The 217,854-nt window shown below is 38.9% G+C and overlaps 9 protein-coding genes across 20 annotated transcripts; 4 read left to right on the top strand and 5 right to left on the bottom strand.

Annotated features, from left to right (window-relative positions):
• Positions 1-4,346: 4,346 nt before the first annotated feature.
• NRAS (NRAS proto-oncogene, GTPase) lies at positions 4,347-12,336 on the bottom strand. Its single transcript, XM_082778505.1, has 5 exons — positions 12,138-12,336; positions 11,093-11,271; positions 10,482-10,641; positions 8,755-8,878; positions 4,347-8,088 (listed from the first exon to the last, which is right to left on the bottom strand). The coding sequence occupies exons 1-4, from the start codon at positions 12,246-12,248 to the stop codon at positions 8,759-8,761; spliced, it is 570 nt and encodes a 189-aa protein (XP_082634631.1). The 5' UTR covers positions 12,249-12,336; the 3' UTR covers positions 4,347-8,088; positions 8,755-8,758.
• Positions 12,337-12,502: 166 nt separating this feature from the next.
• Positions 12,503-32,565, bottom strand: CSDE1 (cold shock domain containing E1). Of its 3 annotated transcripts, XM_082778501.1 has the most exons (21): positions 32,483-32,565; positions 28,375-28,770; positions 25,304-25,502; positions 24,547-24,656; positions 24,092-24,184; positions 23,452-23,549; positions 23,214-23,295; positions 22,743-22,871; positions 22,445-22,570; positions 21,201-21,413; positions 20,110-20,250; positions 19,863-20,021; positions 19,154-19,261; positions 18,117-18,292; positions 17,666-17,778; positions 17,031-17,150; positions 16,586-16,764; positions 15,353-15,516; positions 14,270-14,402; positions 13,729-13,797; positions 12,503-12,903 (listed from the first exon to the last, which is right to left on the bottom strand). In XM_082778501.1, exons 3-20 carry the CDS (start codon positions 25,500-25,502, stop codon positions 13,750-13,752), a joined length of 2,391 nt encoding a protein of 796 aa, XP_082634627.1. In that variant the 5' UTR covers positions 28,375-28,770; positions 32,483-32,565; the 3' UTR covers positions 12,503-12,903; positions 13,729-13,749. The 3 variants fall into 3 exon arrangements, with proteins under 3 accessions (XP_082634627.1, XP_082634625.1, XP_082634626.1); XM_082778499.1 differs by having other exon boundaries at positions 12,503-13,797; XM_082778500.1 differs by lacking the exon at positions 32,483-32,565 and adding an exon at positions 31,067-31,145 and having other exon boundaries at positions 12,503-13,797.
• Positions 32,566-33,408: 843 nt separating this feature from the next.
• Positions 33,409-37,729, bottom strand: SIKE1 (suppressor of IKBKE 1). 2 transcript variants are annotated; one of them, XM_082778306.1, is made up of 4 exons: positions 37,303-37,729; positions 36,958-37,100; positions 35,214-35,327; positions 33,409-34,873 (listed from the first exon to the last, which is right to left on the bottom strand). In XM_082778306.1, exons 1-4 carry the CDS (start codon positions 37,610-37,612, stop codon positions 34,862-34,864), a joined length of 579 nt encoding a protein of 192 aa, XP_082634432.1. In that variant the 5' UTR covers positions 37,613-37,729; the 3' UTR covers positions 33,409-34,861. The 2 variants fall into 2 exon arrangements, with proteins under 2 accessions (XP_082634432.1, XP_082634431.1); XM_082778305.1 differs by having other exon boundaries at positions 33,409-34,853.
• A 7,671-nt stretch (positions 37,730-45,400) lies between these two features.
• Positions 45,401-55,479, top strand: LOC309886900 (bile acid receptor-like; the record flags this gene model as incomplete). Of its 2 annotated transcripts, XM_082778209.1 has the most annotated exons (12): positions 45,401-45,536; positions 48,402-48,504; positions 49,705-49,831; positions 50,220-50,579; positions 51,160-51,300; positions 52,156-52,295; positions 52,393-52,497; positions 52,595-52,694; positions 53,865-53,993; positions 54,536-54,652; positions 54,984-55,097; positions 55,241-55,479. In XM_082778209.1, exons 3-12 carry the CDS (start codon positions 49,768-49,770, stop codon positions 55,477-55,479), a joined length of 1,509 nt encoding a protein of 502 aa, XP_082634335.1. In that variant the 5' UTR covers positions 45,401-45,536; positions 48,402-48,504; positions 49,705-49,767. The 2 variants fall into 2 exon arrangements, with proteins under 2 accessions (XP_082634335.1, XP_082634336.1); XM_082778210.1 differs by lacking the exons at positions 53,865-53,993; positions 54,536-54,652.
• Positions 55,480-55,730: 251 nt separating this feature from the next.
• Positions 55,731-82,157, top strand: SYCP1 (synaptonemal complex protein 1). Its single transcript, XM_082778208.1, has 29 exons — positions 55,731-55,854; positions 56,776-56,860; positions 57,042-57,088; positions 58,362-58,526; positions 59,356-59,423; positions 59,617-59,690; positions 60,959-61,017; positions 62,030-62,099; positions 63,117-63,190; positions 64,129-64,237; positions 65,634-65,728; positions 65,859-66,043; positions 67,131-67,198; positions 68,378-68,439; positions 69,426-69,530; positions 70,504-70,607; positions 71,203-71,320; positions 71,545-71,615; positions 72,308-72,389; positions 73,077-73,139; positions 73,480-73,542; positions 74,393-74,455; positions 75,665-75,781; positions 76,419-76,529; positions 77,273-77,365; positions 78,280-78,354; positions 81,204-81,341; positions 81,701-81,787; positions 81,874-82,157. Exons 1-29 carry the CDS (start codon positions 55,747-55,749, stop codon positions 82,015-82,017), a joined length of 2,703 nt encoding a protein of 900 aa, XP_082634334.1. The 5' UTR covers positions 55,731-55,746; the 3' UTR covers positions 82,018-82,157.
• Positions 82,158-87,983: 5,826 nt separating this feature from the next.
• Positions 87,984-89,160, top strand: TSHB (thyroid stimulating hormone subunit beta; the record flags this gene model as incomplete). Its single annotated transcript, XM_082778666.1, has 2 exons — positions 87,984-88,145; positions 88,918-89,160. 2 exons carry the CDS (start codon positions 87,984-87,986, stop codon positions 89,158-89,160), a joined length of 405 nt encoding a protein of 134 aa, XP_082634792.1.
• A 2,942-nt stretch (positions 89,161-92,102) lies between these two features.
• LOC309886938 (uncharacterized protein) lies at positions 92,103-217,321 on the top strand. Of its 2 annotated transcripts, none has more exons than XM_082778272.1 (5): positions 92,103-92,503; positions 92,816-92,993; positions 213,819-214,715; positions 216,218-216,319; positions 216,438-217,321. In XM_082778272.1, exons 1-2 carry the CDS (start codon positions 92,116-92,118, stop codon positions 92,863-92,865), a joined length of 438 nt encoding a protein of 145 aa, XP_082634398.1. In that variant the 5' UTR covers positions 92,103-92,115; the 3' UTR covers positions 92,866-92,993; positions 213,819-214,715; positions 216,218-216,319; positions 216,438-217,321. The 2 variants fall into 2 exon arrangements, with proteins under 2 accessions (XP_082634398.1, XP_082634397.1); XM_082778271.1 differs by lacking the exon at positions 213,819-214,715 and adding an exon at positions 159,471-159,658.
• TSPAN2 (tetraspanin 2) lies at positions 93,921-119,270 on the bottom strand. 4 transcript variants are annotated; one of them, XM_082778269.1, is made up of 8 exons: positions 117,062-119,270; positions 113,422-113,524; positions 101,911-102,008; positions 101,389-101,463; positions 100,745-100,843; positions 99,495-99,569; positions 98,661-98,744; positions 93,921-94,003 (listed from the first exon to the last, which is right to left on the bottom strand). In XM_082778269.1, the coding sequence occupies exons 1-8, from the start codon at positions 117,128-117,130 to the stop codon at positions 93,995-93,997; spliced, it is 612 nt and encodes a 203-aa protein (XP_082634395.1). In that variant the 5' UTR covers positions 117,131-119,270; the 3' UTR covers positions 93,921-93,994. The 4 variants fall into 4 exon arrangements, with proteins under 4 accessions (XP_082634395.1, XP_082634396.1, XP_082634393.1 ...); XM_082778270.1 differs by lacking the exon at positions 93,921-94,003 and adding an exon at positions 96,880-97,017 and having other exon boundaries at positions 116,539-119,270; XM_082778267.1 differs by lacking the exon at positions 93,921-94,003 and adding an exon at positions 96,880-97,017.
• Positions 144,754-176,203, bottom strand: NGF (nerve growth factor). Of its 4 annotated transcripts, none has more exons than XM_082778263.1 (4): positions 175,974-176,203; positions 149,320-149,459; positions 146,620-146,808; positions 144,754-146,065 (listed from the first exon to the last, which is right to left on the bottom strand). In XM_082778263.1, the coding sequence occupies exons 3-4, from the start codon at positions 146,632-146,634 to the stop codon at positions 145,334-145,336; spliced, it is 747 nt and encodes a 248-aa protein (XP_082634389.1). In that variant the 5' UTR covers positions 146,635-146,808; positions 149,320-149,459; positions 175,974-176,203; the 3' UTR covers positions 144,754-145,333. The 4 variants fall into 4 exon arrangements, with proteins under 4 accessions (XP_082634389.1, XP_082634392.1, XP_082634390.1 ...); XM_082778266.1 differs by having other exon boundaries at positions 144,754-146,002; XM_082778264.1 differs by lacking the exon at positions 146,620-146,808.
• Positions 217,322-217,854: the final 533 nt, after the last annotated feature.

The following is a 217,854-nucleotide window of genomic DNA, read 5'->3' as shown; positions in this document are numbered from 1 at the left end:
CCCCACATCTTCTGAGCTTAGCCAGGTTGACTGGAGACTCCTGAAACCCCTTTGACCCCTTCTACAATGATTTGATATCAGGCTGCTGCAGGGTGGACAATGTTATTCTTCAGTATGAGCAGGGCAAGATTTAAACAATACCACCGATATTTTGCTGCACTATCCGAAAATGCCTCCATGCAGGAAGAAAGTGCTCAATGACCCCATCTCCATCCCCTGAACCAGAAAGACAACACACTACCAAAATCTCAGAGGCTGTAGGCTAACGAGCCTGCCCTGGTGCTCCCTGTCTCACTGCTTGCCTTCAGACCTACCTGGAATTTTCACCCGTGACATCTTTGCAGCAAGTTTGCAGAACCCCAAGTAACACCCTGCTGTAACAGAGCACAAGCAGCTGACTGAGTGCACAGCAGCCTAACTTACTTTACTGCTTTCCCTTCCCTGTAATTAGACTCTCCTCCTTTAAAAGGAGAAGGGAGGTGAACTGCAGGACTATTTAAAGTGCAGCCACAAGCACTTCCACTGAAACAGGTGAAACCAGGGCTCAAATTTAAGTTAGGCTTTCATTTCACATCTAGTAGAGTTTTGCCTGTTTGGCCAGACTGCCACCTCCCATGAAAATATGAGAATATAGAAGTCAGTCTTTTAAGAGAGACTAAAACTGACATCTTCTATGCTAAACCAATGATTTAGAGAAAATCCCTAAGGCACAGGGCTGATATTTTCATCATAACAGGAGCTGTGGACCAAAAAGGTAGGTACACATGATGCAGTCTAACCAACTACTGTCCCATTCATAGAAGATTTTCCCTGAGAGAAAGATCCACTCAAAAGTCTGGATTTTAGCTGCTGGAGTTGTACAAGTGTCCTCACATCTTCTCAGGTATATGAAACGTGAAGAAAGAAAGAAAAATGTAGGGAGCTATAAGGTATGATTTTGTTCCTGATTTTTTTCAGGAACTACATTTATATAACTTTGTATTATAGCGGGGTGGTTTTCAGTCAGCTGGCAAGCCTATGTGTCACCTATCTCTGTAAGTAATGAACCATAACCAAGGCTTACCTTGCAGTGACCACTACTTCGCACAATCCAAGGTGTACCAAAAAACTCCCCTAAACTACACAAGGTTGCTTGGATTTGAAAGAGCAGGGTATCAATTTGTGAAGTGCCTCCTAACAGCTAGCTTTAAGCAGATTCCTTCTAGCATACTGGCAGCCAGGACTGTACCCAGTCCTTTAGGAATGAAGTTGGAAAACAGCTCCTGCCTGAAGAAAATGGCCAGAATTTGTACTGCATATTGCCAAGGTAGCTCTGAGCTTCTGTCTCAGCCTCCTGGTGGGCAGCGGTAAGCCTAAACAGATCAGGATACAACGGTTTTGATTTGAAACAGGGCCTTTTCTTGTTTGTTTATACTTCAGTTCTTGGTGGAGATGATAAACTGTATTGGGATCAGGACAAATCAAGCAAAGCATTCAGGCCATATGTTATCACAGTCCTGCTGATGGTTTAAAATATCACTTTGGTCCCAACAGAGAAGGGAAAAAATAATCAGCCCCCTGGAAAAGACAATGTTGTCTGGAATTGCATACATGTAAGTGCTTCCTGTGCTATATTTTGTAGTAATGGCTAAGAAAAGCTCTTGTCTCAGAATAAGGCTGGTATAAGTGAAAGAATTGCTTGTCTAAGATGTAGAGTAAGAAATAAAGCAAAAGTCATAGATTTTGTTCATGGGATGCACGAGAAACTTGTGGCACAACCAGTCAGTGAAGTAAGATGAGCTGGGACTTTGCTCTGCATCTCCAGCTGAGATGATTTCCAAAACATCCAGAAATTCTCTCTGGATGAACACTTCTTGACGTGCATAATTTTAAGACATGCTGGGTTACAATTAGGAAATTCTCCATAACTCAGGGAGTTTTAGCCCCATTTCCCAGATATTCCCCAAGAATATCAGTTGATTTTCCTCACAGCAAGTAGAGGTGCAGCCAACAGGGCAAAGCTGGGATGCTGTTAGTCTTGATCTATAATAATACCCAGTCTCATTTCTCAGACTGACAAGAGTCTTCACTTTTTGAATTATTCTTGTTACTCATTTACCAGTTTGCCCCAAACTACGTTATTGTTCGACTATTCCATTTAAGATCAATAAAAGCTATGTCCTGGTTGTTTGCTCTGCTACAAGGATTAGACCTGCCTCCAACCTTTTTTAGGCATATCAAGATCTTCAGATTCACATCTGAAACCAAAAATAACCTTTAGGGTGCAGAGGTTACCTTCTTCAAGAGGTCTCTTGATCCCCTGGCTGTTTAAATCACAGGGTCAAATTAGTTGGGTTCATGGTAGAAATATGAGTAAAGGTTGGGTATGCTGTGCTAAAGTTAGAACTAAAGCCTCTTTAAACTGAGGTATTGAATGCAAGGCAGGGCATCTCCCCAGTTGTTTTTATCTGGAAAGTGATTCACACCCAGAGGCTTTAGAGGTGTTCTGAAAAACAAAACAAAACCTCATACTTTATCTCTGAAATGTCTTCATTCTGCCTAGACTCACTCAAAGGAAAATAGCCAACCATGCCAGGAATTTGGCAGCTCAGGGTATTTAGCAAGTTCTTCCTCCAATCTGCCTAGCAGAGCAGCTGTATCAGAGGGGCTGCTGTCCAAAAAGTCTACAGGCAAGTTTTGCTAGCAAATGGTTTCAATTCCTGAAAAGTATTAAGAGAGGAATGGAACGTGGAAACTCACAAGTGCACTTCTTGATGTGCTTGCATTAAGGAGCCTCAAAAGTTTCTTCTCACGTTGCTCTTGTTCATCCCCTGCACGGATTCCTCTAGGGCTGCTGAAATCAGCCTCTGCTCCAACATGGAACAAAAGTCAGAGTCCTTTGATAAGATGGGAAATAGTTTCTAGTAACAGAGTTACTAGTGGGAGAAAAACTTCCCTAATTAGCCAAGAAAAGCCTCTCTATAAGTGTCCATCTGTACTATGATTCCAAATCTCTCACGGAACAGGCAACAACTAATGCAGCTACACAACACAAGGAGTTTTATACCTAGCACAGAACAATCTGCATCAAGGGAAGGGGATCTTTTGGGCAATGGGAGAAGTGCTTTTCAAAGGTAAATTTCAAAGGTAAACTTCACCAGCGCTTCTTCAGCTCCATATCCTTAGCACACGGTAACTTTAATCAACGCAGGGCAGCACCTGCTGCTTTACTGTACGTTATTGCCAGGATGTGCAACAACTTGTCCACAGAAACTACTACCCACTGGGGCCAGTCTCATCATGACTGGCTACCTACAGCTGCTCAGGGAAGGAAGAAAAAAAAGGAAACAAGGTTACTGTTTTAATAGCATTAACTTTTATTTATGGAAATACCAAATAACTCACAGCTAAGCTGGAATTTCTGTGATACTGCGGATAGTAAAAATGGCTGGAATACTCAGCAATAACAGTTGGGGATTCACTGCTAAGGAAACATCAGGTCCAGCAGACTAATCTGAACATCCACAATTCACAGCTCTGGATTGTGACACGGAGGCTAAAAGTGGAAGAAGGCAGCGTCTCTGTCCAACCTTGCAGCGTCTCTAGACTCCCAACACTCCTGCGTGTGTGGAAACCAGCCAACACACACAAAGGGAGCTGAAAAACCCAAGCTCACATGTATGAGTCTTCATTTATTTATTTTAAAGTGCTTTACGATAGCTGCACTGTGATTTTGTGAAGTCTTCTGTTATTAACAGTCTATTTTTCAGTTCCTTATATAGACAACAGATTGGATTCTGGGTTCCAGAGGCATGCCACCATGTCTTAGTAGCACATTTACTGTGTGCTCTGATGCAGTTTGCCTTATGCAGCAGAAAAGCCAATACGGAACTATTTCAGAAGAGTGAGTTAAGCAATGTAAAAGCCTAACAAAGAGCACGATCTGGACACAGCAGTAACTTTATAGCTGATTTCAGTCAAAGAACGTGAAGTGAATAAATCTTCTTTCACATTTTGTTGCTCTTAGGAAGCATCTTTTTCAAGGACAAAGTCAACAAAGAAGTTATGATGGACCACACTGCAAACAAAGACAAAACTAAATCAAGAAGTACGACAGTAGACTAGTGAAGTCATTAAAACTGGGCTCTAGATCAAGCCTATAGTATGTCTCAAGGCCTGCCTCACCCCTTACTGGTGTGATAGTGGACATACATAACACAGCTGTTCATGCTGCGTTACAGAATCAACGACCTGAGTAAATCCAAACCCTGTGAAGAAAGCAGATAGCACCGATAACACTGATAAGCTTTCTGTCAGTCAGTTATGTGATCCCGCCCCCAGATCACTACCACAAAAGAAACAACCAAAGAATTCACAAAGTTTATTCTTTAAAAAAGTTATTTAAGAAGCGAAATAATTTACTCCAAACCAACAGAGATGCATTACTGAAAGCAGGTAATTATACAAGGTAACAACAAATTAGCCCTTAGAATAAAAAAAAAAAAAAAAAAGTCCACATCCCACCAGTATCCAGCCGTCCCGGAGGCTGCACACAGTCACTAACGAAGGACTAAGTACAGGATTAGAACACAATAGAAACCTTGTTCAATCTCCCTCCCCACACAGGCCTGAAGTTGCTTGAAATCCAATTATTTCTAAATCACTTAACTGTGCTAAAAAACATGTCTCCTTCAGCATCACGGTTACCATCCAAAGTGTTTCTGATGTCAATGAAAGCAAAATCTGAGCAATGCTTTTTGAACACGACCACAGAGCAGGGCACTAACATCGACCAGCCACGGCGTTGCACTGTCTTGTTAAATGACTGTTCTCAGTCAACAGTAACATTTTTTTTAAAATAAACATTTTGTTTAAGTAAATGTTTAAGTAAACTTTTTTTTTTTTTTTTTTTTTTTTTTTTACAATTGGTTGCATTGGTCATCTTTGAACCAGAACTTTTCCCATTTTTTAAAAAAATTTAAAATTATAGCAGTAGGTTGTGCTAGACATAAGAACCTTACACTGAATGTTTGCATTCATCTATGTGGCAAAATTAAAGGTAGCACTTGACATTGCCTCGGCCCAGAGCTTCAGGAAGTGTTTCAGCTGTTCTGTTTAAAAATGCTGACTCCCAGACCCAAACCCATGAGAAGATGGCTCCTCAGACTTGACTCGCCCTAACGCACCATGTGATGCCTACCACTACGTGGTGCCAGGGACCTTCACTGACTGCATATGTGTATATATACACAGCTGGAAACCAGGTACAGTCATTTACTTCGTGCTCATGACTGGTACAAAACCAGATTTTTTAAAACCACTTGCTAGATTTGAACCAAAAGTATCATAGATCGGAGTACCACCCATGTAAGTTAGCTCTACAGCATCCTGAAAGCTAATGCATGATCCCTCTGTGGTTCCAACAGTAAAATACTTGCTGACCAAGTACTTGCTTTACAGGCCTCCTTCCCTTTTAAAAATTTTATACAGCCCAAGAGAAAGAGAACACCTAAGAGAAAGTAGATTCAATTGCCAGCTCCCGTATGATTTTGAGAATTCACAACTTCTGAAGTTCCAGGTAGCACACTTCTAATGACAAGCAAAACATGCCAAACAATATAGAAAGTTATTATGATGAATCCATATCAAAAGGAGTGCTTAATTTTCACACCTGACTACACAGCCTTCAAACACCAGCTGCCAGTTGCAAAACACTTCCCATGGCAGCAGGCAGCCATGCTCTGAACTATGCAGTCAAGCCTGCCAGAGAAGCAGCTCCAAATTTTTCCAAGTAGTGCAAAAGCATAATGGACCTACCATAAACTCACCATTCAACACAGCACAAGCTCCGCACTGCTGTCTTTCCAAAATGCTGAATCTGTGCAACCAGAGGTGTATCCCCAAAGCTATCTTTTTCTGTAATTTTATTAAGTGGGCAAACAGTATGTCACAGAACTCCAGGGACAGTCAGCTCCTGCTTCAGGGCTCAAAGAATGCTTTCACAAACAACTTGCACCAAGAAAAAAAAAAAAAAAAAAAAAAAAAAGAAAAAACACCAAAAGAAAGAACACCAAAAACAACAAAACTGCTTGGTGATTACAGACAGCTTACAATGATCATGATTCTGTCACGTTTAACTTGCAAGCATGATATCACCTTCAAATGAACTGAAGTCACAGCCAGTGTTATCCATAATGCTACCCTCTACCAAGTACGTCACTGGAAAATCATGTAAAAATAATGTATTTTAAATTCTCATCAGTGTCACATCTGTCAAGAATAAAATAAATTGCTAAAAAACTTATCTGGAGTATCAAGGATAAAGAAAACATGATACAGACTGATCCTCTGCATTCCAAGAAGAAAATTAAGAATGTAATTAGTGGATGAAAAAGTATTGAAGTTTTTTCTCTATTTACTGATTTCAATTTGGAATTTTCAACTTCAAATGAAGATGTAGGAATCTGACACCAACAAACTGAAATTAAGCCTTTTGCAGTTCTACATTCACAGTAGCTCTGCAGACTGAATACTCCCTCCGTAGGCTGAGGACTCATTACTCTTCCATCAGACAGTAGTAACTGGGTATTCAACTTTGCTGTGAGAAATGCTGTCTGATCACACACAACAGAATCAGTAGCACAAGAACTAAGGAAGGACATGGTATTCCAAGGAGCGCTAGTAGGCTTCACAACAGGGACCACATTTGTACATCCCATTTACATAAAGTGACAATGTCGTGTTCTAGGAAGAAATCACACAGCGTATGCAGCAGTTCTGTGGTACTTTGAGGCTGTTATGACAAACCCAGAATTCCCATCAGTATATCATGCACCTTCTGCGTAGACATCACTGAATCCCTTCCTCATTTTGCAAGGATGCTGCAATCAGAAGTTAGCTCAGCTTTCTTGTTATAGCTCGTTGCTTTCTCCCATCAGCCTGGACACCTGTGACAACCACTGCACCAATTCCAGTCAACTTCAAATCCCAGACTCCTTCTAAGACAAAGAGGCTCTCCACCTACGTTTTACAGAGCCATTTGGAGGAGACTACATTTATGGTCCAGCAGTAAGAAAATAATTCAGAATAAAATAATTTGCAAGTTACAGACAGAGCTGAGTAACAACTGCCCACACTAACCTCCAGTTATTAGATTAACTATCTGTCCATAAATATTGGCAGTTAATGTTAAAGTGAACAGCTGACTAATTTGGTCCAACCTGGAAAAGGAAGATCCAAATGCTCTAGAAAACCAATACAGAATATGCACAGTTCCACCTAAAAAGAGGTGGATAGATCCATTTTGATGGATCAAAAATGGATGCAGTATGCTCCCCTCCCTAGTTCAAGGGTTTTACAAGCACCTGCTGAATCTTTCAGCCTACAAATTCCTGTTTTAGTAATCTACCATGCAAACAGATCCTCCACACAAGACTTGCCTACTTAAGACAACAAGCTAAGATATTCCAGTCCTTGTGACTTTCCTCAGCCCAAGGGAACAGGTTACAACTCCAGATCTTCTCAGCAAACAGGCACTTAAATTAGCAAAGGTATCTCCTTTTTATTACAGAAAAATAAAAGATCAGTTGACCAGTTAAGTGGTACTCCTGGTACAATGCAGATGTTGCAAATATGCTGTGTGGGTGCACAGACAGCAGATACCAATCTGATAAGTGACAGGAGCTTCAAAGGTGGCAAAACCATTTCTGCCACTCCTCTGACAACACTGCAAATCTGCATCTGATACAAAGGGAACAAACACTACTTCTAGCTTTTACTCTAGAGGTAAAGTGAGATCTTTTTCACAGCATTTAGTCTCTGTAATTCACTTTTCTTGTGACTGGTTTTCTTCTTGAACAAGCCCAGACAACACAGTGAGAAAAGAATCCCAGTACACCAAGAGATGTGACTGCTCTGTTAGTTGAGCAAGGAGGTAGACACCAGAGATGTTTTCTTCAGATGGAGCACAGAAAAGGACCCTGTGCTAATTAACTGGTACCAAGATTCTGGTCACTGGCACCAAAATACTGCAGGGTATCAGCATGAGACGCAATACAGTAGCATCGAGACTTGTCCAGCAGCTACGTCTGCACCATGTACTCCTGGCATCTGGAACAGAAAGGCATCTCTAATTAGCTGCTGTACAAATCTGTGGTACATGTGCAATGCGACAATGCAGTACAAGTCCTGGACTGGTCTACCTGTTTTTACAGTGATGAGCAGCATCTTTTAGGCAACCATTGTAAACAATCTCACTCAGCTGGGGCACTCCTAAGTCTCATTTCTTGCATTACATATTGCAGAGGAACATAGCTCAAGATAAATTCTGCAGAAATCAATCATCAGCAAATGGTGACTACAGAATTGCACGTTTCCCTTTTTAGTTCAGGTATTACTTGTGCACAAGACAGAAATTATACATTCTCCAAACAGTCATAGAAAAACAACGAATGTTTCCCAAAGGAAGGAGACTGACAAGAGTGATATAAAAAAAAAATCACACAATTATCATTTCAGTGGAAATCTACAGGCTGCAGCCAAAAGGTTGCTATGAAAAGAATTTTCCCTAACTTTAACTATTGACAAAAAAAAAAAAAAAAAAAAAAAAGGAACTAACTAACTGAAGGATCAAAATCTCTGGGTATCAATGGGTCATATAATAGGGGGAAAAAAAAAAAACACACCTATAGCAGCTATTATTTCTAAGCTGTGCTTATCAACAACTGAAAGACATACAGACAAGAAGCCTTAAGAAGAACTTCAAGTACAGCTCACCTTATCACATCACAATGCAGGACAATCCCATGCAGCCTTGATTCCCATCTTCACTGCTGTTGAGCTTTTTCATCCGGTACTGCCGGATCTCTCTCACCAGCGTGTAAAAAGCATCTTCAACACCCTGAAATGTAAACGATCCAGGTAAAGTACTTTTTTTCTTGAATCTTTTGAGATCACTGTTCTTTCCATCACAGGATCCCTTGATGTATTTGAAACACATACTTCTACAGGAATAGTAGCTGCCAGCTTATCCCACAGTTCATTAGAGGAGGGAACCAATTATCTAAAATGCTTCAGTTGCATTCTTAACTCTTCCTCTGAGGCAAACATCCAAAGTAACAGCCATTAAAAGAAACGAGGCAAATTGTAACCATAGAGAGGTCCCATGCAGGCAACAAGCTACTTCTTGTCTCATCATACCCATTTTAAAATTCTTCAAATTTCTGGCTATTATTTCATGGAGGCAGAGCCACAGATTCATTGCAACTCTGAAGAAATGCATTAAACCAATGCGGGAGATTCTTTCTGTAAAATAACCTTATAATTGGCCTTCATTAAGATGAGAAAACTAGACAGGCCTGGGATGACTACCTGAACAATCTACGCGCTTCTCAGCTAGAGCAGATGAGCTCTCTTCTCATTAACATCACCCACTGAGATAAAAACAGAACTCTTTCAAAGTAAGAGTCAGTAATGAAACCAAAAACTGAAATTTGCAAATTACACGGAATCACAGAATCGTCTAGGTTGCAAGAGACCTCCAAGATCACCCAGTCCAACCACTGACCTAGCACTAACAAGGCCTCGACTAAACCATATCACTGAGCTCTACATCTAAGCATCTTTTAAAGACCTCCAGGGATGGTGACTCCAACACTCCCCTGGGCAGCCCATCCCAATGCCTAACAACCTTTTCAGTAAAGAAGTTTCTCCTAACATCCAACCTAAACCTCCCCTTGTACAGCTTTAGCCCATTGCCCCTTGTCCTGTCCCCAGGCACGTGGGAGAACAGACCAACCCCCACCTCGCTACAGCCTCCTTTAAAGTACCTGTAGAGTGTGATAAGGTCACCTCTGAGCCTCCCCTTCCCCAGGCTGAACAATCCCAGCTCCCTCAGCCGCTCCTCGTAGGACTTGTTCTCCAGACCCCTCACCAGCTTCATTACCCTTCCCTGGACTCACTCAAGCACCTTGATGTCCTTCTTATAGCGAGGGGCCCAAAACTGAACACAGTACTCGAGGGGCCCAAAACTGAACACAGTACTCGAGGGGCCCAAAACTGAACACAGTACTCGAGGTACGGCCTCACCAGAGCCGAGTACAGGGGGACAATCACTTCCCTAGCCCTGCTGGCCACACTGCTTCTGATACAAGCCAGGATGCCATTGGCCTTCTTGGCCACCTGAGCACACTGCTGGCTCATATTCAGCCGACTATCAACCAATACTCCCAGGTCCTCTGCCAGGCAGCTTTCCAACTGCTCATCTCCCAGCCTGTAGCTCTGCTTGGGGTTGTTGCGCCCCACGTGCAGGACCTGGCACTTGGCCTTGTTGAACCTCATGCAGTTGGCCTCAGCCCATCGGTCCAGGCTATCTAGATTGATAAAATCAATTTGATTTTAAAGTACACCCTCCAATAGATAAGAAAAAAGTACAAGTGAAAGAGTTAGACCATTCTTCAGTTAGCGTACAAGTAGAAGTCTGACCAAGAATGGAAGCACCTTACCTGTCTTGTTTTAGCAGATGTCTCTATAAAGGGGATTCCATAGCTTTTTGCTAATTCTTGAGCCTGTTTTGTGTCTACTGTTCTTGTGGGCAAATCACACTTATTCCCAACCAGAACCATTGGCACATCATCTGAATCTTTCACTCTCTTGATTTGCTCTCTTAGAAAATAAAATAAAATAAAATTATGATCTATTTTCTACATGTAAATGGTGTTACAGTTCAGTATCCAAACAACGTTGTGCTACAACAATATATACTGAAGCTAGATAGGATGTCAGGGGTTCTAACCTACAGCAGTACTTCCAACAACTTCCTATAATCCATCCTCTAGTCCTTGTATAACTCTGCTCTAATGTGCTTTCGCCTTCTTACCCATTTCTTCTTACCCAGAACATTTTGTATGTTCTGAATGTCAGCTGATTAACACAACCAAGATAGCTGCCCCACTCATTGACTAATAATATATAGACACAGAATGCACATAAGCTTAAACTTTCTGAAAGAAGGCAGAATTAGTATTTTTCTATTTAGTCTTCACTAGGTCTAATGACAAAAACACTTGAAATCTCTTCCAATCTTTTCTCCTTGTGGCAAAGACCCAGATCATACCTGTACAGGTTAATATCAGCAAACGATTTACTGTTGTTAATGGCAAACACACAGAGGAATCCTTCCCCAGTTCTCATGTACTGATCACGCATAGCACTATATTCTTCCTGTCCTGCAGTGTCCAGAATATCTAACAAGCATGTCTCTCCATCAATAACAACCTGCTTTCTGTATGAGTCCTGCAGAAAACACAAGCAAAGTATAGATTATAAAAACACATAGAACTACCACTTTTCCATACCAGACAGCATTAGGAGCAAAAATAAATTTTAAAAAATAATATGCATAGAATTAAGAAGAGCTTTTTTTTTTTTTTATGCACATACACACAGTGAAAAAACACCAGTACATATAATGCACACCACATTATCTTAATCCTCCCACCTTTCTAACCAAAAAGAAAAGTCGCATTCTCCCTAAGAAATTCCTTATTTTGAACATAGAAGAACAATAATACTCTTGATACAACATTGTGGTCAGCATCCATGGTCCGTGCAGGTCAATGGTGATGTTTTTGTTGCCATTGTTGGCTGCCTATGTTCTGCTTTAGAAAGCAATAAATGGAACAGACACGGGGCTATTCCAGGATTCCTTATCACATGCACACCGATCTCACGTTTTCATCTCATATTTGGTTTTCAAGCAAAACACCCACAGCAGCATCTGGGCTCCTTACGTATGTACATTGTTTGACCAAGGACAGACGGATGCGGATTTCTTGTACCACCTGTTCAAAACTCTCAAAAGGTTCATTTTTTTAAATATTCTTGAACGGGATTCAGACGCTGCCTCACAAAAATCGCCGGTCTCTTTAATGCGGATACACTGAAAGCACGCACACACCAAGAGCCGCAGCAAAGGTTTGAAGGGGGGAGAAAGAAGGAAGGACGAGGTTTGCACCCCCTCTCCGATACAGACGGCTCCCACCAACCCGCAGGACGCGCCCTAGCCCCGGTTTCCCTCTCGGCGGTTCGCTCGCTCGCATTTTCTCCAGCCACGCGCCCTCCGGTTGCCACCAAACCTCCCCCCCGCCCCGCGGCCTCACCTCGATGGTGGGGTCGTACTCGTCCACGAAGTGGTTCTGGATGAGCTGGATGGTCAGCGCGCTCTTGCCGACGCCGCCGGCCCCCACCACCACCAGCTTGTACTCGGTCATCGCCCCCCCGGCGGCCCCGCGGGGAGCAGCGCAGCGCGGCCCGGCCCGGCCCGGCCGCCGCCCCCCGCCCCAGGCCCCACGGCGGCCGCGGCCCCTCCCGCGCGCCTTCCGCCTTCCGGTCCCGCCGCGTCGTCAGCAGCCGGCGCCGGAAGAGCGCCCGCCGCGCCCCGCCCCGCCACGTGACCCCGGGGGCCGGCGGGCGGCCCCGAGGGCGCGGCCCGCGCCGGGACAGAGAGGGCGGAGGCGGGGGGGGCTTGTCTCAAAATCAGTAAAACTTTATTCTATTTCCATTCTTTGCCATTAACAGAAAAAAATTGGAGAAAGCAATGTTTGTTTTACAAAGATAATGCATCTCCCAGAGAAGAAAACCCTAAATCGAGAATAGAGGTAACATGAAAAAACAAACAAACAAAAAAAAAAAACAACACAGTACTGCCCTCTATTCAAAGAAAGGAACTCCTGATCTTTTTGGTAAAGTAATACTTAGACCAATCATTCAGTTTTCTTGCTTGATAACGTGTGACTGGGAAAACGGGGGAAGGGGCGGGGGGGCGGGGGGAAGCACACAGACATCAACTATTTCACCTTGATGAAAGTCTCAGTACAGCTATGGAAAGCCTAAGTATTTATTCTTTTACAGTACACTGGGTGCCGGCTGCAAAGAAGAAAAAAAAAAAAGTATTCACTTCAGGCACAACTTCTTTCTTTGTAAATTTAAATCAGTAAAAGAAACTGGGTTTAGAAGCTGCAGTGTTCTAAGCAGCAGCAAATTTGTGCATTGTTTTAAATATATTTAAATTACCACACTGATGGCACACCTCAGCCTTATGAAATTCTGCACTGCATGTGTTTCAGAACACTACAAAAATAAGTCTATCCCAGAAAGAGACTTTCACTGAGCTCTAACACAACTTTGCTGTCTAAAGAACTCAAGTTAAATGAAATATGAAAACATGGTAACATCTGGCCATCAACTTAAGTTATCTGAATGCTCATACAGATTTTCTGTAAAGTTGAACTTACTCCACCCTCATGGTCCTCATAGTTTGAGCAGAGCGAGCAGAAGTGAGCCTTCCACTTCCACTTAGAAGGAAAGATACAATGCAATCGAGTACTAAGGCATAGTAAAATATCTTGGCCAAAATAACAAAGAAAGCATAGATAACTGTAGTGCAGAATTCCATAAGGTCTACCAGAGTAGAGCTGTCTATAATGTTTACTCACATAGGCAATGTAGATTTGCAGTTACCAGTTGCGTTAAATGCACCATTCAAAACAAGCTTCTAAAATGTGATACTATAAGGCGCCACCTTAAGTTCTCCAGAATGCAACTGTGCATAATTTTAAAATGGTTTCATAAATTTATTTTAAACATAACATGAGAAGGTGTTAAAACTGGTGTAATAGCTTCTTAAAATTTGGAAGGGATGAATAGGGAGATATTCAGTACCCTTCACCAGCCCCCACCACTCAGTCGTACTTCAGGTATTGGCTTTGTTGATCAGTCTATAACACCAGCTTGACGGATCTTTCTCTCTGCACCAAATCCCTGCAAGAAAAAACAAAAGCTTTTTAAGGTCCAGCACCACGCTGTAAGGCAAACTTGTTTTGTTCCAACCATGTACAGCATTGGAACATTTCTAATTCACCACATTTGTCTTCAGAAACAGAGACAGTAACAAAACAGGGTTGTGTGGGTTACTCCTTACAAATTAAAACCATAACACTCATAAGTCCTAGCTTCATAGATTCCAGACACTTTATTCCTTCTGTAAATCAAGTGTTGACAAGACTTCTCATGCTCTACTGAAACCACAGCATACATTATCAACAGAGAGTATAGTGTCCCCAACTTCTGACCAAAATAGGCTCATCTCAACAGCAGGAGACTCATTTGTGATGGAATTGAAGTGGACACCACATTTCAAACAGTTTAGATTTCCAGTAGCAAAGACAATGCTATCCAAGTTAAAACGTAAACTGAAGTTATCCTGCAAGCAGCAGCTTTATATTTCGCTTACCTTTGAGTTATCCGGTCCCCTGGGCTGACGAAGAACTGTTAGACGAGGAGCATTGGCATCATCCAGATTAATGTTCTTTAAACGATTAACAAGTCTATCAGGTCGTGGAGCAGCAACAGCCTTAGCGCCTTCACTGTAACAAAGTCAACCACATGGAGTACTGATGAATTCCCAGAGGTGGTGTAAACTACTAAATTCAGTCACTTTCCATATTAAGTCATTACCATGATCTGTCTTGTTTGAAAGCAGACCTGGATGACACCGCAGATGTCTGCCTCAAAACCATTACTTTAACACACCACTAGACTGCAACAGCAGTAGATCAAAACAGTATTCTCATTCTCAAAGGGGGTATTTCTCCAGTAAGGGTGATGTAGTTACTATTAATGCATGCATGACAGTATTCCCTACTTTTCCGTTGCCTTTCACTACACCAATAAAAGGCTTGTGAGTTGCCAGCACACAGCAGCAGGATATAGTTATCCCTGAAGACAATGAGAACAGACTTTGGAAAGAAAAATTAAATATTATCACTTCCATGGCAACAGGAAGATTTCTCAGACTTAAGCAAAATACACATTTAAAATAAGATGGTACGATTTAGAAGTTGTTCAAAAGCACAAAAATAAAAAAAAAAAAATCAAACACGTATCTCCCCTAGAAATGATGCCCCTACCTCCCAGTCAAAAAAGACTGAAAAACACCTGCTCCTTAGGGAACAACTGGAAGTGTTATGCATAAAGCATGAATTGCCATAGTCCAGGAACTTCATACAGAATTCCATCTGTTTTCTTATCATTCGTTAATTTCTGCAAAGACCATCCTTGCTATGGGGGAGCTTCTTAAAAAGAGAATAAAAGCAGAACAAGCTATCTGCAATTAAGTAAAGCTGAATTCTGATGCTGCAAAGTACTGTATGTCTTACAAGCGCTGGTATTTCTCAGATGAGAAGCTCCCACTGAAGCCAGCTGAAATTCAGAGCTCCAGTTCTAGGAACAGCTAGCTCAGTTTACACGTAGCATGCACACTCTACTACTGATGCAGGCAGTCTGCTAGATTAAAACAGTGATTTTAAATCCTCACCAGACACGCCACACGTTACAGGCACTGCATTTCCCTGTGCGCTGGTTCAGGATTACTGAGAACTCCACTTCATCCCCAGCCTGTAGTTCCACACCATCCTGAACTTCTTTGACATGGAAGAAGAGCTTTTTGCTGTCACCCACTTCATAGTTAATGAAACCAAACTGAAAACCAACACATCATATGGTTATGTCTTTCCCCTTGATCCAAACAGATGCAACAACACACAGTATTGCACAATTTAACAACTTATAGGGAAAAAAAAACAAAAAAACAAAAAAAACAGGACTCCAAGGAGCCTAATGGAAGTGGAAATGCAACTTCTACACTGAACAGAACTCTACTTCTGGAAGTCTAGCCACACTTCTGGAGTTTCTAAAGGCACATTTAAACCCCAAAGCCTATAAGCAAGTTCTGAAAAATGCCTAAGTCCTGACATTTGAATTAAACAGAAAAAAAATCAAAATACATTGCTGCATATTCTTTTCTAAGACACCACCTTCAAAACTACGTAATAGAAACAATTTTTTTTTTTTTATAGCAGTGACAGACAAAAAAAGTTTGTTTTTTTTTTTGGGTGGTCCTGTACAGAGCCAGGAGTTGGACTTGATGATCCATGTGGATGCCTTCCATCTCATGATATTCTATGATAAAGCAATATCCAGCAAAACCCATCTGGCCTCTCCATAAGTAACTAGAGGTTAATGCTGCGGAATAACTATAGAAATGGACAGCATTCACAACACTTAGTTCTCTAACTATTCTGAGATGCAAATAACTAGGACAAAGGTCAAACTTCACATTTCAGGTAGACCACAATCATCAACTGCTTAATGCTGTGAACAAGCTTCTTCTAGAAGCAGATTAGGCTTTTTTTAAGAAACAAAACAAAAACAACTTTTTAATGCCTTCTTCAGCACAAACTAGTCAGATCAGTTTCTAAGACATCTCAATGAACACGACAGAGCAGCTCCTCAGAATCAGCCACAGTAAGAACTGCTGCTCCCTAGCACTGAAGCATCAGCTGATGTACTAGTTCACCTTTCCTGAAACCATGTTACACCCTGCACAAATCAGTAACTGGGTTTTATAAGCCTAGGTCCCTAGAACACAGTATAAAGCAATCCATTTGTGCACAACAAACTTCCTGCGTTCAAGTGCTGAAGCAGGTTTTCATCTACTGTATGCTAGCTCAAACACATGCATCTTGCCTTCAGAGCAGTATTCACTCACCTGATCTTTCACACATTCCACTGTGGCCCTGCGGAATGGTGTGATGTTGACAGCCATTGTCTGCCCATTTTGGCCAAGCACACAAAGCTGGAACTTAACTGTCTCCCCCTTTTGCAGACAGTCACCTTTGTTTGCCATTCCAACAATTCCAAATGGATAGAACTCCCCTTTCATCTCACCTTGAGGAAGAAAACACACATGACATAATTAAGAGTCTTTTTTCCTACCTGAGGGCATTTAGAACTTATTTCTGGTATTAGAAATAGTGTTTTTACTGTCATCTTAGTAGTGTGAATATAATCCTCAACACTTCCTTTTACATGTAATTTATTAAATTCCTACGTTTCACGTGTATCCAGGAAGAAAATAGTTATAATTTACCTTAGCTGAAGGACTATGTTTACTATACTTAAAGCAAGCCTCAGGTAAAAGCAGTAAGTCTTACCATCTTCCATGACTTCAATCATGCCCTGGTATTCAGTTTGTGTGGGATCTACACTGCGCAAAGGACGAATTACTTTACCAGAGTAAACGGTTGGATCGGCTTCTTCAGTGATACCATTCACTGAAAAGAAACAGACAGTGCAAGAATCAGGAAATTCTAGGTATACTTCTTTTTAAAAATAAAAAGTGACTGATTCATATTGACCACAAGCCTATAGTTTGCACCAGAACAAACTTACAACAGTACACGATCGCCCAGTAAAACCAGAACAGCTCTAATTCAGCAATATGTAGCGATAGCTTTTGTAATCAAGTCCACGCAGACAGTTCAAGAGCAGAAATTGAAGGGTATTAGCTTCTCATGAAACTACAGACCATAGAACCTGAAAAAGCACGCTGAAGGATTTTACTTCTCCTACCATTGCACTCCCAGCTCCCTTTGATCCGTCAATGTTGGTTAAGCATGCATTTTGCACCCCAAAATCCTTAATACCCACACCTGCAATTTTTCTTAGAGGAACAGCACAACTAGAATTACTAATTTTGCCACTAGGTTTCTCCTCATAGAATTGCAAACTTTAACTATCAGCACATCTCAAGGGCCTTTTAAGCAGAAATTACCAGGTAGAGTCTTACCTGCATGTGTTTTGTTCACCTTTTCTGCACTGACTTTGTTTCCTTTGCCTTTTGACAAACTGTATTCAACTGTGTCTCCAAGTTCCAGGCTATCAATATCACCACAGTACTCACTACAGGAATAAAATTATATGCAATTTTCCTTTAGTTACGTGACAACAGCGATGCTCATCCAACATTTACATAGGTTGATTAGAATCCTTTTAATTGACTCAGCATCTCACATTTTCAAGAAATACTCATTCAAGAAAGTGAAACTTCAAATACACTATTCAGTAACTGTATTTCTTGGCCTGGTATTCAGAGGCCTAGGTCACAAAGAACATTGACTAACAGAAAAGCCTGAACCAGTCCAGCAGATATAATCAATGGAACTTGAGAAATCTAAGCATATAACCACGTGAGGTCCAAGAGTTAAACAGTCATTTGTACAAAAAGGATCGTCATTCACCTGTAGTGGAAGAAGATCTCCTTATCATGATTAGCTGTTTCAATAAATCCAAAGTTATCTTTCAGGGCTGCCACATATCCCAAAAGCCTCTTGGAACTATAATTGCGTCCAAGCATTCTGACAGAAACAGCTGTTTGCAGACCAGTTCTCTTCACTTCACAAACGCTGAACTCAACCTGTTTAAGAGGTACATATCAATACTACAGACAAAACTCATCAACAACAAAAGCAATAAAAATACCCTACAACCCAGACAACTCATTTCAAGGCTGTGTAGCTGGAATCAACATCTAGGTTCTGCAGGAAAGCCATCTCCTAGCCACTATTCTCCCAGAAACATCTGTCAGTCACTGACATTTATTACATTCCAGAGAAGGGCAGAGTCAGTGTAACACCTAGAAAAGTGAGCCAGCCTCTACTACTCTGCTTCTTTTGACCACTACATATAAAGTTTCTTACCTTTATGTGGTTTGCCTCTTTGCACCACACATCATCAGTGACCCACAGTGAGCATGTACGTAGTTTGGCTCACTCCTTTTATAATTTTAAAAGCAGTAATCATTGCCTTTCTGCAGTACTCCTGCATGGCTCCTGAACATTAAGTTTTCAGGCTGCTCTTCCAGATCTATCAGCTTTTTCCCCAGTCACTATTTCCCTGGCCATTTTGCTGCTAAGGAAACATCCTGCTTTTTCAACATCCATCTCATTGTCTTTATGCTAACCTCCTCTTGATTATTCACAAGTGGAGTCAGTGTCTTTATAAGCAAGGCTAAGAATTTTTTTACTTATAAAATGTATAATTTACATAGCAAGACAGTATTTTTATATATGTGTCACCAGGTTTTAGAATATACTTTCTTAGCCATAGAGAAGATTAAGCCACTCAAACCCAGTCCAGAATAAAAGAAAAAGTTGACTCCTCAGGTGCCTTGTCCTTCATTTAAGGAAGGCAACAAATTCAGTAACAAGGCAAAGAGAAGCTCTCATCTTGAAGTGCACGAAAAAGTATTCCCCAATGGTATACTTAATTATATTGCCTTATCTCCAATCTGTGGATTAGCAGATCCTTCCACATCCTTGGCCTGGTAAGGAATGGTCAGTTTTACTCCACAGTCATCATAAACAATTATTCCATCCTCGGCTTCCTAAAGACAAGATATCAAGATTCAGCAATTAGTGTCTTATTTATTATCAAACAAGCTTACTACATATAATTTAAGCACTGCTCTTTGCATTTGTATTGCAGCAACTGGTAAGAAATGCAGAACAATGAACTCTGAATAAGATCAAAAAACACAGGCTTCAAATGACATAACCCTGTCTAGTAAGAGCCAGAATTTACTTTTTTTTTTTTTTTATTCTCTAAAGATACTATTCCTGTGAAGTATTTATGGAAAGTTTAATTATTCTATCATAGTTTAAAGCAGCAGAACAAATAGAAGAGGCACTTCTCCAACCCTAGAACTTTAATTTCAACCATTTCTAGCATCTTCTGCAGTATGAGGTAGAAAGAGGATCTTCTCATCAAGTTCTTGTAAATTACCCTCAACTGCAGTATCATTAACCGTGCTCTTAGTATCTCATTTCACAGAAATTGGTTTTCATTGAGTGCTGTCATTAGCAATTCAATGCAGTCCATATTTATGTAGGATAACCAGTGCTTCAGAATGTTCAGTTACAGATTTAAAAGCAGCAGCCTTAGTCTGCAAAGCCAGAAACACAGCACAGCTGCTTCTTGCATACTACCTTCTCTTTGCCTTTATTAGGGCTAGTGGCTTTAGCTGGAGTGGCTTCTTTGTCTATAGTGCCCACAAAACGGTGATCTGATTGGGTGTGGAAAGAAACCGTGCCCTTCGGAAGTTTTTTAATCCTAATAGCATGATTTCTTTGGGCAGACAGCATATCCTGAAAAACAAGATCAATAAGATCTTAGACAGGCTGCATGTTAATGCTTTTGTGAAATCTTAGTTTTCAAAGAAATTGTACTACTCACAGGAACCACAGTAAACTCTACTTCATCAGAAATATGGAGTTGGTTTCCATCCATAATTTCACTGAAGTGAAAGAACATACGAGCATCCCTGTCAACACATTTAATGAAGCCAAAGCCATCTCTCATCGCTGCGATCACACCCTGAAAATAACCAGAGGGACAATTAGTTTTGCTACACATACATAACATTTGTCTGTAATAAGATAGAACTGTGGAGTACATAATAATCTGAACGTAAAGCTCCAATCCTACAAAAACGCTTCTTAATATATGCACTTCTCTGTGAACTGTAGTGCTCATGGTTACAGCCAGCCTGAAATTCAAGCAAACCCCACTTACCTAGATTCCTCAGCTCACTCTCTTATTCATATGAAGTAGAAAGTGAAGCAGAAAAGATGAGTTTAAGCCAATAACAAGGACTACAGTCAAAGAACCTGATATTACTGCTACCCATACACAGGTTAGTTTTGTCCAGCACTTTTTACAGGAATGAGATATTCTTTAATACTGACCTGCACATCTATCTCAGTCACCTTCACCCATCAAGAGCTGCTCTGCATATGACAGAACTTAGCTCTTTAGCATCCTTCTGTTTGAATCTCAGGCAGAGATTGTACAAAGAACAGTAAGACCAAAATTCAGAAGCCGAACACATTATCTCCCCCGATTCTTAAGACTTTTCACTGCCTGTACCAGAGAATTCTCAAGTTCTTCCAGCTTTCCTAAGGAACTGGAATTACCTACTTAGACTCAAGACCATTAAAACTTTTAAGTGTTCAAGACTGTGTTACTAATGTGTCTGCTATAACCAGCTAGCAATCCACTCCAAGAAGGCCAATTAACCTTTACTTTTCTTATATAATTTCATTTACTGAGTAGTTAACTTTTTATTTTCATAAAGGAGAAGTGTACAGAATTAATTCTGGATTTTCTACTATTTAAGCACAGTCTCGGAAGAGTGTCTGACTTCAGAAAAGGCAATGAAAGAAAAGACATTAGTGATTTTCACATTATGTTATTGAGACAACTACCCCAGTTTTCACCTTCATTCCTTCCCCTCAAGAAATAAAGACTTAAAAATAGATACTTGCCATTTCCCTAGTTTCATTAGTAAACTGGAAAGTATTTGGGAGAACCTCTATATTGGTGGCTCGTTCCAGTTTGTCACGCCTGTCTGTTGAAATATTGAATCGAACGTGGTCACTTTCCAGCAAAGTCACCTTGGATTTTGTATCTTTGTCTCCAAATGGAAGTTCTTTAGGAATCACAAAGTCAACTTTGATGCGGCCAGGTAACGGATCATTCTAGTGGACAGAAAAACGTAACACAAAAGTTTAGTTCACCTACGAAGCTCAGCATTCAAAACTTTATATAAGCACTTGGGAAAACGCTTATTAAGCAGCACAGTTTCATTCCCACGTTTGAGGTTGGAAGGCATCACATCTGAGTGACTGCTCCTAAGATTACAGTGGCATTACTAGAATTTAATTTAGTTTCTCTCTTACCTATTAAATCAGCAGTTCCACAGACTTCAGCTTCACTGCAAACAGAATAGTTTGCAGAAACACTACTACTAACAGGTGTACTGGACAACACCAAATGCCTGCTTGATTCTATCCACAAGGCTTCATTTATAGCATTTCTAATTTGCAATTTTACAGCGCACACCAAAATACAAGTTTTTTTGTTTGTTTGTTTGTTTGTTTTTTTTTTTTTAAGTACTAAACAAGTATTGCCAAATAAATAAAGAATCTATTTTGAGAATTAAGTTCAGGCTTTCCTGTTAAGTGTTCAAGAACACCTGCTCCACACACACATGCACAAAAAAAAAATCCACCAAACACAAAACAAAACCCAGAACTGGCCTAAACACTTAAGATAAGTGGTTTCATGTACACCCTTCCCTAAAAGCCAAACATTAAAGGTCAAGTCATCTCTGTCAAAAAAAAAAAAAACAAAAAAAAACCACTTCATAAACTGATCAAAGGAATCCATAAAACACATTTTCTTCCCTTTTCACTATGCTTTTGCCTTTAACATACAGCCTTAGGGGGAAAAAAAAAAAAAAAAAGTCCCTATTTTTCAGTTGGAAGTATTTGAAAGATTAAAAGACAACACACATTGCACAAGGTACGCTATCATTTATTACCCTAATCCCTGGTCCTTACAAACTTTAGAAAAATTTCTTACTGTGACTGCTGTCAACGGTTTTTACAAGTTAAGCAGTCTTCTACTCTGACATGATGCTCACATAGTAGACTGTTACAGAAAAAGGGGAGCTTTCTCTGCTTGAAATCCAATACATTATTTCACAAACTTAAATACTGAAATGCACCTGATTTTTGCTGGGTACTTTTGGAATTACTTTGGTTACAGTTCCTTCAAAGTGTTCAATGCTGATATCTTCAAAAATAACAGTTCCTTGTGGCAGCAGTCTTACATCTGTTGCAACTTCTTTACCCTGAAAGTACAAAGCCAGTTAAATATCCATATTGAAGTGGTAAGGCAACAGATTATTTTCCTATGAACTTCCTCCCCTCCCCCTTCTTTTTACAAGCAAATTTGAAAAAACAGAGAGATGTCCAGTTGCACCCTAGGATCTCATCTTCAGTTTTTACTGGATTTCGTCTTACATTTCTGTCTTTGATTGTAAACTCCACATCATCACCAGGCTGTAAGGCTTCTAGGTCACCTTTAAATTCACTATAGTGAAAGAATATCTCCTTCACGACATCACCCCTCTCAATAAATCCAAAGGCTTCCTAAGAACAGAACAAAGTGTTTAATAAATTGCCAAATCAATATACCATCTTACAAGTTCTAGCAAACACAATACAAGATTATGCCATCCCAGTACAGCAATCTCATTAGTGCATACACCTTAGACTACCACAACAAATATATTAAGGGAAACAAACAGGAGTTCCTTTGTTTTCAAGGAGGTTATTAGTATCAAAGATTAGATATTTAAACCATTTCACCCAGTTGACCTTCACACCTCCAAACTCTTAATAACTCTTAATGCACTGAATTTACTTAGACTACCACTTTTCAGAGAAGCATTTAATCTTCAAGTAATATTTTGAAGCTAAAGCATCACTTACTTTCATGGCACAGACTACTCCTTGACAGCGGGCTTGTTTCTTTTTTAATAGCATAATGTTACGAGCACTTACAGCACCAGTACTAGAGGGAAGAAGTAAACATAATAAACCTGAAACACTTAAACTGGAGAAAAAATAAAATCTTATTTCATAATGACATTTCAGCTCTTAGAACAGGCATGAAGCTGCCTGACTACTAAAAGAGAAGTATGAGATCAGAATTGTAATACCAACTTACTGTTTATTTGTATCAATTACAAAGTTTATTTTATCTCCTGTTTCCAGCTGAATATTTCCTTCAACATCCTCTGGGGTGTAAGTCAGGTAAAACACTTCCTGTAAATTAACGTTGACTAATATTACTCTACTTGCAAAATAGTCAATTCGAAGAATTATTAACACTTTTCAGTGACAGTAACTGCTATTAAAGAAATTAATTTACTAAGAAAATTGAAAATGATCAAACACTGCATGCAAAAACATACTTTCTTCCAGTGTTGTTTTCCTAAGTCCATAACAACCAAGTTAAATTGAAAGGTATGTACATGGCTAACTTTAAATGTTGATTTCTAAACTTTCAAAGTTCAAACTAAGAATACATGAATGTTACATAATCAAGCTTTGTTCAGTTTTAAAACTGAAGAACAACTGAACTCTTTGGTTCCATATTAAATTCTCCATAGATACAGGTGGGCAAGCAAGCTGTACAATTAATGTATTTGCTTGTAGCAATTACCAAAGTATGCTTTTTATTTTTTTCCCCCTTCTAATAACTACAGTTCTTAGGACTATCAATTGTCTCCATTGCGTCAGATTTTTTGCTCATAGACCATAGTGACGGATCAGTCAAGAGTTCAAATAAAATACATAAGCTTTACCCCATTACGTTCGTAGCATACACTCCCTGTTGGACTCTGACCCGGGGCAGCTGGAGATTTACTCTCTAAATTGTGAGGAACAGCACACACAACCTACCAGTCAAAAAAAAAAAAAATCCATTGCTAGTCATTTCAGGAGCAGCATTGTTGAAAACAGAATGAATCTCAGTAGCCTCTATTATACATTCAAGGATGCAGTTCTAGTTTTAACTCAACAGGGAATGCCTTGCTGTAACGTTTCAACCTTATAGAACACCTGTTGACTTGAAGAACTGTTTGGAGCAAAGCAACAGGTCATGCCAAACCTCTGAATTTCTAACAGAGTAACAAAAATAGATTTCGCTATAACTGAATACTGTATGCAGTTAATGTGCACACTAAATGAATCTGTCATTCCTGAAGTAAAGGATGGAAATTGTGTGAATTGAAAATAGACATTTATCACAGGCACTAACTTGTCCATTTATTCGCTCTTCAGGTAATATTTCTGGTTTGATCTTCACCAATTTAACAGCAATGGGTTTTCCAGTTCGGCGATCAGAAGACACCTCAAATTCAACATCGTCTACAAAATAATCAAACACAGTAATGGCATTATATACATTTTTTTAATCCCTAATGGTTACATCTGATAATTCACTGCTTGTACCTCAACACAACAAAATAAAACTCAGGTACTTTTGTTACCTAGGAAGGATATGCTGTTTGCAGAACTTCTCTGCTTATTCCCTCCTTTTGCTAAAGAACCATTCCACTGTAAAGGCTTGCCCAGCAATACTTCCTCTCCCCTTCCCTCCTGCTCACCATATAACAGACCTCACACTGAAGGAGTTCAGACTACGTAACATTGTTATTGAACAGTTTATAACCTTAATTGCCACATAGATCAGTGGCAACCTCCCCGTTCTGCAAAACGGTCAGCAATCTTAAAATGAATTATTAAAAAAGTAGTGAGGCACAGTCTTACACAGTCTAAGCACTTGTTTCTTAGTCGTGTAACTTTGACTTAACACTGCACCTTTTTCCAGAACAGCCACATTTGTATTAATACAAGCTGTAGTAAAGATCTTTCACCAGGAGTGTGAGATTAATTCAATCATCTTTTTAGCCCATCAGGAGCAACAGAACACATCTGTTAATGCCACAAGATAAAAAGGTTTTCTACCACAAGTAAAGACTGGTCTTCACTTGGTCAAAAAGCTGCCTAATTACCTCCTACTTTGAGCTCCTGTAAGTTGCCATTATATTGTGAACAGTGGAAGAACAGTCTAGCTTGCCGTTCTGAACACTGAATGAATCCGTAAGAGGTCAGCAGTTTTTCTATAACCCCAGTCTCACGCAGTGCTGCCGAAGTACCATTGGGGTACCCGTTGTGTCCATTGTTGTGGAGAAGGTTTGGATCAAAGCTCATCTGTACAAAAGAAAACATAGCAAGAACAAAAAAAAACAAAACAAAACAAAAAAAAAAAGCATGCTACTTAAGTCTCTCCATAAACGCATAACAGAATAAGACACACAACAGCTTGTGGAATTTACTGTAACAGGCAAACTCTAACCATTTTTAAAATACAGTAAGAATTCCAAAACTGTCTAGCTCTTGTAAAACAGCAATTCTTAAATTCAGACAGGCAACAGAACATATCCAGAAATAAAACACTGAAATAAAGCCTGCTTAGACCAAAACAAGCTTATGACTTTCCTAAGTACATCTCAGACAAAGCACTCCTACATTCACCATTTCATATCAGACAAGCCTGAAAACACCTAAAACACCTGTTCTTCCAAAAGAAAAAGGAAAATACCAGTCCTCATGCCACTGTACACAGCAGCTTCTCAGCAGAAGTCAGCTTTCAACCATGGTTCCCACATGGTTCTAAAAAACTACTGGTAATAATCTAATGGTAAAACTATTAAGAATAACCCATGCGGTTTTATTTTTCCTGGAACATTTCCACTTTCATACTACTGTTTACATGTTATTTAAAGTTCCACTTGAAAATGATGTTATACCAAAACCTAAGAGGTATTTTCACTCATTTTGTTTTGCAGGAGTGTCATTCTGACGTGAAAATGTCTATAAAGCTTCCAAAAGAAAAAGAGATACTTCATAACTGTCAAAACCTCAAGGGAATGAGGGTATTCTATTGCAGCGTAGAACCACAGCACCAGCGCAAGGCAACAGTACAACCTGGCAGTTTACAAATACCAAACAAAATATGTACCTGCTACATGAACAGCTGCTTCGCAAGCAAATTACCAATGGATTTTATTGCCCCAGCACTCATACTGTTTGGGAGTTCAGTAATGCACTGTGTTACATAAGGTATTGTAGAACAAGACAAAAAAATGCAGTACTGTCTGTTAAGAGTGGTGTGATAAGCTACAGTGTAACAGCCAAGCAGTTACCCAATCAATTTTAATCAATACTGCATTCCTATTCTACAATTATGAGAAGTCAAGGTTTGGGGGGTATCCTGAAACTGTGATAACGGGCATAAATACTATTATATGCTCAATTAGGTGTAAAATACCAACGTATCTGAAAATACATTGAATCAAAGACATGACCCCCGTAGAGAACCATTGGAAACTCCAGTCTACCTTCCTCCCCAAAGGCCTCATGTCAACGAGAAATGAGGGCAGCCAGCCTGTTGTCTAGCTCAGTCTTGAAAACCTCCAGTGACCTAGGTTCCACCATCTTTCTGGGTAACCTTGTGTCAATGTTGTTATTTGCTCCCAGCAAAGAAGTATTTCCCTTATGTCCAGACTAAATTGTTTAATGGACAAAGACCACAGGAACTGCACCTTTTTCATGCAGTAGATCATGTTTAGAGGACACATTTTCTCATAATATCTAATTTAAAAGAACACTATACCAAGCTGCTAAGAGCTGCACATTACTCCCTGCCAGCATTACATATGAACCCTCATCTTTTGAATAAGGCAACCCCTAGGACATCCGATTAAAAAGGAAGATACCCCTGTGGAAGACAACAGCTGATGCGTTTCATTTTAAGCCACCCTAGAGTTTGAAATACTTTTCCAAATTAAATTAGTACTGCAAAATGGCTGTGGGAAGGGAACAAGATGTATTATTAAACCTTTTCACAAAAGAATGGGTTAATGGTCTTGCCTATTATGAAAGCTCAAATCAGTGTGACAAATGCTTTTTGTCAGTCATGGATAAAATGGTCTTTTCACACCTCCAGTGCTGGCTGAGTACACAAACATCCCCTGCTACAATGGCAAAGAAATTAAGTAATAGGTTACGACTAAAGGTACATCAGTTACAGGAAATAACAAAAATCTACCTAAGAAACAAGTTCAGAATAGCATAGCTTAGTGTTAGAACAATACTATTATCTCTTGCTCAAAGATCATCATTGCACGATGCCATCTGAACACCCTGGGTTTAAAGGAGAATTTATCATTTTAGCACAAAGCAACATAGTGGGTCTTCGATCAACTAAAGCCTGACAACTTAAGTTCAAGGAGAGAGATACTCCTCAGGGTGGCACTAAGATTTGCTGCAGAGGGCAAGGCATGGCATAACGTATCAGCAGTCTTTCCAGACGCTTGTCATATTGCCACAACTGTTCAATGCTGTAACAGAGCACAAAATAGCAACAAAAAACCTACACGCACCAATTCTGGTAAGTGAATAAAAACATAAAAACAGATAGAATTATTGTCACAAAACTGTTCTCTAAGAAACATCTACCAGGAGTACTGTCACAAAATCGTTAAGAAACTTCTAGGAATAGCCTACAAGATAGGTATTAACGTACAAACAAGACTTGTTCAGACTTGAAATATAATGGTTATATACTGGACCACAACCACCTGGCTGTGCTGTTCACTCACAACAGCTCACTCCCATTTTTAACACAGCTCATTAGTCAATTAACAAGAGTAAGAGCTATGAATATAGTTCAGCAATACAAGTACTTAGAAGAAGAGAAAAAAACTGTGCAGTAAGATGGAAAGGAAGCTAAACAGAGATTACACAAACTGAGGAAACCAGTAGTTTTGGGAAAAAAAAGAGATTGAAATCACACCACTTTTACTAGAATAGAGAAACATTAATAACCAGCTAAGGTTATAAAACAAGTACTGTTAAATAGAACTATAACACGAGTAATATTAATTCATCATACTACAACCAAATCAACATTGTGACAGAACTGTTAAAAAAAAAAACAACAAAAAATAGCCTTCTGCTAATAACCTGTTTCCAATTAAGTTTGAAAGAATGTAACTCTTTAAATAGCACATGCACCAACCTCGCAGTGATATTCAAATATTGCACTTTCAGTAGTATTAGCTGATTCTTCTGTTTCAGCACGAAGTTTCAAAGGATGAAGACTGCTATTTGACAGAGAGAGAGAGCACGCAAGAGAAAGTGATCTATCAAGCTAATAAAGAATACAATTGCTGCTGCCCTGGGCAGTTTCAACACAGCACTGGAGAAAACAAAGACTACTAGCAGCGTTGGGACGTGCTTTTTTGAAGCTGTTGAGTAGGCACAAACTTCTGGTTTCAGATCAAGCCTTGTATCTTCAGTGTAAGTTTCCTCTTCTTTGGTCTTGAGTTGTTGTTACGATGTGGTATATTCTTTTCCTGATCTGAACTTGAAGCAGCAGTTTCAGGTGGTAAATTCTGTTCTGTTCCACTTCATACTGGAAAGAGAAAAAAGACACACACTAAGAATAACTTTAACAGAAACTATACAGCCCTAGCTGTTCCTATGAATAGGCACATAATATCCTCTACCTTAATGCTACAGGTTTGATCCACACTAGGAAAAGCCGTCTTACAGATGTATTTGGCGTTCCCATTTTCAATTTTGGTTTCCCAAGAAACTCTACCTCCAGCCAGTGATATGCTATTTCTAATTTTAAACTCTTCAGATGCAGTTACACATTCCAGGAAAGGCCCCAGTTTGTACAACTAAAACAGCAACCTTTTTTCTTTTTGATGAATATCAGCATCATTTAATACACGATGTAGTCCTATTATTGCTACCAATAGCTTTATATGGGTACAGCCCCATAATTAATCAACAAGAACTTGCACACACTTTCAAAATAGCCACATGATACAAAGAGGAGATGAACTAGGATTTCCTGATGATTTTTGTTCTGAAAGGTAAGTCAAAGACCAGCAAAACCCTTAAAGCACCTTTAGCTTTGTATGAAAATAAACAAGCTTCTGAATTATTCCTACAGATGCTATATTCCTATTCTACACAGACCATATGCATGCCAGCACAGCTTGTAAAATAACCACAGAGTCAATCTCTGGCCTTCTTAAACCCCTGTTTACAAACCGTTGATGAAATATAGAAAATATTTGTACAGATAACATAACACAGAAGCCTCTCCCCAACAGCAACTAGATTAACACTTATCTCCTAGTGTTCTGTGGTACCACTTTGTGTTTTCACGGGAAAGCAGCTTAGACAGAATGCCACCTACCACATGAAATAGAAAGCTTATGAAGACAACTACTTTTAAAATAATATTTAAAAAAAATCAAGCTTTATTTTGAGTTTGTTACTTACTTAGTAAATAAATAAGAAAACAGGGGGAGTGGAGATTTTTGCACATAAATCCTGTTAAGAAGCAACATAGCTGTGAATCTATGGATAAATTAGCATGTTACAAAGCAATCTAAAAGCATGAATCCCCTGAGCATATAACTCTTCCTGAAGTCATTCCACAAGCTCCGCAATGAATGAATAAAAATATGGACAAAGCCTATTTCCCCACTGTAGTTAGAAACACAATTTTTCATTTTACAATGAGCTTTGAATTTCCTTTAGTGAACTGTGAAGCTGGAACAGTCCACTTAAAAAACAAAAACCATGAATTTAAATGAACACAAAGACATTTTAACACTTAGCACAGTGAGTGCTGACTGCAGTCAGCCACTCCAGATAAACACTCTGAACCTTCAAAAGCATACAAAGGACGCATGCAAATTCACCAGCTGGTTTTCACAGAAATTTATATTTCAGCTATCTCCCCTCCATATAAAACATCTTCCTTTAGCCATCAATCAGAACTACTTTGGTCTGCATTAAGCTTTCTTGTCACACCACACATACACAAGAGACTAAATGTGAAACTGAACTAGGGCAGAAATCCAACTGCAGGTACAAAGAAGTATGTGGCATAAAAGGTTTGCAGTGAAGGACTAAACTATATTAATAAAGTGAAATAAGAAGACTTACAGCTAATACAAAAATAATAGAATCGCTAGGTTTTTCACACACCTCTTTACAAGATTCAAACAACCTTTATCACTATCTCTTTCACGATAAAACAAACATTCCCCCAAGTTCAACAGAAACGAAGCAGGCACACACCACACCATGGGAACTGCAGAGAAACGTATCATCTTATTATTAAAACACTTCTCTCTCACTTAGTTAGACTAATATTGTTAGAGCTCTACAAGAGCTACTAGTTAGATCAAACTACATTTCACACTTCTGGGGCATGGAATGTATTATGTTTTCAGAGAACAATCAAAACACCTGTCTGCCCAAAGATGACTAAAACAAATGTTGCCAGGTAATGGCATAAAGATTAAGATTTTCCCTTAAAAGCAGGTTTGACTCATTTACTACATTCACTATGTTTAATCATTCCAAAAAAAAAAAAAAAAAGGAAAAAAAAAGGGCAGAAGAATGAAGCAAGCTAAAGTCAAGAAAAAACTGGAAAATGGGTGTGTGCATCTGCTCAAGTTTTTTACTTTCTAATTCAGCTACTATAAATACTCCTCCAAATGGTAAACACCCTGAGCAACTGCCCAGCCCCTGGGTCACAGCGGACAGTGCATTTCTGTATTTACAGCTGAACAAATTAGTGCAAAGGCAACGAAGAGACAGAGCTGGATTAGTCCTGTTCTTGGAGTCTTTCCGATGTGGATTTTGCTAGATGACAGTAAGTCACACGCAGTTGTTCATACCTTGAAATCTATACAGCCTAGCAGTAAAGACTGCCAGATTAGACGCTTTGATTCTCATTTTCTTCACACAGACAGGTATGTATCTGTGAGAACACGTATTTCACAGAATTAATGCAAGGGCTTCTAGATGTAATCCCCTCTTATGTATGATTAAATTTAACAGAGATAAAACTTTGCATTTTTATTATGAATTCACAGCTCAGCTGCTTGATGACACTGGGAGGTAACGCCATTGCACATCTGAGGCGGTTATCAGATGGAAGTACCGAGTATCATCTCTTGAACACTCCAACCAAAATACGACAGCAGCGGTATCGGCTACCTGGTATTTACTAGATTACTGAACACATCTACTTAAAAAAAAAAAAAAAAAAAAAGAGCTACAGCGAAAAAAATCCAACGCCAATTTAATGCTTTTGGTATCATCGATTGAAAATAAAAAAAAAAATTTAAAAAGTATCAAAAGCAGAGCTCAGGGAAGGGCCCCACGCCCGCTTTAACCCCGCCGAGCAGCACCGAGCCCGCCCCGCACCGCCGGCCTCGGGGCGCCGCCAGCCGCAGGAGGCGCGCACCAAGATGGAGGCCGCGAGCTCCGCCGAGGGGCGGCGCCAGGAGCCCCGGGCAGCGGCGCGCCGGGCGGGGGCAGCGGGCAGCACATCGCCGCGGGGGCTGCCGAGGGGCCGCGCCGGGCTCGGCCGCAGCGCTGGGAGGGGCCGGGGCCGGGGCCGCCCTCCCCGCACACAAAGGGGGCGATGGCGGCCGCTCCCCGCACACAAAGGGACAGGGCCGGGGCCCGGCTCTGCGGCGGGCGGGGCCGCGCGCGGGGCACGCCGGGAGCTGCCGGCCACCGCCATCGCCCCCCCCCCTCCTCGCGGCCGCCCCTCCCCCCAGGAGGCCCAGCGCCGAGGCCTCGCCCGGGGCCTGCCGGGACCCGTAGTCTCCCCCCCGCGGCGCCCCGGCCGAGCCGGCGCCTATCGCCCTGCAGCCCCCAGCAGCCCCCGCGGCGCGGCACGCCGCGCGGCACGCCGGGAAAGCGAGTTCCGGAGCCGCCGTCGCCGCCCCGCCCCCGCGGCCGGGCGGGACTCCGGCCCCCCGGGGCCCCCGCGGCGGGGCCTCCGCCCGCGGGACGCCGGGAAACGTAGTGCGCGCGCCGCCAAGGCCCGGCGGCCCCCGGCCCCCCGTCGCCGCGGGCCGCGGCCCAGAGGGCGGCCCGCCCCCGCCCCGCGCTCTCCCCGCTCGGCGCGGCCGACGAGCGGCGCGGGGCAGCCTCCCCCCGCCGGGCCCGCGGCGGCAGGCGGGGCGCGAGGCCGGAGGCGCCTCCCGCCTCGCTCGCCGCCCCCCGGAGGCCCCCGGTCCCCCCTCGCTCGCGCCAGCGCCGTCTCCGCCGCGCCGGGAGCCGCCGCCCGCCGCACTCACCCCCCCAGCTCAGCGCCCCCGCTCCAGCGCCGCCATGAGCAGCACGGCCCAGCACGTAGGAACAAATCCCGGCCTCTCGCGAGAACGCGGGGCGGAGCCGCGCCTGCGCCCGCAGCGGCCCCCAGCGGTCGCATGGTGCGCATGCGCGCCGGGCACCAGGCCAACGGCGCAGCCCCGCGCGGCGGCTTCTGCGCAGGCGAGCGCCCGGCGGGCCCCGCCCCCCCCCCCCTCCTTCCGAGCGAAGGGGGCGGGGCCGGGCGGGGGCCGGTCCCGGCCTCGGTCCCGCTGCAGCGCGGGGCACGGAGCTGCGGGGCCCAGGGGAACGCGGCGCTACCGGGGGCAGGCCCGGTGCCGGGGAACAGCCCCGCCTGCAGCGGAACCCTCGCCTCGGGGCCCGGCGCGGGGCCCGTCCGCCCCTGCCGCCCGCCCGGGCACACGGCTCGGCAGCGCTGCCCTGGGGGCTCCTGCCTGCAGCCTCCAGCCGGAGCCCAGCCCTTTCGCACCGAAATCCCCGGCAGCCCTACCGCCTACAGGCACGCCGGCACGGGCTGCGTTCTCACACAGCCAAAGTAGGACAGCAGCAAGTGAACAAATTTCAGCCTCCTGCTAACGCAGCTACTGCTAATTAGCAATGACCTCGTTAGTCAGAGCAACGGCTGTTTAGTTTCCAATTCTTCAGGCTGCATGACAATGAGCCTATGAAAAGAACTTTAAACCACACGAGTGTATCTAAGGTAAAAAAGCACTGTCACACACTTCAGATTACATTAATTTAAAAAAGATCAAATGCAGTATTTTTGGTCTTTGTAGTATTTCTTTTGAGCATCAAGGTAAAATGAGAATGGGGATGCAAAAGATTTCAGTAGAGGCAGAAGAGACAGAAATATTGCCAGGACTCACAGAACAGAATACACTTCAGAAAACACTGCCCACAGTTACTTTTATTCCCTCTTAAATAATTTCTAATAACAAAGAACTGTACACAAGAACACTCCTGTACAAGAATCCCTTGTATCTTCTGAACAATTTTTCTGGATATTCCAAAGGACCGCAAGGAAATGCCTCTTATTAAAAAAAAATAATAATAAAAATAAAAATAAAAAACAAAAAACCACCTTCTGCATCTATCGAAGTTTTCATTTGGAAAAAAAAAGTGGCATAAAACTTTAATATTGGAAATAAGATGTTTACTGTTCTTAAAGGATTCTTTTGATCACCAATAGAACAAAAATATTTATATTAAAATGCCTTTAAAAATATCACAATATTGAAAAAGTCCTGCAACACTGCAACTCTAATTTCACCCAGTATAGCATTTTTGCAATAAATACATAACACATCTGTCACTAGACTTACCTGCGATATAACATTAAAATCTGTCTGTGTGGTTGCTTTTGGTTTATTCTATTTGAGGCAGGCCACAGTTCGCTCTTCCTGAAGTCCAAAGTGGTGTAAGGCCAAACAGCTTTGATGTGAAAATGATGTGTTCTCTGCTGTGTGTACTAGACTGGCTCGACTGCACTGCCTTTGGATTAGAGCTAGCCAGTATTCACATACCTTGGAGCACAGCTAAGGACAGAACAGGTCTACCCACAAAAAAGTGTCACATGCAACATCCTTCAAAAATGCAGAGGTGTGAGGAAGGGTCATTAACTCCAGTCTTCCCCTCTAAATCAAGGCAAAGTATACTCCTTATATGAGTTACTAATTAAAGTGCTCAATTGACTATCTGTTATTCTCTCAATCTGCCTCTAAGCAGTTGTTCAAGAATGTTAATCCGGCCAAATACTGAGTGCTAGCTCTTCAAAGCAAAGCAAAAGCTGTGTGCCTGCTTTGTGCAGGCAAAGCAAAATGCGTACCTACTATTTACGATGTAGTTTGCAAAGAATTTCTTATTCCTTCTATCAAATAAAACCACCATAATCTGCGTTATGTTCTCTAGCTACTGACAAAGTAGATTTATGTTCCATCTGCACCACTGGAATTATTAACTAAAGCTCATCAAAAATAACACTCATGAGAAGAAATAAACTATCACAAGGGAGTACACACCATGAATACTTCATTGTTGCAATTAATAAGACAGAGCAGCAGTGCAAGCTTCTGCCATCAAGAGTATGCAATTTGAGACAAATGCAGGGAAAACAGGCCACACACTTTGAAAGATAAAACAATCACAAAAGGAAACACCTGAAAGAACAAATTACAAACCATCCTTCCGTGTTGGTGGTTTCATAGTAGTCTCTGAAGTCAAGATTTGGAGGTAACATTATTTTGTAACCTAAGCTTCAGTGTCAGGCAGATCTTCTCTCCCCACCTCAAAAGATTCTTTGCTGATTGACAATAGTTCACGCAGCTCTTTGTTTTCAAGCTGCAAAATCAATATTTTTGCTGAAATAGAAATGAGCTAATTCACAATTAAAGGTCCATAATCTTTAAGTAGCCCCACTCCACCACCACTAAATAAAACTCATTTTGTAACACACGCGCTAATGCGGTACTGGCAAGAGGGAAACCACATCATTTGAAGCATAGCTTTAACTTCTCTCTTTAAGATGCTTGAAACATCAAGAATTGAAAATAAACAGAACCCATTCCTTATTTCCCAACCCCACCCACCCTTGTCCCAATTTGATTGTGTCAAGGATTTATAACATAAAAAGAAACCCCAGAGCAAATCTAGAGGCTCCAAAACTTTGATATATCCCTTAGCAATTATATTGGTTCTTACCTCCAGCTGAGCCAGCTTCTCCCGAACTTTAAAGAACTGATCATCATCGACTTGTATAGCTTTTCTCATCACTTCTCCCATCTCACATATTCTATCTATCTGACTTTCAATTTCCTGAAAGACATGAAAAATAATACATTCAATACCTTCAGGCAAAAGCAGTAGCAATTTATTCCCTGCAAGTAAGCTAGTTCTTTGTTTTGGACTATTTTCAATTTTAATTCTTTCCTTCCAGGAACCTGCAATCCTTTCTAACCTATACAACATTTCAAGACATGTACCGCATCGTCCACTACTATCAGTCATCAATGAAAGCAGTGCATAGAGTAACATCAGTCAGCAAGACAGAAGGCACCCTTACGTGTCAACATGGAAGTCTGAAGTGTGAGAAAGACAGAGACAACAGATTCAGGTGAATAGAATTAGTGTGCAGCAAGTTTCACATTGTTGCATTAGGAAAGCCTGACTGAATTTTTAAGAACATCTAATATAAAAGCAAGTAAGACTTCAAGACTAAATTAAAAAATGAAGTAAACAGTCTCATCTTAGAAGGAATTAAAAAAAAAGGAAGCCAAGCAAAAGACCTGAGTCTACTGGGATGGTTTTTAACAGAATCAGCCTGGAAATAGTTCTAATCCTTTGGAAGATGCATTTTGTTCAAGGTCAGAAATGCACATTAATGAACAAAGAAAAATTCCAGTGTGTAATACAGTATTAGTTCCTATCCAAGGGACATTCAATTTCAACATATCACATGTAAAGAGGAACTCAAATATGTAAACACAAAAATATCTGATATTTTAATTCACAAGAAGTGAAGATTTTGCTTAGATGTTGAAACAATCTTGGGATATTCCATCGTAGTGTAAGAGATTACTCCAGTCTTTTCATCTTGGTATCACTGTGGCACTACAATGATGCAAAAGCAGTATCTGAGAACAGTGATAGAAGCTTTGCTCAAATAGTAAGTCTTGATGGACAGAGCAATTGGTGTACCTAACCAAGCAATGGAAACAAGACCTACTATACTACTTAACTTCAGAAGACCTAAGCAACACAAAACAGAGAAGAAATTAATTGCCAGATATCACTACAAAGAATTTAACTGAATCCTACTGCAATTAAAAAAAGAAAGAAATCTTAGCTTGCTTATTCTCTAACCACGTAAACATGCATTTAACAAATCCCTAAATTAATAAGCTTTAATCAGATATCTAACGTACTGTATTATTATTTGGCACCTAAATGTACACCAACCCGCAGTTATCAGTAGCCACAACTTGCACCGCTGAAGTCAAGACATGGACAAAGGTACACTTGCACTGAGTAAAAAGCAAGTGGAAGTGATGATTTCTTAAGACCTAAACATGTGGCAGCTAACAGATTTTGGAGGTTCTTCTTCCTTCGTTACAACTACTGAACAATAACAAGAACAACTCTGATGCATGAGCTTCTCTAAAGTGACAACAAAGCCGTTACGGCTTAATGCACGGAATGCGCCATCAAGTGTGCAGACAACGAGCTTCTGAGCAGGCCACAAAAGGCTTACGCTTTTCAGTGTCCTTTGTGACATGCCACAACTTTTATGCCGTGAAAAGAATAGAGAAGAAAATACCAAAGAGACGAGAGTTTCAGAAAATGTATTTCGGAGCAGAGACATTCCACGCAAGGAGAAGGTGGTTTCCTGAAAGCAAGCAAGAAAAATCGAACAAGTTCTTCTTGCCCTCTTCCATCCCCACCTTACCAAAGAATTCGCCTGATGAACTTTCAAGACCGGTTCTGCATCTTCGCCTTTTCTGCCTTGCATTATCTGTAACATCTGCTTTCTGTACTTGCTCATGATGAGCTCTAGCGCGTCCTGGTGCTCCTCCAGCGAGATCCACAGCGCTGCGAAACACAGAACACGGCGCGGCGTTGCCACGAGCTGGCGGCGACTCACACGGCGCAGCCGGCCGACGCCCGGGGTCCCCAGCGCCCCCCTCTCCCCCTCCCCCTCCCCCTCCCCCGGCGCCGCGCTCCCGGGGCCCCCCCGCCCGCCGCCCCGTGGCTCCCCCCCCCCCCCGCCCCCCGTCGCGGCGGGCAGGCTCACCGCGGTTCTCCCGGCGCAGGTCGCGGATCTGCGTGTTCTCCTGGGACAGGAGCGCGTGTGGCCGCAACCGGGCCGCGTCCGCCCGCTCCGCCGGAGCGCCCCGGCCCGGCCGAGTCGCCGCGGGCCCCGCCGTCCCGCCGGCCGCGCTCACCTTCTCGGCCGGCGCCGCGCCCGCCTCCCTCATGGCGGCCACGCGCTGGTGCAGCACGGCCGACTGCTCGATCAGCGACTCGGCCGCGGTGTCGTGCTCCTTCAGCCGCTCCAGCAGCGTCCTGGCGTCCGTCAGGATCTTCTCGATGCTGCAGCTCATGGCGCGCGCCGCCGCCAGCCGCGCCCCTCCCCTCAGCCCCGCGGCGGCGGCCCCATGCCCGCCGCCGGCAGCGGCCACGCGCGAGCCCGGCCGCCGCGCGCCGCCCGCGGGCCCCGCCGCCGCCGCCGCCGCTTCCGGGCCCGCCCCGCCCGCACCGCGCCGCCGAGGCGCAGGCGCGGCCCCGCCCCGCCCCGCCCGGTGTCGCCGCCTGGCGGCCGCTGAGAGCGACGCTCGGGGAAGCGGCGGGGGGGGGAGCGGCGCGCGGGGGAGCGGCGCGCGGCTCGCAGGCGGCCGGGCCTTGTGGGGGGGGGGAGCAGAGAGTGGGAGGGGGAGCGGGGAGCGGGGCCGGGCGCAGCGGGAGCCGCGTCGGGAGCGGCCGAGGCCTCGCAGCTGCTCAGCGTGCGGAGCCCCGTGGCGGAGCGCTGCGGGCGGGCTCGGGCCCTCGGCCGCGGTGAGCCGAGGCTCGCGACGCTGCGTTCCGGCGGCGGGGGAGCCCGGGTGGGAAACGTCGGGCCGGGGCCTTGTGTGAAACGGAGCAGCTCTGCAGCAGGGCGCCCGGCCCTGACCCGAGGGCGGCCCCGGTTATCTGCCCCAGCGCTCCCTTCAGCGCTGTGTGATAAATTCCGAGCTGAGGTCTGCCGAGCTGTCTCCTTATCTAAGACTCGTGTTTGTCCCTTTTAACAGTAAACATCCTCTACTCGAGTTAAAATAACAAGCTTTGAAATGCTGACTCGGTTCTCGGTTATTTATTTGCTAACTAAAACTACTGTTAGCGATCTGTGATGTCCTTGATGCAAAACGTAACCTTGTGCAGCTTTTTTTTTTTTTTTAATTAACTTGTTTAATATTACCAACTTCATTGTCAGTGTTTCCAACAATAATGTTCTAGCGGGACTCCTGCTACCTTGAGTCATCTTTCAAGTGTACATCCTCTTTGAGACAGACCCAAGAGAAGTGTTTACGATGCTTCAGCAAATAAAAGTATCAGTATGATCCCAGAGATAATCAAGCGGAGTGAAGAAGTGCTGAATAAGATAATTGTGTATAAACAACAATTTCGTAGTACTCATACAATTCAGAATAGAACAGAGTAAGCAGATGTGTTGGGACTACTTTATCAGACTGATTAATTAATAATGTACAAGAGATGTATTTTGTAAATTTGGGTGATGTAATGCTGCTTTATAGTAATTACTGCAGAAGTAAATGTCCAGACCATGCTTTATAGTGTGCTTTCCCTTCTAGGACTTCCAGTTTTTCTTCCTATTAAAGACTAGTGAAAAGTTTAGTTGGTATCAGAGTTTCTTTTTCACAATGGGTGATTTGTGAACATTTGGAAAACTTAAACTATTTTCTTTATAATTCTGGTTATGGAACCAATGGGCAAAAGCTGGATCTGGCCTAAGATGGACATGACATCCCTAAGCTGTAGCCAATGCTCATTGCTGGTTCCACTGTCCCTGCAATTACATCCTCAAGTGACCCCACCCATGCAGCTCAGCACCTGCTGTTGCTTTGCTCTGCCTGTTCCAGCTTCATGGCTGCCTTTAAAGCTTCTGCCAGTACATCAACTCAGTGCCTATGTGCAGCCACACAGGAATAGCTGTTACACTTACATGGAATGATATAGATGTACCAGTTGAGTATCTTCCCTGCCTTTCAACATATTCAACATGGCACCAAATATGCAATCTCTAAGGTTCTAATTCTGTTTTACAGGAGGCAGGCCCTCAGCACACTGTTCAGAAATGTAGCACTAGAGATTCCAATTCACATCTACTAGGAAATCAGCTAAAGAAACCTGTCTTATGCTGCATGAATGGTTGTTGCACCTCAGCAGAAGCTGCACCTATATTGTGTGTCTCAATATCTGCTTTTGGCCTCTTCTGTTACTTGCATTTCTACTTGCCTTTGGGCACTGTCTTATGATTTAAAAACTCAGTTTTCCTTGGCTTCAGAGATAACATCCTGGCCTTTCGTGCAGAGTGGAGACAAGCACAGGAGATGAAAGCGTCAGCACTGATGCATCAGACTTACACTTCAGGATTGGTGCAGTCCCTCTGTGGGATTCTGGCTGCTTGGAATAAAATTGAAGAATGGGAAGAAGATGGAGTCTACTACACCACCACCACAGAGCATGTAGTCATGTGTTCTCACTCAAGGATGCGGTTCATTCCCTCTCCAGCAAATCTTTTAACACAGAATCATTTGTTCAGCTTCCAAAGGACGGTAGAATGAGCTAGTGTGGCGCCAGGACGCAGATCAGATCTCAGTAGGACAAAGCTCCTTGATTTAAATGCTGGGAATGCTTGTCACCAGAACTTCTAGTATGTAGCAACAGCGCTTAAACAAATCAACGGATGAGCATTTTCAGAGTAGTGGTGTCTTTTAATTTCTTTGGCTTATCACATCAGTTCTGTATAAACTGAAGAGAATGTATAAATTTGGCCTCTCAAACATTTTAGTGTTTAACTTTAATTCGATTAAACACTTATGTGTGTGTACAAAGTGAAAAATGAGGTTACTAGAGGTTAATGCTTTAATGCTTTTAATAACTCTTAACCACATGGCTGTATTTTGTCAAACAGAACATGGATTTGTTCTAGCAGGAAAAGTATATGCTAGATAGGAGATACTAAAACCCTCCAAAACAGCAAAGCTGCTACATAACCAAAAACATTTCTAGGCCATCTTGGAAAAATCATAACTAGTATTTCTGTGATAAAATAGATAACATTTCTGAGTATAGTTCATTAGGAGACTCCTGCTCACAGTAGGAGAATCAAAAAGGGAAAGACTCTAGACAGACAAGAAGCACAGAAAGAGTGATTAAAGGGACTGATATTAGACAGCACAGAATCCTCAACACAACATAATGTCTAAATCTGGGGTGAGTTCAGGCATTGGTCCTGAGGATGTTAAAACAATTTGCACTAGGTAATGCCCTTAAGTTACCCAGAAGCTGGCAATGGAGTAAATGATAGATAGATAAAAATGCACAGAGGAAGTGACCAGTAGGAAAAGGCAACATCTGTGACAGAGATTCAGGGGCATCTAAATGCTGGAAATATATAAATAAAATACATTTTTTTTTTAGGAGAATTCTTGAGTTTGGGGTAAAATCATGTTAGTCATGACTGTGACCAGCACGGTTCAACAAATGTTGGCCAAGTCTCTGAAAGCATGAGTCACGTAGTAATGCAGCAGAGACTGGCTTTTCCAAAGCTAAAAGTGATATTCCTCATGTCCTTCTTTGACAAATTTGATGTCTAACTGTCACATAATTCAGCAGTTACAGCTTGCTTAAAAAGCAAAGCAGACTTGTCTCACACACTCCAACACTTTCATTGTTTGCTTTTAAACTTTTTGTTTGTTTGTTTGCTTTTGCTTTTTTTAACATATTAATCATCATCTACTGTCACAGCTTCACCAGTATTGCTCTCAACAAAATCTGTAGGACAGCGACTCATAGACCAGGAGGCCAAGTTAATCCTCTTTTTGTACTTCCTAGCTTATACTTCAAGATGGATTACTGTTGTGTAAAGCGGACATTCTGTGGCGAGATATTACTACGAAGCTCGGTCTCGTAGTTCATCTTTATTTTCCTGCTTTGATAAATCTGAAGAGTCACCCATTGCACCACAGTATTTATGTTTATGAGTCTAATATTCTTTTTACTATTAAAACAAATGTCCATCAGATGGAATGCAGCTTGGAAGAAAGGGAAAATAATATCATCGATAAACTGATATAACCACCTATTTTACTCTCTCAGACGCAAGACTCCTCCGCTGACTAATGGATTCCACAATAATTATGTTGTAATGCTGAGTGGCAAGATACTGTCCTTTATGCAAATCAGGTCCAGGACTTGGCTTCTCTTTGCTGACCTACAAAGATTTGCAATGACTTAAGAATCTCAGTGTGTAAAGTTAAATTTGCAAGTGTTCTCTTTGAACTATAAATTCTGAGATCATTGCAGGACACTGTAATTGACTTTTGGTTGTTATATTTATTTTATTTCACATCGTGCCTTACTGAATACTGTTGCACTGAAGTTTTGCATACAAAATATTCGTGAATGTGCTGAATACAAAAAAGGACAAATTCTTACTACTGTAGCTTCTGGACCTGATTTTATCTTGAAATGTGTGATCCCACAATCAGAACTACCACATACAACAGATACATATCCTATTCAAATTAAATCTTTCCCTCTGTTGAGAGCCAGAAGGGTAAGATAACACTGACATCCAAAAGAGGTTAATCATGAGGCTTTGCACTGTTTTACAGCCAGGACTGAGGTTCATTCATGCCATGCAGAAAACTGTAACAGTGCCAGAACCACTGCACATTTCAAATATTAATAAATAATCCAGAACAGAGGGCAAACAGAAAGCTTGCAGGTTTTTCATTAATTTTTCAATAAATTCTAAATGAAAGTAGCTCTTAGAACACTAATACCATTATTGGTATTAGTCTGCCAGTGTATTTTTTACCTCTAAATGATTTTATTTGTAAAGTAAACTCAAACTTTTGTAAATTCAAGTAAAGCTTGAGTTTGAGCATTTTAGTACATAAGCTTTTTGTTCATATTCTTCTTGATATCATTCAGAACAATTTACAAGCAGGTGAGACTTAATCCTATAATGAAAATAATCTACATTTCAACATAATCTTTAACTCACATATAACAACAAATACTGTAATTAGCAATTAGTTTTCCAAAGTATCTCAGTTGTTTAGTATTTGACTCTTGCTTTCATCAGTTAATGATTTACAGTAACGAACTGGAACATCAGTGTTTTGCACTGAAATGGCCAAAATAGTTGTCCAGGCATCATTGCCCTCGTGTGACAGACTTCAGATGTTTTTGTGAGAAGTTAGCCAAAAGCAATAGACAATGCCATCACTTCTGTTTAATTTTTACTGAAAAACAGCAACAAAGTGACCATAATGACTTGTAGTCAGAGTCCCAGTAGCTTTTGAAGGACTGTTATTTTGTTGAGATTTTGCCCTTTGTTTAAGTTTTGTTTGACAAATGCTTAATAAATGAGCAGAAGAGGCGGTTTATGTTTCATTAATGAGGTTGATAGTGGTTAATTACTGAAGTTACGTAAACAATCCAATACCAGATCAAGCTGAATTGGTCAGTTATGTAGAGAAGACCCAGCTGGAGTAGATACAATTTCCTTTAACTATTCAAACACTGAGCAAGTTACAGGGATTGAGAATCTCTAGTCCTGATGAATACAGAATTCTGCATGTCCTGAAAATGAAATCTCTCAACAGGCACTGATGCAAGCAAGATTTCTTTGGATCTGCAGTTTCAGCACTCAAAAAAATCTTAGACCTAACTGCATTAAGGCAGACATTCTGTGTAGATTAGGCTATGCATAAATTCACAGCTTATACTAGTGAAGGAAATGAGACACCAAGAGCAGTGCAACGTAAGGTCTCAGGCCAGACTGATGATGTGTGCACCTTTTACTCCACCTCAGTGGCACTTCTGGATTTCCACTTAGGATAGGAGCTTGTTCAGATAATATTTTCAGTCTGTATCTGTAAGTTACATTTTTTTACTCATCTCTAGTAAAGCATGTTTGAAGTATCCTATTTAAAAGGCATTAGGCACATTACTGATCAGAGACTTAGAAGACATATCAAAAGTGCTTTCTCCTCTTTACAGATCAAAGTAATTCTGAGAGAAAATTCTTAATTTGTGATGTAGCCCAACTTGATTTTTTAAAGTCTCCAGTGATTAAGATTGTACAGGCAACTTATACTGCTTATACTTTTTATATTTTTTATTTCTTGCTGTATTCTTTAAAAGCATGGAAAAAAAACATTCATTTTTCTCTTCTTTGCAGCAGTTCTTTATGTGGTCAAGTGGGCTCTCAGGTCTTCCATTTTTATGGTCATTACAAGCTTTAAATAGAACTGATCTGTTAAAATAATTTAAAATATATGTACTTAATATGGACTAGTTCTCTGGTCTGAATCACTGTATGACTGTGCAAAATAGTTTTATTACCACAGTTACAAAGATGGCATGTGGGTTGAAGTAAATGGCTATGTGCTATTACTTAATGTGGCACTCTAGTTAATTTCTACTCCACCTAAGTTTTAGGTTCTTGTATACATATTTTAGCAACTTAATTTACTCCCAATCCACTAGATTTTATAGCACTGAGAAGAATCAGGATTAGATATCTTCTAAAAACCTGTTTTCCAGACTTAAGTCTCTTGAAGTCATTAGGTTTTAAATACCCACATCCCACTGGTGTATTTCAATAGCTTACAAGTAAACTATCTTCTATCACAAAATAAAAACAAGTGAGCAAACAAAAAACTTTAAAAGTCAGTAGTACGGAAAAGCTAAAGATAACATTTGATAAAAGCTTCCTTGTTTTTCAGCTTTCACTGGGAAGGCTGAAAAGATGGATGAAAAAGCCAATGGCATTTGTGAAAGAAATGCTATGAAAAATATCCATTTTAACAACTGTAAGCTCTTCATTTTTACTATTAAAGGTGGGTTTGTTTGTTATTGTTGTTGTTTTTGACATCTTAGCTGCTGAGTAAGTTTGCTTTTACTGGGAAGATAAATGCTGACAAATTACATTTGCAAGATTGTTATCTTTGTCCCTACTTCATAATCTATGTGTTCCAAGCCCATTACCACACGTGATCAGTACAAAGCTTCTGAAAGCTCAAAAAAAAACCAAACTGTAAGATGATCAATATAGCATTTGTGAGTCAATCTTTTTTGTTCTTGCAAGCCACGTTCAACAATTCCACCTCCAAAGACTCAGTCACAGATTCCCAAATGGTGCCAGAATACACAGAAACAAGTAACATGCACTTTTTGGGAGCCTATGGAGTATGAACACGGCTCCCTTTTGAAAGGTAATGCCAGTTTGCTGTGTGTTATGCCACAGACCTATAAAAACCTGTTGTCTCCAGAAGCCTATCGTAAGTGACTGCAGTAAGAAAACCAACAGGACTTGATTTTTTCCCTTTGCCATGTAAATTGTGAAGTATACAACAAAAACATTTTTTCTGGGGTTAATTGAGAATTGCTCCTATACAGAAGAAAGGTGACCTCCTCCTGGTCTTATTAGCTAAACATTTGCAACTTGCTGTGCATCATGTTAGGCAGCAAGTTTAATGACAGTGTGATAAAAAAGGGCATGCCCTAACCAAAAGACCATATCTTACATCTAGGACGTGATGAAAACCCCAACCCCAAATCGTAATGATTAAATGATGAGAAATTATTCATAATGGAAATACTTCTATTATTTTTTTTTTAAGAACTAAGTTTTGCAAAATTAGTGGCCACAACATTTGCTAACAAGTCATTGCCTGTTATAGAGTCATGTAGGAATCCATCTGCACAGGTATGTCAGAATTAGAAAACGTAGAACAAGGTGAGTGTTTTGTGTTTCAAAGAACTGACTTAATCAACTGTTTCCTAACTCAATTACTATGTCATGTAGATATATCAAAATAATGTTATTGCAATATTTTCCCTGCCAAAGCAATGAACATCATCCATTAACACTCGGGCATGTCAACGTTAGGCAATCAAAATGGGAGAATTTTAAATTCTACCAAGAAAGCAAAATACTTTGTAATCAGACAGGGAGAACCCTGGGAAACAGTGACGTGAAGGTCCCCATGGCCCCTGTCCCTGATGACCCAGTTATTATTTGATTTATGTGGTCTTGCAGCTGCCCTTGCTTCGACCCCAGGAAAGGCTGTGTGGGAAGTTCGTGTCTCAGAGCTGCAGCATTGCTCTGCAGAGCGTCTGGAGCCAGTGTATGCACAGAAACTGATAAATAGGGAAAAGGCCCAGTTTGCTCCAGCTGGACTCAGAGCTAGGATCATTGCTACAGCCACACGGACTTGCTCTTGAACTACCGTAAGTATTTAATTTACTTCTCATGATGCTCTGGGATTATAAACTATTGCTATAGCCATGAATCAATTTGCCAGGTAAAAATATTTCAGGCATTGTAGATTTTTGATTTTCTTTTTAAAATACTGACTAAATTAATTTATAAAACATGCACTTTTAAATTAAGTATCCTAGCTGTCAAGAACTTGTTCCAGCAGTAATTCATTTAACATACAGAATGCAATAACTTTTTAATTCAGTCGTTTCCCTTCTCCAAAGTACTAGCAAAGCAATAGGTTTCAAAAATCTCTCATCTCTTACTTTACAATATTTATGTATACAAAATACACCTTTGCAACAAATATTCATGAGGTAATAATTAAAAAAAAAAAAATCAAGAACATTGAAACATAGTCAATTAGTGAAATAAACCATATCTATTACAGAACGTATCCAGAAGGTTATTTCATGACAAGAAAGGAACATATTTAATGGAAAGAAAAATGGATTTTCTTCAGACAGAAGCTTTGGGGAGCATCGTAGCACTTTAAATCTGGGAGAAACAGATGAAATTTTAATAATGTGTATTAGCTGCATATGGCATCAATCAAGTGATCCTAGAACTTTCCCTGCAAAACCACTCTTTAATTACAGATGTTATCAGTGAATTGCTTGAGTGAAATTGAATCTATCACCTGGCATTGCACATGGTAGCCATTGATTGTGCTCAATTTTTTTTTCAGTTTTATGTTTAAATTTCACAAATTAAAAAATAAAAATAGAAAATTAAGCGATGCTTTCCAGAAGCAAAAAAGTACTGTGATTACAACAGAGATTGAAATGTACTGCCTAGTTACACTACGTGTTCATTAACATGCCACACAGCATGTTAAATAAATATTGTAGACCTTCAGCTTGAGTTCCTAAAATTCCCTGCAAACAAGAAATTTCCCTATGACTCAACTGTCAAAATATTTATGATAGCAGTTAAAGTACTGTCAATACATACCTCTTAAAGAGCTCCTCAGAGCCTCTTATAAAAGCAGTATGTTTTGCATCCTAATAAATTTGATAATAGAGGTTGATAAAGTTACTTTGTAATGTTATTTTATAGAAAAAAAAGTATAAAAGTCATTTTTTTCCCCCATAAATAGTAATAAACAGTAATTGTTTTGAAATTCTGTTCTACTTTAATCAATTTACTTGTTTGTTTTTTTTGTTTGTTTGTTTGTTTGTTTGTTTGTTTTTCTTTTTTCTTTTTCTTTAATGGCTTCCATAAAGAAGCCTAACTGAAAAGTCCTTCAGTTAGGACTATTAACAATCTTGATGAATTTCTATATTAGATGGATAACTAACCCTTTGAATCAATTCACATTACAGTTTATATTGAACACTATCAGTTGAGAAGACTGATCAGTGTCAGAACTAAACCCGTAAAAGTGCAACATTTTCAAAAATACTTCAGCAACTTAGACTCTAGGTTATGTCTTCAGAAGAAGGAAAAAGAATCTCTCAGCTTGTAAAGTCTTTTAAAATGATAATAATTAAAAAGTAATCCTCAAATGATCTGGATTTCACAAATTAAAATATAGCAACTTGGAAGTAATTGTGAAGAAGGAAAAGCAGGGCACAGCACGTGTTTATGCAGATGAAATTTACTTTCAAGTCGGTATGTCTGATAGAGGACTCAGAACTGTATTACTACTTGTGATTCTATGAAACAAGTTATTAAAAATGCAGCTTCTTTTGTTTTCAGTTATTGCCACCTTTCTACAAAATTTTAAGCTAAAGACCTTTCTGTATCATACCTGGGGACGTATTTTTTTTTCTTTCCCTTTTTAAAGCACACATACACAAAAAGTATGGCTATATTTTGAGTAAATATAAAAGACAAAAACAAACATAAGATATTTTGGTTTGGGAATGGCATGACTGTAATTGACAGAACACCCAAGGCTCTTCCCCTAATATGATTTCAATTTTGTCCAAGTTTTATGTTTTGAAAATTACAACTGGGCACGTATACTACATCCTGCCGAGCATTCCACAACTTCACAGTGCATAGCTCATCTGTGTGCGCATGGAGAATTTACTTGCTTGCATGGCAAAGGGTTACTGAACGCATATGTGGGCTGAAAAAGTGTCCTTGAGGTCATGGTTCATTTCTAGTGAGGTGTTAGGGATTAGGGATGGCTACTGAACTTCTGAGAGATCAGTACATAAAAATCACAACAGTTAAGCAATGTCTGAAGTTTGGAGGAGGCTTCCATACTGCTGACTGACTCAAATATAAAGGAGAGAATAATTCAGTAAGGCAGAAAGTGTAACATGCGATTTTGACAGCCAATCCTACAAATCACCAAAGCTTTCCTGTCCTATCTTGCTTTCTATACCTTTTGTTTTAAAAGGATCCATGCAATTTTATATCAGAGGAACAAGCTTGTTAACACTAAATTTTCAAATGTCAGAAAATGGAACAGTTAACATTTATACACATAGGTACTATGATCATTGCATCTCATTTCAAGGTGGTGTAGCATTCCTCAAATAACCACTGGATTTAATATTAATACTGCTATAACATTCTCTTAGTTTAAGTTTCATTTTACAAAATTTCATTCTAAACTGGGAATTCTGTGGTTGCAGCTGCTACTATTAGTCATAAAAATCAGTAAGAAGGGCTAACTCCTCAAATCCATTATCAGTCAATCTCCTAAATTGAGGAAACCTTGCCTAACGAAAGTTCGATTGCAAGATTTAGGGTACTTAATTAACTGAACAACTTGCATTTGGTAATATGTCCTTCATACTCCCCATGTGACATTTGTGTTAGACTGGATCAGTGTCATTTTACTGTAGCTTCTATTCTTTTATTACTTTTATTTAAAGGAACCACTGGAATCCAGAAACACATCTCTCCACACATTTCTGAAGAAAAATGCAGACTTTGCCCAGGCCAAATGGATCTGACTGATAAGGACCTCATGATTCAGTGAGTCATTTCTCTTTCAAACAAATATTTACTAGCAGAGATAACAAAAAAAAAAAAAAAAAAAAAAAAAAAAAAGCATTCCATCCTCACTGTATCTTTTCACCTTCTGCTGGCAGCACAAAGCGAAGTGTTTAGTTCCAAAGATATGTCCCGTTTTGGGGAAAGGGACATATGTTTTTAAGGAAACAACTTCAGTTCAGACTTCCTGAAATGATGTTCATTTTCTCAGCTGTAGCTAGGTATAGGTATTGCATAAAATCTAATATGTGAGTCTTTCAAGGAAGATCTTTAAACACAGTTTGCTGTAAATTCTGCAAGGGGCAGATGTAGAGAGCCCTAGTGCGTATGTAAGGATTTGATTTGCCTACTCACTTCCAAATACTTACTTGCCTTTTTCATCTTTATTGTCCTTCCCATCTGCTCATGGAAAGCTTGTGAATAGTTCATAGGCAAAGTGCCTTGAAAAGTCCATAGTGGGCAGCAGATACAATATATTTTTAACCACTGATGCTTGAACACATTCCCCACATACAGAGGGAAAAGGGGGCAAGGAAAATAGTTCCTATTTAATACCTTAACAGCTACTCCAGTATCACTTGATTGCTAAAGTAATACCAGAGATTGCCTTTACTCTTATATAAGCTCAAACACAGCTTGTACTAGTGTCTATATAGACCTCCCCCCTCAAAAAAAAAAAAAAAAAAAAAAAAAAAAAAAGATTTTTTAAAACACATTTTTAGAACCTTTCTATAAAGAGAAGTTACTGAAAAACAAGATAGTTTTGAATTCAAAGCAAAATTGCTATTCTGCACCAACTGCCACTATGACCTCTTAGTACACTTTGTCATGGTGAATGTCAAAGCATCTAACCAGGAGCTCAGGCTTCTGCAGTGATGACGGGACAGAGAAAAGCAACTTCTAGCGGACAATACACTTTGTTGGTTTCACGTAAAGTTGGAAGCAAAAGTTCTAAATATACCTTACCTTGGAGATTTGTGAACAGGTTCTATACCAAATCCCTACTATTAAGACAGTAAGCAACCTCGTTGCAAATATTATGTGACTTTACACATACCTCTAATTTTCTTATGATCTGCAAATGGTTTCATATCCTGGAGCTTCCTGCTTTTAGTTCTGTGGCTAAGCCTACCCAGCAATTCTTTGTCATGTGATGTTTCTCATATGTTTGCATTTTTCCAGGTCTCTTTCTTAAAAGTCCATCACATGGAAAAGTGAATGAAACAGTGAAACTGGGAGCAGACCATGGCAAATACATTTGTCACTGTGCCTGATGGGTATTGTCTTGCTGAGCCCATACAGTATTATGGTGAGTAAAGCCAACTTTTAACATCATGAGAAAACAGTGCAGTAAAAGGAACGTTTGTGGGAATTTACATTAATTTCTTCATTTTAATTGTATCTTTACAATTAAAGAATACATCTTAGATGTATTCTTTACATCTAAGATGTATTCAAAGAATACATACATCATAATACATCATAATACATCATAAGATGTATTCAAAGAATACATCTTAGATGTAGTTACAGGTAGCACCTCTTAAAAGAATATGTCAGACTGCCCTTAGGAAAATATGTTCCTCTAGTATTTGTGCTTAAATGTTTAATCTGTGAAACATTTTAAAACTTTAAAGTTGCTGATGTCAAGATACTCCCTAGGCTTTTATTTCATTTTCATTTTTTTCTTTATCTAGATGTTTTACCAGAGCACATCAATTATCAGCTGCAGGACACTGATTTTCAGACTGCACCTTACTGCCAATACTCAACAGTTCAAATTCCTTCTCCAGTATTGCAGTCACAGCCGTCCCAATCCCAGTACAGCACATACACCCTGGACTCCCAGTACAACGATGGGCAGTACAGTAACTGCGAATTAAGTAAGCCCCCTTTCATGACTTCCCACCTTGATGATAGTGGGTATCCAGGACTTAAAAGGGCCAGACTAAACCACTCTTCTTTGAGATTAAAGGGACAGGAAGAGCTTTGTGTTGTCTGCGGTGATAAAGCCTCCGGGTATCACTACAACGCACTTACTTGTGAAGGTTGTAAAGGTAAGAGGCACATAGATTTAATAGTATCTTGCCTTGCAGTGCACAGTGTAATGTTTCACATCTGTCATTTAAACAAATAAATTTCATTAATTTTTAAGGTGACACTTCTATGGAGGATTATAATTTATCTAAGGAATCCTTATCTAACTATTTATCATCTTTATCTAACATGTTTACTTAAGGTTCACATTGTTATAACATTTTTTGAAAGAAACATTTTCACAGTATATATTTAATAAAATCATTTCATACAACTAATTTTTCAATGAAGTATTCACTGGAATAGTGCCTGTTTAAGCAGTTGCTGATTTTTTCATGACCTTTTATTAGAGACCTTTATTTATAATTCACTAATTATTGTTCTTAATAGTCATTAGTAAGCTATTAATTCACTGTTATTAATGCTATATGGGAGCTGTCCTGCTCAGGTAAGGAAAACTGCGATCAATACTAGTCAGAAAGAACAAGTCATGTTACATGTTAATTGAAGGTATTGCTTTCATGATAAAGAAAATAACCTTTATTTAAATGATGAGATAGAACTCCTTAGTTTCCTTCATAAGCTGATTCTTTTCTGTAGGCTTCTTTCGACGCAGCATAACCAAAAACGCAGTGTATCGATGTAAGAACGGTGGCCATTGTGAAATGGACATGTACATGCGGAGGAAGTGTCAGGAATGTCGCTTAAAGAAGTGTAAAGCTGTGGGAATGCTAGCGGAATGTAAGTGCTCCCTGTATGCTGGCTGTTTTAATACTCATCACCAATAAAATCTTTTCCAAAGTCAATCCCTTATTCTCAGTAGAGCTAAGTGATAGAACACAAGGCAATGGCCTCAGGTTGCTCCAGGGGAGGTTTAGATTTAAGTCAGGAAGCATTTCTTCATGGAAAGGATGGTTCTGCACTGGAACAGGCTGCCCAGAGAGGTAGCAGGGTCACCATCCCTGGAGGTATGTAAGAGATATGTGGATGTGGTGCTTAGGGCCATGCTTTAGTGGACTTAAAATGTTAGGCAGATTGTTGGACTTGATCATCTTAAAGGTTTTTTCCAACCTCAGCGATTCAACGATTCTAAGTGGTACTGGTCTAAGCTTTATTTCGCTGTAGGAAAACTTAACTTTGGAGTCTGGCACCTGTAGCATCATCATCTGCGGAAACCAGCAGTACTCAGAAGTATCTCCTGAACTTAAGAGAACTGCTTTTAAAAGACATTACAAAATAAAAAGAATCTAAATATCCTGCACCTCTACAGGATAGCCATAAGCATATCAGATGTGCTTTCGTATTTGGAAAGAAAAACAAAACATTTAAAAAAATGCACAAAATTTTTGTGAAAAATTCTCATGTTATCTTGCTTATGGCTCTGTGACGTGAGCATAAGACAGCAAACGCTCAGGCCTTTGGTGGATATTAAACAGTAACTGACCAAATCAGCAGTACATTGTCATGTTCTTTATACATAGTTCCTTACAGGTGACAGCTCCTGACATCCTCGTGTTATCCATAACAACAGCGATGATTTCAAGTTGTAATCTGTTTGAAAATATATGCACTGATACATAATTCTGTGCCTCACAGGTTTGCTGACTGAAGTACAGTGTAAGTCAAAGCGACTCAGGAAGAATTTCAAACAAAAGAGCAGTTTTGTTTGCAACATAAAACTCGAAGATGAGAGACTGAATAGTAAGCATGTATCATCTACAACAAGATCTGGAAAAGTGGGATATATTTCCATCTAAAATATATATATATATTTTAATAATTTATGTTTGCCTTAACTCATTGTCATTTTTAATTTTTTTTTTTTTAAAACAGATTCCAGAGAGGATGGAACTTACTCCAGGGGAACATCAACTTCTTGACCACATTGTAGCAGCACACCAAAAATATATGATTCCCCTTGAGGAAGCAAAAAAGTTTGTACGTACACAGAACGATCAGCCCACATTACTGAGTTAGCATTTTCCTAAGCAATTTATCTTGATTATATCAACTGTATAAATGCTCTTTCATGCAGCTGCAAGAAACTGCAAGTCCTGAGGAAAGTTTTCTCCGTCTCTCTGAGACGGCAGTTGTCCACGTACAAGTGCTAGTGGATTTCACAAAAAGACTCCCAGGTAAGTTTCTTCCTTTGGGAAATGTTACAGTCACCTGACTTATTTATTTATTTATATTTTATTTTTTAAATGCATTAGAAGCCATACTGGTGGCATGAATCTGAGAAAAATACAGGCTTTAAGAAAACTCTCATTTAACTGACTGACTGATCTTCCAACACTAACAGTCAGGATTTTATTCATTATGAGGAAAAGTTAGAAGCATTTTCTTCAAAAGCTTATTAGATTTCTTTTCCCTTCCTGACATAGGACCCATTTTTCTGATAGCACTGTGCCTTCAAAATGCTATCTTGAGTGAGTTACTGTTTTAACACACTGCCTGAAATCCAATTCAGTTTGCAATTTATTGGAATCAAAGATAAAATAGATGTTCCTTCAAAGGCAAAGTCAGAACAGAAGGGACAAACCACGTGCTCCTATTCATATTTTCCAATAATACAAGAACAAGAGAACATGCAATTAAATTCACTGCATTTCAATGTAAAGTTGACAAAATAACTTTGACGGGGGATGATAACTTATTACTCTTTAAGTTGCAAAACTCATTGACAAAATTCAATCAACATGTAAAGCAAGTATTTGATAGAATTTATTTAGTATCAGTTATAGCACTACTATAGAACATGGCTGAAAGAATGGATGACTTGTTTGTTTTCTTATGTTACATTTCTCCTCTGATCAAGATTAAGAAAAGAACCAAAGAAGATCCTTTGTTCTTGAATTACATGTGCAGATAACTAATTCATGAAAAGATGAACATAATTTTAAAAAGATCAACTATCATCAGACGGGGAATATCCACAGTCACTAAGCAATGTAACATATTGCATTAGGGCATATGACATAGATCAGATGTTAAAAAGAGATTTTTCATAAAGCTGTGCTTATTCCTCAAATTGTTACTTGTACCTTCCTGTGATTCCTCTATACACTGTACACTGACAACAGCATTTTTTTTTCTAACATGCAAACTAGCAAGATTGCAAGAGCACTAGCGTTTCATACAAATGTCTTAACTGTGACTCCTCCTTTCTTAACTGTGACTCCTCCTTTAACTGTGACTCCTCCTTTTCAGTAAGTGCACTAATTAATAAATAATTTGTGTCAGCCCATCTTTTGGGCTTAATGGCAGACACAGCACAGATTCTTAACAAGTCTCTCTCTTTGCAGGATTTGAAAGTTTAGCTAGTGAAGATCAGATTGCACTGCTAAAAGGGTCAACAGTTGAGGCAATGTTTTTGCGTTCAGCCCAGATATATAACCAAAGAATTAGTGAGTGCCAATCATCAACAAGTGAAAGTAAGTTGGACTAATAAGCTTTCTGCAAACACCAAAAGGGGTTTGGCCATTTTGAAATAACTTCCATTCATTTAAATCCAGTGAATCTAAAGTAATTCCCTATTAAAGCACAGCAGTACTTGCAAAATAGTGTCAGTAGCACAGCAGTATTGTAAAATAGTGTCAGTAATGCATATATACCTTCTAGAGGCATTTTTTTTCAACAGAGCATAAAAAATAATAATTAATTGTATCTCTGCTTCCCTCCCATTAGTTCCAAACAAAAACAAACATTCTGAGTGTTTCAACAAATGTTGGGGTGGATGGATAACATGAGCTATATTAACAACATATGATTTATTGTGTCAAGTTTGACACGAGATTTTGACCAACAGGAATGTAACAAGTGAACTTAGTGCTGGATGCAAAAAAGACCAATTCTTTATTCCTACATGGGTCTGATAAAAATACCGCATGTTTTAGGTGTCTATCCACAAAGCAGATGTAGATGAACATTTAGTCATACTAAGCTTGGTTGTGAATTGTCATCTCTCATGTTCCAGGTCATATAAGGCTTCCTGATCACGCGACGTGTTGTCATGTTCAAAACCTTGATAAAAACATTTATTCTATTGAAATATCACACAATGAAGAGAGTCCAACGTCCACTACTACCACAGGTACTGGAGGCCTGACTTAAGATACCTGGCAATCCGTTGCACTGCAGACTGCGTTCCTAGGCCCCGCTGCGCTGCCTGCAGCTCCCAGGATCCAGCCAGGCCCAACACAGCGCTCGCGGGTACCTAGTCCCGAGCTAGAGCAGAAGCTCCACGGTAGAACTGCAATACAACTTTTTAATTACTACTTCAGTAATTAGAATTGTTGCTACTAAGTCTGCTAACTATGCTGCGCAACAGAACAGCCTGAAATTCTAGGTTAGAACAAATACGCGTAATAGCAGTGCCTATCTTTCATGCAATAGCATTCTGATTATTTTATTTCATTTTCAAGGTATAACCGAGGAGTTTATTACCGCACTGTTTTACTTCTACAGAAGCATGGGGGAGCTGAAAGTTACTGAGACCGAATACGCCCTGCTTGTAGCAACAACTGTGTTTTTCTCAGGTAAGCACTGAGGCCACCAGCTCAGGCGGCCTTCGCAGCCACGTCCCGCCGCCCGCCTCCCCCACCCTCGCCGGGCCCTCGGGCGCGGCGGCGCCTCCGCGCGCTGCGTGCCAGTAACCGCGCTGTGCCCCGGTGCTCCGCAGACCGCCCGCTCCTGAGGAACAAGCGGCACGTCGAGGAGCTGCAGGAGCCGCTCCTGGGCATCCTCTACAAGTACTCGAAGATCCACCACCCGGAGGACCCCCAGCACTTCGCCCGCCTCATCGGGCGCCTCACGGAACTGCGCACCCTCAACCACACCCACGCAGAGGTGCTAGTGACGTGGCGGACAAAGGACCCCAGGCTGACTTCGCTGCTCTGCGAGATCTGGGACCTGCAGTAGCACGCGCCGACGCCGCGCGACGCAGCGCCACAAGCGCCTCGCGCCTTCCTCAACGCCGTTCCCGCCTCGCCTCGCCTCGCCTCGCCCCGCCCCGCGCAGCCCGGCGCGCGCCGCTCCCGCCGCCTCCCGTCCCGCTTTGAGCGCGCGCCGTCGCCTCCCGCCCTTGCGTCCTCTCCGTCGGCGGCCGGCTGAGGGGGAGCCGGTGGGGTGGCGGGGGGCGTCCGTCACGAGGCGTCGGCTCCGAGCCCTACCCTCTCCCCTGAGGCCATGGAGAAAGGAAAGCCATTTAAACTGTTCGTTCCGCCGCGCCTGAGCAGCGGTCAGGTGTCTGCGGTCAAACCCCAGAGCAGCGCTCGGGCCGCGGGGCTGTGTCAGGTAAATGGCGCTGCTCTGGGGGCTGCGGGCGGGCGGTGGGGCAGGAGGAGCGGCGCTCCCGGGCAGCTCCCAGCCGAGCGCTCAGCCCCCGTGTGCCTGAAAGCGTCTGCGCCGAGATAGCTTTACCGGAAACCAGCGTTGACGATTTCAAATTAATTTCAAAGGCTTTTTTACTCGTTTTCTGTCAAAAACGGAAAGAACCGTCTTTTCCGGCATCTGCAATGTGTTTTAACTCCACACCACCGATGACAAATAAACGTACATGTTTGATGTGGTTAATTCTGAACTGTCAGTGGCAAATACACCGCTCATACCTTTACTTGCTTTGAATTATTGACCCCACCAGATCCAAGTGCGCATTGAAAATGAACTGTTGCTGTGCACTGTTATGTGAATTTTACAAGATACCTTTTCGAGTTGAGGCTTCTTATTAAATATGTTTAGATTCAGATACGATGCTGACAGGAAATGAGTTACAGTATTTACAAGATAAATTTCTGTGACTTTCAAAACACCTTGTAAAGTCAAATGTTTATGCTAAAGCTTAATCTGATGTGTTTTAGAAGTACTATTGGCAATAAAGCAAAAATAAATATGAAAAAAATACTTTGCTTTAACGAGTTCTTTACCGTACAGCTGGGAACAAACATGCCGTAGCTAGTAAGTTCATAGCTGTAATCAGAAGCATCCGCTTCTTTAGTCTCAGTATAGTCTATAACATAGCTACAGACCAACAGTTTGAAAAGCCACTGTGAACTATGAAGCAAGTAAAGTTCCAAAGCCGTTACTAATACTTGGGGCTTTCAAAATAGTAGGTAGTTGCTTTATTAATGGGAAATCCCATTTTCACATCAGCTGTATTTGTTTTATAGTTCCTCTTTACAAATCTACATATAAGAAATTATTCTTAAATTTATGCAGGGTTTTAACAAATGCCCAGATGATGATTTTAATTCACCTTTTGTAATGACGAGTACACTGAACCATGGTGAAATCACTGATTCAGGTAAGAAAGACTAGATTAAGCATCTATCTTGCAAAATTTTTAAAAAGTTTTTAATGTCTTGAATGTTTGTCCTTAGTAGTTATGTAAATTCATAGTGTAACTGTAACATAATTGTAGCATTGCTACAATTGCACTTTTTTTTTTTTTTTTTGAAATTGACCAGAATTTCTTAATATTTCAGATGCAATTTCACAGCAAGTAAAACTTTGCCCTGAGATAGATGAAGAGGTCAGCTAAGTATAAAAGTTGCATTTAAATATAAACTTTGCATAACTAATTTCTTAGGGCCTCTTAATTTGTTCCTGAAACAGTGTCTAAAGCACTATTCAATACTAGAGGAAGTAGTCAGAGGGTAGTAATCGTTTTCTGTGTCTCCAGTTTAAAGCAGTGTCAGTTTGAGGAGGTATTTAATATTCAATGAACATACCTATAGATAAATCTTCAGATATTAAGGTGATTTCCATGTTAATAGAGCCTGTGAAGTGTGTAAGTTTTAATCACAGTAAGATTTAGGCACTCAACATTGTGAACATGTTTCTGAATAGTCTGATAGAAGGCACAAGGGTTGAAGTCAGAATATTCTTTGGAGAATCAAAGTAGGTTATTACAATTACCTTGTCTTTATTTATTTTATCTGTAAAGCAGTGAATTTACTGGAGTGGTTTCCTCAAGCACTTGATTCTTCTCATTACCTCTTTGCCCATGTTCTGCTTTAGTGTAACTCAGTAAAGCTAATTTTTTGTAGTAGCTTCCTGTGCTTCCTAGATATGAAATGCTGGTTTCCACAAGAAAATGGAACATATTTCTTGCAGCCCATTTAATGATTTTCATATCCTTGAGGACTGAACATCTTTTAGCCCTAGCAGATATTAAAGTACAGTAAGAATTGTAAAGAAAATAATCATGATGCCACCAAAACAAGGATAGCATTAGGTGACATGAAACCTACCTGTAGAACTGCCTTGTAACCCATTGTTCTACCTGCCTAAACCACTGATCAAGCATGGCTTGTATAGTGGTTTAAAGATATTCTAAGAGTACAATGTTGGTTGTATTTTTTCTTGCTTTGTGTATGAGTTAGCTAAAAATAAACATCGCAGATCAAGATCTCTGTAGCTTGTTTTACTTAACCCAGCAGTGTCTATTGTTACAAGAGAGGGAATGTTCAGTGAAGAGCCTAAGAGAAGGAATCTTGGCTCTACTGATAATTCTTGCAAAACTTTATTGACTTTAGGTGAAGTGCAGTTAAATATATATCTATCCATTTAGCAGTATCACTGTATTTGAGGGCATTAAGTTATTTTTCACTTGTGTTTATGTCCCTTTCGTGTTCCCTAATGTCTGTTAATACATACAAGTACACAGATACATGAACCTTGTTTCCTGTATACAGAAGTTTGTGTCACCATCTGTGAGGAAAAAAAGAAAAAAGACTTATGATGTTATTAATTAAATAGCACTTGAGATTTAAATTGTGATTTAAATTTATATGTTTTAATAGAATATAGAAACAATGCATGAATTGTATTCAAAACTCTACAAAGAGGCTGAGAAGATCAAGCGATGGAAACTGACTGTAGAATCAGAACTAAATCAAAAGGAAAGAAAATTGCAAGAAAATAGAAAGATTATTGAAGCACAGCGTAAAGCCATTCAAGAATTGCAGGCCAGTATTGTACAAAATATGTTGAATATGTAAATTAAAGAGAAAACTCTTCCTGGTTTAGTATGAAAGTATTATTCATACAATTAAATACTAAAGGTTGTTACAGAGGTTGAAGAAATCATTTTGACCAATTCATTTGATGACTTTAAATAAGCTATTTGACTAGTTATTAATGACATATGGTTCTACTTTTTCAAAAGGAAAAAGTATATTTTTTTGTTTTAAAAAGTTGTTTACCATATTTTAACAATGCACATTCCATTATTGTATTATTTACATGCACATCATACTGTGGGGATGCAGAAACCTCCTCAAGATTGAATAAGCTTTCATCCTCCTGGTATGTGTAAACTATGCCCACACATATTTCTATACTCAGCACGTACAGGAAATGGTGCAGTCTTGCTTCATCCACATTTTTTCTCTTGCTGGTAGTGATAGAGAACTTTGTGATTAAAAAATATGTTTTAAACAACTTATTTGTCCTTTTTTGTTGTTTGCTTGCATCAACCTGCATAACCTAAGTCATCTTTGATTGTTTAACTTTTGCCTTGAGAAAATGGTTATTCTGAGAAAACATGCATATCCATAGTGTGCAAATGTATGTATGGATAACATGTCTTTAAGTGCTTAAGATCATGGTAAATTATTTTTTATTATATTTTCATGCAAACTAATAAAAGTTGTGTCGGCATGTAACATCAGATAAAGCAGATTTCAGTCTTTGGATGCATAGGAACAGGTTTTCATGTGTGTTTTGAATTGAAAGTATAATTGCAGTATATTTTTCAGTAACAATATATTTTGTATTTGTCTCCCATGAAATTAGTTTGAAAATGAAAAATTAAGCTTAAAACTGGAAGATGAGATATGTGAAAATAAAGACCTTTTAAAAGAGTAAGTAGTACAGTTAAATATAGATTTGCAAAAATAATGGGGTTTCTTGCTTAGAACTGCTTTGGTATGGAAAGTTAGATTTAGTTACTGAATTGTAAAACTCATGAAAGCGTTCACATTGTTACTAAATAAATGTACAAAGTACCATGCGTCCTTGTGACAACATATTATAGTATTTTTTGCCTTCTTTTAGAAACAGCACTTCAAGGCATCTGTGTAACCTACTCAAGGAAACCTGTACTCACTTCACAGAGAAGTCCACGAAATGTAAATGCTCTTTATATTGATTTATGAAAGTAAATTTACTTCTAGCTTTCTCTAAATTCATGAAGGAAAAATCTTTTGTTTGGTTCTGAATTAGTTTTCGAGTTGAGATAAACTATATGTGGCTCAATGCATCAGAGTAAAGAGGAGAAGTGAAGCCAGAAGTCTAATACATGTATACTTTGTAATGCTATATTCTGAGGTTTTCTGAAGTTAATGATTGTTTGCTAAAATGTTACATGCCTGGGACCTACTTAGTTGTCTGATCCGGGTATGACAAGTGTTAGGTACTGTAAGCAATACTGATTAGCCACTAGCAAATGCTCCAGAGGAGTACACGTCTCCTGAAATCTTGTCACACTTGTCAGTCACATCCATATACCTTGAATATATTAAGATATATCAGGTGGCACTTCTTGACTGTTTTTAAGCAGTAGAATCTGCTTTAGTTACCATTCTTTAAAAATAATTCCGGAGTTGGTATTCTTTTTGGAGCAGTTATAGATTCCTGGGGGAAAATAAAAACTCCAAAACTCAGGACACTATGAGTAACTAGCTGACACAAAATTTACATTCTTGAGGTTTTTAAATATGTTATTGACTTGGGATTTTAATCTATATGACATTCAAAATTGTGAATAGTCTTTAAAATTTGCCTGACTTGATCCTGGGTACTTAAGAAGTATCTGACTCTTTTTAGCCTTGCTTCTACAAAGTCCTACATATACATTTACTGTACTCCCTTGATAGCTGTGTTTCTTATTGTTATCTTCCATAATTGTTTTCTTAAGGAAAAAAAAATAATACCAGTTTGGAAACTGGAATTGTTAAAAGATGGAGATACGGAGTATTGTGACAGTTCTCTAATGACAGTTTTGTGGTCATGGACATCTCTGCTGATGGAAGGAAATTCATTGTTAAACTTTATCTTACAGTTTTTCAGATGCTAACATTTTTGATACAGTAATATTAAACTACATTAATACTGTCAAAATTAATATAGCTATATAAATTATTGAGAATTATGTTCTTTGTGGAAAAAAATGAGATTGGGAAGGTAATTTGAAAAGACGAGCTTGCTTGGTATTTTGATGGAACATGTATTTTCTTCAAGTTGTATAACTTTTGGTGTACTATACTTCACAATGATTTTTTTTAATAAGAGCCTGTAATTTCTTTTAAAATTCATTATGCTGCTTAAGCATAATGGCTTGGACAGCTGGCATTATTTTACAAAAGGAAAACCTTATGGTACATTCTTGCTTTGATAGATGAACACGAAAGAGAAGATACGAGACAACTACATGTGGAACTTAATAACAACATTGAAGTAAGTGACTTAGTGTGCTAAAAACCTCACATATGATCCAAGTTACACGCACATCTTGATATATCTGAGTTGCATGTATACGTTGACATACTATTCATACAAAGAACATTCTCTGATAAAGTGATTAGAAGGTTCATGTGGGATGTAGGAAGTCTGATTTTCAGTTGCTTTTCAACAGTTAATTTTGTACTGTATATAATATATTCATTGTCTAAAATGCAACACTGCTTGGGAGCACAGATCTGTATAGTGTTTTCTGACTGCCATAATTGCTGTCTTTGTACCCTGTTTAACTTACCTGGTGATTTCAAAGAATGACTGAGATTGAAAGGATACTCTGGAGAAGTAAGTTCTGGTCCAACTTCCCCTGCTAAAAGCAGGATCAACTAAAGTATAAAAAGTGCTTCATTAAAGATTGCATAGGAGTGTGTTCAGTTAGGTTTTGAGTATGACCAAAGATGGAGATGTGGAATGGGGTCAGGTATGTTAGGATTATTTTAGTAGGTGTTTTTGTTTAATATAAAATGCAATATACTTACATAAAGATAAACATTTTAATGCTTTTTAATTTATAAAGCAACTGTGGTCTTGTCAAAGTCATATTTTTATTAATAATTACTCCAGTGTGGAATATAAGACCCTAATATATTTATAATAGAGAAATGTGAGGCATCATTTTTTGGGATTGATGAACTTGATATTAAGCAGAGTCAGGGAGCACATGTTATAACTGTTAAATATTAATTATCAATTGTTGTAGCAACTCAGGAATATACGATGCCTTCTCCATTATAGTAGGGATCTACAATCATGGACCAGTAAAAATATCTCATTCTTGAAATTATTTATATCTCCAGTAGCATTCTGTTAACTCTGACTTTAGATTTTAATGATTTTATCTACAGATATGAATGAGTTTATAATATTGCTTGTTTACAAACCACAAATATTGTTTTTCAGTACTGGAAGCACATAGCTTTATATGAATGTACATTTCAAATTTTATTTTTAGAGAATGATAGTGGCATTTGAAGAGCTTCGTGTGCAAGCAGAGAATACCAGATTGGAAATGTGTTTCAAATGTGAGAACTATGCTTACTGCATTTATGTTGCAGGCTTAACCATTTTGTACTTCTCAGATTCTATTGCTTGCAGTTTCATGCCAGAAAGATAGGATGTGCGAGAATGGTGAACTGTTAACACTGATATTTGTTCTAAGACTATGTCCTGGAATCTCTCATTTCATAGTAGTAGAGTAGTAAATGCCTTTTACTTTAAAGGAACAGTTGTTGAAGACAGCCAGCTAAATTCAGTCACTTTGATAAGGCAATTTCTTGTCAATTATTTCTTATCCAAGTCTTATTCCTATAAAATAAGTTACATACTTCCTTGTGCTATGGTCTGCTTCTTTGCAGCAGGCTTAACGCTACCTCAGTTTCTCTTAGTTTGGGATAGGTCTTTTTCAAATTTCCTAGAAAAGCTAAATTCACTGCAACATCTTAGGTTTCCTCACAGACACAGTTTTTTACTTCTGGTTTAAATTTTACCTCTGATGAATTGTTCCATCAGCACCATAAATATTTTAGCAAAGGTGTGGACCCTGCCTTTACTCATACTGCCTGGACTCTTTATTGTTTTGTTTGTTTGTTCTAATAAATCAGATTTGAAATCTTTTTTTTTTCTAGTAGTCACTAAACTTTTAGTTTTGTCCGTGAAGTACAGTCTATAGATGACTACATATTTTATGTAGCTGGTTTATTTAAATGATAGTATTCTAATATATAGCTACATAAATTTTAATTAAATATTGCTTTATTTATACCACTAATTGCTTGTCTTATTCTTACATGTGCATTTCTGCTAGTTTCATATAGCAGTCTATCAATTCATATATGCAGTAATGAACTAATTCTATGGAAAGTTGGCAGAACAGGTATTTTGTGTGATTAGAAATTTACTTCAAAAATTACCTGAACAATTCCTTTTAAGGAAAAAAAATGTATAACTGTACAATTATAAAGCAATCTTAAAATAAAAATTGCATTTAACTTGGAGAATGTTTTAGTTTATTAACTATTAATACTATTGTTTCTCAAAAGTAAAAGAAGAAGCAGAAAAAGTGGACAAGTTTGAAAAAGAATGCAAACTGGAAGTCAGTATGAAGGAGAAGCAGGTTTGCTTATTATTAAAATCTAATATGTAGGACTTTATTTTTGAAACAAATCTTGTTTCTTTAATATTTAAAGTCTGCTTTAATGAATTGCTGATATATCAAATGAAATAATTGTTTTAAAAGTGCTTGGTTGTTTGTGAAATATTTGTATTTTTGAAGGATGGAAATTGTTATTGCAAATTACCTTTTGGCGGATTGTTCATTCTGTGTTATTTGGAATAAAATTTAAATTAGTCTGCTCTATCATAATAAGGGACATGTCTGTGACAGGATATAAAAGCACCACGTGAACACTAAATACTTATTCTGTTTTCTGTACGTAAGTTTGTCTGTATAAAGATGACTCATGCAGAAGCATAAAATTAACAGAACAGTCATCACTCCATATAGGTAAGAAAGATATAGTTCATACCTGGTAAGAAGGAGAGTGGAAAGAACACTTAAATGCATATCAGACCATGGGCTGGTAGAAGAGGTTAGGAATCTGAGACTCGAGTAGGTTTTTTGTAGCGATGTTGAGGTATCGGTGATGGAAGACTAAATTGAAAAAAATAATTGTGACAGAAGTTTTTAGTCTGTAAGCAGAAGATTGAAAAGCAGGGTGTCTACATGCCTTTCTAGAGAGGTAAGGAGTATTTTGGGGCATCAGCAATGAATGAAAAATTAAAAAGGTAACACCTGAGTCTGCATTTCCGTCAGATTCTGTTAACTTTAGCGATGTTCTTGTATCTTTAGTCTGTTGGTATTCATGTTCTGATTTTGAACTGAAGAGCTTTTTCATCCAGAGCAGTATGACTTGATCAATGTTTGACTAAGACATGACCACCTTATTTAACTTGAATGACAGCAGTATGTGTACTAAACATACATGATGTACAAAATGAAGTTGAAAATCTTCTTTTTTAGATTTCATTGTGATACTATTTTAATTTTGTTAGATTTCAGTTCTTACCACACAAAATGGTGAAAAAGATGATGCAATAAAAGACCTTAAGACTCAGCTGCAGGAATCAAAAAATAAGATTGCAGACTTAGAGGAAGCAAAAAGTAAGAGTCCTTTCTACTATATTAAAATGGTGTTGCTTAGGGACATGGTTTAGTGGGTGATACTGGTGGTAAGGGGATGGTTGGACCAAATGATCTTTGACGTCTTTTCCAACTTTAATGATTCTATGATTGTATGGAAATACATTTGTCTGTAGAAGTATGGGAAACAGAATGATGATAATTTCATCCTATTAGTCAGCAGTAGAACCTTTGGACCTTGCAGGTCATATTCAGGCCAGTTTGGAAATGAGCAAGATGCTGCTGATGTGGGAACTGGACTTGTAGAAACTCTCCTTATGTAAAATACAGGCCCTTATTTCATAATAAAGGTTTTCTTTTTAGGTTTAGGCTACACTTTGTTTTTGCATTGACAGGAGAGTTCCATTGCAAGGAACTTTTCTTCTCTTAATTTTCCATAAACTCTTGTGTGAAAATTGTTATGCTACTGAAAAGGTGTCATATACCCTGTTATTTCTTTTCTATAACAGAAGTATAGAAAGATATACCAGGACAAGGTAAAACCCTGTCCATATTCTGAAGATTGTTCCATTTCAGTTCGTCCTCAATAGTAAACATGGCAAGAGAGTAGTGTTTTTCATGGTTACTGAGTTGATCTATTTTCAATCAAGTTAGTAAAATTTTCCACATCTAATCTTTGCTCAGTAGTCCACAAATAGTAGTATTCTCTGTTCAACAAGACATGTTTCCACATCTTAGCTAAATAACCCCACCAGAATGTTACAGCTTTCAAATGGAATTTCATATTTGCAAATAGGCAAAAGTAAAAATATTTTCAAAGAGTTGTTCTATTTTAAGGGTGAGTCAAGCAATGAAAGCTTTTGAAGATTACAAGGAGAAAATATATTCAGTTTTGCAGACTTAGAGTCAGGTGCAGCTGAGGAAACTTAGAGCTTTAGAACTAGGTTTTCAGTATTTTAAAAGCCATTTATATTACAGAGTATTTATAGTATGTGATGCAAGTAGCTTTGTTCTTTAGAACTGAGACAATTTTCAGCCTCTCCTTCCGTGGGGAGTGGAAAGGCATGCTTTATCATAGAATTATAAAGTGGCTTGGGTTGGAAAGGAAATTGAAGATCATCCAACTTCAACCCCCCCCGCCATAGACAGGGATGCATTTAGTAACATTTTTATTCAAGATACATATGAGCGACTGCATTTTGTTAAATTTTATAAATACAAGCAATTTTGCATTTTAGGTAGTTACTTAATAAGTTGAATAATCACCTTGGAGGATTTTTTCCTTAACGATTATATGAGTACATTATGTAATTAACTGATTAAATTGTAGGAATATATTTACCCGTAAAACACAAATGCAAGCATATTTTAGTAAATGTTGTTTTTCTTAAATGTAAGTTTTTATCTTTTTGCTTAGGACTGAAAGAGGAAATGTTAAAAGAATCCCAACTCAATCAAGAGTATTTGAGGGCAGAACTGGAAGAAGCCAAAGTTTCATTGCAAAAAAATGAGGTACAGTTTGTTTATAGTTTTCTGATATAAATATATGAGTAATTGCATAATTAACTGCCGATACTTTTTAGATATGGAACAGTTGTAGCTGTTTGTTACAACACGTTTAGAAATGTCAATTGTTTTGTAGGCTACTCAAAAGAGCTTAGAAACTGAACTGCAGACTGCAGTGAAAACATTAATTCAGGTCACTCAGGAGAAAGAAGCACAGATGGAAGAATGTAAAGAAACTAAGGCTTTGCATACATCCATGATAGAAGAGTTCAAGACTTCTACTTCCAATTTAAAAACCTTGCTGCAAAAAGAACAAAATAGGTAATTTAAACAGTTTACAATCAATGAATAATTTTATGGATAAAATACTGGATTGCTGAGCTGCTAGGAATAAAACCTAAACGTCTTGTGTGATCTGGTGTAATAACTTTTTGTTTTGAATCAGTAGTAACTCATTCAGTCATCATCAATGAGTTTAGCTGTAACCACTTTGGTTTTTATTTTTTTTACGTCCTTTGTCCGTCTAGACCTTGAAGACGGTTATAGAATCATAGAATGGTTTGGGCTGGAAGGGTCCTTAAAGATCATCTAATTCCAACCCTCCTCCCATGGGCAGGGATAGGGCAGGGATACTTTCCACTAGATAATCCTGCTCATGGTTGCACTGTTTGATTTTGTGTGGATGCAGTTCTTAACTAATAGAGCTGTCATCTCATTTGGAACTTTAAAGTTCTCTAATAATGAAACATTTAGTGAGGAAGATATTCTTCCTTACATGATAACAGTACTATTTAATACCAATCTTTATTATTCCTGTATTTCAGGCCTTCTGTAGTTTTAAAAAATATGTATATGTCAAAGAACCTAATAGCAACTAAAATCAACCTTTCTAAAAATGGGAATAGAACTGTAGATGTGTATTTTAAAACATTATCACAACAGAATTTTTTAATAAACAGTGATTTGGAGTACCTACCATCAAGGTATCTGCTAAGTAGTTGAAGGGTATGATAAACCCAAGAACAAAGGGAGACGAAACTGAAATTCATATTTTGACACACCAGTTTAAATGCAAAGAATTTAATGTATTTTTTTTTTAATTATGCTGATTGATACTGGTCTATGAGAAAGTAAATCTTTGCCCTCTTGATTTTCATAAAGAAGTACAGACATTGGTATGCATATATTTGTTTACTTTTGTCTGCTGTTCAGAAGCTGTAAAAGTGGAATTTGATACATTTGATATATCATACGGATCATATTTCACATATCTTTGATATATCATCTACCTGTGGAAAAGCAATATACTTCAAATGCTTGTGGTAAGACTTTGTCTTACTGTCCTTAGACTTTCAAAAGCAGTGCTGTATACTGAACAACAACAACAAAATAATTAAAATTTTCTTAGATTGAAGAAATATGAAGAAGAGTCAAAACTGCTTACCTTGGAGCTCACAAATAAGTCTGCTGAGCTGGGTAAGATTTATAGAAAGAAGGAAGATGAGCTACATAGTAATAAGTATGTTTTCTTCTGTTTCTTGAAAAGAGACTATCCCTGTGTTGTAGCTGTTGCTTGAAAAAATAAATTTACCATAGTCTATACCTGCCAGGACTGCTTAAGTTTATTTTTACTCATCCTACTCTCACTTCTTTGGTAGTCATTGTATCTGGCAATAGTCAAACAGCAATGCTGAACAGACTCAATAGCGAGACCATACATGCATGGATGCTCCTAGAACTCATTTTGATTTCTCTGCATTATCCCAGTTAAGACTAATAGCAGGCCAGACTAGTTTCAGAGGTAGCGTTAGACTGCTGACTAATAGATTCCAAAAATTACTTCTGTAGCTTGTAGTAGAGTCGAATCACCTGCATTAAGCTTTCCTGCAGACTACTGTCCCTATGTTGGATGTAGAACAACACCTACAGTGGTTCACTATAAATATTGTTTTGATACCCTGTGAATTTTACATATGCACTCCTTAGCACCCAAACCTTTGGCATTGTTTTCCCACTGTGCAGTGTATGTCTATAGCCCTGATATGATAGATGAGAAATATAGTTTGATATATGTATTGAGGGAATCTAACAATAAAGTTGTTAAAAATTGCTGATAATGTTTCTCTGGAATAAGGTGAGATGTGACCTGTGATGATAACAAAGCAAAAATGAGTTTGGTGTTCAGTACTTGCAAAAAATATCAATAATGTTAATGTGCACCTAGAAAACACATTTCGAAGTTACTAATGAGTGGTTTCCTTTTTCAGCATATTCAGATTTTTTTCCAGAAAAACGCAGATGCATCAATACCTTGAGACTACTGCTTTGTAAACATTCTTACAGTACACACTCTAAGACTCGAAGCCACGGTTGTAGAAAATATAATAGGCTCTTAATTTTATTTAAGATGAATGATTAGATTAGCTTTTCTTCAGATGTATATTCATTAATATCTTTCTGAATCCCTTTTTTATTTTTTTTTTAACTCTATATTCAGATTAAGTGATAATTTGGGTTATAGTTTATCTTTAAAATATCTGAACTTAATACAACAAGTTTTGAAAACTGGGCACTGTGAAAGGATAAATGCTTTATGTTGTCTTCTATGTATGTAATTTTTTCTGTTCAATTAATTTTACATTGTATATGCTGTAGAAGAGATGACTAAACTAAAATGTGACAAAGAAATGCAACTTGAAGAGCTGTCAGAAACACTGGTAAATGTTTACTTTCTTAGTTTCATGGCATTAACTTTTCATATGTAATCTCTCTTGCCTTCTAAGTACCTTATATGCCATATAAACACTGTCTAATCTGCCCTAATGTTGCTTTCTTAACTACCTTTTTAACTATTTTGATGTTTTCTTTGAAGCACTTACTTCCTTCCATTGTCTTGCTTGTTTGATTTTTCCATGTCAAGATTTCTGGTTATTTCCTCCTTCATTCACACCTAATCAAGTGCCACTCTCTATGAAAAGGATTTCCTATTTTTAGTTATGCCTAGTATTCACTCCTTCCTCATCCTGAACCTTTCTGAAAAAATAATTTTGTGTGTGGGCATGATAAACATTAGCTCACATCTTGTGAACACAGCATATGATATTTAAGCCTGAAGGATTAATTGACACCACTTGGAAAAGGCAGTAGAATTTGTGAAAAGGTTGTGTGTGATAAAATGAGGGATCTAATAAGCAATTTCCTAGATTTCCTAGGTTTCTTACTTCACAAGTCTGTTGCAATTATTTTACTGTTTGAGAGGTGTTAATTATGATGAGGTTTCCTCCATACTGCAGTGTTTAGTATCTATAAGGCATTGCCTAGTGTGGTAATACATGTCACTTTTCAGAGAAAACAATTAGGAGTTTCAATCTGGAGAATGGTCTTATAACACCACTTTCCATGTATTCCCATTAGACTGGATGTTCTTATCTCCTTATAGGGATGTTTCTTGAGGTAATCAGCTCTGTTCTGTGTGAACTCTACTAAACCTCAGCACAGGCCCATTTTCTGTTATGGAAGTCTGAGTTATATGAAATACACTTCTAATACAGAATGACTTTAGTTATGATCTTGTATTTACTAGTCTAACAGGTAACTCCATCCATTCAAGTAAGATGGTAAACGCAAACCTCGTTTTACGTCAAGTGTATTTGTTCCTTATTCATTTAATTTTCTAAACATTTTCATTAATGTTCTTAAACAGGGTAAAGTTGAGGAACTTCTTGGGAAAAAGAAGGATCTTGAGGCTACTGTTGAAAATTTGCAGGAGAGAGGAAAAGAAATGAAAAATATTCTTCAAATTAGAGAGGTCAGAATAAAGGGTGATCCTAACATTTTTCTATAACTAGTTGTTACAGTTTTATCGCTTGTATATATATAACAAGAAACTTGATGTAGTTGGGCCAGTAGTCCATCCAGTGTAGTATTCTGCTTCTGAAAATGGTTCTATGCAGTAGAGTAGCCTCTGGTCCATCCCCCTTACATTCCTGCAGTAACTGTATTAAGGATGTTTGAGGACACATCCTTGTCAGTTCTCTTTGTTACCTGTTTATAGACTTACCCATGTCCAATAGTTTCATCAGTTTTTGAACATCTTCATACTATTAGCATCCATAGCCTTCTGTGATGAGAAATTCCAGAAATTCATTATATGCTGTGCTTAAAAAACTAAGTGTACATTGACACACATGCACCGTCTTTCTCCCTGGTTTAAATCAACTCCATGCCAGTGTATACACTGTATCAGTAGTTATTCAGAGAAAATAGTATTCAAAGCATTTATGTATTATAAACTACATCACATTACAAAGCTTGCCTTGTCTTGTAATGACAACCAATTTCTGAGCAGTTCAGAAAGCTTGTAGAAAGTAGTATCTCTGTAGTTCAGAATGCATTCAAAATGTGTGCTTATACTATCACATAGGACTGGAATTGTGATTTTTTTGTTTGTTTGTTTTTTTAGTATTTAGGTGAATTCAAAAGCTTATGATGTCTGAGGCAACACCATCTTTATTTAAATGCCCATGGAAAAGTAGTTTTGTCAGTACTTTTGCAGAGAATAGTTAGACTATAAAATAGGGGACATGTTCAACATTCATATCAGATTTCAAGATTTCACACTACCACATTACACCAGTGTTATGTAAAGATAAAGTCTAGCTAATTTATGGATTGTCTGTAGCTTTGTTTAATCTTAAAGCTTTGTGTCACCAGTTCTTTTCTGATAGCTTGCACGATCTGTAATTTACATATGTATACTCACAACATTTCTTCTTCTGCAGAAAGAAATGCATGATTTGCAAATACAGCTGACTACTAAAGTTGAAAAGGAACAGAGTTATATAGAACAACTTACGACACTGAATGCAGATCTTGAACGAGAGGCGTATGATGATTTTTGAAAATATAGTATTAGTTTAATTATTTTTAGTGTTACATAGAAGTTACTATACAACAGAATGATCTATGATTGTTCTCTAATGAAAATTTTGAATTTATATACACAGCATGACATCCTCTATATATTTATATTATTAATATATTGCAATATATTACAATATGTACAATTATATTATTACATGTTATAATACATATTACATATTATAGTACAATTACATATTATATGTACTATATTATATTATAATATGTAATTGTCCCATATTTCTGTGAGTTAGTTGTCTTAATATGAAGAGAAAATGTTTCTGAAGTCATTGTTAACCCTGCTTTAATATAGATGTTGAACTACATTCTTGCCAACAGCCATTATATTTATACAACAGTCGACTCATTTTTGCTCCTCCACCTATTGCCTTTTCACATCACTATGACTCTATATTAAATTTGTTGCAAAGATTGCATTTGCAGGTACAGGCCTGGGCTTTTTTCAGTGTGAAGTAACATTTTATAACAGATAAATCTAATTTAAAAGGAAATTTCAAAGTGCACATTCTTATTTCTCTTGACCGTTTATTTTAAATTAGACTAAAGAATGAGCAACTAACAGTACATATCAACACGCTCTTATTAGAAAAAGAGCAAATGGACCAAGAGAAAAGTAATATAGCTGCAGAACTCAGGAAACTACAAGAAATTCATGAGGTAAGTTGTAAACTTCCAGCTGTTCTTAAAGGATAACATTCTGTTTAAAATATAAATCATATGGTAAACTTCAATCTCACATAGTTTTGTAGAGTATCTGAACTCTTTGTTGTCTTTAAAATACAGTATATGTGCAGTTATCCTTGTGAATGTAGCATTTCAAGATATTGCTTAAGATGTCACCTTGAATTTTACTTATTTTATTTATATGTGTATTTATGTAGGGTGATAGAAAAAAAGAAGAAAATACAAAGCTGTTAGTAGATAATCTGGAAGAAACAAATGGCCAGCTAAGGCAAGTAAAAATAAATATTGATGTTAAAAAGGTTGTTAAAAGAAGTAGGTTTGCTTCTTTCACAGTTAGTCTAAATGTTGTGTTCATATGTTGCTTTCTGCTATTTTAGATGATTTTTAAGCATTTTAAGCATTGTCGTTAAATTATGGGCCTTTTTCTATACAAAAGCAATTTAGTATTGGTGTTGGCCATGTAGAAGTTTCTACAAGTTAGTACTACCAATTGCTATGATTTTTTTTTTGCCATTTCTTCAGGTTACATTTAGAAGCCTCTCCTGTTCTGTGTTAACCTCTTAGCTGTGAATAAAATGAAAATTTAGGTTACGGGTTATGAATTAAATGTAAAAAAGTAAAATTGATTATGTTACATTTGAAGTTAGTCTTAGTACCCTGACAGGCAGCCTTCCAAATTTCATAGAAACATTATGCTATTACAGATCAGAATATAATGGGAACATTTTTTCGTACTTACAAAAACTATGTACAGATCAGATATTACCTTCAGTCACTTTGCAAAATTTAAAGAATAATCCCATTGAACAGCTTATGAAATTCTTATCAGTAGTAGTTGTAGATAACAAACCAGTTCTTTTTAGAAAATAAAGAATGGATAAATACTAAATAAAGCTGTATTGAAAATAAGTTAATATTCTTAAATAAATATTTACTAATATTTGGTAATTTGGCATTTAGAAATGAATTAGAGTCTTTGAAGGAGAAGATGGCAAAGAAAGGTGAAGAGATTAAAAGCAAACTGGATGAAAATGAAGAAAATGTATGCCATGTAATATGCTTTATCATTTGAAATAAATAACATATGTAACATTACCTGTAGGACATAATTTAAATGTAAAATGTATTTTATTTTATTTTATTTTTTTTATGCAAAGGGATATTTTCTCTTAAAACGGTTTTCTTCTTTCAGTGTTTCTATGAATTGAGTCACCATATATACATATTTTGAGCTCTTCCTGTTTAAAAGATAAGGACATTCACTGGGATGTTTACTCTTTATATGGAAGCTTAAGAGTCCAAATTTGTTATATTTTAGACAAACGTAGAACCTCATTTTTTTTATTATTTTGATTTACCCATTTAGTGATGAACAGCATCCAGATTAGCTTTCAATATGAGTTTCAGTTTGAATATGTTTAAATATTTTTACTTTCTTATTGTATTGTCAAAGCACACCTGCTTTTTTAACATAACAGTGGATTTCAAAATTTTATCATGAAATTCAAAGAAGATATAGAGGGCACAAGATAGTTGCTTAATTTAATTAATTATATATATTTTTAACAAACAAATACAAAATGGGAATAAATCTAATTCTTTTTGACAGAACTGCTTTGAAATTGTAACGTAGTAGTTAGTAGTAATTCTATGATTATGCATTTTTCTTCTTTAAGATAGTACAAAAGTTCTGATAATGGTTTGACTAGATTTACAATTATAATTCCAGACTAAGAGTATTGAAAATGAAATTTCAAGAAAGGAAAGGCAGTTGAAGATTCTAGACAATAAGGTAAGAAATTTAAAATTTTCATGGACTGTAGGTAATTTCATACAAGCTAATTTTTTAAATCATTAAGCTACTTTTTTTTTTTTTTTTTTTCTCCATAAGCGCAATAACCACTGAAGATCTGGGTAGCTGCTGTTAAACTTGATGTTTGTTACTAGGCTAGCAGAATTCTTGTATTGCATGGTCAAAACTTGAGTTGTTGTAATGTGTTGGCATGTGTTTCAGTCCCACTGGAATTAACTGGACCTGTGCAAATGCATATTTAAGAACTTTGACAGTAATGTCTAACACACTGAGTCATTTTTAAGAGTTTATAAATTAATGTTTGAAGTATCTCTTTTAGTTGAATAATTTGAAGAAACAGGTGGAAAATAAAACAAAGTATATTGAAGAGCTGCAACAGGAGGTAAATACATCTTTTAGAATACTCAAATACACAAAACATGGTATTTTGAGGTTACTGTTACTATTCAAACATTTTAGTCTGGTGTGATTTCTTTAGATATAGCTATGTAAGTTAGAATGTTTCCTTTCTTACCTTAACTCTAAGCAAACCAAGGAATTACCTTTAGAATTACTTGATTTATGAAATTATTCTTACTTTTGTAAAATGCAATTATAGTAAACTCTTTAAAGAGTCTTTAGTAAACTGTTATTATTTTCATTTAGAACATGGTATCATCAATCCATGGTATCACATTTGGCATAATGATCTATTTCAGTTACCGATAATAAAAAAGACTTGTACATAAGGACAAATTGTCAGTAACTGTATTGTAAAAACTTACTTTTTTTTTTTTTTCTTGACATCTGTACGTTTTCAGTTGACAGCATTTGCCCAGAATAAAATCCCTGAATCATCTGCTTAGAATCAATTGATTATTGTATCTGTTCTTTCATTATAGCGCAGCACAGGAGTAAATTTATTTATATACAAGCTCTGTAGCACAAAAGCAAGAGGAATGATGCATCTTGGTTTTTCTTCCTATTCTGCACCCTCTTTCCTTATTTTCTGTTGTTGCCCGTTAGGAGTCTTTCATAAAGTCATGAAGAGTAAGGAGCAATATTATTAAAACAGTTGAACACTTCCGTTTGGAAAACCGTTCTAGAACCTGAACTGTACTACAGTGAGAATACAGTTATTTATTTGCTTGCTGAAAGCTAGAATTCTGAGGATTCTGACCTACTATGTGAGGCTAAATTGTTGCATAATACTGTTAACTTGTTATGGTGATTGTTTTACTTAATTTTAACAGAACAAGGTGCTGAAAAAGAAAATGACTGCAGAAAGCAAGAAAACAAGTATTTATGAAGGGAAGGTAGGTTTAATTCATGTCACATGTAAGATAAGGGTAAAGCACAAAGACTGAATTTCTAAGTCCCTATGTAATTCATTATAAAACTTGTTCAACACATTCTTCATTGCGTGATGGATCTGGGATACAGATTTTAGAGAGAAACGTACATGAATTTTGGAAGATGCTTCATTTTCTAATAATTAGATATGGGGTTATCAGACTTGTAGAGAGAGACTTCATATATCAAGGAGTTATCAAGGAGTTAAGTCCCTTTGTTTTTTGGTTGATAGTATACCGAACATTATTCAGCGATGTCACTCCATTGAAAGAGAAAAACATTAAAAGAAATGCATGTATTATTTACTTTAGGCAGCTCCTTTATTGTGTTCTGCTATGGTAAGTCCTTTATTTGAATATTAGAATATAGTGCCCACTTTAGGGTACTTCAGGAAAGATGGGGACTGTTTTGAGGGTATTCACATGAGAAACTTAAAGGGCAAACTAATCAAAATAAATACTTGGTAGGAAAACGTATCATAAAAATGTTAAAATCTAAAATGGATTTGCAAGGCAGGAAATAAAATCTCCATCTCAATATTTTTTAAGAATATAAAACATTTAGGGTGGCTGCTTAGGAACAGGCTTTTCCTATTTTTTTCTTACTAAATTATCATTAATATCAGCAGCTAAAAGGAGTTTCTCCTTTTTTTAGAATTAAATAAAATTCTGAAAATAAGTTATTTATTAATAATCTGTTTATTCATTTCACAATTTGAAAGATTTAATCATAAACATAATACAGCCCTACTCCCAGATCTTAGAAGACTATTAATTATGCTTCATTTTTCTTACCTTGCATTCCATGCCAGCAATACTAAAGAGCTCTTTGTACAAAAGGCAGAATACTGGCAGATTGTTAACAGGCTATTCCTTTATATCTTAATGTTTCTTTGTGATTCACTAGCTCTAGTTTTAGGACTGCTTTATTGACAGTGATGCACAGAACTGTTATTATGGGCTGCCTTCCCTCTTCTGGTGTTGCTGTAGTTTCTAACTACCTTCAGACCAAAGTTCAACTCTATGATAAAAAAATGAACATTAAATAGGAAACAGTACAGTCACATACCTGAAAAGTACAGAGTGGCTCAACTTGAAAATAAGATGAAAAATAAAGTCATTGGCATATTTATTTTTGAACAAGTAACAGCAATAATTCTCCATTCACAAAAGGTGAATAAACTACAGCTAGAGATGGAAAATATGAAAAATCAACATAAGGAAACAGTTGACATGTATAAAAGAGAAATTGAAGCAAAAAGAGTAACTGAAAATAAATTACTTGAAGAGGTGAGAGTTGTTAATTTTTATGCAACTTTTAGTTAGTTTTTGATGTAAGATAATTTATCAATTCTTGATATATTTTATGAAGCTTTACCAGTGAGATTCCTTGCACTTACATAGCAGTCTTATAAACATAGATGGAACTTCTTGTGTATGCCTGTGAGCAAAGCTTTAGAATACTAGATTCTTTAGGTTGAAGCATTTTTATATGTCTTTAAAATAATAACCTAGCTAAAAAATCTTTTTGTCAGGATATTGTCCCTAGAAATTCTATTCTTGGTATAAGTACAGAATAAGAAAAATATATATATAATTTTTCTCGTATTAGTGTTTTCCTGCCCACACTTTCTTGATGATAATATCAAAAAATGGTAGGGCAGAGTGCTTGAAATGGCCTTGTGGTTCAAAATGACACTTATTTGCCATGGAAGAATGGAGGTACTTTTAATCTAGATATTAGTTGCCCATTTTAACAAAGTATATAAAGATGTAGGATTTGAAAAGCATCTTAAAAGCAAATGAAGACTACACTAAATGAAACTATATAGATTGTACACACGGAGGTGGGAAGAAATGTAACTAAGATTTTTATAATATGTTATTCTTAGTTGTTCATGAATTAAAAGAAAGTTGATACTAACAGGTAGAAAAGATGAAGTTACTTGCTGATGAAGCAACAATAACACAGAGAGAAATGGACATCAGATGTCAACACAAGATAACTGAAATGATGGCACTTATGGAAAAGCACAAAGTAAGATTTCTAATGTGTGATACTATGATAAATAAAAACCTTTCAAAACCAGAATTTACAAATTAGAAAGTGAGTCTAGGATAATGAGGTTTAACACACTTGACTTTTCATCATCTAAAAGTAAATTCACCTTCATATTTTGAAAGCATGTTTACTGGCAGATAAATTCCATTTATATAAATTTCTGGAAATCTTAACATGATGTGAATTAGTAGCACCTTAGAATTTCCAGTAATCTTTAAGGTAAGATGTGCTGGTGGCACTGGCCTTTTGACAATGTCTTGTAGGCTGCATTCTTTTTCATAGTATTATATTCAGAGACTGAAAAAAGAGGAGCGTGTATGTTTTTGTGCTTTGCAGGATTTATTTATTTATATAATATTCTAACTTCATTTGATACTGTCCTAATGTAATGCTTTTCAATATCAGTTTGGGCCTCTTTTTATGAGGAGATTATTTATTGAACTTCAGCAGTATAACTTATTTTTGTCATTTTCTACTGTGCAGATAACATGCATAACACTGCCTAGAAATAAAACACTATTGCCCCACAAAATAACACTGCTTGTGTATTTTCTGTTGTACAGTTTCTGCAGAAGTGTCCATGTTTGTTCCTAGTGCTTTCTGAAGCTCCAGAAGAGCTTTATTACCAAAAAAAAAAAAAAAAGTATTGTTTTGAGACTAGATAGATCTATAACTGTAACATTTAGTCAAATAACTTTTTTTTATTATTTTTAACACAGCATGAATATGATAAAATGGTTGAAGAAAAGGATACAGAGTTAAAACTATGTAAGATAAAAGAGCAAGAGCAGTTGTCATTGAAAAGAACTTTGGTAAGGCATACTCTTGAGCACTGAATAATTAAATGGAGGGGTTGCTGTCCTAAAAGGGTAATATAAATGTAATATTAGATTTTTTTCCCTATTTATTGTTCCTTGTTTTTTAAGAGTCTGATTTAGTGCGAGTGAACAGTAAGGAACAACTCACCAATTTCTGTGTACTATATTTTCTTACAGATTTTAATATGTACATTAAAATACTAATTTTCTAGAGCTTATTTAAAGTAGCTGTGCTTTTCTGTCTACTGTTTCTAATAGTGCATTATGTTCTACCATCACTGTCTGGTTACAAAATTTTAGTATTAAACATTTTGATTTTTTTATCCCCTTCTCACAAGTATTTTTATTTCTTGCTTTGAACAGTAGTACTTCAGCTCTTTTTAAAAGAAACAAAACTTCAACTCTAGAGTTGTATCACTTTTTTTTTTTTTTTTTTTTTTTTTTCCTTTCTGGTAACCTTAGCTTTGAGAAATGTTCCGAGAGTCAACAACCCCTCAAGTCTTTTATGAAAGACTTGAAAACTTAAGTTATGAAACTTAAAATGTAGTATTTTTCTAACTTTTCCCTTCACAGGATAATTCTTTACAGCATGTTTTTATTAGACTTTTTTTTTATAGAAGGTGTGACACATCAAGCCAATATTTTTTTTTATTCTTTTGAATTTATTTTTATATAATGAAAAATCAACTTCTTTGATCATGTGTTATTTTAGTGATTGAATTTTCTCTAAAAGTGAATTGTAAATGCTACTCAGCATAGTAACTTTATGGTTAAATTAGCTCTATTGAACAAGTGGAATTTTCTTTTGTTTATAATGAATATGAAATAATGTCTCATTTGGACCATTTTCTTTTTTCCAGGTTAAGCATAGCTAACCCTTTCCATTGATTTCTTCTAATTGGTTTTAGGAAAGCGAACTGTCATGTTTGAAAAGTGAACTGTCATCCCTTAAGGAGCAGCTTAAAGTAGAAATTGAACAGAAGGTATATTTATATATTTAAGGTAGCAGCCTGGGTGACATGCTTGGCCTGGTCATATGCACTGTAACAATGATAACTGTGAAATGGGTTTCTGATTCTAAGTCTTGCTGTCTTGAAATGAGAGCTTGATGATCCCTGAAGTCATTATGTATAATTTCTGGTGTTTGTGAATGTTTTACATTACTCCTGAGTAGATAAGTGGGAGCAAGGAGAGATTAAAACCACAAGAAGAGCTGTTAATGCTTGCAGGGAAAACGCTAAGAAAGCCAAAGCCAATCTTGATTTAAAACTGACAATAGACATGAAGGGCAGAAAGAAAGGCTTCTACAGGACCTGCTGCTGAATGTGGCAGGAATTTTGGTAACAAACAACATGGAAAAAAGGCTGTGGTACTCAGTGGGACCTGGAAAATCAGGAACAAGGTAGACTTACCCTTGGTGGAGGAGGATCAGGTTAGGGAATCTTTAAACAAACTAGCCAAATGGAAGTCCATGGGACCTGGTGGGATACATCCATAGGTGCTGAGGGAGCTGGCCAGTATCATTTTGTAATGGCCACTCTCAATTATCTTTCAAATGTCATGGTGACTAGGGGTGGGTCCTGAGGAGATGAAAAAAAAAAACAAATTTCATTCTTATCTTCAAGAAGGGCAAGATAGAGGATCTGGTGAACTATAGGCTGGTCAATGCTACCTCAACCCCTGGGAAGGTGATTGAACAAATAATCCTGAAAACTATTTCCAAACATATGAAGGACAAGGTGATTGGGAGTGGTCAGGACAGATTTATGTGAAGGAGGAATCTTGCTTAACCAACCTGGTTGCCTTCTGTGGTGAGATGACTGACTTGGAAGATGAGAACACTGGGAGTTCTTTATCTCAAGCTTAGTAAGGCTTTGACACTGTCTCCTACAACATCTCCACAGGCAAACTGATAAAGTTTAGGCTGGATAAGTGGACGGTAAGGTAGACTGAAAACTGGCTTAACTGCTGGGCTCAAGGGATTACAATCAGTATGGTACAAAGTCCAACTGGAGGCCAGTCACTAATGATGTACCACAGGGTTTGATACTGGGTCCAATGCTGTTTAATATCTTAATTAATGACATAGATGATGGGACAGAATTCATCCCCAGTTAGTTTGCAGACGATGCAAAATTGGAAGGTCTGATACAGCAGATGATTTCAGAGGGATCTGGATAAATGGCTGAACAGGAATCTGATAAAGTTTTTAACAAAGGGAAATCTGAAATCTTGCATGAAGTATACAATAACTCTTAGAACCAGTACAGACTGGGGGCTGACCAACTGGAAAGCAGCTTTGCAGGAAAAGCCCTGGGGTTCTGGTGGACAGGTTGAACATGAGACAGGATGTGCCCTTGTGGTAAAGAAAGTCAACAGCATTTCAGGCTGTGTTAATCATGAAAATGATTAACAGATCGCAGCATCTGACATAGAAAAAAGGACTGAGAGAGCTGGGATTGTTTAACCTCAAGAAGACAAATTTCAGGGGCCTATTATCAGTGCGTGTAAGTACCTGGGGTTGGGGGTGGGGGAGGAGGCAAAGAACACAGAGCCAGATGTTTCTCAGTGGTATCTAGTGAAATGACAAGAAATAATAGAAACAAAATGAAGTACAAAAAATTCCATTCAAACACAAGAAAAAAGAACTTTAACGGTAATAGAATATAGGAGGAGGTTGCCCAGAGAGGCTGTGGAGTCGTGGAGATGTTCAAAACCCAGCTGGACGCTGTCGTGAGCATCCTACTGTAGTACACTCTGCTGTGTGCAAGGATGATAAACCAGAGGATCTCTGGGTCCATTCCAACCTTAACTATTCTGTGACTCTGTGATTTTGTGACTGCTATACAGTATTCTTCAGCTAGCAAAGAAATGTGAAATAGAATTAAAAGTCAGTGAAGTAACACTAACTTCAATAAACAAAAATGTTTCTGTTTACTTGAGTGAAATAATAACTAGAAAATAAAACATTTACTACCTATCCCACAACTCTTTTTGAGAATTTTGCAAAAGAAACGCCCCCAAATATGATTCCTGAAAATGAAAAGAAGCACAAGGTAGTTTTAATGTTATCATTAAATAATTAAAAAAATTGGTAATATGTACCTAAGCAATCTAGATTAAGTTCCATGATAAATAATACATGCTGGCCAAAAGACATTGAAATGCTTTTAATTTAAACCTTTTTTAATTTTAGAAAACACAAACTTACTTTACTGAGACACCTAAACCTCATTTAGATCTGGACTGTACATCTATTAATGTAAAAAAAATATTGTCTCAAAATATTCCTGTAAAAGTCAACATGATGGAAAGTAAAAAAACATCTCCAGCACCTGCAAAAAGTCCCTTGGGTAGTCGATTATTAAAGGTTTGTAACTCATGATAGTGAATTGTTCTTGTTTTATTTTTTCTGACTATTATTTCTCTATTTAACTTCTACTGAGAAAAACTATTTAAGCAAAAACAATCTTATTCTTGATGTCACTCATTATCAGTGTCTTTCTGAAAACTTTCCTGCAAGCTTGTTTGTTTGCATTTTCATAAATGTTGGTTACAGTATGTACATAGTGACTACAGGTCAAAATAACAGATGAGTTTCTTTAGATGAGCTTAAAGAGATTAGATATAGTGTGCCATAAAACTCAGTTCTTCCACAGAACTTTTTTTTTTTTAATTGATTTGTTTGGATCTTTGTTTCATGCTTTGAATTGAAAGATAATTGTTACACAGTATCTCTCTGTTGTCTGCCTGGATATTCTGTCTGTTTAGTTCTAAATTCCATAATTACCATTGAAAATGTAATTTTAAATGCCATCTTTTTCTTTCGCAGACATATATTGTAAAGACTCCCCCAGTACATAAAATGCAAAGTGAAAGCACAAATCTGCTTTCAGAACAGAGGAAAAAGCAAAAAGTGCTTCTGCAGCTGGATGCTCAGTCAGATAGCTCTGAGCATAGTGATCTCTTGGTAAAAATCTGAGAACAAATAGCGTGATTAATAATTCTTTATGCACACTGATGTATCTAAGAATGTAAATAAGGCATGTGGGCTTCTGTATACAAATCTATTTATGAGTGATTTTTTATTTCATTGGTTCTTTCTGGAAATGTATTTATATGTACATAATTAGTAACTTTATGACAGAATACTGCAATATAAAATTATATATTCAGTTTTATAATGAATTTTACATTGTTTTTATTGGAACTGTTGAGGTTTCATAGTGATATCTTAACTTTCTTTTTCATACTACAGTATTCCTATTGGGAAAGAAAAGAGATTTCTGAATATAATATAATTAAATTTTTTTTTTCTTTTAATTTAAGAGCATAGTTTCAGAGGAAGAAATGTTTAAAAAATTATACAAAGATTATCCACAAGCTTCACAATTATATGCCATGACACCAAAAAAGGTATGCTACCTTTTCTTCACATCAAAATGAACAGTAGATTAAATTTGTTTTAGAAACTAATGGATGGCTTTATTTTTTCATCTTAGAAACCGACTACATCAAACCTGAAAGCTCCAGGCTCTGCACTGAAGCTTACAACTATGAGAAAAATGAGAGAGGCTGGGTGGACTGCAGTTTCCAAAATGGACAGGAAAAGAAAAATTAAAGAAGCTGAAAAACTCTTTACTTAAAATACAAAAAAGACTAGTGCCCGGCATTATTTGATTAGTACAAGCACAGTATTATTATTCTTTGAGAGTTAGTACATTGTTGCATTTTTCTGTCTTGTTCAGTGTGTTTAATACTACATTAATTTTATTTTTACAAATAGTCCTTATAGCACTACTGCAATCTGTGGAGCATTTTAAACATTTCATTCACTATACTATAAAAAGTCTTTTTTGAAATTAGTCCAACTATGAATAAAGTTGTTTCAAAAAAATAAATCTGGCATTAGAAATACTGGCTGTAACAAATTTCAGTTCTGTTATGTAAAATTTGCTCTTTTTCGTAACCTATAATTAACAAAACGATATTTAGTAAATGAAACGCTGAAATGCATGCATTTTTATGTGAAATTGTCTTGCTTTTTCTTTCATTGTAAATGTCAGAACTGTCTTTTTAGACTGTTTTGTTTGCAATAGCTATTGCTTTGGTATGTTAGAACAGTTTTGGAACTTTTAAAATTGGATTTTCAATAGTATTATGTAGGTATAAGAAGATTTCAGCTTCATTAGGAACAAAATATGTACACATATTTTAAGATTGTAAACACAGTAGTAAGATGTCATTAAATTGTTAATTTGAAGCATAAACTGTGGAACCATATGTCGTTGCTATATTTATTAGAACACAGATATAAATCACCTGACAGCTTTCCTAAGAATTATACATGCATGTTGCCAAGTTTCCATACAGGACCTTCATCAGTGAAGAGTCTGTCTAATTACCTACTGCCTGCCTATCAAATTGGCAGTCAAGTTGATAGCATTACAAACATAATAAAATGAAAATTGTTTGTGACTTTTACCACTTAGTGTTATTATGATATTGTGGGGTATTGTCATTCATTCATGATAATCCTGTAGAAGACTTGTGGCTTGTCTTTGGTGGTGGCAGTGGTTTTGTTGTTGTCATTTTTTTTTCTTTTAATTTTGTCCCACATGTAGACATTTCATATCTTAGAATAACAGGAACTGACATCTAGCACTCTCCAGTTAAATGTAACCAAATATAAAGTGGTCCACCATAGAAGCCACAACAACAAATAGGACTATGAAGTACTTTCAGAGCATAAGTGGAAATTGTTGGCATATCACATGCAACAAAGAGAATTGCCCTTTTAATCTGTGCTTGACAGGATATGCTACAGCTAATCCTAGGGAAGAAAGAGAAGAGCAGTCATCTGTGAATCTACAAATTTAAAAGGTAAGAGCTCTGTTTCAAGCTATTACAGAGAGACTCGCAATAGAGAAATTAGCTTTGAAAATTCAGCAGGCACAGTCTGTTTAAATGCAAAACCTGATGGCAAAAAAAACTTGTTCCTATGGCAGCATATTAGGATCTGATTTCCTTTTATCAGTGTAGGTTTATAATAAGATGGGCTTGGAAATTCCTCTGTCAGAACACAAATCTTGTAGAAATCTGATTTTGTCTATGGTTGTTGTTGTTGTTTCTGACTTTTTGTTTTTAATCAGCATAGCTTCTGATTTTCAGCTGGACACGTTTCAGTTTTAAGATCCACAATAGTATATGCCTACATGTATATCACAGAATCACTGAATGTTAGGGATTGGAAAGGACCTTGAAAGATCATCTAGTCCAATCCCCCTGCTGGAGCAGGAACACCTAGATCAGGTCACACAGGAACGCGTCCAGGTGGGTTTTGAAATTCTCCAGAGAAGGAGACTCCACAAGTCCCATGGACAGCCTGTTCCAGTGTTCTGTCACCCTCACCGTAAAAAAGTTTTGTCTCATTTAAGCAGAACCTCCTGTGTTCCAGCTTGCACCCACTGCCCCTTGTTCTGTCATTGGGTGTCACCAAGAAGAGCCTGGCTCCATCCTCCTGACACTCACCCTTTACATATTTATAAACATTGAGGTCACCCCTCAGTCTCCTCCAAGCTAAAGAGACCCAGCTCCCTCAGCCTTTTCTCGTGAGGGAGATGCTCCACTCCCTTGATCATCCTCGTGGCTCTGCACTCTCAAGCAGTTCCCCATCCTTCTTGAACTGAGGGGCCTGAACTGGACACAATATTTGAACAGAATTTGTGGTAACTTATCTTCATTGTTCCTACTTTTATTTTAGGCATTGATCAGTGATGGAAAATCATACTGTTATTTCTAGATGTAAACTTTGGGCATGCACTGAATTTCTGTAGCCCATTTCAGAGATTCCTGGGTAACAAACCCAAGAATTCTATGTTTTCTAAATTCTGTTCACAGAGAACACTTAAAACACTTCTTACAGAACATCAGTATACTATCTTTCACTTAGTGAAAGTGTAAAATAACTGATGTGACTGAATGGAGTGGTTTAGTTAACAGAAAGGTTAAAGATAAATAATTAAAAGCCTAACTGGTTGTTCCAGAACACAGCTACAAAGCTGCTGGCTGTAAAAGCGCATTAAAACTTTCTATCACTGAATAGTCTGAAGGTCAGCAAAGGGGCAATGAAAGAAAGAAATCCATAAGCATCAGATATTGAACTATGGATTTTAGCAAACTGTAGGAAAGAAGCTTTTTATGCACTCATAGGTTGTCACACTGTATTGCTGTTCCCAAAAGGTACTGGGATCTCAATCCCATCAAATATTTAGAGAGGTCTGTACTGAGGAAGCCTACAGTCATATCCAGGATGCTCATGGAAGAGTTTTTCTACCAGCTTAATAGTTTGTGTAAATTACTGAAGAAATAGGAATATGTTTATCACTCCAGTGATACTCAGAGCTTCTCTGACAAATGGCCAGGTTAACGTGATGCCAGGAAAGAAAAGGTAATAGGAAGGATTTTCTCTCTGTATTAGTATGATCATAACTTGAGTACAAGGGACAATAGTTACATTAGTCTGAAGGTCTATTCAGACTCATTTATTGTGTTTTCAGATGAAATATTTTTCATTCTTAATGCTTGGTCAGATATTTCTGTAATGCGCTGCAGTACATTCAGAAGCTGGGTAACAAAGTTTCAATGAACAGATGCACTGCTCAAATTATACTGCCTGCTGCAGTTACGGAGAATTCCTAGCATTCAGCATACTCTGCCTAACAGCTCTAACTTTTCATGACAGTAGGGCTCTGGACAGATGGAACTAAGGACATTACATCTATGTAGTTGCCTTAACAACCAAATTCATAATCACCTCAAAGAATGAAATCAGGTTTGTGTGACATGACCTATTTTATGTAACACCATCCTGACTGGCATTAATTATGTTCTCATCCTTTAATTCTTTATTGCTCAAATCCTGTATCAACTTTCTGTTATTTTACCTGATTTATCAGTGATAGATGTCAGGCTAGCTGGTTGAGCATTACCTGGGTCAACATTCTCTCTTTAAATATTGGCATAATATAAGCACTTTTCTAAATGTTTTGAAATTTCCCTAGTATTCTAAAACTTGTTGAAATTAGTAGCAGCAAGCAAAAGATCCTTAGCTTTGAGGTGATAACTTTTAAATATTTGTTTTACATCTTATTTAACAACTGTTATTGCAAATGTGCATGTTGGTTTGTCAGCCACCACATTTTCAAATGCAATGTAGTTACTGATGACTTTGCACTTACTCTGCATCAACAGTTTGTCTTCAGCTAGTAACATCCCTTGATATTACTCTTGGCCTCTGTCCTGGTAGAAGTTTATCTTCTGGTGTCTAGATTTCTGTACCAGTTTTCTACATTTTTCCAACTTCTAATACTGATAGCCTCTCCTCTCCTCTCCTCTCCTCTCCTCTCCTCTCCTCTCCTCTCCTCTCCGATTTTTAATTCTTATTTTGGGCACTTTTTGTCCGCTCCAGGATTTAGTTCTATGAAGTGTTTCCTTTTCCTTTCAGGATCATTATCTGCTTTGAAATATTCCTAAGGTTTTCCAGGAAAGAACATTCTTTTCCATGACTAAAGTTTTAAACAAACAAACCCACACATATATATGTCATGTATATGTGTATTATATATCATTATCTACATGTGTTTTTATGTCTATACTTATATAGCCTGTATGTTTAACTGCATTTAAAATAGTTCAGAAAAATATAAAACTAAGCATCATATTGGAGTAGTACCAAAATAAGTGTTTTACTTCTGTTGCTAAGTCTAGCTGAACAGATGTTACTGAGTGTAAAATTACTATTTTTTTCATGTCTATAAGACAGAAACAGTTATATTTAATTCCCAAGAAGTTATATGCTAAAAATGTCATTTCCAACTGAATAAGACATGTACACTAACTTGATCTTTTCTCACTTTTTTTCCTTCCAGGTGTTTCACAAACCCTAAACAAAAAGTGTTTCTCCCTTTTCAGTAGACATCTCAGTTTCACTGAAGTTGGTGCAGTATTTTGCTTTTCATTGTGCTGCAAAAAGTGGTTTCTCACAGTGAAACTAGATTATACCCTTGTTAATTAGTATTTCAGAGTGAATTGTTGTTGCTTTAGTATTTGCTCAGTAGGTTCAAGGCCAGATGATTTGTCTGCATGTTTTGTTTGAGTAGATAAAGTCAGGCTTTACCTAACCATGCTGTAGAGCAATTGCTTTGGTTTGAGTTTTATTATTTTATGTGTATAGCACTGCATCTCTCATTTGTGCCTGCCTGGTAATGAGCAAGCAGTGAACCAGACTGTATTAAATTTTCCAAAAACATAAGGGTAGAATTAGTCATATGTGATTCAGGATGACTCCATTTCCATGCTAGCTTCCCTGTCATGACGTTGCTGTCCTATGTAGCAATTAAATTAATCAATAACAAGTTTTTAAAAGCAGTGGTTAGTTTAAAAGCCAATGAGAGAGAATGACTGTTAAAATAATTAGATTTCCAGCTCCAGTTTCCAGGTTAGGATATTATGGACACATTTGTTCCTATCACATTTACTTTGCAGTTCAGTATGAATTTTCAATAGATGACTCTGCGATAAGAAAGCAGCAATTCAGATGCAATTATATAAACAGTAAGATCAGCCTGGAATTAGCCTGGAGAGTATAAAGCGCACACAGAGCTTGTGCTGGGTCACTGCCTCTCCCAGCTCAAGGCAGAATCAGGTTCCTGTAATAGGGAAGAATTCAGCTGACAAGAGGTTGGTCTTTCCAGACTTGCATTGTTGCAGCTACAGGGTAAACCAGACTGCATAATGACTTTTGCTATGGGAAAATGACAGCTGGAAGAGACTAGAGGGTGATGTCCATGTGTTTGTAGACACTGTCATTTAAAACTTGTAGTTTAGAAGGTATAGAGTAGACCCTGGAATTGTCTTGGAGCTAATCAAATCTTTGTTCTTGGGATCTCCCAGCAGGTCTGGGAAATGAGGTCAGCACAACAGACAGATGAAGCGCGGATTCATTGATTTGATCTCTTTGCTGACAATCTTTATTGTAATTTACTTGAATCTATTGTTTAATTCTTGGCAGTGTTCCCATTTCACCATGCCTCTAAGCCAACTGGAAAGTAAAAAATACAGTGGTATGTCTGATATGCACAACTGTTTCTTTTTTTCTCTTGAGCATTTTATAAGATGCTTTCTTTAGAAAAGTATTTTAAACCACTAAGATTATTTCTGCATCTCTGGTTAATTCTAGAGCTCATGTTCTCTCATGTCACATTTTCAAATCCTTTAGCAGGGAAGGATAGGAAAACCTCCTGTTATTTTTCTGTGTTGGTATTTTATCACTCATTGGTGAAAAGTGCCATGTAATATGATTTAGTGGGGAAAAATTATCATATATGTTGTTAGTGGCTTATTTACCCTTCTTTTCTGTTCAGTGGTTAGTACTATTTCAAATATATGTCTTGTATTGAAAATAATTTGTGAAGCCGTAGCTGAAAAAGTTGCAATTACTTCTACTTGGTGACTATCATAATTGCTCTTGTCGAATACTGAGAAAAGGACTGCAAGGCATGTCTGATTTTACTTAGGGTTTCTTTTTTTTTTTCCCCCCCTCCCATCTAGCATGAGTCCCTTCTTTGTGATGTCTCTCCTCTTTGGCCTGACTTTTGGTCAAACAGCATCACTTTGTGCTCCTTCAGAGTACACAATCCACGTGGAGAAAAGGGAATGTGCCTACTGCCTGGCCATCAACACCACCATCTGCGCTGGATTTTGCATGACTCGGGTACAGGAAGTTACTCTCTTTTAGGCAGTTGTTCCCGTAAAGGCCATCACTATAAAAGATGTGCCTATTCTTGCTGAAAAAAAAATGTGTGAAAGTTACTCAGGCTAAAAATGTCTGTCATAGACAGAAAAATCATATTATTGTCACAGTATCCAGTTAGCTTGTTGTGAAGGTACAGATGAGAAATGCCAAGGCTTCCGAATTCTGTGGAGTTTATAATAACAGTGGCATAACAGTGAACTGACTGCTGCTGTTGCTGCAGAGCCTCTCTAGTCTGTGGGTTCAGGATGGAACAAGTGAGAAGCAGATTGTATTTGGTCACTCTTTTAGTGATGACTTGATTAATTTCAAGTCCAACAAATTTGCCAGGGGGTGAAGGCAATTAACTACTATTGTGACAGCTGTTGAGAATATCTCACGTGCAGGCATGCCAAATGCTATGCTTGAGCTTCGCTATTCAACATAGCATTTTAATTTCCACCCTGGTCAGTAGGTAGTCAATACAGAATACAAGGTCCTGACAGTACTTTGGGCCAAACAGGACATTAGTAGTTAAAACCACAAAAGCAAGGCGAACATTTCTAGAGGTGTAGAGATTCCCAGTCACATGCAGATTCAAAGTGAAAGGTCTAAGCAGAAGTACACCAAAAATATCAGAACTAGTCTAAGTGTAAAGGGGTTGGCTTTCTGCACATATGAGAAAATACCAAAGGAAGTTTTTCAACACTCATGTATGCTTCTGTGAAACAATGCATTTCTTTTTTCTTTGTAGGACAGCAATGGCAAGAAGCTGCTGCTCAAAAGTGCTCTGTCCCAAAACGTGTGCACATACAAAGAGATGTTGTATCAAACAGCACTGATTCCGGGCTGTCCTCATCACACCATCCCTTACTATTCCTACCCTGTGGCCATAAGCTGCAAGTGTGGTAAATGTAACACTGATTATAGCGACTGTGTTCATGAGAAGGTTAGGCCAAACTACTGCACTAAACCACAGAAGCTCTGTAACATGTAATCTTCCAACAGAATGTGGTAGAAATGTACCTTTCTGCTCACAATTAAACATAAATAAAATTGTATTTCATAACAGGTTTGCAAACTGGTGTGCACAAAGTCTTATTCTAAAGAGGTATCACTAGAATTAATTTGATGAATTGGATGTTGTGAAATGCACAAAAGTAGAATCATAGGACTGCAGATTTATATTTAGGCCAAAATCTAATTTAGGGAAGAAGGAGAAGTAACTGTGTATGTATGAACCCTTGCTCATAAATTCCAGGTATTGTGCGAAGAGATGCTCAAAGACAAACCATTTACTATATCTAAGAATTAAAAACTGGACAACACATACTCTCAGTATTAAACAGTTCAGTAGACTGACATATCCTTGCAGCCTTCATATTAGCAACTGTATTTTTCCATGTACGTAATACATTTTTTTAGAGGACCCTAGCTTTTAGCATAGTCAGCTGGAATTAAGCACATGCAGTTATGTATCTACACTATGGTTCTGCTTTATCGCTAGCGTTGTCCAGACCTGTGTTCATTAGCATTGCTAAGCATACTTTTTCATGTCCTTGCACTAGCAGAGTAAGCCTCTCTTTTCTGTTACAGTGCATGGAAGAAGTTGTAACTCTTTCTTAGCATTGAAGAAACAGTGAAGCTTTAAATCTTGCTGCTCTATTCTCTGCAATAATACTACCATAAGTTGGTATTATTATTATTGTTATATATGTTATTATATTATGGTGTAATACCATCAAACTTAAAATGAAACTCAGAAAAGAACCCTCTCTTTCCCCACACAGGTCAACTGTCCCCTTTGAGTTTCAAAGTGATCTGAGCCCCATCATATTTGCTGAACATGCACAGGTGAGAAATGCAGACCCAGGAATTTGGAAATAAATGTAAAATAATAAATGTTTCCTTTTCTTTAGCTCTGATGATTCAGTGGCAAGTTTTGATTCTACTAGACCAACCACTGGGAATGAGAGCTAGTTTCCACCTGATTTAACTGATCCAAACAACAAAGTAGAACATACAGAATTCAGTGGTAACTTTGCCCCTCACCTCTATTACCTACAACAGGACTGATGAAAACACAATTTGATCTGTATCTGCTCAAGTAAATGTGTTGCCAGCTGATTCAAGATCACTATAGATAGAGAGCAGGACTACACTGAAGACATGAATAGGGCTGACCAAAAAGAAAAATAAAACCTTAGTTATTAACTCGATTACCAAAGTTTTTGTACTTTGCATTTCTGAGTAATTGTAGACAAGAAATTATCAATGTGTGGCAAACTATCACTAACTTCCTACTATTACTAGGATATATAGTATTAACACTATATAGTGTTGTAAATTCATTACATTTCTTTTTAATTATACTAACATCCATTTTTTGAAGTTAAATATTGCATTCAGAAAAGCTATTAGGGTGAATCAAAGTGATTATAAACCAATTTAATTAAGATGAAAACCAAAAAGTTTGACACATACAGAACGTGAATGATTTGCAATATTAGAAAAGGAATGATCCCAATCCCTGGCTAAAAGTGTCTGAAATGGTCATTTCCTGTCAGTTTGACTGTACTCTCGTAAGTTACAAGAGTCAAATTTACTGTAGCACCTGGAAATACTACTGTAGTAGCATTTAGTATTTAGTATTAGTAGCGAGGTGGGAGTTGGTCTATTCTCCCACATGCCTAGGGACAGGACAAGGGGCAATGGGCTAAAGTTGCACCAGGGTGAGAAATGCAGCAGGGGAGGTTTAGGTTGGATGTTAGGAAGAACTTCTTTACTGAAAGGGTTGTTAGGCATTGGGATGGGCTGCCCAGGGAAGTGGTGGAGTCACCATCCCTGGAGGTCTTTAAAAGACGCTTAGATGTAGAGCTCAGTGATATGGTTTAGTTGAGGCCTTGTTAGTGCTAAGTCAGCGGTTGGACTGGGTGATCTTGGAGGTCTCTTCCAACCTAGACGATTCTGTGATTGACATTAGCAAAACCAAAAGGGTAACTACACCTATTTATAGTAATAAGCAGCACTGCAAAATTATTGTAATGATCCCTCTATCTGATAGACTTGTCTTCAGTCTGAAGATATGCATGCAAAAAAAATAACAGTCTACTTGCATGGTTGATGCCTATGCAAACTCACTGAGAGGAAAATGACTGGAATGACTTCTTTTATAGTGAAAAAAAAAAAAAAAAAGACATTTCTGTGAGTGTTACTTGTTAAATATCCTTTCACATGCTCTCTCAAACCACTTTTTCCCTTTGGCCTTTCAGCAGTATTTGTTTTCTACTTTAAGTCCAGGTCCAGCAGGACTTTTTCATGTAACACCTTTTCACATAACTAACCAACAGATTTGCAGACAGCACGAAGATGTTGGGAGGAGGCAAAGATCTTAATTTTGGACAGGAAGTAACAGAAAAGCATGGGAGCACACAACACGAAGGAGGCCTGCAGGAGCTGCAGTCAGCTGGAGCCCACACCGAGGCAGGTTTGTCCTCTGAAGGTAACTGGCCTCCTCCTCCATACCGACATCGCCGTCGCATTAAACGCGAGGCCTCTCGTGTCTAGAAAAGGCTTGGAAACCGGGCCGTGCTCCAGCTCCCGTTGCTCTGACGCCCACCGGCTTACAGCGAGGCGCCCGCCCGTTCCCTGGCCGTCGCCGCCCCCGCGACCTGCCGCGAGCAGGAGCGCAGCGCAGCGCCACGAGGCGCCCCCCGCCTGCTGAGGCGCGGTCGGCAGGGCGGGCCCGCGAGCGCCCCGGAGGAGGGGACCGAGGGGGTGAGGCGGCGCCGGGCCCGCGCTGCGCGGAGGCGCCCGCGGACGGAGCCGCGCCTCGCCCGTCCTCGGCGCCCAGCCCCGCCGCCACAGCTGGGGGAGCAAGGGGCCCCGTCATCGTCGCCGCCTCAGCCGCTGCGGGAGCGGAGCGCGGGCCGCGTGAGTGCTGCCGGCCGCCATGGCGGAGCTGATCCCGGCCGCGCCCCGCCCCGCCCCGCCGCGCGGCTCCCTGCGGGCTGGCGTCCGCCGCTCCGCTCCGCTCCGCGCGGCGGTCCCGGCGGTGCCGCGGCCGCGCGCTCTGGCCGGGGCCGGCTCCGGCTCCTTCTGCAGCCCGCCTGCGGCTCGGCTCCGGGGCGGCCGTGGCACCGCCGAAGGCGGCGGGCGCTCTCCTCCGGGGCCCGGCCCGGGGAACCCCCCGCCGGGCCGTCAGCCGCCCGCCTCGCGGGCCTGTGGCGGCGCGGCCGGTTGTGGGCTCCCCGGCTCGCGCCGTCGCCGCCCGGTCGCGCGTTCGCAGGCCGGTGGCCGGCCCCGGCGTCCTGGGCGTGCTGCGCTTCGGGACCCGACAGGTGAGGCGAAGGCGGCTGTGGCCCGGCGGGGGGGTCTCCCTCAGGCGCCGCCGGCCGTGCGGGGGGCGGTGCGGGGCCGTCCCCGGCCTGAGGCCGGGACCTTGCGGGAGACGGCTGCGGACAGCGCGCGCCGCACGGCACAAAGACAAGTTCTCCCCGCTAGGCTTTTATTTCAGGTTATCTTTATTAGAGCGTTGCTTCAAATTCATGGCAAAACCGGTAAAACACCACTTCAGAACACGTTACGCTACAGGGAAGTGGAAGCTAATTTCAGCAACAGAAGGAACATCAGCCCTTTTTTTTTCTTTACAGAAAGCTGCTATAGAGGTAATGCTGCTACAGACTTTGCAGTCATACACTGATGATACCCCAGTTCTATCCAAAATCAGAATTTGTGCTATAGAAACAAATACATTGCACTGGAAGTGGTTTGTGTTTTGGAGAACCTAGTAGAGGCAGAAGCACCAACAGAGAGGAAGACGTGATATCGGTAAGCTTTATTTATGTACATTTCTATGAACGTCATCTGATGCTGTTAATCAGTAGCCTCCAAAGGCTGTAAAAGATAGTATTTGAAGGCTTAAGATAACTCAATTTAATTTTCAATAAATATGAAATACATTTTGCTATAAAACTATCACTTTCAGTATAAAGTGAAATATGAATCTTCATTGTAGGGATATTACAGGGCTGTGCTTCATCAGCTCCTGTTCAATCTCTGGAAGATATCAAAACTGGCTGAGTTTAACTGTAACAAGTGAAGCTCCCACTCAAGTCAGTTACTCAGAAAAAAATAGACATGGTAAATGTGAATAATGATGTTAAAAGAAATTAGGGAATCAACTACTTACATTTTTATAGGTTAGAACAAACTGGTTGACTGGATCAGACTGGAAGAAAATGTGTGTGCTCTCAAAATTATCCCCTGGCAGGTTTTAGTCTTTTGTTACTTTCTTACAGCTTTGACAGAACATCTGTATTTTCTGTCCTTGAATGAATTAAAAAAGGCCTTCAGTTACTAAGTTGCAGAGAAATCTGCTGAACAGTACTGCAGATATATTGTGTACCTCACAGCAGCAGGAAACAACGAAAGAGGCTCTATCTCTGGATTCCGCTAAAAGCACTAGTAGATAGTAATACGTCGATTTCCATATACCAATAACTTAAGAGAATTAAATCAGTGACTGGTATCATTCTATTCCTGATATGCAGTGCAGATGTCTTATATACCCAGACAGCAGTAAAACCTAGAATATAAGCAGTCATTATGCTCAGAAAAACAAATACACTGTACTGTTCAGAGGAGAAAAAAACAAAACACTGCAAGATAACACAAAACAACAACTTTGGCAGAAAGTTAGGTTGTTCGAGTCTGAATTTATAGCATATTTCTTTGTACCACTCTTTCCTGTTTTCATAAGGCACTTTTTGTCCTTCTGGGTGAGTGAGGGCCTTGGGAAGCAATAGAAGTCTCTGCAAACTGCCTTTTATTCAGTGCATCTGAAAAGCAGGATTCATCATCTTTCAATTTAAACAAACAGTAAGCAAATAAAGAAGCTGCCTCTGGCCATATCATTACATTTTGATGCTACAAGTTTGAGAAATTAAAACCAAGTGGTATACATAGATGTGTTTTAGAAAAAGTAGTCATTACATGGGTGGAAGGTAAGAGAGGGAGACAGGAATTTACTGTAAATAAGTGGTCCATGTAGGGAAAATATTTGGGAACCCAAAACACTGTTTTGCCTTTTGTGGTGTTCTTACCAATTGTCAAAAAAATTACCAGTTGTAAAATGTTTTTACGGGAAAGCTCTCCTGCTCTGAATGGCCAAAAATGACACTATACATAAGTTTCTTCTTTCTGCCAGTCTTACCTTGGGAGAAAATGCCCCAGTTGTACACTATCTCTTTTTCTCTTCAGGACAGAATCAGTTGTAGGGATGGTCTCAAGGATATTTGGGATCCAGGAAATGGCTTTGTTATCAGCTATGAGAAACTTATTTTCTTAGTGTCAACTTGAGACCCTCATGGATTTGCTGCCAGTGTCATTCTCCCAGCTGAGACTTTCTTAAGAGCAGAAAGCTGATCAGGGACAGATTTCTTGGTCTGATACCTGCGGAGTAAGGTCCCAGGACCTAATTTTACATGGCATCCATAGTTAATAAGCTATGGACAGTGATACAAGCCTAACTCTTCTTTGGTATATGATACAACATCTCCTATCATCAGGGGACCTGAAGCTGAGCATAGAAACTACACAGTTGTCAGTGCCTGTTGCATACTCAGCTGATACTGCCTTTAGTGCACAGCTGTCTCAGTGCCACTGGATAGTCACAGTTGGTGGCTGAAAAATTTGAAAAGAGAGATTTATGTAAAAACTATCAAGATGTGTCAATTAAATGGGAAATACGGAACAGCAGCATTGTTTCCAGTGCTGAAGTAATAAAAAAGTGATAGGAGTTTGAGTTTCTTTGGGAAATGAGACATAAATTTCATGAGGGATGTATATTCCATGCACATGTGCACTGGACTGCACACATTTCCTGAAGTCCCATCATATTCTAGTGTAATAAATTACTTATAAATACCAAGTCCTGTTAGACATTATGGACCATTTCACTGAGATACGTAATTTAGCTGAATTCTTCCCTGTCATACCCACTCTCTTAAAATGGAACAACTGCATCAGAAATCTGAACTAATACTAATCAGATGGACTGAGCTGCTATGTGGACATTGCTAACAGAAAGTTATTCCCTGAAATACTGAATTACCTGGAGTAAGCCAAAAATCAAAAGATTCTGAGCCCTTACTGTGATTTATTACCTCCTTTTGGGGATAAGCTTTGTCCCTTCTAGGCTGCTTTAAAAGGAACACATTCTTATAAATAAATATGAAAAATAGACAAAAATATGGAAACAAAACTATGTAAACGCAAGCCCTGAGGTATTTCAAGAACACTAATTTTTATACCTGACACACAATCTACAACTGCCAGTAAGAAAGTTTTCTTTATGGCTCTGTAAAAATGTCCCATTTTTCTTCTCTGTCTTACACCCACAAGAAAGGGTGAGAGGTTGAGGTAAGAGCCCCATGAAAGCTGTGATCGTCACCGAAGCAAGACCAGAGGATATTAAAGTGCTACATGTCTTTCCCTGACCATTTTCTGTCTTCAGTTGCACGGACCAGTTAGGTTCTACAGGGTATCTGGCAAAGCTGCTGCTTTTTTTGATACAGTTTCTACTTCTGCACCATCATTTTAGACCATATAGTGTCTTGCAGAATAAAGGGACTTCTGAATAAAGATTTTAGTGGTCCCTTAACTCATATTTTTATTAAATTTATTTATTTATTTCCGTGTCTCAGGCTACCTTTGGAAGCTTAACCACACTGCACTGCAGTCGCTCCCAAATGACTGTGTGTCTTGCCAGCTTCCTACCTCTCTCCCTCTCTTTGTTTAGCCTGAATCTCCTTGGACATGTTTCCTCTTACAGAGCTTTCTGTATGCATGAAAATACAACTGGACATCAAAAAAAAAAAAGAATATATATATATATAATAATTATAATCCAGTCTGTGCATGACAGTGAAGTCACAGAATCACAGAATGGTTGAGGTTGGAAGGGACCTCTGGAGGTCATCTGGTCCAACTCTCCTGCTCCAGCTGGGCCACCCATAGCAGGTTGCCCAGGACAACATCCAGGCAGCTTTTGAAGAGCTCCAAGGAAGGAGACGTCACAATCTCTGAGTAAACTGTGCCAGTGCTTGTCGGGTCTATTCACGTGAAGTTCTTCGGAGCAGATTGTTAGGCCTTCCCCCCCTGCCCCCATTTTTTTTTTTTTAATCAAGTCCAATTTTATTATTTTTTTCTCTTTGGGCTTTAGAAAGAATAGTTACAAAATGGATCATAGGTCTTACTTTTTAAAATGGCATTTAGTTCTCCGCCAATTCTTGGCAAATTGGCTCAGTATAAAAGGGTTTCAAGGAACCTGTGGGTGTGTGTACACTCTTGCATAGTGACGACTCTGGAAGAATATGCATGCAAATGTGCACACACAACATATTTCATTTGCACATATGTACCTAAACAAGGTACTGCATATACAGATACCTGTTAAATATGTGTACATATATGTAATGAGAGAGATGCATGTGCTGATATGATGTCTGTAGATATGTGAACTCTTAATTGCACATACACAAACATTAAACAAATTAGTCTTAGATACCATCTTTGCTTTTTTCATTAGAAAGGACATTTTAAAACCCTTTTTGTTCACTTCAGTTTTACTGTAACTAATACAGTTCGTCTCCTCACCTAATGGGATATTTTCCTCTAAGTATGTTAAAACTAATTAAAATGTATTACAGTTATTAAGTTGGGTAGAAGAGTACTTCTTGTAAAGCTTAGTCTTGAACTTCTGGGACATGGTTGTGCAGTGTAAGTTTTAGATCATTTCTCTTGTGTTACGGATTGCACAGCAGAGAACCATGCTGAATATCATGCCAAAGATCTAGAAGAGAAGGAATGCAATTTAGGGATCCACTTTAAAAAAATAAATTATAAAAATAGAACGCGTATCTCAACAATTTGAAGGTTCTTATTGCAGGGTAGCAAGTGACCGCTTCTATCTACAAACCTTAAGATATCAGACAACTAATGTCAATCAGATATTTCACTGATACTTAAAGCCAGGATTTTACATGTCCACATTGGTTTCACTGTTCTTTGTTCTGAATGGCCAGCATAACAGCCCCCAAATGTTAATTTTAACATAAACTGCACTAACATGAGTAATTGTGACTGTTGGTGTTATGCCTAGCATTGCATCAGAAGCTTCTGATTTTTGGAATGCTTATATGTGGAATATTGTATACACATTTGATTAAGAGAAGAGAATGATTCCAGAGGAATCTCTGGTACTGGTGTTAAGCATTGTGGTTTTACAGAGAAAGCTAAGCTCTAACAGTTGCTACTCAGGACCGAGACTATACATTAGAAATAAAACTCTATTCATGTTGGGGAACTAGTTTACTAGAATGTTAAAAACAGAGAACAGTGGGTCTCCAGAGCCTCCAGAAATTTCTTTTTGCCACAGTTTTATGTTCCAAAGCAGTGTTAGCAGCTACTGCCTGAGGCTTTGCTGCAAATGATGGGAGATGTCAGTACTATTGGGCAGTTAAATCACTGAGTTCACATCCCCTTCCTGCACACCTTAAGGAAAAAGGAGACAGCTGATGAGTCACACACCATGAAGTGTCAGAAACAAGCACGGAAAAATGTACTGACGTGCTTCTCTGCTGAAGAGATTATTGCTTCACAATTTCTACTATATCAGAGGTGGGAAGCCACTAGCGTATTTCTAGTGTATATATGTAGAGCATTGTGGTTATTGGAACTGTCCTGCCAACACTGATGTGCTGCACTTTTGAGTACACCTTCACATTTTATGCAACTTACAGCTCAAGTGATCTAGGATTGTTTACCCACTCCAGTTACCCTTTACCCACCCCACAGTTTCCATTACATACATAGATCCTCCATCTGCTTTGAATGTCCACATAACTCCATGAACCTCCTACTCTTCAGAGCAGCTAGAAGCATATTTCTTATAAATTTTACATTTATAGGAGGTCATGGCACATGCGTGCTGGAAAATGCTTTCTGTTAAAGCTGTGTTTGATACAGACTCCTGCCACATCCTTGCAGCAGGGTGACATCTACTGGTCACAGCTCTGCCACGAAGGAGCACACCTTGGGAAAACAGCAATACATACATGTGGGAGAAGGTGGAGTGTAAGGAAAGTTTTAATGATGCTTTAATGATATAATTCACTGAATCGCTACCTAGGTGCTGTATGTTTAGGAGAGAGATACTATTCTGAAAACTGTGCAGTTTAAATCCTGCTCCTTTAACACAGCACATAGTGATCACTGGATCTGTGACCTAGAAAATCTTTATGTAAACTATCCTTCACATTGAACCAATGTTACAGACAGCATTTTCCTGAAAAGCCGTATCAGAGGACACACAGAAGGTGCTAAGAATTGTTGCATCTTTGAGGCATATCACCAGCAGCTGCAAAACAAACCTATTAATAAGGGATGGGGAACTGGACTCAAATACTGATAGAGGGGGAGCATGGGTTTACTCACTGTGATTCCAGCAATTGCAATTCCAACAATTCCAAGTAAATGCAGATTAGCATCAAGTACATTCTGGATTTCAACCAGGCAGTTCTGTTGAAAACAAAATTAAAAGATTTTCACTCCTACAAAAGTACTCTTCAAACAACTATTAATTCTGCTCACTAAACAACAGATGAATATTAAAAAGATTATTGCAGTCTCTGCCCTAACCCTTGTGTCTATACTTTGTGTTTTGTTTGACAGCTTTCACAGCATATTCCCTTTTTAGTGAGACATCAGTATTTGAATGTGCTATTATTTACTTCTTGCCTGTACAGGCTGACACATACAAGTCATCTTCTTACAATCAGTTTACCCTCAAACTCTTTCTGTGATCTGCCATGCTCAATAAAGACGTCTGGCCCTTCAGATTGATAGAGTACTGATAAGCAGATTGATCAAGTGATAGAAATAACAGTAGCATTCTTAAAAACAACAAAATATCTATTCAAGAGTCTCTGCAATACTAAGACAGGCACTTGCCAAAATTCAGCTTTCACAGGGTCTTCCATTTGTGACTCCTGTTCTGCTACATCCTTCTCATCTTGCTTTTCAGATGGTGTAATATTATCATAGCTACAATGGGATGCTGCAAGCAGGCTTCAGAAATCAGGGCAGGGTACGTTCCATATGACCTCCAATTTAGTTCCACCTCTACTTTGTTCCATTTCATACAGAATTTCCTTGCTGGAATTCATGAGGTAAAAAGGAAGTTCTTTCTTTTACTTCTAGAATGTCTCCAATTTTACTGAATGATTGACATGAAAAATTGTTAAAACAACCAGAACAGAGGACACTTGCCTTTGGCATCTGGATATTCTCTGGACAAGGTAATCCCATTTGTTGTTCCATATTATCTTTACCACAGCATTGGAGCTAAGTGAGAAAGAGAGTGTCAAAAGAAGGGGAAATCATAGATTGTTTCCTGCTGATAGTGAGTCAATTGATAACAAAAAGTAAGAGAAAGAAATATACAGATCAAGTCATAAATTTATTCCATGTACTGACTGATACCTCTGGTAGAATTCCAACTGCATGGGTTCTCTAAAATCAATTTCAATTGTCTGTAGCCATAATAGACAAATTCCTACTGAAAAAAAACCTTCCAGAAGTATCTCATAGCAAATCAAACAAGTAGATTTTGGAAAACTGGAACCCCAAATTCCAAGGAAATAGGCATGGAGAAAGTAGAAAGTCCAAGCAGCACATACATAATTATGGGCAATGCACAAAAGCTACAACAGAGAATACGAGAATCTCTATTTCTGACAGATTATTGTGCTGGGTTTGGAGACCATAATAAATCAGTTTTTCAGAGGGTTTGTTTTTACTGTTCGCATGTCTCCCACAAAATGCTTAGAATTCCTCTTTGGGTCAGAAATAACAGCCATGGGAGAAGGACAAAAGGGTCTGAGATTGTAAAATGTCTGCTCTAAGGAACGTGGGAATGCTGTGAGGAGCAACAACGCCAGGGCTTGATCTCTGTGGGAGGCAGAGTAGATAAAGTGGCAAGTAGCATTCAGGAAGTCACAGGTTCTAATGCTGATTCAGATGCTAACTCTGGGTGGCCTGAATTGAGTCACAAATTATGTTCTTTTGTGTTTTGTCTACTTGGTTCAGTCTGTGACAGTCAGTTCAGCCAGTTACTTCCTGTTGGTAACACTGTAGTTCCTGGGACATTGGTCACAGGTTTTTCTCTGGCAAAATAGAGACTCGTCCATGTACTTCTCGCTGCATTTTTGTGTATTTATTCTTGGACTTTAAAATCTAAAAGATCCATAATAGTCATATCTACTGCACAACAAAGACCAGAAGCTTTAGGTCAAATTTATAAGCTTGGCCATTTTAAGTTTCAAAAGTAGAATAACTTGCAATCTAAAATCCAGAATTTTGACCTGGCCATCAGGAAACAGTTGTGAGCCTCTGACTCCATTTTAAGCAACATTCAGTTCTGTTCTTCCCTACCTCAGTGGGAGGCATTCTGAATTTTAAATGATAATGTGATAGTAGAATAGTAGTACAAAGCATTTAAGCTCAGGAGAGCTACTCACAGCCAAGTGGTAGTGATAGATAGTCCTGTTGACCTTCCCCGGGTTTTTCATATATTCATCATAAATGTCTTCATATATTTTCTGGACTTCTTGTATTGCCTGCAGAAATCAGACTTTCCAAGTAAGAGGCAAATAAGTCTTACCCTCAGTCCAGTGCAGACTTCCAGCTTGTGCCATCAACCTCTGGTGCAGAAAATTATTCTTGGTAAACTGAGGTAGACATGATAGTAAATATGGGAGGTTTTATAGCCTGATGACTATCAGAAGTACTCTGTATGGGTCAGAATCTGCTGTTTTCTGTGTTTTGATTAGATGCTTTTTAGTTGGATAAGTTCAATGCTTGAATTTTATCACCCTTCTCCCAAGAAATACACCCTTATCATACAGTTCCACTTGATGTTCCTCATGGATGTGACATTCGACCACACAGATAGTCTTTCTTGAGGGAGCAAAAACTGCATCCCATTCTGAAACTGGACTTGTGATAAAACAAGCTGTCATTTACTCCAGATAAGAATGTTAGAGAGTCTTGCTTGCAAAAGTCTCCTGGATACTTTTCCCTTGTATGAGCCAGCCTTCAGGTCCATCAGCCACAGTAATCTAGAACTGTCCCATTATTACCTTAGAAGAAGCTTGCTACTCACCACTTTCTTGCCTATGAAAGCAAATACTCCAGCAGTGACCTCAGCTGCAAATATCACCAACAAGCAAGCAAAGAACTGCAGAGGGAGAAGAGAACGTTATGTCAGTTTACTCTGCACAATGCGCTTTACAGGCACTGCCACTCAGCCCCTTATTCTTGTCCAGATCTCAACAGCCTCAACAATAACTGACAGAGAAAAATGGCAAACAGAATCAGTGACAAGGGCATCAAGTCAGGCTTCTTGTAATGTGAAAACAAAGGTAGAAATGGCAAAGATATGGCTCTAATGGCGGTTTCAAGAAAGATGGGGTAATTCTAGGAAATACATTACAGGAGGCAAGCAATGGAACTTCATGTATGGAAGCGATGCAGTAGCATAATGGATAGAGATGCTAGATTAACCAATAAAAGGACATAAGACATTTCAGATCTTGGACAGCAAAGATCCTTCCACTAATGACACAAGACGTATGCTTTTGAATGATTTTCCAGCACTTCCAGGCCCTTGAAACCTTTTACTTACTGCTCCAAGTAAGAACTGAGACTCGCGCGCTGCTCCACAGCACCCAAAAAATCCAACCATGGTCATGAGAGCACCTGCTCCCACCAATACATAGAGTCCTGTGGAAAATCAGAATCAGACAAGAATGTAAGGAAGTTTTTCTTTCCAAAGTCTGCTACCTAGTTTGTCAAAACCACACATTTGTAAATAACAGCCATCTCTGTCTCTCACAAAGAACATCTGTTACACAAAAAAAATGTTTTTGCCACAAAAGGAAACTAAAGATTTCTGTAGAACTCTTGGAGAATCATGGAGACAAATGAAAAGACTCCCGCCTTCCAAATTTCCTGTTCCCAGGGCAGCTCAGTCCAGGAAGAACATACGTTCTACCATCCCAAATGACTTTACCTGGCAATCTATGTGCTACCAGTTGCCTGGCAGTACTTAAAAGAGGACATCTGAAGATTGTCAGGAAAGGTACGGGCATTACAATATGATGTCTCTCTGAAATCAGTACTTTGGCTTGGGAAAAAGGTGAATGCTATTGGAAAGAAGAGGAAGATTGGAAGAACACCTTGAAAGCTGTTAGAGGAAGTGAATGAAACACTAAATTTGTCAGCTATAGTTCTGAGCTTGGCCACTGCCCAGAACAGAAGCTTGCCTACAATTCAGTGATTGGTAGTATGGCACCTTCCTTTTACAATAACTAGCTATGTTACTGCCTGCTGGGAAGCACCATTCCAGCATCACTAATGTACATTTTTTCCCCTCCAGTGTATAGATGAAAGCATCAAAAAATGAGACAGCAATAGCTTTTGAAGGCTAATAGTATCACTGCATTATGACCAGAAGACTTGGGAAAGTGTTGCCTGAAAATGGATAGAATCACAGGACTATACAAATCACATCAGATATTAAAAAAAAAAAAACAAAAAAACAAACAAACACAAAACCAAAAACAAAACAACAAACAAACACAGGTGATTCTGTGTTAAAGTAGTAGAGTACCTAAAACTTACAGGCCAAGAACCTTGCATGCTTGGCCTACAAACTCTATCTCATGATGCATGCTGCCTACATCTGAACTGCAGGATACCCTCCTAAAGCCCTTATTTCAGTAGGCAGCATCAGAATGGCTTTGCAGCAGGCAGTGGCAATACTGCATTGCTTTCATGTTCTGGACATTCACTGCTAAATGTTATGCAGTTGTTGACCAAAAGATATCTGCATGTGGACAAATGTAATGACATAAAGAAAAAAAACAAGTGGATCATCAGATCAAATGCATTAAGAGGATAATGAAGCAATCTGTGTATGAAACTGCCTGACACAAGTACAGAATATGGCACATGGCAGTATAGCCCCATTGGTAGAACAACAGATGTAGGATCCCAGCTATGTTCAGAACTTGGCAGGACAAAAACTCTCCTCTCCTCTTTCTTTTTCATACGGGCTTTATCTAGGACAAAGGGAAACCAGAGTACAGAATTTTTCTTTCCTCACTTGTAAACATGAACTGCTTGACCTGTGCTAAGGCAACACATCCGTTGTGTGTGGTGTCGTTCCCATCAGACGACAGCTGTGTTTGGGCCTTGTCTCTGGGTGCCATGCCAGACAAAGTACCAAAGACTGCGCAGCGTCATATAATTCTAGTCTTGGTCTTGTGTGGGCAACATGGAGGACACAGAGATCTGCTGTGCTGATCTACTGCTTGAAAGAACAGCTTAATTTCCTTCACCAAGCTGTATGAGGGGACGGTGGAGCTCTAGACTGTGCACACTAGATGGCACAGTGAGCCTTGCTCTCAGCTTTGGTTACTCAAACTTTTCATCAGAATGTTTAGTATTCTCAATTACAAATCTAAATATTTTAAAATGTGACCCATATCTTCAGGGTTAACAGAGCTGCCAGGACTTACTATTAGCAGACCTTGTGTGACCTAGACTAGAAAGCCCTACAAATGACAGTTTACAATGATTGCTTGGAAAATGAAAAAAACAAACTGACAATATACAAGTGCAGAGGATATAGTCATACTGCCATGCAGGTGCAGCCTTTTTGAAGAAGGCAGACTCCAACCTGCTGCCTGTTCATTAGCTGTCCAGCCACTGTATATTAGCCAGATATCCAACTCAGCTATTGTGATTCTTCTCCTCCTCCTCCATCTTTTGTGCGCTGCTTTCTTTCAGGGATTGCTGCTGAGGAAAACATTCTGCTAAATAGTAATAAAACAATTATAATTAATATGTTTTTGCCAGATCTGTGACACCAGATATGTAGAATTTTCTGCTGACTCTGTTGGCAGTCCACATTATGTGTTTCCTAGATTTTTAATATTCAGCATCTTGGGGCTTAGTAGGAGGGAGCATTCTTTAAGCTAATCACATTCACAATGCAGTGGCTTTCACTGAGGGGGGGGATATACAAAAATATATGTCACTCAGGAGTAGGGGTCAGCCCCTTGTTGGAGGAGAGTTGGAAAAAGCACTAGTCTTAACTTCAGTTGCAGAACCTGCTGCTCAACTGCCAAGCACTAAAACTGCCATTTTCTGAGATCTCCATGGTAACAAATGGAGTATAATTACAGAGATGTTTCCTGGGCCCTTTTCCGCATGTCACTTTCTACTAAAGTCCCTGTAATTACTTATTAGGAAACTTAGGAGACAGACTTTTTGATTAGGAAAACTCAAGAAATGTCTTCCCATTTCTTTTTGTTGCTCAGTGCTAGCAAAGACAAAGCTCTCTGAGGCTCAGGGATGAGACCACTTTCAAGAATCTTGGTTTCCTCATGTCTGAGAAACAGGCTTAGCATTTCACTTGCATGACTCACAGCTAAACCGCTACCTCCGTTTAGAACTTCCCTTTTAAGGCATGCTACAGGAAGAACTTCTCACACTACTCACTAAACAAAGCTCAGTGTGCTGTATGTCCCGGTCCCATAGTTTTGTCAGCCAGAAGTTTAAAACCACTTGCTTCCATCTTTTGTTCAGGAGAGTTAATTCCAGAGTTTGTCCTTGCTCAGCCTGGGACTAGTAATTGCTGACACTTAGAGAGTTATTTCTAGCTGAAAAATACTGAGGACATGTAAAAAAAAAATCCACATAACTAAATATGCTTTTAAATGTCTACTATATATACACACACATGTAACCTTTCAAACAGGAATAAGACACTTGAATTGTACAATGAATTGGAAGGGACCTCAAAGATCACCCAGTTCCAACCCCCCAGCCATAGGCAGGGACACCCACCACCAGACCAGGCTGCCCAAAGCCTCATCCAACCTGGCCTCGAACACTTCCAGGGATGGAGCATCCACAGCTTCCCTGGGCAACCTGTTCCAGTGCCTCACCACCCTCATAGTTTCTTCGTAATACCTAATCTAAATCTACCCTCTTTTATTTTAAGGCCATTAGTCCTTATCACTACACCCCCTGACAAAGAGTCCCTCTCCAGCTTTCCTGTAGGCTGCCTTTAAATTGGTCTAGGTCAAGCTTTTCATCTACCAGTACCCCCAAGTCCTTCTCTGCAGGGCTGCTCTCTATTCACTCATTGTCCAGCCTGTATTCATGTTTGGGATTGCCCTGACCCACGTACCTTGAAGAATACCTTGTAAAAAATTCAGAGTGACGATGTTACTTCTCAACGTGCACTGAGGTTTCCTAGCACCCAGAGGCAGGTATGATTTTAAGAAAGGATACCAGAGCAACAATTTCAGAAACATCCTAGATGATGTCAGTATCTGAGACAGGGAGCTACATTTTTTTTTTTCCTGTGGCCTGTAACAGCAATGTAGGCACAATCACCTCAAATTCTGTAATGGGAATAGACCTAAACTAAAAAGTGAGTCTCTCTAGAAGGGAAAGAGAAAAAAAAGAGGGTGACAATGATGCATTGTATGGCACCCTTTAGAATCATGGCCTGACCTTGTGACATTGTCCACTGATGGCTGACAAACTTGGCTACATAGGATCAACAAAGAAGCAGACAAATCCAGAAATTTGGTGGTATTAATGCCATACATTGCTGTGGAGGTAGTATCACATGTCAGAAGTAACTAAGCTTCACTAAACCCTGTTCCTTTTAAAAAAAAAAGTAGGACGGAAAGCAAAGCTTTAATCAGCTTCTATTCATAAGTGCTTCCATTGTAAAATACAAAGCCTTGACATGGCCTTCAGCTTGGCATCCGCAGCTCAGCAGAGAAAAAAAAAAAAACAAACACAGTTTATAGTCACAAAATGGAACACATTTGATAGCTAGAAAATCTGACACAAAGAGCTTCTCCACAAAGCATGGCAAAATAAAATGTGCAAGTCAGGTCAAGGCAGAGATTTGAGAATAGTCTAGCTGCAGCTTTTTGTGCAACAAAAGTAGAAAAGTACAAGGCAGAAAGGAAGCAAATGTTTTTGGCCTGTACAATGATTTTTTTTTTATTACCTTATTTTGCCTCTGTTCATTTCCTGATTCCTAATTTGGTATCTTTTTTGATCTCTGTCTGCCAATGGAGAGGAGAGTTTGACAACTTACTAGTCACTGAGTTCATTGTCGTAGTGTTTGGCACCACACATCCCATACAAGAGCAGACATTAGATGGAGAGAGAATACTGAAAACAGGCATATTGCTATCACATTAAGGAGGGCAAACATCAGACCTATAATGACAGAAACCTGCCAACTGTTTGGCTACCTGCAACTCAAGAATATTTATTGCATACGTTCATGTAGGACCTAAAAAGCAAGTCACTCTCAGCCCCTGAATGCCAAAGGTATGCATTTGGACAGAGTAACAACTGTCCCTAGAACCAGAGTCCCTCTATACTCCCATTGCAAAGAATCATGTGGTAGGCAGAAGTGTGTACTGCCAATGTTTTATGAGGCAGAAAGGAAACACTGCAATACAAACCAGGCAGATAGGAACCTACTAATGTGGAAATTAAAGCCATTCTTATTTCATACAATGCATGAACTGTTATCACCACCATCAGATATAGTCTGCCAGCCTCCTAGACTGGTAGAGAGAGATCTAATTTCATAGTCTGAAGTAGATCACATTCACAAAGTCGGTTTTCTTCAAAATCTTACTGACAGTTATGAGACACAAATCTGTGCCTAGAGCATACTGCAAAGAGTCAGAGGAGACAATTGTATGCTGTCTGTCTGGCTTTATTTCACATGGGTTTCATGTTTACCTGGCTGCTATGGTCACTTTCCATTTTAAATAGTTCTACTCTTTCTTTTTTGGGCTGAGTAACTAACACTGAACAAAATGCCAACTGTTCATACTCTACTGAGAACACAAGCAGCTCTGTTCTTGGCATAAGTGATCCAGAGGCAGTGATGACAGGAGTCCTAGAACCCAGACACGACCTGAAGAGAGTTTCTTGCAGTTATATGTAAATTACAGTCTTGGAGGCAGATGTGCTTCTCCCTAGATAGACTGAGGCTGTCAGACCCTCAGCAGAGCACCAAGGAGCCTGTAGTGCAAGTGCACTGTTGGAAAAAATGAGTTGGAGTTGGAAATAACAGGCCAGACAGGAACGATTGTATATGTTACATTCGGTGGCAGAGTCAGTTTTTGAAACGAGCTTGTTACTGAACATTACTATTTTTGTGTTAAAAGATTTTTAGTATAAATTTATCTGTTAAATACATTTTCAAAACTAGAGAAGAGAGGCAGAGTTCTCTGAAGGAAGATGAATTTCTGGAGAACTGGAGCATACCCTTAATTTGAGCATAGTGCACGTAACTATGTGTTGTGTGAATACAACATGGTTAATCGTCCTGGAACCACAAAAGCATTGCAGATAGTGGCCAGTTTGTAGGCTTCTGCTGGTACACAATTCCTGAATTTCAGTTTAAAAGCAACCACACTGTAATGTAACATCCTGGTTTAATGCCTCCCCCTTCACACAGAATACCAGCATTTGTCACATATCTTGGTCATGGGCATCTCACAACTCTGAATTATTATGTCCCAAATTCACATAAGCCCAAATGTATCACATATCACCTTGTCAGTAGTCTCCAATGGCTCTGTCAATGTCTACTTCACCCTGTACTAAGGTTCACTGAAGTCAGAGGTATGAGATCAGTATTAGTTAGGTTCTTAAACCCAACAGGCAATTTTCAGTGGGCTTCATTGATGCCAGCAGAATTGCAGATTGCATGCAGCTTGACTTGTGAAAGAAGAGCTGATATTAAATCATCTTTGGAGCTGTGTGTGTTTTTTAGCATCCCTGCAAAGATGCTACAAGCTGGCTTGCTGCCTCCCAGCACCTTTGCTTACAGGAAACATCTAGTTTCTTAGTGTCTGATTGCCAATGTAATGAAAGCACTTGGCAACATAGGTACATAGTTCTGCACAGAACCATATTCTTTTCTTCAAGCATTGCTAGACTGAGGATAAAAGATTAATAAGTTGACATACACTCAAAGTTGACAAACACAATTAGCTGTATGTAGTGCCGTACAGCCTGCTACAACTATTCACTCATGCAAGAACATTACTGCCTTTTTTGCTTTGAAGCTTTTCCTAGATAATTAAAAGTGTTGAACCTGTGGTGCTGGACCCTGGCCTGCACAACACTGTGCTGCCTCTGCACAGGCAGTCTGACCAGAAGGTACAACTGCTTGATCACTCACTGAGGTAGGCCATGAAATACCCTACATACTCAGTGAATCGTATTGTAAGAGTTCAGCATTTGCAATAATGAGACCAGCGTGCAGACACTTAAGGTGACTTGCAGCAGCCCAGGTAAAAGAGAACAGGGTGCATCAAAGAAAGAGATGGTGTAACTGTCAGTTCAACTGTTGCTGCTGTGTGGACCGAGCTAGCTTTTTGATAGCTGTGCAAAGGGGGAGTAGGGTGGGAGAAAGATGAGGATAATTTACCAGGCAAAAAACATGAAGTGCATTATCATGCTTAAGTGATTAATTTAAAAAACAACCCTTCTGGATTTCAGCACATGACGCATATAAAACAATTAATCTGAGCTAGATGGACAGATTATTTTTAGTTAATTGGCTTGTTTTGTTAGAATTCTGACTTTGTGGTGGCTTTTTCTTCTAGGTAAGAACTCTCTCTGGTGTGATACTGGCTCATAGGTACTGACTGCTAGGTTTTATGATCCAGCATAGAGACTGAAGACTTTTGAACCACTTTCACTTTGAGATAGTGTTTTTTGGTGGTGGTGGTGTAGTTTATTTTTTTTTCTGGTAGGTTGTTGATTATCATATATCAAGATGATTTCTAATGCAGTAGCTTTCATTTTCCACTCAGGATCACTATCAGCCTTTTCTAAACAAACTTTATTCATTGCAGAAAAAAACTTGCACACAAGATGATAGGAAACAAGACAAACACTGCTTACATTTTAGGTACAGACTAAAAGCCTCTGCAAGGTCTAATGCTCATGATAGCAAGAACACTCAATCCTCTTCTCGTGGTATTGCATCGCTTTACAGAGGCTACTTTGTCAATAGTTCTCATGTTAGGGCTGATAGAATTTGATAGGCTATGGATTTTGGAGAGAAAATACTGCTGACCAAAGGTACAGTGTTTGACTCCAAAAGACCTGAATAGAATATAACAGAATGAGGCACAGAAGCAGAGAACTGTCGTTAACTGCCAGCCAGCTCCTGTTTGCGTGGGCACCCATTCCTATGGAGAAAAAATACTAATATCCTTCAACTCCAGACATGACTTAATATCCTAAGGCATGCACCATCTAATTGTACTTTTCAAAGCCAGAATGATCACTCATGCTCTCATAGACCCCAAGAAAAAGCCACAGCCACCCTGAAACTTCCATCCACAGCTGGTCTGGTTCTGGACTGTAGCATGGACCATGGAACATGGGCATAGAGAGCATAATATATCAGAAAGTTTGCGATCTCTGGCTGTGCAGGAGAAGCAATGACTCAGTGCTGCCCATTAAGAGAAGAATCATCCAGGTCGATCCATTCACGTTCATCATTATTAGCCTTATTAACAGGGCTTCATTTTTAGTGCTGCTGGCAGTGATGTGACCCTCTCACTTCTTTTATTAGAGGTACACAGAGTTTGTTCTCCGTGTCGTCCATGAAGCTAAAACAGATTTTCCTCTTCATCCACCAAATGCAAAGAGAGGAGAGCAAATGTCTTGAACTGTCCTTCAAAAAGCCCCTTTGCTGGTTTTTACTTAAATGCTCAACTTGCACTCAACAGGCGCTTTGTCTTCTCGTCTGTGGTTTAGGTATTTTTCAATTTAAGAACAGCACTGCTACAAAGAACTAATGAAGGACCAATCAATTGCGAGACAGCAGAAGGTTCATGTCAGGTTCACACAGGCGTATTTCTTACCCTTCTGACTGTTGCAGACTTTCCTGCTCAGTAAAAAACTCACGAGAATCTTGGCACTGCAGCCTCAGAAAGGAGGAGTGAAAGATCTTTTTTCCATTTGGTCAGTACAGTGTCACACACAACTCAGATAAAAGAGGTGACTGCCCAGCTATTGACCTTTGCTTAAATTATTATTATTATTTACTGGAATACAGCTAAGAGAGGAATATATGAAACCTACCAGAGCTGAACTGCAGTAAGAAGAGGAAAGGTATGTTTCTGCCTAACTGCCCTGAAGCACATGCACAGAAAGCATACTATGAGATGGAGTAACATGAAAATATTTTCATGCCTGCCACTACAGTGAGAACTCCAAAAGCTGGAACTGGAATGAGAAGATGTCCAATTTTAGGAAGCTACTCCTTGTATATAGTTGAAACTATCTTTCACTCCAGTGTGCGATTCATTCAGTAGATTAGATGGAGACTGCATGGATCAAAGAGTTCCAGTTTCATCCCCTTATGTTGTAGGTTAAAAAACTGCAAGCTGCAGTGGGGAAGATGGATTACTGAACACAAAACCGCAAGCAACAGAAAAGTAACACCACATATGTGCTTGACCTCAGCACTGCTGCCTGCAAGTTGTTCTGAAACCAACAAAAACATTTCAGTGGCTGGAAAAGATGAAGAGGCCTGGTTGCCAAGTCATGGCCCAAACTATTCCAAGGGGTAGAAGAGACAGCTGGACTGCTGCTAAAGAACAAGGCTATTTAGAGAAACTAATTCTGGCCTATTGGAAAATGCAAGGATATAATTACCAATTATTTTAAAATAAAACAAAATTTCAGATCCAGGAAAAAAAAAAACAAAACAAAAACAAAACACAACACTTTATAAGGAAGCAACAGAGAGAAACTGGTTAGATTCAGCTGGCAGCTCTGTACAGGTACAAAAAGAGCAGAATGTGCTGCTCTTTGGAAGCAAGAAAATGAGATGTTATCCACAAGATGGTGATTCTAGACAGTGCCTCAACCTACAAAGCAGTGCTTCAACCCACAGACATCTAAATGCAGCTGCAGTGTCCTTCCAAACGCTGATGCTGAGCTTATCTGATCACAGGGACTTGGGTTATCACAAGGCAGCCACAACAGTGGTCAGTGGAACAAAGTTAAAGAAATTGTTTTTAAATATATGGCCATGTGTTTGTATCTCCAAGTCATGTTGGTGATCTGCTTTGTCTTTCAGCCCTTTGGGCAGCTGCATGTAGTGTACTGCACAATATTTCATATTAAGAGTTGCTATGCAGAATTCTGGCTGTCACCCAAAATGCATGTTGCCGTGCAAACACACAAAACCAAATAAACAACACTCGTAGAAACTGTGAGATGGGTTAAATGCACAAATGTCAAGGGGGACTTGAAGTCTCCTACAGAGCTAAAGCGCTTGAGACCATCAAGTGCAGCCTTGTCTGCTGCTTCTGTTGAAAAACAAAATCAACCAACCAACCAACCAAACAAACAAAAAACAAACACAAAAACACACTGGTACTTAACTTATCACTGATCTTTTACTATTGCCTTAGTGATTGTTGGCCTCTTCAGGTTTCTGACTGACTGCCCCATTGGCTGTTAAAAATTCATAACAGCATTTAATGTAACTTGTAAGGAGGGAGGGGAGCGTATATATATATTTTTAAGAGAGATGCTCCATTCAGAGCACACTGCCTATTATAAAAAAGGGCCAAAACCTTGTCTTAGAGTTCAGCCAAAAGTACAATTTACAAGAATTCTCAACATATTTGTCCTGTTCCTTAGCACTTCCTCTGCTAGCAGTTACATGTTACAGCATTCAGCACCATAAATATATGTAATAATCAGCCCAATAGTTGAATGTCACAATATATGACTAAACTTGTATAAGAACATTCCTCAGGACTTCCCAAAATGAACAACTCTGAATAGCTTTTGTAATTCTTATTCAGGACTGAAGCATATTAAATCTTTCAAAGATTTAAATACACATGCACCAAAGAATATCTTGTTTATACAGTGTTACAGTCTGCACTTCAAAGCTGTGAAATGACTATAGTACTTATTCACATGACAGGATTTACTACTTTCTGGCTTCTAACAGACCAACAGTAATTGAATTTGAAGGCCAGAACATCCCTCAGTCTTGTTGAATATCCTGTGTCAAACCTAAGCAGATGAGGCAGGGAAGAGTTTCAGCACAGATAATTCAGCAGGTATAAGCTGGATATGGAAATAAAGGTGGTCCCATGTGCTGCCAACGTAGCAGCTCAGATGTAAGAGGAAAAGTAAATCATATTTCCTTGTCTCTCTGCATCAGAGAAGATGCTACAGGGCATTTTGCAGCATCCCTCAGGACCCAGTCAGAGTTACATCTGAATGGTCTTATTCAGTCTCTTAAGCTCCCAGAGAAACATTGCTGGACATAACACTTGACCCATCTATTCCCTCAGTACTACAGTCAGATCTGTGCCTCTGGCCCTGTTGCATATGTCAAAGAAGCTTTGGTTTAGGACTTTGGTGTAACAGAGTCAAGGTCTCCATTAAGACAATGGGGGTATTTAAAGTAACTGCACAGCCCAGTCAATATTCCTGTGATGGGTAACTGACTGCTAGGACATTCTGAGTCAAATTCCATTCTTGTACGCCCTGCCAGGGTGGCTTGATGGCCAAGACAGGACTGGGTATTCATTCACACATGGCATTTAGAGATGGCAAAAATGATTGTACCGATTGGATTTTATTGGCTGAGTCTATATCAAGGAGTGAAATATTAAAAGAGGGAAAAAAATCTGACCCTTCTTGCATAAAGACAAGTTGCAACTACCAATAGATGGAGAAATACAGTTGCTGGCAGTCCTAGACAGCTGCTATTTCAGGACTTCTATAGACACATACCAGGCTGTTTCCCAAAACCCAACTGCAAATCCCACAATTCACTTAGGATATGTAGGAATTGAATCAAGCGTGAAAGAAGAGTTCAGTTAGGCCTAAAGAAATTGATGCCAAGCAGAGAAAGGATGAAAGCCACCACCCACGTGGCACACGGCTCCAGAATACCCATTTTGTGCAGTTCAGCTCAGGTATTGTTGGCCTTCATATAATTCAATGCATGAGGTGTGTCATGTGCCCTGGGATGAAACCAAGGCTAATGGCTACTGCCATCACAGGCACTTAAACTTACCAATGAAGAAATACTCTGGAGGCTTTTTGTCTGAAGCAAACTCTGCCATAACCCCACCAAACCGCAGCCATAGACCAAAGGCAATGACAGCCAATCCTGCCAGCTGAAAAATACATAGAATAGTCAATACTTTAATAACAAATGTCTGGAGAACATCAAAGAAGTGTCGTCAAAGAAGTGTCAATAGCAAATCCCACAGCTCAGAGTTGCACTGTCAGAAAATTCAGGAAGCTCATGGTAGTATTTGATAACCATGAATTCGGTACAATGTACTTCTTTCATTCTTTTGGCTTCTCAGTATAGTGGTGCTTATGAATTTACTAGTGACTTTAAAACCTTTTTGAGTAAGCTCTTTTAGTTATCAAAATGTGGCCTGAATCACAATGGGCAAAGGATTGGGGCAGGGAGGGGCGAGGGTGGTGAGGGAGTCAGTGCCCATGAGAACAGACAGGATGCAAATCCAATGGCAACACTGCCCTCCTTCCTACCAGAAGACCCAGAACTGCACTGTAGCCCTACCATATGCAGGAGGCTACTCAGAGACTCTGCCTGGAGTCAAGATGCTGTTACTGTAGGAAAAACACTATCCAGAGGGGTGCTGCCAGACCAGGAGTTGAGTAGCACTGGCATGACTCAAACCAAACTTATAGATGGAAATAACTTCATTTGTTTTTTTCAGCCCTCTAATCTGTTTTAGGGCTAAGTAATAGCCTGTTGAGCTAAGGAGGTGCCCTCTTCCCCTGTATGAATTTCAGGTCCAGCTCCAGAGTCACAAGGTACGTGATGGTATGAAGAGACCAGCTGGACGTCAGTCATACCAGACTACAGAAGATCTTTAGGCCATTTCAGAATTGCTGCTGCTGCTGAATTGTGAGAATGGTTCTGTTTAGAGGCTTACCAGAAATAAAGGCTTATATTGTTCTTAGGGATGTGCAGAAGTGAAGTGTCTTTGGACTGATTCTGACAGGGCATTTTTCCTATATAGAATCATAGAATCATAGAATATCCTGAGTTGGAAGGGACCCTTAAGGATCATCAAGTCCAACTCTTGACACCGCACAGGTCTACCCAAAAGTTCAGACCATGTGACTAAGTGCACAGTCCAATCTCTTCTTAAATTCAGACAGGCTCGGTGCAGTGACCACTTCCCTGGGGAGCCTGTTCCAGTGTGCAACCACCCTCTCTGTGAAGAACCCCCTCCTGACGTCAAGCCTAAATTTCCCCTGCCTCAGCTTAACCCCGTTCCCGCGGGTCCTGTCACTGGTGTTAATGGAGAAAAGGTCTCCTGCCTCTCGACACCCCCTTACAAGGAAGTTGTAGACTGTTGTAGTTGTAGACTATATTGGACTCCCTGTCAGAACTAGGAAATGAAATGATTATTATGGTGCACAATATCTTTAATCACAGAAATGATTAACAAAGAAGCATTGGGTACTGTCAAATTCAAGGAAAAAATCCTTCTAATGCAAATGGCTAGATAAAAATGACACGTCAGATGAGGGAAAACAGCTATAGACAGTGGTCCCAAACCAACAGCATGCTGGACATTTATAAACCTGCCAGCCAACGGCGAGTGTGCTGGCAGTTTTAGCATCCTTCAGGACCAAGCACAATGCTGTGCAGAGAGTGTCCAAAGGAGGGCAACAAAGATGGTGAAAGGTCTGGAAGGGAAGATGTATGCAGAGTGGTCAGGGTTGCTTTGTTTGTTCAGCTTACAGAAGAGAAGACTGAGTGGTGCCAGGTCACAAGGGAGAGCAGAGGGCAGGCACTGATCTCTTCCCTCCAGTGACAACAACAGGTCCCAAGAGAACAGCATGGAGCTGCCACAAGGGAAGGTCTGGCTGGGTGTTAGGAAAAGGTTCTTCACTGAGAGGGTGGTCGGGCACTGGAACAGGCTGCCCAGGACAGTGGTCACAGCACTGAGCCTGCCAGAGTTCAAGAAGCATTTGGACAGTGCTCTCAGACATAGGGTTTGAGTTTTGGGTGGTCCTGTGTGGAGTCAGGAGTTGAACTCCATGATGGGTCCCTTCCAGCTTGGGATATTCTTTGATTCTATGAATGCTCCCTTACTCTACTGATGGAGGCCCAGAGCCCAGGTCTGCAGCAACCACCCAACCTGAATGAGGTTTATAAAACACGTATTGCTTACCATATCCTTGGTAACTTGGTAGGGTGCTTTTTGAGCCTGTCCTGCATTGCCAGGCACTTGATTCAACTAGCATAGCTACAGCAAGCAAAAAAGGCAGGCAAGCATATGGCTGAAGAGCTTGGGATCACAATTTCCTTCACAGAAGGTAAAGAACAAGATGTGCTGCATCATTGAGTGTGAGAATTCCCTGCCCCTCTGGTCATGGCATTTGTACCTGCCCTGCTTGCAGGCTTGGGCTCAGGCTGTGGACTGCTAGGCAGCAGCATGAGCCCCCTCTTTCTAAGTGATTCTGGTACTTTGGATGTGTTTGAAAGGAATGCCCCCAGTCCAGCTGAGAAAATGGTTTCTGCCATTTCAGTGAAAAGACCTAACAAAACACAAGTAGTTGTCACTCCTGTGAAACAACATAAGACAAAGCTTTGTCCTTCTTACTGACTTGCAGCTGCAGCTGAGCAACATCATTCTGCTCCCAGAGCTTGAGCACAGCAGCACTGTGTACCCGGAGCATGCAGCGCTGTCACCAAGAGGGAAGAGCATTTGGTTTAACCGTGTTTAAAGCATAAAGGAGACAAAAGCCCCAAACCGGTTGCCCTAGAGAAGCTGAACAGGATTATTTTGTGACTTTTTTTTTTTTTTTTAACAGAAAGCAAGAAAAAGACATTTAAAAGGCCACATTTCTAATTATTTTCTAATGAGAAACTGAAAAATTACTGGAAGAGAGTACACAGCATATGGGAAAGTGAAAGAAAAATGAAAGGTAACAAATTAAATCGTGCTGTGGAACTGCGAGCCTATTGAAAAGGTGTTACGGTTGGAGAGTGGGCATAGCGTGCTCTGATCTCTTGGGGGTGTTGCAATAAACACTGTTCTTTACCGAATTATGGTCGTACACAGCAAAGTAAGTGCAATACGATGCAAGGACTTTGTCTTCCAGGATGAACTTGTAAAAGTAGCAGCTGTTGGCTCACCATTTGAAATGTTATTATTAAGAAGCATCACAACGCTGCGGAGAAGCGTTGCACCGCGTATGCTGCATGGGATGCCGGGAGAGCCACTGCGGCCTCCTGCTTGAACAGTTAGGCTTGCTGGGGAGACGGTCGCTACTTTAAATTGTCATTAAGGGAGGATGCTGTCTCTTCTCAGAAGTGCCTTCACACATCGCGTATGCGTCTTTCCAGGAAGAGATGCATCTTCACGAAAAAGTCGAGAGCGCCGGCAGGGTGCTGCTGCAGCGTAGCAGCCCGGCTCGCAGCGCTCCTCTGGGGGACTCGCGGACTTCCTCCGGCGCGGGGCAGCCCCGCGGGGCTCTGCGGTGACCCCGACACCGCGGCAGCCCGGCCGGCCGCTGCCCGCGCTCCGGGCGCCCGGCCGAGCGCGCCGGGCTGCAGCCTCTCGAGGCGCCGCGATCCGCGCCCCGCCGCCGCCTGCGCCCGGCAGGTGCCACCGCCCCGCCCCGGCCCGCCCCGGCCCGCCCCGCCGGCCGGCGCTCACCCAGAAGCTCAGGTTGAAGACGAAGAGCAGCACCTTGACGCGGCCCATCTCCTCGCGCGCCGTGCCCATAGCGGGCGCGGCTCCGCTGGCAGCTCCCGCGGCGGCTCGGCCCGGCTGGGCGGTGGCGCCGCGCGGGGCGGGGCGGGGCCGGGGGCAGGTGCCGGGCCGGGGCCGGGGCCGGGGCCGGGGCTGGGGCGGTCGAGGGCGGGGCCGGGGCCGGGGCCGGGGCCGGAGGAGCGCTCGGGGTGGCGGCGGCCTCGGCGGACGGCGGAAGCTCGAGGGCGGCTCTCCGGGCCCGCTGCCGGCAGAGCCGGTGCGAGGGGGCCGGGCGCGGGGCGTGCGGCGGGGCCCGGCCGGCGCGGTGTGGGGCGCGCCGGGGCAGCAGGAGGGCTGGCCGGGGGGGCCCCCCTCCGCCTTCCCCTCCGCATGCGCGCGGTTCAATCCCTCTGCCGCCTGGGCGTAGCGCGGACCGCGTGCTCCCGGTGCTGAGAGGCTGATGTGTGAAGTCCACGGACAGCGGGGAAATGGCCGAGCTCCTCTCGATAGTTTTCCATTTTTCCCTCACGCTCTTCAGCTAAGGTCCCCTAAAGTTCATCTTCCAATCACTAATACTTCCGCTTCTCTTCTCAAAACTTCACCAGAAATGCTGTCTCTGTTGTCAAAATCTTAGATTTTTTTATTTTTTTTTTTTCTCAGCTGCTATTTTCGCTCGAAGTAAGATAGAGTCCCTTGAGAGGTGGGGTTTCCGTGCTGAGCGTTTCCTCTCGGTGTTTAACGAACAGAGCGGCCGTTTCCTGTGCTGTGTAACCGGAGTTTTACCTATCCAGTTTTGTGTTTTGGAATTAGTTTTGCTCAAGATGTGTATGGAAACTTCCTAAGCCTTTTTGCACAGATGCTTAGGTTTTGTTGTTGTGAATGCAATTGCACTCATCTAGCGGTTCAGTAATACTGGAAGATGTTGAAGATGGTTTCTGTTTTCCCTCACTTTGCTGTTTATATTTGGCTGCTTTAAAGACTGCCAGGTTTTTTGGAAGACCATCCCAAATAGTTCATTTTCATTGCAACTGCTAAGTTTCATTAGGAATCTCTTGTTCCATTAGCAATGAAATATACTTTTTTGTTGTTTTTAAAGAAATATTCAACCTACTTTAAGCAAACTTCTGCCATTTTCCTTCTTTTATTTGGAGTGATGCTGTGCTAAATGGTACTGACTTACCAGGTCCATTATATTCCTCCTAAGTTACCGAAATCAGGAGTCCATTTGAAGAGACAAAATAACTTGATGGCAATTCATTATCCCCTGATATTTGAAGCAACAAAAAAATCTAAAAGGAGGAACAATTTTGCATTGTCTCATGAGGGCAAAATAGATAGCTTTTGAAAAATTTCTCAACTAATTTTCATGCTTGCTCTCCCGAATGGTTTAGGAGCAGGGCATTCAGCCTTCATAAATAGTAGATCTTCATGCTGCATAAATCTTGCAGTGAATGAAATCCACTGAAAGATCCATCCATCCAGTTGAACTGATGATAAATATATCTTCTCATGATGATGAATATGCTTATGCCAGCAGTTTCAATGATGCCCTGAGTAGTGACTTCAATTTGATATTTATTCTATGCGGCTGGGTTTTTATCGTCATTTATTGTTGCAGATACATTTATTTTAACATTTCATTGCTTCTGGAAGAAAAGTCATTTGCAGTGCAAAGAACGTATTCTCTTGTTATCTAGCTTTTTTGGCTTGGACAAAATGTGGGACAGAAACCAACAGTCTCTTTGCAGCCTTTTCTTCAGAACTGATGCTAATAACAAAACAGAAATCATTATTCAGGACTCACTAGGTCCACCTACCTCTCCTTATTCCATCCTCACGCAGCTGTCATTTTAGATGACTTGATGATGTCGGTCAGATTTGCACGTCTGTGCTGCCCTTTAATTTTACAATGCGACAGCACCCTCTTCTGGCTGTTGCCTGTTGGTTCGAAACAGCCGATCGGGCAGCAAAATCAATGTCAGGCAGCAGCACCAGCTCTTTGTCACAGGATCCTCAGCGCTTTGCAAAGGAAAGAATAAAAGCGAGGGCAGGAGAAGTTAGCAGACCTGCCAAAAGGGAGAATAAAAGGGTATCTGATGTGCAATACTGCCGTCCTGGTGTACCTGCAATAAGTATTAATACTGTAACAACGACTGGGAAAGCTGCCTCACTTCAGGTATGTAGGTTTCTATCTCAAATCCAATGTATTTCTTGCTCTAAAATTAACAATATCTGTCATTCCACTTCATTTTCTCTGTTTTTTTTTTTTTTTTTTTTCCTTCTGATAATCAGCGACTATGCAACCTTTATTATTATCAAATTTGTGGCTTCTAAGATTTCTGTCCATGAAGCAATATTCAAGAAAAACTGCAAAGGTGATTAATATTTTCATTTCATGGGTTATTATGGAACAAATCAACATAATTTTAGGTAAGGACTGACTCATGATATTTTTTGTGAATAGGATTATCAAACTGTGAAGTAAATATTTAATCAGCACACAATCCACAATGTTATTCCATGAGTTGCACTACTCAGTTATGTTTGGTGTGGAGACTGACATTTTGTTTCCATCTTGAACCATGCATTGTATTTCACTCAGCTTTTGCTTTATATATTAAAGAATCCTCTATTATGAAGTGTCTTCTGCCTTATAGGTTTTTACATGGTATTTCTTGGATGAAACAAGCAAATGGATATTTGCAACAACTTTCTAACCTGGAAATTTGTTTGCAGTTAGATTTGAAATTATGTAGATCCCAGGACAAAGACTATTTCTTTCTGGTTGTTTTCTCATTGCAGAGTATGCTGGGAAACTTTTGAAAGAAATGTTATCCAACTGTAGCACTAGATATTTAAATACTACTAAACATGTATTTTTACTTTTATTTGCAATGAGAGATGGATAAGAAACCATTCTTGCTTTAGCAAGTGCTGTTTAATTTAATTTATTAAAAGAAAGTGTGAGATTGTAATCTCATAAAGATCATTTCTAAACTGACTTTAGAATTAAAACAGTTTAAATGTTTGCCTCCAGACCTGGAAGAAGAAGAAAATTCAGGTCTGATCTACTCTTAGTCTGTTTTTTGTTGTCATTGAAAGTGTTATTTGCTAAGCTATAAACCTTTGAGAGATTAAGATGTCACACTACTGTTTTTTTTTTTTCCTTTTTTCCCTTTTTTTTTTTTTCTTTTTCTTTCTTTCTGGTGTTGAAATCATTCCTGTGTTTTACAAGCATGTGTCTGTAATTACTCCAACTTTATGATTTACGAACAGAAAAACTTTCACACTCTTGCATCTTAGCTGTGCACACAATTGTTCAGATTTCCTCTTTTTGAGCTTTCTGTGTATGCTAGGTTCAAAGTCTCCATGCAAGGTCCAAAATAGCCCTTCAGATATGCATATGCCAAGGAATGAGGAGGAGTTCCCTTAAATTTTATTTTTCTTTCATTGCTTAAATGTGTGATATAAGTGGAACTAAAGCTGACTTTTAACTGCGAGCAAACAGCCAAGGAATTATACTGGACTCCCATTCTGACAGTGACACTGAAACTTGCATCATGCCATTGGCATCTGTGTTGCTGTTTCCATTTCCACTGAGTAATTGCTGGAATGCTAGGCCTGGCAACGCAGCATCTGTCTCACAATGAGGCTCAAGCATTGCTCGCTGGGGTACAAAGGAGGTCAGAAGGCATGGTACATCTCCAACTGAGCAAATAGCTTGCTCCTTTCTTTCCTTCCATACTTTTTAATTTATTATTTTTAATATTTTACTTGCTTTGCACTGGGAATTCCATGACACGCCAATCTGCAAAGTTTGTATGAAACTGTTGAGAACTATGGCTAGATTCTCTGAAAACTGTACTGTGCCAGTTTTCTCTACTTATGAGTGTCCAAAATTCCATGTGACTCAAAGCCTGGCCTACCTCAAAGAGCTGCTTTTCAGCCAAAACGCTAAGTTTTTAAAATCACAGAATCCTGTAAACTACATCATTTCTACAGCAAGTGTCATCTAGATGTTATTTGTAGCATTATTTTTCCCCTTAATAGCAAAAATGGGAATGAGGATCGAAGACTATACAATTTTTGTTTTCTATTCTTTCTGAATAAGCAGAAAAACAGACACAAGGTTCTGTATTATAGCTGAATTCCCTGCTGTCATCTGTAACTCAAAGAATGTGCTCCCCTCCAGAAAGTCAAAGTAGACAAACATATATTTAGTAGAGGCTGGAGCTGGCTTGGGGGCTGCTTGCTATCACTTTTGCCATAGAAACATCCAGTTCTTGAAAGCAGAGTGTTTCCTTGTCTTGGGATGAAGCAAAGCACTGCCCAGAAATGAAATGTCTCTGATTAATGTTGCCCCTGGACAAGAAGTGACTGTTAAAAAAACAAGTTTAGTTGGTTTTGCTACCCATTAAATGCTAGTATGTTGTAGGCAGTTAACACTGATAGGTCTGTGAAACAGCTATAATAAAATCTAATGAACACCCACAAAATGTTTTAATTTGGCTTAATTTCCTTTGAAGGATTAGAAGAATAAGAAGATGCTTTGTTTCCCAGGAAACCTGGATTAAAGGGTAATAACATTATACGCCAAATTGAAAAATACTAAGAAAAAACAGCTTATCGAGATTATTGCTCAAGATTTATTTAGAAGGAATTTTTCTGCTATGTGTGATGTCTGAGATAATTTTGAGATAATCTAGTTTACTGAGTCAGCTAGAAGTGAGATGCTCTCCCTGAAGTTCAATGTATTTTGTTACTGCCCATTTGCTCTTTCATACATGACCCTTAGCGTCTCCCTCTGTGTTGTCTTTTTGTTGAAGCAGTAAATATTTTTCACTGACTTGGAAGTGGACAATCTGAACATGTTTTTTTTTTTCTTCTAATTATTATTATTATTATTATTTTTATTTTGTTCTTTTGTTTTCCTGTTATCCTTACTTCTATGTGGCATGTTGAAAAAATAATTGTGCCTAAGGTTCCTTCCACCGCTAATAAGAATGCCCTGTTCAGCCTGAACCCTATCACTCCATAAGCAAGAAGTGTGCTGCTTTTCACTTTGAAACTAAAAATATGTAGAAATAAGTGACCTTACTGTATGCATTGCTGGGAGAAAAAAAAAAACAAACCTCACCTGTACACCGCGTTATTATGGTAATAACATTGCTGTAATATAGTGTCCTAAAATACATTCTCATAGTATCCAAATCAGCTAATACTTTGGAATTGCAAAGAATATGGCCCAAACATCAAGGATAAAAAATAATTTTATTCTTCGGATATGTTCCATTAGCCACAGTGTAGAATGTGATAAAAGTACAAATAAAAATATAGTAGGAAAGGATAGCACAGGATACAACACAGTCTTATCTTTTACAGACTTTCCCAATTCTTCCTGGACTGCATATACCAAGAAGTAAATGCACACTTGTATATACTTTTCCCTGATGTTTATAGCCTTCTCAGTGTGAAGGACTGAAATTACAATTCTCATTCTTGCAGACTGAATACGTTCAGGTACTGCCAGTGCTTCTTTGTCTTAATGCCCAGTGACCCATGAAAAGGCTGTTTTTCCAGAGCTTTCAGCTTTTATTTGTTCACTTATTCTGGGCTCAGGATGGTTTCTCAAATCTATAAGGCATGTATCACAGTCAGTGAGGCCCATGAAATAGGAGATGTTCTGGAGAGACTGGGCTACTGGAGTGTTCCCACAATTGTGAGTTCATGAGAACTTTTCCTAGCTCAGCCTTGAGGTTTATTCTGATGTAAATCTGTTCCAATCTTTAGGGAATTAAAGTCTAATACAAAAGATGAGTGACTTATTTCATGATGGCCTGGGAATGTCTATTAGAGAAAGCCTATAAAAAGCTTTGCTAATCTCTGTGCTGCATGCCATTATCTAGAGGAGGGTGCACAGTTCTGCTTGTTGCCTGGATGACAACAGGGTTCCTTTACTGTCTCAGGAGAAGAAATCTGTGGTAATGTAAGGTACTGCACGCATTTCCAGCCACTCCAGGAATATGCCTGGGGCAATTTCTTGGGGGCCCTTGTAATTTCATGCAATGAGCACAGAGGTCCCGAAGGCCCCAGCTCACAAGCTGTGCCACAGGATGGGATGTGCTGTTGCTGCTGTCTTGATTTGAAAATTGTTTGAGCCCAATAGGAAAGTGAAACTGGTCCAAAGGGAATGGAAAGTGTGTGCCTCAGGATCAAGGATGCTTACTAGACAGGTTTGAAACTACACATTTCTGTGGTACTTCAAAAATGTGTCATGACTGGAATGTGAAACAGTAGAACTGACTGGCGGAATTGGCCACATGTTTTCTGCATTTCACTTTATTGACACAAAGGACAGTGGTGATTTGTAACATGATGAGAAATAAAATTTCCACCAGTGAGTTCTGTAAGTTGTATCAGCTCCTGGGGAGTGAACAAGCAATGTATTGTCTCGCATACTCCCACCAACAGACTCTGGCTTCAGTTCAGACTTACTTCCAACTGGCATAATTATTCTAGCAATGGAAGACGAAGACCATAAGCAGCAGGGATTGAGTAACACTTGTAGGGCTTGCACCTCATTATAATGGTGGATGAGGTTGCCCAGTAAGCATCAGAAATCCTTAGAGAGAAGTGTCTGCATCCACAGAACTACTTTGAGGTAGCAATTGATGGAGGTATAGACATTTATTTTGATTTCACTGGATAATTACAGCAGCACAAGGTAATGTATGAACTGTAGAAGGTGCTCAGTATCACTGAGAAAAGCTCAATAAAACCCAGGGCAGATGGATATCTGAACATGAATTGTTTCTTGTCTTAATGTAAAATTATTAAACAGAAGAAATAAAAGGAACTGAAAAAGTCTAGTAAGCCTTTATATATGTGTATATAAATATTTCAATGGTGCTTGACAGCTTTCATTCTTTATTAACCTCTAAATCACATAGACAATATTTTGGAGTTAAAAAGCTGCAACATTAGTAGCATTTTGTTATTGTCATATCTGGGGGACCACCAAGCTGCATGCTGTACCCTCATTACAGAAATGTGATTTTTCTCTTGGCAGAGAAAAGCTCTACCTATGTTGTATCAGAAAAATGTTTGGACATAGAGTTATCTAAGAGAAGTTTTGTTTTCTTTTATAAGGAATCTTCAGTCCATCAGGATGATGGTAAATGACTTTGTTTTTGGAGAGATTTCTCTGTTCTACAGGCTGGATAATGGTAATGGCTCCACTTCCAATAGCTTGACTATAGTTAGCCATGTGAAGGACAGGCAAGAGCAGAATCCTTCTCCTCGCTCATAGAGTAGATTTCTCTGCTTGGCTGCATGTTGACTTCAATGGTTTCTACACATAAGATGCCTAAATATACGATACTTTATTGGGTTTTATAGCCCTCCTCCCCATCCACAATTCTTATAAGCCCTGTAAGGAACACTCATCAGGGACTGTTAAATTAAGATGTTTATAGGCTGGAAAAGGAAAATCATGGACATACTGGGACATACTTTACTGTGTTGGTCCTATTTCTTAAGGATCTTTATTCCAAACATGATAGTATCTGATTTGCTTTTCCCTTCACATGCCTTTGTGAGAACAGCTCTTCTGCTCTGGCTTGAAAATTTCACAACTCATGCCAATTTTAGTCACGAGAATGAGAAGATACTAGAGAAAGCCATTATGAACAACAGTCATGCAAACAAACTGATGCAAGGGCTTACCACTGGAGACAAGAAAAAAATAGATTTGAATAGTTACAAAAATGATAAGCAAGGTATGCTGGGGACTCCTTGGGTATGAAGCTAGAAACTAACAGGGGAACTTTAGTCTGGTACCTGGTTTGCTCATAACTTTTAAAAAAGTTAATTTTGATGAAAGAAATGTTTTGAAAGAGGGAAAAACAACAACAACAACAAAAAAAACAACAGCATGTTTTTATGAAAGCTTTTAAGTTATTCAGCAGTAATGGATTTCTCCCATCAACAGCTGTGGGATAGCTGGGCTCTTCCTCAAAAGGCCTCTAGTTATCAGAACACATATTTTGCAGAGTCATGATGTCTAAATAGTTTTCTTCAGACTTAGTCACTAGATGACCTTTAATGTTAGTTAAAATTCTTGTGCTAAGGAGATTCACTTACTTCTGAGCTTGAAGGGGCTATAGCATGAGCAAAAATGTGTGCATAGAGATAGGTAATGATGTGAGGGGAAAATATTGCTGCAGAGGACATATTAGCACATGGACACACATACAATGTGAAAGTGGAGTTTATGCAGGACTTCAGGGGAAAGTACAAGAGGATAAGGAATTAAGACATGAAACAGAGGAATTATAGGAAATATATTGATGCAATTATCCTGTGATACTGTATGTTTACAACAAGACAAAAATTCTGTCAGAGAGAGCTGCTGATCCTAGCTGCAGCTGCTACTTCTGATTGGAAAGTTGCCATACTTCTAAATAGATTTCAACATTAGAGTGGAATAGGATAATGAAGTTAGCAAAAATTGAGAAAAAGCTATTTGAATATCATTGTCTTTTGAACTGGAGGGCAGAATTTGAGATGCAGTTCTAGCATTTAAATTTGTATGTGTAAAGATGAGCCAAATGACAGGATTTTTCTTTTGAAATCATTCAACAGCTGGATAGGTCAGGCTGTCCTTTATTTCCACTATTCTCACTTTTTTTTTTTTTTTTTTCCTGTTCACTTTTTAAAACAAACATCACTGACTTCCAAAAGGCTAGTACTAGCGAAGTACTCCCCCTGTCCTATTATTGGCATTCTTGTGCTGTTTCTTTAAGCATTTACTGTCAGATACTAAAAAAGTTGATGGGCCATTGGTATGACTAGAATATATGTTTGTATATCTGGCGTTTCTTTCAAGTCAGTTCTGAGAATTTTCACAACTCTGCAAGATGTCTGAAACAATATTAGTCCACAGCCTGTACTCTTCCCATTTCAACCTTTAGTCTGGAAAAAATGAATCCATTTGGTGCCTGAGTTTATCATCTTTTCATGGTCACACTACTAAATAAGTGTATTAGCTTAATAAGAAGCCTGTTTCAGAAGGGCTGCGCACCTGCACCAGGAAAGCTTCCAGAAACATATATTATGAGGTGATCTAAGCATGCTCATTATTCAGACTGAATAGCTCTAAAAGCGAAATTAACTCAGGTAGGGAAGTAATTTGAATAGAAAAGTAAGATTTACTTTACCATTTAAGAAAATTTTAATTAAAAAATAAAATTTACTTTGGTATATGTATATTAAAAGTTTGGAAGGAAAAGAAACTGAAAAAGGAAGTAGAATGACTATACCTTTTTTTTCCAGAATGGTAATGCTCTAAAGCCATCTATTTTAAGAAAATAATTCCAGCAACAGCATTACTTCATAAACAGATGGAATGGTCAAGAAAAATTCAGAGCATATAGTAAATGTTGCTATTTTGCATTTTGGGAATAAAACAGGTAATTGCCTGTGGAACTAGTGATAGCTATTGTTCAGCAACTTTACAAAAAAAAAATAAAAATCACAATGACCATCAGTTTTTCAGTCAAAGCAGTTGCTCAGAGTAGCTTATGTCATAAAATTATACAGACCTGTGGAAAAAATGTTTCAAGTCAAATGCAAAACCTCTTATTTAGTCCCACAAAAAGTGAGAAAAGCACAGACTAGATATTCTGAAGTCACACTAGAGGGCACTTGAGCTGTTTCTTCTAAAGTAATTAGAGGTCAGAATAGCAGGATGCTTACACAGGAGCAACAGTGGACAGAACTGAGCACTAGAATTAGTAGGATTTATAAGTATCATGTTGGGAGAGTAGTTTTTGATCTTTCCCCATTGCCTACTGTGGGCAAGTTGGTATAAATTTCCAGGTGTAAATTTTTTTTGTTGGTAATATAAGCAATTAGGAAAAAAAATAAAGATTGCTGATAGATTGCAATAGTATTTTGTGCTTGTACATGGATAAATCACAGAAATATGGAGTATTTTAGGAGTTCAAAATGAAATCTAGTCTGAATTAGAACCAGTTGTCCAAAGAGTTCACAAAATCACAGAATCATTTAGTGTGGAACAGACCTCCAAGATCACTTTGTCTGACCTATAACCTAACACTAACAAGTCCTCCACTAAACCATATCACTAAGCTCTACATCTAAACATCTTTTAAGTACTTAAAAAAAAAAAAAAAAAAAGTTAAAAAAAAAAAAAAGAATTATAAAAGGTTGAGCTGACCTATGGAGTCTGCTCCTGTAGTATTGCTCTTGCTCCAGTTCTGTCCTTTCCCTGTATAGTATGATGCCCTTAAAACTATTGCTATTGTAGAAATGGAACAAATAGTTTTTAACAGCATTTCTATAAAGTGTCTGTAATGAACATAAAATGCTTTGGTTTGGAAGGGACATAAAAATCACCTAGTTCCACAACCCCCGGCCATGGGCAGGGACACCCACCACTTTTTGCTCAAAGCCCCATCCAACCTGTCCTCAAACACTTCCCAGGATGGAGCATCCACAGCTTCTCTGGGCAACCTGCTCTGTTGCCTCACCACCCTCATAGTAAATAATTTCTTCCTACTATCAATCTAAACCTACCCTCTTTCAGTTTAAAGCCGTTACCCCTTGTTCTATCACTATACCCCCTGACAGGCTCCCTCCCCAGCTTTCCTGTAGGCCCCCTTTAGGTATTGGAAGGCTGAACAAGGTCTCCATGAAGCCTTCTTTTCTCCACACTGAACAACCCCAGCTCCCTCAGCCTGTCTTCATAGGAGAGGTGCTCCAATCCTCTGATCATCCTTTTGGGTCTCCTCTGGACTTGCTCCAACAGGTCCATATCCTTCTTGTACTGGGGTATTCCAGGTGGGGTCTCACAAGAGTGAAGTAGAGAGGGAGAATCACCTCCCTCACCCTGCTAGCCATGCTTCTTTTGATGCAGCCCAGGCTACAGCTGGCTTTCTGAGCTGCAAGTGCACTTTGCTTGCTCATGTTGAGCTTCTTACCAGCCAATACCCCCAGGTTCTTCTCACGGATGCTCAATCCATTCTCTGCCTAGACTGTTGTGCACCCGGATGCAGGACCTTGCACTTGGCCTTTTTGAAACTCATGAGGTTTGCACAGGCCCACATCTCAGGCCTGTCAAGGCTGTTCTGGATGGCATCCCTTCCCATCAGTGTGTCAGCTGTACCGCACAGCTTTTTGTCAATGGCAAACTTGCTGAGGGTGCACTTGATCCCACTGCCTAGGTTACCAACAAAAATGTTAAATAGCACAGTCCCAATACCAACCTCTAAGGAACCCCTTTAAGGTTTATTTTGTAATAAATGAATTAAAAAATAATTTTATAAAAAATAAATTTGAAGACTAAAAAGATAGTATAGGCCATCCAGTAGACCCCATGCTTTGTAACTCATTACAGAATTTCAGAGGTTTGGGTAAAAAGTAAATAGATATCTATCTTCTGCCAAGTTTGGAAAGCATATATAAATTTATTTGGGTAAGGATTTAAGCTTCCATTTCTCTCATTCCTCAAATATTCGTTGTTCTTCAGAAATTAGTGGAATATAGTGGACAGGGGCATATATCTACTCTTTACTACAGGCATTTTGATCTAATTTATGTATCTAATACATACCGCTGTCAATAGAGTACACCAGTAGAAACCCTGATCACCTGAATCCTCCATGTTTTTATTAGCTTTTGGAAAGCTTCTCTCTTGCAGTTTTTTTTTTTTTTTTTTTTTGCTGTTCAGTTGAAATCAGAACTTAGAGCATATGGGTAATAAAAAATGTCACATTGTAGTAACCCCATAAATGGCTACGGAGCTATATGCAGGAGAACCTGTCTGGCTGCATGCTTAATCTTTTGGGTGCCAGGAGTTACCCCAAGGCCACAGGTAGGCCAATGCTGCTGCAGTTTGATTGCTCTGAGATAAAAATCCCTGTACTTCATTCAAAGCAGTGGTTAAAAAAAAAAAAAAAAAAGACTCAAAGTGAATTGGACTTGTAAATGGGAATAAGGTTTAGTAACATTTTAGACAGATAATTGGATAAACAAAGAGGAAGGATTTACTTTTATTGCCTTCTTGTTTCTTTTTCTAAAACCAGCAAAATATTTTTACCAACCTGAAATAATTAATGTAGTCCCACAAATGCCACGAGACAGAACAATAATTACTGTAATTTCACAAGATGTTTCCCTATATATCTTTCCTTGACTGTTTTGCTCTCTAATTTTATATAACCAGGTATAAAATTTCTTGTTCCAGAAGACTGTGATCAACTCTTGGCACACTTGTATCACACTGATTAATTTCTAGAATTTATAATTGAATATGATTGTCCTATTCATTTGTGGTTGTCCTGGTTTCAGTTAGGACAGAGTTAATTTTCTTCCTAGTAGCTGGCAGAATGCTATGTTTTGGCTTAGGATGAGAAGAGTGCTGATAAGACGCTGATGTTTTAATTGTTGCAGAGCAGTGCTTATACCAAGCCAAGGACGTTTCAGCTTCTCACTCTGTCCTGCCAAAGGGCAGGCTGGGGGTACAGCAGGAGCTGGGAGGAGACAGACCCAGGACAGCTGACCCAAACTAGCCACAGGGGTATTCCATACCATCTGGGGTCATGCTGAACAATATATAGGGGTGGCTAGCCAGGGTGGGGGGGCCAGACTGCTTGGGGTTAGGCTGGGCATCAGTCAGTGGGTGGTGAGCAATTGCATTGTGCATCACTTGTTTCATACACATTATTATTATTAGTAGTATTATCATCATTATTGTTATTATTATTACTGTTATTATTATTTTCCTGTCTTAATAAACTGTCTTTATCTCAACTCACAGGCTTCACTTTCCCATTTCTCTCCCCCATCCCAGAGAGGGAGGGGGGAGGATGAGCGAATGGCTGTGTGGTGTTTAGCTACTGGTCAGTTAGGAACCAGATATCAGAGCTATGTAATCACGTTCCTCAAATGTACAACCTACAGAATACCCAGCCACAGGAGTCAGATATTTTCATTAACTCATCTCAACATATCAAGTACTAGTTAATATTCACTGTTACTGTATTATTATATTGTGTTGATTTATTATATTACTGGACAACTCATGCCATCTGCATGGGAAAGAGAACTTACCTTTTAGGATATAATAGTGTTTACCTCTCTAGTGGGAGTTTTCTTTGTCTCTTATGTATGGTACTGCTTCCCTAAGCTGTGTAGCTGAGGAAAACAAGGTAAATCTAAACAAAGATCCATGATAAGTTATTAGAAGGTCTTTTTCCTTGATTCTTTTTTTTTTTTTTTTCAGTAAAATAAGCTGCATCAGTTATTAGTACCTCTTACTGCATACAGGGAAGAATCAAATGAAGTAAATTAAATGGCAATAAATCTTGTGTTAGCCAGTGTTTTCTTTGACAGATGGGTAATGTCATGGAGTCTCTGTAATAAATGTATTGATGACATCAAGGTGCAAAAAGCTGCCAGGATAGTGGAAGACAGAAGTAGAATTGCTGGCAGATGAGGGGAAACCTCTAAAAGAATAGTTGTAACTTTAAAATGACATGAGGGAACTATTTATTTATTTATTTATTTATTTATTTATTTTGGAATAAGCATCATAGCATCATCACACACTCAGGATTGGAAATAAATGTCTGGGTAAAATATGTATTGAAGAATCAGGGAGAAACTGCAATTTGAGCAGAAAATCTTGTAGGGAAGGAGGCATATGTACCGCTTGTTATGGACAGATCACAGTTTGTAAGATGAGCATGATCATTAATACTCATATAGCCTTTTCTGCTCCTCAGGAAAGATGGGGTCTACTCAGGAACAGTCCAGACCCAGTTTAATCTCTCTTATTCCTCTTCTGAATTGTAAATACAAGATAACTCCATAACATTTCCTTTATATATCCAACGTATGTATCAAATTCAGAAATCCTTTGAGAACATGACTTTGCTTGTGGTGGTGTTTGAATGATGTTTGAAATCACAGGATTTCTCTTGCTGCTGATGTTGGTTCATATCTGGTTTTCTTTTTAACTTTCACAGGTCCTTGAGAATTAAGCATTTCTGGCTATTGCCATGGAATTTGAGATGTTGTGGGAGAGTCACTGTTCCCAGATCACCACCAGTTTATCTTTCTACTCACATTTATGTTGAGTGTTTATGTGCCTGTCTTCTGTATACTTTACAGATGTGCCTTGTTGCAAACATTTCAGTAGATATAGATCAGTCTTTTGTCTGACTCAATATGGTGTTTTAATGCTTTTAAGGTAAAGATGTTTTTAGTGCTGAAATTGTGAACATCTATCATCCTTTCCTGACCTGACTACACAACTGATGACTGCCTGCTTCTCTTGATCATGTACAGGGAAGGACATAGGTAACCCATCTGAACTGTGCTTGTTACTGAACATTTTGAGTTCTTTTTTTCTGAGCAGTAACTTGGTGTTGTTGTTTATTTATTTATTTATTTTTTAGTGATGCCCCTGAATTCTAGATTGAGCTCTGCTATATCTCGGTGGAACCTCCAAGTTTTATGGTTGGACTAGATGATTTTGTAGATCCTTTCCAGCCTTGTGTTTCTATGATTCCATGAAAGGTGTTCTTTGGTGAAACTGTTGATCATCGTTTAAGTGTGTATTGTATCCTGCTCAAGAAGCAGCTTTCATATAATGACACCTTGTATAGCAAATGTTTTTAAAACAGTATCCTCTATTTTGTAGGGTTTGTTTCTTTCAGGATAACAGGGCCCTCCTATATTTGCAGGGGTTAGGGATTTTTGCTCTTTACAAGAGTTGCAAAGTGTTTACTAAGACTTTAGCTTCCAGTTTAGGTAGAGATACAGTAAAAAGAACCTTGCAACTGAATTTAAGATCCTCCACGGAGAAAAAAATGTCTGAAAGCAGCTTAGTTCTTTGCATTGAACTGTTCAAGTTGAACTTCCAAGTTTCTAATCAAATTCTGAAACCAGATGGAAGGAAAATGTGAGGAGTAATACAAAAAGTATGTTGCAGAGAAGATCAAATGGAAGAAAGAAGATGAAAATGTTCTCAATTGACTGCAGAGTTCCTTCACGAACAGCTTTATAGGAGAATAACCCTGTTCATACTGCACCTTTATTCCTTTATTTTGTCTGGAGGTGTACACATGAAACAAAATAGCCTTGTGCAGTTGGAGGGAATGCATTGCAATGTTGCTCATGTCAGCATTGAACAGCTTTAATTTTTTTTTATTATTATTATTTTTTTTATTTTGTGTGTGTATGTGTTACTGATTTCGATATAGTTAATTAACAGGCTTTCTGTGATCTCTAAAGGCTTTGTTTACTGTATCCTTATCTGAGAAAAACAAGAATCGAAAACAAGTGTCTTCTCTACTGGTAAAATTTTGTTGTGATTTCTTTTACTTTGAAGCAGTAGAATGACTTCTGTGCTCTTGTATGGAAGAGCAAGAGTTAGGAGATCCAACAGCTCAAGAAAGAGAAGGAAAAAAAAAAGAAATCACTCTAACGAACAAGATGTGTCCTTATTCAGAGAACGGGAATACCATTCTTTCCTTCTTTGGGGAATATATGAGCAGAAAAATGAACTGAGAGACAATAACATGAGTGTCGTCAAAGTATTCCAAAAAATAGCTGAGACTTGTGCAGATGCCAAGTCTAACTTTGGCTGATTCTCTTTTAGGAATTTTGTAGAGCAATTTTCAGAATTCTATTAATACAACATGCAAATATACTTCAGACACTCTGGGTCTGCGCTGTGGGAGTAAAGTGTTTTTTGGTGATTTTCAGAGGCCAAGAACATGTATGTTTTTTGAAACACAAACTTTAATCATATATGTGAATTGAAGATGTTTAAATGTTACAGCACAGGGAAAGAATCACACAGAATCACAGAATGTTAGGGGTTGGAAGGGACCTTGAAAGATCATCTAGTCCAATCCCCAAAGGGGATTGTGAAAGGGGAGTGAAAAGAATATATAGCATAAGTAGAACCAAATGTCAGACGTAAGAAAAATAAAATGATGAATATTGGTACTTTTTTGGACTACATGCCACAGTCATGGACAGTAGCAAGTACCTTTGCTGCCTCTGTATCCAGGATTCAGAGTTTTATATAAACTAGTGTTCTGCCATTCTTTGTATCATAACAGCATGCCCCATGGTCTGTGCTGCCAGCAAGGTGAATGCTGGCATTCACCATTTAAAATAGCAAAAAGTTGCCCCATCAAACACTATCATTTGTTGATAACATATTATGTTATCATTCTTAACATACCAACTGATCTGGTTTAAGGTGGTTAACAGCATATATATCAAAGATATGGCAGGATGTAAGACCTGTGATACATGCTAATTATGATATATAACATATATAATAATGGATGATTGTAATGATACATGCCATGACAGGAAACATCATGAGAGGTGAAATGTCTGTGTCTTGTGGTTGATTACTTTCTGCAGCATTTTACTTCCTGTTATGGTAGGTATGTGTTATGGAAGTGAATGTACATTGCTGGGTTCTTCTTTGTAATCCCTAATGACCTCTTTCCAGTGTTGAGGTGAGTTTGTCTTCCCAAAGATGAATTTGGGAATATATCCTCAAGCTTCAGTTCAGTTATGAAAACATGGTGTTTTTGGTCATGCAATGAATAATATTGTATTCTAATTGCTTTCATTCTAAGCCTGTTCCAGAAGACAAAGATTTGTCTGAATATCTTTGATCTATGTGTTCCAGAGGCTAATCAAATCTGTTATTGTGGGATTATGCCCATAACTTAATAAATGGTAAATTGCAGTTGACTCTTGGTGACCTCAAAGATGTCTTGATTAGCATAATTTAATATTTCAGTTGTTGGTTAGAATATTGTTTCCTGCTGTATTCTTCATTTTTCATAGATTTTGAGATTTGATGGTAATTTTTTCTGCCCCTTCTCCCCCCTCCCCCCCCCCCCCCCCCTTTTCTGTAAAAACATAAGAATTATTTCTTTATTGAGTGACAAAATACATGCTGTTGATTAGGTTCTTCAGATCTCATAGATCTGAGACCCATAGGTGTTTTACTGTGTTCTTTTGTTTCGGGCTTAAATTGTATCCAGAGCTTTACCAGCTATTAAACAAGAATGTATACTAGCTTTTTTCCTTTTGTAAGTATCTGGTTTTGGTCAGAGTTGGAAACGGGACTAGTGAATCCTTTGTTCTGAGTACAACAGTGTTGTTCTTTTTAATGGTCTAAACATTCTAGTAACAAACCCAAAACTTAAATTGCATTGGCACTATGGGCAGCATGGAAGTATCACAGAGGATTCTTCTGTCAGTTAAATCAGAATTATATTTCTATTTTCTTTCTGCTACGGATATTACGTAACTTCAAGCAATTGCATTTTTCTCAGGAAAAGATATTGTTTTTGAGTACATCAAATGTGTAGACATGGTGCATTTGCATCTCATGGTGCCCAGTTTATATAAAATGGGGTCCTCAGTTGTGCTGGAATATGTTTGAGTGGATGAATAAAACCACCTCTTGGTATTATCATGAGTGGATATTTGTTTTCAAGAGTGTAATGAAGAAAAAAACACCTTTAAGGTGGTGAGTATATTAAAAATGTACGTTTCTTTGAAAAAGGAGAAAAAATATGTAATGCTCTGGAAGTTGATTTATATTCACGGTCCTTTCATCCAATGTAGAATAAGTGAGATGTATTAGTGGAACTAACTGCCTGAGTTAATTCTTTTAAGTAGCCATTGAACTTTTACAGTTTTTACATGTTACTTATCTAGGGGTATAAAAATAGCCCATAAGGATATTGCCAAGTCATACTAACCAGCCTCAAGACCTCGGTGTAAAAATCCTCTCACGTTCACTTGTACTCTTTGACAGTGAGAATATTGTTGGCTATACAGAGACATTCTCTGTGTGGTCAGAGCTGGCACAGTATGCTGAGGGCATTTTTTCTCCTCCAGTATAGCTCATTTTAGAGCTGGCAGTTTGGATAGTGTGGTCCAATACAAGATGCTGAAATGTTTATTTGATTCCTTGTTCATTCTTTTCTTGTGAAAGAGCATAACTTCCTCTCTTAAATTTATGCAAAAGGAAGAGGCTAAACAGAGGCTTAGATACTTTAATAGTAATACCGAAATCCTTTTTAGGGTCTAAAAGGGGAATAAATTGTTTTTGGCAAGCTTAACAAGATTATTGGTTTTGCTGCTATTTGCTCAAATGTCCTCTATTTTTTGTCTTGGTTTTCTTTTAACTCCTTCTCCCACAGCCATAAAATCAACCATTGTTCCCATGGATCTTTAAGTTCAGCACCTCTTTCTAGGGCTGGATTGTGTACAAAGGCACCATCATCATCAGCTTCCTAGTTCTTGAGAAAAGTGGTCTCAGCTGTATACTGTTACTGTTTCAAAATACACCTCAGATAAAGTCTACACCATTGTTTGTAACATAAGTTAACATGATTTATCATGGAGAAATGCCATGCCATTCTGCTTATTCTATCACACTGAGAAAATAAATATGAGACGTTTCAGTTTGACCTCTGATTTAGAAACAAAGTGAATTTAAACACTGAGAATAAACATAAAATGAAGGACATACATTTTGAGAACTAATAACTCATTCCTACATACTCTGGCTTTTTATCTTTCACTATTGAATAGCTTCTGGCTTATGAAGAACATTTTGTTCATTCATGGCAAAAATAGGAATGAAAATAGCAGTTAGCACTGCATCTAACAATAATTTAACAAAAATACTGAATTAGGATTACCCGTGGTCAGTGGCAGATAAGGAGGTTTCTCCAGATTATTTCATATTTCAGTTTCTCATGTTTTATGGTTTCTAAAGGGCTTTTGGTAACATTCCAGTAAACAGAGTATGAGGAAAAGCTCAATAATGGTGTCTTCTGAGGCAGAAAGGATATTCATAAACATACTATCACAAGGGGACTATAAGAATATATTTTTAATGAACTTCTAACCACGTGTGTGTCAAGCTTTCAGACATAAATAATTATTTCTGTGTTATGTGAATGTGTGCATATAGCAACTTTGCTGTTCAGAGCAATTTGGAAAAGGAAGACTGAAAATTGATAAAACTGATGAAGGGGCTACAACACCTGTGGTAGGTACACCAAGGTTCAACACTATGCAACTGGCAAAGTAGTCTTTGGGCAAACTGAAGGCAAAGGCAAAAATGCCTTTGAGGGTAGAAATGTTCTGAGGGAGAAGTGTTACAGAGGTATGTTCACTGAAGTGTCATCTATGCACGTAGGATGATTCCAAACCACTCTGTGGCAATAAGAAAGAGAAAACCAAAAGGGGGCAGGAAAAAAAAAAACAATGCTTGGAAGTGTTGTTCTAGACTAGTTGGTGAGAAGAAATGCAGCAGGCTAGGTTTAAGTACTGGAAATTAGGAAGGCAAAGTCTCTAAGGAGCTGAATTGTAGCTAAGGAAGTTGTGTTCTGCATTTGCTGTCTCATTGGTTCTTGTTGGCAGACATACTTCAGTAAAAGCATTTTACCATTTTGTTTTCTGTCTGTTCACAGTGGAACAACTTGTGGCCTAAGCTGGGTATCAGACCTAAGTCTTTCTGATGTACCTGAGAAGACACCAAGGGAGCCTATTAGTATCACTACAGATTTTTAAGTTGGGATGGAAATAAATTCTCTTCTCCCCAGCCTATATGCTGTGTGATTCCTGAGAATGCGAAAAAGGGATGTAGCTGTACAGTAGCTGTTCCAGCATAACTCTGCAGTGAACAGAAAGCAAATCTCAATCTGGAAGTGAAATGTGAGCACAGATGGAAATGTTTGTGGTTATGAAAGTATTTGGATGACAGAATGGGTATGCCTGGCATCCAAATCAATTCACTCACTGAGTTCCCTTTTACCTAGTAATAGTGGCCCTGTACTCTTGGTACTTCCTTGTGGTGGTCTTGACCACAACAGCTTGTCTCTTCATCTTTTTTTCTTCGCTGTAGAAACCATTGTATATTGGGCAACAGTCACTTCCCTCAGCCTGCTGGTGATGCTCTGTCTAGTGCAGCACAGCAGAGATGCTTCCAATCTCATGCTGTATTTGCTCTTTCCGACTTCCAGTCCCTACATGCTTACATCTCCTGTTTGAGCACTGAATGAGGAGTACAATCTTTTTAGCTAAGTATTTCCTAAGGGCTCTTGAAAGTCAAAATCTAAAGGGTCAGGAGGAAGAATGTTCTGAGAAGCAGGTTAAGTGAAAGCTTCCTGTTCTAGTGTCCACATGTACCTCCTTATTCTTTGTTTTCTGTTTCAGGACTGTCATGATATTTGGGTTAAACAGAGCTGAACCAAATGGCTAGTGTTAGAGATCGTGATCATGACTGCATGTTTACATGATGCTCAGTTCTTGCTGAAGTCCCTTTGGAGCGTTACTTCCAGTGAATAGACCATTCACTCTGCAAAATGCAGTCATAGCACGATGTATTTTTTTTAATGTCTTCTTGTAAACTTTCTGTTACAGGCATACCACAGGCACACACCTCAGGAGTGTTGATTAGTGCAGTACTTTGTCTAAACATTTTCCCACTGGATCCAATCCAGTCTGGGATTGCAACTGTTGTGAGAAGGCAACAAATCATTCTGAGAAGTATCTAAATTTGCACCCATTGGTCAGAGCAATGTTTATGAACAGACAGAGTCACATGACAGAGGAGAGGGTACTCTTGAACCCTGCTAGTAATATGTTCTAAAAAAGTACCAGAGCTCCCTTTTTTTTTTTTTTTTTGGTATGAGTAAACCACAGAACTACGTTTTTCTTGTTTGAACAACCCCTGGTAGAATGTCATGGGAAAAAATGCCAGGAAAGCAACTGGAGTCAGCCCAGAAACATTTTCGATGCTCATAATTACTTTATTTCTTATAACAAACAACAACACAAACAAATCAACAAACAGCCTTTTCAGAAATTTGCATATTCTTTGAAAAAGTATTTCAGGGCATTACAGTGATTGAGACATAGTACCTATGTGAAAAATGCAGATAGGAAACCGTAAAGAGTAAAATAAATGCCATGTGTATACATTTTTTTTCCCTCATTTTCAGTCCTATCTCAAAATAAACAACAACAACAAAAAACCACCCCACAATGTAAATCATTGTTTACTTTTTATACAGTCACCTTTGTATCTAGTATCTTGTATCTACAAGATACTTGAAAAGGATCGGTCTTGCAAAGAGTTGTATTTAGCATTTTTTTTTTTTCTCTCAAACGACCAGAGAAAATGAACAAGGAGGTCTCATAACTCCTTGGGCCCCTTTGAACACTCTGGAGTGTTGCTTCTGTCCTCCGTTTCTAGGTTGATTATAATTTAATGTTGTTGGTGACACAATCTTCTAATTTCAGGAAGATGTATCTTAATTAGATTGAAATTTGTGCATTTGTCAGTAGCCCTGAGCTTATACAGCAGTTTGCTACTCCTGGAATGGCTGGCCTTAATTTTTATAGTGCCATTCTCCTTGTGCTGACTCTGGAAATTGTAATCAGAATAACTGATCCAACTTACAACATAGCAGAAAGCCTTTAAGATTTTTCAGAACTTTCTTCACATGGTTTTCCTTCCTGTGCAGAAAACAAGGAGGAAGCATGAAGACTTCAGCAGAATTGTGCCAAGTTTACTTGCAAGTAAATGAAACATTTTTTTTTTCTTCGTGTGTCAGTAATTAGTCATACTTACCTGGCAAGTAAGAAGATGATATTATCTGTTATAGATGGCTTTCCTGCATCAGCTGGTAGCTAGCAGTCTTGTGGCAAAATCTTGCTGCTTTTTTTCTGTTTTCTTGAACAGCTTTTGCAGTTCAGTGATACATTAGCATGTAGTAATTTGAGTACTGCTGTTGGCAAATTGGGTGGCAAGAGATGCATATTAGATAACTGTTGAAAATGGTGTTAGTGTGCAAATGTTCTAAGTGTAGCTTATCTATTAACTTGCTTCAGACATATGAAAAATGTTTTTGTTTCAGGATAACAATAGCCCTTGCAAAATTTTCTGTATTTTGCTTCAGTAATCTGCTTTGGGAGCACACTTTGAAAGAGAACTTGACTTTCTAGGTTGAGTGAACTGGACTTCCATCATTAGTCAATAAAGAGTCCCAGTTTAGAAGAGCATTTTCCCATTAAATACTGCCTTTCCTATGTTATTCATTACCAAAATTTATTACTAACATACTAAAATCTCCTCTTTGCTCTTTTCTGTGTGTTTTTATTTTTATTTTTATTTTATTATTTTTTTTTTGTTTTATAAGCTAGGAACTAGTGGAGGACAATAGACTTCTGACACATTTTTCACATTCTTGTCACCATCAATTCTTCATCTGACCTAATTACTTATAGCTGTTCTGGTTCATAATGTTTTTTAATCTAAGCCTCTAGTTTTACTGTTTTAACTTTGTTAATTATATTTATGGCTAACATTTCTTATAATCAGTGTCAGTTAACAAAAAAGCTGTTGATAAATTCCTATAATTTTTTTCCTGGTCAGTTTTTGATTGTCTTAATAGGAAGTTGTTTTTCACAACTTCCTGAAAAGTATTGCTAACTTGGTGTGGGAAAATTGAATAACAACTTGGGTGTTACAGTTCTAGGTTTGGAATAATGAACATTGTCTAGTGACTTGAAGACACTTTTTCATTGTTTACCTATTCAACTGGTCATTCCTACCCCACCCCCACCCCCCCTTAGAGTTTAGTGCAGTCTATTCTCCTGTAAAATACCATCCCATGCTGTCTAAAGATTCACAGTGTGCATGTTTTCAGAAGCTTGAATTCCAGTCTGCGTGAAGAACCTTTAACTAAAGCAGTCATACATGGATGATACACTGACATGAACACTTTCTGCCACCTAATTTTTTCCTGTGCATCGTAGACTCATTTAAGTTGGAAAAGACATCTAAGATCATCTAGTCCAACCTTTAATCTAGTACTGCCAAGTCCACCGTTAAACGATGTCACTAAGCTCTACATCTACATGTTTTTTGAATACCTCCAGGGTTGGTGACTCAACCACTTCCCTGTGCAGCCTGTTCCAATGCTTCACAACCCTTTCAGTGAAGAAATCTTTCCTAATAACCAACCTAAACCTCCCCTGGCACAACTTGAGGCCATTTCCTCTTTGACCTATCATTGTTGCTTGGGAGAAGAAACCAATCCCCACCTTGCTATAGGCTCCTTTAAGTTAATTGTAGAGTGCATTAAGGTCTCTTCTGAGCCTCCTTTTCTCCAGGGTAAACAACCATAGCTCCCTCAGCTGTTCTTCATAATGCTTATTCTTCGGACCCTTACTAGCTTTGTTGCCCTCCTTTGGACATGCTCCTGCACCTTGATGTCTCTTTTGTAGTGATGGGCCCCAAACTGAGCACTGTTTGTGAGGTGCAGCATCACCAGAGCTAAGTACAGGGGGACGATCACTTCTCTAGTCCTGCTGGCCACGCTATTTCTGATACAAAGCAGGATGCTGCTGGCCTTCTTGTGAATCAACACTAGGTGAGTGATAAGTTTGAAAAAGAAATATGGTGGATTTTGTGCTCTGATTCTGGCAGGTAGTATATTATTTAAAAGTAATTCTTTAAAAGAAAAATCTATATGCATTTGTAGTAGTAATCCATTTAACTGTTTTAGGTGTGGACGTTTTTGAGGGGATTTTTTCTTCTTTTGGTGTAAAGCAAGAGAATTGTTTTCTAGAACAGTTCAGTACAAACATAGCAAAAGAACCTCGTGCCCCATCCTGGTGACTTTAATTGTATTGAGAATGTAGCGTCCCCATCACATGAACAACAGGTAGCAAAATGATGACTTTCCTGATCAAAGGTTGTAGTGGTTTTACCCAGCTGGGCAGCTGAGCTCCAGCACAACTGCTTTCTCACTCCCCCTCCTAAAAGGGAAAGGGGGAGAAAATACAAGGGTTGAAATAGGGACAGGGAGATCACTCAATAATTATCATCATGGGCAAAACAGACTCAGCATAGGTAGATTACTATAATTTATTACCTATTGCTAACAAGCTAGAGCAGTGAGAAACTAACAGCAAACTAAAGGCACTTTCCCCCCATTTGCCTTCTTCTGTGTTCTCCCCCTGAGCAGCATAGGGGAATGGGGGCTGTGGTCAGTCCCTAGTGCTTTGTCTCTGCTGCTCCTTCATGGTCCCTCTCTGCCACTGCTCCAGTGTGGGGTCCCTCCCACAGGATGCCATCCTTCAGAAACTGGTCCTGCTTGGGCTTCCCACAGGCAGCAGCTCTTCAAGAACTGCTCCACTATAGGTCTGTACCATGTGGACTCTCTCTATGGGCTGCAGCCTCCTTCAGGCCAGATCTGCCTGCTCCAACGTAGGCTCCTCCACAGGCTGTGGCATGGAGATCTGCTCTGCTGCGTTACCCTATGCGCTGCAGGGGGAAAGCTTGCTTCACCATGGTCCAGGGGAACTTCTGCTCTGGCACCTGGAGCCCCCTCCTACACTGCCCTTGGTGCCTGCAGGGCTGTTTCTCGCTCCTTGTTCTCCCAGATGTTGTGGTGCAGCAGGCCTTTTCCCTCCTTAACATTAAGGATGTGCAGCTAAGGTCACCACTGTTTTCAACCATTATGAAGTTGTTTTGCTCTTTAACACCAATCTAAGCAGAGGCGCATCCATTCTTCCAATGAGATGTTGGTCCTCTTATAATTCTCTTACGCTTTGAAAAACCACTGAGTACTGTCTCCTGGCCAGATTGGAAGTTGGATAATTCTGTCTTGTATTTTCTTAATTTTAAGTCCCTCTACTGACTGCTGCTTCCAGGTGTTCTGCTGGATAGCTTTCTTTAAACTGCTTTATAATAGTTCTTCTATATTTTCTTCCACTGTGGGCAGTGACATCGAATCTTCCTTAGTTCTTGCTAGTTTCGTTTTATATAGCAGTTTGGATGAAGGGTCCTACTGAAATGTTAATGTGCAATCTTCAGTGGTTATACAGATCGAGTGCTGGAATTCAAGACTGTGTGTCAGGTCCAATGATTGTTATAATGCTGGAGTTGCCTTGCCAGAATAGCCTATTTGTAGGAATATAGAAACTGATTTTTCTAGAGCTAAGAATACATAGTAATTTCATCACAGAATCATCATAGAATGGCTTAGGTTGGAAGGGACCTTAAAGATCATCTCATTCCAACCCTCCTGCTACGGGCAGGGGTGCTACCTAATAGATCAGGTTGCCAAGGGCTTCATTCAATCTAGCCTTGAACACCTCCAGGGATGGGGCATCCACAGTTTCTCCGGTCAACCTGCTCCAGTGCCTCACCACCTTCTGAGTGAAGAATTTCCTCCTAACCTCTAATCTGTCTTCCCTCTTTTAGTTTAAAGCCACTCTCAATTTCAAGCCCTACAAGCAAGCTCCCTGACAGTGGTGTTAGTTGCTCTAATGAAAGATGTTGCTTATTAAAGAAAGGCTTGTAAGGGTGCAGCATCTATTGTGCTTCCCTTTAATCACATTTGAACACTTGATTAGATAATCAAGAAGCATTGTTATGTAAGGGATGAAAGGAACTATTTAGAGAAAGCGTGACTATTTTGTAACTAGGCTCTTCCTCTGTCAATGTCAAAACTTCCTATCTGTATTGCAATTGAAATGAAAGCAATCAGGGCAAGGCCTAACAACGAATAACTTGCTTGCAGGACTGAGCATTACAATGAGCTTTTGGTATTCCAGGTCTTTGGCATCAGCTCAGCAGTGGGAATGATTGCATACCCAGTAAGACTTCAGACACATCAAAACAAAACTGAAAATCACCACCAAAACAAAACTGTAATAACAGTGGTGATGAGAGGATGAGTTCCATGTTACGGGATGGAAACTGATTGTGGTTTTTGTAGCTCTAAGTCTGGAATACTAGATTCTGCAATTAATGCTGGGATCAAGATCCAAGTGTGAATGCACCAAACTGTCCTTTTCATGCTTTTTCTATCCTCCCTTTTGGGACCTTTTAATTACTAGGCAAGAAATGTTAGTAACAACATATTTCACTGTCACGTATTATGAACCAATAGTCTAATTTCAGTCTTGGAAGTACAAAATTAAAATCAGCTGAAGTGGTAAATGTGGAATAAATCACATCAATATCTGTCAGACTATAAAATATTCTCCCCCTCAATGAACAGAATAAAAGTCCAGATTTATAATAGTAATTAATAGGTCTTCCAATGGCATCTGTTTGTCTGTTATCAGATTGGGTGTTAGAGGCAGGAATATACTTTAAGGTGTAGCAGAGGAACTCTAAGTGGTCTGGCTTATGGAAGGTATGCCAGCACTCAAGATTGCTTTAAGAAGAAAGTTTCAGGGCTCTGTGAAGAAATGCCAAGTTTTGCACATTTGGAATTACCAAATGCAATCCTGAGACACTGCTTCAGTTGCAGTTCTGTTATGTCAATGGTACAATAATGGCATTCACCAGAAACCTAGAAATCCAGGATAACTATTGGCTTCCTTTTTTTCCCTAGTCACACTGTGTCATGTATGGTAAAGAACAGATTTGTTACCTTTGTACATTGCTTTCAGGCTCCCAAAGAACGTAGGCATGACTCTGCTCCAATTCTAAATTCCTCTCTGCTTCACAGTGCCGTGCTTTTCACACACTGAGCTTTTCCTCCATCTCTCCTGTGTTGAGTGGGAGGTGGTTGCCACTTTTACTGTGTTCTGCTACTGTGTTAGAGCATCTGATACCTGTGTGGCCACAGGACAATCAAGATCCTGTCCTCTCCTAGACCTTTCAGCTAACTGTCTATTCATGCATATATAGCAAAAAATAATGTTCTGAAGGGGGTAAAACATTCTTATTGGAATATTGATGTCCCACACCATAACCGCATACTAGAGGGGGCTGAAAAGTGACATATGAGTGATTATCAGGAATCGTCTTTGAACTATTGCCTTCTATGTCACAGACTGGCAATGTCTTACTAGAAAGCATATCTTACCTAGATTTTATTATTTTCCATTGGCAGTATTTTATGACAATACATTTTCTCTAGAGATTTACTCTCCTTTGCTGTTTAGCCTGGGGAAGCAAATGTCAGGCCTGTTTTTCTCATTAAAAAAATAAGTGTGTGAGTAAAGGCAGGGGCAAAAGTGTGCCCTCTAGAATTTGGAAGAAACCTGGCTAAAAATCCTTAATGGTATTTGTTTTGAAATGGTTTCTGCAGTGGATAGCAGCTCTTCTTCCAAAGGAAACAGTGAGAGAAAGTACAGTTTTATCCAGTGTGCAGTGACTTAAACACCCAGCACGAGTCCCAGTCTCCACTATGTACTTCTAGAAATCGGTATTCTCCAAAGCACAGGAATTATGAGCCCATGGTTATTTTGGGGCTTCTTGTTGAGATACAGGCTTAGTGTTTTTTTCTATCACGCATGAGAAGATTTGCCCCTATGTCAATGCCTCCTTGTCAAAATACCACCTCAAGAGAATTTTTACTTCTTAATTACAAGGCTTGTGAAGATTTTTTATTTTTATACGTATATTTACATTTACAACCCCATCACTTTAATATAGCTCTTAAGCAATGAGCTGTAAAATGACATTCCAATTCAAAAATACATGCATCTAGACTCTGCTCTTGTATAGACAAATGTTCTTATTGGAATATTGATGGAATTGGAATATTAAACACAAAAGTGTTTAATGAAAATATTTTGGCAATTTTAAATTAGAAATTTATCTAGCAACATTAGAAATTTATCTAGCAACATGCAGAACTAGTGTTCTCTACCTGGAATTCACTGAGGTGATTAATGATAGAAGACTAATACCTTTATGTATACTTAGTAAAACTGGAAGCAAGTTTTGAAGGGTCTTTTTCAGTCTTTTCGTAATTGTTGGAAATATTTAAATTGAAAATAAACCTACAAGGTTTTCACAGTAAACTGGCAGGCTATGTGATGAAAAACTAGAAAAATGTGGTGTTTTTATAAGATAGTGGACAAAGATTGTTCAATGGTCCTGTGAACATTTCAGAGTTGTAGGGCTGAACTGAGACTAAGGTGGACATCTTCTGAGGGGTTCTGCTGGTAAGTAAATTGCAAGCACAAAAGGTTTCCAAGAGAGTTTAATAAATAATGAAGTTCTTTCTGTACTGTATAAACTATAAATACACCATGCAGTCATTTATAACTTAAAATAATTTACAAGCTGAGGTAGGGGGGTAGTAGGATGTTGTCATGGGGTTTAGCTCCATTTCAGGGTCTCCCCGACTTCCTGCTGAGCACACAAACGCAGGCTGTGTCAATTCGAATAAACCGCCAGGCTGCTTGCTTGCCCTCCATTGTCAGTGCTTTGACAAAGGTGTGTGTTGTGGTGCAGTAAGAGTTCCAGTGCTTCGCATCAATCCCTCGGCACCCACTGGAGACTGGCTTAGGGTCCCTGCACTTGGTCTCAAAAAAGTACTGTTTAAAAATGTTGTTGTTAATGTTGACCTCTCCCAACACTGTCACCTCTTTGCCTTTGATGTCAGTGGCTGTGGTTTTGTCCCCAACCCACATGCTGACACTGTCACACACTGAGAACTCTCCCCGGTGCAATACAGGATGCGCTGTCCTCTTGGTCCTGGCAGTCCTGTTGAGAGAGACTGCACTGCTGAGCTGTCCCATATTCTGTCCTTTCCCTGATACTGGAGGGGGCCGTGTACTGAACAGAACCCGAGGAGACCGGAAACGCTTCTTCTTAAATAAACTTGGGTCCATGGTAATGTTTATATCTTCTCTTCTACCTATCGTCCAAGTAGAGTGGCTGTGGGTTGTCTGTGGAGCTGCCTTGGAAATGTGGTGTCCGTTACTCTGGTGGGATTTGGGTAGGGAGTGTTCTGCAGGATACTCCAGTGGAGCATTGTCTTCTGACTTTGGAGCTGCCTGTGTGCCGATGAAAAAAGCTATAATCAGAGTGTAGTACAGCATGGACATTACGCTATGCACCTAGAATGAAAAAAAAATGTAGTATTACTGTAAGCCATGTTGGCAGAAACAGATGCTGTTGCTGACAATAAATTTGTAAGATACCCAGGATCATATAGATTTCATCAGGTATTCATGTGGGTGCCAGATGTTGTTCTTCTGGGATAGCTCATTCAGACGGTATAGAAGTTCTTAATAAAGTGAGAACATTAGAAAATAATAGCTAAATTGTTATTAATTCCTCTGGTATTTGTTATTAGAACACTGTTTATGAAGGACTTGTTTGGTGTTATTAATGTGGAGACCATATGGTGACAGCATGTTCCCAGGAGTAAAATCTCTAGTGATTTTTGGCAATAACCTTGTTGGTCAGGGCTGGTCTCTTGGCTGCATATACCCTCTAGAGTAGTGAGAACAGAAGCAGGACTTTGGCTAAAGTAGCTTGTCCATTTAGTTCATTTGTCTACAGGTGTGTCCTTTGGGCTAGGGTGGGGACCACCACCAAGCCATTATTTGTATAAGTGGGGGAACCCCAGTGAATCCTGCCATTATCGCACACTCACGGCCACACTTACCTGCCATGTGGACATGCCCCAGCACTCTGGCTGGCTCAGCAGCCTCCAGCAGCCTCCATCTATCCCATCTGCCCTTTCAGGACGCACCACATTGCTGATTTTGGGCAGATAAAGCCCAGGCTCCTTCCCAGAAGAGCTCAGACATCACATGTCACAAGGGCAGATGGGATTTGTCCAAGTTCAGGCTGCCTATTAGGACAAATATGGGTATTACATAGGAGCACCATGGATGATAGGCTATTTTTGGTTGGTTTCTTAGGTACAGCATAGCTAAAACCATTGGGGTCATAGTTCTGGTTATATAGAGAAACACCATCCTTTTTTTTTTTTCCAAAGTTCTGTGAATAAGAAGTTGCACAAATGTCTCTGTATAGTATATCTAAAGCCAGTGCTATTCTTCCTTTGGGGTGGAGAATATGCATGTTTTTATGGGTGTGGAAAAATGTTAAGACAAATATCTAAAACATCTTGAAGAACGGTATAATGCTGGAAGACCAGTAGCAGTAATACCTTGTTAGGTTAATTACCATGCGCTGGCTAATTCAGCTATGTGCTAGGTGACAAACGGGTGGCAGGCATACTGGGAATAAGAGAGACTCAAAAAGGATCTGAAATTGCAGCTAAAAGCAGACATTATATTTCCTCTGTGAAGAAATAGTAAGTAGACACAGTATAAACAGAAAAAAAAAAAAAAGAAAAAAAAAAAAGAAAAAAAAAAAAAGAAAAAAAAACCTTCAAGCCAGGCTTCTCCCCTGGCTCAGTGCTTTGTTTTGCCTGACATGTCTCAGCTGGCCCTGAATTACACTGTGTCCAGCCAGCAGGCAGGCAGCTGCACATAAACTGGACAAACAGGGTTTTTCAAAAGAGGAATTAGACTCCGCAATTTCACTGTGATTTCCCAGCATGTTTTAATGTTTTTCCTGGGTGTGGGTCAATGACAATTGAAGTTCCCCCTTTCTGTTCATCTTTCTCAGACTAGAATTCAAAGCATCACTAAAGCACTCACTAGGACTTTAGCTTTGCAAGAACACAATCTTGTAGAAAATGCAGAACCCTTAGATGTCCCATAGGATCTCATGTGGATACTTTTTATCTTGGACAAGAGCTGAAATGAAATAAACAGCTGTGTTTGTGCAGGGCTGGACAAGCATTTAAGAAATCAGCAAGAGATGCCAAACAGAGGTAGTGACTGAACAGTATAAAGATGTTACAGTCCCTCCATCAGGGGGACAAAAGGAGACAAAGTCCAAAAGCCATATTAGCAGATCTCTCTGCAACCATTAAGCTGGAAGATCTGGGAACAGTATGATGATAAGGAGAGTCAAATCTCTCCCACAGAGAAAACCTTTACTTATCCAGCTATTTTAATTTACTTAAAACAAGTCTGAGGGTTGCTGCTTACCCACATGCTGCTCATGCTTGAGCAGTCATCATTATCTGTATAAGGAAATAAAGCTGGGTGTAGCTCAATAACTTGGCTATGCACAATTCAAAGTGTAACCCCTTGTTCAACAACCAAATTAAAATCAGATGGTTCATTACATCTCTAAAAAGTTAGCTTTTCCAACAGAAATGTTAATGGAAAAGGTTTGCAGAACATACTCCAGAAACAATTTAGGCATGCCAATAGCAGCCTCAACCTATTGTGTTTACATATAAAACCTGTTTTTATTATTTCCTTCTATAGGATAGAGGCATAGCAATGCCAGCAAAAAGCTCATTTCTGGTTTTGTGCCATACCTTTGTTCTCTGAGCTTCTTTCTTAGGTTGCATATGCTAACATTATTGTTCTAAGGCCATTAACACAAAACCAGAAAGAGACAGACAAAATGTAGTTGGAATACCTGGTAGTTTTCTTGAAGATTCAAAATCGAGTCTTTTCATCAATTATTACATTAGTGGAAAATGAAAACCAAACATATTTAAAAAGTGGATTAGTCTTGATGACAACACAAGCAAAAATAAAAAATAAAAAAAAATATGTGTGTCTTAAGACTGTTGGGATTGTGACTGTTTTTCTGACATGTACATATATTTTAGGGGCTGTTTTGGGGGGTTATTTCTAAACTTTATCTTGTGCATAACTACTGAATCCTTTAATGGTGCTTTCTGAATGTGTTCAGAATGTGCAGCCACCTGAGCTTCCAGGAGATGCATAGCTGCCATTTTTAGTGCTGGTAGTAAAATGTTTGTCACATTGTGTTTGGCCACAAAGGTTACCACGAGTCTTTTAATACCAAAAATGCAAGAACTGTACTAAAACAGAGGATGTTTAGTGAGCACTGTGCCATCTAAGCAGACCATCTCTCATTATACATAAACATTCCCCGCAAAAGGTGCGTATGGAAGCACAATAAGAGAAGAAAGAGTAAATGGAAACTCCCATTTTAGCCAGATAATAGCTAGCTAGCAGATATCAGTGAAGCAACTCATTTAATATTTCAAAGAACTAAGCATTTCCCAAAATAATAAAATTTCTAAAAATAATGCAAATTCTCTCATCTTCACTCTTCAGAAGACAGATCCATATTTTTTTTTTTAAGTTCAGAATGACAATTCTCATTCTCATTTATATGTTAGTTAAGTGTCTTGCTACCTATATTTATGTAAACATTTCTGATATAGGCATTTGGGCTACTGTGTGATACTGATAATATCTTATTTCAGTCTGCTCTGAGAAAGTGCATGTGTTGTGCTTACCTCTGAGTATACTGCACAAAAAACTGCTCCCCAGAAAGGTCTTTATTTCATCCAGATGCTGAGCTGGGCTTGGCTGCAACATGCCATCAGGCCAGTTTGGCAGCGTAGCTGAGTCTGGGAGTTGCTTACTCTGCGTTCCACTAGAAGTAGAAGTATTTGTTTCAGTAATTAGCCAGCAAATACGTGTTTTCAGTACCCTTCCCCACTTGATAGCAGGAGTTCAGGGACAAATTCACTCGCTTGGCTTTCTGAACTGTGCTTTTTTGATTTTCATGGTGTAACAATTGTCTAAGTGCAGTTCTTGACTTTCAAAAGCACCATGTTTGTAAGACAGAGGTACCTTTTTTTTTTTTTTTTTTTTTTTTTTTTTACCTAAAGTAGGTTGCCCAGACCTTTATAGTACCTGCAGGAGATGAACCTATTCCTGTGCTCTGCACACATCTTAATTATGGCCCATGCCTTCTATCCTTACGACGATGCCCTGAATCCTGGAAGTCCTTTAGGGATCCTGAAGGAGGGTTGCCAATGTGCAACCTACTATACATTCTGAACAGTCAGTTGCAAGTAATTTCAGTTTATCCTTTAAGTTTTTGTTAAGACATACAGTGAATGCATGTAACATTTCATACAAAATACTATCTACCAACAGGAGAATTCCAGCTTCCCCACCCACCCCATCACTGTTTGAGTTGTGTATGAAGAAATGCTGTTGCAAAGTTCACTGGGCTGTTTTGTTATAGCATTGCTTTTAGTGAAAGTGAGTGGAGAAATAAAGTACGCAGATCAGAGGGATGAAACATCTCACAAGTTATCCAGTGATAGTGATGGGACTCTGCTGATTGTTTGGAATCAGCACTGTTTCAGTGAAGAGATGATGCCTAAAGTCTTTCATTCAGACATGGAAAAAAGAAATCCTAATGCTCTTATTCTGCCAGACCAAAAAAACACTCTGTGCTAAGAGCTAGTGAATTGGTCAACCTCAGTGCTGGGTGTCTGCAATTTTAGGAAAAAAAAAGAAAATCAGTGTTCTGCCAAAAATAAAACTTGGAGACCAGCTTGGGATGGTGTTATTGGGTGAGAAATAAGCACGTCCTTTACTTGATGAAACCTCTTAATCAAGACATTTGGCAAACTAGCATTAGTGAGGTAAAAAGACAGGAACCATGTTTAATTTCTGGCTGCAAGAAAATGAGTTATAATCTTTCTGTTCTATGCTGGCTTCCTTTTTTTCAAGAGTATTCATGCAGGAATCAGGTGAGAGGTGAAGACGTACCTGAGTCTCCCTGGCTTAGGAGAGAATCTGAAGACCTTTCACAGGACAAATGCCTTAGAATTGAATCATAGAATCATAGAATATCCTGAGTTGGAAGGGACCCTTAAGGATCATCAAGTCCAACTCTTGACACCGCACAGGTCTACCCAAAAGTTCAGACCATGTGCCTAAGTTCACAGTCCAATCTCTTCTTAAATTCAGACAGGCTCGGTGCAGTGACCACTTCCCTGGGGAGCCTGTTCCAGTGTGCAACCACCCTCTCTGTGAAGAACCCCCTCCTGACGTCAAGCCTAAATTTCCCCTGCCTCAGCTTAACCCCGTTCCCGCGGGTCCTGTCACTGGTGTTAATGGAGAAAAGGTCTCCTGCCTCTTGACACCCCCTTACGAGGAAGTTGTAGACTGTGATGAGGTCCCCCCTCAGCCTCCTCTTCTCCAGGCTGAACAGGCCCAGTGACCTCAGCCGTTCCTCGTACGTCTTCCCCTCAAGGCCTTTCACCATCTTCGTAGCCCTCCTCTGGACACTTTCCAACAGTTTCATGTCCTTTTTATACTGTGGTGCCCAGAACTGCACACAGTACTCGAGGTGAGGCCGCACCAGCGCAGAGTAGAGCGGGACAATCACCTCCCTTGACCTACTAGCGATGCCGTGCTTGATGCACCCCAGGATATGATTGGCCCTCCTGGCTGCCAGGGCACACTGCTGGCTCATATTCAACTTGCTGTCTACCACGACCCCCAGATCCCTCTCTTCTAGGCTGTTCTCCAGCGTCTCATCGCCCAGTCTGTACATGCAGCCAGGGTTTCCCCGTCCCAGGTGCAGGACCCGGCACTTGCTCTTATTGAACTTCATGCGGTTGGTGATCGCCCAGCTCTCCAACCTGTCCAGATCCCTCTGCAAGGCCTTTACGCCCTCATTTGAGTCCACAACTCCTCCAAGTTTGGTGTCATCAGCAAACTTGCTCAAAATACCCTCTATTCCTACATCCAGATCGTTTATAAAAATATTGAAAAGTACCGGCCCTAAAATGGAGCCTTGAGGGACCCCACTGGTGACCGCCCGCCAGCCTGACGCAGCTCCATTTACCATAACCCTTTGGGCCCTGCCCGTTAGCCAATTGCTCACCCATCGTATGATGTTTTTATTTAGCTGTATGGTGGACATTTTGTCCAATAGGATCCTATGGGAAACCGTGTCAAAAGCCTTGCTGAAGTCCAAAAAAATCACATCAGCTGGTTTCCCTTGGTCCACCATACGGGTGATCTTATCATAAAAGGAAATCAGGTTAGTTAGGCAGGACCTACCCTTCACAAACCCATGCTGGCTGGGACCAATGACTGCTTTGTCCCCCAGGTGCGCCTCAGTAAGTCCGAGAACCAACTTCTCCATGATTTTACCAGGCACTGACGTGAGACTGACAGGCCTGTAATTGCTAGGGTCTTCTTTCTGACCCTTCTTGAAAATTGGCACAACATTTGCCAGCTTCCAGTCTACCGGGACCTCTCCAAATTCCCAGGATCGTTGAAAAATAATTGATAGAGGTTCCGCGATGACATCCGCCAGCTCTTTCAGCACCCGGGGATGAATCCTATCCGGACCCATGGACTTGTAGGGATCCAGGTGGAGTAGCAAATCCCGCACACGTTCAGGGTCAGCTGGGAGTTTGTCATCCCCACCGTCCCGGTCCTCCGGCTCAGGGCACCCTGGGTCCCGAAGCCCATCATCGGCATTGAAGACAGAGGCAAAGAAGGCGTTAAGCGTCTCTGCTTTGCCTATGTCATCGTCTAGGATGACATAGGCAAATAATTGATGTGCTTTGTTTTTTTTTTTGGTATGTGATTCAAAGTGAGACCAAATTACCCATTTGCCTGGGATACTCTTTTCATTGAGGCAACAGTTCTATTTAATGTTTTCATAACTGATGTAGACGATGGACTTGTATGTATACTAAATAAGTTTTCAGACAAAAGTAGGAGGAGCTATCAGCTCCCTCAAGGGGAGAGAGGCTTTGCAGAAGATCTTGACAAATTAGAGGGCTATGCAATCACCACCTGTATGAAATTTAACAAGAGCAAGTACTGGATTCTGCACCTGGGATGGGGCAACCTTGGCTGTACATAGAGACTGGGGATGAGAGGCTGGAGAGCCCTGTGGAAAGGGATCTGGGGTACTGGTTGACAAAAAACTGAATCTGAGCCATCAGTGTGCCCTGGCAGCCAATAGGGCCAGATGTGCCCAGGGTGCCTCAGGCACTGCACTGCCAGCGGGTAAGGGAAGGGATTGTCCTGCTGTGCTCTGCTCTGGTATGGCACCAGTGCAGAGTAGAGCAGGTCAATCACCTCCCTCAACTGGATAGTAGTGCTTTGCTTGATGCACCCCAGGATATGGTTGGCCCTCCTGGCTGCCAGGGCACACTGCTGGCTCATATTCAGCTTGCTGTAAACCACAACCCCCAGGTCCCTCTCTGCGGGGCTGCTCTCCATCGCCCGGTCTGTATGTATAGCCAGGGTTGTCACACCGCAGATGCAGGACCCAGTAAGGCTCAATTCTTCCAATTAGCTTTTGGTAACTGTGTGATCTGAATGTTGATTGCCACACAGTTTAGCTGAATGTGAGTGTTGTGATGGGGTGGAGAGCACAAAGTAGAAAAAGACAGTGGAAAACCCTTTTCTTCATTATTCATTTGTTAGAGGCTAAAGCTTTGTCAAAGCTTTTGATGGGAGACTTGAAAGACCAGGAAAATAAACGAAAACCTGGTGAGGCAGTCAGTAATTAATTCCATACTGCTGTGTTACAGTTCTACCAGCATGAAAGTGAAAACTGAGACTGAGCCTTGGGTTTATAACAGGACAATTCAGACACCTCACATAGGTATTGATATATATTATATATATATATATGTATATATATATATAATACTGAGCAGGTGGGAGCATCCCCACCATTGAAGCTCCAATTATGTATCAGTTTTATCCTAGGCACTTACTACTTGGTGCACACATTTTTGATCACAGGCACATTGGAAATACAGTTTTCTGAGCTAAAAGTGATCTGTTTTCTATATTCCCCCAATTACACAGAAATACCTAATTACTTGTTTCTTATTCCATGTGCAATTCACACTTTATAGAGAGACAGAATCAATGTAGCGATATTAGAGTTCAGAAATGGCAATCCTACCTACACATTAATTCTCTGAAGATTTCCATTATATGGAGTGGGACCAATATTATTTGCTTTACATTTATATGTGTTGTTGTGTCCACAAAAAAATCTTCTGCTGATGTAGCCAATCTACAGCTGTGTATCTATACAAGAGACTATGGAATTTGTTTAAATCAGAATTAAGTTAGGTAAAAATGGCTAAAGCTCAATTTTTGGAATTGTGTTGTGCTGATTTACCATCTTTATGTATTAAATTCAATTTAAGAAATGAAGCGTTAAGGTTTGAAATGTCTTTTAATACTCAGATGTTTTCAAACCCACTGAATTAAATTTTTTTTACATAGGCTTTTTACACACATTGGAGTCCTCAAGATACAGACAGTTTGTTTAGATGTGGCTAGGAGAGAAAAACAAAAAACAGGACTCTTGAGATGAATACTATCAGCTTATACTGCAGTATTCTTAAATGAAAAATGCAAGCCCTACAATGATTTCCAATCCATGCCATTTCAGCAAAAATGACTTGCGGAACATCCAAATATACATTTGGTAGCCAAGAGTAATTAGGCTGTTAAATCACAGGAACCAATGATAATGTGTGAGACTTACCTGTCTCATAAGTCTTGAGGTTCTTTTTTTTTTTTTTTCCTGACAAGGTAAAGTGAAGCACTAGAATTGAATTGGTCTATTAATGTAATATTACTATCCATAAAAATTAGTAAGAATGAAGTATATTTGTCTGTAATACAGAATATTTTTGGTACCTTATGTTGATGGAGGAAACTGTACAGCTTTCTAATTGCACAGTCACCAGATTCCATTAAAGGAGCTCCTGTGCTTGTAAGGGAAGAGATAAATTAATGCTCAGTTTGGCTCAAATACAGCAAACAGATACTTTTCTGAATAGAAATAACCATAGGCAATAAACATAGGCATAGAATGTTGTAGTCTAAAGGATGATACAATTTGGAATGTTGTTTTCTGTCGTTCTTAAAGTTGTTGGATTTCATGGTTGTGCAAAAAAATAAACAGAAAGCAGCACATTTGAATCTTTTTGTCTTCATGATTTCATGGTTGTGCAAAAAAATAAACAGAAAGCAGCACATTTGAATCTTTTTGTCTTCATGATTACAGAAATGCTTATGTATTTTGAACTTATGAAATGAAGCACATTTCAGAAGTGAGCTCCCTAGTGCAAATAAGATCAATACTCTCAACTCTCATGCAGTTCATGCAGAAAGTGTGGAAGAACAAGGGAGTATGCTTGTGAGAACAGAGTCCCCAAAGTATCTGATAATATTTCTCCATTTCAGAGCTGAGGAGTGGTTGCTTTATACAAGAATGGCAAAAGAAGAGGTTCATACTATATTGGGTTTGAAGTGAAGTTTGTGCAGTTCTCTGTAATTACACAGTATGGGGAATGTGTGTGGTGGTAGGGCTACTTTTAGCTGATGATTTGCAGCTGGTAAACTGCCACTTATTTTCTGATGTTATTTGCAGTGATGGATTATATGCTTGGCTGTCTATGCAGCAAATAGGATTACAGAGGTCACCAAAACAAGCAACAAGTAGTGTATTACTTTTGTATCACTGCTTCTGGTTAACGGAGAAATGAGGGAGGCAGTTGATGCTGAGGTTGCTGTTAAAGTGTCTACTGGCACACCCTCACTTTGAACCAGTAACCAAATTAAGATTTTGCAATAGCAATGGAGGGGAAAAAAAATTCTGAGACCTGGAAGGCACTAAAGGGAATCCTTAAGCCATTATGACTAAGAACAGTGTCAGAGACACTGCATTTCAACTTTCTCTTGATCTTAGCTATGAGCAAGAAAATAAGAATTTCTAATGGACTCAAGATTTAATTCCTCTATTACATCTACTGTGACTCATGCTGTCAATTAGAGATTTATGTATACTGAAGAGCCATTTGGAACTACCTGTGTCTCATGAACTTCCTTTTGTTCTAAAGGCCTCTAGTACCAAAATGCTCTGAGTATTTATAGGGAGAGCAGTACACTGAGAAAAATGCTGCCCTGCAGCAATTATCATACATCGTGTCACCATGATCATCACCATCATCACAGGATGTTCTACAAACATGGACCTATCTGCTTCTAGATTTCTGATTCAAGTTTAGTCTAGGCAATGATAATAACAAGAATGCTTGATAGCCTGTGATGCTTGTGTCCATTTTGGATAGTTAAAGGAAAAGAGTGCTATGAATGATGATGTGCAGGGTGATGTGGAGACACCAAATTGGAAACTGATAAGGATTTGGAAAACTTTTGTACTTAAGCTTTATTTCATGCTTATTGGGGCATAAGTAATGGGAATGGCTCATCTGCAGGAGTCTAATTTTGTCACCGCTATCCTCTGGAACCAGTACATAAATATTTCAATTGCTAAGGCCTCTGCAGGGAAGCTGCCTTCAGATAATACTATCACTGTGATAGTCTTCCCAGGGCTCACTTCAAAGGATGAATGCGCAGCAACAGAGAGCTCTCCTAAAACCCCATTTTTCTTGTCCTGAAACCTCAGCCATAAGTAATGAAACGCAGGAGTACAATTCCTTTGTTTTCTGAACATGTTTTGAGCCAAAAAAAAATGCTTTGGGATTTTATTGTCCATCACCTTTCTAGTTTCATTGATGAGACAATTATTCTGTGCAGGGCGCTGAATGAAACTGTTTGCTGGGAGAGATCCAGGCTGCAGAAACAGGTGCTGGATTCTAGCAGTAGATGATGGAGACTGACAGAAGAGCACAACAATGAGAAGATTCTTGCACAGGACACACAGAGCTCTAGTTCTAAAAGGCTCATTTTGTAAATACTGAATTGTAAAACACAATAGAGACTTCTGATATTTGGAATCATGGTACTCTGACATGTAGAATATGCTTATGGTAATTTAGTCTTCAGCAGTCATTTCAAATGTGTCTTTCTTTAGAACATATTACATGATGTGAAGGAGAGCATAACAGTAAAAACTTGCAGTGGGATACAGCTCTTTTTGTGGCAGGCTGACTTGTTACACAATGATAAACATGCACATAGCTGCCCTGACAGAAGAGGAAATTCTATCATATTTAAGATAACAAACTGACATTCAGCAAATAAAAGATACCAGATCCTGATCTCTTTCAGGATAAAAATCTCTTTAAATACAGTGAAGGAAAAATGAAATAACGGTCATTTGAGAGAAATCTCTCTGAAAATAAACAGCAGAAACCAACCTTAGAAGGATCATGTGAACCTGATTGGCCTGAAGTCAGTGGCCTCAATGGAATAAAACTGGTAAAAGTAAGTGAGAAAGAAATAAAAATGATGGGTATCTGAGCATACTACAGTTGCATATAATCTATGTATTATCATCTATTTAAGCAAATCCTAAAATTAAGAAATTACATATGAGGATTGGTTTGGTACTTTCAATATGGACTACAAACTATATATATATATTTTGTAGAATTCTAGGGTTTCATAAATCCTAATTCATTGGTATGAAGCAGTGACTGAAATCTCAGGTGCTAAATGACAGGAAAACTATTGCAGCATAAATGGGATAAATCTGTCCGACTCATATTAAGTTGGATGCATTTGAGATCTATGATGACAGATACCTCAATCCTGCCCACCTACCTGGCAGCATGCAAGGTTGCTGCTCACCTATGCTCACCTGTCCAAACACAAGAAGGTGTGTCATTCCGTTTTTGCTACAGAAGATAGGGAATCCTCAAGAACTGCTTGAGGGTGGGTGTAAGAATTACACCTGCTTTTTTTTCCCTTCTCTGTTTCTACAAATAATTTCTACACATGGTTCTTGAGCTTGTTCTGCCAGGTGTCTAGCCAGGCTTTTAGCCTGATATATTTGGTCCGGAGGCTTCCGATACAAAATGACTAGAAATGGAGAGGAAACCCAGAGAACTAAAAAGATGTTTTATACTACATGAAAGGACTGGAATTTCAGATTCATTTTTATGAAACTATCAAAATCAAACGGGAATTAATCTGAGAAGAGAAAGTACAAGGGTAATCATAATACAATGTAAGCATCCCATCTTGCAGCCAAAAGTAGTTAAGGCAGAAAAATACGTCTGTGAGGGCCAGTAAGCTTTTCCAGCTAATGACCTTATTCCAGCTATTGAGAAAGGAATATAAATCTTGATTCTTGTCCAAACCCTGGTTAATAAGAACCAGCTGAATCCTAAGAGCAATAGTTGCATTTTATTTTTATTCAAGCTCATAATTTTTTGTTTTGTTATCATTTTCCATTTTTCTGCCAGGATGCAAAGCAATAGGAAACCAATGAGATTTTTAGAGATTTGACAGATCTTGTAGCGTAACACATAAAATGCAGTAACTCCAAAAAAGGTGAAAATAAAAATTAGCTGATATATCATGAACAGATTCTCAAGTATAGATTTCATCATGTCTAATGCTTCTCTAGATCCCGAACTTGGAAAATAACATTATGTAAGTACAAATAACATGCAGAAATGATGGCTAGGATCCGCATGACTTTTAATAACTGATGTTTGTGTTTTAGGCTTTCCTGTTCCATTCATTCTTTAGCTCAAAAAGGAATTTTATTATCTACAAATTTTCCAATGTCTTTATACTGATAAAAAGAATCAAAGATATTTTAATGGGGCAGGAATTCTGGAAATGCAGAAGGGAAATGGAAGCATGTCTGTATTTGGCAAGTCAAAATACATGAAGGAGGCAGCAAAAAAGGCTAGAGTTGAGAGAAACTTAAAATGTATGTTGTACCACAGCTCAGGAGCTGGTTGTAGTTCATAAACCTTTTGTAGCCAGAGCGGTTCACAGTGATAGGTGGGATTTTTTTCCATTAAAAAATAACGTGAAGATATAGACAAAGGATTGCAAAATAAAACTCCCATCTTACAAAATGGGTATGCTTCTGTGTTCCTTCAGGGATTTCTGAGATAGTAGAGAAATAATCCATACTGAAACGAAATATTACTTTGCTGTGTAGCATCTTCCATCAAAAAATGGTAAGCCATTTTAAATGAGCCTCACCACTAGCTTTTGGTCTATCAGTAGAAATTACTTTTGGAGCAAGTGAAGAATCTGAAGTGTAGCATTGGATTCTTACTGAGCAGTTTCCTTCTCTAACAACTAGCTATGTCCCTTTTCTCCCTTGTCCCCCACCACTACCCCCTCCTTGCTTAAAAACAAACAAACAAAAACTTCTCTGATATTCATTCTTATTTCTAAATCAGGTCTTTTACCTTCATGAGACCTATGGAGACTTCTCAATGATTGAATTTCTTCTCTAATGATTTATTTTACTTGACAGTGTGGAAATTGCTACTAGAAAACTCAAATTATAGCTTTAGAAATTGACTTCTTTACTTTGCCCATGTACTTTAATGCTTTGTAGGTTTGTACTTGGTACTTACTTGACATTAAAGTATGGTTTCTCTGTAAATGTGTTAACATTATGCAAAATGCTCCATACCTGCTTTTTTTTTTTTTTTTTTCCCCTGTATGTTTTCTGTTCTGAACAGTTACCAGGCTAGAAGATTGCCTTTGTTAACTGTAAACCATTGCAAACTTGATTTCAGTACCTGTTCAGGATGTGTGGAAACAGATGCTATTTCTTCACACTGGTAACATTTTGTATTCTCTGGAATAGAGTCCCGCTCCAGGTCATACCAATGTCTTAACATACTCTTTTTTGTTTGCTTTCCAGCTCCAAGCATTTTGTCTGCTGCACGTGGCTTCTGAATGTGTTCCCTCCTCTATCTGCAAGTCTTCCTACCTTCTCCTTTCAAATACTGAGTTAAGCTGCCTCATGGAACGCTGCTTCTCTACCCAGTCCTCGCTGCAGTAATGCACATCTGTTGTCATATGCATCTCAGCTTTCATCTTTTGTGGAAGGTATTTACCCATTACTGTATTAATCCATTGCACAGTGATATGCACTGCTGCAAGGCTATGCTGGCAACCATAAAGACAGGTTGTAACAAAACAATGGATTCTCAGCAACAAAATATATATTCAGAAAAAATAATTCAAACTGCTTTTCCATGAACTGAATAAGAAAGCACAGTGCCTTCATTTAGGCTACCTCATTCGTATGCTCTGAGAATCTCAGCTCTGCTTTACATGAGACCCTGACACTAAAGGTATGAGGCCAGAAAAATACAGTTCAAACTTCTTTACTGTGCAAAGCTCCCAGTGTCCTTAGTGTGTCAGGCAGCTGTTACACAAAACATCTGATTAATGCTCCCAGAGAGCAAAGATGGTTTGAATTGAGTCAGTATATTAGCTGTATGGTGTGGTCTCCTGGGTGCAAACCCAATGAGCAGAGGGTGAGTAGGAGTTTTCTGTCTTTATATTATGTCTGAGTTTGAGAGGAGGCAGCTGCTGTGAATGTTTTAAGACAGGAGGCTTTTCTTCTCCACACAGACATTTAGGGTGAAATTAAATTTAAGGTAGAACCAGTGGACCTTTGGATTTTGACCCCACTCTGACCACCCTGCAACATCATCACCTTGTGCAATGCTTGACTGAGGATCTGTGCAATATGCAGAGAGAAGTGAATGATGATACAGTGTGCAAGATGTCTTCCTTTGCTGGCAGTCTGCAGCTGTCCCTGAAATGCCTGTGTCCTTGAGCAGTTCTCAGTTTATTCTATGTATGAGGACAGTTAAACAGAAAAGTGTAAAGAAAAGAGGTGATCCTTTTTAATATTGCTGTCCATGAAAGTAGTGAAGTCCCCATTGCTGGAGGTATTTAAGGAATGTATGGGCGTAGCATTAAGGAATATGGTTTAGTGATGGGACTTAGTAAGTCAGGTTGATGGTTGGACTTAATGATCTAAAAAGTATTTTCCAACCTAGATGATTCAACGATTCTATGATTGTAAGAACCCTAAGATGTTCCTATGACAAGTGTATTGTGAAGCTCAGATTTATAAGAATTGTTGAGGTTGACAGGTGAATTCAAATCCCTGTTTCTGGTTCTCAAGCAGAGGTTGCTAAAGCCTGTACTTCATTTAAACTAAGACTTTTTTGCACTTTGTTCTCTCTGTAAAGGACTCTCAAGTAGGACAATCACCTCCCTAGTCCTTCTGGCCTTGCTGTTTCAGATGCAGGCAGAATGCCATTGGCCTTCTGGGCCACATGGGCACACTGCTGGCTCATGTTCAGCTGGCTGTTGACTGGCACCCTCAGGTCCTTTTCTGCTGGGCAACTTTCTAGCCACTCTTCCCCAAGCCTATACTGCTGTATCACATTGTTATGGCCCAAGTGCAGGACCTAGCACTTATCCTTGTGAAATGAATATTCTTATGTGTTGATTTCCTGTATTCCAACATCATCTGGTTACTGAATGCATTTTTTACTACAGTCAAAAAGTATAATGGGGAAGATCCATCTCTTTCCTTTTAGTTGTGCTCTTGCATGTTTCTGTGCTTTTTATAGAATTCTGTTTGGCCTTGTTCTTAGTCTGAACAAATTTGAATGCTTAAATTGCAAAGTGATGCTAATCACTAATGTTGCTGCACTATTCACACTTAAACTACCTGTGTGGTTCATTGACTTTCCCTGTATGCAGCGTTTGAAGTGCAGTAGTTTTAATAAAAATAGGACAGGATTGGAAGATTATTGTCACTGTGCTTACCAGTGTGTAACTGTTCCCAGGATCTTTTATTATATTAAGGATGAATCTTTTTCCATTTACAGAGTTAGAACTATCAACAGATAGAATGTGTAAATTCTTAGAACTGGGATGACCAAACTGCTGCTGCTGCTGCAAAAAAAATTCTCACTGTACATTCTTCAAAATAGTCTTGCAGAAACTGAAAAAAACTTATTTTAGTACTGTTTCACATACCATACAAAAGATATAGAGGAAGGAGACAAAGTGGAAGGAGGCACTTTTGAAAAGCCTGTGGTAGTAACTTGTTATAGGAATGAGAAGCTACAGAATTAATAACTGGTAAACAGTATTTAAAGGCTACAGCTGGTGACTGCAATACAGCTTGAAATTTATGACATGTTTCTTACAGTTTAATAAGGGAAAAATGTTTCACACAAATGATCACATGTCCCAAGCAAGATGTGAAGAACCTTTGGTTACCTAAACTATTGAGAAGGATGGCAATTCCAAAACCAGTGAATTCATCAGCTTGAAGCAGCACTGCAGCTAAACTATAGTATGCAAATGCTGTTGATGCCTATACTACAAAATGAAACCTGCTACTCTAACCAGTGTGGATAATGAGCTATATATTCAGAGGTAACACAGTGCTTCGTCAGAAGTATATTCTCTGGCTTGCATGGATAAGTGCTAACTTTGTGCAAACTTTGATATTAAGAAGTGGTAACTTGAACTCCCAGATATACTGATAATACCTGATTACTTTGCTAGAAGAAGACTTGTAATCTCTTCCCAGAATTCTGGCATTTTAATTAGAAGAATGTGGGTAAAGTCTTAATCTTGTTAATAATGATAGACAGGGATAAGGCAGAAACAAAGTCCACAGCAACCTAGTCTAAACATGAACATCAACAGTTTGGAGGCTAGTATTAGCAGTGCTAGCTACAGCAACAGAACTGCTTCCTGCTCCTCTTTTACATACAAGGCCAGGCTTGACAGTGTATAACTCAGAAGAACTACATCTTCTGCCTTTTAACACTTAGCTACATCACACCCAGGTGTAATAGGGAAAGGTATTTAAAATATAAGAACTAAATCCACAGATCTGTGATTTTTTTTTTTTTTAAAGAAAAAGTAAATGTTCTAAAGACTTGTGGCATTCAAAGATCAGTAAGATCTTGACTGTAGATGATTCTGACAGATGTTAATCTGTCCACAGGCTTTGCAGCCTGCTTGAAATAGTACTTGTTTCTTCATGTCAGGCCTCTGGCGATGCTTAGTGGAGTTAGAATTACAGTTGCCAATGAATCTCATTTTTAATGTCATTAATTTTCTAAACTCTTCCCCATAACTAGTAACCTTTCCATGCTGGGAGATCTATTTAGTTGGAAGCTGGGAGAGTGACAGTTTTTGTCTGTTTAGAATCATCATGCCTTTAGCTGATATTTGGTTAACTAGGTTCATTATGTCCATTTACCGTGTACATTTCATGTCAATGATCACATACTTTGTATGCTGGCTGGCTTTCTGTTGTTGTGATTTACCTATTTATGAAAGAAAAAGGAAGCTCCATGTTTAATTAAGATGAAATTTTTAAAAGTGGATTTTTTTTTCTTTATTTTAGTCAACTTGGTTCATAAATTCAGCAAATTTTTGGACTGAAGATTAGAGACACGGTTCATCTGTAGATTTCGTGCTATCTTGTTTAGGATTTGACTAGATTTACCTAGCAAAATTCATGTGGTCTGGTTTCCGTGGCAATTTGACAGCAGTATGAACTACTGTCAGAACCCATAAACCATGTGCTTAAGGTTGATTCCAAACTAGGGACAAATCTTGATTGGAAAGAAACAGGAAAGAAAAAAATTCTCTCTCAAATGACAAGGACTTTATGGCAAACAGAAAACACAGGATGCAGTATTGTTATTTGTGTTTGTCAGTTATACAGCTGTGTAAGAGATCATAGACAAGTTTACTTTCCTTCTCTTAGAATGTGAGTCAGGGGTGACCAAAACTATGTGAGTTATAACATAGGCTTGACAATCATCACTTTAGCAGTTGGAGAAGGCAAACATTTGCTTCTTAATAAGAAAAAGGAAAGCTGATTAATCATCTGAGTCATCATGCTCTAATTCAGTGTTAGTATGAACGGCATTCCCGATGGATCAGCCTACACAGAAGGAAATGCCAAACTGTAATCAAGATCTAGTGACTAAGTTCAGTCAACCGTGTCAAAATATCACCTGTGAATATTAGATAAAATGAAAACTAGGATTTTTTTTTTCTCTCAGGCATGCAGTAATTCCATCTTGAAAACATCTATTGTCCTTTGCAATAATTTGAAGATTTTCAAGGCTCTCTTAAAATTGAAGAACTTTATTCCACTTTTACAGGTTTACATTAGATTATACTGTAATGTACAGAGTAACAATCTGGAACTGGAACATGGCATGTGCCCTCTCACATTCTTCTTTCTGGACAATGATGCAATGCTGCCTTTTTTCTGGGACAGATAAGTTGCAGAGACTCTATGAATTAGACTCATAGAATGAAGTAAGTTTTTAGAAACCTTTAGAAGATAAATAATACCGACCCACACAACTTCTTGCAGGTATTAGTACTAGCAGCAAAGACTCCACCTGGAAGGGAAGTGGGATATTTTGGAGTTAAGTCAGTAGCTTTTTCAGTTGTTATTTTATAGAGGAATTAATTCCCAAAGGTTCTATGGGTTTTTCTTATATCCAGCAAAAACTGTTTAAATAGGAGCTGAAGACAGGTTATGTCTTTTTTTTTTTTTTTTTTTTTTTTTCTCCAAGATTCTGTCCAGTTGGAAATATGGTGGTTATTTGAATACTTGTTTGATTCCTGATGTGCCCCAGGTTGTGTGCAGTGATGAAGAATTCATCATCAGCACATCTGTAAATGAGTCATCTTTTTTCCTGCACCCACATGGTTGCACAATTTTACTGACTACTTGCATTGACATAGAATATTGAATATTTGTCATGTGAAGCTATTTCATCACATTTATAATATTGGAAATTCCAAGCACAAATAACACCTTAACACCGTGTCACAGTTAATGTATTCATAATCATCTTGTGACCCTAAACAACATACCACTGTATTCTTCTTTAATTACCAATCATATAATCATAAAACTTACAACACAGATGTCTGGCTGCAAATTGTACACCTGGAATTAAACATTTTTTTCATCCAGCTGTACTATACTACATAGCAGAGACTGTGCAAAGAAGGTGGGAGAACCTTAGGTAAGATCTGTTATTAAAAATAAGCAATTATCTCTTATTTTTTTCACTGGATCAAAGTGATAAATTTATTACATGCCAATAAGGCTCATCCAACATAAATGCCAGAAATGGAGGATAAAGGGTTTTGTCAGAGCTCTTCACCAAACTTCAGTTGCGTTTCCTGGGTTTTGTGTCTTACCACAAATCCATGTGATATTACATCTTTAACTGCTAATTTGGAGTCCACCCTATATGAGTTTTGGGAAGGTGAAAAGGAATATAAATTATCATTACAAATTCACGTGTCTTTTACTAGCAATACACTATACACCAACAAGGTTTCAAGGTTTCATTCTGTGGTTCTGTGACCTTTAAGGTCCCTTCCAATCCAAGCCATTCTATGATTCCATGAAAATCATAAATGTTGTTGAAGGACCAGACTCCACAGATTGTAGTCATAATTGTGGCATTTATATTAGTTTTTTTCTTTGGCATTTGTCTGTTTTTTCCTACAATTTTCATCAGATTATGAATACCTTAATATTTTAGGTTGTCTAATACAAGAAAAATAAGCTGGAGGGAAATTTTATAAGGTATGCCTAGTAGGTTTCTGACTCGGAAATCTTTTTAAGGAAGCCTATTGTGTTTGTATTTAGCATATTTTAGCTTTTCCTTGCTTTTTTCTCTCATGAATGCTAGGTTCAAAGTAGATAACCAAATTGTACATATTACAAGGTAATTTTCTGCCTGCTTAAAATCAAAAGCAGAAGGATTATTGATGATTAGGTATGATTAAGTGTGCACCTACTTTCCATGTACAATGTCAGACTTTAAATATATGACAGTGGGAAATAAGCTTTTTCAAATTTATTTTATTTCATAGGTAGAGAGATGAACTTTAAATGTGGCCAAGAATATTAGATCATTTTCTCGGTGGTGTTGAAAACATTCTTGTCTTAGAAAGTACTTTCTTTCACTTTCAAGTGATGGCAAGATCACAGGTCAAAGAGCTGAAAACTGAATTCAAATGACTTTTGAATTATTTAAAAAACTTGAAATATTGAACGAAGGTAAGGAATTCTTCAGTTCATTAAATAGTTTCTTAATTTCTTTGCTTTGAAATTAACAAAAAGGCATGGAGGAAATGAGAAGGAAGGACACCAGTGCTCTTCTCTCTCAAAACACAGACAAAACCACCAATAATAAGGAGAGGAACAGAAAGGCTTCCTGACATGAAAAATAAACATACATCTAGTTTCTGTGGCTTTCCATTTCTATAAATAAAAGATGAACTACTATACAAGTTCAATGCATAACTGAGTAGACAGTTCTTAGTTGTCAAACAGACTTTAAAACTAACTGGGTTGAACAAAAAGCATTGGCTGTTTTTAGTCTGAATACAGAACTGACTTGTGAAATGACACTGTCTGTCTTGTGGACATTGAGCTATTTAACATGTGTCTGTAACCTGCAGGAATTAATATGATTAGCAATTAATGCAAAAGTGAAAAATATGACAAACAAAGAAGAGGAGAAAGCTCAGTGATACAGGGGAAGATGTATGAGGAATGGCTAGGCCACTTCATTTATTTAGCTCAGAGAAGTCTGAGGGGTGACCTCCTCATGGCGTACAGCTTCCTGATGAGGGCAGCAGACAGACAGGCACTGATCTCTCTGAGGACAGTGACAGGACCCAAGAGAATAGCATGGAGCTGTGACAGGGGAGGTTCAGGGCGGATGTTAGGTACAGTTTCTTCACCAAGAGGGTGGTCGAGCATAGGAACATGCTCCCCAGGGCAATGGTCACAGCACTGAGCCTGCCAGAGTTCAAGCAATTTGGACTCAAGCATTTCAGGCACATGGTTTGATTTTTAGGTAGGAGATGGACTTGACGAGCCTTGTGGGTCTCTTCCAACTCAAGATATTCTATGAGATCACTTGGTATATTGAGCATCAGCAAACACCACATGCTATCAAACAGCCAATGTATGGTAGTAACGTAGAGGAACGTCATCTATGTATGAATAAAGAATACCAGACGTATTTACAGGATTGGAGACTTTATTACAGGAAGAAGTGAATATAACACAATCTCAAATTAATATTAGGTAATTGACTGAAAAGTAGCTGATTCCATGCTGCACCCACAAAAGGAGTTAAAACAAGATAAAGAGGAAATTTTTGTCTCTGCTATCCCTTTTTACACAATTTGTGTACTTTTTCCTTCCATGTAAAAAAAAAGCAATTACTAAGAACTGTTTTGCTGAGCAAAATGAATAAAACTGCTAACAGTGTTATGAGAATAATCAGCTTGCTTCCCATTAAAGAGAACCCCTTTAAAATACTGTCAATACAAAAGAATGACCATGCTGGACCAGATGCAAGGCTCATTTTGTCCTTACTGTCTCTGACATAGAACAATGGAAGATGTTTAAGAGATCATATAAAAATAAGATAAGCATATAGTGGTACTTTTCCAATCACTTCCCTATCCTTTTGCAGTGTTTAGATGAGCAGCTTTATGTGCCAGAGAGGTTTTCTGTGTTCTTAAAATTTTGTGTATTTCCCTTCCATGTACCTGTCTAGCAATTCCTTGAATCTGCTTACATTTTTAGCAGCAAAATATCTTGTGATTAGGAGTTAACAGCTTAACTAAATGGTGTATGAACAAGTATTTTCTTTTGTTATTGAACCTGCCATCAGATTGTTCAACTATCTTTTATAGTGGAAGGGACACCAAGCATATGAGCCTTCTGAATCTACCCATGATTTTAAGTCCCTTCAGTCTTTTTACTATTTTGCATAGGTCCAAAAATATGTCAGTGGGGAGAGCAGAAGAATTGGGCCTAGTTCTCATCACAGGAGAAAAATAGTCAGGAAAAAATCTAGCCTGTGAAAGGATAATTTATCATAGTTGATGGAAGTACTTAATCTGGACTCTTTTCAGAGGAAAATAGGATAAAAAGAGAAAATACCAAATCTGATGACTGTGAGCTGTAGCTGGTTGGAAAGGCAAAGCAAAAAAGAAAACCCACGATGGTTTATTTCTAATATGGAACACCCTTGTAGGTGTCAAACCAGTAATAAATACAGGCCACTATCACTTGATCATCATACTTCATCAGTGGAGCCAATCTGAGTCTTACCTAAGAGACTGAATGCTGTTCTTTGGTTCTGAATTCCTTAAAAAGCTGGCTGCATGGCTGTACTCTGACCATCCCCAGCCTTCTGCATTGATCATCTCACTGCAGAAGTTTTCTTCTTGTTACTGACTACACAATACTAGTCTTCTATTAAATGATCCTTAGTCTTCTATTAGATGGACCCCACTTTTAGCAAGAATTTGGATCAGGTGACCTCCTAAGGTCCCTTGCAGCTCAATTTATTCTATGATGCTGCATTTCTTCTTAATACTTGCAGGCCTTCTTTCTCTCAGGGAACTCTGTACAACTCACTTTATACTTTTTTTTTTTTTTTTTCTCTCTCTGTCTCTCTGTCTCTCTCACTTTCTCTCTCCAAAAATTTGTGCCACTTTGAAGTATATTCTGTGTTGAAAGTCAACACGAAACTCAGCCTTTTTCTAGATGTGTGGAGATGACACCAATAAAAAAGTATACATTCCTTTTTTTTCCCTGATATTTACAAACTTTTAGGATAGAAGAAACAAACAAAAAAACATACAAATGTGACATTTTCTGGTAATCATAAATTATAAAAGGTCTGTACCTGAAAAAAAACTTGTCAAATATGATGTTGTACGTGGTGTCCGTAATTCTACTTATGTTCATAAATTGCTAATACATGCACGCACAAAAAGACAGAAAGTCATAGAAAACCGAAGATATTCTCCACATTATATTTTTGGGGGTATGTAATTTCCTGCTGTTTTACTGGTACATAAAGAGCATATATCCCTTAACTACAAAAGACTATTAAGAGATTTTCTTAATTCAGACAGAAAGCTGTAACTTTTGCAATGCAAAGTTGTATCACTATCACTGGGCAAGGTAGAGAGTACGCCTTTATTCATGTGGGGCATGTGTGCAACATTGTTCAACAAGGCTCCTGGTAAAAAGTGAAAGTGAAATTAGCTGGAATTTGGAAGCATGATATAACATTACAAAACAGAAGGAAGTTGATGGCTACTTGGGAGTCCTTTGGCTTTCTAGAGTATCCAGAAATCACTCAAATGTAATGAAATGTAGCTGTATAAAGTATCAGCCACAATTCCTATATACACCTGCATATTTAATTAAAAAGACTTAGCATGTCAATATAATTCAGAATACTTAACCCCCCCATGATTACATTCATGTATGTTTGTCTCTTTAAGTTCTGAGCAATTCACACTATCAGTGTACTTGGTTCCTTGAGATCTGTAAACAGCCATAAAATGATAATTTGAATGGACTATGAAACTATACTAAATATGAATGATTAGAAAGATTTTTTTTTTTCTTCTAACTTCCTAAAAACCTTAGGACCAAATGGACAGAAATTTAAATGCCAACACCACATGGGCAGTTTGTTTCCCATGGACTTTCAGAAATGTAAGCAGAAGCTAATAGGGAATGGAATAGCATACTATACTATACTATACTATACTATACTATACTATACTATACTATACTATACTATACTATGGAATAGCATACTATAGTTAGCATACTCCTTTTAGCAAGTGCCCTATAGAAAACATTATTTGTGTGTATCTTAGTTTTTAAGTGTCTGATTTTCCATTCCTGGGATCAAATTTCCAAAGCGGTTGTACTCTCAGGCTACATATTGATTCAGAACCTGCTAAGCAAGTCCTAAATACAAATATAGTGCAACTGTAAATTAGAAGCTACTTTTGAAAAATTTGCCCTTTCTTTCTTAGGTCTTCCTACCCTGAAACAAATTGTCCTGTGAAGTCACAAACCTCTGAGCATCAGCTGTCTGCAGACTATGCAATGTAGTGGTCCATATCACAGAATCACAGAATCACAGAATTTTCTAGGTTGGAAGAGACCTCAAGGTCATCGAGTCCAACCTCCAACCTAACGCTAACAGCCCTCCACTAAACCATATCCCTAAGCTCTACATCTAAGCGTCTTTTGAAGACTTCCAGGGATGGTGACTCCACCACTTCCCTGGGCAGCCTGTTCCATTTGTTGCATTTAGAAAGTATGCTTCATGGATCTCAATAAGATGAAAACTGTAAATTTTCAGAGACTGTTCTAGGCTCCCTTTCCAGTACGTATTGAAGGACAATGACATTGTGTGGCTGCTGTGTAGAAGTATTGGTTTTCAATCTGAAATATGAAAGCAACAGAGAATTAAGGATATGGACAGCTGCAGTCAAAAAACAGCTTGAGAGTTAACTCTTGCCTGCTGACCCACTGCAGCTGATGTGCCCAGCTGACTCTCCCTAAAGGGCACAATGTAATCTTTTTCATGATCAGTGGAAGTACAGTGCTACAGTAGAGATGAATTGCGAATTAGGTTCATCAGAACTGTGAGTTTTTCTTGAAATATATTAATGAATATTTCAACTGAGCTATTCATATGGCTGTGGTAAAGTATGCACCTAGACACCTTGCAGGTCTGGGGCTGCTACAGGGAGTGTCTGAAAAGGATCATGAAATAATGGGCAGGAAATGATGCATTTCAGAAAATACAGGCTGTGTCATTCACCAGTGGGCAAATCTCCTTATGAACAACCACAGCTGTTTTTTTTTTTTTTTTTTTTTTTTTTTTAAATACCTGAATCACCCAGCATATAAAGGCTTCCAAAAATAAAAGATATGGTTCAAAATAGAAAAACACATATTCAGTCACCCAGAGCTGTTAAATATGCCATAATCAAAGTAATATATAGCAATGAGGTACCTGGCAAATTTCCATCACAAAAAAATTCTGACGATACCTTATTTTTAGTAGTGTAGATTGCACATGGTAGTATAAATAATAAAGACAATCAAAGCCAATTGGTGAGCTAGATAACAACAACAACAACAACAACAACAAAAATCACAATACAGAGGGAAAAATATGAAATGATTGAGATTAGGAAAAGAATAGTAATTTTTAGACAAGCAAATCCACAATTAGCAAACAGAAAGTTGTCAAGGAAATAATCTGCTTTTGTGCTTGACTAACTTACTTATTGTAGGTCAGGACTGTCAGAAACAGTCTAATCTTCCATTAGTTTTCTGAACAGTTAACAGCTAACTGAGCTAAATCAATTTTGTGTCACAACTCAGAATCAGTTTAATTCTATCAGTTATTCATTTATTTCACTAATTTTATTCTTGGAAGGAGCTTTGTATTTGAATAACATACACGGACATAATGTTTTTGTCAGTAATATATAAGCCAAGGCCCAAAACAAAGTCAAAGAAATTGTCTTACCTTTTGTTCATCTTTTTTTATTTATTGATTATAGATAGATATTATTATAACTTTTTTTATTTATTATTATTTTTTAATTAGTGCTTGAATCTTTTTGCACTGACAATGGCAGTTTTAATATGTAACAACTCAATGGAAGCAGAATCTGATATTTTATTAGCACACTGTTACGTACCCTATGGGACCAGGAAGTTTGATTTTGGAGTACATCAAGTGGTCTGGTTACTGCAGGTACAATTTCTGAAAGTGACCAGAGCTGTGTTCAACAAATATTTGGAGGGACTGTCAGACTGAGGGGTGACCATGTTAGTGTTTGGGTTCTAAAGCTCAGGCCACGACTTTTGCTATGTGTAGTGACCATGAAAGAGTTTATTCTAGGGGATACCACAATTAAATTTGGAAGCCATATTTATGTGATACAACCGTTCCCAGCAATAGAAGATGTGAATCTGATAAAGTATGAATATATCTTCTGATACTGTGAACTACTATGCCATAATATCTCAAAGCTTTACTTTAAATACGGGAGCCTAGGAAAAAAAAAGAAGAATGTCTCTTTACTGGGAAAAACATTGCCTCCAAGGATGAGTCAAAGGTGTTTCATTCATTTAGCAGTGGCACAGAAAATTCAAAAGCTATTACAGAAGCTTAGCAGTAAAACCTTCCTACATGTTATTTCAAAATACCTTGTTCAGTCATTTAAATTTTGGGTTTAGATACTATGCCATAGAAGTCTCATTCATGTATGTATGTATGTAGGTAGGGCCTGATGTCTACATATGTCTACATCATATATGATGTCTACATACATATATTGTATACATACATACATATATGATGTCTACATACATACTTACAGTACATTGTAACTTATTTGCGGGTCTTTATTAATCTCAGATAATCAAGATTTGTGGGCACAAAATCTCACTTTTATGCACAGGAAGTTTTGCATAATTCATTTTTTTTTATACATGCTGCAGACTGAAAAAAACATTTAATTCATCAACAGCAAGTCAGCTGTATTTCGGGACTGGTTAGCAATGTCAAGTTGACATCTCACATCTGTCTTTCAACTTTAGAATATGTGAGTGGTTCTTCTCATTCAGGTTTCAGTGTTTGCACGGCCATTCTCTGGACTGTTCCCTTTTGTGGGGTGACGCAGTTCTCAGAGTGAAAGGTATAGTGAAAGTGTAATTAATGGTGTGATATGTCCACACTGTTTACTTAACTGTATGTGTAATATTTTTAGTGAAAACAGTTAGTAAAGATGTGAGTTCAGTTAGAAGTCTCAAATAAAATGTCAGCTCTACAAATAAACAGGCCACAAGGAACTGAGATAAAATTATGTTTTCCCATTTGGAGTATACTTCACTGAATTTCACAAGATCAATCAGACGTACTTTCTTAGGCCTTTCACGAGTATCTCAGTCATAATCTGCTTAGGTTGATTTGCCTGAATAGTTGTACATCTCAGCATTAATCTTTTTCTCTGGTGGAAACTTACATGAATACATGCTTACACCTAATTGTTGAACACTTCAGTAAAAATAACGCTATATTTACTTTTTTTTTTTTTTTTTAATTTACCAAAATCTCCATACTTTGATCAGTGAACCAGCATCCCATAGCAAATATGTAGTTACTGTTCTTCTTGTTAGGATAAGTCAAGTATTCAACAGGCTGAAACACTGAGGAGAAGGCTAATAATGCTTAGGGAGTGATGTAAGAATAGAGCAACCATATGGGGATCATCTCCTCAGTATACTCTTCCACTCTGCAGTCATTTTTGAATCACAGATTTTCTGAAGCAGAGGTAATGCATTTGCTTTTAGTTTGTCTGATCACTTGCTGAACTCATGCAAACTACAATACCCCGTGGAAAGGAATTCCTTAATTTTATCATGAATGGAGAGAAAAACTGCCTTCTCTTGTTTGCCTTGAATGTGTCAGATGCTATTTTCATTTCCCGCTCCTCAATTTTTGAACTGACAACAGCCATTTCTTTTCCAGACTTAGAAATGGGTAATCTATGTAGTTTCTCTAAATATGCAAATTGTTCCAGGCCCTTTCATCATCCTTGTTGCCTTCTTCACCTTGTCTTGTTATACTTTATTCTATATTTTCTGAAATGTGGATAATGACCAGAGCTACAAGCAATATTCAGGACAAGGGCATAGTACAGGTTTATATCAAGGATCTGAGATTTTCTTTCTACCATTTATGTTACTTAAATATTTTTAGTGGTAGTGGGATCAGGCATATAGGGTGCACACGAATCACATTAATAGATACTACTATCTCTTGGCAAAAGCAAAAATGATCTTGCTTTTCTTGGCCACATATTTTTGGGTATAAATACACATACATGCAAATGCTTCATGAATTCAGCAGAACTGCAAAAAGGGTGTTGTGTCAGGAAAACAAAACACACACATCCCATATGACATCCATCCCAGGGTGGGAGATCCTTCTGTTGTAGAAATTGTCTTAAATACATTGGCCTGTGTGACCTACTGAGAAAGACAAGCAGTAGTAGTAGCACTGTTACATGGGCCTTTCACCCCTTTTACCATGAGGCAAGTTCTGAGAGAAGAGGTGGTATCTTACATTTCTCCAAATGTATCAGCTGATCTAAAAAATATTTTATTTCACAGTCACTTTCTGAACAAGCCTTTTAAACTTCTTTTGATGAGAGGGTAGTTGCCAGCAGAGGTCACCATTGCTGTAGCTGATTTGAAAGATACTGAGTTTCACTAGGTTTTATTGGACTAAGATTTAAAGGATAAATAAATATTTCTAAACCCACCAATACCATCATTTGACTTTTGGTGCTAGAATATTAAACCTTTCGGAATTAAAACATTAATTTTACTAACTCTTTGTTTTTAACGTCAAAATTTGTTCTTTAAAACTTAGGAAATGGTAGAATGTTATCTTCTCAAAATCATTAATATTTTTTCCTCATGCCTTCAATTTAATTCAATTAATGCACTTACTATGAATGCAATATTCTATCAGTTCCAAAAGCATATTGGAGAATCAGAAAAACAATGGAATTTGCACTTAAAGGACCATTTTTATGTCCAAAGTCATGGAGCAGTAAGTGAATTTATGGGACTGATTCTACTGATGGAAATAATCTTGCTTTTAAATGTATTCTATCTGGCCCTTGTTCTGGGTATCCCATTAAAGAATTTTTCACTTTAAAGTGCTAATCTTAATACATATTTTATGTATTTTTCTAATCTTATGTTTTGAATTAGCGTGTTACAGTGATTACATAAACTGCCTAATCATTCTATGTAATAACTGTTTACTTAGTATAAGGGTTAGAACGATCCTTTATGCTCATTGTAATTTTCCACTGAACTTAAATGAAGACATCTGATAAGATGATTTAAGCTTTTGATTTGAGAAAATGGACACTGCTTAGCTAAGAGAGTGAGAAGAAGAAAACCACAATTACTTTCTTTGCTACCCTTTTGTCAGACTGACAGATCCCTTTAGGGTGAGTGGCTGGGCTCAATCCAGATATGAAAGTGCTATTACTATACTGCACACATTTGTCAGAAAGAATTCCTCTCCAGACCTTGCTGAAATTTATTAAAATATTATTAATGTATAGATATATTAATATATTTGAGGGACAAATAATTCTTATTATACAATGTGAACACTTGAATTTATTTGGCTCTTCATTACACCATCTTTTTTGTGAAAGTGCAAAAAATATTATAACCTTCTGAGTTGCAGACAAACGTAGAATGGTAGCTGGCAGGATAATTTTCAGGCTTTCACAGAAGCCTGCTTTCCATAATATCTGAAGCATCTCAGAAGTGCAAAGAATATGAACTTACAGGCAAATCAGCTTCTTGCTTATCTTTTTGTAGGTAATTGTCACATTTTGTTTTGGCTCAGCAAAAAAGTACTGAAAAAACTTTATTGTAATACACTAACACATGAAAGCACCCATAAATTATCTGTATTACTGTTACAATGCAACTTCGAAGTCGTGACAACTTGGAAAAACCAGCCTGACAAGCATGATAACTTTCACTGTTTCTCTAAAACTTCTTGAGCATATAAGGAAAATTTAAAGTGAGGAAAGCAACTGAAGCACAAACAGTTTTTGTTCTCAGCACACAAACTCTGCATCTCTGTGACTGGGATCCTCATTTTTGTCTCTGACTAATGTATTAGGTAAGACAGCTTAATCACCCAGTATAAATCAATAAACATTGTCAGTGTCAGTCTGTCAAGGCAGCAGGGAATTTGTAAGCTTTTCCAACTAGACTTCCTGGAGGATAGACGTAGGGAAAACTACAGCTCTCCCTATAGCTAGAAGGATTCTGCTCATAAATCATGCTTTGATTTACCAGAATTCCTATTTATTTATATTAGAAAAGAAAGGAATTCTTATCTTAAAATTAAGTAGAATTATCTTAAAAAAAAAAAAAAAGAAAAAAAAAAAGGAAAGACTTAAATAAGCCTTAATACTCAGAACTGAGACAGTAACGAATATTCATGTAAAAGTAACTACAGTATTATGCAAATAAAACTAAGTTTTGATTTACCTGGATAAAAACAATGAGAAGAATACTTACCTGTCTCTAAGGTTAAGCTGTTCTTACTAAAGATCTGTTTCAAGCTTTGAATTTAAGCACAAATGCTTTATGAATATGTTCCAGATGTGCATGCAGTTTAACCTGCATTAGTAAATGCAATTTTCAGTTTTATTAGACCAAGCTTTTCTGAGCAGATGTTATTTTTAAGCAATGAGGACTCCATATTTCAAAGACATCTGATCTGTACCTCTTCAAGAGAGTGAAAATCACAGTACAGCAAAAACGCATTGGCTGATTTTGAAGATACCAAACTTCCACAACTGGTGCAACAGCCACATTACTTGTTTTGAGAAAACTTACTATTGTGGGGTCACTCACCTTAGAGCTGTATCACTCGACACCGGGGGAACAGGGAATCTGGAGAGTTGTCCAAGCTGTTTTGTAGTCTGTAGCACCCCAGTCCGTGGACACTTTCCCAAGCCAAAAGAGCCATTCACATTCCCTCTGCCTTTCCAGCCTCATTCACTGCTCTCAGGGCTCAGCTAGCTGCACTGACTCACAGAAATGAAGCTCCCTCTGGGTCCTAGTGCTGTAAACGTGTGGGAGCTGCACGGACTCGTAGGAATTCAGCCGTTGGCTTGGTGCCTAGTCCATGCAGTGATGCACAGATGTGCAGTGAAAGTTTCAAAGCGTGCACTGGTTGTATGACTATGCATACATAATACAGAGAAAAGCCTCTAACTTCCTGGTTCCAATCCCTGAAACTCTTTCAGGGATCTTTTATCATTAGCGTTTCTACTTTACATCTTAATCCTTGCACTCAATTTAAAGAAACTTTGGGCTCCCTGATGAATAGGCTCTTTTCAAATTGATCTCTAAAGCCCTTTACTCCTGTCATCAGTCTATTCTGTTCCTAAAGGAACACTAATAGTTAACTGGTGTGTGTAGCAGTGGACTGGGTTGTCTGTAAAAATTGTGCAGTCCTGTTACCAGCAGCCTTTAACAGAGGTCACCAAACACTGATCAAGAGTAGCAGAGAAATGTTTGATCCTGACTTAGGGCAGAGGAAAAAGATGACAGAAAACCCCTTCCAGCCATAATGTTCTGTTTAACATGTTTACCTTAAGCAGCAAAGAAATATGGAGATGTTTTCCATTATTTTTGTGAAGGAGGATTAAGCACTTGTAACGAAACAACAGTGTATTTATTAAAATTAATTTATCGTTGATAAATAGATAGAAGAAATACAAAACTGAAAAAGTGCATGATACAAAAAAAAAAAAAAAAAAAAAAAAAAAAAGCAATAGACAGTTGGCTAACTACATTGAGAAGCAGCCACCTGGATTTCAGAGTTCTCATTCTAGCAAAGTGTAACCTTTGTAATTACACAGAAACGTAAGGAATAAGAAATAGATTGTCATCTTCAGAAACCCAGCCCTCTGCACTTTATCGATGTGGAAATAATCAAACATTTTCTCATTCTGACCAGTAGAGGGCAGCCATCTGGAGAGGCTTGCCCTTAAAATTCTTTGGGCAAGAAAAAGAATGCGGAATGTACTATGTAGAGGTATAAAGGCAAAGTAGCTTTGAGATAATTTTTCTGTTTTGCCAAATGAATATGTCGTTTTTTGAACCTGAACCAAAAATATCTTCACATTTTATTAAAGCTAGTAGACAAATCTTGCATTCCTTCCTCATAGTGCCAAAGATAACAGTGGCTTCAGTGCTAGACTCCTTCTTAGAGGTGGTGTCCATTTAAAATCGCCTGAAATATCCATAAGGAAATTGCAGCACAAAAAGATTAATGCAAGTGCGAAAACAGTTTGCCAGAACTATGCAGTTCAGATTGCTTTATTTTTCTACAAGAAAAATGCTTTCCACACATGATATCAGTCACAGGCCAAAGTGTGATGTCTTCATTCACACAGCTGGCCATCAGAGTTTCTGAAAAAACTCTTGACCTCGGTATTTGGCCTTAGCTTCATATTTCATTGCAGAAATGCCAGGCTATTCTTGTGTTGAGTGAGCATTTGTCTTGCTTTGTTAGAATATCCTTCAATTAGGACTTTGTCCTAGAAAATTTGAAAGAGCATTGTTGCCCACTGTAACTGTAGCAAACAGCATCAAACCTGAGAAAAAGATATGCTTTATTGTTTTGTTTTTACTTAAAAGATACTACATGCATGTGTTCAGCATCTCTACAATTGATTTCTTGGCAAGAGCTGCCAATTTTTCTTATAGTATGATCACAAAAGCTCTTCTGGGCACAGTATACAATAATGTACTGTTTGTACTTTATCCAATAGCACTTATGTCTAAAGAAATCCTCCTCTTGTACCTTATTTTTGTACCTCTTGAGTTTATACCAAGAGGCTGATACGAATGAGCAAGAAAGCTGCAACAATCTCTGGGAAAAAGCACTGGCTTGTATTCTTTGCTTTTATCTTCCCATATACCCCAAACAAACAACTTTTCTAGCTTCTGGAGTAGGTGTGGTCCTACAGGCACACTAGCAATGCACAGAAGAATGCTTAATTCCAGCTGGAACACTATAGTCACAGCTGAGCAGCTGAAAGCATTGTACAGCAGTCGTGTCTTTTAGCAGTGGTCTGAACCACAGATTTAGAGAGAAAAGTTTTACTACATGTATGCTTCCTTAAATTTTATTAATTTTATTGATATACATGATACAAAATTTTATTCATATACATGAACTGAGGATTCTCTTGCTTTGGCAAGCCACTACATACAAGGTATGGGACTGATAATGTTTGGCTGAGTAAGAAAACTGAAACTCTACTGCAATAGTTCCAGCTCCACCATGGTCTCTTGTATGAGCTTTATTATGCAGTATTTCTGTTTCCCCTGAAGATTAAATGAATTCAACCTGTTCCTGAGAAGTACTGTCATGTAGTGCACTAACAGCTTTCATTTCAAGGAAAAATAAGCACTCAGACCAAAATGGAGAATAGCCCTTTTGAGAATGCTGATTACAGGTAAAATGGTTTGTACTCTGCTGGCTCTAGAGCTGTCTGTTCTGATTACTAGACTGAGTTTAGTGTTGCCCTAAGCCTCACAATAGTAACAGTGGATTGCCACAGCCTCTTCCTCCTACATCAGCACCTTCCCAGAAAGTTAGAGGGTGAAGGACTCACAGGGTATGAAAAAAAAGTGTCTTGTGCTTATGTGTGCTTAGGATTGTAAGAGGGCCTGAAGACTGTAGGTGTATTTCTCCTGGAGTCAGTGTCTCTTGTACTGCTGAAAGCATGCCAGGAAAGGTATTTGAGAAGAAGTGGCTGGGTTTTTCCATTTAGAAGCAACGCTCTTCAAAGAAAAAAGCTGCCAAAAAAAATTATAAACAGTCTTAATTTATTTCTGAAATCTTTATGGATGTGGCAGTAACACAGGTGAGTAGAGCTGCTGTTCCTAAAATCTTGACACTTTGCAGAGGTGTTAGGATGCTGAGAAAGGGGCTTACAAGCTCATGCTTTTGAGAGATCCCATAAAAGTATAGGAGGATGGCATGAGGATAAGTAGACTTGTTTTCTTCTGACACACATATTAATGTGTGTGTGTGTGTGTGTGCATGCAGACAACTACATTCAATACTTCCTTGTAATATTAAGTCTCTACGTGAAAAATATGTATCAAAAATAACATCCTTCCCCTAGCTGTTTGGAGGTGCTTAGATGTAAGTGCAATAAAAGTCTTAAGCATCTCAAATGAGACATTCAGCGTGTTAGATAGTGTCTGTTTTACCTAAAAGAAAATTTATCATTTCCAGTTTTTAAAATGTGCAGAAAATAGAACATAGTTATCTTGTGTAAACTTGTCTGATAGCTCTTGTCCTAAGGCTAAATTGAATGTGAAGTGATAGTAAACTTTTGCCTTAATAGTTACCTGGAGGAAGCTTGCCCATGTTGCAAGATACATGTTAATCAAGAGGCTGAGGGGAATCATCATGATGCAAATTCTCTTTTTGTGTTAGATAAAAATGAAAAAACTGATACAAGAATTGAATGGTCTGTTGTCTTAGTTTATGTATCTTTATGTGTATGGCAGAAGTTACTAGAAAAAAGCAGGTCGCTTGTGGGTCATGAATAAATAGGTCAGACAAACAACTTCATTACTGATTACTGTAAGACTCAATCTCCTGTAAATATTTTCTTAACTGTTTCTACAATATGGCTTCTCAGCTGAATCAATAACACAGCCAGAATGTAGCTTGGGCACATTGGAAAATTGATTTGTACATGATGCATTTCTGATACACTGCAATTCAAACCAAGTGGTGATTAGAAACATTCATTTACGGTGAATTATGGAAGTAATTTGCACTAGTCTTTTCTTTCTGTTTTGGTTGTTTATGTAAGGAAAACATCTGAAAAGCCCAAGCCTACTGAAAGCAAAATGTGTTGATTGTTCAAGTGCTGTTACATAGAATATAATTCTAATGGAAGTGATATGTAGACAACATCTTGAAGCTCCTTCAAAGAGAGGTTCAGGCTGTATATCAGGAAAAGTTTTCTGCTAAGAGGGATTTTTTTTTGTGGGGGGGGAGGGGTGTCCTTTGTGGACCCAGGATTTTGACTTGATGATTCTTGTGGGTCCCTATGACAAAGCAGAGCTGTGAGAAAAACTTGACAGTACTCTTCAGACTCGGTAGAGGTTTTGCCTGATAGCTGTTTGGAAAGATGTAGTAACTACAAACATTTCTGCAATACACAATTCTGTTGGAATTAACACTCAACTATTGCTTTGCAATGAGGGTCAAAAAAGAGCATATGCACTACTTAAAAATGTTAAATAAACTATGAATTTTGAAAATTAGCACTCAAATGCTCAGATGGTTATTCCATGCTCCTCTTTAAGAATTAAAAATTTTGGTATACGTAGCTGCATAGTTTTTTTTTTTTTTTTTTTTTTTTTTTCCCCCACAGGATGTAGCTTTTTTCACTTGGCTGAACCAGAGCTGGGTTGAAGTCTGAAGTCTCTTTGGAAACCATAAAGAGTTTGTCAGACAGAGTTCATTATTTGTAAACTTTTGTATGAGGTCTCTCTTCATGGACAAAATCTCCCTTGATGCAATTTTATATGGAGTACACATGCTCTGGTGTACTGCTAATATTTGCCTTCATTACAGGAGCATTTCAAAAACTAGTCAAATGCATGCTTTTTTGATTTTATTTTGTTTGTTTGCTTTGAGTGGATATATGCTACAAACACTGAGCTAGTATTAATTTTTATAAGATCCACGGAGTCTGACAGGTATATCATTTTGGGGGGAAATTAGCACTGTCAGTAAAGCTTATAGTTGTTTAAAGATTCATTCATCCAATGCAAGCAAACAATGAGACCATTCGTCAGGAAGTTTGGACATACTACCTGTTCCTGGATAGCAAGGCTATCACATGTGGATTCCCTGACAAACCTTTGCTTCAAGCTCTGTTCCCCTGCTTGCTGCAGAGGAATTTGGTACAGAAAGGAGTATTGGCTGTGGCATAGAATGACTTCTGTCTCCTGTTTGATCTGTGAAATAGGCCTCATGTTTTCTCTTCTCACTCTACTGCTCTTATACCATTCTCTAATACAGATTATTTCTCTTTGTCAAATGATATACGCATAATGTGCTCTGAAATACTGAGAATAATTTGGCACTGCAGCCATACTTTGCTCATGACCTTTGGGAACTGGCAGATGCATAAGAGATTTTATATCTACAGGGAAAGAAATTTAGTGGGCAGATGACTTATGAACATATCAGAGTTTTCACTTCTTTCAGACTTGCAGTACTGAACCTTCCTATATGGTAGTAGGTCTCAGCAGAGGCACAAGTACGTTGAATACAGTGTGTAGCAGACTCCCATCTACAGTCAATCACCACAAAGCAGCATGTTATAATTGTCTTAAGGGTGGCTTGAAGGATGCTTCATAACAAGCAGTTTTGGAACATCGCAAGAACCGTGAGCACTGTGCCAAAGATTCTTCTGCAGAGATACCTTCCTTTTCCAGTGTGCTCCAAGGAAATTCAGGGTGCCACTTGGCATAAACCAGACCACCAAAAAAAAAAACAAACCCGCTCTGCTATCAGGGAAGATTGCCTTGTTGCTTAAATCTTGAGGAGGAGGTGGCACAAACTTCTTCATTTCAGTTGCTGGTATACATATATTTTTTTTTAGTGTAAAATTAAGTGCACCCTCAGTAAGTTTGCAGACAAAACCAAGTTGAGGGGATGTGTCGATCTGTCGGAGGGTAGGAAGGCCCTGCAGAGGGATCAGGACAGGTTGGATCGATGGGCAGAGGCCAATGGGATGAGGTTCAGCATGGCTAAATGGTGGGTCCTGCACTTTGGTAACAACAAACCTGTGCAACGCTATAAGCTTGGGGCAGAGTGGCTGGAAAGCTGTGCAGAGGAAAAGGATTTGGGAGTGTTGATCAGTGCTCATCTGAACATGAACCAGCAGTGTGACCAAGAAGGCCAACAGCATCCTGGCTTGTATCAGGAATAGTGTAGCCAGAAGGACCAGGGTGATCATTCCCCTGTACCTGAAAAGAAGTTGTGGGGAGCTGGGGGTCATCCTCTTCTCACAGAAAACTAGTGATAGGACAAGAGATAACGGCCTCAGGTTGTGCCAGGGGAGGTTCTGGTTGGAAATTAGGAGACATTTCTCCTTAGATAGAGTAGTCAGGCATTGGAGCGGGTTGCCCAGGGAGGTGGTGGAGTCACCGTCCCTAGGGGTGTTTAAGGAAAGGTTGGACATGGTATTTAGGGACATGGTTTACCAGGTAATATTGGTGGTAGAAGGATGGTTGGACCAGATGATCTTGGAGGTCTTTTCTAACCTTAATGATTCTACGATTCAGAGGACGTGTAGACTTTTATAAGCTGATAGAGTGAAACTCTTCAAACCTGGAGACCAGATTCACTACAATGAAGTGTAAAATGTTTCTCTTCTGCAGTGGCTTTTATTTATTTAAAAGAGTAGTGCTATCAGGTTGTCGTGCTGATTCCTAGTTTTTCTGTTGTTTCAAATTCTGCAGATACTCACCTGGCCTTTTTACTTTCACAGCAGTAAGATCAGACATTGCAATTTTCCTTCGGGCATGTAAATTATGTCTCAGATTGGAAACCAATCCACCGTGCTGGACACTGGTACATATTACTAAGAGTAGGTAGTTCAGTCTCTTTTGGAAGAAGCCTCTCCCAAATAGTTATTAAAGTAGTCATCACTTACATATATATGTATTTAAACTGCCTTTCTCTTATTAGATATCAGAATATGAATAGTATCTTAAAGCATGAGGGCTATCTCCTGCCTTTATATGTATTCTCTTACTATGCATATGTGTACACACACAAAGGAAATATGTCAATGTCCAGCTATGACTGACCCTAGTTTCTACATTCATCTGTAGTCCATTCCATGCTATCCATGGGAGGTACAAAGGATGTAGTAGGAAGTCCTGCTATAAAATTAGTTATAAAACTAATATATAAAAAATATAAAAATTAGTTAAAAAAATATGTATATATATATATAAAATATAAAACATAAAACTTGGAATGAGTTGCATTTGACTATTAAGGGTGGAAGCCTTAGCTAGTTGGACATTTCAAAATAGCTTAAAGAATGTGTTCTGTTGGAAGGATCATGTCCTGACACCAGCATACTAAAAGGACGGACTTGCTCTGCACCATTTCTGTGTCTGGTATCTTCTTGTCCTTACTGAGAAATCTTAAAGAGTCTTTGGAGAGAAGCTGAAATTAATGCAACTACATGCATTTAGAGCAACGATGTAGAAGCATTTCATATTATATTTGTCTTCCAGGACCTGAGTTCTGTATTGTGTGACAAACAATAGAAATGGTGAAAGTGTAAAAAGCTGTGACTCCTTGCCAATGTTACAATTTGTCTTTACTACTAAAAAAGGCAGTAAACTGGGAGGGTATATCAAAGAATTAATTGCTCTTCACTTACTCTGTTTCTTGCACTTGTTTTCTACACATCATCTGTTCAGTGTTGGAGACAGAACTCCAGGCCAGAAGTACCTTTGGACTGAGGCAGTCTGGAAGTGCTTATGTATGTTAAGTTGTTCTGCAGTGAAAGGCATAGTTCTCTGTGCAAGAAACTGAATGAAGGCGCAGCTTTTCAGTTTTACTATGAGGAAAACCAGGCATGGAGTCAACTTCTAGGAGGATCGTAAAACTCAAGCACAGTGTTTTCCGTTCAGTAATACAGATGTTGTCTTCACTGTGATTTTATCCACTGTATTTCCAGGTAAATCTCAGATTCTGCAAAATTAAAATCTCTCTGTCTTCATAAGCAGTCAGTTGAAGCTCTCAGCTGATACCCTTTTAGGTGTCCTGCACTTTCTTGTATTGTTCTCTAATGTGGGACTGCAAGTATTAACAAGAAAGATTGGTGAGAAAGATTAGGGAATACAAAGCTTTAAGGAAAAACAGAAACAGTGGTAGAAAGGATGTGGGACACTGCAAGGGATGAGGTGAAGTAGAGGTGAGAGTGCAGGTGAGAGAGGGAGAGAGGCACTCAAAAGAAGCAAAATATTCAGAAAGAGTCTAGTAGCCACATGAGTCTGTGTTGGCAGAGGGAGAAGTTAAAAGTATGTATTGGTCTAATTATATTTTTGTGCTGCACAGATCTGCATGAGTAATTTTACTTTCCAAGGACTAGCAGGAAGAGAGAGAATCTGGGGAAAAACAAACAAACAAGCAAACTACCATTTTTTGACAAATCACAATAATGGATTTTGTCTTGAAATCGGGATCGGCTATGCTTTTCAGGGACACTTTCACACACTTACCCTCCCCTCATTAAGAGGCCCTGTCGTACTCTCAGTAGACTTGCAGTACTATAAACTGAAAGTACATCTGTGAAAGTCAACTGTACAAATCAAAATGCAGGTTTAAGACACATAGCATTAGCGTTATTTGAAAATGCTGTTTGCATGCACTGGAGGAATCCAAACCAATTTGGGTTAGAAGAAAGCAGAGTTTACTCCAGGACACAGTGTTCAGTGTTTGCAGATCATTGGACAGCTCAGTCTAGTACAGATCATGCCTTTTTATGGGGACATTCCAGCTCCAAAGAAAGCAAATTCTTCTCAAACACATTGTCTTAGTTAAACTTTTAATATGTTTTGATATTGCTAGCAGCAGCTTTATATAATGCAGTTATGTAGTGCTCAGCAAAAAAATCTACCCGTATTCTATGAACTGTTGAAGAATAGGAGACTTCAGATGATGTGGTTATATTACCACTGTGAGATTTGCACAGTATTTTATACCTGGAATCAATTAATTAATTGTGTCACAGGGGATAAATAGCAAACAAGAAATTGGACTTAATCTGCATAGTCTTGTAGTATACACATTATAAGTGTTGCAGTGAGTTCCTAGTCACTTACTGAAATTCCTTTAAAAATCACATAAAGTTAGCCTTCTGTCAAGTATTTATTAAAGAATTCTACTTGCATCTTTTATGGCTTTTTTTTTTTTTTTTTTTTTTAAAGTATATACTACTTCAGAAGTCTGAAAATTATCTGTGGTACACCCAGGACAGGACAGGACACAACAGAACAGAATAGCATAGCATAGCATAACATAGCATAGTTTAGTTGGAAGGGACCTTCAAAGATCATCAAGTCCAACTGCCTGACCTCTTCAGAGCTAACCAAAAGTTAAAGCATATTATTGAGGGGATTGTCCACATGCCTCTTGTATACTGACAGGCGTGGACCATCAACCACTGCTCTAAGAAGCCTGCTCCAGTGTTTGACCACCCTCACAATAAATATTTTTTTTCCTAATGTTCAGTTTGGTCCTCCTTCGGCTGAGCTTTGTGACATTCCCATGAGTCCTGTCATCGGTTACCAGGGAGAAGAGACCAACACCTCCCTCTCCATTTCCCCTGCCCAAGAAGTTGTAGAGATTAATGGGGTTGCCTCTCAGCCTTCTTTTTTCCAGACTAGACAACCCAGATGTCCTCAGCCTCTCCTCATAGGACATGCCCACAAGCCTTTTTACAAGGGTTGTTGCCCTAGCATAGAGGGTTCTTATTTTCTCTAAGACAGAAATAGTACTCCTCTCTTCCATAGTGATTGCGGTTCAGTATTTGATACCTGCCTGAAGCAAAGCTTCTATCAACCCAAACCATATAAAATTGTGGGGGACTGATATAACTTACATATCTTTGCACATATGTGCCAGAAGAGACTATCTTTGACTAATTGAACCTTTGCTTAATGGTCTCTAGTTCAAAGACATGAGGGAGAAAATGCTTTTGGGCAAAGCTCTGACATGAAAATTCTCTTTGTCTGAAGAAAGAGCCTGGAAACAATTAGGAGAATGCATGTAATGCCTAGTGATTATAAGAAAAACTACTGGTCTGCAAAATAAGATATACAGTTGGCACAATACATCATCTTTTCATTTGTAAGTACTGAGACAAGGAGTGATCTGAAGCAGGGTGCTGAACTAGCAGCCGTGCTCTTCCTGTGCAAATGGAACAGCATGGGAAAGAGAAGAGAACTTCTTGTTTGTACTGCACAGAGGTGAACACTGCATCACAATCAATGATAAACAAGTGTCTGTTGGTATTCTGCATGAGGACAGCTGAGAGATAGTAGTCTGCATGAGGATAGGTCCTAAATGACCATGAAGAGATGGATTTTGTTTTATGTTTTGCTCATTGAAAAGAGGAATGGGAAGACAGTAAAAAGCTGCAAAGATATAGATTATATTGATACTATACCAAGAAAATTAACAGATATACTTTGTGGTAAGTCTCCACCCTGACTGACAATCACAGCAGTCTTTGCCCATGTTTTTAATGTGCTCCTTGTGCTTTTTCCCTGGGTGTGATACTAAGTAATGAGGCATTTCTGGACCTGTCTGTTACTTTCTGGATGGAGCTAGGTTAAGTATGAAAAAAAAAAAAGGATGGTTACAAACTGGAGGGTGGTTGGTGCCAAGCTGGGGAGTGTGCAGGAACGGCATTCCTTGAGAAAGCCTTTTTGCTCTTCTGACAGTAAACCATGAAAACAACAGGGCCTACAAACACACTTAGAAAACAAATTTAAATTGTTTCTGTGTGATTGCTTAGGATGTTTTTTTGGAAGGCTAGCTGGCACTGCCTCAGGTCTGGTGAATTACACAGTGTTTCAATGAGAATGTTGTTCTGGAAACAGAGGTAGAAAATGCATGTTTTGGCTAGCTCATCTTGAGCCTGAAGTATGAAACTCATGTGGGTTCCTTTCAAATGACAGAAGAAACCCCATGTGGACCAGATGACCCCAAAAGGAGAGACAGATACCAGTTCTAACCTTGGGTATCTATGTTGTTTCTCATCCAACGAGCATGTCATATGCCCCTTCCAAAAATGAAGAAGGTAAGGTTAGAGCAGTCATTAACATAAAAAGGTGTTTTGATTGTCCACACTATGATTCCTATTTAGAAAAATGTGCAGATAATCAATACTGCTGAAGGCTCTTGCCTCATTTTATTTCTTGTATCCTGATAGACTACACTGTTCTGCTGGTGACTAGACATGGATGTGTAGCTGCCTTGTGGGTAGTGTTATCTGTGGCTTCTGCAAGAATAGCCAAGATGTGCAATGTTGAAGGCTTGGAACTGCATGAGTTCCTGCTGTTCTTCTGTGTGTCTTGGCACCATTGGCCTTACTATGCTGTGGTCCTTTTGAAATGCGGAACCACATCATGTCTTAAAAATATTTCTCGTTATGCAAGAAGGATAGGTTTTCCTCTTAATGTTTTCCTCACAACATTCAAATACAATTTTGTGTTGCATTTGTCATTCTATAACCCCTTCCAAAATTTGTATCATTCCAAATTCTTAGCTGTCAGATGGTAAAGTCATTCTGCTTTGAAATTAACCTAGGGATTGGAATTGTTACTGTATTAAGAGCAGATCTCAAACTTACAAATCTTTTGTTGTACATATGGTTAATATTTTTCCTCTAAACAACAGGTACGGTGCTAAGGAGTGCTGGAGGTCCAGGATACCTCACGGAATATTAAGAGTGCCTGCCTTATTCTTCAGCTTTAATCTTGATTTTATGAGTGCAACTGTTTAATGAGCCCAAAGTCATTGTGCAAACTTTGTGGTCAACATGAAAAGTTGTGTATTTTCCTTTTTCTTTTCGTTGTATATTTTCTGTTTACATAATGGCCTTTCACTTCCTTAGCTGCTTGAACTTTTGAAAAAGTATATATCACAGTTCTCACACTGTCATTTTGGAATGACTCTGCATCTTTATTACAGCATTTCTAAATAGGAAAGGGCATTAGTTACCTATAGTTTGCATAGAACACTGGAGAGTAGGGAGAAATTTGAATGGAATTTATCATCCATAGTCTGTGAGGATATTTGTAAATCTCAGCTGAATTCTCTTGTGAATTCTTAAAGACATTCTCCAGGTAAAGCAGGAGGAATGATACAGGACTGTGTCCTCGAGGTGCTGGAAAACACTATTACTTAACTGAAGCTTAAATAAAGCACGGGGAAAGAGTACACGTGAAGACTTCCCAATGCTGGAGTGGAAGTGAACTGTTAATACCTATTTTTAAATATTTCTTTTTCTCTTAGTGTTATATATTGTAATGCCTTTATATGTCCAGCAATTATTAGCAATTGCATAGTGCCTTGATGAGAGACTGAAAACCAAGCCAAAGAAAGTTTTTAAGAGGTGATTGACAGCAACTCAGTCCACTCTGGTATGTTTCTTCTGTGACTTCTGTGTCAAAGAGTGAGTTCTTCAAAACCTCCAGCTCCTTTAAAATTTTAACCTGCTTTCTGGGAACAAGAAAATTTCTCTTTCCCAGTATTCTCCTTTTCACATTGCCCTTATTGCAAGGAAGAGCTGCATGAAAAGAAGAAAAACACAAACCAGAGCAACAAACAAAACAAAACAAAACAAAACAAAACAAAACAAAAAAACACTACCACTACCACCAAAGATAAAAAACACACACACACACAAAAAACAAAACCCACCACCACCAAAAAACAAAACAAAACAACAACAACAGAACCCCACAACCTTAATTCCAGAGTCAAATTTGCAATGAGAATCTTTGAGTCTATTTTTGTCCAATACCATTTGGACAAAATTCAAGAATTTGATTTTTCCCATTGCTTTATTTTGTACTCCAGTTGACTCTGAAAGCACAGCCTGAAATGCTGAACCACAAAATTCAATTAAAATACTGGGAGTAAACAGGGAGAAGAAATCAATGGGTGGATTATTCTATCAGCTGCTGTTCCCATGATATTCTTATCTTATGATGCACTACTAGAAGGGATGTTGGAAGTGGAGTCATTGTAAAATCAGATCAAACTGCTGCATGCTCTCAGCACATAGCAGAAAATTGGATCAATAACATGAGCCTATTCTTTAATTTGCTTGTAAGCAGCTGGACTGCTCAATTCATCCATAGTGTGGAGGCTAATCTGTTTTTTAATCCTCTGCTCTCCCACTATGAAGTGAAACACCGGTGCCTGTAACAAACATAAATCAGTGCAGATGCCAGGCTTCATAGCTGTATATCTTACTGCTGCTAAATGGATCTAGCAACAAAGTCAGACATTTGGAAAATAAGTGTTTATCAATCATGAAATTACATCTGTGTCTATTGAAAAAGAACATCTCAGGCAGGAAGGAAATGTTCTAAAATCACCATATTTGTCATTTGTTCCTACCTCTACCATCTGGCGTCACTTTTCCAGGTTAAGTATAATAGCAGCAGTTTTGACGTTTCTCATCAAGGCTCCTAGAGATTAGTGGAAGTCAACAGAAAGAAGAAAGCTTGATCAAGTATGAACTGTTACAATAATTGCCTGTTCTTATAGGGACTTTTATTAAAATAGATTAACAGTCTTCATTTTGAAAAGACAATAAGCAAAATGTACTTTTCTCTCTGTCTTATATCACTAATTATTTTAAGTTGGTTCATTACTGATGGAAAATAAATAATGTAAGCTTCTATGGATAGGCCTAACACATGGAATGGTCATAACACCACAGGAAAAAGGAATTGCTGTGGACCCCCTTCAAAAAACTCATAGTTATATGTACGAATTTTGATGAAGAGCCACAGACTTCATGTCTTTGGTGATAAACACACTGAGGCATTTCACTCTTGAAAATGCAGTTCAGCAAGTTGTATACCTTTAATAACTGTTACATCATAATACCTGTTTTCTAGTTATACAATGTTAGTTTCAGTCCTTCCTTTCCACTTCCCACTTGGTCTCTTTGAAAGTTATTTTTTTTTTTAACTGTATTCAAGTGATAGTTACCAATCTTTTACTGCTCAGGTGAAAACTGACAGGTATACACAATGCAAGTTGCAACATTATATAGTGATGTACGTCATCCATAGACTCTCATGTGTACTCAGAAATTATGGTAATGAGAGTAACATCAATATCTGTTTACAAAAACAGGCATAGTCAATATTACTCAAGATAGTTTCAATGTTTTCCTGATTGTTCATCATAGGACTAGGTCTCTTTTAGGCACCTACAAGCAACTATAAATATGTCTTCCTTTCTGCACTTCTTTCAAATATATTTACTTCTGTAGCTGAGAGGAAGACTTGGAAAATCCTCTGTGCAGTAGCCACAGGAGTTGATCTTCCACTGAGCAGGCACATGGCCAACTGAATGCATTGGCATATACGCAGACAGCTGAAAGGACAGATGTATCAAATCAGATTTATGAGGTCAGTTTTCCCGGCCAATGAAGTCCAGATTGCTGTCTGACCTGTTATAACCTTCCTGTGTTTAAATGGATGTGAAACAGATAATCCAGCCTTTGGCGGGAACAACATTGATAAAACACAAACATTATTTCTGTAGCCACATAAGATTATTTTTCTAATTCAGCAGAAAGTGTTGTCTTTAAGAGTTTTAAAGGGGTCACAGTATTTTATACTGCTTGTGTGTGAATAAAATTTTTCTCAGTCAAGGGGAAGGGAGAGAGTATATTTACTTAGTTGTTAGCAGAAATGGAATTTATATCTTATTGTAATGCAGCAATGGCAGATACGACCTGAGCAGACATACGTAAATGATGTCTACTCTTCAAACACAGTAAATAAGCCCATGTTATTGTGAGCAATATGGGCAAAAAGCCGATTATAGTTTCATAAACAAAGAATAGTGGAAGAGTAAATGAAAGAACCATTTGTAGGCTGCTGCCATAATCTCAGGTGGGTCTGATTCCATCTTCCTGGGTGTTTTGAGGCTAGTATGTGTGAAATTCTAGACAGGACTGTGAGACCACTGGCCTTAAATGCCACTGGCGTAAAGAATGGTCCTGAACCCTAGAACTGGCTGGTGTTCCCTTCAGATGTGAGCCTGAAGGTTCCCAGTGCATCACCCTGTGGCTGTGACATCACAGGAAAGGGAGAATGTGACTTCCTACAAGCCTGTTGCTGAAACATTAAGGGTGGCATGGGTTTAGCCACCGCACCTAATGCTAGGCCAGGAAATGTCAGATTCATGGAAAAATGGCATGTGCACACAGACCCACATAGACTGTTTTGAAGGGCCAGTTGTAGTTGTTTAAGAGATTGTTCTATCGGATGAGACAATATTTTGTGGAGTTTCCATCCTACCATGTATGGTGATAACTGAACATGTTATCTTACCATACCTATAAAATTAAATGCAGATGTTTCATTGAGATGGTGTTGTATCAGTTATCTCCTGTTTAGACAATTGAAACATAAAGTTTCGTTGTTTCTTTTTTTTTTTTTTTCTTTCAGTAGAGTAAAGCAGTCTTCCATTCTATATATTATTTTTCTCTCAGCAAATAAGCCTAAATTCTTTCAATATTGTTGTTTGAATCTTTATTTATTTATCCTATGGGAAAAAATGCAAATTGCAACATGAACATTATATGCAGGACACTACAAGAAGATACTGAAACTGAAAAGTAAAAATAACTTTCTGATGGGAATATATTAAATAACATTGAACATAAAGGCTCACTGGCAGTGTCAATTGCCAGCTGCAAAAACATACAGTATTAGGATGGGAAACATACTACGAAGAAGTAGGCACTTGGGAAGAATATATTAGTAAAAATGCTATTTTTATTTAAAGGTTTATACAGTCAAAGTTCATTTTCCAGTGTTTTTTTTTTTTTTTTTTTTTTTTTTTTTTTTAAAGATTAGGATTTCAGTGACATAGAAGCTTTAGGACCAAATGCATTCCTGGAGTCATTTTGTCCTCACCAGTATTGAATGAGAAGAAACCAATTCATTATATTGTCTTACACTTCTTGTGGGCTTCATATGCTACTTTGTTTTATTTTGTTTTTGTTTTGCATTGTAAAACTGCAGAAATAATAATTAGTGTCTGCAGAAAGAAGCAGGTTATGTTGATTGTTAAAGTCAGTAGGCCACAATGGAAACTATTAGAGAAGGCAAACAGCATAGACAAATACCCAGTTTTTGAATTTTACAAAGCTGACACTAAAGTGAAATGTTCACTGTGGCATCATCACACTCAAAATGCATCAATTCCCCAAGCTGGACCTTGCCTTTTTCTGTTGTAGCTCACTCAGTGTGAGGAATGGATTTAACTGACATTAAAAACACTTTCATTGCCCTCCTGCTGAGGGAAACCAGACTCTTAGACAAGTTGTCTCATGCCTTCCTTTATCTTGCTGGAGGCAGTGTCAGAGCTGTGACAGATTCCTCACCTAAACTTGTATTTTCCTTCACCTGCTGCAAAAACAGCTTCCAACACTTTACTTTGGGAGAGTTGTCAGGTGTGACTCGTTCCAGTTCCGCTGGGAAGGAGGGGCTCTGGTAATTTCTTCTGAGAGTTTTACAGTATTTATAAATCATTTATACTGAGATAGAGATGTGTTAAACTGATGTATTTGTCTAAGCTTTCAGTTATAGATTTAGATGTGTGTTTGTATTATTGTAATTAGAGTTGTCTGCATGCATTTCTGAGGCTGTGCACTAAAGCAGGCACTTTCAGAAGACCATATTCTTTCCAGCTACCATCTCTGAGTAAATCAGTAGAATAGGAAGCTTTTTAAACTGATATGTTACTCTGCATGGTTTTTGCTCACAACAGGTGACACCTTGTAAGTGGTTGCACCATATTCCCTAACTGTCAATATTTCAAAAAAGTTGCAATGAACCTATATAAGAAAAGGGAGGTACTATTTACTCCTGCTCATTTCCTCATCTCTGAGGTTTCAAGAATGGTTCTCAATTTAGTACTGAGTGTATTACAGTGAGAATGTTTGCAAACTAAATTAGTACCTTCATGTTAGCTCCCAAGTAATGAAAAAGCAAGCAAGGTATTTCTTCTTATTTAAATTTAATCATGTCCCTAGAACATAAGCCTCAGCTTCTGTTGCCCTCCTGCCCTAGGCAACTGTAGGTGTTGATCTAAAGATGACACATGGATAATATTACATTTAATACCCTATTATATGTTTGATGTCTTTTTGAGCTACCACTGATAAGTTTTTGCATTATGTAGGGGGTTTTGTTCAGATTTATACACTTTTCTGTAATTTTTGTCAAAGTCGTAGAGGTCATTCAGTCTCCATAGTCTATGTTGACCACAATGAATCTTGTCATTTCTTTTTTTTGGAGGGTCTTCACAAAGCAGCATTGCTTATTCCTTAGAGTTTAACTTCCTTTTTAAGTCTGACCTTGTCCCTTCCCTTCCCCTCCTCTTCCTTCCCCTCCCCACTTGTTTTTTTAATTCTATACAATCATTTGCCACAATCTGAGGCTTACATATCAAAAACGCCATAAAAACCTACATATTTAAAATATATTTAAAATAACCACAAGTTTTCCAGCCCCATCATGCTCTATTAAAGGCCTATGATACTCTGCTACAATTTTTGTGGATGCAAGTAACAAAATGAAGGGATCCAGATGCTTTATCTGCTTACATTAAAATGTCACTTACACACTGGTTGAAAGGTTCTAATTCTATTGTGGATTGTTTGATCTATGTAAAACATATGAAACTGAGCACCTATTCAATGATCTGATACTAAGTGAATTTTGGTAGCTGAAGATATTTTGTATGTAGGCAGGACTACACAAAATATTACAGTTTTCAGACTTCAGCGCAGAGTTTTACCTCCATGAATAAATAACATGACTGTCTTTGGACTTCATGACAGGCAGGTAAGCTCCTAATTCGCTACAAGGCAAACTCCAGTAAGTTACTATAACTTGTACTTATTAATATTTCACACTCCCACTGACAACAGTGACATAAACGGACATAATCAGAAAGGAAATACCAACAGTTGGGCCTGTTAGTTTTAAGAAGATTTTGTTCTCTGAGTACCTCTGCCTCATCACCACTTTGCATTTAATTATATGTGGACTAACGCTGTGTTCTAATAAAGAATGGTTGAGAATTTTTCAGAGATGAGTTAGCAGACATAATACTATAAACTCCAGTTTATAGTATTATGCATCTCCAGTGCTCCACATACACTTCAGCATGCTGCTATTTTTGTGTGAACATTTCTTGTGGTGGAAAGAGCAAGTGTTTAGAATGCGGTGCAACAGATTCATCAAGAGAAGTCAAAAATAGTTGTCTTAGCAAACTTTAGCTAGAGGCTAAGTTTCTGGCATCTTGAAAGAGAATGGGAAATAAATCTTGTGCAGCTGGGAAAAGAATCAGTGCCAGAATCTGTGTGAGAAGGTGTTTTGAACCGTAACAGAAAAAGAGCTTCTGTCCTTTATCTTTTGTGCCTGTGGTTAGTTCTTTCATGAATTTTTTGATTTAAATGTTAAGCACATGGTGAAGATGACTTAAGAAGTCTGACCTTTCAATTTTCTTATTTCCCTTCCTTTAGCTGTATGGGGGTGGTAGTAATGGAATTGCCAACAAACCCTGTGAGGACCAGATAATAATAAGGTGACAGCACACAAATGTCAGACTTCAACAAATTAATCCCAGGACAATCACCCAGATGTGTTTATATCAGATAATCTAAACACAAACATGATGTTCTAAGCTCTGCCATGGTGGCTTGGTAACAGATGCTGAATGCATCTATTTTAACCTTATGGCAAAGCATCAGCATCTGTTACATAGGTGTTTAGGACAATGTTTTGAGGGAAAAAAATATTTATTCTTTTATTTACAATTGTAATCACATTTCACAATATTCAGCAGTCTCTTGAAATATCTAAAAGGACAGAAGGTAGTGTAAAATGTGTAGCAATTACGTAAGTTAAGGATAGGATCTTTTTTTTTTTTTTTTCTTCTGTGTGTCAAACTGTTCTGTGGTCTGCAGCCTTCCAGACACAGCAACTCTGAAGTTATGCTTCTTATTTGCATACAGTGATTAATTAAAGGAACTCTGCAGTGCCTTCCACTTAAAAAAAAAAAACAACAACACAATGGATGATTGTCTCTGTTTAGACTATGCTCTTGTCCATACAGGCAAGAAAAAGCAAAGTACAGAGTGGCATTTCTGAGTAGTTAATATCCTGATGAATGGTGATTTTCCTTCTACAAAACTAAACTGCATTGTAGCAGATCATCGGGTTCAACTTTTGATAGAATGGTATATTTTACCCTTAGAATCATAGAATGGTTTATGTTGGAAGGGGACCTTAAAGTCATATAGCATTAGCAAATAATTTCCCATAGTCACTCCTCTGAAAAGAAAGGTAAGATTCACTAACTGCCACTATGAGATGAAAACAAATTCCATATGGCTCTTGAAACATTGGCAGCTAATCGACCTCTATAAAATTTATTTTCAAATAGTGTCATAGTTTCACCTTTATTGCTCATTTAATTGATTTCAAATTTTAGGCTTCAAATATGCAAGGAAGGTTAGTCTGTAGGCTCAGGGGATTACTGTCTGATAACAGATTCTTCAGACAGGGGAAGAAACCCAAACGTCAATTGTGTGTATGTGTGGGAGGAATGACTGAATGACACAAAAAAAGAAAATTCTAATTCAAATACCAAACAAAACCACGGCAGAAAGTTCTCAGACCGAGACTCCCAGAGGATATGGATACACAACTACCAAATAAATAGTAAGGAATTTTAGTCATAAAGAAGTTCTTTAAAAATTTAATGCTGCCAAAAATTTCACCTCCCATACAGCCCAAATATGTGTCATTTTAATATGGTCTTTCATATTCAAAAGACTATACTTGAGAGCCAGATTCAAAGTTCAGGAAAATCAGAGTGCAAATTTTGGATGCTTAATATTAAAACAGTGATGTGGATAAAATTCTCTGCATCTACTGCACTACCATCAGCTGTAATCTCAATCTTTTATTGTTAAAGTTAATTGTAAAGTCTCTAGAGATGCAACAATTATTCTTAACAATGGTCGGTATGTTAGATGTCCGTATAAACTATGGTGTGGGCTTTGCTTTGCATTAGTGCCACTTCTCTTATCAGTTTGGCAGTGAGAAGACTTCCAGAAGATGGGAGATGTGGGTTATTATGAATATACAGAAAGGAAATTCAGCTTGACCCTTCTTACTGGACAGGTATAAGAGAAACTGAGACAGTACAGGACATAAATGCAGTATACTGCAGTTCCCCATGTGTTGCAGTACATTTACTCTTAGCAAATAGTTCTGAATTCCACAGTTGAGATGAAGAACCACACAAAACTTAGGTGTTTAAAGCATTGATTTAAAATTGTCTGGAGAGATTTGTGCAAAGCATTTGTCACTATCCCTCATTATATCCTTATGTCTAAATTGGAGAGACATGGATTTGATGGATGGACCACTCAGTGGGTAAGCAATTGGCTGGTTGGTCACATTCAAAGAGTTGCGGTCAACAGCTCAGTGTCCAGGTGGATATCAATAACAGGGGGGTCGGTATTGGAACCAGCACAATTTAACAACTTTGTCAGTGACATGGACAGTGAAACGGAGTGCATCCTCAGCAAGTTTGCTGATGACACCAAGCTGTGTGGTACAGTCAACATGTTAGAGGATGCCATCCAGAGGCACCTGGACAGACTTGAGAGATGGGTCTGCGTGAACCTCATGAAGTTCAACAAGGCCAAGTGCAAGGTCTTGCACCTGTGCTGGGGCAATCCCAAGCACAAATACAGAATGGACGTAGAATGGATTGGAAGCAGTCCTGATGAGAAGGACCTGGGGGTATTGGTTGATGGAGAGCTTAACATGAGCTGGCAAGGTACACTTGCAGCCCAGAAAGCCAATTATATCCTGGGCTGCATCAAAAGAAGCAGGGCAAAGAAGGCATTTCTCCCCCTGTTCTCTGCTCTTGTGAGACCTCACCTGGATTATTGCGTTCAGATCTTATGCCCCCAGCAGAAGATGGACGGTCATGGACCTATTAGAACAAGTCCAGAGGAGGACCACAAAGTTGATCAAAGGGCTGGAGTACATCTCCTACGAAGACAGGCTTAAAGAATTGTGGTTGTTCAGCCTGGACAACCTTCCAACACCTGAAGGGGGCCCACAGGAAAGCTTGGGAGGGACTCTGTGTCAGGGGGTGTAGTGATAGGACAAGGCGTAATGGATTTAAACTAAAAGAGGGTAGGTTTAGATTAGATATAAGGAAGAAATTCTTCACTCAGAGCATAGTGAGGCATTGGAACAGGTTGCTGTCACGTTAAGGGGTGTAGCTGATTAACCGTTACGGGCCCGGTCAGATTCAGTTGCCCAGAGAAGCTGCGGATGCCCCATCCCTGGAAGTGTTCAAGACTAGGTTGGATGGGGCTTTGGGCAGCCTGGTCCAATGGTAGGTGCCTATGGAACCTATGTTCTCCCCCTCCTCTTTCTCTTCCCCTTTCCCCTTCTGCCATGGTGTATTAACCACAGCTGTATGTTATGGAGGAATTTATCTTTCTCTGAGCAGACAGTATTAGTTCCCACTGACTGACAAAGCATAATTCAGAGACTGTGCAATCTGCATATTTATGAATCATCTGTAAAATCAGTTATCTTAGTCTCCCTGACTATAAGCTGGAAATCAACTACTTGTTGTAGTAAGGGACAGAGGGAATTAACCTCCACACCATGTTTTTTCTTCTTGTTTCAGGGAACTTTCAAGTAATATTTCTCTTGTCCTTAGTGTGATGTCTCCATGAACTGAACTTACTCTGGTGACAGGTAGTTCATAAATACATATCTATAAATATTTAATGTTGCTATATAAACTATAATTATGTACAGTAGCATGTGTCAATCTAATGCTAAGGCATTTAATTATGAAAGTTCTGTAAGTAATGTAGCTATATAAATTATAACTTCAGCTACTTTTGGTTGACTAAACACTCCCTAGTTACACTTATCTTCTGCACACTTGAATTATGGGATTCCAGTATATGGAGTTTGTCCTGCAATAGAAGCATTTAGCACTGAAGCTACAGAGCAGGAAAGAAACTATCTTGTTACCTTGCTTGCTTGGAGTAAAAGGCATATAGTTATTGCTGAACAGTCAATATGCAAAATCCTGTTAATTCTAAAGCCTGATAATGGGAAATGCACTTAAAATAAAGCAAATAAAAACACTATATTTTTTCTACTCTGAAGTTATATCAAAATCATAATGAGATATTTCAGAAAGCACAGTTGAGTACTGAAAGGACTAGGCTATGATGGTATATGAGAGTATAGGTCCTTATACATAAAAATTACTGGTTTAGAAAGTAGGCAACAAGGCATAATAAAATAGTCATCTTCCAGAAAGTCCTCCATGGGTCTAGAACCCAGGCTTATCAGCATTCAGAAGTGGATGGGAGTGGGAAAATAACAAGGAGATGGCATTTTCATGGTAGGCTCTTGTCTTCAGTCTCTCTGAAGAATTACAGGAAAACTTTGTTCCATTATGTGTCTGGGTTACAACAAATGGAATAGAAGATAAACTTATATGTAGGAAATTTGAAATGATGCATCAGGATTTAGAAACAAACAAACAAAACCACAAGCCTGCCTAGTTTTACATGTTCAGTAGTTGGCTCTGAGTTTACAATTAAAACCAGAAAAATAAAACAAAATACAATAGTTATAGACAGTTTAAGGTTTTTGTTTTTAAATTTTCAGTAATAGTCAAAAAAAGCAAGGTGATTGTTAAAAATTCAGAACAAATTCTTTTATCACTATAAAGTTGCTGCTGCATATATATGTAGTTCTCATTCTACTGCTTCAGAAGGAAGATAGGAGAACTGAGAGAGCTTGAGAAAGATAATGGAGAGTATGCAATTATTTTTAATGCAGAAACAGTTTAATAAAATTAAACACTTCAGTGTGAAAAGGAATACAATAATGGAGAAAAAGGGAGAGATTTGACAGGATTGTAGTAAGTCATGAGACACATTGCAAAGGTAATGCTTGTGTGCTTTCTACAACATGAAAAGTAGGGGGCAACAAAAGACACTCTTAGAGTAAAGAGAAAATTACTATTTTTCACATGACAGGCAGCTCAGCTGTGAACTCTTAGCTGCAGAATATCATGGGTATGGAAAGTTAGCACTAGTTCAAGGGATAATGAACCCATTCTTGGAAAAGAAATCCAGAGAGGACCAATGCTGTCTTCCAATCTAAGAAATTCCTAAAATGCAAGTTTCTAGAGGGTGAAAGAAGATTCTGGAGCTCTTTAATATATGTATGTCCTAATATTATGTACTTCCATGGTTATCCTTTAGTAATTATTGTAGAAAGCAAGATATTTAGCTAAACAGATGTTTGGTGTGATTCACTACTTAAGGCAGTTTGGGTTGGATGGAGATTAAATATTTGATATGTTTATTTGCCACAGTATAAACTGGAATTTATTGCAAAAGGAAGTCCAGATATGGATTTTGCAGTTTTTACATTGAATGGAACATTTGACAATGGGCATTTTCTTTGCATTCAAGTTTTTGCCTTATTCCTCCAAGGGTAGAGTAGAGGAGGAAAACCCTGCTTTTGTGTTGCTTATTTACAGAAGGTTTTTATAACATTCATTTCTGGACAAACAGGGCACATTAATAACATTCAGGTTCACTTAAAATCCAGGTTCACTGAAAGTTGTGAACAGAGCACAGTTGGGTACCTGGGATACCTATGACTGGCAGTGTAAGAACAAAAATGATTAAAAGTGTATTGAAAAATAGTGGATACTTACTGTAGTGCAAGGATTTATTAGAGTGTAAGAGTTTTTTTTTTTTTTTTTTTAAACATCCTGTTGTATTTCTGGTGATTATTTAAGGGAAAACACTGTGATCTGTATGCAATCCCAGCCCAAAGCAGATTTGTATTATGGCTTGTGGTTTACTTTCATAGGACATGGATGTGGCATAGGATGGAGTGACTTCATCAGTTGACATGGGAAGACTGACTAATGTCATCTATCTGGATTTCTAAAAGGCCTTTGACATGGTCCGTTACGATATCCTGGTCTCCAAATTGGAGAGAAATAGATTTGATGGGTGGACCATTCAGTGGATAAGAAGTTGGCTTGAAGTTTTGCACCCAGAGAGTGGTACCTCTATGTCCAAGTGGAGGCCAGAGATGAGTGGTATCCCTTAAGGGTCTGTCCTGGGATAGGTACTGTTTAGTATCTTTATCATACTCTGTCTTTGTGAAGCCCAAATTGGAGAGCTGCATCCAGGTCTGGGGCCCCCAGCACAAGAAGGATGTGGATTTGTTAGAGCGGGTCCAGAGGAAGGCCACAAAGTTGATTGGAGGTCTGGAGCACCTCTCCTATGAAGAAAGGCTGAGAGAGCCAGAGCCTAAAGAAGAGGAGGCTCCGGGGTGACCACATCGCATCTTTTCTAAAAGGGACTTTTACCTAATTTTACCTAAAAGGGACTTACAAAAAAGATGGAGAGCAACTCTTTGCTTGGTCAGATAATAACAGAAAAAGGGGAAGTGGTTTTAAATTAAAAAAAAAAAAAAAAAAAGGTGTTCAGGACCATGTTAGATAAGGCCCTGAGCAACCTGATCTAGTGGGTGGTGTCCCTGACTATGGCAGGTGGTTAGGAACTAGATGATCTTTAAGGTCCTTTCCAACCTGAGTCATTCTAACATTCTATGACATTTTGAGACCAGGTTTTTCCCTTCTGTGGTTAAAGCACCAGCAGGAAGCAGTTCTAAAGCAAACAGAGGAGATGCTGATGGTATAGATGCTGGAACTGTGCTGCTGAATGAACATTAACATGCTTGTGTTTCTGGGGCAGCAGTTTCCAAACTTCCTGTGAATTCCATGATGAGAGGGCACTTTACCCATTCAAAATAATGTACCTGGAGCTCCATCCTAGTGTCTGCATCCCCTCTTGCTGACACAGGCATCAGCTGCTCACTAGGTGGTGCAAAATCTCTCTAAACCTCTGATCTTGCCTAATATTGGAACCTGTGACAGGAATTACAAGGTGTAATACAAATTGGAAGAGCACTGTTTCATAGGATTCATTTTAAAAGGCTCTTTGATGACTATCAGTGAATTGAACAAAAAAATAAGTGCAGTGCAGCAAGTTATTTTTAAAATCTGATTTTGAGTTTATTTGAAATCTCTCCACATTTATGAAATTTACCCTGATCTGTGGTGACTTAGGATAAAAATGAGACTATACTAACAGAGCTTTTTTAACACAACTTTCCTTCAAAAAGCCTTACTTAACAGTCATAAGACCAAAAATTTTGGAGAAGGTATTCCATTAATGTACATTTGTATGAATGTTTTTACTAGTCATGGAGATCAGAGGGTCTCAACACTTTTTAAGTGCTGATGTTATGCAGTTCAGACATGCTTACACATATGATTTATAGATGCATGGATCACCAGCAGCGTGTTTGGCACTTTTTCTACACCAATACAGTGCACACTGAACACTGAAAGCCTAAACTAAAGGCTAGGGCTCTGCTGATAAAGTAGTGTTAGACTCTGTGGGCGTGTCTGGGCATTTACGCTTTGCTGTGGGAAATCCTTACTGAGCGACATATATTTTTTAACTTACTTTTTCTTTTTTGGTTTTGGTTTCTGTACGTTATTGGAAGACACTGGTGAGTGGCTTGGTGGAAGAAAGATTGTCCCTAGAGAAGATTTCTAATTTTGCTCCCTGGGTGAGCAGAAACTTTTAAAGAGCAGGCTGCAGGCTGATGCTGGTGGAGGAGGGCTGGGAAAGGTCAGGGACCACTGGATCTTGGCTCTTTTTTCAGCAACTCTCTGGTAAAGCCCCACAGACATTCTTCAAGGCTTTCTGCTGAAGACAAGAGACAGATCATTTCCCTCTCTAGATTTATAAGACCGTTTAAGATTGTGGCATCCTTAGGACCCTTGAGGCAGCCAAGATCTATGGAAAGAGCTGGGAAAACTGCAAACATAGAAATTAAATATTTTTTTTATAAAAGCAATGCCAGTTTTCTCTCACCAAGCTTCTTGGACACTAGACACCTTCTTTGCTACAGGCATTAGCTTGAGCAGTCTATACTTGGAAGGCAAGATCCATGAAATTTTGTTTCTCTAAACTCCAAAACATTCATTTTTTACTATTTATCTTTAAAATAGTGTGGTTATTTCTAAGACACTCTTAAGTAAAGCGATGCTCTTTCTGTATCTCTTGTATATAATACTAACAAATTAGCTGCCAGATTACTTAAGCAAGTGTTATATGTAGCAGAAGATTTACTGTTGTCTTGTTTTGTAAATAAATTTAAAATGTTTATCTTGGAAATTGAAGTTTTCATGGCAACATATTTTTTTATTAAATTGGGAAGATTAAACACATAATTTGAAAAAATATTCTGACAATTTTAGAAATTAATATAAACAAAGCATTTCATTTTAAAGCAGAAAATCTAAATTTTGTAAGTATTGTCATCAATTTGAATACTCAGTTCAGATAGTCTTTCAGGCTAACAAAATACATTTTCTGGAATGTTGAACTTTTTCAGTTTTCTTTTAAATCAGAGATAGATGAGGGAAAACATCAGATTTCTGCTAGGAAATAGAAAATTCTCATGTTTTTGTGCTGCACTCCCCTATGCACACTCAGGGAGGGCATCTGCAATGATGAGGGATCCAGGAACCCCAGGAAGGCCTTGTTTGCAATGCAAAGTTAAAACACACCACATTTAGCTTTATTTTCCAGTGTTTTTTGTGAAAAGTAGAAACAGATGGTAAAGACAAAGGGATAGTAGTCATTTGTTTAATGCTACCCAGAAAAAAAAAACAACTTCGCACATTGGTGCTTCTTTTCTCTTCCTGAAGGGGTTCATTCTATACAATACATGTATATATTATTATTATTATTATTTTTAAAAAGATGATCATACTCATATCTCTTGTCTGCTGGCCTGACAAACAATTACTTATGGGTGCCATTACATAACGGTTATTATCATGTGCAGTAATAGTAATGACGGTAAAAGAAGCTTTCCTTGTCTATGCTTAGTCTTAGCTTAATGTATGAAAAGGAAAGACAAGTAGCTCACTATGGTGGGAGTGAGCACAAGTCTGGTTCATCAGAAAATGATATTGTCTATATTTTTTTCATGTTAGAGAGGAATGTTGGTAGTTTCCTTCTTGGTAAGTGAAAGGAAAAAGTGACAAGTGGCAATGTTCTGTGCAAGCCTCTACTGACATTGAAATATGCAAAAAAGCCTATACCGCTCTCAGGAACAGTGATACCATTAAGTGTCTATAATCAAGAATCAGTGAATGTATTATAATAACATACAGATAATGTAACTGAATGACAAAAAAATCTAGTTTTTCTTCCTGAGATTTGAAAGAAATATTTTGGGCACATACATCATAAGGAAATGTTTTTGAAAAAATACATATTTAAATGTTATGTTATGCTGTTTTTCTTAACCCATCATATGGAATCACGCTATTCCTCATAATATTGTGGGTCTGCTAAAATCTAAGTTCAGATTTTGTTTCAAAGGATTTCTTTTTCTTTCCCTGCCTGCTTATACAGTTCAACATGTGAACAAAGTTTTTCCATAGCTATAATATTTCCTGGAAATAGTTGTTCCTTTGTATCATGTGAGTACTGGCACACCAATCAGACAGATGGATTTTATCTGTTCTCATCTTCAAGGAAATTAGTATTAAGAATTCTTCATCTAAACTACTTCAGCATGCAATGTAATTCTTTCATATTTGTATTGATTTATTAATCACTGAGATCAAAGTTATGAATTAACCAAGGCCAAGACTTCCATCCTTGCTTTGCTGTGTATTTTCAGTTTTGCTTGCATCTCAGTGTTTTTATATACTTGGACTTCATTTGACCAGAAGTACTTAGCTTTGCACTTGGAAGTCATTTGATTTGACAGATTCTGTATTTGCGACATCAAAATATGTTGCTATGGAAAAAGTTACAAGTTCTAATTAAAAATGCAGAGGTCACAAGTTTCCCAGAACCAGTAGGGCACAGATCCTAGGAGAAAAGTATCACAACATAAAAAATCCAGAGATATGTCAATCTGTAACTTTCCAGATCTGAAAGGAGTGCAGCAAGAATTCAGAACAAACCACGAGGCTGGAATTTTGATCAAGCTTCCTTGTACTCATTCAGATGCTGTATATCTCACTTTCCATTGGCACAAATTGCTTCTGGAAATCATGCAGAGCACTGATCTTTGAAATGTTCTCTTAATACACATTAGGGAGAGGTCAGAAACTTGATGGAAATTAGAAGAGTGAGAAATCAGACCTGCCTGGTCATCTTTTCAAATCGAATGCCAATATTGAAATATTCTCCATGTAGTATTGGAGTGCTTTGTCAGCTACATGCTTCCATTGCTTCCTTTGAAAGTCTGTCCATGTTCAGTTATGTCTCACTGATTTTCTTTCTCTTCAATACCTTTTTATTTGTTTAACTGTTTCTACATTTCACTTTACATTATTATTATTATTATTATTATTATTATTATTATTATTATTATTATTATTATTATTATTATTATTATTATTATTATTATTATTATTATTATTATTATTATAAACAAATCCTGTGGATTTCCATTTCGTTTGCTCCAGGTTAGCCAAAATAAAAGAATTGTTGGTACAAGTACAGGCTTGTGGTTGAGATGCCTGAGCTGGTGATGCTTGTGAGAAGATATGCCCACAAAATATACAAATCAGAACTTAAGAACTTAGCTATAATGGATTTATTCATGCTTAGTGCCACACTGATATGAACACACCTAGTTTGTGCCATGTTGGAGATCTCTGCATTAGTATGTTGTGTGACATAGTCAAGGCATATCCAGTTTCACTCAAAATGTATTTAGTGTTGGAGTTCTCAGTGCTTTTGTTCCTTTATTATGATTGTTATTATCATTATTTTATGAATAGTGTGAAAGTATCTCCTAAGGTTGTGCATCTGCCTTGCAGTAGTTGGGGAGAGCAGTTTGTTTCTTTGAACTTCGTTCTGCAATTCAAAAGCAGTGATGTGCTGTTAATACAGCACAGAGATAACTCATTTTCAATTTCCTCTCAGGATACCTGCTAAGCATCTTTCTGTCCTATGAAGATGGGAAGCTTGCAGTCTGATAGGTCCTGCCCACCAAAATGCTTTTCTAGATACAAAAAAATAAATATCATTTCACTGATGATTAAGTTTGCTGAAGTAAAAATGTCTATGAGCATAGCACTTCATTCTCCACTGAGAAGTAGCCATTTAGCAGCAGGTCTTGTTATGATACATGCACAGCTTCTTGCAATCAGCCAAGGCTCAGACTGAGATTCACACGGCTGATACAGAATCATTCTCTTGACTGAAGTACAATCAGAAATATTTATTGTAGGTAAGTAGACAATTGCTTTTATGTATGTCTTGATAAACCATATCATAGAATCCAAGTTGGAAGGGACCCACAAGTATCATCGGGTCCGACTCCTGGGTTCCCAAAGGACCACCAGAAAAGTCAGACCATGTGTCTGAGAGCTTGTCCAAGCACTTCTTCAGCTCTGTCAGGCTTGGTGCAATGACCACTGCCCTGGGGAGCCTGTTCCAGTGCTCAACCACCCTCTCAGTGAAGAACCTTTACCTGATACCCAGTTTGAACCTGCCCTGTCGTAGCTTCAAGTCAGTCCCTTGGGTCATATCTCTGGTCACCAGAGAGAAGAGCTCAGCACCTGCATCTCCACTCTCCCTTGTGAGGAAGCTGTAGACGTGACGTCAGCTGCTCCTCATATGTCTTCCCTTCTAGACCCTTTGCCATGTTTGCTGCCCTCCTTCGGATACTCTCTAACAGCTTTGTGTCTTTCTTGTACTGTGGCACCCAGCATGCACACAGTACTCAAGGTAAGACCACACCAGCACAGAGAAGAGTGGAACAATCACTTCCCTTGACTGATTAGCAATGCCATTCTTGATGCACCCCAGGATACAGTTAGCCCTCCTGGCCACCAAGGCACACCGCTGGCTCATGCTCATCTCCCTTTCTGTGGGTCTACTCTCCAGCATCTCATCCCCTAGTCTGCACATATAACCAGGGTTGCCCCCTATATGAACTTTTGCATAAGGTTTTAGTTATCTGCTGAAGATCGTACGAAAGGTACAGCATGAGACTCACGAGGTAGACTTACCATTCCAGTGTGTAGCATGTATGTATACAGGGTCTTTTTCATTATTATTTTGGAGTTAGTTCCTGCGAGAATCTGATACTTGGCTTATCGCCAATATTACATGTAGCTCACTAACATGACTGTGGCCTCAGGCTACATCCCTTAAACTGAGAAGATAGAAAGTGAACTAGAATACAAGACATAAAATGAACTTTGTTGTTAGCATAGGCCTTTTTTCATAACTACAGAAACTGGCATTAGGATTACATATTTCAAAGCCTATATGCATCATATTAGTGTAATAGACAAAAATATAATGGATTAATTAACAATAGATTCCCCCCTACCACTACTTTTTAGACTTTAAACTACCATGGTTAATTAAGATGAGGACTATATGCTTTCATGACCTCGTACAAATGCTGATGTATAGTTTTATGAATGTAGAAAATGTCATTCATCTGTATTTAATGAAACTTGTTTATATTTTTTAAGTCTATGAACAGAACTAATTACCATGAAAAATTCTAGGCAGCTGCCCTGAAGCTGTTTCAATAGCTATTTCCTTCTTTCCTTCTTTGTTTTCTAATAAGGAAAGAAGTTTTCAGAGAGTTACAGAATAAATTTGGGATCAAGAGCCAAAATAAATGCCTTTTTACTGACTGAAGCAATGTTAGATCTTGGCTTCCTTACTCTAATTCTAAGTCACACTAGATGAAAGGTTCTGTGAATTCAGATGGCAGTTTAGATGGCAACCATGCTTCTAACCTTATGCTTTACCCATTTCTACATTAGTCATTTACTTTATCCTTTTAAAAAGTGTACAAATTAAGATAATCATTTAAAATTCCTTCCTGCTTAACATGATATTAGAGACTTTAAATGATTTCCTACTTTTTGCGTGCAGATAATACAGATTTGTTTTCTTTCATAAAGCAATCAAAAGCACACTACTGTCATTTTACATCAGCATAGTATTTCCATTTTCTCATGTTAACTGTGGACTTATTTTTATTGCTGTCTGACTTTTATCTAAACTGATAATTTGAAAAATAAGCTACTCTAAAAGAGTGTGCTTAAGGGAAACTCTGGAGATATTCTTTCCTTGATTGGAGTCTCCTGAAAAATTTCTCAGCCCTGATTTCTAAAATGGCAAGAAGCTGAAGTAAAACTTTTGCAGAGAGCATGAAGTAACAGGTTAGGGTCTCTAAACTGACTTTGTACTAAAGAATCTGATTCACAGTGTTGAGTGTTACTAAATGCAAACAAGTATTTTTCTGTTAGTTGCCAAACAAGCAGAGAGCTTTTCATATCTATTTTCACTCTTTGGAACTCTAAAAAAAAGGAAGGGGAAAGAAAAATATCTCTCTAGCCTATCAGAGCCTGGTTCTCTTACCAGGCTTGGTTTAATCACATTTGTGTTTGTATAGAAAAGGTGTAAAACCAGAATCAGACCATTAGTCTTATGGTGGGAACCCATTTTATTAATGTAAAAGAATAAAACACAAAACAGACTAGGATATGTACTGGAAATTAACATGTAATATAAAGTCATCTGGTAGTAATGCCATGTGAACATTTTCACAGCAAAGTTGAGCCAAAGATTATTTCCTGTGTGCGCTGATGATTTTGGTTAGTGAAGACAATTATGTGAAAATGTTTTTACATGATTGTAGTATGCAAAAAATCTGTGAAGTCATTAGAAGATCCATTGCTTTCAGAACAAACCGTATAAGGTGCACAGAATTGTACCACACTGCCATAAATGAAGCCATACAACACCTCAAAAAGAAGAAGTTCTCCCTCATTCCCATGCTTCTCTGGAAAGGAAGAATTCTGGAAGTGAAATTTTGACTTGGATTTAGTTGAAGTGCATTTGTGAAGCAGTGCTGCTGTTATCCCAGAGCCCTACTAGTTTTGGCTTAGAAAACTAGCCTAGTGGGAAATAGTTTGCCTTCCTGATGGAATGTGTCTGGAAGGTTAAATTGCAGAAAACAGTTCTAAGAGCTCAATCAATATTTAGAGGAGGTGGCAGGTGAATTAAGACCAAGAGATGTAGTAAGAAGACTTCTGGGCTTGGGAGAAAATGGTTGAGCACTAGCTGTTAATATAGCAAACATATTCATGCTAAAGGATGCCAAGAGCGAGTTTCTGTGGCACCATGCTCAAGTGAGAGGGCTGTTTGATGAAAAAAAAAAAAAAAAAGAATACCTACAATGTCTATTAAGTCTGCCTGGTTTAAGGGGTTATATGATACATGTGTATCTGTGGGCATTCTTAATATTTCCATTTTACCGTTCAAGTCTAGTTCTATTTCCATGTTACTGTTCAAGGGAGTGCTTCTTAAGGGATAGAGTGAAATGTACCACAGAACTGGTATGCATTATGTTGTATCTTTGATCTTTGATTATAAAAGAAAAAAAAAAGTCATCTAAGCATATTGAAGGTACAAATGCTATGAATTTTACTATGCTGATTCATTTTGTCTCTAATGCAAGACTATTGTATCTAGACTTCATGTTAAATCAAGCAATGGTATGATAATCTAAGACTGCTGCCTTTATTGGAAAAGAACTGAAAAGGAATAAAAGTTAGAGGATTGGAATTAAGTTCCATTTTTAGACTAGACTTGAACAGTAAAATGGAAATATAATTTGATAAGCATATTTATCACCATTTTTATTGTATTCAGGTCAAGGGACTCAAAAGGCAACAATCACAGGAAAACAGAGACGAGAGACTTCATAAAATCATAAAATTACTTTAAATCTCTCGTGTTTTATTTCAGTACAGGATTAGTTTATGCCTGTGTCATTTCTGCATTAAAAATCAAAGCAACAACAAAACAAACAGACAAACAAACACCAAAACCCAACAACCCAGTACAGTATTCGATGATGAAAATAGAGCATGAAGAATTATTTAAAAGAATCAGAATGCATAGATGTCCTTTTTGACAAAAGAATGAAGGAAAAGACACTTTTAGTCACAGAGGATTTTTGGAAATATCTAATTAGTCAAAGTTGTTTTAATTGAATAGTTTGCACTGATGCTCTCTAAATAAAACAAGCAAAAAACAACTTACTCTTCTCCTTTGATCCATCCAGTCTTGTCTCCTCTCATCTTCAGTGCCTGGGAAGGTTATCTAGTAGATCATCTTGAGTGCCATCATGTGGCACATACAGGACAACCAAGTGATCAGGCCCAGTCAGCATGGGTTTATGAAAGGCAGGTCCTGCTTGATGAACTTGATCGCTTTCTATGACAAGATGATGCACTTAGTGGATGAGGGAAGGGCTGTGGATGTTGCCTTTCTAGACTTTAGTAAAACTTTTGACTCTGTTTCCCACAGCATTCTTCTGGAGAAATGGACTGCTCATAGCTTGGATGAGTGCATGCTTCACTGCATAAAAACTGGCTGGGTGGTCAGGCCCAAAGTTGTGGTGAATGGAATTTAATCCAGTTGGAGGCTGGTCACTAGTGGTGTCCCCCAGGGCTCAGTACTGGGGACAGTTCTCTTTATATCAGTAATCTGGACGAGGATATCCAGGGCAGTAAGACACAAGTGTTGATCTGTTTGAAGGTACGAGGGCTCTGCAGGGCAATCTGGATAGGCTGGATTGATAGGCTGAAGCCAACTGTATGAAGTTCAACAAGGCCAAGTGCCAGGCCCTGCACTTGGAGCACAACAACCCCATGCAATGCTACAGGCTGAGGGAAGAGTGTCTGGAAAGCTGCCTGGTGGAAAGGGACCGGGGGATATTGGTAGACAGCTGACTGAATATGAGCCAGCAGGATGCTCAGGTGGCCAAGAAGGCCACTATGATGAAAAAACAGATGTCTTTTCCAACCTAAATGATACTGTGATTCTGTGATTCTTCTATAATTGGACACCTCTTTCTCACATTTCTTCTACACCTCCTATAAAAAGCACTTGAAATGGGCCGAAAGAATCTACTTTTTAATACAAAACTGACTTCTGACCAGTCAGTGCTGTATATTTAAGCCATGGATAGGGAATTTCATGATGAGGTGACTGAATGCACTGAATTTATTTCCTTCCTCTCTACTCTAATCCTGTAAGAAACTGTCTTTGCTGTCTGAATCTCATATATTTGAGGCATACTTATGTCACATTTCTTCACAAGAAAAAGTAAATCATAATGTAGCCTGAGCCAGTGTCAGTAGGAAACTGCCTCTGTGAAAAAAACAAACCCTTAATTCAAATTAGCGTGCTTAAGAAAAAGCACTTTTTGTTTGTTTGTTTGTTTGTTTTTCTTCTATTGTTTGGTCAGTAGTAAGAAACAGAAATATTTACCCATGAAGTTGCCTTGAATGTCTTCATGTTTTCTGATGACTCTCATTTTTCAGTGATGTTTTGCTTTGTAAGCAAAGAATGTGTTCCTAAAACTCAAACAATTTTATCATGTATACAGTTGATAAATGATGAAACAGTGGACGACAACAGAAACGCAGCATCTTCATCTTAAAAGAAAAGGTCAATTGCTGTGCATACAACTGAACATAAGTATTACACAGTTCAAGTAACATGCAATTTGACTGACTAACAGATTATTAAAGAGAGAAAAAAAAAAAACTCAGTTTAACAGATCCAGGGATGTTTAGAACATCAACTACTAAAACAACAGATCTCTAGCATAGGGATAAAAACAAATCTGAATAAAATTAGGATTTAGAAATAGTGGGATGGTTACAATGACATCTACCAAAAAAAGCTGGCTTTGGTCTATAGAAGCTTTAGCAGTGTCGTGGTTTAACCCAGTCGGCAGCTAAGCTGTTCACTAATCCTCCCTCCTCCTTCTCTGGGATGAACCACTAACGGAGTACCAATCAGCTAGGAGAACTGCTATCTAGTTGAGTACCAATCTCTCAAATAACATGAGCTGTGCTTGGAAAAAGTCCTCAGTGCAGAACAGTGCAATGAAGCTATCGATACTTGAGTATTTTTTGTTTGAGTGCTTTTGTATGATGGACACTTGAATACAGTCAGTGGTATCTGAGTGCATCACAAGTGTGTATTTACTTTTAAACTACTGATCAAATAGCTACTTTAGATTGGCAAAGGAAATACATCTGTGAATAGACTGTGTGCAGAAAAGTTACTAGAGATAATATTTCAGAAAAGTGCTCTTGCACTGCTATTCAATGAGAGTTGTATGCCTGCAAAATATTGTATTATCGTCCTGATTCCTTTTCTCCTTCTCTCATGAAAGAGGCACTCTTCCTATTAGCCTCAATGAAGGCTTTGTTTTTGTCTTCAACATTCATCACAAACCTTCTGGTGATCAGCATGAAAAATACTAACACAAAGAAGATTTTTCTTCTCAGACTGCAATAAGACTGGGAATGTTGCTTACTGGCAGATAGAGCTGAAAGTCTATTGAAAGAATTAGGATAAATTGACTAGCTTTTTCCACTACAGAGCTCATTGTGTATGTCACACCAATAATGCTTTTAAAAAAGGTTATTCTGGTACTATGTGCAAGATTTGAGGACTTGTCTCTTGGAAGCTTAGGTCTGTTGTATGGCATACTTTTTCTTCTCACCACACAGGAGAAACATAGAGGCAGGTTTGGTGTGTTTCCAAGGCCACACTGCATCAGTGATAGTGCTCAATAATATTGTTCTACTTTAAGAACAGTCCAAGAAGAGGAGAGGACCAGTTTAACGTTGTCATACAAACATATTACAATCTGTCACACCAATATTCAATTTGGGATTACATGTTCAGACATCAAGGGGACCTAATTTGGCAGTATTGCTAACTGCTAAACTCCCTGCCCCAGTAAGTCATAGAAACTTGGCAGAGAAACACACAATCACAGTTATCATATCGGGACTACCTGTAAATGTTTCTCAAAAGCAGTTTCTAATAGTAAGATAAATAATATGGGTGACTGTTACCAGAGTCTATACTCATGTGCTACGATGTTTAATTATGTGCAAATATAGGTCACACAGATAATAAAGATATCAGACAATGATAAGAGGTATTCTTTTTAAACTCTGGCACACTTGATTCAGTCTCAAAAACAATTATGCCTTTTGATGGTAAACAATTGGTCATGAAAATGTTGCCTGAAATGAACTTACAAACATGGTAAAACATGGTCAGTTTAGGAAAAAATAAGGGCTATCTAGGCAAGGGTTCCAAGTACATCTGATGCATCTGTTATAAAATGTAGAAACTGTTCATAGCAGAATATAATAATCCATTTTCCATGTGCATGCAGAGGTTGAAAGAGGATCAGTGTGACTGAAAACACTGGAGGAAGCAGATATGCCTTCAGTAAAGTGATTGAACCTCAAGAACAGTAAACAATGAGAACATGGAAATAGGTAGAAAGTCAGTATTCTGAAAGTCTTAGAAGCAGATGACTAGAAGCATATATTCAATGCAGTTGATCAGATGGCTGAAAAACAGGAGAAACATCTCAAAAGAGGAGCAGGGAAGACAGCAGCTTTTTTTGCCTGTGGATACTTCTCCTATTTCTATGTTCTTTCTAGACTAAATGCAGAATGAATAAGCTCTTCCAAACACTGCCTCTGCGGGTGGCACTGGCTATTTGGCAAAAAAAAGCCTGTAAACATTCACAGGGAATGTAACCATTTAGGCTCAACTTCCAGTGGCAGTTGTTGAAATCAAATTAAAGAAATGCTAATTTATTATTATTATTATTTATTTATTTATTTATTTATTTATTTATTTATTTATTTATTTATTTATTTTTGTGTGTATGTGTTTTCCCTGATACCTTCCCTCTCAACTAGAGTTCGGGACTCTCAGAAAGAAAAGCTGGGTTTACACCCATCATTGCAGATGCTTTTGGGTAATTTAGCAGGGAAGGCTAGGCATGTATTTTGTCAGAGATCCAGGAAATATTTTCTAAATTATATCACAGAAGAATGAAAACCTTCCTTGAGCAGTACAGTCTAAGAGAAAGGAGGTTATATAGGGCATAATTTTTCTGTTCTCTAATGGAAACTATTGTCTGACTTTGCTACAGCCATAGTTTTCTAACCATTAGAAGTAATTTGCCCAGATTAATGCTCTCTGTTCAATTCATTTAATGTGACGATTTCATAACACTGCTGTCTTTATCAGTAGTCAAAATAACCCCTGGTAAACCCCAGGAGGCAAAAATGCTTGTCGCGTTTAGCTGTTGAGGGTGGATGCTGCTGCTTCATGAAGAATAAAGTAATTGTTTTAAGGAAAAGAAACATCATAAAATTACTGGGTCTATCAGAATTCTTTGTCTTTCATCAGATGTATTATTCCGTCATAGCTTGGCTTTTATTTTTATTTTTATGTTTATTACAATGCCGTTTTTGTGTCTCTGATAATACGGGAGTGCTGTGAGACTTCCGTAAGAAGATGCTACAAAGTGTTTTTTTTTTTTTTCTTTTAGAAAGAAACTCACCTTTTTTTGTATGTGCAACGATGCACATACATTCATGGATATCTTCTCCTGCAACTTCCTGTTGAAAATGCCAACTTCTATAAGATTGTAATTTATTTATTTTTTTAAATTATTTTGCACGTTGTTCCCTGTATAGCCAGTACAGTTGTTCTTATTAGCTTTCTTTGTATTGCATGTGTAGAAAGTTTTAACACTTTAATATCTTTTCTCCCTTAGGTATAGTAACATATGCTCCCAATTCAGCCTTGGAACCCATTTAGACCATGAACAGCTATCATTCTCTAAGTCAATTCTCTAACTCAAGTCTGGACAATGCTCTCAGAAGTATGATATGATTTTTGAGTGGTCCTACGTGGAGCCAAGAGTAGGACTTAATGATCCTTGTGGGTGCCTTCTGACTGAGGATATTTTATGTGTCAACTCGGGTCCCCTGCAATGACTTTGAAGATGATGCTTCTTCTGGGGTCCCCCACAACTTCTGCGGTGTCAACAGTACATGTAGTACTTGAAGGCACTGTCACCCACATATGCTTAGAATCCCTCTGGTAGATAACCACCACCCTGACCTCCTGCTTGTGAACTTTCTCAGAGCGGGGGCTCTGCAGATGCCCCTCAAACCAGCCCCCAAAGCCCCATGTCACTAGAACCTGCCCCAAGATCACCAACAACCTCTAAGGCCCCTGGACTGCAAAACCACCCCCAAACCTGAACCACTCCACTCTTCCAGCACCAGAACTACCCATGAAGCCTGCCCAACACCACAAATGCCTCTTACACTACCTGAAAGACCTGCTACAATCCCCACCCCCACCGCCCAAATCCTTGCATAAAATCTTTCAGCCCACTGCCATACAGTGCTCCGGTAGTCATAGCAACTACAAACCAGCCATGTTCCTATCCCCAAGCCTCCATGATGCCAGGCGTCTCTTTATCTCCCTTCACTGTCTGGAGTTGGTCTGGTGACTACATGGTACTGTGCGCCTTTGCTACCATGCCACAGGATAACAGGATGGATGACCAGACACTGCTGGGACTGGGGCACAAGCCATTCAGAGGCCAAGCAGAGGACAGATTACTCCCTGGGGATCATCAGCATTTCCTTCTCCTGTCACAGTAAGACAAGCAGAGGATAGCCCTTGCCTTATTCTTATTCTTATTCTTATTCTTATTCTTATTCTTATTCTTATTCTTATTCTTATTCTTATTCTTATTCTTATTCTTATTCTTATTCTTATTCTTATTCTTATTCTTATTCTTATTCTTATTCTTATTCTTATTCTTATTCTTTCTTATTCTTATTCTTTCTTATTCTTATTCTTATTCTTATTCTTATTCTTATTCTTATTCTTATTCTTATTCTTATTCTTATTCTTATTCTTATTCTTATTCTTATTCTTATTCTTTATTCTTTTCTTCTTCTTCTTCTTCTTCTTCTTCTTCTTCTTCTTCTTCTTCTTCTTCTTCTTCTTCTTCTTCTTCTTCTTCTTCTTCTTCTTCTTCTTCTTCTTCTTCTATTTATTTATTTATTGTCAGTTAGTGCTGATGCAGTTACATTACATCAAGGTAAAAGGGGAGGCTCAGCCAGGTGACTCCTAACCTGTTAGGCTCCCACATCAGCCCCCCAGGAGGCTGATGCACCTCCCACCAGCTTCAAACTGTGCTGGGGTCCTCTTTGCTGCCTACAAGACTGGTTCCCTCCTTGCTGCCTACATAGCCATGGTTCCCGCAGTCCCTTTGCACCTTATTGAAAAGTGTTCTCCTAGCTATGTGGGTTGCTTCTGGGATGGGGTGAGGTGGATTCCAAGCTTACAAACACATAGGCAAAGATGCATGCAGGGACATGTTGTGTTCTGCTACTGGGTTTTTGAGTGGACATGTTGCCCCACTCACCCACTCAGGACCATTACAGTTTTCTCTTGACTCCTGCAAAACCCTTTATTGTGTCCCTCAGTACTCCCCTGGTTCTATAGCATCTTTTCACCGCTGTTGTATCTTGAGGACCTCTCCTGGAATTTTATTATAACAGGATTGCTCCACACCTAACTCAAGTGCTGCCATGATCGCTACTGTCTCCCCATGCCCAAAATGCAGAACTGCAGCACCCAGCTCTGCTCATGCACAGTAGCAGTGCTGTGCTCTCTGCAGCATGGCGGCAGTAAGAAAGCATTTCATTTCAGCATAAATGTTAGCGGCACCAGGCAAGTGTTGGGACCACCAGTGCAGCTAGCGAGACCTTTTGGTGGTGGTGGGCTCAGGGGTGTCTCCTGACTGCCCCAGGATGATGTGATGGAGAGGCTTGGTGCCGGGGGACTGCAGGGCACAGCCTGCTCGGTGTGGGCAGGGGTTGTGGGGCAGGGGCAGCCACTGCTGTGGTCTTTCCTATGGCTTTGTGCAGCCCTGGGTGGCCATGCACACAGAGAGCCAGGAGCCCCAGAGCAGGGTGGGTGTACAGTGGCTTGTGGGCTGGGTCTGCCAGGCACACTTGCCTGGGAGAACTATGAAAGGTTCCCTGTCAGTTGAAGTCGGGGCAGCCCCAGGGAATGAGTGGAGAACTGGCAGAGGGGAGGATGGTAAAAAGATATTAGTCTCATCCCCCCCCTCCCCTCCAATTACAGATGCTGGATGCCTTCCCACCTCCTCAGAGCTTCCATGGAGACTCCCCCAACACTGGTTGCCCTGCATGGCTGCGTCTAGCTCCAGGACCAACCTTGAAGCAGGTTTGAGTCAATTTGGGAAAGAGTGGTACAGAAATTCATACAGAAGGAAGGGTGCTAGCCTAAAATAGATTTGGATAATACCCGTTGATAACAGTTGTGTGTTCTCTTCCTCTTTCAGGGCTAGCAGTGAGGGCTAAGTTATACTCTCCTCTGCTGTGGATGTCACCGACTCCATCTGGCTTAGATTTGCAGGATTTTGCCTCACTGTTGTAGTGGCATGGGTGAAATGAGGAAGGTGGACTCATCACTCACTTTTGACAGGAACTGCTGTGGCTGAAGATAAGACCAGCAACAAATAAGACAGATGAAGACTGAAATGAAGTGGGTGTGGCTGGAAGCTGCCTGTACCTGCAGACAAGAAAGCTGTTGTCTGTGGGGGAAGAAGGATCCCTCTTAGCTGTCCTTAGCAGACCGGGTCACCAGCATCCATGGCATGATCTGTGTATGTCATTAAAAGTGCTGTATGGTTACATACCGGGTATGTGCAAGACACTAGTTAGTTATGAATTCTAATGTTACCAGAGTTATAAGATGCCAGTGCATTCTCTTAGGTGGATGACAGACAAGCAATGGGATCTGCAAAGGAGGAAGCTGGCAGAGAGACCAAGCAAGAAGCTTCTTCAATGTCCACCATCTCCCACTGTACCTATCCATCCATGCCTCTGGCTCCCTACTCCCCTCTCTTTCCCTTTTTCTTCCTCTCTCACTGCTATCTGCATCTGTCTCATCTTCCCCTGCAAATCTCTGTCCTGCTGCCTGCCCCATTGTTCCTTGCTATACCCACCTGTCTAGATGGTGCTTCTCTTTTTCGCTCTTTACGCCTCTGTCCTGCTCCCTGGCCTTATTTTTCCTTCCTCCAGTCCTGCTCCATGGTAACAGAAAGCAACACATCAGCATGGGACAGATGAGTGCTGATCCAGTGCTGATTTCTGAGGTTAAATGGGGGAAAATGGGTGCATAGGGACCATCAACCATGCAACAGCCTCCCTCCAGGCACTGATGTGCATGAATAAACAGCTGCTTTGTTTATTGCACTCCTGTGTTTGCAGTCCCTTTGCACAGAGTAAGTGGCTGTCACTATGTTCAAGGAAGCAGGTTAAATAGTGCATGTGTGTGGGGGGGAATGTATTAGGTGGTGGCCCAGCATTCCTGAAGGGTGGCAGCTGCTGGATGGGTCTGGAAGAGCCCCTGTTAGAGGCAGAAGGGGATGGCCCCGCTGTGTAAAGGGGCTTTGGAGCTGTTCTCTGACAAAGGACTAGTTGCCAGCTCTTGTGGACAGAGTCAGGTTGAGTGTGGTTGGGCTTTCATGAGACTATTGGGGGCTGTGGAGATGGCACAGGAGGTGCTGGGTCCACCTGGGGGACAGCTGTGGGACTGGTTGTCCTGAGGGAAGGCTGGGATAGGGGTCGAGAAGCTATGGGGAGGGTTGTGCCGGGATGGACACAGAGGCAAGAGGTGTCACACCAGGTTCTGGGTTGTGCCAAGATGGACACAGAGGCAAGAGGTGTCACACCAGGTTCTGCATGGCTTCCACA

The sequence above is a fragment of the Aythya marila genome (assembly GCF_965140915.1).
Source record: "Aythya marila genome assembly, chromosome: 24".
In the NCBI taxonomy this organism is placed as follows: Eukaryota; Metazoa; Chordata; class Aves; order Anseriformes; family Anatidae; genus Aythya; species Aythya marila.
The sequence above is the reverse complement of the archived record's forward strand: the minus strand, read 5'-3'. Positions and strand labels throughout refer to the sequence as shown.

Coding starts and splice junctions, on each gene's coding strand:
- TSPAN2 (XM_082778267.1), bottom strand. CDS start 117,130: ATGGGCACGGCGCGCGAGGAGATGGGCCGCGTCAAGGTGCTGCTCTTC. Junction 102,009..113,421: donor TCCAGAGTATTTCTTCATTG/GTAAGTTTAAGT, acceptor GATTTTCCACAG/GACTCTATGTATTGGTGGGA. Junction 101,464..101,910: donor CTCAGTTCTTACTTGGAGCA/GTAAGTAAAAGG, acceptor CTCCCTCTGCAG/TTCTTTGCTTGCTTGTTGGT.
- CSDE1 (XM_082778499.1), bottom strand. CDS start 25,502: ATGAGCTTTGATCCAAACCTTCTCCACAACAATGGACACAACGGGTAC. Junction 24,185..24,546: donor AAGAGCGAATAAATGGACAA/GTTAGTGCCTGT, acceptor TTTGACTGGTAG/GTTGTGTGTGCTGTTCCTCA. Junction 22,571..22,742: donor TTACAATCAAAGACAGAAAT/GTAAGACGAAAT, acceptor TTGTACTTTCAG/GGTAAAGAAGTTGCAACAGA.
- NRAS (XM_082778505.1), bottom strand. CDS start 12,248: ATGACCGAGTACAAGCTGGTGGTGGTGGGGGCCGGCGGCGTCGGCAAG. Junction 10,642..11,092: donor GCTGATATTAACCTGTACAG/GTATGATCTGGG, acceptor TTATTTTCTAAG/AGAGCAAATCAAGAGAGTGA. Junction 8,879..10,481: donor CATCTGCTAAAACAAGACAG/GTAAGGTGCTTC, acceptor TTTACATTTCAG/GGTGTTGAAGATGCTTTTTA.
- SIKE1 (XM_082778305.1), bottom strand. CDS start 37,612: ATGAGCTGCAGCATCGAGAAGATCCTGACGGACGCCAGGACGCTGCTG. Junction 37,101..37,302: donor CCTGCGCCGGGAGAACCGCG/GTGAGCCTGCCC, acceptor TGTGTTTCGCAG/CGCTGTGGATCTCGCTGGAG. Junction 34,854..35,213: donor AGAAGCTGGCTCAGCTGGAG/GTAAGAACCAAT, acceptor TTGATTTTGCAG/CTTGAAAACAAAGAGCTGCG.
- LOC309886938 (XM_082778272.1), top strand. CDS start 92,116: ATGGCGGAGCTGATCCCGGCCGCGCCCCGCCCCGCCCCGCCGCGCGGC. Junction 92,504..92,815: donor TGCGCTTCGGGACCCGACAG/GTGAGGCGAAGG, acceptor TTTTCTTTACAG/AAAGCTGCTATAGAGGTAAT.
- SYCP1 (XM_082778208.1), top strand. CDS start 55,747: ATGGAGAAAGGAAAGCCATTTAAACTGTTCGTTCCGCCGCGCCTGAGC. Junction 58,527..59,355: donor AAGCCATTCAAGAATTGCAG/GCCAGTATTGTA, acceptor CCATGAAATTAG/TTTGAAAATGAAAAATTAAG. Junction 68,440..69,425: donor AAGAGCTGTCAGAAACACTG/GTAAATGTTTAC, acceptor GTTCTTAAACAG/GGTAAAGTTGAGGAACTTCT.